Source organism: Pinus tabuliformis, chromosome 5_2 (genome assembly GCF_031772625.1).
Source record: "Pinus tabuliformis cultivar Carrire ecotype Pingquan chromosome 5_2, CPIR1, whole genome shotgun sequence".
Taxonomy (NCBI): domain Eukaryota; kingdom Viridiplantae; phylum Streptophyta; class Pinopsida; order Pinales; family Pinaceae; genus Pinus; species Pinus tabuliformis.
Window position 1 is genome coordinate 150,955,829 of NC_142306.1, and position 288,358 is coordinate 151,244,186.

Genomic DNA, 288,358 nt, shown 5'->3' on the forward strand with positions numbered 1-288,358 from the left:
GCCCCATATTCCTTCATGAACCTTCCCCACCTAATGTTGAACCTATAGGTTAACGTGTCCTCATAATTTGATACATGTCAATATGATGACTCATCCTCAAACTAGAAATTGTAGGACTTACATAGACCAACTTTAAACCATTATTTTGGTGGACCCAACTCTACGTTTCATGAGACCACCAACTGTTGTTTTGGTAGGCGCTCTGCTAACCTTTCTTGGAACCATTATTTCAGTTGGCGGAGTGGCTTTTGCCGGCCTTCCACCCACAACGATTCCAATTTCTTTTTTTCATCTTTTCTGACTTAAAAACAAGTGTTTTTGTTTTTTATAAAATGTATTGTAATTTAGTGGTTAATCGATAATCTATAATGAGTTTTTCAATTTACAATTCAGTATGAGAGGATGTGTAAATAGATGTGTAAATATGTCTCGGTTCATTCTCTTTTAAAATAAAATTAAAAATTATATTTTAAATTGAAAAATAATTTCTTTTATAAAAAAAATAATATATTCTAAAATAATTAAAACTAAAAAAATGTGTAAGTAAAATGTTTAAGTCTTTTATTTTTAAAAATATTTAAATAAATTATTTGAAGATTTATGTTGATTAAATTATGTCCATATGAACTTCTTATATATCTATATATAGATTTTTTTTTAAATAAAATATTTTAATGTTATATAAAAAAATATTCAAAGTGGGTTATCATAAAATATTTTAATATGAATTAATATTAACATATACTTAAAAATATATTAATAAAAAAACCAATTTAGTTTGGGTGATAAAATGTCTGGATGTACATGTAATGTAAAATATTTTAATGTTAATTAGGTAACGGAAAATTAAGTTTTATGGTTTAAACATGTATTTGGTCTTATATATATTTTATTAAACATTCAAAAATACAATTTAAATAATGAAAAATAATAGATTATATTTTTTGTTTTAAAAAGAATTTACACGCAAAAAACTTTAATCGCTCTCAACACATATTAAATCAGTACTTAAAATAAATCTATGTTAATTGTAATTTAAAATCATGAATATTAAAATAATTTTCTTTATCTTTCTTTAATAATTAATTAACATATTTATAATTATAATAAAAAACAATCATTAATAATTATTATTTCAAATATGATTTATCACTAATTAATAGCGACAATTACAAATTAACTCATCACTTTCACCTAATCACTGATTATTTTTATAATAATTACTATTTTTAATAATTAAACTACAAATCCCTATCATTTTCTACATTTATATTGTCAACACAACAAAAATTCTTGTGTTTTTGTACATTCACCTTTACACTAAATGATTTGATCTCATTTCGTAGTCTCGTTATTTCTCACATATTGTTACAAGGTATGATGTGTACATTTTCGGCTTAGGGTTTTTTATTCATATATCGTTAGTGTGACGTGTGATTTCTTTATCATTTTTTTCCCTTTTGAGTTGGTTGAAAGGGTATATGCTATTTTCTATTTTATTTTTTTTTAACATTTGTTACTTTATGATTGGTGCAAGCTACCCAAAACTTGAAAGGCCCTTATTTAAAAAGGGGAATCAGGGATTTTTCTAGATCATTTAGATATTTTCCTTGTGTTTATTCATGTTCAAACGTTTATAATGCATTGAGTTTTCTTAAGAGGAGAGATGCTTCATTAAATTAGATTAATGGTCCAGATATTTATTTTGTCTTTTTATAGGTTAGTTTAGGTTTTGAGTGTAATAAATATTATAATAAATAGTTGAATAAATTTTAAAAATTATATATTAATATAAATTTTAAAAAATTATATACTAATTTATTTTAAGATAAGTTGATGTATATTTATATAATATTATAAGATTTATGGATAAACATTATATATTTTTATTTTTAGTTTGACTTTTTATGTTTTGGTTATATAATTTTATTATAAATGTAATTTTAGATACACAAAATTGTTATTTAACGTATAAAGAGTTAGATTGTACATTGTATTTTTGTTGAGTTTGAGATCTAAAATGTTAATTCTTCTTTCTATTATTTTGTGAAGTATTTGGAGTATGACATCATTGTATTGATTCATATCATTTGTATTATTCAGTGTTATGTTACATATTTGTGGATTTACCATGTTAATCTTATAATAATTTGCATTATTCAATACTCTATTACATATTTATAGATTTACTATTAATGAACATGAACTATTTATTCCATTTGATATTAGAATCATCATTTGTTCAATGTGTGCATTAATTCTATAAAGCATACCTTGTCTCAATTGTACATATCACCACACTTATCTATATGATTTATGTACTCAAGAAATTAGTATTTGCATAGCCACCATTATTGCTTGACATACTTCATCTCATACATAGCCACAACTACTATTCATTGTACTTTATCTATCGAGTTTTCATGCCTTTACACAATTTTATTATCGTACATTATTATCGCCACCCGTAATTATGCATATTCACTTACCTCCATTCGAATATGTTGACTTGAGCTAACTTAATTCAAACAACTATCCTAAGAAACTTCCATACATTTGTATATCTTTTCCCTCAAGCCATGCCATTTAAAAAGTTTATCACCATAGTTTTAATTTTTACTTTGAAAAGATATATGCATATGTATGTATATAACCTTAAAAAAAATCAATTTCATAACTATAAAAGTTTATATACATAGTATATAAAGTAAGTTAAACATGAATTTCACAAGGACAAAAACCAACACCAAAATAGTTAACAATGATGAATTACAAGTAAATGTTACTTGTCATAGAGATAAAGTCAACATCATAAGAACCATTTCAATAACATTGGGATGGGATAAAAAGAATCAGGGGAAAATTGACAAAATTAATAAAAGATCCACATAAAGCATTAGGGGACATAATTGACAAAGTAATAAATGATTACGAAAAATGACAGTTGTAGCTAATATGAATGATAAATGATGAAATAGACAAAGCACTAAAGATAATTAATAATCACAAAAAAATGATCAACTAGTTGATTGAAAGGGTGGATGTTTTATCAATGAACTCTCTTGTGTGGGCTATAATTGAAGTTTCTAGACATGGATTATAGGGAAGTCTAGGAAAATCACAAGGTGCTACAAAAGCATAAATATTTAATAAAAAATAAGGCATCTATATTCTAGGTGACCACCAATGTACATGAGAACAAACATTAATGTATATCTCAAAATGATTATGGACGCTCTTGCTCAACAAAAGAGGTAAATTCAATTACTAGAAGTTGAATGCTCAATGTTAAGGAATATGGTTTGTACCCTTACTAAAGGCTCCCCTTTAGTTGACTCAAATTATAGAATGTTAGTGAATTTGGCGCTTGATGATCTATACAGAAGAAGAAACATTCCATCAAATTATTGAAGATTTGGATTTGGGAAACTAAAATTCCCATCCAACTAATATTCATCAAGATGAAGCTCTCAACAAGCATGTTTTTCATTTGTATTTCATGTTATGTAGATCAATTTTAATATTAGGCATCTTTTTAAGAGTTTGCTCTAGCAACAAATTTTTGAAATCCTTTGTTAAGGATGACTTGAAATTTTTTGTACCCAACACATATTCTTATTATTTGGTAGTTTTGGTTAAGAAACAACACTCTTTTTGTATTCAGACACTGTTTATCTCCATTGCATCATTTTCTAATACAAATATTATACATTTAAGTTAAGAAAAAGGACATCATATGGGTTAATAAAATTGAGGGGATTTTTCCCTATGGAAACACCTATTAACACATTAAAAAAAACATCAATCATATCCTTACACTTAGAAGGTGATGCTTATGAATAGTTCACATGATGTTCAAACTAAACTAGCGTTTTTCTAGTAGATTAGTGAATGTTCATAGAATACCTTAAGAGATTTCATGACGATGAAGAAGATGACACCTCTACTAAGTTTGCCCATTTATATTGAATGCGAATGATTTATTAAATTACCAATAAAAGAGAAGCCATACTGATTATATTTCTTGATTTCATGGACAATTAATTAATAAAAATGTATATTGTAGGATTAAAATCCATCATATGTTGTAAGTTAAAGCTCTTAAGAAATGCAAATTTGGTTGAATCCAGAAGCATAGTAAAGATGATTGAGAGGAAGTTCATTAGTCAACAAAGGATAAGTTTTGAATCATTGGAGAAGATAACTAATTATGGTCCACCAAGCCACTACAAAGATACTAAATATCACTACTTAGAAAAGGACAAAAGCAAGGAAAACAATTATTGCAGATATAAACGATATTGAATGTCACTACTAAAAAAGGGAGAAAAATGAGGAAAACAAGTAAATCACATATTTGGTAAGACATGGATTCCAAAACATTGATGTAAATAAAATTCACTCTATGTTCAAACATATTGGATGGAAAGGAAGTAGAAATCATGTATCCAAGAAAGGAAATCACTAATGGATAGTATTTAGAATCTAATAATGATGTGGCAATGCCAAAATGATCATTAACATCAATCTTATGCACCTAACATATTAAGAGTGAAGACAAAATGTTCCAAAAAGAGATCATTTCTTGAAAAGAACAAACTCAAGAACTATAGAAAGGATATTCCACCTCATCTAAGAAAAGTTGATAAGAGCCAAGAACCAAGAAATTAGAAAACTCAACCTATAGTTCCACTTGTAGTTATGATAGAGAAATTATGACCAAAGACCCTAAAGCTCAAATAAATTTCATAGAAAAAAATTAAAATGTATTGATAATTGTAAATTTTGGTAGTTCATAATTGTATAGCCATCAATTTTTCGAAGCAACTAAACTTTTTTGTACACCCCAACAAGGGCTTCAGAGTTATAATCATTGATGGAAAGATGGCATAAAATCCCCGTTCAAATACAATAATTGAAACTATAAATATGGTTATACACTTCACTACTCAGTGAGATGGATATGCTAGCAGGTGTTGAATGGTTCATTCAATTGGATACTTATACCATCAATCTTGAAGAGAAATTCATGGAATATAATTAGTAAGGATGAAATTATAAATGGAGTTTAAAGTTCCACTCTCAAGGAAAGTGATTTACAACTAATGAAAAAGTGGCAAGAAACATATACAAACATACAACAACCAAAGCAAGAAAATTATTTTACCTAGGAGCATCAAGGTTTCACATTAAGCAACTAGGTTAAAATACCTCATAATATGATGCACACACTACAAAGGAACTTTGCTAGCACTCAAATAAATATAAAGATGATACCTTTAAGATCAACATATTCAACTGCAAACATAAAATATCTATACCTAGATAAAGATGATGCCACCAAGATAAACATATTCAAATACAAAGATAAAACATCTACACCTAGATAAAGACATATTCAAATACAAAGATGAGCATCTACACCTAGATAAAGATAACAGCGTGAAAAAAACATGTTCAACTACAAATAATCTTACTTAGTATGTTCTTAGGACAAAGCAACTTTTAAAGAGATAGCAATGCAATAATAATAATAATAATAATTTTAATAGGACATTAAAGTTACATACATTTTCACCTCATAATAAATGGGTAAATATTTTTACACCATCCAGATTCTCATTTTAATCATTCATGTTATTTAAATGGTTTGATCATTATTATATATTTACATATTTACTTTGCTAACTTTATAATAAATAGAAACTACTTATTCTAATTAGTAAGTGTTTACAATGCGTATTGGGTAATCTTTACATAAGTTTATAATGGACAAAATATTTCTTTTAAATGTTTTATCCTCTAACTAGGATAACAAAAAGAGAAAATATATCTTGAAAATTGGATTAGGAATTTTTTTATGATGTTTAAATATGTTGATTCATATTTTCTCATGGATGAAAAATAATGAGTATTGTTTTAATTTACACTTTATTATTTTGGTAAATAAAGTTAAGATAGAGATAAAACACAAGTCTATATTTCACTTCACAATAAAGTGTCATTACTAAGAGTCAATTAGCATTTGTATTGTTTAAGAGGTAATTAACCCTTATTTAAAGGTTAACATATTTTTTTGAGCCGAGGGGATGTGTAAGTATGTCGGTGCGTTCATTCCCCTTTAAATAAAATTAAAAATCATGTTCTAAATTGAAAAATAATGTCCTTTATAATAAAAAAATGAATATGCTCTAAAATAATTAGAAGTAAAAAAATGTGTGACCATATGAACTTCTTATATATCTACGTATAGTTTTTTTTAAATAAAATATTTTAATGTTGTATAAATAAATATTCAATGTAGGTTATCATAAAATATTTTAACATGAATTAATATTAACATATACTTAAAAATATATTATAAAGAAAACTAATTTAATTTGCGTGATAAAATGTTTTGATGTACATGTTATGTAAAATATTTTAATGTTAATTACGTATATCACAACAAATTAAGCTTTATGATTAAAACATTTATTTGGTCTTATATATACTCTATTTAACGCTAAAAAATTCCATTTAAATAATAAAATATAACACACTGTGTTTTCCACTTTAAAGAAACTTGCACTTGAAAAATTTGATTTCTTTCGACACATGTTAAATCCATACTTGAAATGAATCTACACTTATATTTAATTATTTAAAAATATCTTTTTTATTATATTATAAAAACTCTCTATTCATAATATGACAAAAATTTTCCTAAATATCTTAATTTATAAATAAATACTTAATTGCTAAATAAAGATCTCCCATATTTTTTCCCAAATAAAAACTTGATTTGGCTAAAATAAAAACATAAAACATCAATTTTTTTTATGTAAATTATTATATGTCATTTGGCAATGGAGTGTCTTTACTAACTATCAATTAGAGTTGTATTGTCCAAGAGTTAGTTAACCGTTATCTTAAAGTGAACTAACTTATCTAAACGTGGACTAATTCTTTATCCAATGAACTTACTATAATGTGGATAAGTACTTTTATGCCTAATGTAACATTATTTCTCAAATAACTTAATTTATGAGTGAATATTTTAATTTATAAATACAGATTATTTTTGTACTTTATTCTGAATCAAAGTTGAGTTGAGTAAAATAGTGATGAAACATAAAAAAAATTATTTAAATAATGACAATGTTAATGGGTTAAATTTTCTCCTCATAATTACTTACTTGATACTTCCTTTTCTCTTACAAAATATCTATCATTAGTGGTACTAACATGTTGAATTTTCAACCATTATATTAATTTTAATCAATTTTTTTTTTAAAATTATATAAATATATTAAATAATAATATATAAAATGATTGGATAGAAATATATTTATAATTTTATTCTCTAAAATCTAAAAAATATATTTTAACTTTTTTATTAATATATTTTTAATTAATTTAATTAAATAATTAAAAGTATGATATATATATAAGGATGGTTTAGTGTACCAATTTAGTATTAATTATGTTTATTGAATATTATTTGTATTTAAAAGAATCAAGGTAGATAATCATATTATAGAAAAACATGTTACATCTTAATTTCAAATATAAGTGAGGGAGAAAAACAATAATTAAAAATATGCATGTAAGTAAATGTAAAAATTCTTTGTAAATTCAATCTGCTAAGTGTAATTTACTAAAAAATAGACTTGAATCTACTCTACTTATCACCGGAAAATCACTAAGCATACAAGAGAAAGAATTCAATCAACACATTACACAATGATTAAAAAATATGAAAATATTACATTGTTTTGCTCAACCTCTGCACTATCTCTATCTTCTCACAACTTCCTAGACAAGCCCAGGTCAATACTTAACCAAATTTTGGCTTGCCCAAGTCTCTATTCCCTTGTGTTGTTTCCTTGGGAATTACCCCTATTAATTAGGGAAATTACTCAATTGGAATTGCACAATGCTGATAGCAACCTCTACCTTATCTCTATCTTCTCACAACTTCCTAGACAAACCCAGGCCAATACTTAACCAAATTTTGGCTTGCCCGAGTCCTCATGTTGTTTCCTTGGGAATTAGCAATGGCACAATCCTCATAGGCCTTCCTCTGACTGCATGCACCACATGCACAATTCATATGATTATACCACTGATAGTCCTTGAACTCCAATCTCAATTGGGTAACTCTCATCTCAAATCTGACATGCATAAGTTATTTATGAGTGAATCATTAGTTAACTAGTTGATCAATGCAGACATCACCACAATACTAGACCTCCCACTAGTTCCTCCAATAGTCGGATCTAGTTTAACCGACTTTAACTCAGTTAAACTGAATTAATTAATCACAACTCAAAATATACTCAACCATAACTCCTATAAAGTAGGAGACACTCTATATGACTCAAGTTAGACCCTCACTCGAATTAACTAACCCAATTAAGTCAAATTAACTTAGTTAACTAAAACAAGGACAAAATTAAATTGAGATTTTCTTATTGCATTTTCAATCGTAAAATCATAATTAAAATTTTTATATATATATAAAATTGGAATTTTTGTTATTATTGGGAAAATGATAAATCTAAAAAAGATTAACTACCACTGTTAAATGCGAACCAGTTAAAAATACAATGGATTCCTTTTATTTTTAAATATGATTTTTAATTTATTAAAAAATATAATTTTATAAATAATTATATATTTTTAAGTATTTTTTTCCAAATAATTTATTAAAAATTATAATTTCACCGACCATAAAAAAATAAAACACTTAAATTTATATTAATAAATTTACTATTTTAAATTACGGTATTATTATTAAATATGATATAAAATAGGCTACAAGATTGTTTAATCAACATTTTAAGTTTTTACATTTAGAATATATATAAATATATAATAACATTAACAACCATCTATTTAAGCTTAAAAAGATAAATACTACACCGTAAAAATATTTTATTTCGGGAACATGTGAAACATGTCAACTCATGCTTGTTCATATTAACAACCTCAATTTATTTCCCCAAAATTTATTGATTGACATTTATACAACACCCTGGATAATTTATAATATTTTATTTGACAGAGATTAATGAAACATGTTATCTAACATTTCTTATTATTAAACGGGCTCATATTTCTTCTATTAAATTATTTATCATACCAGAGAGTCAGATCCCTCCCCAAGCCTTTGAAGTCTTCAATGATCATGAACATTATAATATTCTCAATATACTGCAGAATTGATGTTTAAAACATGTTTGAGACTTACCGCGGCACATGTACAGGGATAAGATTCTCTGTCGCTTGTGGTCCAGATTGAATATTATACCGTAAATAGGCCAACCATATAGTTAAATCCATACCAAGTTCACCAATATACACAATTCAAGAAATATTTACTGAGGTCTGGAGTTCAAGTTATGCACAGTACTATTTTTTTTTTTTTTGGGAAGATTCTTCGTGGGTGACACCATGATCACTGTACTGGTGCATTAAAATAATTAAAAAAACCATGTTGTCAATTATAAGGCCACCATGAAGCAAGGAATAAAATATTTATCCGGAGCTTGAAGCAATGAGTTTTTGCTTTTTTATGGTGTCGTGAGCGCCACGTAGAGAGGGGTCAACGTTGGGCATCTGCACTTATTGTGTGTGTGGACAGATTATATTCTCGTTCTGCAGTTGCTCACAGATAAAAAATGGGATAACAGCGAAGATTTGGCTATTTTGGTGTGGGTTGTCAACATCTGGTGTGCCACTCGGACGCTGGTTCTGCACAAAATTGGGAAAATAGCGAAACTTGGCGATTTAGTGTGGGTTAAGGACTTATTATCGCTAATTAGTTTACAGCCAATGGGATTGGGTTGGTTTTGAGAGCTAATTATATGCCAATGAAGTGGTTTCCAGGACAAATAATATTCAGTGAAGGGGTAATTAATGGGCAGATCTTTGCTCTGAGATCGTTACTGGTACCTTAGAGCGATTCTAACGGCACTTCAATGGGGCGTCCGTGTGAGTTTCTTGAATGAATTCTGGTTAACAGCATATATTCATATTATATATATACGTGTATATATATATATATATATTGTATATATATTTATATGGGTGGCTGCCTCTGCCTCTGCTGCTGATTCGACATCGACATCGACATGTCTGTGGCTTGTTTCAGAGAAAACTCCCACGTCGTTTTCTTGGCATCGTTGTATGCTCTGCAATCGAAGGCGACCTGTCAGTAAAGATCAAGGAAGAGGAGGTGATATTGTATTAGTTTAACTTGGTTTGCTTCTTCTACCAATCCCCCAACTGGGACAGAGCAAAGTTCAGGAGAGGGAATGTCCATACACAGTACTGGAAATTAGGAAGCTTTTATGGCGATTGGACAGGGAAAGTGCCAGTTCTGAGACAGGAAATCTGCGGGAGTGAGGTAGAGAAAATAGCAGAAGGAAATAAGTGTTTCGAAGATGCCGGAGATGCCCAATCAGGTGATAAGCTACGAGCAAGTAATCGATGAATTCGAGGCAATGACTAACGATGCTGAGAGTGTTCAGAGGAAAATACTGAAGGAAATCCTGGAACGTAACAGCGGGACTGAATATTTGCAGAAGTGGAATCTCAACGGAAGGATCGACGATCCCCAACACTTCAAATCATGCGTTCCTTTGGTAACTCATGCCGACTTGGAGCCCTACATCCAGAGAATTGCAGATGGGGACACCTCGCCTGTTCTTACTGCTGATCGCATCCCTTGCATCTCCTTCAGGTGAAGGACTTTCAGTGACCCACTTTCACTGTTACACTGCCTGTTGACAGTCTCCATTTTTTTCCCACAATTTCCATGAATAATTTCTAAAGAATCTTGTTTAGAATTCGGTTGAAACCAAACCGTTTCTGCAAAGTATATTGAACTATGTCAGCTCACCAGGCACAATTATCTCATTGTGAGAGAATGCAAAGTATATTGCACTGTGCAAGCTCACAGGCAGTTATGTGAGCATCATTCATTGTAGGGTAATAGCCCACAACCTGAATTTCATTTCATTTGCTTTGCTAATAAGTAATCAGGCTTTGGGGTGCAAATCCCATGTTGATGTGATATGATAGCATCCTCCTTGACTGGCGCTATTCATATGCTTAGTGTGTTGTGTGGAGCATTATCCACCGTTGTCTTGTGTGAACTGCCCAGAACCATGATGAGCAGGGGTGGAACTATGAAATGGATTATAAAGAATGGTTCTTTGGTGGGAAGCGTTATTCACCCCAAAAATACCATCATTGGCTTGTACGAGCTTCCCAGAACCATGATGGACAGGGGTGGAACCATGAAAGAGATTGTAAGGAATGTTTGGGCCTTGGCCATCATGTTTCTTTGGCAGTGGGCGTTATTCACCCCAAGCATGCCACCATTGGCTTGTATAAACTGACCAGAACCATGATCGGCAGGGGTGAAACCATGAAATAGATTGTATGGAGTGTTTGCCTATCACGGTTCAGGCAGAACGTACAAATCATTTCACAGTTCCACAGATTCTGCACAGTCTCTTGTCAGGGGATGGTTGCTGTTTTTGGCTTATGGTTCTTGTCTTTGTGATGATGCAAGCTATCTTGTTACTGTGACATATCCCTACGTTGGGATTTTGTTCCACATAAATACTGCCCTAGTCCTCCTTCTAAACATCATAACCAATGACTTACATTGACATCGCCCCTTTATCAAGGGATGATGATTCTAAACATCAGAACCAGTAATTTGCATTGACATTGCCCCTTGATCAGGGAATGGCGATTGAGAAATATTTAGAGGCATCCTTTTACTTTGTTTCAGATAATAAGCTTTGAATTATATGTTAGTTTTCTGATAGTTGTGTTCCACAACATTTTGTGAAATCACCACTTCTTTAGGAAGCAGAAATCACATGTGATATCTGAAAATCACACTTTTTAGTCAAAGATGCAAATGTGAAATAAAATTCTTATTTCAAGTCAATATACTTTGTATTTCCTATAAATGGTGTTGGGTGAGAATGGTCCATTTCTGATGAAACGAGGAACTTTGCCTTGACCTTTTCCTCAACGATGTTTTCTTTCCAGCTCGGGAACTACAAATGGCAAACGGAAACAGATACCATTCAATAAAGACTTGCTTGCATCAACATTCCAGATCTATTATATTTCAGGCGCTTATAGATCTCGGTATGCTATCCTCAATTCTTTCTTACTATTTCTGGATACGTTAGATCAAAATATTAGCTTTTTGGCTTCTTTTGTTATAGTTTCACTCCGCCAAAGATTAAAATCTGATTGTATGACATTGTTTTTTGCATTTTTTTTACTGGATTTCTATTGCCTGAATTTACAGTGATATATAGAGCTTCAAAAGTTTTCTTACGCTTTTTTTAGTTGGTACACCTGCTTAATTTTCTAAACAATACTGGCTTCTAAATTTGCTATTTAGTTATTTTTACAAAATAAAAGATGAGCCGAGTAATGTTCAGGTCGGAAGAGGGAGAAAATCAGCTTCTTGTAATGTTCCTAGCTGCAAAATTTTATTACAATCATGCGAAGACCAGACAATACACTGCTGGCAGTGTAAGCTAATCCAAACAGATAGCCAGCATAAATAATTCCCTTCAGGAAGTCTAGTCCTCCAAACATCTCTGGTCAAAGTCTATTCAAATGATGTTCTTCTTTCTAGAATGATTCAAGCAGATGTAGCATCATCCTTCTAAAGTATTTTTCAATCAAGAAATTTGAGACCTCACTGTTCCTCAATCACTTTTCACTTCTGCTAATCTTCCTAGATGTGGCAGCTCTGCTGCTGGAAATATATGCTTCCAAGTTGCTCCTTAAGCATGAATATATTAGGCTTGTGTTTTGCATTAGGAAAATATGGACAGTTGTTCGTAGGGCATGCAATGTGCATCAACCTATCAACCCAGAAGTCCTCTTCGTTATATAGATATTTGCAGCTTGTTTAACCTGATTCTGTTGTCAATCCTATTAGAAACTAGCTACGATAAGGCTTTATCCTGGTTCAGTAAATCCTAAGTTGCCATAATCTTCAACATGAATAGAGGCAAGGGATTGGCAAATGCCAAAAGTATTCCATAGATTGGAAATAGGGACATCCTGTTATGAATCTAATGTATAATATGATTTGTATCTGGAAATCTGTTATGAATCTGGTAACAATTGGAGCTCTGATACAACTGTTATGAGCCAAAACTTGAAATCTGTTTTCTGTTTTGAAACTCTGAAAACTGATAGGCACTAACAGCAGCAAACTTGGCTCAAATAGTCTCCTTCAAACTACTTGCGATACCACAATTCACGAAAACCCCTGCTTTCATGCCTAAGAGACTTTTTAATGGCCAATTTACATAGTCGAGGAATTTAAGAAAAGAGGAGTTAAAATCCTTGATGATTGACACTCATGATGAGTGGGAGTTACTAAACACTAAATATAGGTGATGTTACAGGGACCTCATGAGTGAGCTGGCTATTAATGTAAGTATGCATAACAACCATTAATGTGAGCATGCATAACATCATTCATTAGTACGAGCATGCTTTAGTAAACTTTTATGCTAAGAAAAGAACAACTCTTTATGCTAAGAAAAGAATAAAAAAAGACACTCCCACATAATTATTATCACTAACAAAGCTATCCTATTTTAAGGCTGCCGTCCAGCCTATAAATCACCCTTCATCTGTGCACTGCTCATCTAACACAAAATTGGGTTCTCAAAATTAATGTCTTCACTGTAGAGCATGATAGTAGCACTGCTTCTATGCTGGAATTGGAAACACGAAACTGCACATATTCTGATGTACTATAGCAGTCCCCCCTCCTCAAATTGCTTTGCCCCAAAGAAACTATAGTAATGGATGGCCGTTTTGAAAGATCAACACTTTTTTATTTCTTGCAATGTTCAACTTTCTGGCTTCTGCAACTATTTCCATGCTGGCTTCTGGTTGGATTACTATTACTTAAGAGTCAAATCTATGTTGCAGATGTAGCCAAGAGTACATGCCTAGTCCTTGAAAGTTTAAACCTTGAGGTGCCTGTCCTCAATTATCTTCTACCACCCACCTAAACTTTTTATTCAAGTTTCCCTTGTCATCTTTAATACCAAACAATTCTAAGCAGATTTACTGCCATCCTCAATCAACAACTAAATGGGTTCTTGCTTTAGTTGTAAAATGTAAGCAACCACAGCATGGGTAGACTTAATTTGCATCCCTCTTGCAGTTAATGCACCAATAACAAGGGTTATTATTATGGAGGAGACACTCATATAATTTAAAGGAGTATCATCCAAAATTTGCAACTTGGCTTCTACAGTGAATACTCGAGATAATTTACTGGATTCCAAACTAAGGGATGCTAAAGCACCCTCAAGCACCTCTCCAAAGTCCTGTTTTTTTTGAGAACCAAATTATGACCATCTCTATCATCCTTGTAATCAGTTGCTTTACCCCCTTGTCCCTTATAACCAACACAGTTGCAGCAAGTTGTGCAAGCTGGCTTAATTTCAAGAACAATGGCTGGACAATGGAAAGATAAATAAAGCATGGGATCTAGGTCTCAAAATAGTTCCTCGCTCCTCCCACTTAGGTTTGTATTTCCAATCAATTGCACAATGGCTTCTCTAGAAAAAATCTGCAGGACATATTGCTAATCAAATCGATCTCTTGGCCTGTCTGCAACATATTGAATATGATGTTTCAAATTCTTAAGTTATATTGAAAGATGCAATGTGCTCTAGTTCTGTTAGAGCTGCCTTGGATGTGCCTTTCTGGTTTCGAGTTTGTTGTCTGAAAAGCTTTTGAGACATCAGTGGTTCATATGTTAAACTGAAGTAGAATTGATTAATGCCAACATTGAACCGAATGTTACTTAAAGCGCTTTAACCGTGGGAATCGATTGAAAAGGGATGAATTGACGACAGAATTAAAACATAAGCAAGATGTAAACAGAAGTGAAAAGTAGCAAAAACACAGCGATACCACAACAATATTGATTACTGAGTTTGTCCCTGATGGACTACGTCTTCGGGTCCACTTTCATGATGGGCGTCGCTTTATTAGGATTGAATCCGAGGATGTCGATTACACAGCAAATTAACCAGACTTATTGTGCACGCAGGCACTTCTGGTCACTGTCACAAGAAATCTCTCTAAATTAGCTTTCCAACGCTTGTCACGGTTCCCAATTCCGACTCTGGATGCTCCTGTTACACTGAAAACAAAATTGCCTATATCCTCCAGGATTTGCACACAAAACTCCAAAACCACTCTCCCTTCTCAATGAGAAAAATACTGGCTTTATAGCCCTCCAGATGCACTCTAACTCCTTATGTCATAGATTGGCATGAGCTGACTCTAATTTTGGTCACAAATGCTTGGTCTAGTCATGATTTGCCACCTAGGGATAGACTTGCATGGTCTTTGCATTAATTTAGTGTTTAAACAACAATCAAAACCCAAAAATACCATATAATAACCCGAATCCATTAGCGGCTAGCTAACCGGGCGAAGGAAGCGTTGACAGTGCATGTGAACAGATTTGCGGTAACCTCCAGGGCGGCGGTTCCGGTGACTCACCCGCTGACGGTTGGCTGTTGCGGCTAATCCTGTGGTTTCGACGCTCACATGCCACTGCCAACCCCACCTAACCGTGACTGTCCACCCCAAACGGTGGAGACAACCCCTGACTGCGCGGTCTTCTGTTCACATGTCAATGTTCCGATATGGTTGCAACTAATATCCACTGTGGTCTAAACTGCGGTGATTGCCTGGTGTTCACACGCTGTGGTTATGACCAACGGTTTATGAACAGTGGATGATTTATAATGTTTTTACATTGTTTTTGTAATGTTTTACAAAGCCAAGGTGGGTTTTAGGCATAGTTTTATTGTTTAGATGTAATGCATTTGATTTTTAATGCATGGTTTTAGGTTCTAGGTTAGGGTTTAGGTGTTAGGTTTTTAAACATAGATTTATGTAAAGATTTTAGTTTAAGGTCAAAGTATTAGGGTTTAGGTGTAGGTCTTTAGATCTAAAAACAAACCCTTTTACAACAATTGTCACAATGTGACATACAACCACATGACGATACCTGAATCCTTTTCGATAACCAAAACCTTGGCGGAACGGACGATGAAGATGTCGACAACCAAACCCCGACAGAATTGACGACAAACACATGTCGACAACTAGGTACAAAACCATATCCTTCGAATACCATGAAAACCATATCAACCATTGACATCATCGGACAACCATAACATTACTGTCGAAGTTGAAGATACTGGATATTGAATGCTGACAACGAACACTGGCGACGCTGATAAAGTTCAAGACCTCATCGACCATGATCATTTGATGATCACTTCGACGTTGAACCACTAAAGACTCTGCTCATGTTGGACTAACAAGATCCTCCTGGATCACAACAAGTGCCATAGTTCCATGTATTATTCAAGCCACATGGGAATATTATAATTAAAAAGCTTATGAAGAAATATTTTAGAGTATGTTCAGATTTACAAGGAAGATCAACGAGAACTTCAAGATATTATAGGAGTGTTAAGTTTAGGTATGTTCTATGCTTAGAGCAATTTATTTCAATTTTTGTAGTTAGCTCACATCAGCATTAAAGTAAATTGTAGATAATACATAAACATAAATCGCAGGAGACAAGCCAAGACAAGAGGACACAAGATGTGGCACTAGCCAGGGACAAACCCCAATGTGGGGAAACCCTTGATCAATTCTTCTTATATGTTCTTCAATAGTTTAGCACACACAGAGAGAGATAATACATTTACAACAGAAGTCAACACTTTGACTTATCTATATAAGAGCATAGATCATCTCTAAGAAGATGATACATGAGATCAGTTGAAGAGATGCTACTTCAACTGATTCTTCAAGGTGACTCTTTCACCTATCATTGTGCTGCATGCTGCACCATGCTGCACCCATTATCACAATGCTGGACCTTATGACCATGCTATAAACATCATACTGCTGCACCTTATGCTACATTGCTATCCCAGTGTTTAGCACTGCTGTACCTTGTGCCACTGTTGCACCATGCTGTCACCCATGTGCTTGCTGCACCATTGCTGCTTCGTGTACTTGTTGCACCAAGTACCATACTGCTGTCCCATTCATCTTGGCAACACTATGTCACCTTGCCGCCCCATGCATCTTGGTAGCATTATGTCACCTTGTTGTCCCATGCATCTTGGCAACATTATGTCTTGCTGTCCCATGCATCTTGGCATCATTATGTCACCTTGCTGTCCCATGCATCTTGGCAGCATTATGTTGTAGGAATTTACAGGGTAAGTTCCTCAGACAGAACACCAAAGGACACCGCTCACAAACAAATCACAAATTAGTACACCAGTATTCTTGACGTGGTTAAAACCCTCAAAGAGGGAACAGTCCACGGCCTGAGCCAATGCGGCCACTTCAAGCATTTTATTAATAAAAGAATGAAAATTTACATAAGCTTCTCTCATGAACGGTTACCCTACAAATGACCGTCCATGCTCTTTAAATAGAGATCATGGACCAATCGGGTGTTAAGCCACGGATCAAGTGTTGGTAATACCGAGGAGAGAATGAACCGTCGGATCACTACATATCGTGACCGTTGGATTGTAAGTTACAAAAGTACATAGTAAAGAAACACACTTTATCTAACTCTACACTAGACCAAGTTATACTTAACTATTTCCTATGTGTCGGAATATCCTAACATCCCCCTTAAGAACAACCTGGGATGGGATTGAAGGATGTACAAATATGACACAATAGGAGAATGAAGGAGGCATTAGAGCCTATCCCCCTTTAGTGACAACTTCCTGAACTCCAACCATAAATCGAAGTTTAGTAAACTTCGCCTCTGTGAGAGCCTTTGTAAAGATCATCTGTTGAACAATATTGCACTTCAAGAACATGGTCATGAATGAGCTTTCTGATGAAGTGCATGTGCAGTTCAATGTGTTTGCTGTGCTGATGTTGGACTGGGTCTTTGCATGGTTGAATGACACTTTGATTATCACACCAAAGTGTAGTCGGATGCTGCTACTGAAAGCCAAACTCTGACAGGATTTGATGAAGCCACAGGGCTTCCTTACTAGCTTCTACGACACCATGATACTCTGCTTCTGCTGAAGAAAGAGAAATGGCACTTTGTTTCTTGCAAGCCCATGTAATAGGTCCTGAACCAAGAGTGAACACATAACCTGCAGTAGACTTCCGATCATCAAGGTCACTAGCCCAATCGGAATCAATGAAACCAACCAATAAAGGAGATGCTTCTGCAATGTAATGAATCCCAAACTGAACTGTATCTCGAACATAACGAAGTATTCTTTTAGCTGCTTTCCAATGACTTTCATGTAGGTTTTGCATAAACCGAGCAATAAGGCCAACCGCAAGGAAAGGTTAGGATGAGTATGGGTCAGATACAAAAGTTTTCCTACAAGTTGACGGTATAAGGTAGCATCAACTTCAGGGGAAGTACAAGTGACTGAAAGTTTGGCTCCAGATTGAAAGGGAGAAGGGGCTGGCTTATAGTCTTCCATGTGAAAATGGTGTAGAAGATCACAGGCATACTTGGACTCGGAAAGGGAAATACCTTCCTTGGATTGCAAGACTTGAAGACCAAGAAAATAATGCAAGTGTCCTAAGTCTGTAATTTCAAACTTCTTTTTAAGGCTGGACTTCACATGGTTTATAAAGTTGTGATCACTACCAGTAAGGATAAGATCATCAACATAAAGAACAAGAATGATAAGAGACTTGCCCACTTTCTTGGTGTAGACAGTATTGTTAGAATGACACCTAGAAAAGCCTGTTTCTAAAATACAACTATCCATTTTGGCATACCAAGCCCGAGGGGCTTGCTTGAGACCATAAAGGGATTTCTTAAGCCACATACAAGACTAAAGTATGTTTGTATAAAGCCAGTAGGTTGTTCCATATAGATTTCTTCATGCAAGTCCCCATGCAAGAAGACAGATTTAACATCCATTTGATGGACTCCCCATTTGAAAGAGGCAGCAAGGGAAAGAACAAGGCGAATAGAGTTCATTTTGGCAACAGGGGAGAGGGTTTCAGTATAGTCAATGCCTTTAACTTGTGAAAAACCCTTAGCAACAAGACGAGCTTTATGTTTATCAACTTTTCCATCTGGTCCATACTTGGTTCTGTAAACCCATTTGCATCTAACAAGTTTTCATCCCTTTGGAAGAGGAACAAGATCCCATGTATCATTTGCCAATAATGAACGATATTCTTCATTCATAGCTGTGTCCCAATCTGGATGGCCTGAAACTTCTGCAAAGGTGTCAGGATCATAATTTGCTGAAGCTTGAGCCAGTAAAGAAGAGGCTCTATTGAACTGAGAACGTGTACGTCGTTGATTTGTAGGATTACCGGCAAGAGCACCTGCTGCATCCCGAGTAGCACGGACCCATTTTGGAAGCTGAGGAGTTGAAGGAGGATCTTGAGAAGGTGGGGAGGATTGTCATCCTCGCTATCATCATCTGAAGAAGAAATATTTTCAGAAGTAGAAGGGATAGAGAGAGGTGGCACATCCACTGAATTGGGCTCGTAGGCCGATATACTTTTAGCAAACTTTACATCTCTTCTAATGATAACATTTTTGGACTTAAGTGGAATAAGTCTATATTCTTTGACATCTTCAGAATATACAACAAAAATACATTTTTCACTCTTAGGTTCTAAAGCTTTATGTTTCTCATCTGGAATATGGGCCCATGCTTCACTTCCAAAAACACGAAAGTGACTTACATCTGGTTTAATTGAGCTCCATGCTTCTTCTGGAGTGATATTCTTTAAAACCTTAGTAGGAGTGTGATTTACTATGTAATTTGCACAGTTAATTGCTTCTGCCCAAAAATTAAGACTAAGTCCTTTAGATTGAAGCATACAATTAGCCATTTCCTTTAAGGTGCAATTCTTCCTTTCAGCTACACCATTTTGTTGTGGAGTATATGGAACAATATGTTGCATTTGAATTCCATTCTCAGTGCAAAAGTTGATGAATTTGTTGTTAACATATTCTCCACCATTATCAGATCTTAGCTTAAGAATTTTTATGTCCAAATTGTTTTTCAACAAAGGCCTTAAAGGCAGAGAACATGTTAAATACTTCACTCTTGAGTTTTAAGAAGTATACCCAAGTGCGTCTAGAGAAATCATCAATGAAAGTTAAGAAATACTTGTAGCCAGAGAATGAAACAACTGGAAGTGGACCACATAAATCACTATGCACAAGTTGTAAAGGGGTTGAGACGTGCCAAGAGGCACGTTTTTCAAAACTATCCCGATGATGTTTTCCGAGTGCACATCCGGAACAAACACCATCTTTGTAAGATACCATTGGAAGACCTGTCACCATATTTTCTTTACATAGATTCTAAAGGGAGCGATAGTTTAAATAACCAAATCGCTCATGCTAAAGTTTGCTCACTTCATCATTATGAGTGTTATAGATCTAACCCAGAAATATTATAGATCTGATATGAAAATATAAGACAATGCAAATAAACCCATAAATAATATGAAATGATTCTTTATTGATATCAAGACCCTTAAGGTAGGGCAACACCATACATTCACTCCTTAAAGAAGGAGAACACTCCACAAGCCATATGCCTGTTCATACAATAATTTTTGACTATATTCCTTGACTTGGAGTCTCTAGCCTCTATATAGGCTTCATACATACAATACCATGGGTCATTACCATGGTTCCCTCATACCATCAACTAATACCATGGGCCCATTACATTATTATTAACTACTTGTGGTCCCTTACATGATATGGGTTAACCACCTTATTTATTACTATGGCCCATCCCATTATTACATTATTACCTTGGGTACCTCCCTTGGTACCCCATATTATCCCCCCTAGGTATATAACATTCCACCCCCCTAAGCATGTTTCGTCCCCGAAACATGAGAAGAACACAAAGAATAAGATCTACTCAAAAGAGTAGTCCACTGGTACCATGAACATGCATCTAGCCATCCAAGAGAAAGGTGAACCCTCGATCTCGTTGGTGCCTCGCTCGCTTGAGATGGAAGTTGACCGTGGCAGCTCTTTTGTGTGTAGTAGGTGGATCGTCGCTTCTCGCTATCCGTCATACGGGGGTTGTTGTCCTTGTGGCTAATTGGTTGCCATCTTGTTGGTTGTTTTCTTGCGGGGTGATGTGGGTGATGATATGTTGAAGTTTTAACCCACGGTGTTTTTTTTTTTAATTCACCCTGCTGTGGTGCCTGTTGTGGTGTTTTCTTTTCCAATATGACTTCAACCACTGAACCCTCATCAGATGTGTCAGCACTGTTACCTTTTCGGCTTCAGCTTCTGTTTGTGTTTGATTGTCGACCATCAACTGCTCATCATCTGATATGTCAGTCCCTGGAACATCTTCTGCGTCAACCTCCGTGGACTCTACCTGTTTATTGATGGAAATATCCTATAATGTAATTTTCTTCTTTTTATACCAGAGCTTCAGGAATTTCTTTTGCACATTAATATTGACCGTACCCACAGATTCCATCCAAGGATATCCCAAAACAACATCCATGTTATCCATATCTGAAGTATAAAAGTCACAATGCAACACATACTTATCCATAGAAAGCTTCAAATCTTTATAAACTTGAACATCCTCATTATCAACCTGTATGTTTTCAATGTGTTTTGTTGGAACTTGCAATTTTTTGCCAAATTAACATTGATAAAATTATGCTTACAATTAGGATTTACAGACACAACGATCTTCTCCTTTTGAATGAATCCATGAACCTGCAATAAGGAGATACTAGCAGAAAATAACCCTTTAGGTCCCTTGGTTTCCTTCTTTCCTGTAAAAATAAAATCTTTGCTAGGTTGTGTGTCTGTCTGTGTGAGCTTATCCACAAGATTAGCTTTACGGTCAAAGTGGTCCATAAGAGCTTTTGTGAATTTGTTCCAAGTCAAGGGCCTTCGACAGCAACGTTGATGCCTTTGCCACCATTGCAATCTTTCAATGTCCAAGTACATTGTTTCCACACTCAGCTGAGTCTCATCATCCATGATGTAATTCAATCTAAAACATTTCTCCATTTGTGCTATCCATTTGGCTGGATGAGAGCCATCAAATGGATACAAGTCCCTCAAATTCAGATCTAGGTGCGCCATCACAAAAAATTGGCGAAAATTTGAAATGGTCACAATCCCGTCAATATTGCTCAGAATCCCTACTATAACCTGTTTCCAGAAATGGAACAATCATTCTGCATCTTTCCATGCGATAGAAATCTTGATCCAGACACTAGAATTTCAGATCTGTGCTGCAACTCTCTCGTCGTCACCAAAATTTCTGCAAAAAAGAGCTGATTTTAAATCAGCGATATCTCCCTCATCCGGACTCCGATTCGACTGATTTTTTTTTTTGAATTTGGGTATTTTTTCACAAAGAATCCAGATCTATAATTAGATTTTGCAGATCGTGCACCAGGACGTCTAGATCTACGCCGCAAACTCGCTGCCCTGAAAAATTGTCTGCAACCTCACTGATTTTTAGATCAGCGATATCTCCTTCATCCGGACTTTGATTCAACCGATTTTTTTTTTGAAATCGGCTATTTTTCACAAATAATACAGATCTGTAATTATATTTTGCAGATCTTGCACCAAAACATACAGATCTGATCTGCAAACTCGCCGCCCAAAAAATATAAAAAAAATATTCCACTTTTGTGCCCACGAAAGTGCTCTGATACCACTTGTTATAGATCTAACCCAGAAATATTATAGATCTGATATGAAAATATAAGACAATGCAAATAAACCCAGAAATAATATGAAATGATTCTTTATTGATATCAAGACCCTTAAGGTAGGGCAACACCATACATTCACTCCTTAAGGAAGGAGAACACTCCACAAGCCATATGCCTGTTCATACAATAATTCTTGACTATATTCCTTGACTTGGAGTCTCTAGCCTCTATATAGGCTTCATACATACAATACCATGGGTCATTACCATGGTTCCCTCATACCATCAACTAATACCATGGGCCCATTACATTATTATTAACTACTTGTGGTCCCTTACATGATATGGGTTAACCACCTTATTTATTACTATGGCCCATCCCATTATTACATTATTACCTTGGGTACCTCCCTTGGTACCCCATATTATCCCCCCTAGGTATATAACAATGAGCAAAAAATACAGAGGGAAGATTTGATGACCCAAAGTTGTTGAACTTATACAACCTTGTAGAATCATCAGCAATGCCAGTAGCTAAAATCTGTCCAGGATCTCTTAGGTCCTTAATTACAACATCGTGAGGTGAAAATTCAACGATTTTACCTTCACCTGAATGAGTTATCTGATATATAGATAGAAGGTTGCAGGATAAGCTTGGAACACATAATACATCATTAAATTGACCATTGTCTAGATGAACAGTTCCAGTCCCTACAACACTAAGAGATCTATCATCACCAACATATATATTTTTGGTGTTACAATCATTTAAAGAAGAACACATGGCTTTATTTTTGGCCATGTGACAAGAAGCTCCAGAATCAATGAGCCACTTATGAGAATGAGAAGAAGAAGATACATGTAGTGCATAACCAGACCGAGATGCTTGACAACGACATGCAAAAAGTGCTATTCCTGAAGATGAAGTTGAAGAGTGCTCCAAATGGATGTTATGCTTCTTCAATGCTGCTTCCAAGGCTTCCATCTTTTTAAAGCATTTGGATTCTAAGTGGCCATCTCGATTACAAAAGTGGTAATGTCTATCAGTCTTCTTCCCTTTGTTTTTATTTGCCTTATCATTTTGAGGCTGAAATTGCTTAGGACCCTTGTTTGGTTTAGGACCATTCTTTTTAGGATACTGCTTCTTAGGATTCTTTGAATTTGGTTGCTGCTGGGCGGCTAAGGCTTTCTTAGAAGAGTTTCCAAGATTAAGAAGACCAAGATATAAGAGCTTTTCTTGTTCTCTTATTAAAGAATCACAAAAGGCATCAAAATAGGGGGATTTGTAGTCTTGTCCTTGAGAAATAAAGGCTTCTCTAGTAGAATGGAAGGTGGAAACAAACACAGAGTATGCTGGTCCCAACTTAGTAAGAATGGAATAGATAAGGCTACCATCTTCTTTCTTAACCTTAACACCTTCCAAGAGAAGTCTAAGGGTGTTGAACTTGGACAAAATGTCTTCAATGGAAGGAAAATTATTGGGGTCCAATGTAAGCAACTCATTTTCGAGTTGATGGGCTCTAATTTCATTTTTAATTCCAAAAACTTTAGTGAGCTGTTTCATTGCTTCATTAGGAGTACCAAATTCTGTGATATGGAATCTAAGGTCTGGAGAAATAGACATTCCTATCAACCCTCGTGCTTGATCTTGCCTATTTTTCCATTTGGCTGCCTTATTTTCGTCTTGAGGTTTGGTTTCTTGGCCTGAGGTTATTTTGTAAAGACCTTTACTTCTAAGTAAATCCACAATGTAGGACCACCATTGGAAGTAGTTGGTGCTGTCAAGAATAACTTGGCATAGACTTTCCATTTTAACAGAAACTGAAGATGTAGATGCTGAAACTAAGTGTTCCAATGGAAAGATCTCGAAAAATTAGGTTGATTAAAAAAAACCGGCTCTGAAAACGGCTTTTGGATGAAGAAGATATGGCTTTTTGAAGAAAAGTTTTTGAAGATGCCAACGAAGTGCGTGAATGTGCGGAAATGAATGATAATGTTATATTTAAAAGAAAATAACCCTTTAGGTCCCTTGGTTTCCTTCTTTCCTGTAAAAATAAAATCTTTGTTAGGTTGTGTGTCTGTCTGTGTGAGCTTATCCACAAGATTAGCTTTACGGTCAAAGTGGTCCATAAGAGCTTTTGTGAATTTGTCCCAAGTCAAGGGCCTTCGACAGCAACGTTGATGCCCTTGCCACCATTGCAATCTTTCAATGTCCAAGTACATTGTTTCCACACTCAGCTGAGTCTCATCATCCATGATGTAATTCAATCTAAAACATTTCTCCATTTGTGCTATCCATTTGGCTGGATGAGAGCCATCAAATGGATACAAGTCCCTCAAATTCAGATCTAGGTGCGCCATCACAAAAGGCGAAAATTTGAAATGGTCACAATTCCGTCAATATTGCTCAGAATCCCTATTATAATCTGTTTCCAGAAATGGAACAATCATTCTGCATCTTTCCATGCGATAGAAATCTTGATCCAGACACTAGAATTTCAGATCTGTGATGCAACTCTCTCGTCGTCACCAAAATTTCTGCAAAAAAGAGCTGATTTTAAATCAGCGATATCTCCCTCATCCGGACTCCGATTCGACTGATTTTTTTTTTGAATTTGGGTATTTTTTCACAAAGAATCCAGATCTATAATTAGATTTTGCAGATCGTTCACCAGGACGTCCAGATCTACGCCGCAAACTCGCTGCCCTGAAACATTGTCTGCAACCTCACTGATTTTTAGATCAGCGATATCTCCTTCATCCGGACTCTGATTCAACCGATTTTTTTTTTTGAAATCGGCTATTTTTTCACAAATAATACAGATCTGTAATTATATTTTGCAGATCTTGCACCAAAACATACAGATCTGATCTGCAAACTCGCCGCCCAAAAATCCCTGCAAAAAATATAAAAAAAATTCTCCACTTTTGTGCCCACGAAAGTGCTCTGATACCACTTGTTATAGATCTAACCCAGAAATATTATAGATCTGATATGAAAATATAAGACAATGCAAATAAACCCAGAAATAATATGAAATGATTATTTATTGATATCAAGACCCTTAAGGTAGGGCAACACCATACATTCACTCCTTAAGGAAGGAGAACACTCCACAAGCCATATGCCTGTTCATACAATAATTCTTGACTATATTCCTTGACTTGGAGTCTCTAGCCTCTATATAGGCTTCATACATACAATACCATGGGTCATTATCATGGTTCCCTCATACCATCAACTAATATCATGGGCCCATTACATTATTATTAACTACTTGTGGTCCCTTACATGATATGGGTTAACCACCTTATTTATTACTATGGCCCATCCCATTATTACATTATTACTTTGGGTACTTCCCTTGGTACCCCATATTATCCCCCCTAGGTATATAACAATGAGCAACAAATACAGAGGGAAGATTTGATGACCCAAAGTTGTTGAACTTATACAACCTTGTAGAATCATCAGCAATGCCAGTAGCTAAAATCTGTCCAGGATCTCTTAGGTCCTTAATTACAACATCGTGAGGTGAAAATTCAACGATTTTACCTTCACCTGAATGAGTTATCTGATATATAGATAGAAGGTTGCAGGATAAGCTTGGAACACATAATACATTATTAAATTGACCATTGTCTAGATGAACAGTTCCAGTCCCTACAACACTAAGAGATCTATCATCACCAACATATATATTTTTGGTGTTACAATCATTTAAAGAAGAACACATGGCTTTATTTTTGGCCATGTGACAAGAAGCTCCAGAATCAATGAGCCACTTATGAGAATGAGAAGAAGAAGATACATTTAGTGCATAACCAGACCGAGATGCTTGACAACGACATGCAGAAAGTGCTATTCCTGAAGACGAAGTTGAAGAGTGCTCCAAATGGATGTTATGCTTCTTCAATGCTGCTTCCAAGGCTTCCATCTTTTTAAAGCATTTGGATTCTAAGTGGCCATCTCGATTACAAAAGTGGTAATGTCTATCAGTCTTCTTCCCTTTGTTTGTATTTGCCTTATCATTTTGAGGCTGAAATTGCTTAGGACCCTTTTTTGGTTTAGGACCATTCTTTTTAGGATACTGCTTCTTAGGATTCTTTGAATTTGGTTGCTGCTGGGTGGCTAAGGCTTTCTTAGGAGAGTTTCCAAGATTAAGAAGACCAAGATATAAGAGTTTTTCTTGTTCTCTTATTAAAGAATCACAAAAGGCATCAAAATAGGGGGATTTGTAGTCTTGTCCTTGAGAAATAAAGACTTCTCTAGTAGAATGGAAGGTGGAAACAAACACAGAGTATGCTGGTCCCAACTTAGTAAGAATGGAATAGATAAGGCTACCATCTTCTTTCTTAACCTTAACACCTTCCAAGAGAAGTCTAAGGGTGTTGAACTTGGACAAAATGTCTTCAATGGAAGGAAAATTATTGGGGTCCAATGTAAGCAACTCATTTTTGAGTTGATGGGCTCTAATTTCATTTTTAATTCCAAAAACTTTAGTGAGCTGTTTCATTGCTTCATTAGGAGTACCAAATTCTGTGATATGGAATCTAAGGTCTGGAGAAATAGACATCCCTATCAACCCTCGTGCTTGATCTTGCCTATTTTTCCATTTGGCTGCCTTATTTTCGTCTTGAGGTTTGGTTTCTTGGCCTGAGGTTATTTTGTAAAGACCTTTACTTCTAAGTAAATCCACAATGTAGGACCACCATTGGAAGTAGTTGGTGCTGTCAAGAATAACTTGGCATAGACTTTCCATTTTAACAGAAACTGAAGATGTAGATGCTGAAACTAAGTGTTCCAATGGAAAGATCTCGAAAAATTAGGTTGATTAAAAAAAACCGGCTCTGAAAACGACTTTTGGATGAAGAAGATATGGCTTTTTGAAGAAAAGTTTTTGAAGATGCCAATGAAGTGCGTGAATGTGCGGAAATGAATGATAATGTTATATTTAAAAGAAAATAACCCTTTAGGTCCCTTGGTTTCCTTCTTTCCTGTAAAAATAAAATCTTTGTTAGGTTGTGTGTCTGTTTGTGTGAGCTTATCCACAAGATTAGCTTTACGGTCAAAGTGGTCCATAAGAGCTTTTGTGAATTTGTCCCAAGTCAAGGGCCTTCGACAGCAACGTTGATGCCCTTGCCACCATTGCAATCTTTCAATGTCCAAGTACATTGTTTCCACACTCAGCTGAGTCTCATCATCCATGATGTAATTCAATCTAAAACATTTCTCCATTTGTGCTATCCATTTGGCTGGATGAGAGCCATCAAATGGATACAAGTCCCTCAAATTCAGATCTAGGTGCGTCATCACAAAAGGCGAAAATTTGAAATGGTCACAATTCCGTCAATATTGCTCAGAATCCCTATTATAACCTGTTTCCAGAAATGGAACAATCATTCTGCATCTTTCCATGGGATAGAAATCTTGATCCAGACACTAGAAGTTCAGATCTGTGCTGCAACTCTCTCGTCGTCACCAAAATTTCTGCAAAAAAGAGCTGATTTTAAATCAGCGATATCTCCCTCATCCGGACTCCGATTCGACTAATTTTTTTTTTGAATTTGGGTATTTTTTCACAAAGAATCCAGATCTATAATTAGATTTTGCAGATCGTGCACCAGGACGTCCAGATCTACGCCGCAAACTCGCTGCCCTGAAAAATTGTCTGCAACCTCACTGATTTTTAGATCAGCGATATCTCCTTCATCCGGACTCTGATTCAACCGATTTTTTTTTTTGAAATCGGCTATTTTTTCACAAATAATACAGATCTGTAATTATATTTTGCAGATCTTGCACCAAAACATACAGATCTGATCTGCAAACTCGCCGCCCAAAAATCCCTGCAAAAAATATAAAAAAAATTCTCCACTTTTGTGCCCACGAAAGTGCTCTGATACCACTTGTTATAGATCTAACCCAGAAATATTATAGATCTGATATGAAAATATAAGACAATGCAAATAAACCCAGAAATAATATGAAATGATTCTTTATTGATATCAAGACCCTTAAGGTAGGGCAACACCATACATTCACTCCTTAAGGAAGGAGAACACTCCACAAGACATATGCCTGTTCATACAATAATTCTTGACTATATTCCTTGACTTGGAGTCTCTAGCCTCTATATAGGCTTCATACATACAACACCATGGGTCATTACCATGGTTCCCTCATACCATCAACTAATACCATGGGCCCATTACATTATTATTAACTACTTGTGGTCCCTTACATGATATGGGTTAACCACCTTATTTATTACTATGGCCCATCCCATTATTACATTATTACCTTGGGTACCTCCCTTGGTACCCCATATTATCCCCCCTAGGTATATAACAATGAGCAAAAAATACAGAGGGAAGATTTGATGACCCAAAGTTGTTGAACTTATACAACCTTGTAGAATCATCAGCAATGCCAGTAGCTAAAATCTGTCCAGGATCTCTTAGGTCCTTAATTACAACATCGTGAGGTGAAAATTCAACGATTTTACCTTCACCTGAATGAGTTATCTGATATATAGATAGAAGGTTGCAGGATAAGCTTGGAACACATAATACATCATTAAATTGACCATTGTCTAGATGAACAGTTCCAGTCCCTACAACACTAAGAGATCTATCATCACCAACATATATATTTTTGGTGTTACAATCATTTAAAGAAGAACACATGGCTTTATTTTTGGCCATGTGACAAGAAGCTCCAGAATCAATGAGCCACTTATGAGAATGAGAAGAAGAAGATACATTTAGTGCATAACCAGACCGAGATGCTTGACAACGACATGCAGAAAGTGCTATTCCTGAAGATGAAGTTGAAGAGTGCTCCAAATGGATGTTATGCTTCTTCAATGTTGCTTCCAAGGCTTCCATCTTTTTAAAGCATTTGGATTCTAAGTGGCCATCTCGATTACAAAAGTGGTAATGTCTATCAGTCTTCTTCCCTTTGTTTGTATTTGCCTTATCATTTTGAGGCTGAAATTGCTTAGGACCCTTGTTTGGTTTAGGACCATTCTTTTTAGGATACTGCTTCTTAGGATTCTTTGAATTTGGTTGCTGCTGGGCGGCTAAGGCTTTCTTAGAAGAGTTTCCAAGATTAAGAAGACCAAGATATAAGAGCTTTTCTTGTTCTCTTATTAAAGAATCACAAAAGGCATCAAAATAGGGGGATTTGTAGTCTTGTCCTTGAGAAATAAAGACTTCTCTAGTAGAATGGAAGGTGGAAACAAACACAGAGTATGCTGGTCCCAACTTAGTAAGAATGGAATAGATAAGGCTACCATCTTCTTTCTTAACCTTAACACCTTCCAAGAGAAGTCTAAGGGTGTTGAACTTGGACAAAATGTCTTCAATGGAAGGAAAATTATTGGGGTCCAATGTAAGTAACTCATTTTCGAGTTGATGGGCTCTAATTTCATTTTTAATTCCAAAAACTTTAGTGAGCTGTTTCATTGCTTCATTAGGAGTATCAAATTCTGTGATATGGAATCTAAGGTCTGGAGAAATAGACATCCCTATCAACCTTCGTGCTTGATCTTGCCTATTTTTCCATTTGGCTGCCTTATTTTCGTCTTGAGGTTTGGTTTCTTGGCCTGAGGTTATTTTGTAAAGACCTTTACTTCTAAGTAAATCCACAATGTAGGACCACCATTGGAAGTAGTTGGTGCTGTCAAGAATAACTTGGCATAGAATTTCCATTTTAACAAAAACTGAAGATGTAGATGCTGAAACTAAGTGTTCCAATGGAAAGATCTCGAAAAATTAGGTTGATTAAAAAAAACCGGCTCTGAAAACGACTTTTGGATGAAGAAGTTATGGCTTTTTGAAGATGCCAACGAAGTGCGTGAATGTGCGGAAATGAATGATAATGTTATATTTAAAAGAAATCCCTCCCCCCCCCTTCTTTTCCAAACATAAATCTAATTAGCTCACTTTTAAATTTTTTTTATGTGACTCACTTTTATAAATAAGTGAAAGTCACTTTTACAATGGTACTTTATGAGCTACCCACTAAATTGTAACTTAAATAAAAGATAAGGAGACTTTAGAATTATAAGTGACTCACTTTTTATAATGGGTGAGAACACTTTTACATAAAGTAACTTTAAAACATAAGCTACATGTGCTTTTTGAAAAAGTAACTCAACAAAAAGAAAGACTTGAACCCAAGACCTCTATTCTCATAAAGTAACTTTGGACCAAATGAGCTAGTTTAAAAGGTTAGTAATTTTTGGAAAAGAGGAAGGGTTTTTTTTTTTTTTTTTGTCATTGAAGCTTTGGGGTGTGTGCTTACTTGAGAAAGCTCTTCTTTTGCCTACTTAACAAAAACCACAGAACTCAACACGGACATACAAAAAAAACAAACCTTATGGTTTGAAGTTAGCTTTACCCGGAAACTAAAAAATTTCCTCAATGTTTCTGGTTTTCCGAAATCACACTAAGGCGCGGCGGAAAAAGGCATACGCATGAGAAAAATCCTTCCTTTATGTTTCTGATTTGCCTAGATCGCAAAGAGTCGCTAGGCAAAGAGCATACACAGAAATGAAAGGTATAGATCCGGTAATGAAAAACAAAGAGATAAATAAACCGAAATAAATAGAGAAAGTAACTAAAAACTGCAAATAAACACTGTATACTTCTAGATCTTAAAAATGATGTAGCTAGGCTACTAGAAACCTTTTCGCGTGAAACGAAAGGGTTTCCTCACTGGAATAGATGCTCCTAACACAATAGAGCAGTCCTCTCGACCCGAAAGCAGTCAGAAACAGTAGATCTAGGAAACGATAGTCGGATGCAATTCTACCGACTTCAGATTTGGATCACCAACAGATGCGGCCCTCAAATAGCTCTGATACCATGTAGGAATTTACAGGGTAAGTTCCTTAGATAGAACACCAAAAGACGCTGCTCACAAACAGATCACAGATCAGTACACCAGTATCCTTGACGTGGTTAAAACCCTCAAAGAGGGAAACAGTCCACAGCCTGAGCCAACACGGCCACTTCAGGCAATTTATTAATAAAAGAATGAAAAATTACATAAGCTTCTCTCATGAATGGTTACCCTACAGATGACCCTCCATGCTCTTTAGATAGAGATCATGGACCAATCAGGTGTTAAGCCACGGATCAAGTGTCGGTAATACCGAGGAGAGAATGAACCTTTGGATCACTACATATCGTGACCGTCAGATTGTAAGTTACAAAAATACACACTTTACCTAACTCTACACTAGACCAAGTTATACTTAACTATTTCCTATGTGTCGAAATATCCTAACATATGTCTCCTTGTTGTCCCATGCATATTGGCAACATTATGTTTTGTTGTCCCATGCATATTGGCAGCATTATGTTACCTTGCTGTCCCATGCATATTAGCAGCATTATGTCTTGTTGTCCCATGCATCTTGGCAACATTATGTCTTGTTGTCCCATGCACTATATTATTATGTACAACCACCAATTGGGCTCCCACGGACTGCCCAACAATCTGGTCCAAACTGATCCTCAACACCTACAAGAAATGTCATAGACAACATACCTTAGCTCACTGTTTTGAGGTCTGATTTGTTTGCTGCAACTTAGGTCTGGTTAGGGCATATCACAGTGTCTTTGCTAGCCTTCTTTTCCACCCAGATTTGCTCCAAGGTGATGCGGCTGCCCTTTCTTGTGGGGATGAGACCCTTCACAATAATCCTGGGTGGTTCTAGCCTTTACAAGGTCCACGGCCTGCCCTCACAACAAGCTTCCATAGATTTGTAGCAAATTGGTTAAGGGTTTGCCCGTCCTCTAAACAGTTCATGCGGCTGCCCTTCCTTGCAATAATTTGGTCATCTGAGATGGCCTAAGACAACCCTTCAAACCTTCGCTAGAATGTTGCCTTAGCTGCGGCTAAAACAGAGAATGTTTAGGATGGCTGAACAATGTTTAGGGCAGCTTTGATCTAGACAACGTATAGCCTTGTGTCCACCATAAGAGTTGCCCTCCATGTAAGCTACCACGTCAGGGCGTAGAGCCTTCTCTTCATTGCCTGCATCTAGATCTAGGGCATGCGTTCTCGATGACAACGTTGAGCTAGGGCATCCTCTCCTTAGGGCTGCGTAGTTTCTTAGGATCTCTTCCTCCTACCAAAAACCCAAAGACAAGTGGAGAGGAAGAGAACACAAGAAGTGTGTGTGAGAAATGACTCTCAAGTCATCTCCTTTTATACTAAAACGTTGAGCACATGTGGGGTTATTTGGTTGCTGGCCGACCTTGACGAATTGTCTTATAACACAAATAAATTCATAACTTCATGAATACTTATCGGAATCGGATGATCTTTAGATCAATCCTACACCTCTCGATGAGAGGGATCCAGGAAAAATATCAGCTGTCATAAATAAGATGACCCACATGGAGTTTGGCCCTAGTTGCCAATTTTAACAGATAGGAATCTGCAACTGACAAGGAAAATACAGAGCATGTTGAGGATCAAAGGATGAACTTGACATCCCAGACAACAACTTGAATGATAAAACGATTGAGGGTGCTTAATCAACATTATTTTCAGTGTTTGTTAAGCTTGGTGATGAAAAGGAAGAGTTTGCTTGATGTTTGAATCATGAAGGATTACAACATTACGTACTAGAAATATTGTTGGGCAGCATGATCAAACTATTAATCTCAAACTTGCATCTGAGATGGTCCAAATAGTAAGGCATATTTTTGTGGACAAGTGATATATTTCGAATACTTTTTAGATCATGTGTCACAGGTACTTAATAGCTTAAGCAGAGTATACGCCTTTTGATTCTTCCATTGCAACTGCTATTAGTGTCACAAAATCTAGACCTTAGTGCAAAGCCTTTTACAAGGGGCTAAGACAAGTGTACCATGTAAGTGTTATCACTATCACCTAGGCAATCACTTCCCTCCCGAGTCTCTTTAGTGAAGGATGGATCCAATGTAAAGGAGGCTTCCCTAGTAATTTTAAGGAATTCCTAAGAAAGAGATAATCAAGTATAAGATTTCCTATGTTACTCATAATACCACTACTAATAGACCTCCTATATAAGATGTCCAAGGTGAGAACTAGGTGGTTCGTTCAAAGCAATTTCCAGATTTGAGCGTCTGAAGTTCCAAGAAAATTATTGATATTCAGCAAGCTAGGATAGGTCAAAGAGGGTACCCCAAACACTACAAAAGAAGGAAAAGCTATGGCTGTTGTAAAAATCGCGTGAAAGATAGTAAGCTTCAGCAATACATCAAGTTATAACAGCAGCAAACAAATCAGCCTTTTAACAAGTAAATGATCAATGAAATTAGGGCTGAAAATATCATTTAAATTAGGGTTTAGGCAACTAATTGGTTCAGAAAATTAAATGGCTCATAACAACCCTACGATGCAAGGTGTCAACCCTTGTAGGGCGGAAAAATAAATCAGCAATGCAACGAATAATAATAAGATATGTTTTTAATCATACAAGTGCTAATTAACCCTATACTTTTAGCCCAATTATGGTTGAAAAACAAAGTATGGCTGTTACAAATACAAACTCTATTCTAACCCTAAAACATAAAATAAAGGTTAAAGTTTGAGTTTTCTGATTGACTATTGGGAGAGGCTAGTGCATACTATTTTTTTTGGGCACATGGAATCAAACTAAGGACTCCCATGAAAAGGTAAAGAATGGATTTAGGGTGATGACTAAGGTTAACCACTGCTAACCTTAGAATATCCTTCTATAGGGTGCTGATTAAGGTTGTCCACTACTAACCCAGGTCATCCTCCTATAACTTTTACAAGCTTACAAGTTAAAATCATGGGCAGATTCTCCACTAGAATTTTTTGGGAAAACTTAGGCCTATTCATGAAGCCATGGAACCCATCATTCGATCCCTCAACAACACTCATAACCTCAACACCAATTTGGGTGAGATTGCCAAACCTACCCTTGCATCTCGGGAATTCCTCCTCACTAAAAGCCATTGGAAATTCAATTGGGAAATTTTACTGCAGGTGCCTAGAAACAGAGGAATATGTCAGAACCACCTATGCATGCATCTGTGTGGAAATGGACTTCAGCGCCGGATTCCCAGCTGAAATACACCTAACAAGTAAAGACTATGTGTGGAACCAGAAACTCGATTATGAAAGTGTCCTCTTCAGATGTCGATCCTGCTTTGAGACAGGGCATCTAGCCAAAAATTGCCCAAAAGCCTCCCAGAAAAATTCTGCTAGAAAAAATCAACACAGATCTACATGGTGGGAAGGAGCACAAAAAGAACACTACACTGTCATCAAAGAAGAATACTCTTGAGAAAACTCTGAATCACAAGAAATTGGGCAAGAAAGAAACAACTCTCAAGACAAGCAGGGGGAAAGCCCCGCCCAACAACAAAAAAGTGTACTCGACAACACTTCAAGTATCAACAGGTATGAGGATTTGAATACCACACAAAACAAATCTTCATTTAACAGCAAAGCTGATCTCCTAGACCAAACTCCTTCTCCGACTATCTTCAAAAGGACGAACAAAATAGATCGCGAAGCTAAGACACCAATGTCCCAAGAACTAGAAGAGATGAAGGAGATGCAAGATAAAGGAAGTTGGAAGACCGTAGAGAAAAAAAAGAAAGCTACAACACCAATCTCGCCAAGAAAGACGAGGAACCAGAAAATTAAAAACTAAGAAAATTATAGGTCCGATAGACCAATTTGGTCTTAGTGGACGTTAACCACCACCATCATCATAATCATCATCAGAAAGGATCTATGTAAGAATAATTAAAAGAGAATGCATCCTCACCACTAGATAAGAACATTTGCACTTAATACAATCAACAAATAAATCCACACGACTTAGAAAGAACACTTAATAAATCATTGCTTATCCATAAACCCTAGCTAGGAATCATTCATCAAGTTTGAAAATTCGTCCACAAATCACCTCACTAAGAGCTCACATTAGTTATTCATCCATAGCTAATGTAAGAGTATAAGAGTAGACAAGTAGTAAAATGTCTCCACAAGTAGCAATGATCCAAATGCGAAGAGAACTTCCTCTATTTATATGAGGAAACCAAGCACTCTTCCCCTATAAGAGCTAAAATTCACTAAAATCCCCTAAAACCACATAAAAATTCATGATACATGGTGGATAGGTTTAGACCAACTTCCAAAAATGCCTCTACAATGAAAAAGAAATGCTCAATCATCAAATCATCCTCAATAAATTCTCCCTAAACATCACACGTGGAGAAAATAAACAAACGAGGGTGACATATCCTACAAGATCATGTAAAAATGTTCCAAAAGTCATGTATCTTCACCAAAAGATGCAACATCTCACTCAAAATTCATGCTTAATAACAAGAAAGTGCCAACATCCATGTCATTGTCCATTATGCTAGGTTGGTTCAAGTATAGCGATATATCATCATAAAGGTGTGATGTACCATCACAAATGTAATGTTCTCAAGCAAGAATAGGATGTCATCAAGGCAAGCAACTCCATGACCTCTCCAAAGAAGGTGAAACATCATGAGAGTGATCAACATCCTCATCAAGTTGCAATGCTCAACATCAAAGCTAGGGCATCTTAACAAGTCATCATGTCATCTCAAGGCCCCAACACCCTCCAAAGGGTATGCAATGTCCTCAATGAAGTATGGAAGAAGCTCACCATTGTCCTCCAAAGGACCATGTCTGTGCCATCATCAACAAGTAGGGGCTACAAGAATCAAGTGACTGACCAACTTGTACACAAGAGTCATTCTAACATAAAAAGCAGTGTTGGAAACATGGCAATGACATTGCGATAATATTGTAATATTATTATGATGTCATGATTTTTACCCCTAAATGATATTAGTATTGGTAAACAACTTGATATTTTCATTCTTGAGAATGTTGTGAGACACATGAAAATATCACCTTGCCCATGCTTAGGTATGGGAGGTGTTGAAGAAAGTGTAACTAGGTTCGGTCTTCATAAATGTAAATTTGATCTTTGTACTTGTAAAAGAAAAAGAAATATTATTTTTGTAAATTGTAAAAATGAGTTTCTTGCTCATTTAGTAGGTCAAGCACATATTTGAGTGCTTCTAGGAAAGTCAAAGAGTAAATGTATTTGTTGAAGACCCATGAGGGCATGTTACACCATGAAAAATATGTATTAGAGTCAAAGAATGACCTCCAAGCAAAAGTCATGAGCCTTCTTCATATGTCGACCTCAAGAAAAGAATTAAATTCAGTCCAGCAAGTCGGCTCCATGTCAAGCTCAACTCAGCCCTCTAAGAAGGTCATGTCGGCTCAAAAGGAAGGGACGAAATCAATATAAGAAGGGCAACTTGGCCTCACTAGAAGCACACATATCCACTCTGAAATAAGAAGAAGAAGAGGTGCGAAAAAGTGAGGAGAAGAAGTCTCCTATACAACAAAAGGAATGTCGAGTAGGATATCTCTGTTTTGGGTAAGAAGGACTGTCACACGTGCCAGATTAGGGCACACTTCCACAACAGCAAGTGATCTTTGAAATCAGCGAGGGACAAGGCTAGAGAAGAGTGTGAAAAAGGCAAGAGAAGGTGTCTCTACTTCAGCGAAGAAGGAAGGGTAGACGACTGAGTTTGGAAGGTTGATTTCAGGGCTAGTTACAGTCACACGTGCAAAGAGAAGAGGCTCATCCTGCTGCCATATCAAACCTACTATTACAGTCATACAAAGAGGCTTGATTGGGGTAGAAAAGAGCTCGGTTGGGTTAAGAATAAGGTCCTCTTCCTAATTAAGAAAGTCTACATCTCAAGTAAAGGAAGAAAAGAAGAATGTCCCTTCTAGGGCATGAAAACTAGGGTTGCTGCAGTAAAGCCATCAGTTATCGGAAGAAGGACAAAGAAGGAGGACGAAGTGCTGCAAGAGGAAGTGATCCTGGATCAAAAGAAAAGGCTTGACTTTCTCTTGTAGGATCTTCTCGTCAAGGATCTAGGGTTTGGCATTTGTCAATTGAAGCTTCAATAAGAGAAATTTTGCAAAAGGGTTTTCCTCTCTAGGAGAGAGAGGTTTTGCCCTGGTAGAGAGCCAACATCTTGTGTTCTTGTCTTTTTGTTTTGGTAACTATTTGATGAAGTAAGAAGAAAACACACTAATACTAATAAGAGAAGATTGTGCTAACAAGAGAAGTAAAAAGTACTTCACAAATTGTTATCATCGTCAGAAGAATCTCACCATAATTCAAATGCCCTAGATTCTTCAACATGGTATCAGAGCTAAGGTGACACATCAAGGAAGGGTATTTCAAGAAGCAAGGGCACACAAAAGGTTGAAGCATCAGATCTACAAGTAAGGGTTCCAAATCCATCAAAGACAAGGAGGATTGCCATCTCCTCCCCTAGATCCATCAAGAAGGACTACCATCTTGGGAACAAAGAAAGAAGAAAGCCTTCCATCTAAAGGCTTCTACAAGAAGGTTCACCCATGGAGGATTTACATCAAAGACTCATTATTTTCAAAGGAAGGTACTCAGATCCAGACTCATCATTGAAAATATCCAGATCTACACATTAAGAAGTTTTTATCAACAAGCAAATCTATCACAAGGTACCTTGAAGGAAGCATCTTGAAGAACTCCAAGATCAAGAAGCTGAGACTTCATTCATCAAGGAAGCAACAAGATCTCTTCACAACAACTCTCTTAAGTAAGTATTTTTATGTCCTCTTTTGAAAATATCAAAATGTATTTTTGCAAGGAAAGCAACAAATTGGTTGGGACTGCTAATTTCCTTGCATGGAAAAAGAGGATTGATCTACTTCTAAAGGAGAATGAACTTCTGGACTGCTTCAAAGGGAGTGTCACTATTCCTACTAAGGAACAAACTCAAGCCCTAGCAAAGTATAATAAGGATGAAACAAGGGCTCAAAGTATTCTGATAGAATCCATAAAGGACCCTCTCATTCCTTATGTTACCAAACTTGAAACATCTAAAGAAATCTATGATAAGTTGGTGGAGCTATTCTCAGTTAGTACAGCTGGAGAAGTGATATCGTTGTGTAATGAACTATATAAAATGAAGATATCCAAGGAAGAAGGAATAGCTCCTTACTTCATGAAGGTATCTAAGATGAGAGACCAACTGCAAGAACTATGAGAAGTTATGTCAGACAGAGATATGACAACTGTAGTGCTCAATGCATTACCTGAGGAATGGGTTAACTTCACATAAAGTATATATGCCAAGAAGGAAGCCACCCTGTTGAATGAACTTTGGTTTCTATGCAAGATTGAGGAAACTAGACTCAAAGCCAAAGATGACGTGGGATCAAAGGAGCAGGCATTTGCTATTATGGCCAAGAGAAAAGGGAAATTTGGCAAATTTGGTCCACAAAGAAAGGGTAAAAGAGATATGTCCAAAGTCCAATGCTTTGGCTACCAAGAGTATGGACACTATAAGAGGGATTGTCCTAAGTTCAAGAAGGACAACAATAAAAGGAAACGAGAAGAAGCCCACATTACACAAGAAGTGGAAGAAGAAGAGAAGAAGCAGAAGAAAGAGGGCCCTCCGGATCTCTTCTACAATTGAGATCAACTTCTTTACATAAGTCTTCTTTAAAGTTTTGGGTATCATAGGAACATGTAGCAGTAGGATAGAATGCATGATTTATGAATGGCATCTTCAAGAATATAGGAGCATTATGCAGAGATAGCTCAGATAAAGATATTCATGTAGGAAGGATGTAGCCATTGAATGACCTCATCAATGCACAAAGGAATAATCACGATCAGGAAGAATCATCTTAGAAGGCCACTATCATCAACCAGAAGGAACATTTGCAGGATGAGGACTATAAGGATCCTTCGATGGAATCTTCAATGGAAGGTTCATGACTTTTAGGAAAAACAGATGTCTTGATAGGATTTCCACCTATGAGGATTCAAGAAAAAGATGTGACAAAGCAAACTAGATTGAGGTAATCTCAATCTAGGAAATTGTCTAAGGAAGCTGAGATGATCAAGGAAAGAACTAAGATGAGGTATGTATGCATCTATGTTTCTCAGTTAGAGTCATGTCATCATTTGTATTAATAAGCACGGGGAATTTCTTTGGAAGCATGGTCAAGAAGAAGATAAGATCTCTTTCATTAAGATATGCATAAAGACATGGTTCACGCACCGAAAAAGGTCAACATGAGAAATATCCTCATATGAAGTATGAGATGATTGACAAGAGAACCTATAAAGAAGCATATGGGAAAAGAGATCAGGAATAAAAGGACACCATGGGCACTAGGAACCAATATATGATAGATTTGTTGAAGGCATCTCCCGGAAGAAGGCACAAGAATTCTAACAAAGGATGAAAAAGATCAAAGGACCCTTGACACCTGGAAAGGCCTTGGAGATGTGAAAATGCAGGATGCTGATGATTCAAGTCAATAAGATGTCATGATGGAACGCCATCTTGTAAGGTACTATTTGATTTAATGCTATTCTTTGTTTTCTTGAATAATATTTGGATAAGTTCACGCAGGGCTACTAGAACAAGGGTTGTAAGCGCAAGTACAACCAACATTCATGTGGTGGATGGAAATTCCTGAAAGAAACATGATGAGGAAGAAGTAGTCATATGACGAAGGTTCCAGATATGTATAAAGAAGGCCACTTTCAATGAAGAAAGGAATGACATGACGAACTAAGAAGGAAAGTGATTGATGGCTGATGCCCTACAAAGAAGAAGTTTGATTGAATTTCATGACATCAAGAAAAGAAAGTGATCAAGCAACTAAAGGACCCACAAGAAAAACTTGTTGATGGAAAGAAAGAGTCCCTAGTTGAGAGGGAGCTCTGACAAGTCGCTAATTAAGAGGAAGCTTGGGCCAGTTCCTGGTCAGAGGGAGCTTGGGTACATTCCTTCACAGGAATGGGTATATCTTCCCTAGTTGAGAGGGAGAGATAGACACAACATTCTTGTCTTCATTTGGGAAAAAGGAATGGAGGATTGGGTAATCATCTGGCATCCGATGCTCTTTGAGGATGTGTAGGGCATCCAAGACAAGAGTAGGCAAGAGGACCAATATTCTTTGAGGGCTAGGAACCCAAGATAAGAATAGTCCTAGAAGATCATACTTAGTGAACACCTGGGTGGGTATGTACCTTGAGAGACAATGGTGATGGTGTCTATAATCATTGGTCTCGCCAACATTGTGCTATGATCTATTGAGAGATAGAGCTGTTAGTCAAGGCCTTGTTGTGGAAACAATGTTGGTTACTATGATGCTATAACAAATTGATTGCCAATCCGATTTCTCTTATGTTAATTCTTCAGATTGAAAATGTCCAAACACCTTGTAAAGTGATTTATGAATACCTCCCTAGTTAAGAGTGAGTGTTGAAGAAAGTGTAACTAGGTTTGGTCCTCATAAATGTAAATTTGATCTTTGTACTTGTAAAAGAAAAATAAATTTATTTTTTTAAATTGTAAAAATGAGTTTCTTGCTCCTTTAGTGTTCAAGCACATATTTGAGTGCTTCTAGGAAAGTCAAAGAGTACATGTATTTGTTGAAGACCCATGAGGGCATGTTACACCATGAAAAATATGTATTAGAGTCAAAGAATGACCTCCAAGCAAAAGTAATGAGCCTCCTCCATATGTCGGCCTCAACAAAAGAATTAAATTTGGTCCATCAAGTCGGCTCAAAAGGAAGGGACAAAATCATCGTAAGAAGGGCAACTTGGCCTCACTAGAAGCACACATATCCACTTTGAAATAAGAAGAAGAAGGGGTGCGAAAAAGTGAGGAGAAGAAGTCTCCTATACAACGAAAGGAAGGTTGAGTAGGATATCTCTGTTTTGGGTAAGAAGGACTGTCACACGTGCCAGATTAGGGCACACTTCCATAGCAGCAAGTGATATTTGAAATCAACGAGGGATAAGGCTAGAGAAGAGTGCGAAAAAGGAAAGAGAAGGTGCCTCTACTTCAGCGAAGAAGGAAGGGTAGAAGGTCGAGTTTGGAAGGTCGATTTCAGGCCTAATTATAGTCACCCGTGTGAAGGGAAGAGGCTCATCCTACTGCCATGTCAGACCTACTATTACAGTCATACAAAGAGGCTTGATTGGGCTAGAAAAGAGCTCGGTTGGGTTAAGAATAAGGTCTTCTTCCTAATTAAGAAAGTCCATGTCTCAAGTAAAGGAAGAGAAGAAGAATGTCCCTTCTAGGGCATACAAACTAGGGTTGCTACAGTAAATCCATCAGTTGTCAGAAGAAGGACAAAGAAGGAGGACAAAGTGTTGCAAGAGGAAGTGATCCCAGATCAAAAGGAAAGGCTTGACTTGTGCTTGGAGGATCTTCTCGTCAAGGGTCTAGGGTTTGGCATTTGTCAATTGAAGCTTCAATAAGAGAATTTTGTAGAAGGGTTTTCCTCTCTAGGAGGGAGAGGTTTTGCCCTGGTAGAGAGCCAACATCTTGTGTTCTTGTCTTTTTGTTTTGGTAAACTATTTGATGAAGTAAGAAAAAAACACACTAATGATAATAAGAGAAGATTGTGCTAACAAGAAAATTAAAAAGTACTTCACAAATTGTTATCATCGTCAGAAGAATCTCACCATAACTCAGATGCCCTAGATTCTTCAACAAGCGGGCCATCATAGAACCCTATTAGGTGTGCCAATACCCAAGAATGAGAGTATTTCTCAAGAAATTATTCAAGGTGTAAGTGTGAATGATTATGTTATAACTTGGGGTTTACTTTCATGGGAGTGGTGATTTTGACATGCAAGGCCACATGTAATGATCATCTCCATGGGTGCCTTCATAGAGGGAGCACTTCATGCATTGAGTTACCATTTCCTTGGCACTATGTCTTTCCACCCTTTTCTTGCCTTTTTCTTTTATTCTTTGTTTCGCTTTGCAAGTCCCCTCTTCATGTGTAATATCCCTTTATATTATTTAATTAAATTTTTAGGAAATTGCTTGAGAAAAATTTGCTGCAAATTTCTTAATAAGAAATGGCACAATTTCTCACTAAGAATTACCAGCACAATAAAATTGCCGATGTAAAGAAACTAGAAATACTGCAACTCAGCAAAAACAACCTTATTATATTAAATATGGATTTGGAAATACATGCCAAATATGATTCTGAGAACCTGTTAAAAGCACCAACAAGATATCTATATGGCTAACAATGGCTCCTCCAATAGTATGCACCTGTGAGAGATCTGATTGACCTCTCCTCGCAATCTCCATGTTAAGCCCAGTGAGCGGATTTGATTTGATCCCTCCTTTTTCAAGTGGCTAGGGTATATGTCTCAATACCGAACCCCTCTTGATTGGATCAGCTAGGGTGGATCACTTACCACTGAAACTAACCCTCTACATAATATGGGCTCTCACCTAGACAAGCTCCAAGAGCTCAACTCAATAACAACAAAACAATAATCCAAATGCATACCTAAGGAGTGAGCTCTCATCTCCTTTAATAGTCATGGACTATCAGAATACCATGGGTCTTTTTCTTCTTTTATTAAAGTGACTTATAATATTCTTTTTCCTTAGTCACTTTTTAATTAATTAATTCCCAGATATTACATCATTACTTTTTAATTTGTAGCCTATGGGAATGGTTAGGCTATTGAGTTAGTCTCTATTCCTAATGCTCGGAAAAAGGGACATTATAGTCTCCCTTCCCAAAATTGCTTGACCCCAAGCAATTCTAATCTCAATACCAGGATCCTAAATGAATTTGAAGAATCCTTGTTGCATCATTGAAATGGAATCCAAAATTTGCATGCTAGGACCAATTCCTGGATTCAAATCTAAAGAAGGCTCCGCTAAACTCCTGCTGCATCAATAGGACACTATCTGTTAGTTTTTGTAGAATCGGAGGTGTTCTAGTCTCGAAACTTTGTGGAGAGAATAAAACACAAGAGTTCTCCATAACCCAGAAATCGTTTCTGGAAATTCCACCTAGAAGTATCTCAATTAGATTATTATCCTATTTTAAATATTTCCTAAGTCTAAACTTAGGAAAAGGGGTTAATTAATCAAAATTAATTGAGATAAGGTGTGAATCATCTAGAAACTCACACAGATTGACTGGGAAATAATTTGGGCCCTTGATTAAGTTTTAATCTTGGCCATTGGAGGTCCAACAAAAAATTATAAGAAGAAGTCAATGGGTAGATGGAGAACACACTTTTGAGACACATAAAGATCGATTTCCTTGGAGAGTTTGATTTTCCAGAGGCAGTAGCTGGAAGAGTTCGAGCCAGAGAAGGAAGCAGAGACAGAGTGGGGTAGGGACAATGAAGTCAAGGAAGATTTTCCAAATCCGGTGAGTACTTTGCGGAGAGGCTGAAATTTCTCCAAGAGGCTGCGCAGAAGCTTCAAAGGGTAGTTTGATTTGTTGAAGGAAGAAGACGTTTTCAGTTCTAGAGGCCAAGAAGGGGTTCGAGAGTGTCAGAGAAGCGTTTTCCTAGTCAACAGTAGGCAGGACGGCTAGAATGGTAGTCGATTCAAGCAACACATGGTTGGCAACATCAAGTTGATGCAGAGCCTGCATAGGCCAAGTTGGACGACTAGCCTTTTAGAGCTCAGACAATGTCGGGATTGCTCGGAGTGAGGGTAATTTCCCTCAGATTATTTTTGCCAGTATTTTCTTTGCAGGATTGCCAGCTTTCGACATCCAGATTGTACTCAGATTACTTCACTGCTGCATAATAATAAAAACTCTCAGCTGCTGCACCGATTTTCCCAATTTGGGTTTTTTAAGGGACATTTGTCGAAAAATAAGTGTTGCAAGTTTTTGTGTGTGTTAACATATTTCTTAATTTCCAATGCTATTATTTTCCACAGTTCTATTTGTGAAGGTTGCAGTGCGATTTATTCGATATTTGTCGTAGAAAATAAATTGTTAATTAATTAACAATTAGAAGAATTAATTCCAGTTGCTACAATATGATTTCAGACTTGAAACTTTCACATGGTATCAGAGCGTGATTGATCAGACGGGGAAGCTCAGAAGCAAAAGCAGAAATTCGCTGTTTAGAGGGAGTAGTTGGACGGATTTCTGGAGCTTGCGTAGAGCCTAAGCCAAACAATTCAAAATTGTTGGGCAGATCGATTTTTCAGTGCATGTTGGCAGAAAAATTCGGTTTGCCAAATTTAGTGATTCCAACGAGTAGAGGGAGTAGTAGCTCAGTTATTTTCGCTAGGTAGATCCCTTGTTTGGGCTCAGAGGTTTTGCAGTAGTTTGTAGTAGCAAAATCAACGCCGGGTGGAAGAGAAATAACACACACAGAGGAAAAATTTCTCTAAGGGGATCTTGACTTTTAGAGATCTAATTTTTCCAGTTGTAGATTGGCAGTAACTGTGAGCAAACTTTTTCACTCCAGAAGGGAGTGTGTGTAGTAGATCCAACAACCGAGTAGAGGGAAAGAGGGAGATTTTCGACCAGATTTAGAGATGGCCACAACTGGGCTTAGAGATCAGGATAGGTTGGAGGGAGCCTCCAACTATGTCATCTGGAAGGCTAGGATGTCCTTCCTTCTGGATGAATATGGTTTGAAAGCCTATGCGGAGAATGTGGTAGTAGTACCCCAGGATGTTGATCAAGTCAAGGAGTATAGAAAAGAAATGGCGAAGGTGAAGCGAATGATTTTGGATGGAGTCTGAGGTCATCTAGTCTCACATGTGTCAGACAAAGGTACGACTAAGGAGATGTGGGATACTCTCTTCGAGCTATTTCATAGTTCTTCCGAGTAGCGGAAGATGTTTCTCTAGGAGAAGCTCAGGAGCATAAGAATGAAGAAGGGAGAAAGCATAGACGACTTTCTCACCAAGATTTAGGAAGTCCGAGATCAACTTGTAGTCGTTGGGGAGGCACCCCAACCCACAAAGCTTGTATGGTTGGCACTGAATAGTGTCTTAAATGTCTGACAGGTGTTTGTCCAAAGTATCTTGGGTAGAGACTCATTGCCTAAATGGGACATGATGTGGTCTGATCTACAGCAGGAGGAGTTGAGGCGGGCTCTAGTAAAGAGTACCATCAGTGGCAAGGGCGTGAAGGGTGAGAAGGAAGAAGAAAATGTTGCCCTAGCATCCAAGGGTCCCAGTCAGGGGCAAAGGGAAAAGAAGAAGAAGGACCTGTCAAAGGTCAAGTGCTTCAGATGTGGTGAGTTCAACCACTACAATACACAATGTCCTCTCAGGAAGAAGGACAAGCAGGAGAAGCAGGACCAGGCAACAGTGTCCGCAGAGATAGATAAGTTGTCCTCCAGGTTGGAGGAAGATTTCGCGATGTTTGCAACTATACCTCCAGGAGAGAGGTGGGGTGATCTAGAGCTATAGTCCCAGAGCAACGCATACATGGGTAGGGTCCATTGAGGAGTCCTCCTCATGGGTCATTACCTTGTTAAGGGGGCCCATAGTATTCAGTAGTAGGATGGATCAGTGTCGGTGTATGTAGTCAGATTCCGGAGTGACAGTTGTTGGCTAGTAGTAGTTAGGAGCTGAGGAGCACAATGCAATGTTGGCAGCAGTGCAGAGTGGCACAGTGCAGAGTCAGCAACAACGCAAATTCCTTGGTGGACAATGCAGTGGCTAGTTGCAGTCAGGACTCAGGAGATAGATGCATTATACTGAACACAGTTGATTCAGTATTTAGGATGCTTCTTACTTGTAGTTGTTGCAGTTGCAACAACAACAAATGAGAGGGAGTTGCAGTGCAGATGCAGAGTTGGCAGCAATATGGTAGTATTAGCAACAACAAAGATGCAGCATCAGAGTTGCGCAGTGGTTGGTGGGTAGTCGCAGGCAGTCATAGTCACCAGACATCAGCAGCGTGACAGAGGGGTGATACAGAGACAGGGTGTTGTAGCAACAATAGTGCAACACTGTAACACCTTCCTTGCTAAGAGGCAGTGTTAGTTTTTGTAGCATCGAAGGTGTTCTAGTCTTGAAACTTTGTGGAGAGGCTAAAACACAAGAGTTCACCATAACCCATAAATCGTTTCTGGAAATTCCACCTAGAAGTGTCTCAATTACATTATTAGCCTATTTTAAATATTTCCTAAGTCTAATCTTAGGAAAATGGGTTAATTAATCAAAATTAATTGAGATAAGGTGTGAATCATCTAGAAACTCACACGAATCGACAAGAAAATAATGTGGGTCCTTGATTAAGTTTTAATCTTGGCCGTTGGAGGTCCAACAAAAGATTATAAGAAGAAGTCGATGAGTAGATGGAGAGCACACTTGTGAGACACACAAAGATGGATTTCCTTGGAGAGTTTGATTTTCTAGAGGCAGTAGTTCGAAGAGTTTGAGCCAGAGAAGGACGCTGAGATTGAGAGGGGTAGGGATAGTGAAGTCGGAGGAAAATTTTCCAAATCTGGTGAGTACTTTGAAGAGAGGCCGATATTTCTCCAGGAGGCTGTGTAGAAGCTTTAAGGGCAGTTTGATTTACTGAAGCAAGAAGATGTTTTCAGTTCCAGAGGCCAGGAAGGGGTTCCAGAGTGTCGAAGAAGCATTTTCCCAGTCAACAACATGTAGGACGGCTAGACTGGAAGTCAATTCAAGTAGCATGTGTGACAGGCAGAGTCAGGTTGACGTAGAGCCTGCACAGGCCAAGTTGGATGGCTAGCCTTTCAGAGCTTAGACAATGCTAAGATTGTTCAGAGTGAGGGTAATTTCCCTCATATTATTTTTCCCAGTATTTTCTTTGCAGGATTGCCAATTTTCGGCATCTAGATTATTCTTAAATTATTTCACTGTTGCGTAATAATAAAAACCTTTAGTTGTTGCACTAGTTTTCCCAAGTTGGGTTTTTCCGTGGACATTTGTACAAAAATAAGTGTCAAATTTGTGTGTGTGTGTGTGCTAGCATATTTCTCAGTTTCCAGCGCTATTATTTTCCATAGTTTTATTTGTGAAGGTTGTAGTGTGATTTATTCAATATTTCTCGTACCAACTAAATTGTTAATTAATTAACAATTAGAAGAATTAATTCCAGTCGCTGCAATAGGATTTCAGACTTGAAATTTTCACACATCGATTCTTGTACCTCCTTCCTTCTAGTTGTTCTCCCCTTCTTGGTTAAGGCTTGCCATACAAGGGGATAATCCACTTAGATCCCACCGCCAAATAGGGAATCCATCATCCCCAATGCCTGAACACTCCAAATGTGTTGTACCCCTAGTTGGAAGTAATCTCCCATAAATTTCCCATTTGATAGGGTACCAAATTGTAATCTACCTCCAGTTTAGCTGTTGGGGACCTCTGTCATACTAGATGTCAATTGTTACCATAACACCTTCGGAGTCCATGACTTCCTAGAGAGTGTCTCTCCAACCAGTCATCAATAATCCCTGAGATCATAGTTGCAGGGTCTGTCCCCCGCCCCAAGGATTCAAATGTGGAACTGTGTTCCCTACGAATCCCCCACTGATCCTTCGGCGGAATTGTGGATCTAAAAATCGGATCCGTGGTTCCACCATTTTTTGGCAATTATGGGAAAATCGGAAATGCGGTGGCCCAATCCGCGGTTTCGGCTACCCAATCCACGAATTCGGAAAGGATCGAGTGCGGATGTGTGGAGGTTCGGGCGTGTATCCACCACGAATCACGAGCGGATCTGAGAGAAGGTGGACGGTTCACACGGTTTTGCAGGGAATTTTTTTTTTTTTTTTTGTTTTGGAAATTTTGAATTGTTATATGAGGAACTACGCTTTTCGAATACTCCCAAGGTGCCCCTTGATGCTCCCTAGATGCTTCCTAGATTCTCTCGAATGGTAATGTTAAATTCTTAAAGTAAAAGTGGCATTCTCCTTTATCTTTCATTTCCATCCTTTTACTTAAATTTTTAACATTACCATGAAATGACTCAGGATGCTTGAGAGTGGTTCCAACCTTATTAGACTTAACAGTTTTCATGATCAATGGGATTATGGCGTTTCATTGGATTATATCATGTATGAGGGCACATGATTGGCATTTAATCAAGAGCACTGAGCCCTATATGTACCCCAGTGTTGGTGTTGTTGATTGTTGAACACCTTTGTCACGGCCTTAGCAAAAATGTACCCTTCACTAAAGTCAAAATTATTGATCAGGCATGTTAAGCTTTCTCTACCATATTATAAGGCTTGGATTAGGCTGTTTGATCAATATTGGGCAATGTTGACTAATATCCCTAGAGAATCGAAGTAGAGGCAAAGGCTAGACAAGAGAAGAAGAATCTAGATTCTAGATGGTTGATGATGGAATAATTAATCATTGATGTACAATGGATGCCATATCTATCTTGATTTATGAAAAAATATGCATGTTTTCATGTCTTCTACAACTAATTTGGTATTTTGGATGTTTTCTTAATATAAATGCAAAAATATAAAATATATATATATATAAATATAGTAAATGCTTCCGAGACGCTTTGCTTCCTAAATTTTTGGGAAATGACACTTCTGCGTCCCCGCTTCCAAAAAATTTCCCCGCTTCGTGCAACATTTCCTGAGATAGACCACCATGTTGACATTGCGCTGCTCTGATTATAACTGGGATGCCGATGTGCCAAGGTTCTATCTCCTGATTCGGCATCCTGATATACTTTCCATCTTGCTCAAACAACTTGCAAGCTTGGATTCCTACTTCATTGTACCATCCATCCATCCCATGCTTATGTGTCATCACTTTCTCTCATTGTGGGCTGAGCAATAATGTGCAAGGTTGCTTATTACTTTCATTTCTATTCCCCTGCAATTGTGAACTCAATGAGCTACAAGCCTTTCTTATGTACTTCTGAAGAGGGTTGTTGTACATCTCTCTTCCTGCTCCTCGAAAAACAACTCAAGTGCATGTTTTTGCTATTGCCCTATTAGGAGTTTTAACTGCTCCTCAATATTGAGAAGCTTGTTAGTTCTCCTTGCACTCTTGATCCTTCATTGTTCAAGCTCATTATCCTTCTTTAATATTGTGCCCTTTAGACTCATGAGTTTCTCCTTCATTGCTAAGAGGTGTTCTACAAGTTTATTAATCTTTCCTTTAATGTGCTCCTGGGGACTATCATATGGAAGCCTTGTAACCACTATGGATGCCCTCATATCTACTTGCATTTCATTGATGGATGGTCCATAATGTGAATGCTCAACCATCTCGCCCAATATTGTTGTTGGAGCCCTTGATGAGTTCTCCAGAAGAGAGATTAATGATCCTTTTGCTGCAAACTATATCTCTTCTCAAACTCCTACAAATTTGTAGCTTCTTCATACTTGTTCAACTTACTTGCCAAATCTTGAGTGTCAATACTACTGTCATCCTCCCATGCTATGGAATTTGTAGATGATGAGGAATGTGCTTCACCAACTCTTTCTTTTTCTACTAGTTCCTCATTAGCTGACATGTTTTCTTCTTGAGGTATTGCATTGACTCCTTGCTTCATGGTTCCACTTGCTCCTTTGTCCTTAGCACCATTTGACTACAAGAAATCTTTTCTTTTACCACTTCCACCCCAATGATGAGCTGTCCTCCTTGTCTATTGTGTTGGACGATTTTGCTTCCTTGCCAATGTTACTTGGGAGCGGGAGCGGAAGCGGGGAGCGGGAGCGGGAGCGACCATTTTCAGAAGCTCCCGGTTTGGGAGCGAATCCCGGAGCGATTTTTAAAAATATATATATTTTTTATATTTTTTAATTTTTGATACATATATGTCAACCAAAACATGTAGAATGATGAATTAGATATAAAAAACATAAAAAAGCATAGATTGAACCATATAACAACAATCATCTAGAAGTTATAATCTTCATCAACCACGTCCGCAAGTTAGTAACATAGTAACATACAACATATTGAGTCTCATGATTCATCAATCTTAAAGTTTCAAGCTTTCAAAATTCAATATATAACATTTATCATCATTGATCACCAAAGTTGTACTTGTAAGCTAAGTGTAACCATTACAACAAATAATATCTAACATGAAATGAAATGTTATAAAATGAAATGAAATGAAACAACTTTCAACTTTCATGAAGCATCATATTCATAATTCATTACTAATGAGTTATAATTGCCAACTTCAAACTTAAATTGTCATATATTGTTTAAAAAAATATCATAATAAATATGAAAGAGTCAATAGTTATAAAAGCTACTAGAAACTAGAAAAGAGAAGTAAATCTATTATCTATTTCTTATGCTTGGGCCTCTTGCCACCACGAGAAATGTCTAATTTTTTAGTCTTGTTGCAAAATCAGGATCTTTGTCATTAATATCACCCTCCAAGCATTAATATCCAGAGGTATCTTTGTCATTACCTTTGTATCTGTATAGGGATCTTTGTCATTAATATCACCCTCTAAGCATTAACATAAGATAGAAAAAGCATAGCATGTCAAGTCAAGATTTTGTTTGAGTGATGCGTACATTTTTAGAAGGGTCATGATAGAGGAGTTCGACAACCAATGTCACTAACATCAAGGTACATAGAGGGATTGGTACTCTTGATTAAATATGAGTTCCATACCCTAATACATGACAAAATTCAATGGAAACATTGCAATCCCCCAATCCTGAAATCCTGAAAAACTGATAAGTCTGCTGGATTTTGAATGAAATCTAAAATTCTACTTTCTCCATATGAAATCCAATGAGGACGAAACCACTCTCAAACATCCTGAGTCATTTCATGGTAATGTTAAAAATTTAAGTAAAAGGATGAAAATGAAAATTAAAGAAAATGTCACTTTTACTTTAAGAATTTAACATTACCATGAATAGCATATCAATACTAGGCCCTAGACTTGATCATTAAGTTGCCCCACTCAAAAACTATTTGTTTCTTTCAAAAAAAATTGCATTTCGAACATTACTACAAAAAAAAAAATGCAAAAAAGGCAAAACGCTCCTGAAAACGCTCCCGAAAAGGCAGGGAGCGAAATTTTTTTTAGGGAGCGCGCTCCCGACCCGCTCCCGAGTCGCTCCCGCTCGGAGCGCGGATCGGGAGCGGGAGCGAGGGGGGGGGGGGGCGCTCCCCCGCAACACTGCTTCCTTCCTTTTTGGTTTTTACCCTTGTTGGCATATTGTGTGGCCTGCAACCCCATTGAATTTATCTTTCTTTCATTTAGTTTCATTTTGAACCATTTAAGGTTAAGATCGATCAATATTTCTGAGAATTTATGAGTGATAGGCGAAACAACCTTCTCTTTCCTCCAAATAGCCAACACCTTTGATTGCAACTGCTTCCAATTGGCATCATCATCACCTAAAATTAAAGACAAAATACTTTGCATTTTAATTTTTATAATGCTTGGATGATATTCTCGGATGTTGGTGAAGAAATAATGGAATATTTGAAAAATCAAACTACTACAATATAGATTGAGCAGAATGGCTCACATTCTGATTCTGGCCACCATATCCAAAATCTTGAGTTTTTACCAAAGGTAAGGTGCTCAATATCATGCAATCCTTGGAAGCTCTCCACAATCAGCTACAACACTCTTCTTAGAATGTCGTTGTAGGGGGGAACATGAGCAACTATCCTTATGATCTCAAAGAGGTAAGAAGTGACTACAAGTCTTACCTCCTTACAAGGATGTTCCATAAACTTGCGCTGGATCAAGGCAAGCATTGATGGCTACAATGCCCAACTTAAAATCTTCCAATTAGAGTGGACTACTTTGGACAAATATGCGTCTAACTCCTCCAGTTGATAGAGAACATCCCCTATCTTCATAAAATTCAAATCTGACCCAAGTACAAACAACCAATTTCCCACTTCCTTTTCTTTTTGTAGATCCCTCGATTGGTTGTGCTGAAGAGTAATATGGACTCCTTTGGAGAAGGGTTTTTTGATCTGTCTTGTTCTTTGCTCCATAAGAACATCACTGTCCAAAGAACCAATTGATGTACTGCTGCTGCCTTCTTTCCAAGTTATTTATGGCATTTGTGATGCCTTCTAAGGCCTGTTTCCATTTGTCACCCATGAGCAATTTTCCAAATTCCACCTAATTGTAGAGTTTTCATCTTTAGTCTTAAGGAGTCTAGTTAGCAAGATGGAACCTGTCCAGTTGTTCCAACTACTTCACTGATTCGCTGGCTCCAAAAGAATGATGGGTTTACATACTGCTTCTGTCCATGATCTAGCATTACATGTGCTCTTTGTAGGCCTTGTGTCCTCCAAAAGATTCCAAAAAGGTCACTCCCGTTTCTTATTAGATTTGTTTCATATTGAGTTTGCATTTCAAGTTTCCGTTCTCGAAGAAGAAACACATGAGGGAACCATCTAAATATCCTTGGGTAATTTATGATCAAATATTGGGCAATTTGTTTTCAGAAAAATGAACCCTTATTTCAAAGACGTCCAAAATTGCAAACTTTCACGTAATAAAATTACCAACAATTTTAAATAGGACTTGTGATGTGAAACCCAAAAATTGCTACAACTTCAACAATATTTTAGTGATGAGAATTCTTAGGAGGAAATAATTTTTTAGGATAACTCCTAGGGAGTAAACCCTCAGATTGTTGGTCTTGAACTATTGGATAATGTGAACCTTTGTTGGAGAATTAAGCCTGATTTCCAATAGAAGTTCGCCCCCCTTTCCAATTGACCCCTTATGAATTCTTCCCTAGACAATTACTTTCAACTGGTTGAATTCAACCCATAAGAAATTTATCTCGGCTTCTCGAAGGAGCTCAAGCCCTTGCAATGGGACTCAACTTTGCACTAGTGTTTTTTGTTTGTTTGTTTTTTTAATATCTCGACCTTGGCAAATGAACTTTTCATCCCCAACAATAAATTAGGCCCAACAAAATTAATTTGGCCAAGCAAGATAAATTTGGCCCAGCAAAATAATTCATCCCAACAAGATAAATTTGACCCAATAAAATAAATTTGGCCTAGCAAGATAAATTCGACCCATTAAAATAAATTTGTCCCAACAAGATAAATTTGACCTAGTAAAATGAATTTGGCTCGATAAGATAAATTTGGCCTAGCAGAATAAATTTGGCTCAGCAAGAGAAATCCGGCCCAGTAAAATAAATTCATCTTCTACAAATAAACTCGACCTTGCAAATCTTTATGTTTGCGCCCGACTTAATCTTTAGCATGATCCCGCTGCAACATTTCTCAAATAAAACCCTTCAGGCTTACAGGAAAACTAGCTTTGATACCACTGTAATATTCCTTTATATTATTGAATTAAAATTTTTAGGAAATTTTTTTAGAAATTTTTGCCACAAATTTCTTAATAAAAAATGGCACAATTTCGCACTAAGAATTACTAGTGCAATAAAATTGCATATGTAAAGAAACTAGAAATATTGCAACTTAGCAAAACCAACCTTATTTTATTAAATATGGATATAGAAATACATGCCAAATATGATTATGAGAACCTATATCTGAATGGATGACAATGGGGGTCGGGATAATTTCATTGCATAGGAGTCGGGATAATTTTAATTAAATCCTTTCTTTAGTTATGCATTCATTGCATTAGGACTTGGGGTGATGGCTTCATAGCGATGAGGTAGAGCTCAAGCTTCTTTGGTTTTTAACTCAACATTGATATCCATTTTATTTTTCTTTTGACTTTTGAAATTTATGTCATGCTATTTAGTTTTTGTATAGTCGCGTCAACCTTAGGCATCCTAGCCCTTTCTTCCCACAGGTGTATGGGGTATGCACCTTTTTTCGGATACATGTAACACGTTACAACCATCCCAAAAGAAAGGACAACAGGAGGGGAGGAAATGGATTGTGTTAAGTATGGAAAGGACATGGGCATGTTACCCTTATTAAGGCCCCCCAATAGTACTCCTCTCCCCAAAAGTGGCAATACTTCACTAAAATACATATGATAGCCACCGAGGTGAAATAAGGAAAAAAACATAACTTCTAAGCATCGTGATTCATTATTAGATTTGAACCCATGATCCTTACTTAAATGCCAAATACATTAAACTTAAACGCTTCGTATGAAACAATGGCCATTGTACCTCATGTGTGTTGGGTCACCATCATAGTCAAATGAGTGAGCTAATTAGATGAGGGAAGTGTTAATTTTTCTTAGGCCTATATTTCTCTTTGCTTTGATAATTGCATTTCAACATTTGCATATTAAATTCTCCCCATAACAACTTAACATTATTTAGATGTACAACTTTATTCAGCAGCATATGCAATTATGTAGAAAGAACAACATCATCATCATCAATGCAGTGGAACATAAAAGGGACAATAGAAGAAAAGCCTTCACACATAGACACCAGGATTGGTTGGAGACCAGGGTAAAACCCACTATGGGAAAAACCCTTTCAAATTCTTCTTCTTATTAGATTGTCATTGAATGATTCAACAAGAGAGAGTACAATGATCCATATCAGCAACCATAAACCTATCTAGCAAAATCAACTAAACAATATCCATGAGATGAACCTAACAATGCTAATACTCAAGAGTCAAAACCTTGCTTCAGAAGCCTACAATCAACTATCACTGTCTACGGTCAATTGCCCAACCCTGTGGTCAATGAGCGCTATCTGCGGTCAACTGATAAAACCAAACCCTAGGTCCCAACCGCACAGAGAGAGGGGCGTGTGTGCCGCCGAGACCCTTCAAACGGATGCATATGCCTACATGCCTTCAATTGTGACAGAAAATTGCCTGTGTCATGCCTGTAGCTGAGAACCAAAACCCTAGAACACATGTGCGAGCTTCAGACCTCGCAATTTCAGACCTGTGTGTCTCCGTGAACCTGCCTCAGACCTGTGCGAGCCAAACCAAGTAAAGAAGAAGAATGATCATAATGATGATGTCCAAATGAGGTTGAGGTCACCTGTATTTATAGCCTTCCAAGGGGGTCTAATTTGCTTTAGGGTTGGCTTGATCAAATGTGTACATGTGGGCTTTAATTCAAAAATATATTTTCCCTTGTCCAAATTGAACGCTTCAATAGTCAAAATTGGTCCTCTCGAAAAGAGGAATCTCATCCCATGGTTAGAATTTGTCACTGAGTTGCCAAACTAATAGGAAGCCAGCACGATATATGAGGCATCAATTGGCTACTGCATGTGGAGAATATTGTTCATCATCACTGGGATCATTGAAGAAAAAAATATCTAGCTAACCCTAGGTGAGAGGGGGTAACAAGAACCAAACAATATAAGGATATCAAAGCATATGGATATACACTACAAGGGGCTATATTTGATGAAGTCACCATGAAAGACAATTATGCTCCTTGTAACCATGGAGGTATAAAACATGAAGTAGTAGTCAAACAAGACCCAAACATGGCAAGACACACTTATTAAATACTATAATACAAAAAGGTGGTGCCAAACTGATTGCACACAAGGGTTGCATTAGTCATGTTAAAGGGATTCTTAAATTGGAGTTATGTGTAGAGAAATGGTATCGGTGGCTTGTAGTGTTGTATGGTTGTAGGGAAATTCACTATGTGGTGTCGCTGTAGTGTTGGCTACCCTTGAAATCTCTTGGGTATTTGCATCATGATTCATTGCTCTCAACAGAAGACGGGGACAAGATTTGTGTCAGATGCTTTATATTTTCACAACCTTTAGTTGAGAGATGTTGCTAGTAGAGTTTACGTTTATTGAAAACAATGACAGCACCATTCCAATTCAAGGTAGTATGAACATTGCTCTTGGAACAAATAGTCTCTTCTAGATTGCCTACATAACACACTTCATCAAGGACCCTACTCTCATGTGTAAGAGCCTTTTTTATAGCCAATTTACATACTAGAAGAATCAAAGAGAAGAGGAGTTATAATCCTTGGTGATTAAATCTTATGAATGAGAGTTACCAAAATTCAATATAGGTGATCTGAAATCTGGAACTAGATATGAAACTTTAGAAACTAAAGCAACTCAAAATATGAAACTTAGCAATAATTGTAGAAAAAAGCTTCAACTGCTTAAGATTACTGACAACAAACATATGAATGGCTGATGGGGATAGACCTATGTTTTCTTTTCAGCACTTAAAGTACAAACATATGACAAGTTAGTAATACAACAATTATTCCATGAGCCCTATCAAAATATCTTCACTTAGGTAGTGTTTGACCCTTTGCAGGATGCTCCACGGAGTTGGTTATAGAGGTAGTACCTCATAAGGTTGTTCCTTGTGAGAGGATGTTTCTCTCTAGGGTGCTTAAGTTAGGTGAATTGGAGGCAGCCATGTGGGAACTCAAGAATTAAATCTCCAGTCCCTATTGTCTTTCAGTGGAATTCTACAAGGTAATGTGGCATGTGGTAGGCCTTGGATATTTGAAAATGTGTAAGGAAGTTACTATTAGTCTTGTCAAACTTATCCCAAAATGTCAAAGAGCATTTGGTAGGAGGGTGGCATCCCATTACGCTTCTTAATGTCTCTTACAAAATTCTAGAAAAACCTTTGCCAAGGAGCATATGGCTTTGGTTACTTAGATAGTTTGCAAGGATCAAATTGGTTTTATGAAGTGAAAATTTATTCTCGATAAATTTAAAAGTCCCTAGGAGGGGTTAGAATGAGTATGACTCCAATCAGAAGGTGGCATTTTTGAAAATTGATTTTTATAAACCATATGACATAATTGAATGGGACTTCATCCATAGCGTGCTGGAATTTGACTCTTTTTATTTGTAGACAGTGGTGCCCCTTTTCTGCAGTCATCATCTAGAGTTAGTGTGAATGACCTGTTGCTTGACTCTATTCAACTATAATGCTCTATATTTGTATGTAATCACACTAGATGCCCTTGGTTATATATTGGAGGCTGCTAGAATACAAGGAGAAGATAGAGGCCTTTATTGTGGGTCAGGATGGACCCATTCATTGGTTGCATAAGTGGAACTTTATGAAACTTGTGAGATCATTTCATACTTGGGAATATCCTTTGGTTTGCATATTTCTCTAGCAGATTAATGGAGGTGGATCATGCCCAATTTTGAGAAAAATTTTCAAGCTTAGAGTCACCTTGATCTTCCTATTGCAGGAAAGGTAATAGTTGTTGATAGGATTTTGGTGGCTAGGAACATATAATATTTCTCTAGCATGTTCCCTTGCCATGTAGTATATGGATGGTCAGAGCACATTATTAGAAGTTTTATTTGGGGCAAGTATGGGGAGAAAGGTGGTTCCTTTGGTGGCATGTGATGTTTGCACATTAACGAGGGACTGAGGAGGTTTGGGGATTCTCGACATACGAGTGCAAGGGGCAAGCTTGGTCTGAAAATTGGTGGTACTCACATGGAGGGGGATGCTCCTTAGAAAATATTAGTTCAATGCCAAATTATGCAATCTCAACACATTCATGGTATTAAAGGTTCTTTTTAGTTGTATAACATGATTGGGAATGCTTAAGCCTTCATGATTTTAGTTATGCCTCTCTTCAGAGGGTGTGGGAAGCTCTTCAAGTTTTCTCTAGTTTTCTTTCTTGGCAGTGTGAAAGGCCCAGATGCTTGGGATTTGGCATCACAATCAATTTGGATGTTCCTATTCCTTGATGAACATGTTAATGTTTCCTTTAGGTTAGCTAGTAAAATATTACAAAGAAAGGTCTCTTTTTTAGGAAGGATTTGTGAGATCAAGAACACGATCATTGGCATACCTAGAGTGCTCTTAATGGCTCCCAAAATCTATTTGGTTTGGAAAAACTTGCTTGAGAGAGGCAATATGCACTTGTATTTTGCTGATTTCTTCTATTTTTCGCTGATCTGTTATTGAGGTGTGTCTAGAAGCTTTGTTACTACCTCAATTCTCACTTGGTGGAAAAGTCTCAACCAAAAGTGTGAAAACAACCGGGCAACTTAGGAAAGCCACCACTGTCACCTAAATGTTGAATTTTCTACAATGGATGCACAGTAGAAACTGATTTTCTGATCTGATAATTACTTCCTAATGATATTCAACCAAATTATCTTATCACTTATATCATTGAGCAATTATACACAGAAAATCTCAACAGTAATGTAACGAAAACAATAAGATCATAAAGAGACAACCAACCACAATAGAGACAACAAAATTTTCCCTGGGAAGCCCAAACTTGGGAGAAAAGCCAACAACTTTTCTTCTAGGAGAAATTTGTTCTTCAATTTTTTTTACAATTCCAAGAATATTCCATAAATCTGTGCCAAATTCTATGTCTATTCACCAGTCAAACCTGGTCAAAATTTTAGCTTAGTCAATGTTGGTCAAGCCTTCAAAATAGTCGATTCTGGTCAATTTTTCATCTTGGTCAACTTGTCCCTTGCAGTTAAATTCAGACCTATTGTTGACCCTTGCGGTCAACTCAGACTTGCAGCTGACTTCCTGTGATTAGACTTGCAGTCAACCTGTGGTCAAACAGTCTCTCTCTATGGTCAAACCCAGACTTTTCATGTAGTCAAAATTGGATAGATTCTTGGTCAAACACAGCCAAATTCTCAGTCAAACATAATAGGTCAAAACTTGGTCAAATGGAGCTTCTATGACCTGGTCAAACTTCAGATCTTTTTCTTGACTTTGCACGTGTGAATAGAAGAGAGAATGTGCTAATCCAAATTGGTCAAAAGATGGAATCAACTTGTGTTTTTATAATTGTTAAATGGGTTACTTTGACCAAGGGTTAGACCCTTTCATGATGGGGCTGACTTGACTATTTGGGCCCTACATGAAGCCCAAAAATACAAATTTCAATTTTGCATTTTCATAATTTTCCTTGGCCGACTTGAGAGGCCTTTTGGCATGTGGGAATACCTCCCTATGCTGCCCAAAAATCAACACTCCCTCTTGTGAGGGAGGTATTCTCCTTGGTTGCAACATATTTCTCCTTTAGCTGAAATTTCTCCTTCATAAGAAAAGTTCATGAGCTTGCCATGTTGATGCATATCTATAGATAACTCCATCCTAGAGTGGGCAATGTATCTCCTCATATGTGCGTGAGTATCCCGAGCTTTTGGCCAAAGTCCTTTGTGGCTCCATAGGCAAATGTATTAATCTCCTATGGTCAAAGTCCTTTATGACCTAGCCAAGTCCTTCTGGCTTCAAAGGTGAATTACATCTATCTCCTCTGGTCAAAGTGCTTTATGACCTAGCCAAGTCCTTCTGGCTTCAAAGGTGAATTACATCTGTCTCCTTTGGTCAAAGTCCTTTATGACTTAGCCAAGTCCTTTTGGCTTCTTAGGAGAAGATTTGTCCAATCCTATAATTTCCCTGGGTCATTCACCTCTAATCAAAGTCCTTTATGACCTAGCTAAGTCCTTTTGGCTTCTTAGGTGAGTGTATCCTATAATTTCCCTTGTAATTTCCTTGGGCCATTCACCTTTCTGGTCAAAGTCCTTTATGACCTAGCCAAGTCCTTCTGGCTTCAAAGGTGAATGTATCCATCTCCGTTGTCAAAGTGCTTTGTGACCCAGCGAGAGTTCTTTATCGCTTTAGGAGATGGTCTGCCCAATCCTGCAAAGACCTCATCATTCCCTTCCAATGAGGGAGACATTCAACATCATACTAAGCTCATCTTTGAAGTATGTCCACAATCTGCTCATCTGTGGATATGTACTGGAGCTCTATTGCTCCTCTTTGCATCATGTCTCAAATGAAGTGACCTGACCATGTCCTTCTGGCTTCTGAAGCCACACTGCTTCATGACTTGCAATACAAGCTGCGATATACTTTGCCTCTGCTGGAATCTATATATTCCTGCAGCCTCACTTTATCTCCTAAGACATATCTCAAACCACATCCCATTGTATAACACTGGTACCACATGCTTTGTTGCCATCCGTTGTACATGCCTCGGCTCAACCATAAACTGGTTTAGGGTGCTCTCTGCAAATCAAATATCTGGGCTGGTGTTCACCAAGAACATCACAAATCTAATCAACTCCCTATACATCGTGGGATTCATCAAATCTGAATCTCTAATCCCAATAAATAGTTTATTTGCCTGAATTCTTCATTTCAATCTTCGAGGACAACTCACTTTGATATTGAAGCAGGTCTTCTTGTGGTAGTCCTGGCTTCTTCCACTGTCATGAAAGCAAATCCTCTCGCCACTGTTGTTCCCTTTGACACGCAAGCAAGTACTTCTACTGCAGCTGCTCCCTCTGTCATGTAAGCAAGTCTTGCTATGGTCTCCTCAGGGAAGGCACACTGCTCCTAGAGACTTTTTGTCTCTAAGCATCTAGTCTGATAATCTCAATCCCATGATATCCTCTTGGAAGACTGCTCCTTCCACGTTTCCTGACTCAGCTCCCTCAAAACTAGAAACTCTCGTTATCATCGAACACGATCCTGGATGTCTTAACAATTTGTACAATCTTCCCTCTCAAACATCAAACGGTCTTGCTCAGTCTAAGTGTTAGTTTTTGTAGCATTGGATGTGTTCTAGCCACAAAATTTGGTGGAGAGGCTAGAATACATGAGATCTCCCAAACCCAGAAATCGTTTCTGGAAATTCCGCCTAGAAGTGTCTCAATTAGATTATTAACCGATTTTTAAATATTCCCTAATTCTAAATGTAGGGAATATGGTTAATTAATCAATTTTAATTGAGATAAGGCGAGAATCTTCTAGAAACTCACACAGATCGATCCAGAGATGATCTTAGCCATTGTTTAAGTTTTAATCTTGGCCGTTGGTGCTCCAACAGTGGATTATAAGAGGAGATCGATGTGGTGATGGAGTTTGCACCAGTGTAGATACTTAGTTGCTCATGCAGTTTGATTTTCTCAGTGGTAGTAATTCAGCAGAGAAGATAGAGCCAGAGGGTGATTAGCAAGTGGAAGAGGAGGGTAACAACATTCCGGGAGGAAGTTTTCTAGTTGCAAGAAGAAGCAAAGGAAGGAAGGCCGAAATCCCCACAAGAGCTGCATAAGCACTGCGCAAAGAGTGACGCAGGAGGCTTAGCGCAGAGGCTAGGGAGGTAATTTTGGAGGCAGAAATTCGCTGTGGGGTGAGAAAATTATCACAATAATTTTTCCAGTATTTTCCTCAAATTAGATTGCCAGTTGGGCATCTAAATTATTCTACTCAGAATTGCTACTGAAGAATAATAATAAAACCCTCATCTGCTGCATCAGTTTTCCCGCATTGGGTTTCCCCCCTGGAAATTTGTCCAAAAATCACAGTGTCAAAATTTTTGTGTGCTAGAATTTATTAGTTTTCAGTACTTTATTTTCCGCAGTGTTTTTATGGTGAAAATTGCAGTTGTGATTTTATTTGTTGTTTGTCATAGCAAATAAACTGCATAATTAAATTTATAGTTAGAAGAATAATTTCCAGTTACTGCAATAGATACAAATTTCACACTAAGCTCGAGTCCAAGAATTTGACCATTTGGTGACTGGAGCAAAAATCTTCATGTAGTCCACTCCCTCTTACTGGGAGAACCTTCGTGTCACAACCTTGCCTTGTACTTCTTGAAGCTGCCACCTATGTAATGGCAATCTTCACAATGGACCTGTTTTTCATAAACCTCATTCAGGAGGTCATGGAAAAAAGAAAAAAAATCATAATGTAGGTAAGAAGGAAATATCAATGCCATACAAAATGAAAAGGCAAGAGGATGACTAAATAGAAATAATAATAATCAAAGAAAAAAAAGTACTTATCTCTTAATTTTAGAAACAAACACTTGAGAATCTAAAGGAAAAAAACTTTTGACTTCTTTTGAGGTGGTTGTTGATCATCATCGTCATCATCAACGTTGGCGGCTTATGCATGCTATCTTTCCTTTCTTTTTTCTTTTAGGACAATGGGATGTATAATGTCCAAAATTTTGACAAGTGAAGCATTTCACCTTTGACCTAAGAAATTGGATTCGTTCCTCAGCCCCCTAGTGTCCCTAATCGGTCGAATCAGACACAGATTCGGTGGGGCATGTATCCACCTTTTTGAGTGCCACGGGGCCCATAAAGGGTAGTTTTGGCCCATTTCAACTTCACATTTGACTTTCTCTCTTGTTGTGGGTTTGCTATGGGTGTGTGGGAGCGAATAACAAAGGGTGTGGGAGCATTTTGGAGGCGATTCAAGCAACAGGCAAGTGCATTTTGTCTGTATTATTTTTGCATTTTTATTACAACAGTTTGCATGTGCATTTTTTTTACAAATTTGTGCATTTTTTCTTTATTTTTTTACAACATTCATGGCTCAATCAAGGGCAATAGAGAAGGGGCAAAGCAAGGAGAAGAATGTCCCCATTGGAGATGCCCCTCTTGTTCCAATTTCATTAGGGTCTACAAGTGTTCCCTCTATTGGAAGTGGGGCTGCATCAACAACTCCAAATGTTGAGGGAAGACAACAACCTCAAGATAACAAATATCCCCTGTGGAAATATGTCACAAGAGAGCAAGGGCCAGGCAACAAGTTGAAAGGGGGAGGCAATGTTGCTTGGAAATGAAACTATTGCAACAATCATTTCATGAGCACATATTACCGTGTGAAATCTCAGTTGTTGGCTTTACCAGGTTGTGGAATTGCAGCATGTACACATGTGTCTTTAGCTAAGAGGAAAGAAATGGAAAAAGAGGCCAATGTTGGTATGGCAAAGGTGGTTGCAACATCTAAAAAAACAAAAATGATGATCCCCTTCCATTCTTGAGGAAAAGCAGCAACAAATTTCCATTTGAGAGTTTTGGTGGGGGCACTTGGTCCAATCGACAGGATTTTTCAGAAAGAGAAGCGGGGAGAGCTTGATCTCACCATTGCATTATTTTTCTATCAGAACTTCATATTCTTTAATGTTGCATGCTCACCTTTATTTATTGAGATATGTTGAGCTCTAACTCAAGGGGCTCCATCAGGTTATGTGCCTCTTGGGTCAGAGAAGCTTAGAACCACATTGTTGATGAAGGCAAAGAAAGAGGTGGACAAAATGCTTGAGCCTGTTAAATCAACATGGCCAACATCTGGGGTTAGTATTGTTTCTGATGGATGGACAAATCCAGCACGCCAGCCACTCATCAACCTCTTGGTGTCTTCCTTGAATGGTCTAGTTTTCTTGAAATCAGTGGATGCACTTGGACAATACAAGGATGCACACTATTTGGGTGATTTGTTCATTAAAGTTATTTGAGATGTAGGTGTTGATTCTTGTATGCAAATTATTACAGATAATGCACCTGTTTGCAACGCTGCTGGCATGATTGTGGAAGCTAAATATCCACAAGTATTTTGGACACCTTGCATTGTCCATTCTTTGAATTTAGCACTTAAATCTATTGCTTCTGATGTGCTTTGGATTGGAAGTATTATTGAGGATGCACGACATATTCGTGACTTTGTACAAAATCATACAAATGCCCTCACTATCTACAAGGAGTACACCAATCTATCATTGTTGAAGATTGCAGATACACAATTTGCCTCTTCATTCATCATGTTGAAGAGGTTGAGAGAGGTCAAGACTGTTCTTGGGGCCATGGTTATTTCAGTGTTTTGGTCTTTTTGGAGAAAGACAAATCAAGCAGCCTCAAAAAGAGTGAATGACACGGTGTTAGATGATGCTTGGTGGAAGAGGGTAGATCTACTTATTAAGATCATGTACCTTATCTTTTCTTTGCTACGATTTGCAAATACAGACCAACCTATCCTCGGAGAGGTTTATGAGGGATGGGATTGCATGATTGAGTCTGTGGGGAGCATTATTTTACAGAGTGAGTGCCCCGAGTATGAGACATCATTAGAGGCCTTCTTCACCACCATACATGATATTCTTGTTAGCATATGGGACAAGAATTGCACACCTTTGCATTGTTTAGCTCACTCATTGAACCCAAAATATTACAACCATGAGTGGTTGAATGGTGGACCTTCCTGTAGATTCCCTCCTCACATGGATTGTGAAATTTTAAGGGAGGAAAGATCCATTGAGGCAGATTTTTCAGGATAGAGCATCCCTTGATGAGGTGGAGGATGCCTTTGCAACACTTTTCACTGGCATTGGTCGATTTGTAGGATATGATGTAATTAGAGACATGGGGCTAAGAAGCCCTATTCTTGGTGGGCAACTCATGGGGCAACGAGCCCTCCTCTACAATAGTTAGCCATGAGGCTCCTCTCTCAGGTGAATTCATCCTCTTGTCGCGAGAGGAATTGAAGCACATAGGGGTATTTGTATAGTGTCAAGAAGGTAGGCTTGAGCAGTCCAGGGCAGAGACAATGGTGTATGTGTACACCAACCTTTGTCTTATTTACAGGCAAAGGGATGAGTGGTTGAAGGGAAAGACAAAGATGTGGGATATCTTTCCTGATGATATGGGTTTGGACAACAGTGTTGAGTTGGCATTGGCCAACTTGGATCTTAATAAGCCAGTGCTAGAGCCTGTCACTTTTGATGATGGTGATATTGTAGAGGGGTCATTCTCCACACCAGCAGATGCAAAGATGACATTGGATACAGAGGAGGAGGATGCAGTAGAGGGGAGCAGTGGTGACCATGATGATGACAGTGATGTTGATTTTGATGATGAGGATTGATAACTCATGAACTACTTACTGCCTTGAGGCTTGTAGTTGTTTTGTATTTGCTATTTCTATTTGCCATTGGCATTGCTACTACCTATGTAACACATTTTGATTTTGATGACTTAATGAGAAAACTACAGTATCTTGTCTTTCTTCTACTAGATCATTGATGAATATGTCATGACTCACAATTGTATTTGTAATATGTATGCATAATGTTACTTTGTAAAACTTACATCTAGATGAAGATCGATGTTTGAAGCAATGAATTTGTATCATGAATGAGAATTTGTGTAAGAAATATATATCTATATATATATATATATAAAATAATATATAACGTGTCTTGTTCTGGGGGGGTCAACGTGCCCGTGTCGGACACTTGAATCCTTGTGTCCTTCGTGTCCCATGTCCCCGTGTAAGGTAACTTAGCCTTTGACATGTCCTTCTGATCTTGAACAGAAATAAGTCTTCTACTTGAATTCTTCTTGCTAAATTTTCCAAAGTCCTTTTTGTCAAATTTTCCAAAGTTCTTTCTCCCCTTTCCTTTTCTAGTATGAACTGCAAGGGCTTGTGAATTTTGTGAGTTGTTTGTAGACAATAATCTTGTTTCCTCTTGAACACAATCAATCCATAAATCATCAAATGTGGGTAGTTCTGATCGTGCACAAATTCCTTAAATAAATGGCTCCCATGAGGGAGGAAATTCATTGAGAGTAATTGAAACAAACTCCGAATCTTTAATGGTGTCTCCAATGGGTACAAGCTCATCTCTCATCTGTGAGATTTTTATAAGATATGAGACAACAAAATCTGATCTAGTTATTGTGATATTATGGAGGCGATTTTTCAAGGCTAACTTCCTATTGGTATGATGCTTGCATACAATTTCACTAGAGCATCATATACCACCTTGGCAATCTTTAATCCAATGACATGAGGAATCAAGTGATCTTTCATGGAATCTACCAAGATTATCTTGGCCTTAGCTTCATTTTTCTTATATTTGGCTTTCTCTTCAACTCCCTTTGGCTCTAGAATGACTTTCTCCACATGATCCTGAAGTTCATTTTCTTCCAAAATAAGGAGTATCCTGGTATTCCAAGATCTGAAATTGATGGCACCATCCAACCTGTCTTCAACTCTGACTTGGTGCCATTTTAGGCAAGAGATTCAAAAAACCAATTATGTTGCTTGAACACTTGTCTCTAGGGTTGACTGCAATAGCTGCTCTTTCAACAAAGCGCTGGTACCATGTTGAATTTTCTACAAGGGATGCATAGTAGAAACTAATTTTCTGATATGATAATTACTTCCTAATGATATTCAACCAAATTATCTTATATCACTTATCATTAAGCAATTATACACAAAAAATCTCAATAGCAATGTAGCGAAAACAGTTAGATCATAAAGATAAAGCTAATCAAAATAGAGACAACAACATTTTCCTTGGGAAACTCAAACTTGGGAGAAAACCCAACAACTTTTCTTCTAGGAGAAATTGTTCTCTAACAAAATTTAAAATTCCAAGATATTCCAGAAATCTGTGCCAAAATCCAAGTCTATTCACCAGTCAAACTTGGTCAAAATTCCAACTTAGTCAATGCTGGTCAAGCCTTCAAAATAGTCAATTTTGGTCAACTTTTCATCATGGTCAACTTGTACCCTATGGTCAAATTCGGACCTGTGGTTGACCCCTACAATCAACTCAGACTTGTGGTTGACTACCTGCGGTCAACTTGTGGTCAAACAATCTATCACTATGGTCAAACTCAAACTTTTCCAGTGGTCAAACTTGAACAAATTCTTGGTCAAACACAACGAAATTCTTAGTCAAACAGAACAGGTCAAAACTCAGTCAAATGGCAACTTATATGACTTTGTCAAACTTTAGATCTTCTTCATGACTTCGTATGTGTGAATAGAAGAGAGAATGTGCTAATATGAATTGGTGAAAAATGGAATTCCACTTGTGTATTTATATTGTTAAATGGGTGACGTTGACCAAGGGTCACACCCTTTCATGGTGGGGCCGACTTGACCATTTGGGGTCTACATGAAGCCCAAAAATACAAATTTAGTTTTTTATTTTCATAATTTTCCTTGGCCGACTTGGGAGGCCTTTTGGCATGGGGGAATACCTCACAATGTTACAAAAAAACCAACACTAAGTAAATTACCTTTTCTCTCTTTAGGCTAAGAAAGAGGTTCCTAGCCTAGGGGGGAGATTGTTGAAAAAGTAACTAGGTTATGCCTTCATAATTATCATTGTACTTGCATAAATTTGTATTTCATGTAAAAGCAAAAAGAAGAAAAATAAGTTATTATTATTATTTGTCAAAGCATACTCTTCATGCTTGTAGGGTTATTTGAGTCAAAAAAAAATTTGTCACGAGTCAAGCAAATGTATTTGAGTCAAAGTCCCATTTGGACTTCTTGTAAGAAAAGGAAAAAATATTTTATTTTGATTCAAAAGAGTCTAAAATGTCACCACAAGACCAAGTTGACCCTCCTTGGGAACAAGTCAGCCTGGGCTCCAAAAGCCACCTATTCGACCGCCTGGATGTGTATATATAGAAAACAACTTGACATTTTGGAGACCATTCATTCATTCATCATGTACATCGATTTTTGTGCCAAGATAAGAAGGAAAACCAATGAAATCAAAGGTGAAAGAAAGAGGTCAAAGGAGAGAGAAGATGAAGAAATTTCTGCCCTAGTTTTGCAAAATTTTCTGAGGTATTGCAGGCCCAAAATTTCAGGGGGTCAAAAAAGTAGGAGCCAAAATTTCAGGAGCTGACCAAATTTTAGAAGTTTGACCAACATTGACTTTTGTTGGCTTTGATTTATTGAGAAGGAATGAAGGAGGGTTGACTTGGGATCTCTATGTCAGTCTTGGTCTTGGTCTTGGGTCTTGGGTATCTCACTTTGATCTGATTATATAAGAAGAGAGGTTGTTTTGATTTTCCCCCTTGTGGGGTTTTGCCTTGGCTTGGAGCCTATATCTTTGTGTTCTTTGTCTCTTGTGATCTTCATGTTTTATGTTTTTGGTAATTGTTTGATGAGGAGAACATAATAAATGAAATAAGAAGCCAACAAATATTCACAAGCAATTATCAAGTAAGAGAAATTTACCTAATCTAAATGCCCATTGATTTCTCCACATGATATCAGAGCTAAGGTGGAAAGAGAGGGCAGCTTGAAGATCACTTTTGTTGGCACATTTTGAAGACACTTCTACAATAGTTACACCTCTTTCCTAAAAAAAAGACTTGTAGTAGCAACTATCATTCAAGATACTGTTGGAAGTTCTCCTTCTTTGACAATTTTCTGTGCACTATTTAAGGCATCTCTACATCAATATTTATCCTGATATGACACGACGTTATTCTTATGCAAACGAGACCAAGAATCTATGATACTCCTCTGAAGCAACATATCTACAAGTATAAAAGGGTTTGTGGCACATAGTCCGAATTTTGAGGAAATCAAGTCTGAACTTTAAGGCACAAATTTGAGTTCTGAGGCACACATCCAAATTAATGGTGGCTTGATACAATTTTGTGAAAGACAAATCATAATTGCTTACAAGAGGTTCACATCTATTCTAGGGGATCTAGACTATGGTGATATATTGTGAACAAAGACTTGCAATCATATTAGAAGGAAGAGACAATAATATTTTATGAATTAATATTTTCACTTTGAGCTACAGACCTATGGTAATTGGTATATCAAAAGATCATTGTGACAACTGCAAACCTATAGTGACATTTTTGCGTATCTGTGGCTCTACATTCGTACAACTTGAATCTAATTCTATGGAAACACTTCTCTAATGACATCCGAGTTTATTGTAGCTACATTCTTTGAAATTCAAAACATCTATTGTGACACCAACCTGTGCAAAATATTATGCATTACATTGTTCTATGGACATTGCTTCATGAAATATGCGAAGGAGAAGACCTATTTACAAGTCTGCTATAAAAGATTAAAAGGCTCATCACATTGTGATATGTTCGTAGACCTGAAGTTGTCCTTGTCACAATAAAGGGACTGAAACATTTCTCTATAAAAGAAAAAGACAATTAATCAATAACAGTGACATATCTCCTTGAAGAAAAGATTGTGATAAGTAAGGCATATAAAGCCTATCCCTGTGATTCAAGTATAAGAAGGCAACGAGACATATGCTTAAGAGAAGGACAACAGTTAAGACATGTTACCTTGTTGTGACAAGTAAGCTCATCTTTGAAATAATAGAATGAGAAATTGAGGAGCAGTGACATTACTTTCTTTTCATATACATAGAAGGATTTGCTCCATCAATAAAGCATGTATTGAAAGATATAAGAGGCTTAAGAAAAGTCATTCGGTAGAAATCACATAAGAGAAATTTTTGGCCAACGCTTTTCGAACCAACAACTGTGGTTCATCATGAGGACCAACTAGAGGCTTGTCAATAATATCTCTAGGAAATTAATGTTTTGCAACTAAATCTCTACGTGTGGTTGTAGAATTTTTACAATTCTTGATTGGCAGATCTTAATGACTATGAAGAATCTAGGGTTTGTAGGACTTGCAATTTGTGAGGTCATGAAGATTTTTGGCATCTAGGGTTATTGAACCCTAGCTTAGTTTGGATTGAGAAGAACCCTAGGAGAAAAACCCTTTCTAATCATGTCCACTATTAGAAGTAGATCTAACCCTTGATGTTTAATGTGAGAACAAGGTTGGTGAACAAGTCCAAGGTTAAGAGGGAGCTAATCCTTCTCAAAAGATAAGTCCAGGCAAGTTCTATCTAAAGCTTGACTAGCAGATAAATTTTTTGAAAGAACCTGGCATAGCATGAGGAATATGAAGTATGTGAGAAGGTTGGAAAGATAGCAGTTGAGATAACTTGTTTGATGATATTGTATCGACAACTGTTTGATTCGATTTAGAAGCACATGGATTGACTGGACAACACTAATGATGGCTTGGAAGAGCATGAGCGCAGAATTCTGTTATGTAAGGAAGAAGGCATGTGCTAGCAGCTATCAGGAAGTTTGGCACCTTGAAGATGATAGATAAACCATTTGATGACAAAGTTCTATGAAGATTGTCAAGATCTAGGTTGGTTAAAGTTTGATATGATGTGATGTTGTAAGGAGTCGAGAAGCCCTCCAAGCTACCACTAAGATCTCCACGGAAGAATAAGTAGCTGATAAATGAGACAAGCCGAGGCTTGTGGTTATGTTTCCCTATTTGAGAGGGAGTAAGGATCTCGTCCTTGGTTGAGAGGAAGTGATGGAGGACACCGTATTCTCCATGTGTCATGCACTAGGCCAGGACTAACAACCATAAGTCTAGTGAAGGCACTAGTAGGGAGAATGGAGGATTGGATAAGCATCTGGGACTAATACTCCTTGAGGATTGGGAATCCAAGATAGGAGTAGCCCCGAGGATCAATACTCTTTGAGGATAGGGCATGGTATCCAAGATAAGAGTGGTCGAAGAGGACCGATATTCTTTGAGGATTAGGAATCCAAGATAAGTATAGTCCTGTAAGGACATACTTGGTGAACATTTAGATGGGGTATGTTCCTTGAGAGGCGGTGGTAGTGGTGTCTAAAAGTATGCCTCCCAACATTGTGCTTTAATCTAGTGGAGAGTTAGAGCTTGTCAGTGAAGGCCTTGCTATTTTGTAAATTGACAATGCCAGTTATGATGATTATGCTTGATGATGCTTATCAATCTGAACTCTTCTTATGAGAATATTTCAATTTGAGAGTATCCTTGTATCTTGTTGTGTAATTATGAATACCTCCCTAGTTAAGAGGGAGTGTTGGAAAAGTAACTAGGTTCGGTCTTCATAATTATCATTGTACTTGTATCAATTTTTATTTCATGTAAAAGCAAAAAGAAGAAAAATAATTTATTGTTAGTATTAGTCAAAGCGTGTTCTTCATGCTTGTAGGGTTATCTGAGTCAAAAGAAAAAATTTCATGCATCAAGCAAATGTATTTGAGTCAAAGTCCCATTTGGACTTGTTGTAAGAAAAGGAAAAAATATTTTATTTTGAGTCAAAAGAGTCTAAAATGTCACCACAAGATCAAGTTGGCCCTCCTTGGGAACAAGTTGTCTTGGCTCCAAGAGCCACTTATTCGACCTCCTGGATGTGTATATATAGAGAGCAACTCGACCATTTTGGAGACCATTCATTTACTCATCATGTACATCGATTTTTGTGCCAAGATAAGAAGGAAAACCAACGAAATCAAAGGAGAAAGGAGGTCAAAGGAGAGAGAAGATGAAGAAATTTCTGCTCTAGTTCTGCGAAATTTTTTGAGGTATTGCAGGCCCGAAATTTTAGGGGGCCGAAAAAACAAGAGCCGAAATTTCAGGAGTTGACCAAATTTCAGAAGTTTGACCAGCATTGACTTTTGTTGACTTTGACTTGTTGAAAAGGCATGAAGGAGGGCTGACTTGGGATCTCTGTGGCAGTCTTGGTCTTGTTCTTGGGTCTTGGATATCTCACTTTGATTTGATTCTATAAGAAGAGAGGTTGTTTGGGTTTTCACCCTTATGGGGTTTTTCCCTGGCTTGGAGCCTATATCTTTGTGTTCTTTGTCTCTTATGATCTTCATGTTTTATGTTTTTGGTAATTGTTTGATGAAGAGAACATAATAAATGAAATAAGAAGCCAACAAATATTCACAAGAATTTATCAAGTAAGAGAAATCTACCTAATCTACATGCCTATTGATTTCTCAATAGGCTTCCCTTTGAATGACTAAGATTAATTGTTGTAGGTGTGAGAAAAGTTTGAAGCTTAGGCAATTTTTTTGATTTAATGGTTAAATATGCTTACACTTGAATTAGAATTGAGTGCAAATCGATGTGAAACAAATGTGGGTTGATTAATATTGTGCCCAAAATAAGTGAACCCGCCTTCAATGAAACAATGCCAAACCTAAGTTGCATGATATGGGGAAATAGATACGCGTTTCTAAAATAGAAACACATTGGAAATGCAACCCCCCAAAATTTTGGAAATGGGGGAACATGATATAAAATGTTCTATCTTATAAATAGAACATTATGTAGAAACATGGAAAGAAAGCATTATGAATAAATGAACAAGAACATTTAAATAACAAGCAATGTTCCACAATTGCTTATATTGGGATCCTCATCAATAGTATCACTCTTTGCCTCTACCCAATCCTTGAGGGACATCAATCAACACTACCCAATTTTGATGAAACTAGCTAATCCAAGCTTTAAAATATGATAGAAAAATCTCAACGTGCCTAACCAATGATTTTGATTTGGGTGAAGGGTGCATTTTTGCTAAGGCCACAATGGAGGAGTCCAACAATCAATATCACCAACATTGAGGGACATAAAGGGCTCAGTGCTCTGGATTAAATTCCAATCCCATACCCTCATACATGATAGAGTCTAATCAAAATGCTGCAATCCTACCAACCTTGAAATCCCAAAAATTGTTGTCTATTGAATTTTGAATGAGATATGAAATTCTACTTCCTCCATACGAAGTCTGATGAAGTTGGAACCGCTCTCAAACATTCTAAAACAAGTAATGCTAATGTTAAAATTTTAAGTAAAAGGAAACTCCTTTTACTTTAAAAATTTAACATCACCATTAATTGCCAACATTTTTGGTGTACACTAAGAGTGAAACATTCTTTTAAAGACAAAATTATAGTTTTAGAGGCTTCTAAAAGTCTCATTAATTCATTATTAACGTCTAATTAAGCATTAAAACAAAAAATGTGGGTCCTAACAATCAAATTATGGAAAAATATGACAAATTGTTTTGGGAATGCGCTATACAGACACTAAAACACACTTCAATCCATTCGAAACATGTTTCCCACATGTGAAACACGTTATTTATGGACTCAAGTGTGTTTCAACATTTCGATATAGAAACACGACTAGTATGAGGGGGGCATATTTCTTGCAACATAGTGTTAAACGCTAAAGTCAAATGTTTTGTGACTGTTACCACTCAAACTAGCAGGGTTCCTAGGAGGGGATCCTATAGAGCAACTACTAGGTTAAGGGCAACAATGGAGCGATAGCCCACTGTCACCTCAGCTAAGGCTCCTTGCTCTTTACGGACTTTCATCGATGGGAGGAGACTCGGTATAAGGGGAATCACTAGATGAATGGATCAAATAGGAGGATAAGGAGTGATTCCAAAGGCCTATTCACAAGAGAGACTCAATTATATGGCTTTCTTGCTTGAAAAGCAAGGTGATATGCTCTCTAGGAAGGGCTAAGAGGATTCTTGAGGCTAGGGTTTGGGAATATATCTTGTCAAGAGGTTTCCTAGACCTGAAAATCCTTATGGAGAATTGGCCTTTATGTGATCTTTGTGGAATTGGAGTTGTAAAGTTGCGGGACCACACAAGACCAAGTGGACCCAAAATTAGGTCAAGGGTATGGAGTTGATCAACCAAGGAGGGGCTTGACCTAATTAGGGAAGAGAAGAGGATCAAAGGACAATTTTTCTTTTGAGATTTGGATGTAATGATCTTGATGAGGTCACTAACCCAAAATCAACCTAGTGCAAGAAATAGTCTCGTGGCTAGGGCTTGCTATATCTCGGGATTCCACTGTTGGAATTTCTTGAAATTTGGAGGACCTCTTGAGAAAACTACAACGCATTAGTGGACCAATTTTCAAGGGTTTTGGATGGCTACAAATGATTTCGTGTGATGCCCTAGGAGACCTTCTGGGATAGGCCTAGAATTGGAAGAAATGAAGAAAAGAAATGTTATTTTGACCACCAAAGGGATACGAGGATTAGTGCCTTATTGCTTGGGCTTAATGGAGTCAAGATACACATAGATCATGGAATTTCGTGAGCTAAGGAGCCCTAATTGATCTTTGCTAGCCTCTCCAAGGGCAACAACTAGATCAATAGAGATTTATACTTCAAATTTGCGAAGGAGACAAAGTTTCGAGGTCTTTAACCTAAGAGGTGCCTCTAAGAACATTCTCCTAATCCAACAAAGGTCAACACATGCATTTAATCACTTATTCAAGGTCCATAAGAATTTTGCATTACATTTAACCCATACAAGAATAAAGATAACAACATACATGTAGTTAACCAGTAAGATAACAAGAATAACATCAAAATTTCAACTTACATGAGAGAGAGAGTACATCCAATTATCAACTTTGCATTAGAGAAGCTCCAAAGACAATAGTGAAATCCAAACATCATAGTCCATCAAGAAAAACTTCAAAAATTAATCCCAACAAAAATTGTGAAAATCTCATAAGAGATTCTAATCCAATCCAAGTGATGATGATGAAAATGAATCATCTCATTTCTATTTATACAATCCTCTAAGGGGTTCGAATGGCCTAATTTGGACTAATAATGGCCCTAAAATAAAATAATGTGCATAATAACAATACTTTTGGTGACAAGCCCATAAAAATAGCTTAATAAAAGAAGAATAAGCCTCTCAAGAGGGAAAAATGATCAATATTGTGAGTCGTTGGGTCTTTGAGGAGGCCTAATGAAGTCTTAGGGGTGCCATGATGTAAAATTGGACTCCAAACATAGTGGACAAGGGGTTGTCCCCTTGTTTTCCAAGCAAGAACCTGTGGTGCTCCCATGTGAGTGTGGGGGCACAAGGACATCCTCATGGGTCTCCAAGTGGATCAGAAATGCCTGTAGACTATCTGTAAGGGCTAGGATGATGACATAAGCCCTCCCTCTACAGTGAGAGACATCCTCTGGACCTTGGAACATCTGCCAAGTGTATGGTGCATGTGTGCAGCTGACTGGGCATGGTGAACCAGGTGCATCATCTTCATCCAAAAGGTGGAAGACAAGTAATCTGCTATGATGGAGGCCCATAGCTCAATGTTGCGGACATCGACATCGGGATAAAATTGACAGGGGTTCGGAAAATAAAAAAATCGGGAAAATGTCGGTAAAAAATCAGCAAAATTAAGATCCCATAAAAATATCTCTAAAAATCGGCAAACATCGGCTAGGCTAAAAAATCATGATTTCGAGATAAAATCAGGATGTTATCGAGATGTTCGCAACACTGCCATGGCTCTCAACGCTCACCCTACAAGTGCCAATGTGGCCCTCTAGAGGGCTAGGAACCCATATAGGTTGACCAAGCCCAATATGGAGATCCACCTGCAATCTTGCATAAGATCCAATGCAGCCCCTTGCCCCCCAATACAACAAATCATTAGAATAATCGAGCAAAAGAGCTTACAAGTCATGGAATCAATGGGACACTTCATGGTGGCATGCCCTTCCATAGTGGGCTGTGGCATGTACAGGTGTCTCCAAGCTTAATAAGGGGCTAATCAAAGACCCTATTAGGCTGTTTCAACCTTTAAAGGGGGTGACATGTCCATGGTACATCCTTCAAGTGGTAGGTGGCAAATGATATAGTAATGGAATGGAGTGGGGATCAGGGGATTCATCCAAACCACATGTCATGGTACAAGGGTAACTATAATAAGGGAAGCCCACGCTTGGGTATGTGAGTGTAGGAGGGGGCAAATTGTGGTACATGAGTTACCGTGACCTTTGTTTTTCCACCCTCCTTCATATGCCTTTTGCTTCTGATTGATTTTTCTTCATAACTACTCGGGGCTCCAGGGAATGAGAGCATGATACCCCCTTAAGGTGGGGCCGTTCATTGCCCACTAGGGTTTGGGACAATAATGGGTTCCTTAATGATGGAGGGGGTTCATCTAGGGCCTATAGGAACTGGGGCGATGGCCATGGATAAGGGGTAGAATTCATGATTGGCTTTTGCCCATGTGCTAAATTTGTATGTCCCGACCATCTTGTGCATTTTGTGGTACATTTCCTGTTGAGAGGGGCCAAATTATGTTTTTTCTTTTCTTTTTAGCTGCATCAAACTTCGAGCATCGTTCCAGGCCCGACCTAAGGTGTGCACAAGGGGAGGGGGACACATTTGGACTTGGATGGGAAAAGAGATGAATAGGGCTAAAATAAGTGGAAGGGGGCGATGTATGTGGTCTCGGGAAGCGAGACCACGCAACCAAATATGGGATTTTCCAAGTAGTGCCAACCCTAAAGCTAGTGGCAAATAAAGGAGATCCCACGGGACTAGGATACAAGGCTAACCACAGAATCAGGCAGTGGAGACAATAGTATAGACTTAGCCCGCTCCTTCCGCCGAATCCCCCCACGAATCCATGCCCAAAAATGCCCATGACAAGGATAATTACTCAACTACACCAATGAAAAGTTGACATACCTTCAAGGTTGGGAGCCCAACTTCAAACATACAATCATAACAATTGGGTGAGGGACCACATGGCTGGCTCAAGTGGGAGAGATAATGGCACATCGAGGTATTTGGTGGCTGCAAGGGGCTTCTGGCTGCTGATTGAGGACCATCTAGGAGAAAAAAAATTCTCGTATATACATTACCCACAGGTGGTGGGTAACAGTGACCAAATGACAATAAACTTGCTGGTACTAAAATTTTAGATTGTGGATTTCAAATATGATTTGCCGAAATAAATGTGTAAATGCTCATGAACCCAATAATTATGTCAGCAAGTGAAACATAAACCATGGAGAGATATTGCAAATATCTGTTTGATTCCTTCATCATCCAATGAAGTTGTGAACTGAAAAGTGAAGTTGTGGCATTTCAAACATGAGTTCTTATGAACCAAGATTAAGTTATATAACCAATTAGAATGTCAATTATGGATTTTGGATGTATTGACCTTGCCGCCTACGCCTACCTACAAGTAAGTGAGAAAAGCCTTCAACCCTACAAGGTGTGGTTGGTGGCAGGGAACTCAGAGAAGGGCTGTCAAACTAATCCCGACGCTCTTCATTTGAGCTATCTCCTAGGTTAGCTAAGGGGGGTGGTCCCTAATGAAAAGTTAAGTTAAAGAGATGTGATTTTCTAGGAGAATTGTTAGAGTTAAATAGATTATTTCTTTAAGATTTATAAGCAAACACTGATATGACCAATAACCATCAATACACAAGATAACACTGAAATACATAAACAACCAGTGCCTTCAAAGTATTGCTCTTTAAGAAATGAAATTGTATTTGCTTAAAATGAAGTGAAATGCTTTCAAATGGAAAGCCAAAATAATCCTGAAAAGTGAAACAATAAATTGTTAGCACAAGATATTATAAATGCTTTCAAGATGAATAAGTCTACAAATCAAAGCATGGAAACTATCTTGCTCAAAATGATACAAAAATAACTCAAATGTTAGACCAAGATGACAACATGCAATTAAGTTTGCAACCCAAAATAATAGTACTTGAAAGTGAAATCAACCATTCATGACAATATGCAATTAAACCACAAGATGAGTCAATTTCCAAGTACAAGAAAAATTAAACTTGTTGCAAAATTAAAAGGAATTACAATGCTTGCATCCAAAGTGCCTCTTGAAATAAGATTTGCATGAGAGACTTTAAACCATCAAGATAGCAAGAAATTTAAGAACTTTGCAAACAAAGAAAATGTGATGGAATGAACTCTTGGTTTATTTTATTAATTAGTGTTAAGGCAAAGTTACAATTGAACTCTAGTCCTCAAACCTCATTCTCACCCAAATGTTTGGATCTCACAACGATGAGTTAATAGAGGTAGAGGGTCCCTAAAAGTCTATTCAACCAACTTAAGTTGGAGGTAAGTTCTAATGAGGCTTGGGACCTTTTTATACTAAAATACCTAGATGAAGTGCAAATTGTGTTAATTCCCCAATTAAATCAATGCTTCATGCAAATGCTTCAAAGAGAAATAGTTTGCAAAACTTGAGAGCGTATGCATGCGGGAATTTAAATACAATTTTAGTAAAAATTTGCATGTGGAATGAAATGTATTGATTTTAAGCATGCACAATATGAAATTTAAAAGTTAGAAAGCTAAGAAAAAAATAAAAGCAAGATTAGGCCACCCACAAGAATCCTTCCTATAAATGAGGAAGGGTGATGCCATGGTCTCCCTCCAACAATTTTTTTTAATCTTTTATTAGCGCTTAAATCGGGTAAAAATGCCTCTAAGAGGCTAGCCACAATACAAGAGGGATCTTTACAAAGATGAGACTCTAACAAAGCTAGACTCTTTCCCCAAAAAATATAACAACAACAAACTTGAAGGTGGAAAAAACTCTCCAAAATAGATTCACAAGGCTCAAAAGGCCCACGACCTCGATGAGGTTGCAACTCTCTCCCAAGTGCTTATGTCTTGCCTAGAAATCAGTCTTTGGATAGGGTGAGGGGGTCCTGCCTACACACGAGTGAGTAGTTTTTCAAAGCTTCTCCTCAAGCTCCTTGCTGCCCAATGTCAAGCCTATGGGCTGTAAAACACAAAAAAATACCAATTGTCAGTGTAAAATTAAGAAAAAGAAACCAAAACTAAACATAGAATTTAATTTACAAAGTACTAGCTCAAGTAATGAGAGTGAACCCCCATACTTTCCTAGCTTTAGAAATGACTCTTGAATAGGAGATATAACTTTGAAAATAAATAGAATAAAAAAATGGTTGAGTTTTGGATTGCTGTGATTCTAAGAGTGAGTTGATCTAATTGAGATTTCTCCCTCTCCCAGATGGATTCCTGCACACAATACAAAAGATCTTTTCCACACACTTGAACATGTATTAGTTTGCACAAGATTAGAGCAATATAATGAATAAGATAAACCAAACATTCCTCCTAAAATGAATTGGCAAGCTTATCCCTAGAATACTACTCTAAATCAATGATATGTGCAAGATAGTTTGCACACATCAATCCAAGCAAGATGGCAAGCATAAACTAATATTAATTCAACATGCGAAAGAAATTAAACACAATAGCAGTAGTATGAAAGGACATCACCTCATAACGCCAAGAGAACACCAGCCAGATAGCTCCAAAGTCTTGATTGTATTAAGAAAGTATGCAAGTACAAAATGACAGAGTTTCCTCAAGCCCAATAGATTATCACATGATACAATATGAGAGCCCATGGCTCTATTATATAGAGAGTTGAGAGCAATTCCCAATGAAGAATGACAATGACAAATAGCATTGGAGCCAATCCCAATGTAGAAGTGATTAAACAAGTGGCATGAGGTGACAATCCCAAAGAGATATTCGAATTTGTTGAATAGAGCTCCAATGCCAAGTGTAAAAATCGAATTCTGGCAAGTGGACATTATTTTCTTCTTCCCCTATGTGCCAAATCCGAATTTTTTGATAGAATGACAAGTGTATATTGGTGATAACCCATGTGGGGAAAATATCCCACAAAATTCTTCTCCAAATATTCTCCCAAAGCTTCCCAAATGTGCATTAACTTCACAAATTCGAATTTCCAAGTAAGCAACTTTCTCCTTTAATGCTAGAAATTCGATTTTATTTCAGCACTTGTACTTTCCTTGATTTTAGGAGTACACATCACCTTGAGACTTCAATTTAACTCCCCCATAATTTTCCACTTTATTTCCATAACATTTAGGATGTGTGGATATTTATTTTTCTCAATTTATTTAATTTCTGGTTTAATTAATTGCCAGATTTCCCACTAAACCTAGGAAAAGTGGGTCCCATCAAAGTGTGTCATAGTGGAAAGTTGAGGGTGAGAGGTGCAAATTTCATTACTCATACCCCATACAACTTGTCTAGACATCACTTATTACATTACAAATACAATTTTATTAGCAATTTCCGCAGTGTGGAAAATCTAAAAAAATAAAAAATGACTACCTAGATCTAACCAAATTCCACGATTTTTGTTTGTTTGTGATCTAGTATGGTAATATACATCAACTCTAGACACTAAGATGTGTTAAGGGCTCAACCTTCAAACCGTCACCCTGGCTTTCGGGTAAAAAGCGAGTGAAAAAACTCAGAAAATTATCCGCCTTTGAAAAAAGAAAGAATAATTAACCAGATAAAAAAAACACTCCAAGGTGTACTTGTTTGCTGATTGAATCCCAACATCCTAGGCCTGTTACAGACTCAAAACTCATCATTACTAGTATCACTTATTACAATTCCCCACAGGGTGTGGAATCAAGGTACAAGAAAGATGATGAGAAGATAGAAGTAGAGTTAAAAAACTCTATTGACTGATGATATATGATGGTACAACTGTCCTCCGGATTATCCTTGGGCATGGAGTCTTCATATAATCACCAGGTGCCACTCTAGTGGTCAACAAGATGTACCAAGACAAATCACAAATCTGAAACAATATCTTTAGATGTTGCTTTTGGATTAAAAATTCGTTCATTATGTGATCCAACTAACCATGAAATTGTCAAATCATATTATAAGTCACCACATAATAAACTCATTGAAATATTGAATGCCAAATGCTAAAATTTCAGTGTTGAAGCCAAGTGATAGATAACCTTTAAATGTGTGATGTGATTTAGTGAGTAAGTTGATCCTTTAATACCATGAAAACTTGGAATTTTCCAAGAAACATAAAATCTGAAAATCGAGTTACTATAGTTCCTTAAATGAAAACTCTGAACTCTAAATTCAGTTAAATGCTTTCATTCAAGATGGGACACCACTAAGTTGCACGAAACAATGAAACGTCTAGAAATTTCCAAAACAGGTACGACTGTGTTATAGTGGCTGCAACACCCTCCAAAATTTTGGCTTACATCCAAATTTCGGAGCCTTCCCTGCTTTTTCCTTTGATGATTGCAAACACTTGAGGTCACCCCATGAGCTCTTGTGAAGTCTTCTCACCCTTTTGCTTGTTTGACCAACGGTCGTCTTTTGGCATATTTATTGCTTTGTCATGCTTGCGATCTTGTTCTGGTGAGTTTGAAGGTTTGTCTTTGTGTGCTTGGGTTGTCTTCACTATGTGAACACCCATCGTACTCACACACAAAGTTGTAAGCACTGTCGCGCAAGTGTTGTCACGGTTGTCCGAAGGTCTACCTAAAGTGTCACACTTGTCGCTCTCATCTCTAAGACAATCTCATCGAGGGCATGTTTTGTCTTGTTGTACCGATGGTCTATGTTGTCTCGTCGTCTAAGTATGCTAAGTGTGTGATCACAATGTCAAGCCTGCACAAGTTCACTTACTTTCAACACTTGGCCATTTTCCTGAAAATCTGTCCGATTGGACAACCCTCTTCCACCGGACCTCGATTGAGCTATGTTGCGCAGTCTCAACCCTCAGTGACCCTACTCTGCTGCCCGGAACTATGCAGTGCTTGAGGTTATCCCCAAGGTAAGTTGCATTGCGCAATGCCGAAGGTGAGCAGCCTGTCTCCCTCCTAGAACTGCGCAGAAAACTGCCTCCGTGTCCAAACGGAACTGCGCATTTCTCAAGCACAATCATCAAGCCTCCTTCTTATTTGCCCGAAGCCTGGACTGATCTGAGACCAGGATCTACACTGTTCTCCAAAACTGTGGAGACATGCCTAACTAACCCTTGCTGCCTTGCTTTGCACTGCCTTCAGAAACTGCGCAAACATGTCTAGCAGTCCCCCTGCTGCCTGTCCTGCACTGTTCTCCAAAACTGCGCAGTCAGGATTAGTAGGTCCCTTGTAGCCTTGTCCTGCACTGCTCTTAGAAATTACGCAAAACTGCCCAGTTTTCCCCTTGCAGCCCTGCTCTGTCTTCCCTCTAGAAATTACGCAGAACTGCCCAGTTGTCCCCTTGTAGCCCTGCTCTGTCTTCCCTCTGGAAACTGCGCAGAACTGCCCACCCTCAGGGTCCCACCTTGCAGCTAACACTGGTGACTTTCACTGTGCAATTTTGCCTCCTAATGGTCACTGCACAGTTTTTCCTTACAGTGCAGGCTGTCTTCCCGGAGTTCCTCATTCTAGCCTAAGCTGTGCTCGACACTGTCTCAGTGAGTTGTCCTCCCTCCCAGTCGCCCTGAACATGACAACAGTGCATCATGCTAGACTAGGAGGTTTTGGATTTGGTGTTGTCCTGTGATGAGTGAATTGTAGGAACACGTACATTGATAGATCATGGCGAGACAACGAACGAGATGAAGAAGGAGCGCACATGCTAGAAGACTTGCTTGCAGCTGGACGGACGTACCAAGCATATCAAGCAACAAGCGAAAGGAACACATGCATTGAACCATCAAGCAAGGTCAAGACCATCCAAGACCTCGCAGCACTATGCCATGTGGAGGAGAAGACAAAGCACACCAAGAGTACATCCATTACCTAGCAGCGCAACAACTGGACATGGACACCACAGTTAGCCTATACATGTCGGCAGTGTCATGTTGAGTTGTGTCATGAGATGTCTCGGCCACATCACCACTATGGCCATATCTGTTGTAACTGAATGTAATGTAAAGTGAAGTCCAATGGACGCACACAAGAAGTCGAAGAGTCATGTTAGTAGAAAAGTCATGGGAAGTTGAACAATCATGAGGGTAGTCCAAGAGTCACAAGGGTCAAGCATCATCTTTGTCTATATATACCCCTCCCATTGTATGAGCAAGGACTTTTCACCTTGGCTCCTCCCACAGAGCCTTGAGACTCTGTAGTTTGTTCTTTGAGGAGCGAGGAGTGGCTCTAATGTCCCACGACTGGGACTAGTGATGTATGGTGTACAGATGTGCCTTGGTACTTTTGCTTAATTCAGAAGCCTGTTAAGGCCAACACGTTTTCACACATGCTTTGTAAATGTTTGTAAGACTACTCTTTAAACATTTGTAATGCATGTTTGCTTAACCTGTACTAAGATAGTTGAACTACTTTGGTTATTTTAGTACTTACACTGTTGAAGATGTGTTGTGTTGTTTATCACTGCTGTCTCGTCCTTGTGGACCACTCCACAGGACATTAGACATACCATTCTTGTTTACTGAAAGACCGTCACCTCCATGTGGACTACTATGCTGGATGGTGTACGTGTTTTCTGTTGCACTTTGGTTTTAACGATTGCCACATCCGCTGTGAACTACTCCGCTGGATGCTTGACAAACCCTTGTTGGTTCGCATGTCTCTCTCCTTGGGTGGTACTATTACCTCTCATATAGAGACTCACTTTACTCTCTTCCTTTACAATAAGAGAACCCAGATACAAGTTACATTACGCACTCACCAAGCATACTCACCTCGCTTTTTGAAGATACAAGCATAACACTCTCATGTGCTGAACAACAAGAGCTAAGGCAAAACTCTAAGATAATGGCAATCGGGCCATCGTACCGGATGGGACTCCTACACCAAATGGTGTGAGGTCTAGTTGGGACATCATACCGGGGAGATCTCCTTTGTTGGCAGGTCCAGCACCGTCAATAAAATGGTGTTAGAAGGAGGGCCAGATGACAAGTTGTGTTCATGGAGTCTGGTTTGAATCTCTTATTTAAAAATGGCTCTTCCTGACATCATAATCCCGGGATGTCTTTCTACAAAGTTCGAATGTACCATCCCCACGAAAGTTATCCATGACTTGTCCAAGTTAAAGTTCAGTGGTGAGGGTGAACCATCTTTTCGTGCGCATGTGTGTCAAGTTATAAACTTTTGCCTACGCCACAAGATAGAGTACGAAGATGTCTGGACTGTATTACTCACCCTCACATTCAAAGGTCGTGCTCAACGCTGGTGTTACACATTACCCTTTGCCTCTATTGATTCATTTGGTCAGCTTGTCGAAATGATGATTAAAACGTTCGATGAGTATAGCCACTGAGATTTCTATGAAAAAATCTGCCGTTTAAGTATGGAGCCTGACGAATTAGTTGAGGACTTTGTTGATCGCTTCCTTCACCTCTGTTACAAAATTCCTGAACAACTTGTGAACTTTGACTTCTTGAGAGAAGAGTTTAAACGCTTGGTTCATATTTCTCAACATGGTGAACCTCCTGATTTCCCTTCCTCCCCAACTCTTGCGGATCATGAGGCACCTCAGATTGCAGAGGAGGAGCCCAACACCCTGTTTGTTCCTTGTCCTCCTCCCTTTCCGGTCCCGATGTGGGTGCCCCCTTGCGGTGATTGCAAAGCTGAGAAATCTGCGCAGCATGTCCCAAGCCCATCTTCTCATCTGTCTCCCGCTTCAATGGAGGAAATTCCAGAATGGCTCAGGAAGCCTACGACGAAAATTCACTCCATTCTGCAAGAGGATGTCACCGTTCATAACTCAAGTCTCGAATCTGATCTGCATCTTTGCCATCTTCCATCATCTACAAGCTATGACTCCTTGTACCATGACTCGCTTGATTAATCTGTTCCACCAGCCAGTTGTTCGCATTCTCTTGATTCTCAAGCTGCTGGCTCAAATTGCAATCAGGCGCAAGGCAGTCACATTACACAGGCAAAGGAGAAGAAAGGTGAGGACACTATCAATCTTCCCTCTCTGATTCAAAATTGTGCGCATCAAAACAATGAGCTTCCATTCTTGAACGATTCTCAATCTGCTAATCTTGGTGGAACATCCTGTACAATCAATTCTTTTGATCAACCCCCAGTCTTGGGCAGTCATCACTCCCATGCTTCCATATGTCGTGACGAATGCCCAAGCACATCATGTGATCTTTCGTTTTCTCATGAAGACTCTAACTCAGATCTAGAATGTGCTTCGGTCAAAGAAGATGTTCATATCGAAACTTCCTCTTCACCTCACTTGCCCATGTGTCCTACCATTCACAACGCATCCACATGTGTCAAAGATACTCCACGTTCTCTTGTTTCTTCATCTGATATGTTATCTCCTTAATTGACACAAGGCAGTGAGGTTGTCCATAATAAAGTTGAAAATAGTGTAATCACAGAGTGTTCTTCCCATTCTCTGTCATCTCTACTTTGCATGAAGACAACTCTTCAAATCAACTTGTTGAAGCTGAAAAATCTGGGGAAACTTGTGATAGAGATGGCTGCCATCCTGAGAGTAGTTTTGAAATCAACAACATTAGCCATCCTCAAGCCATGCATGATCTGGTTCAGGCTTCAAAATACGATTCTGCAATTCTTGAAAGTCCCGGGACCTGCCAAGGACTCGATGTTGAAATTTCTAAGTCTATCTGTTAGAAATTTAATTTGTATTCTTCTGTTTTATTTCTTCTACTTGTTAAATTCGAACAAGTTATTTAAAACATATAAATAACGAAATAAACACAATACAATATCACCATCTACAGATCATCAGCTGAAACAAAACAAACACACAAGCGACATTGTTATTTTTGGACAAATGTCCCCGGAAAAACCCAATGCGGGAAAATAGGTGCATCTATTCTGAGGGTTTATTATTATGCAGTATTTCCTTGGGTACAACTCTGTGCAAATTGGCTCACTTGATAGAGAAAAATAACTGGCAACAATACCTCTCTATTCGGAAACAGGTATTTAGAAAACCTGTCCCACAAAACCCTCTCCAGCAACTTTGAAGCTCTGTGCTGGTCCTTCTGGCCTCTGCGTCAACCCCAAACCCCTCTGAGGCACTGCGCAGCCTTTGGGACCCTCTGCATCACTCCAACTGCTCTCTGCGTGGATGATGCAGTCCATCTGGCTTCTGTGTGGCCTGCTCTGGTTGCTGCGTCTCGCTCTCTGCTTCTGCGCTGACCTCTTGGCACTGTCTTTGCCTCTCTGCCCAGTACTCACTGCCCCTCGCTACTGATCACTGATTCGACTTTGCTTAGCAACCCCGCTCTAGCAAAACGAATGACTGATCACTCTAGTGTATTCTCCAACTGACCCTCAAGCCTCCTCTTATACTTTTCCTGTTGGCCCTTAAACGACCGAGATTAAATCTCTAATCAACGGCTAAGATTAGATTTGGCTTGATCCATGACTTTTGGAACCTTCTAACCCAGTTTTATATTGATACCCATTAATATTTTATTTTTCCTTAGTTTAGACTTAGGAACTCCATTAAAAATATTAATTATCTTAATATCTCCTAAACCGGGTACAATCTGTCCAAACCATTTCCGGGTTTTGGAGATCTCATGTGCTTTAGCCTCTCCACCAATTTTCATGGCTAGAGCACATCCTATGCTACCCCGAATCAACACTCCCTCTTAGCGAGGACTGTGCTCTAGTAATAGTCCTCACTGAGCATCACACTAATTATCCGGCACCGGTACTTGTGCTGATGCTAGGCCTCCCTGCCCAACGTCCTTTGCACTGATGCATTCTGTACTGTTGCCCATGGCCCTGCCACTGCTGCATCTGTACGATAGCTCCCTCTGCATCCATGCTACTGCTGGTCCTTTCTCCTAACATTGCATCTGCACTGCATCCCCCTCTCATCATGCTGCATTGTGCTACTGCCAACTGCTACTACACTGCATCCCCCTCTCATCATGCTGCATCGTGCTACTCCCAACTGCTACTGCACTGCAACTCAGTTACTGAGAAGTAAGTAATTGATCCACCCAACTTCTAACATCCCTGTTAGGCTAGAAACACTCCCGACGCTGAAGCTCTCTTTGCCGCTAACAAGTGCTCCCTCTATTGACCTCTGCGCTGTTGCAACAACTCCTTGGTCTTGCACCGTTGCACACCTCTCTGTGCCATCCTGCACTGGTGCAACACTCTCCGTGCCTCTCGCACTGTTGTAGCTTGCTAGCCTCGCGCTGTCTCGTGACTAATGCACTGTAGCATTCTTTGCTGCTTCATCCGCATTCATCTCTACCGACATCTGCCAGTCCTGCTACTCTCTCTTCGGGGCTCTCGTAGCAAGGTATAATCCAAGAGGTTGGGTACCTCAAGGATCTTGCCCCTTATCGCTTGTAGTCCTCCTGACTACAACTCGATGTCTCCCCACCTCTTCTCTAGAGGTACATGAGCACTCATGGCACAATCGTCATCCTCCTCGACTTCCTTCTCCGCCTTCGCTGGTGCTGCCTTAGAGTCAGATGCCTCTCCCTTATTCTTCTTCCTCGAACACTGGTTCGCATAATGACCCAGTTCCCCACAGTGGAAGCACTTGACCTTGGAGAGGTCCTTCTTCTTCCTCTTCTCCTGCTTTCTTGCAGATGCCAGAGCTGCATCCTCTTCCTCTTCCTTCTTGATCCGGACTCCTTTGCTGCTACTTCCCACCTTGCTTAATTGCCTGATCTCCTCTTGACGAAGAGCCACCCACAATTCTTCCCAATCTGGAAGATCTACCCTGCCTAGTATGCTCTGGATAAATGTCTCCCACTCCTCGGAGACTGCGTTAAGTGCGGTCCTTACCATCATCTCTTCATCCGGCATGGCCCCTATGGAAGTCGGTTGGTCCCAGATCTCCTTCAACCGACCGAGGAAGAGATCTATCTGCTCCCCCTTCTGCATCTAGTATGACTGCAACTGATTCTCAAGTAACATCTTTCTTTGCACGGAAGTATGCTGGTACAACGTCTTCAAGGTGTCCCACATTTCCTTTGTTGTCTCCTTCTTGACAATATGTTGGACCACATGATCCTTGACCCCATTAAGAATGATGCATTCTGCCTTGGCCATTTCCTCCTCGTACTTCTCATTAGCTGTCGGGTCAACTGGGATAGCCATTGTTCTCAAGGAGAAGCCCTTGATGTGATGTCTATCTAGAATAGACAAGATCTTGGCCTTCCAGACCACAAAGTTGGACACCCTGTCCAGCCTGTCTTGATCCCTCAATCCATTCACGATCATCTCTCTGCTCTTCTGTCGACTCCTCCGAGTCTCTCTATGTCCCTCTGTAAGTTCTCCTTTCGACTCCTGCTGAGTGTCTCTACTTTCCGCCTGGAAGTGCTTTGCTAGACTCCCTCTGAGTCTTGATTTGCCTTTTGGAAATCCTCCTACCAATCGTCAAGTTGCACCTCTTCGATCTTCTGTGCACCTGCAACACTGATCCAGATTCCTTGGCTAGAAATCTGCCTTGGTAGCAACTCCCTCTACCTTGGTTTTGCCCTGTTAGGTACTGTTTTGCCCACAGTACCCCACCAGATTTGCTCCCGCAAAACTGCTCACAACTTCCTATGCTCCAACAACTGAAGGACTGAGCCTCTAAGCTCTGCGCAATCCCAGCACTGGCAAAACAACTCCCTCAGCCAACTGCGTCAACCCTCCCGGTCTCTGAGTGGCTCTACATGAGCCTCTCTCTGCCCTCCTTAGCCTCTGCGTTGGCCTCTCTCTAGCCCGGACTAATGACGCAGTCACTCTGCGTCAACCCTTCCTTTGTTGCTTCTGCAAGGATCAACTTCTGTCACTCGGGACAACTGATTCTGCTGCAAATGCTTTGCTTAGCTGATGCTTTCAGCTTTCCTGTGATCTGCAACCATGCTCTGGTACCATGTTGAAATTTCTAAGTCTATCCGTTAAAAATTTAATCTGTATTCTTCTAGTTTATTTCTTCTACTTGTTAAATTTGAACAAGTTTTTTAAAACATATAAATAACGAAATAAACGCAATATAGTCTCAACATCTACAAATCATCAGCTGAAAGAAAACAATCACACAAGTGACACTGTTATTTTTGGACAAATGTCCCTGGAAAAACCCAATGCGAGAAAACCGCTGCAGCTATTCTGAGGGTTTATTATTATGCATAATTTCCTTGAGTACAACTGGGTGCCAAACTAGCTCACCCGAAAGAGAAAAATAACTGGCAGCAATACCTCTCTATTCGGAAACAGGTATTCAAACAAACCCTCTCCAGTAACTCTGAAGCTTTGCGCTGGCCCTTCTAGTCTCTGCGTCAACCCCAAACCCCTCTGCGTTAGCCCTCTGAGGCACAGTGCGGTGTCTGGGACACTCTACGTCACTCCAGCTGCTCTCTGCATGGATGACACAGTCCCTCTGGCCTCTGCGCTGTCTCCGCTGGGCTCTGTGTGGCCTGCTCTGGCTGTTGCCTCTCGCTCTCTGCTTCTACACTGGTCTCTTCGCATTGTCTCTGCCTCTCTGCCCAGTACTCACTGCCCCTCGTTGTTGATTACTGATTTGACTTTGCTTAGCAACCCTGCTCTAGCAAAAGGAATGACTAATCACTCTGGTGTATTTTCCAACTGACCCTCAAGCCTCCTCTTATACTTTTCCTGTTGGTACTTCAACGATCGAGATTAGATCTCTAATCAACGGCTAAGATTAGATTTGGCTTGATCAATGACTTTTGGAACCTTCTAACCCAGTTTTATATTAATACCCATTAATATTTTATTTTTCCTAAGTTTAGACCTAGGAACTCCATTAAAAATATTAATTATCTTAATATCTCTCAAATCGGGTACAATATGTCCAAACCATTTCTAGGTTTTGGAGATCATATGTGCTTTAGCCTCCCCACCAATTTTCATGGCTAGAGCACATCCGATGCTATCCCAAATCAACATTCGATGCACTTCAACGTCTGTTGATGGTTACGTCAGGACCTCACAACTCTGGTAAGCCCCCCAAACCCAAGCAGACCTAGTTTCTCACACACAATCCATCTATCTGCATGGTTTCATTTAGTGTGGATCCCTGTGTAAAAAATGTTTGGTATTCTAGATGTGATCTTTCAAATTTTCAAAAATTTACATGTGATTGAATCCACGAATCTGTTACAACGCATTTGTCTTCATGAAAATCTCTCACGCGAACTCGGGTTGGGAATGTTCATCTATCATGAAATTATGGGATTGTGAAGTTGATCATCTCAAAGACTCTCTTTGCCTGCTATAATACTTATCGAATTTCCCTCTTCATTATCAACTCCTCGGCCTTCTTGCGAACCTTGCACTGTAAATTTGTTTGTCATAACTAGCTCACAGTGAACTTGGTTCCATTATTCAGAGCATTCGCAAGATTGTTCAAATGGTTCTTTATTCATTTCAATTTGGGAATCTGACGTTTCAACTAGCTCATTTGATCATTCCTCTATCTTGGGTGATGGTCATTCAGCTTATCATTTTCCCAACAGCACTTCCGATGACAGTTGCTTCATGCTTTGTGATCTTCATTGTTTAGCATCTTTCTCTTTACATTTTTGTCAAGAAGGTGAGGCACTTCAGCTTGCGCTGATGGCAGGTCCTCACTGTCTTGGCATGACCGCCGAGAATGATCAGATTTATTTTTCCTTACAAGATCCCCATCGTGATCCTGTCTATCAAATCGAAAATCCATCCTTTTACAGATCACAAGGCTGTCCAAACAACCATTATGAATTTCACGACACAATCGCTGAATGGCTGGAACAATCTTATTTGGCAAGCCATGTTGCAGGTAACAAGCTTCAATCCTTCCTCGCACTTGCTAAGAAGCTTGGTGCAAATAAGGACACACTCACAAGAAGCTCCCGAGGTTTGTTTAGAAACGATATCCATCATAGAGGTAAACATGTGTATATGGTGGCTGTGACACATCTTTCTGCCTAGAGGCAAGACCTTCCTTTCCGTGTGCAGCTTGTTCAAGTTTTTGTATTTTCTGTTGCACACTACTTTTTATTTGTTTTAATCGTTTGTATCTTTGTGGATGCAGGTCAGGAGCAACTATAGTGGCTTCACTGGAAATTTCATTTCACATAACCCCGACCATTTAGCTATTAGGATAGGAGTAGGATTAGTTGCATCTCAGTTTTCCCTTCCTTGCACTCATCTTGCACTCGTAGTCCGTCATGGTTTTCTTATTTTACATCCTGTTGCTTTAGTCATTTTGCTTTCTTGTCTTTTGGTTTTGTTTCCTTGTTGTGTACGCCTTTCCTCTCGTCTTGTTTTTCCTTTCGTGTTGAGTTTTCTGTTTGTTTGCACTATGCGAATAAGTGTTGTGCCTGCACTGTGTTCTGGTTTCTGAATGGGTATGTGGTTGAAGTTCAAAGAGTCTTGTGACACTGTAGCGCTTGGCCAATCCTGTGTCCATCTTCTTTGTGCTTGGTTGTAACTTTTGGCCGATGAAGTCTTGACAGAAAATACGATTCATCTGTAAGGAAAGTTTTGGTCAAACCATGAACCTGTGTCCAGTCTGGGAAACCTCATGCCTATACTCAATTTTCTACTCTGGTGTGTTCAAGCTTATCCAACTAGTAGAAACAGAGAAGGGGAAAATCTAAACGAGCAAACCTGAATCAAAGGTCTTTATATGCTTCTCTAAAGGAACAACCTCTTTTGCTCTCAATAAGTCGAGATCCCTCGTTTGCCCCAAAAAATAAATAAGTGCCTATGCACAGTTCTCTTCCAAAAAATAACAAAGGCGAAAGAAGAGAAAGACTTCTTGCACAGAGGGGTGAAGAAAGCAACTCCACCGAGGTACTATCCAGGCTCGCTAGCAATGGAGTAATGCTTGTGTTCCTGTGTGACTCTATCGGGGTACTGTCCAGGCCTGATGGCAGCGGAGCAACACTAGAGATGAAAAACTATACTCTGAAAATATTAAGCTCACGAGCCAAATTACCCTTTCTGATTTGAAGCACTATGATCTTGCTGAATTTTGTGTTCTGTTCAACTGAGTCGGTACAAGGTGAACTGTGTCTGTCCATGGGGTAAGTGGGGAAGTCGAAGTGATCCGTACAATGAATCAATACTCCTCGAAAGGCCAAGGCCCTTCATTGTAAACGAACCAAAACAGAGAATCTAGTATTCAACCAGTGTGCTGCCAAGTGTTGTAGCGGCTGCAACACTCTCTAAAATTTTGGCTTACATCCAAATTTCGGAGCCTTCCTTGGTTTTTCTTTTGATGGTTGCAAACTCTCGAGCTCACCCCATGAGCTCTTGTGAAGTCTTTTCACCCTTTTGCTTGTTTGATCAACAATCGTCTTTTGGCATATTGATTGCTTTGTCATGCTTGCAATCTTGTTCTGGTGAGTTTGAAGGTTTGTCTTTGTGTGATTGGGTTGTATTCGCTATGTGAACACCTGTCGTACTCATACACAAAGTTGTAAGCATTGTCGCGCAAGTGTTGTCACGGTCGTTCGATGGTCTATCTCAAGTGTCGCACTTGTCGCTCTCAGCTCTAAGACAGTCTCACCGAGTGCATGTTTTGTCTTGTTGTACTGGTAGTCTGTGTTGTCTCGTTGTCGAAGTATGCTAAGTGTGTGATTGCAATGTCAAGTCTGCACAAGTTCACTTGCTTTTAACACTTAACCATTTTCCTAAAAATCGGTCCGACCGGACAACCCTCTTCCACCGGACCCCGACTGAGCTGCGCTGCGCAGTCTCAGCCCTTAGTGGCCCTGCTTTGCTACCCGGAACTGCGCAGTGCTTGAGGCTGTCCCCCATGTCAGCTGCACTGCACAATCCCGGAGGTGTGCAACCTGTCTCCCTCCTACAACTATGCAGAAAACAACCTCCATGTCCGAAATGAACTGCGCATTTCTCAAGCCCAGTCATCAATCTCCTTCTTCTCTGCCGGAAGCCTGCATTGCTCTGAGACCGGGGTTTGCACTGTTCTCCAAAACTGCGCAGACATGCCCATCTGACCCTTGCTGCCTTGCTCTACACTGCCTTTAGAAACTGCACAAACATGTCTAGCAGTTCCCCTGCTTCCTGTCTTGCATCATTCTCTAAAACTGTGTAGTCAGGCTCAACAGGTCCCTTGCAGCCCTACTCTGTCTACCCTCTGGAAATTGCGCAGAACTGCCCAGTTATCCCCTTGTAGCCTTGCTCTGTCTTCCCTCTGGAAATTGCGCAGAACTGCCCACCCTCAGGGTCCCACCTTGTAGTTGACACTGGTGACCTTCACTGCGCAATTCTGTCTCCCAATGGTCACTACGCAGCTTTTCCTGATAGTGCAGGCTGTCCTCTCGGAGTTCCTCATTCCAGCTTAAGCTGTGCTTGGCATTGTCTCAGTGAGTTGCCCTCCCTCCATCTCACCTAGAACACGAGAACAATGCATCATGATAGACTAGGAGGTTTTGGATTTGATGTCATCCCGTGATGAGTGAATTGTAGGAACAAGTACACTGATAGATCATGCCGAGACGATGAACGGGATGAAGAAGGAGTGCACATGCTAGAAGACTTGCTTGCAGCTGGACGAATGTACCAAGCATATCAAGCAACAAGTGAAAGGAACACATGCATTGAACCATCAAGCAAGGTCAAGATCATCGAAGATCTCGCAACTATGCCATGCGGAGGAGAAGAAAAAGCACACCAAGAGTACATCCATCACTCAGCAGCGCAGCAACTTGACATGGACACCACAGTTAGCCAATACATGTCGGCATTGTCATGTCAAGTTGTGTCATGAGCTTTCTCGGCCACATCACCACTATGGGCCATATCTGTTGTAATTGAATGTAATGTAAAGTGAAGTTCAATGGATGCACACAAGAAGTCAAAGAGTCATGTCATTTGAAAAGTCATGGGAAGTTGAACAATCACGAGGGTAGTCCAAAAGTCACAAGGGTCAAGAATCAACCTTGGCTAGATATACCCCTCCCATTGTATGAGCAAGGACTTTTCACCTTGGCTCCTCCCACATAGCCTTGAGACTCTGTAGTTTGTTCTTTGAGTGTGTGGTGGTTCCAATATCCCACTACTGGGACTAGTGATGTATGGTGTACAGATGTGTTTTGGGACTTTTGCTTAATTAAGAAGCCTGTTAAGGCCAACACGTTTTCACACATGCTTTGTAAATGTTTGTAAGACTACTCTTTAAACATTTGTAATGCATGTTTGCTTAACCTATACTAAGATAGTTGAACTACTTTGGTTATTTTAGTACTTACACTGTTGAAGATGTGTTGTATTGTTTATCACTGCTGTCTCGTCGTTGTGGACTACTCCACAGGACATTAGACAAACCATTATTGTTTACTGGTTATAACGATCGTCACCTCCATGTGGACTACTCTGCTGGATGGTGTACGTGTTTTCCCTTGCACTTTGGTTTTAACGACTGCCGCATCCGTTGTGGACTACTTCGCTGAATGTTGGATTGACCCTTGTTGGTTCGCGTATCTCTCTCCCTGGATGGTACTATTACCTGTCATCTAGAGACTCACTTTACTCTCTCCCTTTACAGTAAGAGAACCTGGACACAAGTTACATTACGCACTCACCAAGCATACTCACCTCGCTTTTTGAAGATACAAGCATAACACTCTCATGTGCTGAACAACAAGAGCTAAGGCAAATCTCTAAGATAATGGCAACCGGGCCATCGTACTGGATGTGACTCCTACGCCAAACGGTGTGAGGTCTAGTTGGGACTTCATACCAGGGAGATCCCCTTTGTTGGTGAGTCCAGCACCGTCAACAGGCTGGAAATGCCACCCTCGGAAAATGGAAATGTTGGGTGAAACATTGTGTGTCTGTGTCTATATATATATATATTATAAATAAGTTAATACCACATTATCTTGCGAGAAAAAAAGAATGAGATATAAATAACATTTTAGATGGAAAACCTAGTCTATATTAATTCTCATAGATAATTACATGATTCAAATCCAAAATTATCCTTTATAGATGAGACTGTACATCCAAGATTAGAAAATCAACCTTTATACATGAGGCTTTACATCCAAAATCAACCTTTATATGTGGCCATATGTGCTGAAAATGAAATAAAACATGAGCTAATAAACATCCTCATCCTCATCGTCATTAACAAAAATAAAACAAGATGCTTTTTTAGTAGTACCACAACATGGATTGATTAGAGATAAATTAGTTTGTGGAGTGATTAGAGATAAAATTTAGTGGTAGATTAAATATGTTTTGGCCATAGAAGGGCCCAACACCCTTGTTGGGTGCTTGAGTCAACCTGCAAAAGCAAAATAGTCACGAGAACAAGGAAAAATTGGGCGGAAATGGGACAGATTTGTGCTGAAATTCCATCGAAATGTGTCAGTGTCATTTCCAAATCAAGATACACCACCCACGTGTTTCATTCGCATTTCGACACGTTTTGGTTATGGGTATGCCAACTTTGGGGCCATTTCCTGCAACATAGGAAAATCATAAGCAAGAAAACATACACAAGATTTAAATGAGTTCCTTATGGCACATCCACATCGATTTGCTTCTTTGGAGAAGTTAATGACTATGAGAAAAACTTAGTTCTAAATCAAATTTTCCCTTTAGATTGCTGTACCAATCTATGTGTTGGGGAAATTAAGAGCACTTGAATGAAATATTTAGCTTAAGAAACCATAAAATGCTCTATTAGATTTGTTTCTTAAATCAATTGCTCAACAAATATTTCAGATCTTAAAATCCCCCTTAAACCAAAATTTAAAATGATCAAATTAAAGGAATTAGAATTAGAGCAAACTTTCAAGATTTAAGCCATGAAAAATGATAGATTTGTTCAAAAATGTCAATTCGACCTACCAAATTAATGATCAAATGCTCAAGGTGACTTGTTAGTAAATCTAATCCATCTATGCAAGAAATTATAAGATTTACAAGAAAAGGCAGGTAACTTCATGAGTTGACTTATGTAGCCACACATGAGGTCTTTAAAAATGTTCATCCACATGAGTTCCTTTAAAGATAAGGAATTGCTTTTAGCATTGAGTTGCCATTTCCTTGGCACTCTTTTCTTTCCTTTGTCTTTGTTTTACTCAATCCTTTTTCTTTAGATATGGATTGTTAAGCTTTGGAATTGGAACATTGGCCTCATAGTAAGGTGGTATAATTGAAGCTTTATTATTTGTTTTTTCTATTTAGCTAGTTTATCCATGAGCTTGTAGTGTTAGATTTTATAGCATCGGATGCGTTCTAGCCACGAAATTTGGTGGAGAGGCTAGAATACATCAAATCTCCAAAACCCTGAAATCGTTTCTGGAAATTCTGTTTAGAAGTGTGTCTCAATTAGATTATTAACCGATTTTTAAATATTTCCTAAGTTTAAACTTAGGGAATATGGTTAATTAATCATTATTAATTGAGATAAGGTGAGAATCATCTAGAAACTCACACGGATCAATCCAGAGATGATCCTAGCCATTGATTAAGTTTTAATTTTGGTCGTTAGTGCTCTAACAGTGGATTATAAGAAGAGATCAATGTGGTGATGGAGAATACACCTGAGCAGTTCGATTTCTTGGCCGATCAATTTCCAGAGTAGCAGTAGTTAGTTGCCGGAGAGATCCAGAGATCGAAACAGTGAGTGAGGGGCAGGGACAGTGATCTAGATGAAAATTTTCCAATCTGGAGAGGCAACAGCAAGAGGGCCGAGTTATCCCAATGAGGCAGCGCAGTTGTTTCAGAGAGGGCAGTTTGATTTGCTAGAGAGAAAATCATTCTCAGATCCAGAGGCTTGGCAGACGTTCGAGAGGGCTGGAGAGACGAATTTCTTAGCAGCAGAAGGCAGAACGACTTCATCAGAAACTAGTCAGAGGCTAGATGTCATAGTGGCTGTGCAGTGCAGCGTAGAGGATGACGCAAAAGCTTCAGGAGGCCGAGTTTTCTATAAGCAAGTTGTGTTGGGATTGCTTGTGGAGGAAGGGTAAATTCCCTTCAATAATTTTGCCTAGATTTTCTTGCTGTGGATTGCCAGTTTTAGGCATCCAGATTGTACTCAGATTTTCACTGCTGCACCGGTTTTCCAAAGTTGGGTTTTTTCCGGGGACATTTGTCCAAAAATAATTGTCTCATATTTTATGTGTGTGTGCTAGCATTTCTCAGTTTCTAGCGCATTATTTTTCTGTAGTTTTTCATTTGTGAAGGTTGCAGTGTGTTTATTTTGATATTTGTCGTAGCAGATAAATTGTTAAATTAATTAAAAATTAGGAGAAATAATACCAGTTGCTGCAATAGGATTCCTTATTGGAATTTTCACATGGTATTAGAGATTTAGAGCACAGTTTCAGCTAGAGAGCTCAGAGGTGAAAGAAGGAATTTCATTGTTCAGTAAAGAGTTGCAGGCCGAAATTCCCAGGGGTAGCGTAGCTTTTTGCCAGGCAGGCCGAGTTACTTGAGGAAACTCGATTTTTTAGAGCAGAAAAAATCGATTTTCTAGATCGAGTAATTCTAGAGGTAGAGGGAGCAACTCGTATTTTTTGTTGGGAAGATCTCTAGCTAGACATAGAGGGTTTTTGCAGCAGTTTGCTAGAGTAGAGCCAACGTTGGGTGGAAGAGAGAGAAGCACACACAGTTGAGGGAAAATTTTCCTCAGGGAACTTCTAGTCTTAGAAGTTCGATTTTCCTTGCAGATTGACAGTAGTTGTGAGCAGATCTTCTCACTCCAGAAGGGAGTGCGAGTAACAGAGCAGCAACCAAGCAGAAGGAAAGAGAGAGTTTTCGATAGTTCGTTGAGACCACTACAGGGCTTCATCTTCAGGATAGGTTGGATAGAGCTTCCAACTATGTCATCTGGAAAGCTAGGATGTCCTTCTTTCTAGAAGAATATGGCCTGAAAGCCTACATTGATAATGTAGTGGTAGTTCTCCAGGATGCAGATCAGCAGAAATAATACAAGAAGGAGATGGCGCGGGCGAAGTGGTTGATCCTGGATGGAGTTAGGGATCATATAGTCTCACATATAGCTAGCAAAGGTACTACCAAACAGATGTGGGATGTTCTCTCCATGTTATATCAGGGAACTTCCGAGCAGCGGAAGATGTTTCTTGAGGAGAAGCTGGGATGTATCCGAATGCGGAAGGGGTAAGGCATAGATCCCTTCCTTACTAGGATTCAGGAGGTCCGAGACCACATGTCAGCTGTTGGGGTAGTGCCTCAACCCATAGAGCTAGTGCGATTGGCACTCAACAATGTCTTAGAGGATTGGTAGGTCGTTGTCCAAAGCATATTGGGCAAAGATAGGCTACCAAAGTGGGACAGGATGTGTGTCGATTTGCCGCAGGAGGAGTTGAGACGACCTCCGTTAAAGAGCTCCATCAGTGGCAACAACATTAGCGAATCGAAGACGATGAAAGAGCAGAATGTGGCCCTCGCATCTAAGGGTCCTAGTTAGGGGCAGGGGGAGTAGAGAAAGAAGAAGAAGGACCCGTCAAACGTCAAGTGATTTAGGTGTGGTGAGCTCGGTCACTATAGGTCTAGTGTCCTCTCAAGAAGAAGGACAAGGAGGAGAAGCAAGACCAACAGGCAGCTTCAACAAAGATCGACAGGTTGTCCTCTAGGTTGGAGGAAGACTTCGCTATGATTGCCCATATACCTCTAAGAGTGGGGTGCGATGATTTAGAGTTGTAGCTCCAAAGAGCTAGAGATGGGTAGGGTCCTTGAGGAATCCACCTTTTGGATCAATACCTAGTTATGTGGGCCCACAATATTGGGTAGCAAGATGGATCAGTGGCAGTTGATGCAGTCAGAGACCGAGTCATAGTTGCAAAGACTAGTAGCAGTCAGACACTGGGAGCGCAGTGCAGATGACACAGTGCAGAGTCAACAACAACGCAAATTCTTTAGTGACAATGCAGATACTAGTAGTAGTCAGAGACTCAGGAGATAGATGCATCATACTGAACACAATTGATTCAATATTTTGCATGCTTTTCAGTTGCAGATGTTGTAGTTGCAGCAACAACATATGAGAGGTAGTTGCAGTGCAGATGCAAAGTTGGCAGTAGTAGCATAGATGCAGCATCGGAGTTGCGCAGTAGTTGGTGGGCAACAACAACTAGACATCAACAGTGTGACAGGAGGTGACACAGAGACAGGGTGTTGTAGGAGGATGTGCAACACTAAAACACATTCCTCGCTAAGAGAGAGTGTTAGTTTTTGTAGCATCAGATGTGTTTTAGCCACAAAATTTGGCGGAGAGGCTAGAATACATGAGAACTCCAAAACCCAGAAATCGTTTCTAGAAATTCCGCCTAGAAGTGTCTCAATTAGATTATTAACCAATTTTTAAATATTTCCTAGTCTAAACTTAGGGAATATGGTTAACTAATCAATATTAATTGAGATAAGGTGGGAATCATCTAGAAACTCACACGGATCGATCCAGAGATGATCCTAGCAATTGATTAAGTTTAATCTTGGTCGTTGGTGCTCCAACAGTGGATTATAAGAAGATATCGATGTGGTGATGGAGAATACACTTGAGTAGTTCGATTTCTTGGCAGATCTATTTCCAGAGTAAAAGCAGTTAGTTGCCGGAGAGAGCCAGAGATCGAAGCAGTGAGTGAGGGGCAGGGACAGTGATCCGGAGGAAGATTTCTAGATCTAGAGACGAAACAACGAGAGGGCCGAGTTATCCCAGTGAGGTAGCGCAGAGCTCTACGCAGTAGCTTCAGAGAGGGCAGTTCGATTTGCTAGAGAAAAAATCGTTCTCAGATCCAAAGGTTGGGTAGAGGTTCCAGAGGGCCGGATAGACGAATTTCTCAGCAGTAGAAGGCAAAACAACTTCATCAGAAACCAGTCAGAGGCTAGACGTCATAGTGACTGCACAGTGCAGCGTAGAGGGTGATGCAGAAGCTTCAGGTGGCCAATTTTTCTATAGGCAAGTAGTGCTGGGATTGCTTGTGGAGGAAGGGTAAATTCCCTCCAATAATTTTGCCTAGCTTTTCTTGGTGTGGATTGCCAGTTTCAGGCATCCAGATTGTACTAAGATATTCACTGCTGAATAATAATAAAAACCTTCACTGCTGCATCGGTTTTCGCAAGTTGGGTTTTTCCGGGGACATTTGTCCAAAAATAATTGTCTCATATTTTATGTGTGTGATAGCATCTCTCTGTGTCCAACACATTATTTTTCCGCAGTACTTTATTTGTGAAGGTTGCAATATGTTTATTTTGATATTTGCCATAGCAAATAAATTATTAAATTAATTAACAATTAGGAGAAAGAATACTAGTTGTTGCAATAGGATTCCGTATTGGAATTTTCACATGTAGCTCTTAAAATAAGGCTTTCCTCATGGGGCTATTAAAGATAGACCTTGATGTATAACTTATGACAAGACAACTATGAGAGGGAAAATAGATTGTGTATGGAATAAAGGGGAAGATGAAAAGTATTAAGTATGATTTGAGATGTGTGCACACAATACACCTATCTAGGTCTCTAGTAGTACAACTTGACTCAAGAGATGATGACACTTATCTAAAGGAAAATTATGTCCCCCATGGTACAACGAGGCAAATAATAAAAGTGTAAGTGTTATATGTAGAATTTCCTTGAAGTTTTGGATTTGCTGATGAACCAATTTAAACTGGGTTCGATTCACCAAGACCCAAAATTTCTCTACTGCAAACTTGTAGTGGAATAGAAACATAAATTTAAAACACAGTCACATGATACAATATCACAATTTTTTCTAGGGAACCAACTAGGAAAACCCTCTGCTGGCTGTAAAATTTTATTGACAGAATAATAGAGGAATTGATCTTTTTAGAAGGCAATCGTTTCAACAGAGAATACAATTATATCATTGCTTGGACTATGTTAGAAACCCCCCTGCAAGAACTCGACCTATGCTCCCTATTTCCTTGCTTTGTCTGGCTCCTATTTCATAGCGTTGGAAAACCCCTATTATTTAGGAATTAATTCCTAAATCTTAGCACACTTTCTGCAAGAAAAATCTCTATCTAAGATATGTGTATAGGCTTCTCCTAGGTATTCTCTTCTCACAACCAGCTCTCACACAAAACTTGTGCTCAACAATAATGTAGAATGATGTGCCTTCATCCTCCTTATAAGCTTTTTGATCATGCTAAATCTGGCAAGTATAAATTTGGAATATGAGTTGAGTTCAACTTGTTAATTGAGTTGAACTAACTCTTCAACTTTTCTTGCCTCAAATAGAATGTGAAGCTTTCTAACTTGTCCCTCTCCAAATATAACTCTCACTTGGAGACAAATAGAATTGAGCCTCCAACTCTTGCGCATGAGTTAAATGCTTCATGACTCTTCCTAATTCCTAGGAACTCGTGCATGCTATAGGAAGATTGAGTGAGGCCTTTCTTGACTAAGGCACAAGTCAAGAAGACCTTTCTCGCTAGTATTTTAAAAAATCCCTCTTATCGAGGAAGGGATTTTGTACAATTCACAACTTATCTCTGAAATGAACAAAACTGTTTCTTGCCAATGCCTTGGTCAAGATATTTGCTGTCTACTCTGTTGTTGGAATGTATAGTAGCTTCACTATCCGTTTCTGCACACAATCTTTGAGATGATGATACCTGATCTCGATATGCTTTGAGTAATCATGAAACACTGGGTTCTCAGAGAGCTTGATGCAACTCTGATTATCACAGTGAATCACAGTAGGCTCCATCCTTTGTTTAAAAAGTCCCATAAGCAACTTCCTCATCCAAATAACCTTGCATGCTGCCAAATTGGCATCCATGTACTCGGCCTCTGCAGAACTGAGTGCAATTGATCTCTACTTCCTTTTGTACCAGGAAACAACTGCTAACCTAATGTTGAAGACACCACCTGAAGTACTCTTCCGATCTGTGGAGCTCCCTGCCCAATCTACATTTGTGAAGCCCTCAAGCCTCACTCCATCAACTTGTCTGTACCACAATCCATAATCTATTTTGCCACTGAGATACCTCAAAACATGCTTCGCAACAACCCAATGAACTTTGGTGGGTTCCATCATGAACTGACTTAGTTGGTTGACCGCAAAACAAATATCAGGTGGTGTGCCGACTAAGTACATCGACGACCCAATGCGCTGCCTGTATACTATAGCATCCACTCGCTCTGCTCTACTAGCATCCACCTTCCTCCAGTTTGTGACTAGAGGCGTGGCCATGGGTCTACAATCCTACATATGAAATATCCAGAGAACCTCTGTAGTGTACTTCCCCTACCCCCCGAAGATCTCACCATCATCCTGCCAAACCTCCAATCCAAGGAAAGAGTGCATAAGCCCCATATCCTTCATCTCAAACTCCCTTGCAAGGTCCTCCTTGCAATCCTAGATCAAGCTATCTGCTCCAATCAATATAAGGTTATCAACGTAGAGCACTAGAATGAGCAAAAGCCCTTTAACCATGATGTAGTGCAGGTCAACATTTGCCTCACTCTTAGTGAAGCCCAATCCTCGAAGGTAGTTGTCAATACGATTGTACCATGCTCAAAGAGCTTGCTTGAGCCCATAAAGAGCTCTCTTTAGCTTGCACACGTGTGTCTTTGCTGAATTGCTCAAACCCCTTAGGCTGCTCCATATAAATCTCCTCCTTAACCACTCCATTAAGGAATGTTGTCTTCACACCCATCTAGTGGATCTTCCACCCCATCTGTGCTGCAAGTGCTAGATTAGTCCTAATGGATGAATACCTTGCTACTAGGGCAAAGGTCTCATCATAGTCTATGCCCTCAATTTGTAAGAAGACCTTGGCCACAAACCTGGCCTTGTACTTCTCCACACTTCCATATGCTCCATGCTTCACCTTGTACACCCATCATGAGCCAACTATTGATTTGCCCGTAGGTCGTGGCACAATCTCCCAAACATCGTTCTTCATGATGGAGGAATATTTCTCCACCATGGCATCCTGCCAAACCTATTGAGAAGCTGTCTCCTTATAACTACAAGGCTCAGTGCCCGCCACATCTGTCATCAGTGCCATATATCCTGTGTACCTCTGTGGCTTCTTGCTCTACCTGAACATGGTGCTAGGAGCTTCAACTTGCTCCTGGGCCTCCTGAATCAACTTCTTGGCCCACTTGGCTTTCTTCCTCCCTGTGTTAGGAGTCTCTAACTAAGTAGCTTCCTGCTCTTGTCTTGGTCTCTTCTCCTCATCATCTTGCTCTGCATCCTATTATGGATCTTGTTGTGCAGGCCTCTTGCCACCTGGCTGAGACTCAATTTATGATCTTGGCTGAGGCTCCTCCTTAGGAGCGAATAACTCCTCCTTCTCAAGTACTCCAACCTGCTCTTGCTCTAAGGACTCCCTTAGAGCTCTAGACTTCTCAAACCTCACATCCTGCCTGAGAACCATCTTCTTGAGTCCTGGTAGATACACCCTGTATGCCTGTGTTGTCTCACTGTATCCCACGAAAATACCCTTTTCTGTTGTGGGCTCCAACTTCTTCCTACTATCTTTGGACACATGGCAATAAAATTTTGTGGCAAAGATACGAAAGGGTGAAACATCAGGTTTCTTTCTTGTGAAAGTCTCCTTTGGTGTAACTCGTCCAAGAACGTTGTGTGGACTCTTGTTTTGAAGAAATACTGCAGTGTTGCATGCCTCTGCCCAAAAGAACCTAGGCAGTCCCTAATCATGCAACATGGCCTTCGCTTCTTCAACAATACTTCGGTTCTTCCTCTCAGCCACCCCATTCTGCTATGGGTTATGGGGTGCTATCAACTCTCTCCTAATGGCCTCCTTTGCACACAACTCCTTGAAGGCATTGGAGACATATTCTCCACCATTGTCACTCCTCATTGCCTTGATCTTCTTCCCGATCTGGTTTTCTACCAAGGCCTTAAACTCCATGAACTTGGTTAAGACCTTATCTTTCCTCTGTATGAAAAATATCAAAGTTTTCCGAGAATAATCATCATAGAAGGTAACATAATACCTGTGTCTCATAAGAGACAGAGAAGAGAAGGGCCCATATACATCTGAATGCACCAACTCCAAAATACCTTTGGCTCTGCTGTCTAGGCCCTAAAAAGAAGTCTTGGCATACTTGCCTAGTGTGCACCCCTTGCACACATCATACTGATCAAAATTACATGTTGGTAAGCTTGTGGCTATTTGCTGAATAATCTTCAGCGCCATATGATGCAAGTGCCCCATGCGCCTGTGCCAAAGTTCTCCAACATTTCTACTTTGCTCACCACTTGCCTTGCTGCTCAAGGCTGCACATGTCTCAACCTGCAACCTATAAAGGTTCTTCACCCTCACACCTATTTGCTTCTCTGTTCCAGAAGATAAGTGCTTGAGGTACGACTTACCTTTGCGGAAGATGACATTATATACATTGTCCTCAAGGGTAGCTACTAAAACAAGGTTCTTCTTCAATCTTGGAACATAGAGGTCATCTCTGAGATGGAGAGGGCTCTCAGACTCCCTCACAAATCTGAGAAGACCAACCTCCCGATGTGTACTTTCCATCGTCTCCTAGCTGTATTTGAAATTGCATGTCCTTGTCCTTTAGCTGGTTGAAATATTCCCTATTCTCGGTCATGTGGAAGGAGGCTTTGAAATCAATATACCACGTGTTTCTCCCTACTAAGCTTGCCAAGCAAGTTATCGATAGAAATATTTCTCAAACTGAGAAGCAAACCTATCTAGCTTAGCTGATGCAGCCACATGATTCTTACTAAATATCTTATTCCGATTTGGACACTTAGTAGCATAGTGCCCAAACTCATGGCAACGGAGGCACTTGATCTTACTTAGATCCTTCTTCTTCTCGCCCTTTTGACCAGACTTGGCCTTCCCTTTGCCTTTCTTGCCCTTGGCCTTGCTTGCAAGAGCAAAATTCTCCTCGTCCTCGGTCTTTACTGATCTACCATATTGGGTTCCTCTCCGGATCTCCTCTTGAACGTAGTCAATCGACAACCTTTCCCAATTGGGAAAATTCTCTTTGCCACTAGCAACATCTTGGAAGCCATACCAAGAATTGTGAAGTCCTAATAAATCAAAACTCACAAGGTTGTGCTTAGGTACAGTGACACCCACACCACCTAGCTCATCTCGAACCTGAGTGAACTTCGTAAGATATGTGACGATGGGCTCTCCTAGTCTCATCCAGATACTCAACTTCTCCTTAAGAGCAAGCTTCCTAGTATCATTGGAACTTTGATATAGATCTAAAATAGTTTTGAACATCTCAAAAGTTGTCTTCTTCTTATGGGTATGAAGAAAAATATGATCTTTGACCCCTTCTAGAATAATCCTCCTGGCCTTGACGTCATTCTTAGTATGCTAGGCCAACTGTTGGAGATCTTGAGGTGGTGGTATAACGTTCTTGAAAAACTCTCCCACCCCATTATCCTTCAATACTATCATGATCCTCCCTTTCCAAGAGAAAAAGTTAGAGGCTCCCTCTAAATAGTGGCCAACTCTCAGTCCTTGGTACACCATCCTCCCTGTCCAAGGAACTGCTCTTCAGAAATCGGATCTTTGTTCTTCACAAATCTAATATTCTTGGTGCTGGTCTTTACTCTGTTCCTTGCTTTCATACCATGTAGAATTTCCTTGAAATTTTAAAACCGCTTGATCAGTGTTACTTGGGAGAGGGAGTGAAAGCGGGGAGCAGGAGCGAAAATGGGTGCGGGAGCGACATTTTCAGAAGCTCCAAGTTTGGGAGCGAATTTCGGAGTGTTTTTTATATAATATATATATATATTTTATATTTTGATACATATATGTCAACAAAAACATGTAGAATGATGAATTAGATATAAAAAACATAAAAAAACATAGATTGAACCATATAACAACAATCATCTAGAAGTTATAATCTTCATCAACCACGTCCACAAGTTAGTAACATAGCAACATACAACATATTGAGTCTCATGATTCATCAATCTTAAAGTTTCAAGCTTTCAAAATTCAATATATAACATTTATCATCATTGATCACCAAAGTTGTACTTGTAAGCTAAGTGTAACCATTACAACAAATAATATCTAATATGAAATGAAATGTTATAAAATGAAATGAAATGAAACAACTTTCAACTTTCATGAAGCATCATATTCATAATTCATTACTAATGAGTTATAATTGCCAACTTCAAACTTAAATTGTCATATATTGTTTAAAAAAATATCATAATAAATATGAAAGAGTCAATAGTTATAAAAACTACTAGAAACTAGAAAAGACAAGTAAATTTATTATCTATTTCTTATGCTTGGGCCTCTTGCCACCGCGAGAAATGCCTAATTTTTTAGTCTTGTTGGAAAACTAGGATCTTTGTCATTAATATCACCCTCTAAGCATTAATATCCAGAGGTATCTTTGTCATTACCTCTGTATCTGTATAGGGATCTTTGTCATTAATATCACCCTCTAAGCATTAACATAAGATAGAAAAAGCATAGCATGTCAAGTCAAGATTTTGTTTGAGCGATGCGTACATTTTTAGGAGGGTCATGATAGAGGAGTTCGACAACCAATGTCACTAACATCAAGGTACATAGAGGGATTGGCGCTCTTGGTTAAATACGAGTTCCATACCCTAATACATGACAAAATTCAATGGAAACATTGCAATCCCCCAATCCTGAAATCCCGAAAAATTGATAAGTTTGCTGGATTTTGAATGAAATCTAAAATTCTACTTTCTCCATATGAAATCCAATGAGGTCGGAACCACTCTCAAACATCCTGAGCCATTTCATGGTAATGTTAAAAATTTAAGTAAAAGGATGAAAATGAAGATTAAGGAGAATGTCACTTTTACATTCTTAAACATTACCATGAATCGCATATCAATACTAGGGCTATAGGCTTGATCATTAAGCTTCCCCACTCAAAACTTATTTGTTTCTTTGAAAATTTTTTGCATTTGTAACATTATTGCAATTTTTTTTTTTTGCAAAAAAGGATAAACGCTCTCGAAAATGCTCTCGAAAAGGCAAGGAGCACAAATTTTTTTAGATAGCGCGCTCCTGACTCACTCTCGCCCAGAGCGCGGATTGGGAGCGGGATCGAGGGGGGGTGGGTGCTCCCCCACAACACTATGCTTGATGAACCAACTGAAAGTAGGTTCGATTCACAAAGACCCAAAAATTCTCTATTATAAACTTGTCGTAGAAAAGAAACATAAATTAAAAACACAGTCACATGATACAATAAAACAATTTTTTCTAAGGAACACAACTAGGAAAACCCTCTGCTAGATGTAGAATTTTATTGACAGAATAATAGAGCAATTGATCTCTTTACAAGGAAATTGTTTCAAAAGAGAATACACTTATCTCACTGCTCGGACTAAAGATAGAAACCTCCTTGCAAGAACTCAACCTCTGCTCCCTACTTCCTTCGATGTCTGGCTCCTATTTCCTAGCGCTGAACAACCCCTATTATTTAGGAATTAATTCCTAAATCTTAGCGCACTTTCTGCAAGGAAATTCTCTGTCAAAGATCCGTGAATAGGCTACTCCTAGGTACGTTCTTCTCACAACTAGCTCTCACACAAAACTCATGCTCAACAATAATGTACAATGATGTGCCTTCGTCCTCCTTATAAGCTTTTTGATCATGCTAAATCTGGAAAGTGTAAATTTGGAATACGAGTTGAGTTCGACTTGTTAACTAAGTCAAACTAACTCTTCAACTCGTCCTGCCTCAAATAGAACTTGAAGCTCTCTAACTCGTCCCTTTCCAAATATAACTCGCACTTGGAGATAAACAAAACTAAGCCTCCAACTTCTGTGCATGAGTTAACTCGTCCTAATTCCTAGGAACTCGTGCATGCTAAAGGAAGACTGAGCGAGGTCTTTCTTGACTAAGGCGACCTTTCTCACTACTATTTTCAACATTATAATGTGTTATTAGATCACACCTAATGCATACCACAATCATGACGATATAATAAACAATATCACCATGTCTAAACAAGAAACCCATAAATGAAACCATAGTAAAGGAATTGAAGCAATGAAGTACAATGCCATGACCATGTATATGAAATCATAGTGTACTCTCTACATGTGCATGCATGAGATGAATTGATATACCATCAATGAGTCAACTAGGGTCGATTGTGCAAATCCATTGTGATATGAAACCATCATGTAGTAAAAGGCATGTCATGAATTTGAGATTTGAATGACTAAGCAAGAGTGCTCACATCAAATGTGAATTGGAACACCATAGCACTAGAAAAGTGAACTCTGGTATTAGTTGGCCATATGTGATCACAATCTTGTCATACCATGAGGGGGTAACAAGCTGTAGGTATGATTAGTCTCGGTATTGGAGATTGTGACTAGTTAGAGGACATTTCCAACTTTATACCTTATAAGTGCAGGTAGAAGATGTTGTTGGAAAAAGTTGAACTTTGGAATTTTATTGAGGTGAATGCTACAATGCCTACTAGCCCTGCATAGTTGGCCAAATACAACAAGAAAGTGGCCAAGGTGAAGAGAGTCATCCCTGGTTCTATGAAGGACCATTTGATCCCTCGCCTCATGAAGAAGTCTATTAACATTATGTATGATGCCTTGATCACTTTGTATTAAAGTGTGAATGTTGTTACCACAAAATATAGCATGCCTTGGAGAGGGAAACCCTACAAGGCAAATAGCTAGATCAAGTGTTAACAATGGGGCAATGGACCATTGTCACCACAGCCAAGGCCCCCTGCTCTTTACGGAATTTCATCGATGGGAGAAGTCTTAGTAGGATATAATCACCTATGAAAGGTATTTTGAGGTTAATGTATAGGGTGATAGGCTAGAATCTTCCAAGAAAGGCTCAATTTTATGGTAGAAGGTTTGGAGAAGCAATTCGCTTTCAAGGAGAGACCTAGGAATTAAATGCACAAGATCTAGGTTTTCATGAATTTGTGTGGTTCTAGGTACTCTCGAGATCAAGGAAATAAAGGGAAAGAGCTTCTTATGACACACTTCAACAAGTACTAAGCTCATACAACTTTCAAAAAAGTCTTTAGGTTGAGGAAGAATAACTAGGGTTTCCTTTTTAGGGCAACACCTAGGGCAAGATATTTTATGGAGAAAACTTAAGTGGATGCCCACCAAACTTTGAGAATAGGTAGCCTAGACCCTGTTACCCACCACTTGCGGTTGACACCTAGAGGAGAAAATTTTCTCCTAGATGGTTCTCAATCAACAACCAACAACCCCTTGCAGTCACTAGATAGCTCGATGTGCCACCATCTCCGCCACCTGAGCTAGCCATTATGATTCCTCGCCCATTTGTTATGATCATATGTTTGAAGATGGGTGTCCCAACCTCGAAGGTATGGCTTTTCATTGTGTAGTTGTGTATTTTTGTTTACTTATCATGGACACCTTTGGGCATGGATTAGTGGGGGTTTTGGGAAAGAGTGGGCTTGGTTTGTACTCTTGTCTCCTCTGTCCAGTTTGATGGTTAACCTCGTATCCTAGTCCCATGGGATATCCTTTATCGACTAGTAGCTTTAGGGGTGGCACTACATGGGAAACCCTGATTTTGGTTGCATGGTCCCGCTTCCCGACACCACATACATCACACCCCCTCCACTCATTATAACCCCTTTCACCATATTTCCCATCCGGGTCCACATTTGTCTGCTGGGTCCACAAGGAGTTAGCTTCCCCCTCCCCTTGGGTTGGGCCCGAAATGATGCCCCGAAGGTTGATGCAGTTAAAAGGAAAATAAAAAGCATAATTTGGCCACTCTCAATAGGAAATGTACCATAAAATGCAAAAGATGGCCGGGACATACAAATTTAGCACATGGGCAAAAGCTAAGCATGAGCTCTACCCCCATCATTATGGCCATCACCTTGGTTCCCAGGGCCCCTTATACTGGCCCCCTTTATCATTGAGGAACCCATGATTGTTCCAATCCCTAGTGGGCAATGAGATGCCCCATCTAAAGGGGGCATTTACTGCTATATCTTACACATCATGCTCTCATCCCCTGGAGTCCTGAGCAATTTTAAAAAGAAAAATCAATAAAAGGAAAAAGGCATATGAAGAAGGGTGGAAAAACAAACGCCGACATAACTCATGTACCACGATTTCTCCCTCCTACATTCATACACCCAAGAGTGGGCTTCCCTCATTATAGCTACCCTTGTATTGTGGCATGTGGCTTGGAGCCTTCCCCTGATGCCCCACTCTGTTTCATCATTATATCACATGCCACCTACCTTTTGATGGATGTACCATGGACATGTCACTCCTCTTAGAGACTGAAGCCACCTAATAGGGTCCTTGGTTAACCTTCTTTTTGAACTTGGAGACACTTGCACATTCAAAAGCCCATTATGGAAGGGCATACCTCTATGAGGTGTCCACTTGGTTCCATGATTTGTAAGCTCATTTACTCAATTGCACTAATGTTTGGTTGTATTGAAAGGTGAGGGGATGCATTGGATCTTATACAAGATTACAGGCGAGTCTTCATCTTGGGTTTGGTCTCCCTATACGGGGTCCAAGTCGTCAAAAGGGTCATATTGGTATTTGTAGGGTGAGTTTTGAGAGCCATGAGCCTCCACCATAGCAAAGAGCACATTGCCACATCATGGGATCCTTCAGTTCCACTCATTGCTTGCTCGTGTTCCATTTATTTGACGATGATGATGCACCTGGACCACCTTGCTTAGCCGACTACACTCTTGCACCACTCACTTGGTAGTTGATCTAGGGCCCATATGAGGATTTGTTTCACCATGGGAGACAAAATGAGGGTTTGCATCATTCTTCTAGCCCTTACAAATGGGATACATGATTGTTTGATCCATTTGGAGACCTAGGAGGATGTATTGTGCCCCATAGCCACTTGGAGGCACCGCAGGTTATTTGCTTGGATATCAAGGGGCCACCCCATTTATCACTATGTTTGGAGCCCGTTCATTCGTTTTGGCACATCTTGGATTCCACTAGGCTTCTTCAATGGTCCTTCAACCTATTGTATCTATCATTTCTCCCTCGAGAGGCTTATTTTTGTATTATGGAGCTATCATGGTGGGCTTGTCACCAAGTAATGTTACTTTTGCACATTAATTTATTAGTTAGGGCATCATTAGGCCTAATTAGGCAAATCGAACCCTTAGAGGATCATATATATTGATGTAATGATCATTTCATTTGATCATCACTTGGATTTGGATCATTGTTTCTTCTGGGAATTTCGCTATAGCTATTGGAGGATCTTATATATTGATGTGATGATCATTTCATTTGATCATCACTTGGATTTAGATCATTATTTCTTCTCGAAATTTCGCTATAGCTATTGGAGGACGAATTGGATATCATTGATGCTATAGCAAAATTCTCGTCTTGGTCTTGGAGCTTCGATTTTTGTCTCTCTTGATGATTGGATGATTTCGCTATACTTGTAAGTGCTTTATTCATGATCTATTTCTTTATTTATGTCACATGTATAATGTATGAAAATTTTCGCTCATGAAGCTGGAGTTGTTTCCCTAATGGAAATGCAAATTTGTTGAATCTTGCTTTTGTGAGGGTTTTTCATATGTTTCATGTTTGGTATAGTGAATGAATGTCCTAGGGGTATATGATCATAATTGCCTTAATAAGTCATCAATTGCAGCATCAAAGAAGTGTAAATTTTCCTAGTAATCTAATTGCTGCCTTTAGGGCTATGCGAAGTTGTTGGGGAACTCCTTGATTGGGTAAAAGAAATTCTAAACATTGAAATCTCATTGACTCCATTCTCCCAATAGGCTAGGCACTGGTCTAGTCCTTGGTGATCACCAAAACGGAAATATTTTTCACCTCCCTCCTCCTTTTCTAAGCCCTAATTTTTCCAAGTCCTAGCTCAAAGATCATTTCTCCCTAGGTTTCCTTTTGTTTGCGGCTTCCTCAAGGATCATTGCATTGAAAATTCAAGTTAAATTTGATCTCTTTGATCCTCTCTTTCTCCCTCATTTGGTCAAGAACTTTCATCTGAGGTTTCACTACAAACTCTTGACCTCGTTTTGGTCCACTAGGGTTTCTTTGTGGTTTCGCAACCTTATCACTCCAATTCCACAAGGATTGCTTAGAGAACCCTATTCTCCTAGGATTCATGGGTATAGGATTCATCTTGCTTCCTAAGCAAGTAGAGCCTCTCCTTTGAATAGGCGATTGAAATCACTACTTCCATTCATTGAATACCATTCTTAGTGATTTCTTTGATACTGGGACTCCTCCCATCGGTGAAAGTCCATAAAGAGAAGAAGGGTGCTTTAATTGAGGTGACAGTGGGCTATTGCTCCATTGTTGCCACTTGACCTAGTAGTTTCTCTATAGGAACCCTTCCTAGGACCCCTTCTAAATTGAGCGGTAATAGACCCTAAGCTTGATGTTTAGGCTCTCAAGTTCTCGTAAAAACTTTCCCAAGGGAATTCACTCTAAAGCCCTAATTGGATGTCTTACCTTAAGTGGACTGAAATTTTAGAGAGGGAATTTATAGATAAGAAGTAAGGTTGAGCATCAAGGACTTGGATTAGTTCCTTTTTCTTTGGGCATATGGAGTCTAGGAGGCTTAAGATAAGCTCAATTGTTTCTTACGAGGCTAAAATTTGATGCCCTAGTTATCAATATGTAGCCTTTACACACTTCTAAAGAAAATGGATTTTGATGGAGAGACTGAAGCTTTCCTCCACTAGAAACATTCATTGCATGTTATATAATGAATAATATATGCAATTCTCAACTAGATAGCCTTTAAAAATTAATTTTCAATAACTAGGGCACAAATTAGCATAATCTAGAAGTAGCAATTCCATACATTAGACAATTTTAAGATAAACTTCATCAACAAAGAGTGCTTACAAGATAACATGTGGTATAGCCATCCATAATTCAAAGAAAATAGCTCCAAAGATAATCCAAGAAATCTTCCATACATCAAAATGCATCCAAAGATCTCCATTAGCTAAGAAGGAACAAGTGCAAGTTTCTCTATTGAGGTTGAATTGTCTAAGAGATGATGATGAGAGGATCAAATGATCTCTCTCTTATTTATACATGTTTAATGAACTCTAATTTAGCCTAATAGCCCCTCTTAATTGTAAAATGATGGTCAAAACTAGTTGAGGTTAAAATCCAACCTCATAGCTATTGTAAAAACATAAGAATCACCCACAAGAGGGTTGAAATGTTGACGTCATGCATGGTGGGACTCTTGGAGGCATGTGTTGAGCTCCTCCATTGCCAAATTGAGTGAAGAGGGCTCCAAAAATCATCCTCTAGGGGCTGGCCCCTAGATCTCTAAGCAAATCATCATGTGGACCCCAATTTTGTGTTTGGTACACAAAATGGGTCTCATGGGTCTCTTGGTGATGGAATAGCCCGATTCTGCTCCAATGTTGAGGGCTCAAAGGATGGTGCTCGCCCTCCCATTTCTCAAAGGGTGAGACAAACCTCATCTAGACCTCAGACCAGTTGCCAAACTGTGTATACATTGCTAAGCCAGCTGGGGGCACACTGGTCCAAGTGCATCATCTCATGAATAATGTGGGGAAAAACACAGAGTGTTGCAGTATTGAAGGTGCCCATGGAATGAAGTGATGCTTTGCAAGTAGTAGGAATCCCATGGCTCTCAATGCTTCACTTGTAGGGTGTCATAATGCTCCTCTAGTGGACTTGGCCCTAGTTAAGTTACCCAACCCATGATGGAAATCATTTGCCAATCACACATAGTGTCCAATGTTGTATCTTCACCATTAGGTACAATCAATCATTGGTGCATCTAAGTGAACCAAGCTTGTTAATAAAGGGAAAATTGAGGCTTCATACGAGGCTTCTCTTCCAAATTTGGGGCTTTGATCGCGTAATAGTATTACCTCCCTAGCTAGGAGTACCTAATAGGTGATCCTATTAGGTGTTCCTAGCTCCGAAGGGGAAGGACATGTCCCTGGTACATCCTTTAATCAATAGGTGGCATATGAATAATGATGGAATTAATGGGGATGAGGGGGGTCATAGAGCCAAATCCCATGGGCCAAGGGGTTGCAATAATGAGGAAGTCCACATATTGGGTATACAGATGTGAGGAGGGATCAATTGTGGTTGCATGAGTTACCCCAACCTTTCATTTTCCACCCTTCTTTATTTTCCTTTTGCTTTTTCTTGATTTTTTTCTTTGTATTACTGCTCGAGGCTCTAGGAAATAAGAGCTTGTTGTGAATGATGTATAATAGTTATTACACCCTTAAGGTGGGGCATTTCATTGCCCACCAGGGGTTGGAACACGCACAGGCTTCTTCAATGATGTGATGGGGTAATCAGTGGCCCTAGGAACCAGGATGGTGGGCATAATGATAAGGGGTAGAGCTCACGCTTGGCTTTTTCCCATATGCTATTATTAATGTCCTGACCATCTTTTGTATTTTATGATTTTATTTTTCTTTTGTTTCTTGCTTGTGGCCATGATATGCTTTTAAATTTCTTTTAGCTGTATCAACCTCCGGGGCAACATTTCCAGGCCTGACCCAGATATGTGGACAAAGGGAGGGGGTGTGCCAAACCCTGCGGACCTAGGGAAGGGAAATGGTGGAATGGGGATTGTAATGTTCGAAGAGAAGTGAGAAATATGGAACGGGAAAACGGGACCACACTACCAAAATCAGGGTTTCCCAAGTAGTGCCCTTCCTAAATCCATAGGCTAATAGGGGAGATCCCATGGGACTAGGATTGAAGATTAACTCCCCATTTAAGGTGAAGGAAAAAACCGTGGTCAAAGCCTTTCCTTCTTCCAAGTCACCCAATAGTCCATGCCACTTGCTCAAATGAAAAACAACCATAAGCACCTAATTGCACAATGAAAAACACACCTTTTGAGTTAGATTGCCCACCTTCTAACATGTGCTCTTGACAAATGGACGAGGAAACATACAACTGATGCAGGTGGCAAAGATAAAGTGGCACATCACATCAGCTACTTGGTGGCTATCAGGGGCTACTGGCTGTCAGTTGGAAGAAGGTGAATAAAAGAATGCTCTCCTAAGGGTACCCACTTTTGGTGGGTAACTAATATTTCCTACAATATGGTTTTGAAGAACAAGCTTACTAACATGCACATTAGTCACATAAACACGATAGATAGCTACTTAATGAAGATCATTGAGTTGAGAAATCAACTTGCTACTACTGGGATGAGGCAAAAAATGGGGAGTTATAGATAGTTTCAACAAAAATGGAGGATATCTAGTTCCTAGCCCTCATTTGGATTGTGAGAAGAGAAGGTAATAAAGGAGGACCTAGGAGGGGTCAGAAGGGTAAGGAAGAAGAATTATAGTCTTCAAATCAAGGGGAAACAGACTTGATCCATGTGAAATGCTTCAAGTGCCACAAGATGGGCCACCACACATCTCTATGTCTTGTGAGGAAGAAAGACAAGTAGCAGCAAAAGTAGTTTGTAGGTAGTGTAGAAGCTTTTGTTGGAGTTAGATGAATCAACATCTATATTTGAGACAACTATCTCCTTGGTGTCATGCCTTTCCACTAACACTATTTTTGGTTTAAGATGGTATAGTAGAGCATCCAGAAACATGATGTTGACAAGAAGTCCTTATGCAAGCTTCAAGAATGATATGATGGTACACGAGTGGAGTTGGGCCATGATGCCACTTATCCAATTACTAGAGTGGGCTTTGTCTCTTTCTCATGCCTTAAAGTGATCATGAGAAAATGTAATTGTGACCTATTCATTTTGTGCAAAGGAGTGCGTAAAGGTGGCCTTTACATGTTACTCTCAGATCCAAGGATGTATGATGCTTGTCATGGCCCCAATTTTTATTTTCCGCAATAGAGGCAATTTTGGAAAGAGGGAACATTCTGGTTTTGGGACTTAGGAGAAAAAGGGAAAATTGCAGCTTTAGTGGAATGTGGGGGCCCCAAGAAAGAGAAATTCGACCGAAGGAGGGAACTCGCACTCTTGGAGGAGAGAGAAAAGAAAAGGAAGTGCAAATTGGGAGAGAGAGAGAGGGTGGGGACCACAAGGGGAGAAGAGGCCAGAAAATTATAAATAAAGCTTGAGGGCCTCATTTTTGGCATCTTTAGTCATTTTACAATTTCAACATTAGTTCTCTTGAGCTACTTAGCTAAGAGAACCGTGTGGTTCAACACAAGGAATTTCCGAGCTGGAATTCTACCTCTACCTTTGGTGAACTTCGAGTGTCAAGAAGGAGTCCATCTCAGGGCTTCTCTAGGAGCTACAATGAAGACTATTTCTAGATGAAGCATGCTTCTCTTAGAGCGCAGAAGGAAATTCGAAGGGGCTGAGAGAAGCTAGAAAACAATGGAGTTTTGGCTGGAGAATTTGCAGAGATTTATCCGTGGGGGGGGGGGGGGGCGAGTTTTTCGTTAGTGATTTGCAGGGCTGAGAGTGCTACATTTTGGAGGGCCGAATTTATCTATTTCAGGGCCTACGCAAGGGTTTCTGGATAGCTACTACGCAGGCATTTTGACAAGGAGATTTGGGGTGTTCAGGCTAAGGAGAAATAAGGAAGTTTGGAGGATGATTTGTAGGGGTTTGAGGAGATTTTCCCATAAATTGATTTGGCTTCCTACAATAGGAATCTTCCTACAGGGCGTTTTTCCAACCAGTTGGAGCCACACACACTTCTTGGGGGTCACCAGGGCATGTTGGATTCAACCAAAACCCTTTTTGGGTTTTTGTGGGTTTGGTGAGAAGAACCTGGGGTTAATTTTGTAGAATTTTCTAGCAATATATCTAGCCAAAATCAGTGTTACCTTCAGTAGCCAGTAGTAGAAATCACTAGAGGAGGGCGCAATTCACTTTGGGACCATTTCCATCACTTGGGTCTATGAGATATTTTTGGGTTTGGTTGGAGTTGGTGTGGAGAGACTACATTTAACTTTGTAGAATTTTCGGAGTAGATTTGAGGGCCGATATCTCAGTGCACCTACAACAACAGTGGTAATAATTTTCTGATTCAGTGCAGAGGTTTTTGGTGGAGTCATTCCAGCACTTGGGCATCATAATTCCAACCTGTGGTTTGCCTAGCTTGATGTAGCAAGCTCAGGTTCCTCTTTCCATACTCATTTGTACTCCATTTTGCTCAGAAATAAATAAAATGGCTCAAAGTTTTGGTGCATTTCCTCTTGCGTTTGATTTCCTGTGTATGTGTTGAATTTCCTAGTTGTTGTTATAGTACATGTTCCTATTATTCACTTAATATTTCCATTACGAATATTACAATGCTTTAGTGCATGGCAATAACAATTTGTGTGAGTTTTGGCACATGTGATTGGATCACTAGTATTATCGAGCATTGCTACTCTTGAAGGACATGATGTAGGAATTGCCATATATGAGTGTGCAAGTATTGTGCACTTCATAAGAATGCCAAAACTTCTTTTCCAAATAGTGACAATAGATCAAGTTAGATTCTTGATTCGATTCATTCAAATGTGTGTGGAATGGTGTCTTCAATTTCATTGATGGGTAGTTTGTACTATGTCACTTTTATTGATGATTTCTCTAGGAAGACTTGGATTTATTTTATGAAGATTAAGTATGAAGTATACAACAAGTTCACAAAATTCAAATCCTTGGTTGAGAATCGGATAAGTTGCAAGGTAAAGGTGCTAAACTTCGACAATTGAGGAGAGTGCACCTCCAAGGACTTTGATACCTTTTGCAAGGAAGCATGGATCAAGAGGGAGCTGATAGTACCTTACAACCAGCAAAAGAATGGGGTTACAGAGAGGAAGAACTAATCCATTGTAGGGACAACCAAAGATATGATTCATGACATGGATTTGCCCATGTGTCTTTGGGTAGAGCTAGGTTGCACGAAACGGGGAAACGGGTACGAGTTTCCGAAACGGGAAGCGATACGAAACGCGACCTCCCCAAATTTTGGAAACAGGGAAACGCGATATATATATATATATATATATTAGGACATTTAAGAAATATGTGCAATCATAAAGCATATATGATACATTCTAATTTATTACATTATGATAAAATTGTCAATTGTCAATGCATAAATTGAAGTCTCTAAATTTACATCACATTTACTCATGAATGATCACATAATGAAAATAGAAATATCCAAAATCAGCCACGAGAAATTTCTAATTTCTTGTCTCGTGCTTGATTGGAAGTCTCCTCCTACATAGTCAAATGACCTTAGTGCTCTTGATTAAATACAAGTTTCATACCCTAGTAACCTACATGCTCTTCATTATTGGGAGTCTCCCCTGCATAGAGGGCTTGGTTCTCTTGATTAAATACAAGTTCCATACCCTAGTACATGATAAAATCCAATGGAAACATTGCAATCCCCCCAATCCTGAAATCCTGAAAAACAGATAAGTCTGCTGGATTTTGAGTGAGATCTAAAATTCTACTTTCTCCATATGAAATCCAATGACGGCGAAACCACTCTCAAACATCCTGAGTCATTTCGTGGTAATGTTAAAAATTTAAGTAAAAGGATGAAAATGAAAAATAAAGGAGAATATCACTTTTACTTTAAGAATTTAACATTACCATGAACTGCATATCAACACTAGGGCAAAAGTTCACTTTTATAACTTTAGACAGGCATCTAGAAGCAACTAGAAGTCACTAGGATAACCTAAAAATAAATTACAAAACAAATTTAAAAAAAAAACACAAGTAAAAAGTTGAAACGTGAGTCGTACGGCCCTGAAACGCGTTTCAGGCTATACTAGCCACGCTTGAATTTGGTGAAACATGGCAGTACGGCCTGAAACGCGTTTCAGGGCCGTACCATACGCGTTTCAGCGTTTCGTACTCGTTTCCGTACGAAAACGCCCTCTTGCCCTACGTTTCTTGCAACATAGGGGTAGAGGCATGCAATACAATTGTCTACATTCTAAATATATGTCCTTAAAACATATTGAAGGGCAAGACTCGAATGGAAGTCTTTACTGATGAGAAACCTTAGGGATTGCACTTTCATGTTTTTAGTTGCGTTGTTTATATTCATGTGCTTGACGAGAAGAGGAGTAAGTTTGAACAGTTGAGCATCAAGGGTATATTTGTTAGTTATAGTGAGACCTCCAAGGCTTATTGGATCTATATTCTAGCATATTGGAAGGCAAGGGGATATCATGATGTTAAATTTGATGAGGATGGATAGTTCTCTAAATGTTAGAGGCTGCCAACAAAGGTTGAGAAGGGAGGTAAGTATGTTGTCCCAAAGGTTGATTAGAAGACGAATCAGATTTAGACCAACAAGCTTTTGGTGTTGGAACATATGCTTCAATACCATGCAGTTCAATGAAGACGCCAAGATGGCTTGCTTAGATGTTGCAAGAGGTATAGGAACAAGTGGGAGCACCTAAAGTTGCATATTGAGTGAGAAATCATCCTATGAAGTTTTGGACTTGTTTCATTAATGACTTTTGCTCATATGATAGAACCTTCCAGTTGTAAGGATGTATTTGAAGAGTAGGTATGGTTGGATGCCATGACATAAGAGTTTGATGTCTGGAGGCAGCTACAAAACCCACTATGGAATCAATGATTGCTTTTAGTCATGCAGTCTTTGAAGAAGTCTTTGAGATGAAGATGGAGTAACATTTTTGGTGGAACCTTCCTTGCAAAGAACGAAAGTCAGTTTTGTTTTTATTGCTCCAAGTTGGTTTTCTTGCAACAGGTAGGCACACTTGTAGATGCATACAATACCCCTGTTCTAAGAATGAGAGGAAGATCTGTACAACAGCCCCATTCTGAGTATGAAAGCACAACTGTTAGGTAGACTTGTGGGTAGGGAACACACATGCCTCAAACATGCATTCACCATCTTTAGAAGGTTTTTCTAAGTTTAGAGGTGCTTTTCTAGTTTGAGTAAGGCATTTCCTTAAGTTAGGAGTTTTTTTGGGTTCTAAGTATAGGTGCTTAATCATCTTGTGTTTAGTGTCGTTCTTAAATTATAGAAAAGCATTGAGCTTGAGTTGGTTTCCAGATTTGTCTCTTCCAGTGGAACAAATTCATGAATAGGGCTATAGTGCCTCAATTTGTTGCTCATGTTGTATGCCTTTCACTCATAGAAAGGCTAATTATATTTTGGCCTCTCTCATACCAAGGATCTTCCACTCAGGGTTATCTTAGGGAGGGGTCTCTTAGATTTCTACAAATGCTATCTACTCCAACCAGTGTTGCGGGGGAGCGTGCCCCCCCCCCATCTCGCTCCCAATATGCGCTCCGGGCGGGAGTGGGTCGGGAGCGCGTTCCCGAAATCGCTCCCGAAAAGGGAGCGATTTCGGAAGCGCGCTCCCTAAAGAAAATTTCGCTCCCTACCTTTTCGGGAGCGTTTTGCCTTTTTTGCAATTTTTTTTTGTAGTAATGTTCGAAATGCAATTTTTTTTGAAAGAAACAAATAATTTTTGAGTGGGGCAGTTTAATGATCAAGTCTAGGCCCTAGTATTGATATGCTATTCATGGTAATGTTAAATTCTTAAAGTAAAAGGATGTTTCATCCTTTTACTTTAAATTCTTAAAGTAAAAGGATGTTTCATGTTTCATTTTCATCGTTTTACTTAAATTTTTAACATTACCATGAAATGACTTAGGATGTTTGAGAGTGGTTCTGGCCTCATTGGATTTCATATGGAGAAAGTAGAATTTTAGATTTCATTTAAAATCCAGCAGACTTATCAGTTTTTCAGGATTTCAGGATTGGGGGATTGCAATGTTTCTATTGAATTTTGTCATGTATTAGGGTATGGAACTTGTATTTAATCAAGAGCACCAATCCCTCTATGTACCTTGATGTTAGTGACATTGGTTGTCGAACTCCTCTACCATGACCCTCCTAAAAATGTACGCATCACTCAAACAAAATCTTGACTTGACATGCTATGCTTTTCTATCTTATGTTAATGCTTAGAGGGTGATATTAATGACAAAGATCCCTATACAGATACAGAGGTAATGACAAAGATACCTCTGGATATTAATGCTTAGAGGGTGATAACTGATATTAATGACAAAGGTCCTGATTTTCCAACAAGACTAAAAAATTAGACATTTCTCGTGGTGGCAAGAAGCCCAAGTATAAGAAATAGCTAATAGATTTACTTCTCTTTTCCAGTTTCTAGTAGCTTTTATAACTATTGACTCTTTCATATTTATTATGATATTTTTTTAAACAATATATGACAATTTAAGTTTGAAGTTGGCAATTATAAGTTATAACTAATTAGTAATGAATTATGAATATGATGCTTCATGAAAGTTGAAAGTTGTTTCATTTCATTTCATTTTATAACATTTCATTTCATGTTATATATTATTTGTTGTAATGGTTACACTTAGCTTACAAGTACAACTTTGGTGATCAATGATGATAAATGTTATATATTGAATTTTGAAAGCTTGAAACTTTAAAATTGATGAATCATGAGACTCAATATGTTGTATGTTACTAACTTGTGGACGTGGTTGATGAAGATTATAACTTCTAGATGATTGTTGTTATATGGTTCAATCTATGTTTTTTTATGTTTTTTATATCTAATTCATTATTCTACATGTTTTTGTTGACATATATGTATCAAAATATAAAAGATATAAAAATATATATATATTATATAAAAAACGCTCCGGGATTCGCTCCCAAATCGGGAGCTTCTGAAAATGTCGCTCCCGCTCTTGTTTTTGCTCCCTCTCCCAAGTAACACTGACTCCAACAGATCCTTCATCGGCAATGTTCTCCATCGTGGGTGAGCTCCATCAATATGTGGTATACCATCAGCACCAACATGATTGGTATCAGCATTGGAATGCTGAACATCACCAGTGCAATCTCCATGGCAGTTGTTCTCATGCTTTCAGAGCTTCTCTCCTTCATGAGGTCACTCCATTTTCCTCCCAAGAAAGATTAGAGTTGATGTTGCTTCTTATGAGCAAAGGATTCAGAGAGGTTGTATGGTGGTTTCAGCATGTTATGGATGGCCAAAGTGGAAGTTGAGTCTAATATTAACCCATTGACCCATTACATTCTGATCCAATTATGGGCATAGGACAAGAATAAATATTTTAACTATCAAGAATTGGACAACCATAATAGGCTTCTCGAGTGTGGGTGCTAGGGAAATTGGCAGAATAGAAGATATGCAATGTATCTTGGTTTCTCTTCTTTTAAAGAAGCAATAGGCAGTTGGTTACCTGGAATGGTCCTGGATATCTTGGTGGATGAGAGCGAACCATCATGCAGTCTTCAGATTAGTTCTCTGATGTATGGTTCACAGTAATTTAAAAAAAGAACTTTTTGTAGGGGATAAACCTAAAAATCCTCTTGTTGTTGTCACAAAATTTGTTGAGAATTGTTAAAAACGAGAGGCACTCAGCTTTGGATCATGGGTCAAGTTTTATAGCTCTTGTTTGAGGGTGAAGATGATAAGCATCGATCTTTTGCAGTGGACAATATATTGAAGAAGTAGAAAGCTTTAACAGTTTTTTGAATCTCTTGTTTGAGGAGGAATGTTGGAGGAGTAAACAATGAGGTCCAACTTAATATTAATTGTACTTTTGTACTACATGGACCTTACGCTAATACTTGTGACATGACATATGACCATTGTGTAAATATCAAGGTTAGTTTAAGGTAGCTAAATCACCACAATGGGCTTTTGGTGCTATTAATAATGTATAGGAGAGATGATGTGAGTGAGAGAATGAGGTGCGCGACTTTGTGTGTAGGCAGGGAATCCTACCTTGGGCTAGCCTTGTATTCTTTGCTTCAATAATATAATATTGTGTTATTGTTAAATATGAATGTGCATGCTGTCTAAAAAACCCACAGTAGGGCATGGTGGTCAACAAGTTGAATTGGATTTGGTAGAAAATGGGAGTGCAGGAGGGGTGCATATGGAAGTCAGTGAATGAATTTTGTATTGCTGACTTCCTTATTGGTGAACTTAGTGAATTGCCAAGTGGGGGATTGTTGGAGCTAAATGCATACAGCAATGGTAAATCCCCAAGTTTACGTGTTGACGAGATGGTGACATCAACATCAAGATCAACAAATGATGTTGACATTGACATGTGTTGAGTCAACCCATGTTGGGAACATCAACATGGGAGGGGTCAATGGTCAATGAGATTTAGTTAGGCTTTTGATGTACAGTCACTGTAAGCTATTTAGTTATAACCCCTCGCTAGCAATCCAATTTGATAATATTTCTGGGTTGATTCTCACACTATGTACATTTTGCTGCAATATTAATGGCCCTCCCTTAACAAACTTAGATCATTGCGTTCTGATGCTATCAAGATGATCAATTCTAGGATTCCTTTTTTTAATATAATAGCCTAATTGATTAATGGGCAGCTGGAAGTGGTAAATATCATGTGTTATTTTGGTGCTAGCTGTTGAATTGAGGTACTCAGATACAATCTGGCAAATGACAACAAATTTATTCTCCACAAAGACAAAGAGGGAAAGTTGGTCAATAGCAGTTCATACAAAACCATTTTTAATAAAGAGGACAAACTGTAACATCACAGTCAAATCTCAAGGAGAATCCCAAAATTTGAACAAAGTTGTCAGAACCTGAGAACTGGACTCTGCACTAAATATATAGTCGTAGCATTACAAAAGTTACATGCTTTTGTCATATGCTTCCTATCTATATTAATTGTTTCTTATAACACTATTTGTAAGTTATAGTCTTTTCAAAAGTATTATATACATATTTTTATAATAGTATCATTGAGAATAAAGCCCCAAGGGTTAGCTCATTTGGTCGAGTTCCCGTTGCTAAGTATCTCGCCAGTTGGGAGGTCACGGGGTCAAATCTCCTTGACACCCTTGGGGTTAGGCCCTGCTTGTTTGGCCAACGGGTACATCCATTCGAGTTGATCTGCCTGGATTTTTCCCGTGGATGTAGCGGCCACCCAGTGCCCATGAACCATCCTTCAAAAAAAGTATCGTTGAGAATAAGAACATTAAATTTTGATAGTACCTTGTGACAGGATAAAAGCATTTAGCTGTTAGATTTCTGCATGTCTTTTGACTGCCAGCTGCTTTAAAATTTAATTTGAGTGTATAATGTTTAATACAATGGTTAAAACTTAATTCTAGTATTTGGCCATATCTTCAGTGTTCTGAGGAGCACACTTCACTGTTAAGCCTCTTTATGTATCAAAAGACTTCTTCTTGATTTCTTGTATGTAATCTTACTGGGGAAATATTTCATTTCACTGCATTATGTTTTCGCGGGCTTTCATTAGGTTCAGCTATAGTTTACTGGAATCTCACTGGTCAAATGCTTGCATGTTTTACAATGCTCAACGTTATTTGGTAGACTTTCCTGTAATTTCTCTGTCAATTCTGAAAAGCAACCAGTGTTTGGAAAATTCTAAAATAATCATTACAGCCAAATATTTTTACTGTAGCTATAATTCCAATTGCTAATATTTCGTGTATCAATCTGCAGGTTATTTCCAATCAAGCCTGGGGGAAGAGTCCTTGAGTTTGTCTATGGTAGCAACCAATCTTACACCAAGGGGGGCTTACTAGCTTCTACAGCAACCTCAAATATATATCATAGTGAATCTTTTAAATTATATAAGAAGAACATCCAGATCTTGGGATGCAGCCCAGATGAGGTTATATTTGGGTCTGATTCTCGGCAATCCATGTACTGCCATCTTTTATGTGGGCTTCTCTATTCAAATGAGGTACAATATATGTCATCAACTTTTTCATACGGTATTGTAGAAGCTTTTCGGACCTTTGAGCAAGTCTGGCAACAGCTTTGTGATGATATTAGGGAAGGAAGACTCAATGAGAAAATCACAGTGACCCCTATGAGGGCAGCCGTTTCCAATCTGCTTAAGCCTGATCCAGATTTGGCAGACGCAATATACGAGAAGTGTAAGAACATTGGGAATTGGCATGGAGTTATCCCAAAAATTTGGCCCAATGCTAAGTACATCATTTCTATCATGACAGGGGCCATGGAGCCTTATCTGAGGAAACTGAGACATTATGCAGGCAATTTGCCATTGTTGGCTTCAGAGTATGGGGCTACTGAAGGTTGGATTGGTGCCAATATAGATCCCACATCCTCACCAGAAAATACAATTTTCACAGTGGTTCCCAATATTGGATATTTTGAATTTATTCCTCTTCATCTGCGTCTGGGAGACTGGAAATCAGGTGAAAGTGTAGCTACTGCTGATTATATAGAATCAGAACCTGTGAGTTTGACAGAAGTGAAGGTTGGGCAGCAATATGAGGTGGTTTTGACAACATTTGCTGGTGCGTTTAACTTCTGTCTTCATCCTTGGATATGCATTTATGATCTATATTTTTGTCTATTGTTTGCTTTTGAAAGCTTGGATATATTAACTAAAGAACACCATGTGTAGACTCCATGGCAAGTTACAAAGGAAAAATGAAAAACAATGAGAGAAAAAACTTTCCAGCTCCTCAAAAAGCCACTGGTGTAATACTAGCATAAAGCCTGGAGAACGTATGACCCACCATGATAGTCTGATAGTTGTTTGGGCCAGAACAACTACCAGACTATTTACAGTGAACTTTAAATAGCCCCTTAACCTTCATAGGAAAAGTGTGGAGTTTGGTGGTTTTCTTACATGTACTTGATATTCTAGGCTTAAGTTGGCATCCATTCCTTCACATAGATTTTTTATTTTTTTATTTTTTATTTGTTTTTATTTTTATAGTGTGTTTGAAAATCAGTACTTATTTTTTTTCAGGCTAATATTTATATCTGCTGTTCAATCTATTATTCTGAAGTTTAATGTGCTGTATTTCAGAATACCTAACCACTGTTGCTGCATTCCTTGCTGTAATTGGTTGATCTGTTAGTTCAGTCAGGCTCATAACAAAATTTGAGACCCCTTTTTTTGTCATAAATGTAATGAAGAAAGGACAATCAAGTTATAGTGCCCAAAAGCTTCAGTTTGTTCCAGCAGCCTCTGGAAGAATCTGTTCAATGCCATATTCTCATTGTAGAAACCTACTACAAGTGGGTTCAACCTGCCGGCAAATTTCAGGTAATTCCATGTTGCCCCAAATGAAAATAAACTATCCCAAGCTTTAGTACCCAATTTTTTTACTTGAACTAGAGATCTCTAGTAGTACTCAAATGAGGTAAGTTTTTAAACACAAGTTCTTCATCCTAGGCTGCCCCACTGTATGAAGTGTAGAAATTTCTGTCCTAGGACAATTGAATGCAAAACTGAAAGTTCACCTCTCTTACTAAAGGTTGCCCCCATCTAGCCCCCCATGAACTTCAGCCCTAGGGATGATCTAAACTACTAATTTACAACAGCAAACAGTGGACCATCTCACTTCGACCAAACACACAAGGGAGCCCAAGAAAAAGGATATCAAGTTCCAGTCCTTGGGGCACACATTTCCAAGTACAAATCAGATCTGAAATCACTTTACTTACTACAGATTTGTAGCAGTAAATCTCTATTATATTCAGGAAATATATATTAAATCACTTAATACTTTCATCCCTTAATTATGTCAAATCAACATGAACAACTAGTGCTGGAAATTACCATGTGAAGAAGACAGTGCAGGGTTGCAGACTGAAAATAAAATCTGCAATTACGTAAGTTTTGGACCACTGAAACTTTATACACACACACACATATATAATGGAAATGGAGAACATGCATATACTCCTAGCTTATCACAAATTGCTACAATTCTTCAAACTTTCCAAAACAATAGCTAAGGAAAACCATAGACACCACCAAAGATCTCCATCAAGCAAGAATCAACACAAGCAAGTCGCCCTTGGCTTCAACACTTGTTTCCCACAATGCAAGACATCTCTTCTCCTCCTCAACAATGTTTCTCCCCCCCTTAGGGTTTTACTAAACCCTGGTCTTATTTGTCTCATTAGGATCAAAACCTAATCCTAGAATTTCACTTAAATTCCCCAAGTATCATAGCACTCCAAGACAAAGACAACACTAAAGAAGTACAAGGATAGAGGGGTGTGCTCCACTCTTCACATATCTAAGTCAAGATGATGAATGACTGAATGATGAAAGGACTCTCTCCTTCCTATATTTATATGAGAAGGGAGGCCAACCATATAAAATGGACCTACACCCTTACAAGCAAACTATCTTTGACGAGTATGTCTAGATATGTGAAACACTCCATGTTAATAGGACACATGTCAAGCACAAAGGTGATGTCATCAACAAGGAAGTCTCCAAGACATGAGCACCCGTCGAGCAAGGTCCAGTGTTCCTCTTCCAAGGGATCCAAGGCTCCAACACATCTCCATAGTAATGTACTCCTCTAGATCCACCACACTCACTCACTTTCTCACACCAAGCGTCCTCAACTCAAGTACAAGCCTCCATGTATTGGGTACAAGTGTGCCCGTGCCATCTAGTGTTCAAGCCCCTCAGGAACTGCAAGTGCTCCTCTTCCAAAGAAAGGCTTCCACACAAGCAAGCAACCAAACATAGATGCTTTTAGTCTTAGCGCCCTCTTCTTATGATATGGGAGGTTTCATGGAGCTGAGAAGTTCTTCAAATAGTAGATGATGTCTTTGTACCAATCCTGCCTTTCTAATTCATCATTGACCGCATAGACTAAAGTGCATGATTCTTCCTTTAAACCAAGAGCTTCTTTATTTCCTATTGCCATTAGACGAGCTAAACCTTTGCCTTTGATGAGTTTGATGGGTTTTATCTTGGCATCATATCTATTATATTTGCTACCCATTTTCCTCTGGTTCCTAGGAAATCTTGTTGAGATAAAATATCTTTCATTGCGGGATGTGGAACATAACAAGTTACTCTATTGTAGCCAGTGTATGTTTTGAAATGTTTGAGTGACTTGACCATTCCATATGCTTGTTTTTCCATAATTACATACTTGAGCTCTACATCTCTAAACATCTTGCTCATAAAAGCAATTGATTGCTCATCACCTTGTTCATTCTTTGAAGAATTATATTTGCAACGGTATCATTAGAAGTAAAAGAAAATATGATAAAATGTCGAGAATAATCAGGGATCACCAAAACTGGAGATTTTACAATAGTCTATGTCCTCGAATGCTGCTCTGTTGCTTTCATCCCACTTGTCGCTGACATCTTACTTCAACAACTTATTCAATGGCTTGGTGGTCTTGGCAAAGTTTGGGATGAATCATCTAATGAAGTTAATCTTGCTGAAGAAGGATTGGAGAGCTTTCTAATATCTAGGTTGAATGATTTCTTTGATTCCCTTAATTCTTTCTGGATCCACTCTTACTCCTTTTAAAACATATGCGCAAGAAGCTAGCTTTCTGTGGCACCAAGGATGGTCATGTTTGGGTTGAGAGATATTTGGCACCTTTCAAAAATCTATCTGAGGTGAAAAACATGATAATCTCTTGCTTTTGAATACACTATAAAATCATCTTGATAAATCCCTATAATGTTTCCAATGAGGTCTCTAAATGCATAGCCCATTGCTCTCTGAAAGGTTGCACCTACATTGATTTATCCGAAAGACATCCTCTGATACTCATATGTACCCCAAGATGTTGTGAATGCCATCTTATGTCGATCATCTGCTTTCACCAACACTTGGTTGTACCCTAAAAGGCCATCCAAAAAAGGCATCATCTTGGATTTTGTTATTCTTTGTAGTAATAACTCCATGTTGGGGAGTGGATAGTTGTCTTTTTTGTTAAATGGAATGGTTAGAAATTTTATATTAATAAAACTCTGGTTTTAGGACCAGTACGCTTACATCAAAACTCTTACATCTCAAGTCATCCACAAAAGGGAGATCTTTGAATGAGTAAGCAAATTGTTTACTGCTAAGTTGCACGATATGGGGATACGAGTACGAGTTTCCGAAACGGGTATGGGTACGAAACGTGAACCCCCCCAAATTTTGGAAACGGGGAAACACCATATATTTATTGAAGAAATATGTGCAATCATAAAGCATACATGATACATTCTAATTTATTACATTATGATTAAATTGTCCAATGTCAATGCATAAACTATAAGTCTCCAAATTTACATCACATTTACTCATGAATGATCACATAATGAAAATAGCAATATCCAAAATCAGCCACAAGAAATTTCTAATTTCTTGTCTTGTGCTTGATTGGGAGTCTTCTCTTGCATAGTCGAACGACCTTAGTGCTCTTGATTAAATACAAGTTCCATACCCTAGTACCCTAGGTGATCTTGATTATTGGGAGTCTCCTTTGCATAGAGGGCTTGGTTCTCTTGATTAAATACAAGTTACATACCCTAGTACATGACAAAATCCAATGGAAACATTGCAATCCCCCCAATCCTGAAATCCTGAAAAAAAGATAAGTCTGTTGGATTTTGAGTGAGATCTAAAATTCTACTTTCTCCATATGAAATCCAATGAGGGCGAAACCACTCTCAAACATCCCGAGCCATTTCATGGTAATGTTAAAAAATTAAGTAAAAGGATGAAAATGAAAGATAAAGGAGAATGCCACTTTTACCATGAACTGCCCCACTCAAAAAAAATTGTTTCCAATCTTCAATAGCTCCTTCTATCACCCCTGAATTGGCGAGGAGCGAAAATAAAAAAAATAGAAACGAAAAATCTAAAAAAAAACTGAAAAAGTCACTTTATCGCTGAACCGTGGTTGTACGACTTGGAAATGCGTTTCAGGCTATACTGGGCCACGTTTACCCGCATGAAATGTGGCAGTACGGCCTGAAATGCATTTCCAGGCTGTACCAAATGTGTTTCCACGTTTTCGTTTCGTTTCAGCCCAGAAACGCCCTTATGACTAGCATTTCTTGCAACATAGGTTTACTGTCACCATTACACTCCATGCTCCTTAAACAAGAAATATGTTCCCCATATATTCTAACAAAAGTGCCTAACAGAAAGAAGAACTTGCATGCTATCATAACTGTTGATTTTTGGGTAGCATCGGATGTGCTCTAGCTCCGAAATTTTGTGGAGGTGCTAGAACATATGAGATCTCCAAGACCCAGAAATCGTTTGGAGAAATTCCACCCGGATTGTATTTTATTAAAATAATTAATATTTTTAATGGGGTTCCCAAGTCTAAACTTAGGAAAATTAAAATATTAATGGGTATTAATGAAAATATGGGTGAGAAGCTTCTAAGAGACGAGGATCAAGTCTAATTTAATCTTAGCCGTTGATTAGAGATTAGATCACGGTCATTGATTTCTCAACAAGAAAAGTATAAAGGAATGCTTGGGGTTAGTTGGAGAATACACATAGTGAGAGCAACAATTGAGCTAGATTGAAATTCTGGGGCGTGGTTTGCTGAGAATTTCGGAGTGAGCTCCTAGTGCAGAGAGGGGCAGTTCGGCAAAGGGACTTCCATCCAAGGCCGAGAATACATAGCAGAGAGGTAGTGCAGCACTAGGGAGAGACAACGCAGCTCCAGAGAGGGTGACACAGAGGCTGGAGCGCTGACGCTGTCACTTAGAGGCAGCGCTGGGGTTTCTATGAGGTGGATCAGGCATCAGTTTAGCAGATCGATTTCTGAGCCGGGAAGGTTCACAGGGAGGGTGACGCAACTCCTAGAGAAGGTGACACAGTTCCAGCGCAGAGATGGGAGAAACCATTGCTGCACAACAATGGGGACAACACAGTCACTTGTGGGGTTTGTTCATCCAGTTGTTGGGTTCGCCAAAATATCTGTCTCCGGATAGAGGTACTTCTGTCGGGTTTATTCTCTGTTGGGTGAACTGAATTTGGCACCCTAGTTGTATTCAAAATCTGCTTAATAATAAAACCCTCATATCTGTTGCATCGATTTTCCCGCATTGGGTTTTTCTAGGGACGTTTAGTCCAAAAATAAGCGTGTCCTTTGTGTGGTTGTCTCATTTATTTTTTAGTACTTGATCTGTATATTGGTGTAGGCTGCAGTGTATTTGCATTAATATTTTCTGAATAATTCTGAAAATAACTTGTTAGAATGAAGATCACAAGTAGGTAATGCAAATCAGTTTACTGCAGTAGGATTTCTGGTTTGTTAGATTCAGAGATTTTCACAATAACTAGAGGTTTTGGAACCCATTTCAAGAGAACTGTTTTCAAGACCAGAAAAAACCATCACCGTGAGCCACGTTCAATATCTTCCATGTTGGAGTTCGATGAGTCCTTCTGCACCTAGCACGAGCATCAACAATGCCACCCTCCTCAACATCCCTTCGCACATTGGATATCTCCAGAATCACCACCCTCTCAGTGAGCTTCCTAACCTCAGAGCTTAGCTTAGCCAACAAGGACTCCATGGTTGTTTGATGCTCCAGAATTTTGTCCTTTGCAAAGGATTGGAAAGAGCACCGTTTATGCTCTATTAAGTTCTCCAATTTATTAATGGTAGAGACCAAGGCATGCGTGGAGTCTAACATCTTATCTATCAGCTCCGAGGCCTTGATGGTCTCGTGGAGACCCTCTTCTTTATCCATCCCGGCCATGATACCCGTGGTGGAGAGAGATATAAAATGCCAGCCAGCCCAGGAAGCGCTGAGGGCAGAGAGAACCAGAACACCGCCTCTTGTAACTCTTGATTTCCTGACCCCTTCTGCACATGCTTGAGAATACAGATAGAAATACCAACGATTTCCATGGAGCCAATATAATTCAACATGCAATTGAAACACGAGCTCGACAGAGCCCAAAGATCTCCCATCACTATGAAAATCACACCAGGATAGAGGAGAAATGACCTTATGATCACGTCGGACATTAAAATTGAAACCACCTTGCCCTGAAATGAAGGATTCACCGCAACCAGACGAGGAAGCATTAATTTAGATCCAGAGAGATAATTATGAAATGAAAACTAAGAGTGAGCATCAAGATCCACTCGTTCACAAAAGAATGCCACTTGGACTTAGGTCGATTGAAGGGATGGGATTGACCATGCCAACAGGAGCCACCTTACGATTCATTAATATGTAAAGTTTGGGAAGTGGCGACCAAAGATTGCCTCCCCTAAACCCTTAGAGAACAATGATTATGATTCATTTATGGAATTGGAAATAAGAAAGATTTTGCATTAATTCCAAAGATCCCTTGAGTCAAAGTGGACCCTCTTTTTGCCAATTCATTAGCACTTGAGTTCAAATTTCTACATATGTGGTAAGAATTAACTTTGTCAAATTTTCTCAATGAGACCTGTATCCTGAGAATCAAAGGGGAAGACGAGGGGTTTACAGATCTCTTTGCTTTAGTGAATTTCCTTATAACCAATAGAAAGTCCCCAAAGACAGTAATCTACTCGATTCCTTGGTTTGAGGTGAGCTCCAATCCTTTCTAGAGGGTAGGAAACTCGACATGATTGTTTGTGGCTTTACCAAATCCCCAAACATACTGCAACACCATTTGTCCATTGGGGCCTATAATGACCCCACACCCTCCAGTGTCCCCAGGGTTTCCTTTGGATGCACCATTAAAAAACATTTGGAAGTTGGTGTTGTTCTTCCTCCATTTCTTGAAGTCCTCTTGATTTAGATGGATGCAAGGTGTCTTGCAAGGATGGGGACGAAAGATCTGCTTTGTAGGAGGCTGATAAACAATATTTTCTTTGATCCACTCCCGCTCCTTTGCGTTCAAGTCGCTACGTTTGAAACCACGAGTAGAGATGGCCTCAGAGAGCATTGCCTTTACTCTGCTCGCCACTTGTAGGGGCGTAGGAGATTCATTCCTAAAAATGAGTTTGTTTCAGGCAATCTGAATCGACCAACAAAGAAATTTTGGTACGTTCATCCAACATGTTATTTGCATTGAGGAGGATTTTCGAGACCAGGGATATCTTGCCCTCTAGTTCACCAACGTATCCTCCCAAGGACAAGGAATAGAGACAGAGTTTATAATAGGGCCAAAGGCAAGTTGCCAAGTCTTCTTTGCAAGGGAGAAATACCAAAACAAATGGGGAATGGTTTCTTCATCGTTGCAACATAGAACACATCTTAATGGGCCAACTATATTTCTCTTTTTGAGGTTTTCAAAGGTAAGAATCTTTCCATGAACTAGAGACTAGCAAAAGGTATTGACTTTTGGGATGCTGTCAGGGCTGGATATTTTGGACCCCACTTTATTGCTAGGGGGATGAGGAAGGCTCTTTGCTAAAAGAGCATATCTCGACTTGACTATATACACCTTTTGGGTATTGGAATTCCAAATACGATGATCCATTTTATCAATTGAGATGGGGGCCATACCTTTTAGCAAGAGAATTAGCTTTTTCCATTGACCTTCGAGATGAGGAGGGAGATCTGGTCTGCGCCATCCCAGCCAGCAAACATGCTCATCCCATTTCAAAATGTTGTTCAGTTTTTGAAAACCATTGTCCTGCATTCATTGAGCTAGATCCCTGGGAGAGTCCAGCCTACCAAGAGTCCTCTGAGGAGATAAGTTGTCCTTACAAATGTTGATGTGCGCCCCATTCCTTGTGCATCAGCTAAGGTTCTTAATTATGATTGTACAACTTCTTGCACAAAGTACTGATTTTGGATGTTGAGCCCTCCCATTTGATATCTTCTACCCTCATTAGCCTCTTCTTTTTGAAGTATTTTCTGATAGGGACAACTTTCCACCATTCCATGGAGTCTGAGATAAGTCTCCATATTATTTTAGCCCCAAGCGCCAAGTTCATATAGAGCGGGTCCCTGATGGCCAAACCTCCATTAGCTTTGGGTAATCGAACGATGTTCCACTTAACAAGGGGGAAGTTCTTTTTGTTATTCCCCTCCCTTGCCATAAAAATCTTCTAATAAGCAAACTCATTTGCATTATAACCGCCTTAGGAGCAGGCACGCCGAAGCAAAGACACAGAGGAAGGGAAGACAAAAATGATTTAACAAGAATGACTCTTTTGGCTGGAGTTAACCAATGAGCACCCCATCCAATGATTTTCTTTTTGAATTTGTTAATGACTTCTTCCCAACACTACAGAATGGATTGACCTAGCGAACTTGGAATCCCTAGATATTTGAAAAAGATCCATTCTTCAACCAGAGAGAACTTGACTTTTGCTATTTCTTTCAAGGATAAAGGGGAACAATTCCATCCATACAATTGACTTTTACCCTTGTTTATAAGACTCGTCGATAAGTCCAGATAATGATCTAGGATTCTTTTGAACCTTATGGCTATTTGTTTTGAGGCTCCTCCCATTAATAGGGTGTCATCTACGAACTGAGAATGATTGATGTCCTTTGTGTTTCGGGGTATACTGAGTCCTTTGGTTTTCCCTTCAGTTTGGGTGACTTCAAGATTTCTGTTGAGACTATTTGCAACCATGATATACAAGAAAGGGGAGAGAGGACATCCCTGCCTCAACCCTTGAGATGTTGAAAAGAATTTACATGGTCACCCATTGACAAGAGGGGCTATGCAAGGTTTTCCAATGCAAGATTTCACCCAATTGATGAATTCCTTGTCAAAACCATATTTCTCCATAATGTCGAACAAGAAGGAATGGCGAACCCAATCAAAGGCATTTTCCATATCGAGCTTGATTACCATACTCGGCTCTCCAGATTGTTTACTCGAGTGGATCTCTTCGTGGACGATAATTATGTTATCCATAATTTGCATGTGTTTCAGGAAACCTCCCTGATTTTCAGAGATGATAGAAGGAATAACAATTTTATTGTGTTTGCAAGGACTTTGGTCACACTTTTGTAGGAAGCATTACAAAGGGAAATGGGCCTGATTCAGCCAAAGGAGGAGGGCTTAGACTCTTTAGGGATAAGGGCTAAAAAGGACGAATTGGTGTTCCCACCCAACTTCCCTTTATCTTTGGGTGAATTGACCATGCGAAGGAAATCCTTTTTGATGAAATTCCAACATAAACAATAAAAGTTGATAGGAAAACCGTCAGGGCTAGGAGCTTTGTTAGGATTTAAAGACCAAATGGCACCAAGAACTTCATCTTCCTCAATAGGCTTCAAGAGCCGGAGACTCTCAGAAGGGGAAACAACAGAAGGACGATAAGAGATAAAGGAATTGACTTCTCCAGGATCATTAAACTTGACTTCTGAATATAGATTGCTAAAAAAAGAAAAGGCCTCTTGTTTGATTTCAGAGAAGGAAGAGATTTTTTGATTACCTTCCATAGTTATTTCTTTAACCCACTTTCGAACTTCACATGCCCTGGATTGCTTGATAATTGTCTTTAATGGATGAAATGTTTAGGTTTATGAAATCTACATATCACTTGATTTATTTTGAATTCTTCCTACAACAATATCGCTAGACAACCATGTAGATGTTGATTTGGGGTAGCATTGGATGTGCTCTAGCCATGAAAATTGGTGGAGAGGCTAAAGCACATGAGATATCCAAGACCTAGAAATGGTTTGGACAGATTGTACCTGGTTTGGGAGAGATTAAAATAATTAATATTTTTAATGGAGTTCCTAAGTCTAAACTTAGGAAAAATAAAATATTAATGGGTATTAATATAAAACTGGGTTAGAAGGTTCCAAAAGTCATGGATCAAGCCAAATCTAATCTTAGCCGTTGATTAGAGATTTAATCTCGACCGTTGAAGGACTAACGAGAAAAGTATAAGAGGAGGCTTGGGGGTCAGTTGGAGAACACACCAGAGTGATCAATCATTCATTTTGCTAGAGCGGGGTTGCTAAAAAAAATTGAAACAGTGATCATCAGCGAGGGGCAATGAGTACGAGGCAAAGAGGCAAAGACAATACTGAGAGACCAGCGCAGAAGTAGAGAGAGCGAGAGTAGCAGCTAGTCCAAGCTACGCAGAGCCCAATAGAGACAAAGTAGAGGCCAGAGGGACTGCGTCATCCACGCAGAGGTTGTTGGAGTGACGCAGAGGGTCCCAGAGGTTGCGTAGTGCATTAGAGGGCTGACGCAAAGGGTCCTAGGGTTGATGCAGGTCAGCAAGACGCTGAAGCAGAGGCTAGAAGGGCCAGTGTTGAGCTTTAGTTGTGCCGAAGAGTGTTTCGTGGGATAGGTTTTTTGAATACCTGTTTCCAGATATAGAGGTATTGTTGCCATGGATTTTTCTCTGTTGGGTGAGCCGGTTAGGCACCCAGCTGTACTCAGATAGACTGCATAATAATATAACCCTCAGAATCGCTGCACCGGTTTTCCCGCATTGGGTTTTTCCGGGGACATTTGTTCAAAAATAACGGTGTCACTTGTGTGCTTGGTGAAATAAACCAGATAGTACAAAAATAATTTCTAACGGTTAGACTTAGAAATTCCAACATGGTATCAGAGCGTGGTTGCAGATCACAAGAAAACTGAAGGCATCAACTTAGTAGAGCATTCGCTGCAAATTCAGCTGTCTCAAGTGACAAAGATGATCCTTGCAGAAAGCGACAGAGGAAGGAGTGACGCAGAGGGATTGCGTCATCAGTCTAGGCCTGAGAGAGGTAGTGCAGAGGCTGAGGAGGGCAGAAACAAGGTCACACAGAGCCACGCAGAGGTCAGGAGGGCTGATGCAGTTGAATGAGGGAGCTGTTTTGCCAGTGTCGGGATTGCGCAGAGCCAAAAGGCTCAATCCTTCAATTTTTGGGGCATAGGAGGCTGTGGGTAGTTTGCGGAGCGAAGCTAGTGGGGCACTGTGGTCAGAACAATACCTAACAAGGCAAGACCAAGGTGGAGGGAGTTGCTGTCGAAGTGGATTTCTAGCCAAGGAATCCGGATCAGTGTTGCAGTTGCACAGACGATCGAAGTGGGGCCGTGAATGGGCTGAGAGATCAGGATAGGCTGGACGGGGCGTCCAACTTTGTGGTCTTGAAGGCCAGTATCTTGTCCATTCTAGACAGACATCACATCAAGGGCTTCGCCTTGAGAATGATGGCTATCCCAGTTGACCCGGTAGAAAATGATAGGTACGAGGAGGTAATGGCTAAGGCTAAGTGCATAATCCTTGATGGGTCAAGGATCATGTGGTACCACATATTGCCGAGAAGGAAATGACAAAGGAGATGTGGGACGCCTTGAAGACATTGTATCGGCATACTTCCGTGCAGAGGAAGATGCTCCTAGAGAATCAGCTAAGGGCATACCAGATGCAGAAGGGAGAGCAAATAGATGTCTTCCTCGGTTGGTTGAAGGAGATCCGCGACCAGCTAACTTCCATAGGGGCCACGCTGGATGAGGAATTAATGGTGAGGACCGCACTTAATGCAGTTTTTGAGGATTGGGGGGTATTTGTTTAGAGCATACTAAGCAGGACGAGTCTTCTGGATTGGGAAGAATTGTGGGTGGCTCTTCGTTAAGCAGAGATTAGATGGCTGACCAAGGTGAGGAGTAGCGGCAAAGGGGTTAGGATCAAGAAGGAGTAAGAAGAGGATGCGGCTCTAGCATCTGCGAGAAAGCAGGAGAAGAGGAAGAAGAAGGACCTCTCCAAGGTCAAGTGCTTCCATTGTGGGGAACTGGGTCATTTTGCGAACCAGTGTCCGAGGAAGAAGAGTAAGGGAGAGGCTTCTGACTTGAAGGCAGCGCCAGCGAAGGCAGAGAAAGAAGTCGAGGAGGATGATGATTGTGCCATGAGTGCTCATGTGCCACTTGAGAAGAAGTGGGGAGACATCAAGCTGTAGTCAGGAGGACTACAGGCGATGAGGGGCAGGATCCTTGAGGTACCCAACCTCTTGGATTATACCTTGCTATGGGAGCCCCGAAGAGGAGTAGCAGGACTGGCGGATGTTGGTAGAGACGAATGCGGATGGAGCAACAGAGAGTGCTACAGTGCAGGAGTCCCTGAGCAGCGCGAGGCTAGCATGCTGCAACAGTGCGAGAGGCACGAGAGTGTTGCACTAGTGCAGGATGTCACAGAGAGGTGTGCAATGGTGTGAGATGCAGGGAGTTGTTGAAACAGTGTAGAGCTCAGTAGAGGGAGCACTTGTTAACGGTCGAGGGAGCTTTAGCATCGGGAGTGTTTCTAGCTTGATAGGGATGTTAGAAGTTGGGTGGATTAGTTAATTACTTCTCAATGATTGAGTTGCAGTGCAGTAGCACGATGCAACATGATGAGAGGGGGATGCAGTACAGATGTAGTGTTGGGAGGATGGACCAACAACAACACGGATGTAGAGGGAGCTGCCATACGGATGCAGCAGTGGCAGTGGCAGAGCCATGGGCAATAGTATAGGATGTAGCAGTGCAGATGATGTTGGGCGGGGAGGCCTAGCATCAGCACAGGTACTGATGCTGGATAATCAGAGTGATGCTCAGTAAGGAGTATTACTAGAGCATAGTCTTCGCTAAGAGGGAGTGTTGATTTGGGGTAGTGTCGGATTTGCTCTAGCCATGAAAATTGGTGGAGAGGCTAAAGCACATGAGATCTCCAAGACCCAGAAGTGGTTTGGACAGATTGTACCTGGTTTGAGAGATATTAAAATAATTAATATTTTTAATAGAGTTCCTAAGTCTAAACTTAGGAAAAATAAAATATTAGTGGGTATTAATATAAAATTGGGTTAGAAGGTTCCAAAAGTCATGGATCAAGCCAAATCTAATCTTAGCCATTGATTAGAGATTTAATCTTGGCCGTTGAAAGACCAACGAGAAAATTATAAGAGGAGGCTTGAGGGTCAGTTGGAGAACACACTAGAGTGATCAATCATTCATTTTGCTAGAGCAGGGTTGCTAAGAAAAATTGAATGAGTGATCAATAGCGAGGGGCAGTGAGTACGAGGCAGAGAGGCAAAGACAATACTGAGAGACCAGCGCAGAAGTAGAGAGAGCGGTACAAGGCTCCAACAATGATAAAGAATCAATTCACTTTCCTTACAGATGCCAAATTGAGGCATGCAAGGCCTAGGGTTTGATTGATAGGTTGAGAGTTGGGATGACCCAAGGTCAAGGAGCCAAGAAAAAGTTTCCAATAGTGAGTGTTAGCAAGGGAAAAGGACATTAAACCTTCAACAAGCCCTCAAGTTGAAGCTATTAACCAAACTAGGGTTTTATCCTAGGGAAAACAACTAGGGCAAGAGAATTCATGGATGAAAATGGAGGGAATGGCCACCAAATGGGAATTATTTTGAGGAAACCACTCAACCCTAGATGTTGAGATCTTCCAAGACCAAAAATTGTTCTTCCTAGCCAATTCACATTAAGCCCTAGACAGGACGCTTGGCCTTAAGAGGCTGGATTATAAAATAGAGAGAAATTTGGTTTTATGGATAAGAATTGACTTGATCACCAACAATGGATGGCCAATTCTTAGTTGTAGGGTTGATGGAGTCTATGGATTCTTAAGGCTGGCTAAAACTTGCAAATGAGTAAGGATATTTTGATGCCCTCGCATCAAAGCCCTAACTATTACCTTTGTGAGGGATCAATATTCACTTGCAAGAGCTAATGTAAGATCACCAAGGAGATTGTCATTCACATATCATACAATGAGTATTGCATATAATAATATGACCTAGTTTTTAATACAATTGATATTCAACAAAATTAGGGCACCGTATTTAACCTAGATCATCAATTTATTCCATATATTAGACAAGAAATCATAAATTTTCAATAAAAAGGCACTTACAAGATAATATGCTTATACAATCCAATCACTGATCCAAGGAAACTTCTCCAAAGACAAGAACAAAGCTCCAAAACACAATATGCTACATAGATCACATCTCTTCAATATGTACAAGAGGTTGAAATTTTCACAAGAGAGACCTAATTCACAAGTGATGATGATGAGTTACACAATGATCCTCTCCTCTATTTATATGAGGAGGACAAGACATAATTTAGCCTAAAATCCCTTAGACAACAAGCTAAATCACATAAATGCATTGGGTTACAAGCCAACCCACTAGCTTTCAACATAAATGCTAGAAAGAGCTCACACATGTGAGCTGTGAAGTCTTCTAGGCTAACATCATGCACGATAGGTGCTCCATATGTTAAGCGTTGAGGCTATTAGGTCCCAAATATGAAGTATAAGCCTTTAAAAATCACAATTTGAGGGTTGGCCCTCAAATTTCCATGAATATCCCTCTGTGGTCCCCAAAGTCCAATTGGGGCACCAAAAGGTGGTCTCCTGGGACTTCAACTGTGAAAAAGTGTCCATCTCTGCTCCAATGTTAAGGGCTTTCCAAGTGCTACTAGCCCCCCTAAGTCTTTGAAGGTGAGATCATCCTCATCTAGGCCTTGAATCAACTACCATCCCTCATAAGGTGCTAAGGGTGACCTGGGGACATGTTGGGTCTAGGTGTGTCATCCTAAAGAATCATCAAATGTAGTGGAAAGTGGCAAAACTTCCTGGGTGCAGGAGGTGCCCAGGGGTAGGTATGATGTGCTGTTGTTGCTTAGAGATCTAAGGCTCGCAATGCTTCACCTGTGGGTGCCAATATACTTCTCTTATGGCTTGGGTAGTTGTGGGTAAGGTTCCCAAGACACGGGCTACTGAACCACTTGACAATCACAACATAAAGTCTAGTGAAAGCAACCAGTCATTAGGAACAATAATCATTATTCATCTAAGTGAACCAAGATTGAATGTAATCGGCTATTTAATACTTCAAATAAGATTTTCCTTCCAAAATTAGGGCCTTTAACTCGCAATGGTGTTTCCTACCTAGGTAGGAGTAGCTAAAGGACAACCCTATTAGGTGTTAGTGAATAATAATGATGGTATGGAGGGGTGAAGATTTCATGGCTAAGTACCATTGTCAAAGGGACCAGCATAATGGGGATCCACATCCTAAGTGTAAAGATGTAAGGAGGGACCAATTGTGGATGCATGAGTTACCAACTCGGCCTCTGTTTTTCCACCCTTCTTGTGCACCTTTTGCTTTTGTTTGATTTTGCTTTGTATTACTGCTCGTAGCTCAAAGGGTTAGAGCTTGCTTTGAATGATGTATAGTAGTTGTATCACCCCTTAAGGATGAGTCATTTCATTGCTTATCGGGGTTGGCATAGGCAAAGGTTCTTTTGTGATGTAATGGAGCAACATGTGCTCAAGAACCAGGGGGTGGCCATAATGAGTGAGGTAGAGCTCATGCTAGGCTTTTTCCCACATGCTAATGTGTATGCTCCAAACATCTTTTGCATTTTGATATTCTTTTTATTTTATTTTATTTTTTGGCCATTGTATGCTCTTTCCTATTCTTTTAATTTCCTTTGGAGAAATTTTGAGCTTAAAAATGGATTCAAAACAAAAATGTACAACAAAAATCAACTTTATAAGAATCAATAAAATTCAATATGATGATGTCAACCATGAGGGATTATTCACCATTTTTGAAGTAAAAAGATAAAACAGTAAAAACTACTTTTTCAACTTGTATTTTCAACTTATCTCCCTACGATTTTACTCAAATTTCGAGTGAGAGCACTTGTTGGATGAAAAAATTAATTTTGCATCCAATGAGTAGCTATGTTGCATACTTTCGATGGACCCTCTACACAAAAAAGTGAAATACATGAAAAAACGTGTATGCAATCACGCTTTTTCATGTATTTCACTTTTTTAGTGTAGTAGGGTCCATCGAAAGTATGCAACATGGCTACTCCTTGGATGCAAAATTAAATTCTGCATCCAACGAGTGCTCCCGTTAGAAATTTGAGTAAAATTGTAAGGAAATAAGTTGAAAATACGAGTTGAAAAAGATGTTTTTTCTTTTTTCCCTCCAAAACTTGATGAGGTATTCTAATATTATTTTATTATTTCAACTATTATTTTATAATAGTCCTTAGGAAGCCCATTTTAGACATCAAAATTCTCTATTAGCCAACCTCTCAGGGTAAAGTTTTGGGCCCTACTTAGGTATGAGGATGTATGGGTGTCAAATCCCAGAGAACCAATGGTTAGTTGAACCTGAAGAATGGAGGTGGAATATGGGCTTATAATGTAGGACAAAAAGTGGCAAGTATGGAATAGGGGTAGATGGAACTACGCTATCTCAATTAGGGCTTCCCGAGTAGTGCCTCTCCTATACCCATTGGGCCATTAGGGGAGGTCCCACTATACTAGGATCAAAGATTAACCCCGCATTTAAGATGAGGGAACAAGATCATAGTCAACACCCCTCTTTCTTCTAGGTCACCCCATAATCCTTATCAAAACCCAAATACAAATATGCATAAGTGTTAGTTTTTGTAGCATTAGATGTGTTCTAGCCATGAAATTTGGTGGAGAGGCTAGAATACATGAGATCTCCGAAACCTAGAAATCATTTCTGGAAATTCCACCTAGAGATGACTTAATTAGATGATTAACCTATTTTTTAATGTTTCCTACGTCTAAACTTAGGAAAACTGGTTAATAAATCAAATTTAATTAATTCAAGGTATGAATCATCTAGAAACTCACAGAGATCGACTCTAAGATGATTCTAGCCATTGATTAAATTCTAATTTTGGTCGTTGGTGCTCTAACAATGAATTATAAGAGGAAGTCGATGGGCACTTGGAGAAAACACACTAGCAGTTCGATTTCCTTGGCAAATAGATTTCTAGAGTGCAACAATAGTTGTCGTAAAGCCAGAGATCGAACTAGAGTCAATGAGGGGTAGGGACAGTGATGCTGGAGGACGTTTTCCAGATCCAGCGAATACATTAGAAGAAAGGCCGAAATTACTCCAGGAGGTTGCACAGAAGCAGTGCAGAGCCTCAAGAAGATAGTTCAATTTGCTAGGAGGGAAGACGTTTTCAGTTCCAAAGGTCGGGTAAAAGTTCCATAGTGTCGGAGAGATGTTTTCCTAGTCAGCAGCAAAAAGGACAACTACAATCAGTTCGGGCAGCAGTTGCAGCAGGCAACATCATGTTGATGCAGAGCCTGCACAACCCAGTTGAAGGACTTGCTTTTCAGAGGCAGTCTAGTGCCAGAATTGCCCGGAGTCAGGATAAATCCCCTCTAGATATTTTTTACTATATTTTCTCCACAGGATAGCCAGATTTCGACATCCCTATTATTGTACTCAGAATTTCTCACTGCTGCTAAATAATAAAACCTTCAGCTGTTGCATCGGTTTTCCGAAGTTGGGATTTTCTGGGGACATTTGTCCAAAAGTAACGATGTCATTTTTATGTGTGTGTGCTAGATTTTCTCAGTTTCCAGCGCTATTATTTTCCGCAGTTTTATTTGTGAAGGTTGCAGTGTGATTAATTTGATATTTGCCGTAAAAAAAATAAAATTAATTAACAATTAGAAGAATTAATTCTAGTTTCTACAATAGGATTTCAGTTTTGAATTTTTCACAATAAGCACCTGATCACAAAATGAATAAAGTACACTTTGATCAGAAGCCCACCTTCGTCCATGTGCTCTTGTCGGATGGGTGAGAAAGTATATGAATGATGTAGTTGTAGTGATATAATGGCACATCCTTGGCTAGTGGTGGTTTTCAGGGGTTGCATGAGCATATGGATGGATGTGAAGAATGGGAGAAAAATATTCTCCTACAGGGTTACCCATTTGGTGGGTAACAAATCATCTTTGGGTTCTCTAGTCACCCAACATTTATCTCTTCATAATTATCTAGTTTGATGGCTTATTTTTTACCCTTGTATGTGTCATCTTCAAGGGGAAGAAGGCCTACAAGAACTTTGTTGTCCTTGAGTTGCACCACTAAGTTTTCATCTGTCCAATCCACTTCATTCTCTAAAAATTCTCGTAATTGGTTCATAAATCTTATTATTTGATTATCATCCTCAAATAATTTCCAGTGAGTGTTGTTATATGGAATTGATAGTTTGCATAGGATTTTCACCTTTCCTCCTTTGATCAACTCTTCACATAGCTACATGGTTGAAGCTGCAATTGCCATTGCATCTACTTGTTCATTCATGGCTCTTGGTTGGGCTTCTATGGTTAGTGCTTCAAAGCTCTCAATAGTGTCCAACACATCCTGCCTGTATCTTTTGCACCTTTCATTTTTACAAGCATATAATCCTTTTACTTGGAAAACAGTAAGGTTAGAATCACTAATTATCTTTAAAATCTTAATACTAAATTCTTTTTCCAAATTTAAACAAAGTAAAAGAGCTTTATATCCAACTATGTTATTTGCTGCTTTAGATTCTGAACAAAAAGCATAACAAAACGTTTTATTTTCAGGTGAGGTATATATGACACTTGCATCGTTACCTATTGTGGAACTTGAGCCATCAAATTTCATCTTTGATATCTTGTCAGTGTTCTCTTGAGGTTATTTGTAGCCAAGGCTGTATATGAACCAAAACCATTGTTGAAGCATACTAACAGATTCTTTGGGTTCCTTGCATCTTCCAAATTAATTTTCTAAATTGCTCTTGCTGTAGAGTTACAAACTCATCATTATTAATAGTAATTGTGGCATAATATATATCCATCTGAATGTTGCCACCTAGATTAGATGCCCACTTTCTTGATAAGAGCATACCCCATGTGGTTGGAGCATCAACCACAACAATATCCATCATTAGGAATTTGTCTAGCTGAGTTGCACGTTAAACTTGTAAATTCTTGATCAAGCCACGCAATAGAGCTTCCTAAGAACCCATATCACATATGTTCCTATACGGACTAGAAGTCCTTAGGCCCTTTCTCTTCATGACATCAAGTGTCCTGACATTCATGGCCAATGTTGTAGGAATCGTTCCTCCCCATGCACTAAATCTTGGAATTGTGCATTGGGCGGAACCACGAGCGAAGCGTGCTTGGAACTACATTTCCGAAATATGGAATGATGCTTCAGACTGGATTTGCATAGTTCCTAGAATTTTGGAACCGCTATGTGAGGAACTATGCTTCTTGGACACTCCCAAGGTGCTCCCTTGATGCTCCCTAGATGCCTTCATAATGGTAATGTTAAATTCTTAAAGTAAAAGTGACATTCTCCTTTATCTTTCATTTTCATCCTTCTATTTAAATTTTTAACATTACCATTAATTAACTTAGGATGTTTGGGAGTGGTCCCAACCTCATCGGACTTCATATCGAGAAAATAAAATTTCATATCCCATTCAAAATTCAGTAGTCTTAACAGTTTTCAGGATCTTAGGACCAATGGGATTGCGACATTAGATTAGATTCTATCACGCCTGAGGGTATGTGATCAACTTCTAATGAAAAGCACCAAGCCCTTTAGGTACCCCAGTATGGTAGTGTTGATTGTTGAACTCCTTTGTCATGGCCTTAGCAAAAAGGTACCCTTCACTCAAACCAAAATCAATTGATCAGGCACGTTAAGCTTTTTCTACCATATTTTAAGGCTTGGATTAGGCATTTTGATCAAAATTGAGCGATGTTGACTAATGTCCCTAGATAATCAAGGTAGAGGCAAAGGCTAGACAAGACAAGAGGAATGAAGGATGATACTAGTGATGAGGATCTCGGTATAAGTGATGGTTGAACATTATTTGTGAAGGAGTGGTGTAGGGTTGTGGGGGAGGACCCTCCCCCCCAAACCTGCCCCCCGAGCACGCTTCGCTCGGGAGTGACATCAAGAGCATGCTCCCTTAAAAAAACTTCACTCCCTTGTTTTTCAGGAGCAAACAAGGGAGCGGTTGAGGAGCGTTCGCTACCTAACCGCTCCCGTTCGCTTCCAGAGCAAATTTTTTTAGGCGGGAACAATCGGCCAGCGATCGCTCTCGACCGCTCTCACCTAAAAAAATCGCTCTTCCTAGGTGAAAAAGGCACAACCGCGTGGAGTTTTCTGAAGGGAGGGGAGGGGCAAAAGAAATAAAAGGCCCTCCTCCCCTCCCACAATTCACCATTTGCATATGAGAGAGCAAGGAGAGGGCTTTTGGAATTGGAGCTTGAGTTGAGGAGGAAGATTGAGAGGGTTGCTTGGGAACTTGAGGAGCTTGCAAGGGAGATTGGAGCTTGGGATTGAAGGCCAAAGAGGTAGGATCTATACTCTAATCTAGCATTTGTGTTTTTTATATGTTCATTGTTAAATGAAAATGTTCTCTTCTCTCTTTCAAGTTTCTCATTCCCATTCCTCCATTTTATTGCAGGCAAGAAACTATAACTCCACCAAAGTTCAAATATCCAAAACTTCAATCATCATGGCTATATGGCTTGGCATTCTCTTGATGTTAGTTCCTTTTTTTGTTATTATGGTGTTGGAGAGTAGAAGGAGGAGGGTTGATGAAGAAGTGGGTAATGGTGGATTTGAAAACCTTGGAGAGGAGGAGTACCTTGGTGAGGAGGAGGGGAGGAGAGTGGAGATGATGAGGGCACAAAAACCAAATCAGACCAAACCCCATTGTGGAAATATGTTTCTAGGCTTGACAGAGGGAAATGGGGTGGAACCACTAAATTGCCTCCATTGCAAAAATATTTACACAGGTTCATAGACCCATGCCAGAAAGCATCTCTGTGGGAAAATGCCATGGGATGGAAATAAACAAATAGGAATCAAAACTTGTGGAAGTGTGTCACAACATCAAAGAGTCAAATACATAAGGGAAGAGGAGGAAGCCCAATAGAAATCTAAAATATCAAAGGGTGACTTTGAACATGACATCACTAGCCCACATTCACATGGACTAAGAACTCCATCAACATTCTCCCATGGCAGTGGATATGGAGGCATAGGAACAAACATCCCTTTAAGGCGTAGAACCATATCAGATTTCCCTGACGAAGGGTGTAGGAATGATGTGGATTAAAAAAATTACTGGTTCCTCTATGCATGTGGGATACCATTCAGCGTTCTTTGCTCACCTTATTGGCATGAAATGACTTGGCTTTTGCCATTAATGAGCCCCCAAAGGATACAAGGGCCTTGGGTGTGACAAGGCTAGAACTGTGGGACTTGATCATGAAAAAGAAAAAATAACACATGCTTTAGGTAAAATGACAAGTTCTTGGAATGACCATGGGTATCCATTGTATTTGATGGTTGGACAAATGTAAAAGGCAAACCATTGATAAGCTTTCTTGTTGTGTCTACCAGTGGTGCAGTCTTCCTTTCAGCATGTGATTACTTAGAGAAGTTCAAGACTGCCACCAACATTGCAAAACCATTACTTCAAACAATTGAAATAATTTGCCATACCATGTCATCTAAGTCATCACTGATAATGCTTATAATTGTAAGGCAGCGAGAGCAATTATTGAAGATAGATACCCCAACATACTTTGGTCTGGGTGTTTGGTCCACACAATGAACCTTTTGATGCATGATATTATTAAGAATAAACACCCTCAATACAAATGGATTGGTGATTTGTACAAGAGAGGCAAGAGAATGATAAAATTTATTACCAATCATAGCAATACCCATGGGCTTTTCTGTAGTCACTCAAGTTTGGAGTTGTTGAAGATTGTGAAGACTAGATTTGCTAGCTATTACCTCACCTTCAGGTGCCTTTTGAAGGTAAGAGAGTCATTGGCTAGCATGGTATCAAGTCAACACTGGTAGGTATTAAAGGACAAGGCTCCAACCACAGTTGACAAGCAAGGTTTTGAAGAGGTGGAGAGCACCGCTCTTGATGGTTTGTTTTGGGCACGTGTGAGGGAAGTTTTGCAATTCACCAAGCCCATTTATAACATGATTCGTTTTGTAGATACAGATGCACTAGTGATTAGGGAGGTGTATGAGCAGATCGATAACATGTTGGGGCAAATAAAAGATACTGTTGAGGAGAAAGATCCCAACTTGTATGATATTATTCACAAATTTGTGTGTGCATGGTGGGATAAACTTAATGTTACCCTATATGCCTTGGCGTATATCCTTATGCCAAAATACTACTCTCCATATTGGTTGGGAAAACCTGCACCTAGGGGTGGGGATAGGGCCAAACCCGATACAGATCCAGAGGTACAAAATGGGTATATGAAAACATTAGACAAGCTGGTCCCTGACAGGGAGGAGTGTTCTAGATTGCGTCTTCAATTAGGTAGATACTTCACTAGCACTAGAGTGTTTGGTTATTTGCATGCAATGGAAGATAGGGACAGATTTGATGCTATCACATGGTGGGACGCGTATGGTGGCTAGGGACTTTTGCCAAAATTGGAAAAAATGTGCTTTCACAGGTTGTAAATACTTCTTCTGCAAAGAGGTGTTGGAGCACCTATAGCTTCATCCATAATGTGAGAAGAAATAGACTGAATGAAAACTAGGCATAAAGCTTGGTTTATATGCACTACAACTTGAGGTTGTTGAGTCAGTATTGTGATTGGGCTCAAGATGATACATCATATACAACTTGGGACAACAACCTAGAGGAAGATAATTTAGAGGATGGTGCTCTACATCTAGAAGAATTGGAAACAAAACTTTTGAAAGATGATGAAGAAGAAACAACAACCATGCCACCCCCATCATCCAATACTAGTGCTTGAGTTCCACAATATTTGCCTTTGGTGCCGCCACCTTCATCTACATCTACATCCTCACATGGAGTTCATGTGCCTTTTGGTTTTGGTCGTCTGATTATGCGGGAGGAGACTCCCAGTAGACCACGACAACCTTCTCAGAAATTAGACATTTCTCGTTGCAAGAGGCCCATGCATTAGCAGTAGATATTGGATTTTCTTGTCTTTTCTGGTTTCTAATAGTTTTTATAACTATTGACTCTTTCATATTTATTATGATATTTTTTATAAACAATATATGACAATTTAGGTTTGAAGTTTGAAGTTGGTAACTATAACTCATTGGTAATGAATTATGAATATATTATATGATGTTTTGTGAAAGTTGAAAGTTGAAACATTTCATTTCGTGTTATATATTCTTTGTTATTGTTTGGTTACTTGGTAATGGTAATGGTAATGGTTACAAGTACAAGTTACAACTTTACTGATCAATGATGATAAATGTTATATATTGAATTTTGAAAGCTTGAAACTTAAGATTGATGAATCATGAGACTCGACATGTTGTATGTTACTAACTTGTGGACATGGTTGATGAAGATTATAAACTCTAGATGGTTGATGTTATATGGTTCAATCCATGTTTTTATGCTTTTTATATCTAATTCATCATTCTACATGCTTTTGTTGACATATATGCAATGTGCATCAAAATATATAAAAATATATATTATATAAAAATTTGCTCCTGTACCGAGAGCTTTTGAAAATGTCGCTCCCCACTCCTGCTTCCGCTCTCCGCTTCTGCTCCTGCTCCCAATTAACCTTGGAGTGGTGGAACATGCATAGCAATGCTACTCGACAACTACAACATTTGACAACATAGGTGCTTGCACAATTGGTGAACACTTCTTCTATAGAGAGGTGTTTAGCAACTAGTGCAGTTTATTGTTCTAGACCTTTTTGTCTTCATATTTCGGTGTGTAGATGGCCTATTTTGAAAGCATCATCATTTGGTTATTGCTGGATAACCTATTTCATTCCATAAGGTAATGGTCTACTTTCTATTATATGACTTAAAAATTTGTATGTTTGTTTATAATTTATAGAATCTAGATTCTAGATGGGTGATGCTTGAATAATTAATCATTAATGTGCTATGGATGCCATTTTTGTCTTGATTTATGAACGAGTATGCATGGTTTCATATATTATGTAACCAATTTGGCATTCTGGATGTTTTTCTTGAATATAGATGCAATATGGGATGCTTTGGTTTTGACGATTTTTGGAGAATGATGTTTCTGATCAGTCTATTTTTTAAGGATTCAAATATTATGCCTACTTAGGGTATTATAGCAATAGGTGACTACTCTACTTCAAAAAGTCATACATATAGAATGTAGGTGAATATTCAATAAAAAACATGTAATTTACTATTAAAATTGAATTTTTTTTTGGTGAATATCATCCATTTAATCACATATATGTAAAAAAATAGGCAAATTTTTAACCAAACTCACAAATATTCTTTTCATAAAATGTCCAAAAATAGCCAATTAGCTAAATTTCGCCCCTAAAATTTTCCTTGCTTCCGATGCTTCGCTTCCAAAACATGCACTCACTTCATGTAACATTGTTCATGGCAGCTCTAGAATCCAACATATAGTTATGTAGTATCCATTATGTAATAATCAATGATATGAAAAACGAATGATGCATGAGATTATTTCTACCCTTAGTGGTCATTGTCTATAAAATAATAGGAACATCTTCCCCTTCTTCTATACTTAGGACAGGACCACCTTTTACTTCAAAACTGAGTGCCTCGCCAAGCTATTTCTTTATTGTGGGATTCTTGCACAACTCCTTAATTGGCACTGCTACATTTGTGCTATTGGCCCAAGACACTATGAAATCTCCCTAAGATATGGAAGAGGCTTCTCTGGGCTTTTCTTTCTGAATAAGCTTAGGCTGGCTTTGCAGAAGAGCTAATAACTTTGGTTGTTTAGGAGCATTGACCTTTCTCCTACTATGTCTTTCCTTTGTTCCTGTTGGCCACAATCTGACAAATCTCTTCTTTTGAAGGCATTTCACTAAAGAGTTCTATAGATCGATCAATCCCTAAAGTGTTGACTTGGGAAAATTGTTCTTGACAAAAATCACTTCTTAGCAGCACATTGCATGCATTTGAAGGGATTGGGTTGTTTGCTCCCATTTTTCTTCAAGAGATAGCACAAGTATCATGTGAGTGAATAACTTTTTACGGCCTACAATAATATGTGTGCACTTGACCCACCACATTTGTCGGTTCCAACGAGCTGGGAGGTCTATGATTTTTTGGTGTTCTTCTGAAATCATTTCTTGGCGACAATCTATATTGTTGTTGACTCTTCTCAGTTTTTAAAATCCATTCTTGCATAGTTGCCTAATTCTTGTTAATGTTGATTTCCGAGTCTTTGAATTTGTTCACCAAGAAAGATAATGGATATGGACTAGAAGGAGTTGGAGCTTGAAATGAGCCTTTTGCTTGTGCTCAACCTTTGTTGGGGCTAGGAGATCTGGTATTCCTAATACTACCCAACTCTCGTCCATGCTTTTTGTTTTTTCCTTTGCTTCCTTCAAATTTGTAGGTTTTGCTTCATTTAAGAAGAAACTGAAATGGCCCTGGAAAGTATTCATACAATGTAATATCCCGATTTATTTATTTTCTAAAATTTCGATAATTTTTTCTTCTTTAGCATTCTTTAGAAAATTTCACAAATAATTTGCCATAAAATTTACATCATGGAACTTTGCAACAACTCAACAAGAAATACACAGACAATATTGATCGGAAAATCAGCCTTATTTTATTTACTGGAATAACATATTACATGCCAAATTTGGAGAAAAACCTGAGAAACAATGGAAAATATTTGAGATGGTTGATAATGGCTAAAGATCTACTCCAAAAGAGACAATATGACTTCCAAGAACTGATGCTACAATGTTGGTCTTGGCCTTCAAAATTGCTGCTAGAAATGATGCCCAAATTGGACATCTATGTGATCCCCACTCCATTCTGCTAGTAACTCTGAAGCTTCGTGAGATTTCTGGATGAAATCTCCTCAAAGCTGAGTTGGGGTTTCGTCCGACACACACAAGGCAACTGAAGGGTTTTCGTCGTGGGGCTTGTTGAAGCTGGGAACTCTGTTTTCCAAACCTCACTATAACAAATGAACAACCAAACTAAGATGTCCCAAATGATCTCCTCCTCCTTTTAAAGAATTGATAGATAGATCTCCAATCTTCTAAAAGTATTTTATTTGATTATTTTAATATTATACTAGAAGCTCCCCCTTGACTTCATCTAAGCGATTTTTAATTTAATTTAATTTTACTTAAGTCACTTTTTGGCCTTTTCCCTTCAATTAATCATTTCCCCTTCTTTTATTTAATTAAGTGACAAATTAAAGTCACTTTCATTCTAGGATTACGGTAAATTGCCCACCATACTTTATTTGGCCGCTGGAAGTCACTTCTCATCATCCCATCATGTAGATCTTCTCATTCTGGTTACAACAAGCTATTACACTAAGGTGTTCCATCAAATATTCTTCCCAGAATGCCACCTTAAGTGTAATTAATTAAATTAGGGTCAATAATAACCTCGTTTTACGAGAATTATCGAAATCCAACGAAACCAAAAACAAGATGTGCGGAACTGACCCTGATGATGGAATATGCCAAGCAAACGTCATCGGATCCCATATAAACCCTCAAAGTCCCTCTGAGAGCCCTAATAATGTAATCTTGTTCTTGTGGCCTGGCCATCACATACCCTCGAAATCCATCTTGGCTGTGCTACAGAGGAAACAAAAATTGGGGACATTACAAGTCCTTTTGCCTTAAGATTGCTTGCTCTCAAGCAATCCATATCTATCAACAACATAGGCATCTGTACACTAATACGAGGATCCCATATGAACCACTAGGCTAAACCATGCCTCCATGCCACCAAATTATAAACACATCCCTCAATACTTGGATCCCAAACAAACCTTTGATTCAATCTGCCATCAATGGATCCACCTGGATCCCAATGCCACCATGTCCAACCATCATCGCTCATGCCTAAGGGCTCTTGCTCTGCTGTGCCCTTGGTGAAATATATCCTCTCAAGTATCTCTCCATCAATAGGATACCAACTCATAATCTCCCTCCAATCCATCTTGTGGGACAGATCAAATTCTTGTATGCATGTACATGGAACAAGTCTATCATACCGATGTTGCTCCATGCCCCACCTATGTTGCTTTGCTCGGACAACTAATAGGGGTGACTCTGCCCCTTTCCCTCCAATGTATAAAGGTGAGCTAACAAAACTGCAAGCTCTATCTATGTACCCCTGAAGAGGGCTACTCTGCAACTCTGGAATATACTCCACTAGCTGCCTAGTTAGGGATGTTAATTGTTCCCCAATGCTAGACAACTTGGCCCTTGACCTGTCACATGCCACTCGAAGCTCCTTGAGTGTACTAACCTCCTGTAAGATAATGCCTCAGAGTGACTCGATCTGCTTCTTCATCGTCGTAAGGTCTGTACTAATATGCTCCATCTCCTCTTAGTGACTAGTGTCTGAAAGTACTGCAGCCCTGTTGGCTGCCTGTGCATGTATCTACTCCTCATCAATAGTTGTCCCCAAAGCTGGTTGTTCATCCTCCTCCATCATGGTCATAACATAAGCCTCTAACTGTCTCTCATCATGCATAACATCCTCATCTGACTCATGCTCCTGTATGTGCTCTCCCCACTGGATCATCATTGGTAGCCTATCTGCCTAAATGTCTCCTCCTCGGTCTTCTTCACATATGAAGACAATCTGCTGCTCATCACATTCATTGATTACATGGATGCACATCTGGGCTGTTGTCAACATCTCCACATGGTGGTTCATGAAAACCAATGGACTCATCTATCGTAGACTCTTGTCCAACCATGGACTTTTCAACCCTTTCCACAATCAGTTGACTTGAGTTCCTTGCCATTTCTTGCTCTGCTTCAAATTTTGCAGTCTCATCTGCTTCTCTGTCCCCTTTAACTTTACATTTGTGATCTGGTGTCCATGCTCCTTGACATGTGAAACAGATCTGCTCTCTTCTCATTTGATTTCTGCTCTTCCTTGGGATTTCTGGAGACTGCTTTTGCTTTGGCTCCTCATCCTTTCCAGCTGTGAGCCCCCTTCAAAAATTCTTCTCATCAAATTTCTTCTAACAAGAGGTTCAACACAATGGGCTACAAACTGCCTCAGTGACTCCATGAGCTAATAAATTTGCAACTGGCACAAACTTTCTCAATAACTCATACTCAACATCAATACATCACACTAAATGCTAATCACAAGGATCTCTTCTCAGTTTTACAAGGATTTGGCATCAAGATTGTAAGATACCCACCATGAATATCTTGTGAAAAACCTCAATTTTTTTTGAGTTGGTAACTTGGTATGGATTAGTTCACTGTGGTGTTTTTACAAACAGTTTGAGGACAATGTGCTGTAGATGATCTTTTGACAAGCTATAACAAAGATAATGCTAACAATGCCAAGCATGCATGATAGAGAAGTTTATGAACGACCGATATCCATTTTTGCATTAAAATGAGAGACATTCATACCGCTAGTAACACATGCTCAAGTAATGACAAGGGAGCTGAGATAGAAAGTACCAATAGACAAAGACAATAGCTGTAGATGAATATCAGAATTCCACCAGTAGTTCAAATAACCCTCCACAGTGTCAAGATATAAAGATATGTTCAGCCATAGAAAACGTAGGTAAACACGTCACCTATCCAGCGAGAATGAGAAATTTCATGGCTCTTCTAGCAGAGGTAAATAGCTTTTACTGGAGTTCTGTTCACTGTCCTTTAGATGCCAGACCATAGCTTTACAAAATGAGGTTTAGTAATGAAGCATACATTCAGCTAGAATGGAGATTTGATTCACTGTATAAACTCCCTTCAGCAATGGAGAACTCAACCCAGATCTCCAACAAACACATAAACATGTCACACCTCTTTCACTTCAACACTTCGAACTGATGTATAGGAGCAAAATTTGGCCCATTGGTAAAAGGGTACCACCCGCCAGAAAGACAGTAGCTTCAATGCACCACAGAGAGAGGTACTCGACTCCTTTATAAGGGAAAACTCATGCTACAATGAGGAGCTTAACCCACAAAATTTGTCCATCATATTTGCCCCAACGCTCAGCCTTTACAACTCAGTGACCTGACCTTACTGACAAACCCTGACTCTTCGAATGGATCTCCCCAATACTTTAATACTCCCATAACCATAGCAATATGATCATCACGCCCTCAACATATACTCTCAACAATAACAGTACTGCAACCCTTACAAACGTCTGACCGTACACTTACTTTCACAGGGCTTTGGCACCAATACATAAAGGCTACAACCATAGCAATGCTATGACAATATGTCTGAACTATAGTCGGCTGGATAACATCACATCATAGACAACTGCATACTCTATTCTCTCACGACTCATCCATACATGATATCAACAGTACATTATGGGGTGTACAAGGCATAAATCACTACAACCATGTATCCTCTGATCTCATCCTGCAAAAGCACCGTTGGCTATGCAAATACATGGGTATAACAATTGCTACAGTATTCTCCAATCTGAACTGTGCACTAGCCAAAATAACACTCAAAAACCTTTCTCATGTAGAATGTTACAAATGTTATAATGGGTGCTAGGATCCTTGCACGGATGTGCAATGGCTATTGTATTCTTGTCCTTTCCTCCTTTTCACTTCTTCTTTCCTTGGAAGTTTCCTGGTGCTCTTTCTACTTTGAATCATTAGTTTCTGTTTTCTTTTGGCCAATGTTTTCCAGATACTATGCTTGTACACAAGACTCGTCCATTGATCTTGGCTTGAAAAACATCACTTGCTTTAATATATGGCTATGTAGACCCCCTAGATACTTGAGAAGTACATTTGGGTTCTTGGGAGAGATAACTAGCATGATGGCCATCCTTTTGAAATCAGTTGTATACTCTTATACACTCTGCCCTTGTATCTGCCTAAAGTAGTGCCACTGAATCCACTGGTCTTCTACATACTCGATAGGGTAAAATTGGGACTTAATGAGGGTTTTAAAGTCCTCTCACCTAGTTATTTGCGATCACACTCTAGCCTAAGTGTTTCCATATGGATTTGGCATGGCCCTCTAACTTCACTCTAGCAAATGAAATCCTTTTCTCTTCATCTATGTGGTGAATGCTGAAATAAACTTCTAATTATTGCAACCGATTATTTAGTTTTAAAGAATCGATCTCTCCTTGTATGGCTTTATCTCCACCTTTGCTTCCACCTTGAATAGACACTGTGAGTAGTTAATGACACTTGAACTTGGATGCTCTTTCTTGAGTTCTTTCCTTGACTCATTTTCTAGGTCTTTGTGATCTCCCAATTTCCTCTTTGATATGACCTCTAAGTTAGAACCTCCATCTTCCCCAATCGGTCAAAGCTTGCTTGTTGGGGACACCATGAGGATGTTCATATTGTGACTAATGTCAGCAACTTGCCCTTCCAAACTCACGAATCTCTCTTCTGTCAGACCTTGAGGGTTTTTGTAAACGGACTCACCAACCATAGCTAGGGTTTTGCTACTTTCTGCTTAACCAATTCTTGGATCCCCTGCAACTTCCCACAAAACACCCAAAGAAACCTGCTTTAACACCAATATGATTTGTAAATTGTCATGGATTATCCATTGGAGTAGTTTATCACAACATATCTGATAAAATTACTAAAATATGTCCTATGTAGGTTAATTTCCTTTGGATTTTATATTCTTTAGTTAACTAATTTTATTCTTAATTAAACGAAATAGTTGAAATGTAAAAAATAGAAAACAAAAAGAAATACACACACCATCTATAATAGACACAAGCTTTTCTCTAGGAAACCTTTAATGGGAGAAAACCCAGTTAGAAGGTGAGGCTACTTTGCTCTCTTTTCTCTAGTATGGAAAATGTGCGAGTACAAAGAAAGAGGTATTCTTTATGGAATTATGTGAGACTTATGTCTTGTAAGGCTATTACAGAATCTTAAATCCCTCTTTTTTTCTCTCTAACTTCCCATTCCTAGTTTCTCTTCTCAACTATGGAACAAATACGATAGTCTAGAATGGAACGCCTACTCTTCAATGTTATCTGAATCAAACTGGAACTGGTTGAGCCAACCAATTCAACCATTTTGAGTGCCAAATTGGTTTGATCAAAGGAATTGAATTGAGAAAGGTTGGTTGGGTGCCAAACCAACATTTTTCACTGAATAGGTCGGTTCCGTTTGACATGACTAAGGACACAAAAAGCTCAAATTTGTTTTAAAAAACATTAATTTATTAGTGAGGTGGCCTAATGCTCAAACCTTTCATCCCTTTACTTAAATTTTTAACAATACCATTAATTGTTTCAGTATGTTTGACTGTTTCCAACTTTATCGGATTTCATATGGAGAAAGTAAAATTTTAGATCTCATTCAAAATTCAAATAGACTTGACGGATTTCAAGATTGACATGATTGCAATGTTTACATTGGATTCTATCATGTAAGAGGGTATGCAACTATCATTTAATCTGTTGGAAAATCTGAAAGGTAGAAATATTTTCTTTATGTTGATAATTACTTGTGATATTCTTATGTTCTTATTAACTTTCTTATGTTCTTCTTTTAACTTAGTTCTTCAAGGAATTACCAAAACCATAACACGAAGATCAAAGACACCAGATGTAGGCGGACAACTAGGGCAAAACCCTTATCTAGGAGAAAACCAAGTCAACAACTCTTCCCTTATTAGTTTCATGAGATGATCCAAGACTCATTTACCTAGACACAAACTTCCTTCAATTACCAAGTCAACCCTTCCTTACTTCTGTAGATGATGATCTTCCAGCAACAACTTCGACCTAGCACTTCGATCTTGCAGCAACAGAACTTTGACCTGGAAGCAACAAAAACTTCGACCTTGATGTAGTAGCAACTTCGACCCAGAAACTTCAACCTAGTAGCAACAACAACTTTGACCTAGAAACTTTGACCTAGTAGTAGCAACAGAACTTTGACTTGGAAGTAGCAAAAACGTCGACCTTGATGCAGTAGCAACTTCGAACCAGAAAGTTTCACCTAGTAGCAACAACAAATTTGACCTAGTAGCAGCAGCAAAACTTTGACCTTCCAACAAATAGCCCAGTAAATTCACATGTGTGAGAGAGAAACAACCCAAAAACTTCGATCTAGCAATCCTTCTCCTTCTCCTATAATTTCGTACACTTCTGCTTGTATATCGAACTTGTGAGTGGATGCTCCAAATGAATCGAATTGCACTATATTTATAGCCTCTTTTGGAGTTCGAATTACCCTGATGTAGGCCGACTTGATCAAGTAAGGGCCGACTTGGTGTGGAGGTGACAAATGACTTATTTTACTCAATAATAATTATTTTTACATGATTCAAAAGCCCAAGAAGGGTCTCATAAAATGGACAATAACTCTAATGACTCCAGACAAAACATAGAAGTCCTCAATGGGGAATTTGACCTAAAACATGATGACCCAAGCATGAAACCCATGCTTTAATAAGTCATAATAATAATAATAATAATTTCTTTTTCTTTCTTTTGATAAATACATTTCATTATGACTCAAATACAATTATGAAGACCAAACCTAGTTACATTCTTCAACACTCCCTCTTAACTAGGGAGGTATTCATACATACATATACAAGTACATGGAAGATCTCAAAACAAATGAACCACGAAGAATTTAGGCACACTCAGTGCCACGAACTAGATTCCTGACCAAGGCAATCAATCTGGGTGGGACTAAGATGGACTAAAGCTTTCAGCCTCTCTAGGTACCATCAGGCTTACTTGCTAACCATCAACCCAGGGAACTAGGTGCATAATGCAAGGTTAGAGCTCTATGACCAACACCACCCTCCCTACTTTGGGAATTAGATATCAACACACAAGCCAACCAGATGTCCTCCCAGGCATACACAATGCCTCAACACATCAAATCTCTTTCGATCAAATAGATTGGTAACATTGAGCATGCTTCCAAAACTTCGAGAGATTTGCCTAAACAATCACAACCCCAATCAGTGACAAATTTTCAAATACATAAGTAAACACAAACCTTTAGGGTCTTCAAACATCTTGATGCTGCACATTTTTTCACAGTAGGACCTACAGGTATCCCAAACAAATCTTGATAGATGTTTCTCAACCATACAACTTCCTTTCCTACTTCACATGTAGTAACATATTCTACAACCGGATCCTGCTTTCCTTCTTTCAACAACACCTCAATATTCATTCTCCAATTTCTTCTTCAAGATATCCATCATGACAATAATATGCCCTCTCTCTCAACTTGAGAGATATACTCTCTCCTTTATCCAAGTTCCCTCTTAACTTAGGGAGATCAACTTATTTTCCATAGCATTGGAGAATCTTTCATGGATTCAAGTCATCTTGTTCATCATCATTCATATAACTTCCTTCATCATGCTTATCAATCAAATCAACTTTACTTACAAATATCTTCAACCTCTTGAAGATTATGTACCTGCACAACTTAAATAACAAGTACAACCAAATACATCTATAGAAGCATGAATTTAACTATATCAGAATCATGGACGCATTAGACTTTATATATCAACTACCTAAACTTAGGTCCAGGGTGGATTTCTAGGGTCGAGAAGGGCTAGGTCAGTGGAGCAGGTTTTTGTCATCAGGGGTCCCGATGGAGTTTTTATGGGATTTGATGGTGTTCACTTTACATATTCCATCATCCACCTAGTTTTCCTTCCGTTCCGTTGCATTCCGACAACTTTAAAAAATTAGCATTATTATTGGGCATAACTTAATTAATTATGTTCGAGGTGGCATTCCGGGGAGATTAATTGATGGAACACCTCAGTGTAATAGCTCGTTGGAACCGGAACAAGAAGATCTACAGGATGGGATGCTAAGAAGAGACTTCTAGTGGCCGAAGAGAGTATGGTGGGTGATTTTCCATTTTCCTTAGTTAAAAATGACTTTATTTAGTCATTTAATTAAGGAAAAACAATTAATTGGAGAAAAAGGGCCAAAAGTGACTCAAGTGAAATAAAATAAAATTAAAAGGTCACTTGATATAGTCAATGGAGGAGCTTCTAGAATAATAATAAAATAATAAAATAATATGCTTCTAGAGGCTTGGAGATCTATCCATGAGATATATAAAAGAGGAGAAGGTCATTTGGGACATCTTGGATTTGTTATTGTTTCTTGTATGAGAGGATGAGGACTTGGTTCTCTACTCCATTGGTAGCCCCAGGACGGAAACCCTTGGGTGATTTGGAGAGATTGGGCGAGCACCCATCTCCCCTTGGTGGATTAATTTAGAATCCACAGGTGTAGTAATTGATTTCTTGTTTCAGTTTGGAGGCCAGTGTCAGTATTATTATCTTGGAGGGTTGTTTCCAACTATTGTATTGGCATATATTTCTATATAATAAAACTGGGTTTTGTTGCTACATTTCTTATTTTTTTTCACGTTGTGATCTTTAATGAGATTTTCGTGCAATTTGTGGGTTTATTGTTTTTCCGATGTTTGGGTTTTCATGGCAATCTTCTGTTAAGTGCATGATAATTTTATGTGAAGTGCTTGTTCCAATTTTTTCTCATTTGGGACATTACAATCTAGGGCCTCAATATCACTTTCAGAGATATGACAGACTCTTCTAGAAGCAATTCAAACAAGTACAATTCTACAATTCATCTAACAATTTTTAGAATTCATATGTTAGGCTTCTACTAGGATTTAATGCAAAACCTAGATTCCATCTTAAAGACACTAAGCCTTAGATGTCAACAAATAAAACCAAGCACAACGCAATCTAAGGTTTCAACAAACTGACCAACTTCTACTAGGATTTGTTGTAAACCCTAGATTTTATCATCATAATGGAAACACTATCACCATATCCTAGAATATCAAACTTCTACTAGGGCTTAGTTACAAACCCTAGAATTTACGCACTATGAGCATCAACAGTTAGGTTAGCACATATATCTAGGATTTCATGCACAAGCATATCAATATCCATTAGGTAAGTCCAAGACAGAAATATCAATACATTTAAAGTCAGACATATAACAATCTTGATTAGGCTAGGGTTTTGATCAGACAGACAAACATACACCTAGGGTTTCATTCCTAGGATCTTACTCTTGATATATAAGGGTTTTGCTCATAAACCCTAATTTACGAAAGCCTCAATGTCTAGAAATATCTTACCATTCAACCTTAAAGGACTAGGGTTTTCCATAAAAATACTAAAATTCCAAACATGACATTACCATCAAAACCCCAAACATCAAAGAATAGTATTTTCTAGATTTCATCAGTAACCCTAAGTAGACTAGGGTTTTTCACATTAGCATTGACATACCCTTAGGTTAGGGTTTTACAGAGAACCTTTTAGGGTTCCACAAACATGATGATTTTAATGAGGGTAGATTTAATCTAATGATTAATCACCCAAATAAGAATCTTTAAGATTCAAAGGTCCTAGACATAACACTTGTTAGTAATGTAAAGCAGATTTATTAGAATGAATGAATATACCTTTATCATGAAGAGAACAAAGCTTATGGTCTAAGACATACCTTTGAGTTGTTTCTTAACAAACCTTGTAGGACATCAATTTCAATAGAACTTCTATCAAGCTTTGTCTTGTGAGGTCTTCTCCATAGCCCTTGAGCATTTAGGAAGCATTTCCTAAACAAGGAAAATAAGAAAAGAAATGTAAGCATCTAATACAAACTCATCTAGATAAGAGGAGGAAACCAAATATAAAAAGGATAATACAAGGAATAAGATCCTTATCTTTGAAAAATAGTGAGGGCTCCCTCTCAATCCAATCTTGAGGGATACCTATAACTTTATCAAAACAATTCAAAAATATTTTTCCAAAGCATGTTAAACCTACATGTACTAGAAATCAAAGCATAAAGAAAACTATTCAAAACTTAGAGTAGAAGGATATGTAAGGGATAGAATCCCTAAGAGTCCCTAGCAAATAAGTTTTTGACTTCGGATTCTTCCATCTTGTTCTTCTTTGGAGATCCTTCTTCGACAACATTTGCTTGATCCCTGTTTCTCTTTTTATTCCTTGGATTGTCAAGACAATCATTTCTATAGTGACCCATCTTGTGACAATTGTAGCATTCTATCTTGGATAGGTCTACCTTAATTCTTGGTCCTTTAGACTTCTTGAAGGTTCCTTTATTCTTGTTATGTGCGGAATAGGCATTTGAAATTTTCTCCTCTTCATTCTCTTTGTTGCTTACTAATGAAATTCTAACTTCTTCTTGACTACATGCATTCCATAATTGTTCGAATGTAGGAGTTTCCTTCCAATTGTTGATACTTGATGAAAAGGCACTCCAAGATGTTGGTAATCCTAGAAGTGCAGTGATTACAAGCTCCTTTTCAGGTACTATCTCATCTATTACTTGGAGTTCATCTCTAATTCTAGCTATTCTTACAAAGAAGGATGCCACAGTGTCATCTTTTGTCATCTTCATTGTCCTTAGTTCATTCTTAAGACTTGCAATTTGGCCAAGATTCTTGATTGTGAACAATTTGGATAAGGCCTCATACATCTCTTGAGCGGAATCTATGTTGGATATATATGGGATGAGGTTATCCTTTATTCCATCCACCATTAGGGTCATGGCCAATATCTCTGTTTCTCTATACTTTTCCTTTTCTGCATCACTTGATTCATTTGTGGGATTCTTTACTTTTCCTTTGACTAGATCCAAGACTTTATTCTTCTCGAGGATGAGATCTATCCTCTTTTTCCATGCCCTATAATTGGATGCTCCTTCTAATTTGTTTTCTCCCTTCAATGAGTTAGACATGGTTCTTGAAGATAGTAGGCTTGACTCCTTATATGATCCTTTTCCTTGATGACCCTTATTCAAACTTCTTAAAACTCCTTTCAAATGATCTTTAGGCTACCTTTTTCCTTCATCTTTACCTTAGCTTTGAAACCATGTTGGAAAATCAGAAAGGAAGAAAGATTTTCTTTATGTTGATAATTACTTGTGATATTCTTATGTTCTTATTAACTTTCTTATGCTTTTCTTTTAACTTAGTTCATCAAGCAATTACCAAAACCATAATACGAAGATCAAAGACACCAGATGTAGGCAGACAACCAGGGAAAAACCCCTATCTAGGGGAAAACCTAGTCAACAACTCTTCCTTTATTAGTTTCACGAGATGATCCAAGAATCCTTGACCTAGACACAAACTTCCTCCAATCACCAAGTCAACCCTTCCTTACTTCAACCTAGCACTTTGATCTTGCAGCAACAAAACTTTGACTTGAAAGTAGCAGAAACTTCGACCTTGATGCAACAACAACTTCGACCCAGAAACTTCGACCTAGTAGCAGCAGCAACTTCGACCCAGAAACTTCGATCTAGTAGCAGCAACAAAACTTCAACCTGGAAGCAGCCAAAACTTCGACCTTGATGCAACAACAACTTCGACCTATAGCAGCAACAACTTCGACCTAGAAACTTTGACCTAGTAGCAGCAGCAGAACTTCAACCTTCTAGCAAAATCCCAGTAAATTCACATTTGTGAGAGAGAAACAACCCAGAAACTTCAATCTAGCAATCCTCCTTCTCTTGCAATTTCATACACTTCTACTTGTATATCAAACTTGTGAGTGGATGCTCCATATTAATCGAATTGCACCGTATTTATAGCCTCTTCTGGAGTTCGAATTACCCTGATGTAGGTCGACTTGATCAAGGTAAGGGCCGACTTGGTGTGGAGGTGACAAATGACTTATTTTACTCAATAATAATTCTTTTTACAGTATTCAAAAGCCCAAGAAGGGTCTCATAAAATGGACAATATCTCTAATGACTCAAGACAAAACCTAGAAGTCCTCAATGGGGACTTCCTAAAACATGATGATCCAAGCATGAAACCCATGCTTTAATAAGTCATAATAATAATAATAGTAATAATAAATTCTTTTTCTTTCTTTTGATAAATACATTTCATTATGACTCAAATACAATTATGAAGACCGAACCTAGTTACATTCTTCAACGTAATCAAGAGCACCAAACCCTCATGTACCTCAATGTTGGTGGCATTGATTGTTGAACTCCTATGTCATGGCCCTAGTAAAAATGTACTCTTTATTGAAGCAAAATCACTACTTTGGCATGTTAAGATTTTTCTATCTTATTTTAATGTTTAGAGGGTGATATTGATGATGAGGATCCCAATATAGGCAATGATTCTGATGATATGTAGCTATTTGTTATAACATGATTTTTTGGGCTCTATAGGCCATTTAAAGCCTCTTTGTTAATGTATTTTTGTTTCAGAAATGGATTACATTTGGTGCTATTTTGGTTAGATGCACCCTTACTTGGTATATATATGAGAAACTTTGCATATTTGTGTATAATGGTTTGAATTCATATGGATGCACATGATATATATACCAGTTTTTGGTCCAATATTTTTTGGTTTTGGTCTAGTTCATGGTTTTGGGGTTGATCGATTATATCACTGGTTTGGTTTGATAAAATTGCTACCAACTGGGGCCTGCAATAAAATTGACCTTGCGCATTGATTCCTCCAATTTTTCCACTCTAAAAGCATCAAGATAAATGACAAATAATATAATGATTCAACCTTGATCAGTGACAGATGAGTTTGGACCAATGTTGCACAAAGCGGGGACGTTTTTTGGAAGTGGGGACGTGAAAGCATCATTTCCCAAAAATCTAGGAAGCAAAGCATTTCGGAAGTGTCTACTATATATATTTATATTTTTTTGCATTTATGTTAAAATACATCCAAAATACCAAATTAGTTGTAGAAGACATGAAAACATGCATATTTTTACATTAATCAAGATAGATATGGCATCCATTGTACATCAATGATTAATTATTCCAACATCAACTATCTAGAATCTAGATTCCTCTTCTCTTGTCTAGCCTTTGCCTCTACTTCATTTCTATAGGGATATTAGTCAACATTGGCTAATTTTGATCAAACTGCTTAATACAAGCCTTAATATGGTAGAGAAAGCTTAACATGCTTGATCAATGATTTTTACTTGAGTGAAGGGTACATAATTGCTAAGGCCATGACAAAGGAGTTCAACAATCAACAACACCAACACTGGGTTACATATAGGGCTTGGCGCTCTTGATTAAATGCCAATCATATGCCCTCATACATGATATAATCCAATGAAACGCCACAATCCCATTGATCCTGAAAACTGTTAATTCTACTGAATTTTGAATGTGATATGAAATTCCGTTTTCTCCATATGAAGTCTAATGAGGTTGGAACCACTCTCAAACATCCCGAGTCATTTCATGGTAATGTTAAAAATTTAAGTAAAAGGATGGAAATGAAAGATAAAGGACAATGTCACTTTTACTTTAAGAATTTAACATCACCATTAGGGAGCATCTAGGAAGCGTCTAGGGAGCATCAAGGGGCACCTTGGGAGTATTTGGAAAGTGTAGTTCCTCACATAACAGTTTGAAATTTCCAAAAAAAAATCCTCGCAGAATCGTGTGAACCGTCCACTTTCTCTCGGATCCACTCGCGATCCGTAGTGGATACATGCCCGAATCTCCACAGATCCACACTTGATCCTTTCCGGATCAGCAGATCGGGCAGCGAGAACCACGGATCGGGCCCCCACGGATCCAATTTTCCAGGGATTGCCAAAAAAAGGTGGAACCGCGGATCCGATTTTCGGATCTGCGGTTCCATCAAAGGATCGGTGGCAGAACTGTAGAGGACGCGATTCTGCCTCCAGATCCTTGGAGCCCTTATTGTGTACAACATCACCTTGGAGCTTGACATGTGTACTCTGCGAGTGTAGCACTCAGCTTGTGTGATTTTACATATGATTATTGTAGGTTCCTTGTAAGGTCGTTGGCCCACATATGCATTGTTAGCCTCCCTACATCTCATTTATATGGAGGAAAGAGAGAGTCCTTTCAATATTCATTATTGTACTTTTTACTTTGTAATTGTCTTCTTGAAGAAAGGTATGAATTCTAGAGAGGACATCTTGGTTTAGATCTTGATTCTTGTAAGATACTAGGGTTTTCTCTTGTGAAGAAGATGTTGGTGATGATCATTCATTCATTCTTGTTCATCTTGTGTTAGAGATGTGACTAGAGAAGTGCACCAGTCATCTTCTTTCTCTTATATCTTCATTTGTACTTGGTTTCTCTATTGGAGTCATTAGGGTTTCAACTTTCTTGAGTTTCTTGGGATATTTTGAAGTCTAGGGTTAGGTTTCATCCCTTGGGAATTCGAGTATTAGGGTTTTCTAATAAAACCTTAGGTTGTACTTGGTGAAGAAAAAAAGAGGAGACATCTTGCCTTGAAGGACTTGAGTGATTTATGGTTGTTGGAGCTTCTTAGTTGAGCTAAGATTTTCTTGGTTTTTCCTAGGTAGGGTTTTGGAGAGATAGTGGATTGTACTAGCCTTGTGATAAGGCTATGGTATGTACATGAACTTCATCTTATGCTAATTAATGAAATTCCTAACTGTCTAATACTTGTGTAAATTGCAGATTTGATTTTCATACATCTATGTACTTCATGGTTTATAATTTCTAGTTATATATGTCTTGTTGATTTAACATAAGGTAGGGATGATTATGCTAAGTGATTTAACATTGTAATTGAAGAAGATAACAGTTTTTTTGCTGCTGTATTTACTACTATACATTAAAGTTTCCAGATCTGGTTTATGCATGATAAGATTGCCCTAGGGGACTGAAACTAATTGAACACTTTGGTGTCTTTTCTCTTGGATTGCTTAGAAGTCTGGAGTTGTTAAGGACTGAAATATTGTCTATTGCTGCTGTTGTTTTAATTGTATTCCATAGCATCCTGAAAGTTGAAAATTCAGTGTTAAGATCTAGGAAACCTTGAGGAAAGAGGAAAAACTTCTGAATTACATCAGAAATCTCAATCTACCAAATTTCAACACCAAGAATACTTAAAATATTCATAAAACAATTTTGAAGAGTCTAATTGCTCTGTAAAAGTTGTATTTGGCAAATTGGGCAATAATACTCAATACAAAATGTCACTAGATTGCCAAATTTTTGGATAAATACTTCCACAGGCTTCCTATGACACTTAGATTTTTATTACTAACAATGTTCTTAGTAAGGTCATAATTGAATAATACCGTAGTTTAAAACTTTGGATACATCTTTACCATTATATGACATGTAATAGAGGATGAATTTGGCTATTTTTGTTATTCTGTCCAGCTTTTGTGTTTTAGATCATTTTGTTTTTCTGTTTTAGGAAGACGTGATAAAATCCATGTAGATGCTCTTGGACTTCATTTTGGAATATATAGGGAATGCACTTTCTAGAGATTTTTTTTTTGGTGGAAATGCAACATATATCTCATCAGAAAGCAATAAACATGTATATCAAGATGAACATATCCAAGTGTCAATGTCTAGGCACACTAGAACCCCTGACCTGCATAAGCCAAGAGCAGAAACATATTCGTTTTGGCTCCATGTGAAAGAGAATCTATATCTTTTCCAAAACATGCCAATCCTAGATTAAATATGGAGAGCCAAATCTGATCGTAATGTGTAAATTTATCTAAAGGGTAACGAGGTGTTGTCTGATGAAACGTTGCATGACAATGAAATTTCAAAACATGCCAATCCTAGATTAAATATGGAGAGCCAAATCTGATCGTAATGTGTAAATTTATCTAAAGGGTAACGAGGTGTTGTCTGATGAAACGTTGCATGACAATGAAATTTCAAAATGAAAAATAATCATGCAAGTCTGATCAGATCCCACATATTCCTGACATTCTATCACATCATCCATTTGTCTTCAGACAAAATCCCCTTCCAATGAACGGAATCAACGACAAACTATGTTCAACAGTAATCTAAGCCCAAAATGATCTAGCAATTGAACATTTTTGTTTCATGTTGTATAGTAGATCACAAAACATTCATTAGTAACAATAGTGCAATGTAACCGTGCCTCTTTTTACAGAAAATGTCTTATATTAATCTTAAAATATGTACAAAAAGTACAAATATGTACAAAGACAAAAGAAAACAGTAAGTCTTCTTTCGCAGCATCATCAACACGGACCTTCTCTAAGTATGTGAAGGCATCAACATTCTTGGCATCTATAGCCAACAGAAAAATGTTAGCCTGCAGTTGAAAATGTACATCTTCCTGCCAAATCCTAAAGAATGAAGGAATAAGGCTGACTTAATTGTCATATATACTCTTACATCTTTGTTTTCAGATAGAGTACAAGAAAAAAATCAGAGTAAATTCCAAAAACCTCTATAAACTAAAAGAAACAACTATTTAGAGCAATGCTATCAGAACTGGACTGTTCATTATGCTGGTAGAGCCCAAAGATGTCAACCAGGCGGGAACAGGAAAAAAACCAGACCAAAAAACCGGTCCACCAAAAAATACTTAAATAATCAAATTTTGAAAAAAGTACATATATATTGATGTGCATCCATATGAATCCAAACCTTTATACACAAATATACAAAGTGTCTCATATATATAGCAAGGGTGCATATAACCAAAATAGCACCAAGTGCAATAGATCTTTGAACCAAAAATAAATCAACAAAGAGGCTCTAGATGGTCCTCATCATGCTACATCATGCTACAACAAATACCTACATATCATCAAAATCATTGCCTATATTGGGATCCTCATCATCAATATCACCTTTTATAAAATGCAATAGAAAAAACTTAACATGTCAAATTGAGATTTTGTTTGGTTGACGAAATTGAAAGAGGAGAATGTCACTTTTACTTAATTACATTAACATTAATTACATAGCATGGTAGGGCCCTAGGGTTGAATATTAAGCTTCCCTGCGCATAAATTATTGTTTTTTTAATTGCATTCCAAGGATCCATAGATGCATTGTACAAAACTGGTTGGTTCGGTGAAAAGAGGTCGGTTTGGTGCCAAACCAGTTGGTTCCATACAAGAACCAGCTGGTTTGGTGCCAAACCAGCCATTTCCGGTCTGTGACCTCAGTTCGGACTATTTTTTGCTTGAAACCAGTCAGACTGGCCGGTTCAGTCCAGTCTGGTCCAGTTTTGATAACACTGGTTTAGAGTCACCTAATAGAGCAACCCTCCAATGAGTATTCCCCTGGAAGATAGAAGGAACAAGTTTATAAACCATTTTCATCAACCTTCGGCTACCTGGAATTCCCACAAAATGGGTTTAAGAGACTCCATATTAGCACATATCAAACACTAGTCATCTCTAAAGCTACTTTTTGCTAAATGAGATTTGCTTGGCTTAAGAGACTCCATCTACCACTTATTGGACTCCTTGATACATGACCAGCCAAGCAAAATCTTGCAATTTATAAGATAAGTAAAAAGCCAATACATTATGGAGTCTTCGTATCCATCTCATTTCCTAGTCCAAGTAGAGGGTTGTTCCCAGTGGAATCTTTTGATATAATAAGGAATGCAATTTTTTTTATTTATAAGTCTGGATTGGCTTACCAAAGGACCATCACAGTCCCTTCAAATTCGGCCCTACATCTGGATGTTCATCTTGAACAACTGCACTTTAAGGGACAAATATTTGAATCTCCGAAATAGACAGCATGTCCAATGACTAACACTCATCATTCCAACCATGATCTGGCATTAGAATACTACAAGCTTTTCCAAAAGAAGATGCCTTTCCTGCTTAATATAAGAACTTGATAACAATGTATTTTAGCAATAAATTGATCTTGAGTCCTCCAAGCATATCCAAACATAGATTGGGTGTAGAGCTAGATCCAAACTACATCTATTGACAAAGAAATTTGAAATCACAAACTTAGCCACAAAACTCCACGCAGTTCAAATGCTCTTTAAAATAAAAGAGCCTTGGCCTTGGAATTTGAACAACTAAGAAGATAGGCTAAAGGAACTAGAGCTATTGAGAGTCTTGTGCTTGCAAAGTCTTTTACCTCAATAAAACTTTCCATGAAGCCAAGCTGTCCAAGCATCTCACAATCCACTTAGCTGCAGAGATATTGCTTTGAGAAGCCACATCAATCAAGCCTAATCCACCTTTCTCGTTGGTTAGGATGCACACATCCCATGGTACCATAGTCAAGGACTTCTTACCACCATACTATGCCAATAAGCCAAGCTCTCTAAGCACCTCACAATCCACTTAGCTGCTAAGATTTTGTCCTGAGGTGCCATATCAATCAAGCACAATCCACCTTCCTCCTTGGTTAGAATTCACACATCCCATGGGACCATAGACAAGGCCTTCTCACCACCATACTTGGCCCAAAAAAATGTTACTAATGTTGAGCTAGGGCCTCATCTCTTACGGCTTTTCACCTATTTTTTTCCCTAGACTATGTTTTTCTCTTTCATTATTTCCATTTGTCTCTTTTATTTTGATACTATTGCATCTAGGACTGTTCTAGACATTCACAGTTTAGTGGCCACTGATTGTACTCTGTAGTCACATTGATCTATTTCTGGTGATTTGTGAACATTAATAAAATTATCTTACCTTATCTTAGTAATCCATTTTACCTGCTGTCATAAAAGCGTTGTGTCTTAGTGTGGACGTGATGTGATAGTGAGGTAAAGAAATTGATTGTGATGGTTTCATAGGATCAGAGTTAAGAGGGAGTTATGTGAGAACATGCCACTTGAAACACAGAGTGCCATGATTTGCTTATCTGTCTTTTGGTTGGTCAATAATAAAGTTGGGCAAATCTCTACGCAGACTGAATTTTAATTTGAAACTTCGTATAGGAGTTAAATACTAATATTGGTGATTAGCTGTACTATGAGGATTTAATCAGTTTTTATTTTTGTTATGTTGAAAAATGCTGATATATGAAGTTCCTCCTCCTAGATTGATGGCGGATTTTTGAACTAAAATATGCTGTTTTTTACTTTTATGAGTTTGGGAACTGGTCAATGGTGGTACCTATATCCTTTGTTTTTGTCCGCATATTTTTGTGATCTCAAGCATCGTTCAATTACTTTTCTGCATACAGGGCTCTATAGGTACAGGCTTGGTGATATCGTGAAAGTTACCAGCTTTTACAATTCTAGTCCGCAGCTGCAATTCATTTGCCGAAGGAACCTCCTCCTTACAGTCAATATTGACAAGACAACCGAGAAAGATCTACAAATATCTGTTGATAAGACCACAGAGCTCTTAAAGGAAGAAAATGTGGATTTGGTTGATTTCACAAGCTATGCTGATCTATCAACTGAGCCAGGTCACTATGTAATATTTTGGGAGCTTAGTGACAGATTAAATGAGGAGATTCTTAAGAGATGCTGCTCAACAATGGACGAGACTTTTATTGATCCAGGTTATCTTGGTTCCAGAAAAGCAAAAACTATTGGGCCTCTCGAAATTCGTATTGTCGAGAAAGGTACATTCCGGAAAATTATAGATCACTACATGAGTCGTGGAGGAGCAGTGAACCAGTTCAAAATCCCCAGATGCATCTCCACTAGCCAGGATCTGCTTGACATCCTCAACAAAAATGTAATTCAAACTTGTTTCAGCACACTTTTCTCATGATTTAGGTGATCATATGGCATGAACAACGTGCAGAAGTTTTGTGACTAGTTTTGTCAGTGTGAGAATAGTTGTGTGTTGAAGAAAACTTCAGACTGTTGAATGTGCTTGCAATAATTCTGCTCAATCCCAAGCGGCACATATATGTATTTGAGTTAAAAAATCTTATTGTTTAGTTCTATACGCTGGATTTTGAACTATGTCCCATGCTCTGTATTCAAGTATGGAAAGGGGCAAAGCAAATGTTTGAGTTGCGGTCCATGAAATTGTGAAGCAATGAAGCTAACTTTTTTAGTTGTATTTCGCATTTGAGTCACAAGCTAATGTTGGGAATTCGAAATGATTTGGACTCAACTCCTTGGAGGTTGTATGCTACTTAAATTTGGACCTTCTCTGCATTGATTAGATTAATTCTCCCACCTTTTTTTCACTTCTTGGAAGCCCACTACATTGTGGAGTCTTCTTCAAGAAATTTCAGGGGGGCAGAAATGTTTCATACCCCAAAGGAAAATCATGTGTAGCTTTTTGTGCAATGGTCCTGGTTATGAAGGGGCAAAATAAGAGGGAATACATGCAAGTCCATATTCTTGATAAAGCACAATGAGCTTCCCAGGTAGATTCTTTTTTGCTGGTTGCTCACAAAGCTCAAGCATTATTTACAATTATATTTTTAAAATCAGTGTTTATCCATCTTCATATATATCTTTATTTTTTCAAGGAAAAGGTTGTTGGATCAGTTTCTGTTACCTGGAATATCCAGATGGAAGGTGATTCAATGGTCAACCACCAACCACAGTAGTGGTTAATAACCTTGAGGAAATTGATCCAGTTTGAAACTGTGACCTATGACTTCCCTGGCAACATATGACTTTTTTTTTCCTGTGTGGTTCACGGATCTTGGAGATCAGTGACCATTACATCCACGGAATATTTGTATCAGGGAGATCCACCCGAAGGGATCACTTTCTGTCAGCTCAACCATAGAACCTATTCCCAAGAGTCTCGAGAGAATTAAACCCGTAACCTCTCAATAACAAAAATGCTTTAATGAAACAGAGTCGACAAATTGAGCTAACCCTCGAGACTACAACATATAACATATATGTGATTCAATATGACATTAGATTATTTGTGAGATCAACCTAATTCTGTTCCATTCCATTTGTAATTGTATACACACTAACTATGTTAGTTTATTTGTAAGGTTGGCCTAGTTCCATACACACTAACTATGTTAGTTTATTTGTAAGGTTGGCCTAGTTCCACATTCTATCTGTAGTTTGCTCCACTTGAATGGCATGAGATCACACAGGCACAATGATGATTGTACCCTTGAGTTGGCACAATAGTTTAAGATTTGGCTTCTAAGTTGAAAGAAGGTCATACCATTCTGTACTGCCTTCTAGGTGCGTTTTTTGAAGCTTATAACATACACATTTGTATGTTGCAGTCCTGTTCAATAATATATTATACACAATAAAACAGAAATCCAACTAAATTGATGCCTCATTTTCTTGGTAATTACTTTTATTTAATGTATATTTATTTATTTATACAATGCATACGGATTTATGTATCCCTAGAATTGGATTATCGTAGTGGTTTTCTTTATAACAATGTGATATATATATATATATATATATATTCGTTTTTAGCATCTTATCAAGTTTTGACTAATTCTCCCGATTTCAGGTGAACATCTGTCAATCTAAAAACATTTTGAGAGGATATGGAAATCCTTTTAGCTGATATACTATCTTAAGAGCAATGTGATCATTCTGCCTCATCAACCCCAACATGGTAAAAAAAATGCAATCATGGTAAAAAAACAAAAAAATGCAATGATATTTAATTAGTTTTCTGTTAAATTTGTTAGTTATGTATTTTTTATTAAAACAGAATTATATTAATTTTAATTGAGTTTAAAATTTAAATAAATTATTTGAGTTCATTTTATTTTAAAGTAGATAAATTTCCTTTTCAGTGATATTATTTTTTTATTTTCAATTACATAAATTTCCTTTTCAGTAATATTATTTTTTTATTTTCAATTATGGAAATTATGAATATCAATTAATTTTTTTAAATAATAATATTTTTAAAATTTGGGATAGTTTATAAAAATATAATAATTTTTAGAAAAAAGAAGATTATATTGTTTAGGTTTAAGGTTGGCTATTTTTACATATACAAAAATACTTAGGGATCTACCTAATAGATAAGGGACTACAAACTCATTTGTTTGAGAGTTCCATCTCATGGAAGAGATTTAAGAGTTCTCTCATTCTAGACATCCTTAATATCCATAGAAATCAGAATACCCAATGTTGGGTTAATGATAAACCAAAAATTGAAGTAAGCATAAAAAGTAATAATCAAATTATGCACTAAAGCATAAAATGAAATAAACAGGTTAATGATAACGAAGCATTGAAGTAAGCATACAAAGTAACAATCAAATTATGCACTAAAGCATGAAATGAAATAAACAAACAAGGCATAAAGCCCAATAAATTTGCTATGCATTTGGCCTAGTCGAAGGAAGATTGATGTTATCCTCCTCCATGTAAACATGTTTGTAGACTCTCATACAATAGCTTGTGTAGTCCCTTCATGGTGATTGACGATTTCTTTAATTGTCTTGTATACCCTTTCACAATATAATATTGCAAGGTTTAGTGCATTAAGATTATGATCCTCGTAGGTTCAATATTGTTTGTTAGGGCATCCGGACTCTCATTTCTACTCTCCTATTCTTCAAGTCCATCCCCCCATTTCGTTGGTGATTGATGAACTTCCTACTTCATTGCATTAGCCAACACATACATGCTCCTTTGGGGCCTAAAACATTTTAAGTCTTCCATTGGTTACTCTACAAATGTCTAAACCATTGTCTTTCATATTTCATGTATCCTCTTGTAGTAGACTTCTATGTTGATGTTGAGTTTCGTATTGAAACACAATGGATGTTACATGGGAGCATGAAGATGCCATGAGGGTGGATTATCCTTGTATTTTTGAATAATTTCAATTGAATATGTGAATATAATACCCCGAGGAAAATGCATAAATAAGAGGGAGGGGAATGTAACACCCCTAGGATGATCCCTGTGTACAATTTTGTACATAACATGACTAGGATAGCGAGACAAGAAATATTTTGGGGCCTCAATGCCCATGTATATATGTGTGTGTGTGGGTGTGCGTTTTAGGCCACAATGTCTATGTATATAAATGTTTTGAGGCCACGGGGGCTATGTGATTTTAGGCCAGTGAGTGTATATGCTAAAAGGGCAGTCATCTTAACTATATTCAACTATGTGAATATATGATCACAATATTGTTAATAACATATAGACTAAATTATACAAGAGAGTATGCAAGGATAGGACTCTATGAGTGGAAAGGGGGATAAGGGTTCAATGATGAGGGGTTTAAGCTTGGTGGGTTAACCCATTATTAAAATGATCTTAAATTCAGAAGTGCATATGTTTTATCCTATCATTAAAGTGACTTCCTTGAGTGCCACTTGTCAAAATTGGACACAAACATAAAAGTTATAGTTTTAGTGTATTCTCGGATTCCATTCCATTTTTTATGACTTGTGGCCTAGTGATTAGATTCCCTGGAGGGGGCGAATGGCATGACCCTATTACATTATCACCCTATTGATCCTAGGTGGATTTAGGGGTAGGCAGATAGGTTTCCGTGGTGTGAGGCCTGTAGGGTATGTGGAGATTCCTAAGGGAAGTTGGAACTCCTAGAAGCCATAGGGCCTTGAGACTCTCTGGCTAGCTTGAATTGCAAGCCCTAGAAGGGTAGCGACATAAGTTGATGGATTGTGGTGGGGGTACACTACCCTAGATTATGTAGGCTGATGGGAGATGATAAACCGTAGGTTGGGCATTGTAGGAGTTAAGTACCTTGGCTTATTACCTCTTTGGAGTATTCCATGGATCATAGTGGATTTAGGAATCCCTTTACCCTAGTGGATTCATGGCCCCAACTTAGGGGTGACCTGCGACTGAGAGAGTATGCGTAATGTGATCTATGACTAGGTGGAACGTCTTAGATCTATATCCAATTGGTGCTTCCTTTCAATGATAAGTGTTGTTATTATGTTTATGTGTATTATGTAATGTGCATTTCATGAAATTACATATGTTTCTCATGGATAATATATATATATATATATGTGTGTGTGTGTGTGTGTGTGTGTGTGTGTTTATCATGATTTTATAGTTAGATACATGTTTTCATTGCATAATAGAATGCATCAAAATTATATGATAGAAATTATGTGAAATGAAATTAAGGAATATTTTTAAAGAACAAGTTTGTAGAGACAATAATATACCCCAATGAATGATTGGGGGCGTTATAACTAACTTACTTTTATTCTACTCATAAAGGTATTATTTCTTCCTTACAGCTTCCATGAAAGTCTCAAGCTCATCAAATTTAATTGTCATTATAAAATGATTTTAAACCACTTAAAAGCCTTTGTATTTTAGCCTTATCATCCTCAACTAAACCAAAATACCTTAATAGTTCAAGGAATTTCCTTTCATACTCCTCCATTGTTATGTTCTCTAACTTGAGTTCAAGGAACACTTGCATTTTCCTGTCATAGTAGTGCTCAAAATAAGTATTATTCTAGAAATTCCTCTTAAATTTCCTCCATGAAATCCTCTTCCCATCTATGTGCTTAACTTCTTTGAGCTTATCCCACCACATGGATGCTTGGCCTTGCAAATGATAAATTGCAATTCAAGCCTCTAACTTGGAAGGATAGTTATGCAATTCGAGATACTCATCCCCAACAACCAAGCTTTAGCTTCCTCAACCTTCCTATTTTCACCATCAAAGGTAGGAGGATTAATCTTCCTCATCTCTCCTTGACTTTGTAGGAGGATTAATCTTCCTCATCTCTCCTTGCAAGTCATTTAGTTCGCACCTTCTTCTTTGATGTTTAATTATTGATATGCTAGGGATACATCTCTTAGAAAATCAGAAAGGCAGAAATATTTTCTTATGTTGCCAATTACTTGTGATATTCTTGTATTCTTATTAACTTTCTTTATGTTCTTCTTTTATCTTCTTCTCGTCAAGCAATCATCAAATAAAAAATATGAAGATCAATGACACCATAAGTAGGCACTTAGTCAAGGCTAAAACCCCAATGCAAGGGAAAACCTAGTCAAACTCTTCCACTAATAGATACAAATTAAATTGAGACAGACCAAGGCCTTTGACTAGACTAAAAGACCTTCCTTACTCCACCAAGCCAACCTTCCAAGATGATTATGAAAAATTTAGTCTCTTCTCGTCAACCAACTTCAATTCAACTGCTACATAAGATTTTGGCCCTCCAACTCCTAGATTTCCAACCTTCCTGCAATTTTGAAATTTTCGGCCTTCTTGCAACCCAATTTTTTTTCACGTGTGGCATTAGAGAGAAAATTCGACTTCCTTTTACTTGAAAAAGGTTTCCTTCTTCTTTGCTGGGATTTCCTCTTTCTTCTTTTTCTCCTCCTGTAATTACAGATCAAACTTTCTTGTCTTGTGCTCCAAATGAGGTCGAGTTGCTGCCTATATATAGTGGTTTGAGGCTCCTGTTGAGGCTGACTTGTCCATAATGAGGCCAACTTGTCTTCTTTGAGGCCAACTTGGTGGAGGAGGCCTATTTGACTCAATTTACATCAAAAATAATTTTCCTTTTTGAAAAATAAAGCCCAAGAAGGATCTATTACATGATGACATGGACTAGGACTTATGACATAAACCCTAGAAGCCTACAATGGAGGCTTTGACCTAAAAATAAAATAATAAAGCATGAAACCCATGCTTAATAAATAATTTCATTTTATAATAAAATTTCTCTTTCTTTCTTTTGACAAATAAATTACATCATGACTCAAATACAATTATGAAGACCGACACTAGTTACATTCTTCAACACTCCTTAACTAGGGAGGTATTATATATATATATATATATATATGATATATTTCTATAAAGAGTTACAACACATGCAATGTTACATATTAGATACTTGACCATAGTATCTAATCGGGTGGGACTAAGGTGTGTTCCAAGCTTCAACCTCTATAGGTACCATCAAGCTTCAACTCTAACACCAACCAAAGGATCTAGGTGCGTATCCAAGGTCAAAACTCTAAGAACAATGCCTCCCTCCCTACCTCGGGATCTAGAAATCATCACAGGTGGGCCAAATTTCCTCCCACGTATCTTGTCACCCCAAGATGCTTCATCTCTCCCTATACACTAAATCATATATATCCACTAGTCCAAGCATGCTTAAAATGTTCAACTTTCTTACAGAGAGATCTTGCACAATCACAACCCCAATTAGTAATAAAATTTCAATATATGTGTGTGTGTGTGTGTGCGTGTGTTTAGCACAGACCTTCGGGGTCCTCAAATATTATGATGCTTCTTAGATCATCATCATACTATCCAAACACATCTTCGTCGGAAGCTTTCTTCTTTAACTTCTACAACAACACCAAACTTTATCTCAACACCCCTTTTAAATCTTCTTTACAACTTCAACTATAATGAAAAATCATCTATAGTGCTTTAGCTATTCTTTGATCGTATTCTTTCCTTTCATATTTCTAAGATCATGTCTCTTTTCTCAACTATGGAGGATATACACTTTCCTTCATCTAAGCTCCCTCTCAACTTAGGGAGATCAACAATTTTATTATTTCAACTATACATGTTCTTTCTTTTTGCATCATCATATCATCATAAAAACTTCAACCTTTCTAAGCTTCATTCCTTCAAGGATGTCATCATCATTCTTACAACTCCCCTTTTCCATCATGATTATCATAATTATCAAGTCATCTTCAATTATGAGGTGGATGAATACCTTCAACATCTTGAAGATTGTGTACCTGCAAATCTTCAACATCAAGTATAACCAAGTACAAATATACAAGAGCATGGAGTTAACTTTATTAAAATATGGTTATCATGTCTTTACAATGGAAGCATAAAAAATAATCAAGCTTTAGATATCCAAAACCTAAACCTAGTTATGTTCACAATCAACAAGGGTTACAACTTTTATATTTTAAACTTCAACAATTTTGCTAGGGTTTTGTCACAAACCATAGATTCTGTTATCGATACTTAAAGAATTAGATATCAACAACTAAATCTAGTTAGCAATCCAATCATAACATTTTCAATATTATGCCCTAGAATTTCATGTTAAACAACACTAGGGTCTTGCCACAAACCCTAGATTTCATTAAATGGATATCAACAATCAAGTTAACATTCTAGCATTTCATATCTAGGGTTTCATTATTATTTTCTTATATCAATCCCTAGATACATGTATAAAATTCCAAAATTTAGATATACAACAATTTTACTAGGCTATGGTTTCAATCATACAAAAGCACATACACCTAGGGTTTCATTCCTAGGACTTTACATTAATACAAGGGTTTTTGTTCATAAACCCTAAATCATCAAACCCTAGAAATTTAGGGTTTTATAATATAACCTAGACATTAACAACAAACCCTAAAAGGTTAAGGTTCTATATCAAAAAACCCTAATCATTAATATAGAAGGATTTAATCATATGTTCTAGATTTTTCATTAACAAACCTTAAGTAAACTAGGTTTTTATAGACAACATACCCTAGGCATCAGAAGGCTAGGGTTTTATAGTGAACCCTAAATATTAGGGTTTCACCAAAATGAACAAATGGCTTAAGATAGCATGACAAGGGTAGATTTAATCTAGTGATTAATCACCCTAAAAAGAATCTTTTATGATTCAAAACCCTAGACATAAGAGCATTAGTGATACAAAGTAAATTCCAAATGAAGAATAATCATACCTTCTTGTAAGATGAAGATCTGTAACAAATCAAACATACCTTGAGTTATTCTTTAACAAACCTTGTAAGATATCATTTTCTTTGTAGGGCTTCTTTTGTAACAAAGATTCTTTCATTATTCAAATCTTTCCTTTGAAGTTTCCTCTATAACCTTTGTGTATTCTGCAAGTTTTCCTACCAAGGAAAATATAAAGAAAGGATTATGAGTATGCAATACAAACAGATCTCGATGAGTGGAGGAAATTAAACATGAAAGAGAAAACAAGACAGGGTATACTTATCTTTTGGTAAAATGGTGAAGGCTCCCTCTTAATCCAATTTTTTTGAGGGATACCTACAACCTATCAAACGATTCAAAAATTTCTAGCAAGACATATTAGATCTATGAACTCTAGAAATCAAAATATAAAAGAAAATTTTATAAAACCAAATATAATAATCTATGATATAAGTAGGAGGATATGTAAAAGACTTAATAATATAATTCCTTGACTTTAGACTCTTCAGCCTTGTTCTTCTTAGGTGGAGCTTTATCTGCAACTGTGGCATGTTCTCTTTCTCTTTTCTTGTCCTTGTTTCTAGGATTTCTAGGACATTGATTCTTATAATGTCCCATCTTATGACAATGATAGCACTCTACTTTAGATAGTCCAACCTTCTTCTTTTGTCCTTTAAGCTTCTTCTTTCCTCCCTTTTTTCTTGTAGTGAGCAGAATATTTATTGGATGTGATGTTCTCTTCATCTTCCTTCTTATTGTTTTCTAATGAGATGCGAGTTTCTTCTTAACTACATGCATTCTACATTTCTTCAAAAGATGGTGTTTCTTTTCCAACTACTAATCCCTGATGCAAAGATACTCCAAGATTTTGGTAGACCAAGTAGTGCAACAATCAAAAGTTCTTTATATGATATGACTTCATCAATAGCTTGAAGCTCATCCCTTATTCTGAAGATTCTTACAAAATAGGAAGATACAATATCATCTTTTTCCATCTTTATTGTTCTTAGTTCATTATTGAGATTAGCTATTTGTCTAATGTTGTTTATGGTGAATAATTTGGAAAGAGCTTCATACATCCTTTTTGCAATATCTATATTGGATATGTAGGGAATTAAGTCATCCTTCACTCCATCTACAATTAGATTTATGGACAAGATGTTTGCTTCCTTGTACTTTTCCTTTCCTGCATCATCTAAGGGTTCCTTGATTTTTCTTAGTACAAAATCTACTACTTTGTCTTTCCTCTTCTTCCATGATCTATAGTTCGTGGCTCCTTCTAGTTTGTTTTCAATCTTCATTGATGTGTCCATAATAGTCCTTCCTATTCTTATATTTTCCTTCTCCTTATGGTCTACATTCAAACCTTATCTTAACCTTTTATTTAATAGATCTTCAAGATGCCTTTTTCCTCTTCTTTCACCTTATCTCTGATACCATGTTAGAAAATCAGAAAGGCAGGAAGATTTGCTTATATTGACAATTACTTGTGATATGCTTGTATTCTTATTAACTTTCTTTATGTTCTTCTCACCAAGCAATCATTAAATAAAAAACATGAAGATCAATGACATCAGAAGTAAGCACTCCGCCAAAGTTAAAACCCCAATGCAGGGGAAAACCCAGTCAAAGTCTTCCACTAACAGATTCAAATTAAATTGAGACAGACCAAGACCTTTGACTAGATCAAAAGACCTTCCTTACAGCACCAAGTCAGCGTTCCAAGATGACTATGAAAACTTCAGTAGTCTCTTCTCGTCAACCAACTTCAATCCAGCGAATCCCTATTGATTCACCATGCTTAAACATGATCAGTTACTAGCTTGTCCAATATTATGGATACATGATTACTTAACTAGTGCTATAACTATGTGGGCTTGCAGTTAGCTTATCACATTAACTACTAGTACTAATTATGAGAATGCTTGATTACGATATTCCCATTACTTTGATTAGTAGTATAACCTTGCATCATATTACTAGTACAATGGGTTTTCTCAATAGTGTTACCTATTCTCTAATCTTTGATTTGAATGAGTAGCACCATCTCATATAACAATAAGGATACAAGTTCATGACATAATTTCGACCCTCTAGCTCCCAGACTTCCAGCCTTCCTACAATTATGAAAATTTCAGCCCTCCTGCAACCCAAAAATTTCACATGTGTGGCAGTAGAGAGATAATTCAGCTTCCTTTTACTTGACAATGATTTCCTTCTTATTCGTTGGGATTCCCTCTTTCTTCTTAGGTATTTCACTTTTATTTTTCTCCTCTTGCAACTATAGATCGAACTTGCTTGTCTTGTGCTCCAATTTAGGTCGAGTTGTTGCCTATATATAGTGGTTTGAGGCTGACTTGTCCTTAATGAGGCCAACTTGGTGGAGGAGGCCTATTTGACTCAATTTACATAAAAAATAATTTTATTTATTGAAAAATAAAGCCCAGGAAGGGTCTATTATATGATGACATGGACTAGGAATTATGACATAAACTCTAGAAGCCTACATTGGAGGATTTGCCCTAAAAATAAAATAATAAAGCATGAAACCCATGCTTAATAAATAATTTTCTTTTATAATAAAATTTCTCTTTCATTTTTTTGACAAAGAAATTATGTCATGACTCAAATACATTTATGAAGACCGACACTAGTTACATTCTTCAACAACTTCTTTACTTTGAAGAAACATAAGACCTATTGGTTGAATGTCTTGTTGATTGGCGTTGATGCCTACTAGCACTTTGAGAATTCCTTCAACTTCTAGCATCCTCCCTCTTGACATGAAAGTTGTGATCCTTTTCCTACCTTGGATTAGATTCCTTATATAACCACCATTGTAAATTATTTAAGCTTTGTAGAATATGGATATTAATATGGTGCTTCTCCTATTGTGCCATATTTAACCTTTCATTATGATCCTTATAGTCGAGCACCTCTATTTTGAAACTTCTCACGGTTTCCGCCATGTCTTTATTCTTTGGCATGCCTCTTCCATACCCATTTGATTCTTTTTTAGCGTTACCCATGTTGAAATTAATTCCCTTAACTTCCTATTCATAGTTGTAGGAGCCCTAAGCATCTTCCATACTAATTGTCCTCACGTTAATTTTTGCTCTTGTAGGTCACTAGAGACCTTTTTTTAATTTTCTAAGAAAATGTGCTAAAAATTTTCAAATTATGGGCTTGTAGGTGTATTCTCCTTAATATATTTCTATTGAATACTGATTTTCCCAAATTTGACTTATGGGCTTAACTTTTATGTCTTATGGAAGTTTTGGCTATTTTTCCCCAAATTTTCCCATGTTTTACTACAAAACAATTTTTTTTAATATCTTGATATTTTGTATACCCAAATTTTAAAGTTGACTCATGGATATGTTTTATCATTGAAGATATTTATATTTGATTTTTGTGTCCCATTTTGAGTTCTGGATAGGGAGTTGTTCCTCTTAGAAGTAAATTGGTAATTGATTTTCCCCCTTTTTTGTTTCAAGCATAACTATCTCATAGTGAATATATTTTTCAGTTGTGATATCTCATTGGAAAACCTCTATGAGCTCTTTCATTTAAGCTACAATCACTATGTGTACAAAAAGTGCATATAATTCCATTCAGTTTATTCACCCAAATATGCCATTTAGGGCCTCAAAAATGCCTTGCAAGTTAATGATATGAAAATTTGGTTGAAATTTTGAGAATTGAGTTTTTTTGGATGATATGGCACCTTAAATTCGTTAAAATCCTCTACAACTTTTTTGTATAACTACTAGTATGTATATGGATTGTCTCTATTTGCTCCCTATCAAGTACAAGAATATCTATACTCAATTCTCATTGGACATGAACCAAGTATGTGTGTCTTTCCTTAGACACTTGGCACCTATGAACCTCATTTTATGCCACTTTCTCTATCTTTTGGACACATCTAGGCCCCATGATAACTTTGCACCTTATGAACCTTTGCTATGATGGGAGGGTCCCACTTCATGAACCACCCTTTTACTAGTTACAATGACATATGGGGTCCATTCTCCACCTTTTCCCCATAACATATGACTTGCACACCTGTAAATCTAATGGTTGATATGAAGGAAGATTAATGAACCATAATCCATATCAGATTAAAACATGCACGGTGGTTCATGAAAACTTGTTTTCCAAATAGATCCAACAATCGATGTTGATCTTATATCAATGGATGAGATCTCATATTAGGTGTGGATATGAAAGGGAGTTCCTTTTTACCTATGCACTTGATGAATCTAACAACTAAGCTTGATCATTGATCAATGGTGGTGATTTCATATCATGCATGGATATGCGAGGGAGTTAAATTTTCCCCTATGCCTATTAATTCCAATGGATGAGTGTGATCACAATCAATAGATCACATTAATATTAGGTGTGACATGGAAGGGCTTTAATCTTTACATGAATGCCCAATGGATCAAAAATCCAAATAAACCTCATTGGACAACATGATGGATATTGGATTTGAATACGTGAGGAAGTTTAGAAAACCATCAACTTCTAATGGTATTTATTCATGACATATTTTTTCTAACTATTCTCCTCCACATGTTTGCTTAGTTGCCACTTGGAATTCCCACTTCACTATTGATTTCATAATAAGAAAAATTTCTAAAATTTCATAATTCCATATTTTTTTCAAATTTTCTATCAATAAAACTTATTTCTAGATTTTTTTTATCTAACTAAAAAATATCAGTATGCTTCTACAATTAACTCAATATTTCATTGAATTTGAGTTTCCACTCACTAAGTTGACTCTTATACATGTACATTTCTCATTCTAGGTGAATTTCATCCTCTAAATTTCATTCAGAGTTGTGATTTCACCCCATTTCAAAACCTTTCTCCCATGGATGACTTGAAATTCAAAATCCTTCCTGATGACACCAATTATAGCTACGGAATTTAAAACTTGTGCCTTTTGCATATCTTCTACCATTTCATTTTTTTTTCTTTGAAGAGGAAATATGTGGGTAGATCCACTCGAAGGGATCACATCTTGCCAAATTATTAGCAGAGCCTAACCCTAAGGGAATCAAGGAGAATTGACCACGTGACCTCATGTTAGAAAAATGTTTTAGCGACAGGAACTCGACCAATTGAGCTAACCCTTGGGGATACCATTTAAACTTGATCTATTTTTCTATGTGATCAATTTTGTAAGTTTTCCCATTTCCTCCCATTACCAAAATTCTATCAAATGGTTAATAGGAAACCTATAACTCCTCTATAAGCATAATTCTAACCCACATAACCCAAGTGTTATAACTCACTTTGAGACGACTCTATAACATCTACATGGGTGCCTCACTGAGGGAGAAATACCATACCACATGCATTCATATTGGGGGATATACATTAAGGAAAAATGACATAATATATTAAGCATATAATAGGGGGTAAAGAGTTTTTATATTGATAGGTATAAAAAATGGAGTGTAAAATTAATGAATAAATATAAAGGGGTATAATAAATGCTAATGAAAAAATAGATACCTATAGTATCTAGTGAAAGTAGGGGTTTTCTAAATTGGGAAGGTGTATTGGGTTCGTATTGGCATAGGGTTAAATAATGTGATTTTTAGAGGTAGTTTTCAATATGTAGTCAAATTAAGCTTATTGTTTAGTATGCCATGAACGCACATGATATGTCAGAGGTTCATTGAGTAAAGCCCCTGTGAACACCCCTAGCCTCCCATTAGAGCATATTAATATTCCAACAAACCTAATCTCTAAATTTTTTCCTTAATTTCATTTCACACAATTTATGCCATACATTCCAGATGCAATTTATTACACAATGCACACATGTATTTAACTATAAAATCATGATAATCATATATAAACTAATTATCAATGATAAACATGTATAAATCCATGAAATACATAAAAATGAGAAAAAAGTTATTTTTTGACTTGAAGAACAAACTAGTTATGGACCTCAAATGTTCCACCCAACCATAGTCCACATTACTCATATTCTCTCAATTATAGGCTACCATTGAGCTAAGGCTATGACTCCACTAGGGAAAGAGGCTTCCTAAAGCCACTAAGGTTCACAAAATTCTCCAAGAAGGTAACAAGCAAACTTACCCAACTCTAATGGCATCCAACCTCTAATTTCTCATCGCCCATCAACCTACACAAAAAAAAGTTAGTGCAATTCCGTTTTTGCACCCATGACACTTGGATTATGCAGATTTCAAAACTCAACCTTGTTAGTTCAATAAATCTTAGTTGGATTTTGGACAAAATTATCCACAAAATATACCTAAAAAGGAGCTAAAAATAGGATATCATCAGCTGAGGCGGGAAAATGGTGAGAGCAGCAGAATTGGTTCAGTGTGCAGGCGAAGTTCCTTTGCCCTGCGATCTGGACTCTCTAGGAACACACGTGAAGGGGATTAGATCTTCACATTGCAGATCTAAAGAAAGACATCCATATCATGCCAAACTCGAGCATCTTCGACAAAGCCATGGTTTTTTGCAACGGATGAATGATCTCATATGGAATCAAAGCCTTGCTCACAGATCGGGCCATTTCCTACTAGATTGACACTCCTAGAAATTAGATCTGCACTCGCAACGGCCAGATCTGGATGTATATGCTCGATCTAGCTTCGTATTTTGCAGATCTGATGCCTGTGAGATAAAATGTAAAGGAATCTTGCCTGAAAAGTCTGATAGACTTTCTCTACAAAGCTGGGGACCAATAGACATCGATCTTTGTTTTATGAAGGTTGGTTAGATCCCCTAGAGAACAGATCTGCCTCATTTAGCGGGGATAAGCTACAATATCCTAGATCAAGAGCATAATACTATAAAATGGCTTATTTTTTGGACTAATATTCCCAAATCAGAGACCCTCGTAGCGGATCTAGACCCGAGGAGGATAGTTTTGACTAATTCTCCATGATTTCAGGTTTTCCTCAGCCTGAGGATTGGGGTTCCCACAACATGAAGAATCGGGTGCTAACATGAAGATCTGCGACATCAAAGGAGTAGAGGCAACCTTAATACAATGTTTGAGTGCAGAGCATCATATAAGGCCACATGTTATGTTTTACCTTGCGCCTGCATATGGCGATTGCTGGTGGGTAATGCGAGTCAACAAACTCAATGTCCCAGATCTACAACAAGCACTAATGATTGAACACGATTGCCACGAAATGGTGATCAACCCACCTATGGATCTTAAAGCACCCACATCAGAAAAAATCGAAGGAATACAAATTAGTCTACAAATTAGTCTCTTTATCAGATCTATGGAAGGGAAATCTGTATGCATAGGGCGCTGAGAGGAGATAAAAATCCTTAAACAGAGGATACAATAAAAGATGGTCATTCCAACTAGTAAACAACTCCTGATCGATCGATGCAGGAAAATTATTGCGGGAGGAATACAAGTTAAAGGAATATGACATAGGCTGCTACCCAACTATCTTCCTCAACACAAGACTCCTTAGAGGCTACCCTAGTACAAGCTCCAAAGGACCTGGTACCTTCAAAGATGTAGTAAAAGAGAAGATGGGGACTCAAATACAATCAAAATAGCAAGCCACTACTCTTGGTGCCTACATCGTCAAGCATACGACTGAACCTTACTTTAATGATTACTATACATGAGGTAAATGAGATACATGATGATTATATATCTAAAGTAGTGATATGCAGATTTAATGGGTTCTGGCCCAAACCGGAAGCCCTACGCCAATGGATTTACTCCATATGGACAGAAAACTGTGATATACACCTATGCTCAAAAGGATTTTTCATTGTTAAATTCTATACAGCCAAAGACAAGGAATATGCATTGAATGAAGGACCATGGTTTTGGGGTAATGCTGGTCTTTTCTTGACATCATGGTTTCCGGATTTTGATGCAAATACCATGGTGGTTTCCAAAATTCCTGTGTGGGTAAAATTATATAACCTACCTCTGCATTTTTGGCACATCAAAGTATTAGCAGGCATTGGCAATGCCCTTGGGAAATTCTTAAAAGTGGACAACGAGCGTCTTACCAAGGATATCTACACTTTCGCCAAAATCTGTGTGGAGGTTGATCTCAGTCAAGGCTTACTAGATCACATTCTCTTATTCCACAATGAGAAGCAATGGTCCCAACCCCTTGGTTATGATAACATGGCCTTCAGATGTTGTATTTTTCACCAAACTATCCATCTACAAAGTGCTTGCCTACAAAACAAAAAAGACAAGAAAAAAGGACAACTACCAAAGCCGAAAGGATGGCAGTTTTCAACCACTCCAGCAGACGATATATAAGAGGAAGAATACATAGAAAATACCACAAAAAACACATTCCAAGAAACAGAACTCCCCGGAAATATCACAGTCCTCAATGCACAGAACACCTAGTTCAGTTCACAAAATGATGAGAACTAGAACTGCTCCGCATTAGTTCCAAGGACATCCATTCCACAACAACAAAGTGAACAGCCCTCTCCAAGGAAAGAAATTAATTGCAGCAAGGGATCACACACAACAGAATGCTCAGATTCTGACAAAGAAACCCCATCTACTACCAAAGAGGCTCAAATGTCTATTGTAACATCCATTCCCAACACTGATGGTTGGTGAAAAGTGGAAAAAAAAGGGTAGGAAAGAATAGAAAGTTTTTAGAGTTATCGTTTTTGTTTCTGTGTATCAGGACAAGCTTATAATGAATATGTTATTTTAGCATTTACAACATGTAATTTTGCTTATTATGAATAAAACTATGATTTTTCCTTGGAAAAAAAACACTAAAAATAAAAAATTTAAATCACAATTATAAAATAATGCCTTATGGCAACCTTAACAAATGTGAATATTTTTAAAAGTTTTTTTTTTTTTTTTAATGTGTACACATATATTTATTGATAATATGGACGAGTTCAAATAATTTAGGAAGAAAGTATAATTATTTTTAGTATTAGTGTTAGTGTAAATTAATAAAATTAATTTTATAATTAGACGATAATTCAAAGAAATAATTTTATATTTAAACTTTTCAATAACTTTAATTTATAATTAAATTGAACTCAAATTAAATATACTTAATTCACAAAATAGCTAAACTCATTTTTAGCTAAACTCTAAAATGAATTAGTACATGGCAAATTGAAGAAAGGTAAAAAGAACACAGTGCACCTTCTACCATATAATATATGGAAGGGAATGTGATTGGGGAAGGGAATGTGATTTGGTAGGAATATGCAAACATAATATTTGATATGGAAAAATAGATGTCGGAAAATCTTAAATGTTATATTAGTTATTTTTATAATATTTGATTAGTACGGAGCAAAGTTAGAATTTTTTTGGTATTTCTATTATTTTTATCATAGACTTTGTATATTTAATTAAATAGATATAAAGTATTGAGGATAAACGTTATTCAGGAGAGAATTAAATTATCTAAAGGGTTGTTTAAAGTTTAATTGAATTTTACATAATTTTGATAATAATATTTTGTTAATAAATAAATAGTTTTTCATTTAATAATAAGATTATTTAAATTTAATTTAATTTAAGAAAAATATATTATATTTAAAAAATAGATTGGAATAGTTTTTGGATGGCTGAGGGATTTGAGCATGAAGTGTTATGTGTAAGGAGGTTTGAGGTTCAAATTCCCTAATTAATGGAGCCGGTACAATGCATGGGGCTTTACTCAATGAACCTCTGACATATCACGCGCTTTCATGATATACTAAACAATACCCTTAATTTGACTATAAATTGGAAACTACCTATAAAAATCACATTATTTAACCCCCTATCAATACTAATCCAATACACTTTCCCAATTTAAAAAACCCCTATTTTGGCAGGTTCATCCATTTTCTATTATATATTAGGCAAATTTACACCACATAGATTGACTTGGTGGCGTCAACTTGCCCCAAGGGGAAACCAAGTCTGTTGGCCACCAGTCAACATTATATGCCATCCAAAAACAAAATTGCTTCAGTCTTTCTAGCCAAGCTAGATAAGTCTCAATCTCATGTCCAAATACTACATAACAGTAATAACTAGCATATGCAACAAGAAACTTAAAAGCTAACCGCATAAACAAAAATTAAGCATGAGGACTATAATCTTTATGGTCTTTCTTCTCATTGGAGACATAGGCTACAGGAGCAGGATCTTCAACAGTTGCCATTGGAATTCCATACAGCTCCAAGATGCAAGGGATGTGGCAGTCGATTCGATCCATCCTAATGTCCTATTTATGCAGCTAAAAGAGGATTTTTTCCATGTCTTTTTTATAGCTAGGTAGGCCCTGCACTGTGATCGCCATCCCCACAGAGATTTGTTCCATCACTTTTCCAAGCAGTCTTTTCATTAAGAAATACAAGTAAAGGGTGTGCTTGAACTGCGTAATTCTACCACGGGTATTCCTTGGATCAACGATCATCATCCTTTAGTCATCGATCTCTTCCTCTAGTTCACTTTCCTGTTTATCTCTGCTTCCCAGTCTTCAATCAACTTCTGAATTCCTTCATCTGTCTCATCTTGATATGTCGTTGTTGCCTCTACTATGAGGTGCTTGACAAGATTATGACCCCTGCGAGCTTCCGACGTGCTTGGACCCTTGTTTGTCCGGTGGGTTGGGCCTCTCCTACCTCGACCATGCCCTCTCATTGCTCGAGCCATAATCTGTGTAGTGATGCCCTGTGGATAGTCAAATGAAGTTAGGTTCGTCAACCCTTGCACATCATCCCATCGTCGCTGTTCACACAATGCCTCTCTTCCATGCTTTACCATCTGCGGATTAAGGTAGCCCAGAACCCACATGTGGCCAAGGGAATTGGGTTGCGGGCTTATCTCCCAGGGCTCCTCAAAGTGCCCCTCCCCCTTGCCATGGTGCAATTTCTTGTCATCCCGCTGCATCTAGAGCCAAGCCCTCAGGCCCGTCCAGAGCCTAGCTCGACCCTTGCTTTTATACCCACTTTTAGCTCCCTCAGCCAGCAACTGCCAGCCATGGGTATGCTTGCCCCTCTATCCCAAATACCGCCCAGGGTCCCTAGCTTTGCCCTTACTACCATGCAGGTACCCATTTCCCCAGGGTTTTCTCAACATTCTACTGTCATGGCTGATATCCCGACCCCCTACCCGCAACTCTTTCTTGCCTCTCCCTTCAGCACCCAGCCCCCCAGGAATGGAAAACCCGCTATCCCCTATTCCCCTGGTCTGAGCAACTAGGTAAAGGCTCGCGTATCTTCTCGACCTACCATTACCCATGCCACTACCCAGATTCTAGTTCGAATGGGATAAAAACAAAACGCAAAGCCAGGCCATGGCACTCCCTGTCCTCCCCCAGTTTCTCCCATACAACGCTACTCCCCATTGGGACGGCCTCTTTCCCCTCCCTTCCCCCCAGCAAAACCCCAACCAGATCATGTAATTGATAGGGGAACCCAACCAGATCATGGAATTGATGCAGGAGCGAGACCGAATTACATACCAGGAAACCGTTTCTTGTCCGCAGCCAAGGTGCCTTCGCCCCTCTCCAGCTCTGAGTCGCCTCCCATCTCCACAGCTACTCTCTCTTGCTCAGCACGTCGAATTCCTTAACTTTCTCTGCCACCCTTCCTTATTCCTTCCTCTGCCACCTTGACAACCCACTATCCATGCATTCATTTCATAGGACACCGCACCCCCTGCCTTGAGCATGTGGGGGACAGTGGTAGTTATGGTCTTTGTACATACCATGTCACATCCCAGCCTGTCACCTTTGACACCCTCCCTCATCCCGATCAGGAGAAAAACCCCTAATTTCACTAGATATTGTAGGTATCCATTTTTTCATTAACATATTTTACACCCCTTTATATTTTTTCATTGACTTTCACCTCCATTTTTTATACTTGCCAATATAAAAACCCTTTACCCCATATTATATGCTCAATATATTATGTCATTTTTTCTTCAATATATATCCCTCAATATGAATGCATGTGGTATGGTATTTATCCTCTAGTAAAGCCCTCGTGGTACAACATTAAAAAAACTTGTAAGATGATTAGAGATGTTGGAAGTAGAATGAAATACAGTGCCAACACCAACGTAATCAGTTTGATGGCAGACCATTAGCTAAAATTCAGAGCAAGATTTGGTTGGGAAGTATAGCAGAATTATTAGTGGAGTTAGCATCACAAGGGATGGGACGGGGGCCAAAGAAGAAATAGAAACAATGAAATATAGAAAGACAAACAAATAAAAGTGAATTGAATGTGAGTTTCTCTTCCTCAAACCTCTATTCGAAGCTCCCAACACCATTACGCGTTAACAAACACTCTGTCCCTCTGTAGTATGAAGGATATCTCAATCCACTTTATCCTTCATGTGGTCACTGCTCGATGCATTCAGTTTGACAAGTTATTAACATGGTATCTAGAACCATCAACAAGGCTCAGATGTGCCAACAAGGAAGGGAAGTGTTAGAATTTGGTATCACAACAGAGTTTCACCAACAATAAGCAGTGTAGTCTTTTAAACAATCTTTTTTATTTTGATGGTAGAATTTGAATTGAGAATGTTTTGAAATTGGATAAGCACAACTAAATAAAATAATTAACTTTACTCTTATTCATCAAATTTCAAAATATTCCTAAAATTCAATCTTTGACATTTTCCCAAAATCAATTTTTAACCATTTGATGGTAGACAAACAACCTACATTTATCCTAGATAGAGATGCATAAACTAATGCACATGGAAATCATCGAGAACCTTGTAATATCATAAACACTCAAGTTAGCCCATGTGACTTACATTTTTCATGATTAATTTTTTATGTTATTGTTGAGTTTATTGACCCTACTTTACACTTATATGTGGCATTAAAATTTACATATGATTTTGAATAATACATAAAAAAAAATCATATTTCACTTTCTTCACTAACATTGATTTAACTTCTCTATTTTAATTTTGTACAAATATCTTTATCCTCAGTCACTTCTGCGAATAACAACCAACCAATCATGCAATAACAAACTATATCCATGTAATAAAAAAAATATATCCGTTGCTATGCAGTGTAACTTTTATACATCCACCTTTCCTCTCAAGGCATGTGTGCTTGGTTTTGTTTGCGTTGTTTGCTATGTGAAGGTCTCTATTTTAGATTGGTTCACTACTTAGGTTGGGATGACTTCATTCCTCTCTTTGCTAATTATTAGTAAACAATAAACAATAGCTTTGTCTATGTGAAGAGTTATCTTGTTGGTTAGTTGCTTATGGTTGTCTCCATATCTCTAGAAACTCATGGTCTCAATTTATAGAAATATGCTAGTGGTTGGATGCAAGATAATGATGATCTCTCAAGACTCTTTAGTGGAAATACATACATAGAAAATCAAAATTTTAACTTAGAGTGATGGTTCAAGGTATTTTCACATTGAATTTGAATATGGTATGAAACGATGAAATGTAAACAATTGAATTAGCTTTTCCAATATATAACTTTTATTTATAAAATTTGTGTATGACTATTTTAAATTTGAGTTTGTCTAGAGTGATATGTTATTTTTCATGCAAATTATAATGCTTATGATTATGTTAGAAAAGGTATTGAGTACCAAATGATGGAATTTCCTTTGAGATTTTTTCTAAGTGTATATTGTAGAGAATACATTGTTCTTGTGCAAGATTTTTTTTTCAAGATATATATATTCATTATATCCTTGAAATTTTAAGGATATAATCCCACCACTCCCCCTCTAATACCAATATATCCTTCATCTTTTCTCACCTTCTACCCCTTTGCTCCTCTCACCCCACCCCCTCAATCCCACCTCCCATGGTCTCACATATCTCCCTCTCCTCTCCCCTCTTATCATTTTCCTCCAAATTCTATCCACTGGAACTATCATATCACTCTCTTATTGAATTTTCCATCCTTTCCTTCATGTCCACAACTGCTCCTCTCCTACCATTATCTCTTTGTCTCTTCTCACTTACTTATCCCATGACATCCCCTTTCCCCTTTGTCTCTCTGTCACCTCTCCTCAATTCATCTTATTACCCCTTCCCTCTTTTCTCTTCCCTCCTTTCCTTTATCCATCTCTCACCGCTTTTGACCTCCTTCCCCTTTCCCCTCTCATCCCTACTCCTTATGTCCGCCTCCCCTCTCTTCTCCACCCTTTTCATTTTCCTCCCATGCTCATTGAAATTATCTCTCTTATTGCCTTGTCATTTCCCTCCATTCCTTCATGTTCACCGCTCCCCCTCTTCCACACATTATCCCTTTGTCTCTTTTCACCTCCTTAGCCCATGAAATATCCCTTATCCTTTGTCCCCCCCTCACCTCACCTCCCCTTCTGTTGTAGCGGCTACAACCACCCTACAAAATTTTGGCCTGCACCCAATTTGTTTCACTTGATGACTGCACACACTCGGGTTCACTCCGTGAGCCTGTGTGAGTCTTTGCCTCCACCTTGCTTATTTATTCTATCCAATTTTTTGCATGTTGATATCGAACTCATGCTTGCAACCATGTTCTGGTCATGCTCAAGGTCTTCGCTTCATGTATACATGTTGTGTTCGCTATGAAAGCATCTGTCGCACTCACACATAGAGTCACGCTCACTATCGTGCAAGCGTTGTCATGGTCGATCAATGATCAATCAAAAGTGTCACGCTTGTCACTCACAATGTCGATCAGTCTTGTTGAGCATGTGTGTCTAGATGGTTTGGGTCATCTCGTCGTCAAGTCATTATGGTGTGTGTTTGCAAGATCACATGTGCATCTTTCACTCATTCACACACTTAGTAATTCTGCTGATGTTTTGATGATCGGACTCCCCTCTGACACCCAGACCATCAACCTACCATCGACTCGATTGAATGTCAACCTGAACAACACAAAAGCGCCAAGCAAGTCATTTCAAGTTGCACTACCCGTAAGTAATCAATCAACGTTCAAGCTGGTCAAGCAGAGGATTTCACCCACCAGATACCCCGGGATTCATTCTCCTAAAAAATGGCGCAGATCTTGCCTACCCCGCTGGCTGGGAAAATTGCACAGACATGCCAGACAGACACTCAGTGCCCATCCCTGTCTCCCTCAGAAAATTGCGCAGTTTTCATGAGTAGGTCCTCTATTGCCTAGCAGTCTACTCAACTCAAAAGTTGTGCAGAGATGATCAGTAGGCCGACCTGCCAGCCTCAGTGTAGTTTCCCTTGCCAACAGGTCCTACTAGCAGACTGCTAGTTCCCTCCAGGAAATGTGCAGTTTCTACTGCCAAGCTCCCGACAACTGATTGCCAGTTCCACTCAAGAATTGCACAGTTGCTGTTGCTAGTTCCCCTCCAGGAATTGCACAGTTTTGGCTGCCAGGATCTCAGCCCATTCCCTCATAAAATTGTGCAAATCCTGTCTGCCAATCCTCCCTATAGCCCGGCCTGTTCCTCCAAGAAATTGCACAAATTTTGTTGTCCAGCCCCATTGCTCACTTGTTCCAGAAAATGCGTAGATTTTGTCTGCCTTGCCTAGTTCCTGCAGTCCAGACTGTTCCTCCCAAAATTTGCGTAGTTTTTCCTTCAAGCCGAACCAGACCTCATGGATAGTCACTGTGGATCGAGATTGCCCATCTTAATTACCCAGTGACTCTTGCGCAATTTTCATCAGCAGTGCTTGGAGCCATCATCCCGCCTCACAACCTTGCTGCCTCTCCCAGTCACCTGCATCCAAAATTATCATGTGTCATGGTAGAATATGAGGTTTTTGGATTTGATGTCGTCTCGTCATGAGTAACTGCAGGTATAGGTACACCAACAAACATGGCGCGACGACGAATGGGATGAATGAAGGGAGCACATGCAGAAGGATAGGTTCACCAACAAACAAACGAACGATGCATGCGAAGAGATGTGCTCACAAACAGATGATCATGTAAAGATGTGTTCATGAATGGACGAACGAGAAGACATGCAAGATGTGCTGATGGACGGACAAACAGACGAACATGCAGCTTTCACGAAACAGGTGAGCTTGTCAAGCCTTCCAACATACAAGCAAGGAGAAATGTGACAAAGCATCATCAAGTGATCCAACGACCATCGAAGACTCTGCGCACCTTGCCATGTGGAGGTGAAGCTATAACACACCATGAAGATATCCATTTCCCAGCATCACTGTAACTCGACATGCACTCCATCAGCAACACGAATGTACCAACACTGTCATGTCGAGTTGTGTCATGAGTCATCTCGTCCACATCTTCACTGTGGGCCATGTTGTCAAATCAATGTAATGTAACGTGGAAGTCCAAGAGACCCACTTGTTTTACAAAGAGTCATGTAAAGTCGAAAAGTCATGGAAGTCAAACAATCATGAGGGTAGTCAAACAGCCACAAGGGTCAGTTTCACCCTTGGCTATAAATACCCCCTCATTTGTACATGCAAAGGACTTTTCACCTCAGCTCCTCCCACATAGCCAAGAGAGTCTGTTATCTTTTCTTTGAGGAGTAAGCAGTGGCTCCAACGCCCCTCACACGGGGTTAGTGATGTATGGTGTAACGATGTGTCTTGGAACTTTTGCTTAATTCAGAAGCCTGCTAATAGGCCAACACATTTTCACACATGTATTTTATCTATTGTAAGACTAATCTTTAACACTTGTAATGCATGTTGCTTGAACCTGTGTTTAACACTTGAACTAATTCACTTGTTGTAATATACATATGTTAATGAAAATGTGTTGTATATGCTGTTAACGCTGTCTCACTCATGTAAACTACTCTCCTGAACATCAGACCGACCTTTCACATGGAACTTGCTATAACAACCGTTGTACTCGTGTAGACTAATCCGCTGAGTGTTGTACGTGTTATCTTCCCTTGTGTGTTGTGACTCCCACATCCGTGTGGACTGTTCCATCGGAAGCTGCGCATGTCCTATTGGGTTATGTGTTCCTAGTAGAGTTGGGACTTCTCCCAAACGATTTAGGACTCACTCCCACCCTCTCCCTCTACGGTGAAAGAACCATTGACACAAGTGACACTTACACTCACCAGGCATGTGAACCTCACTTCTCGGAAGACAAAGCAGACCACTCTCTTGTGCTGACAAGTAAGAGTTGAGGAAAATATTTAAGATAATGGAAACCGAGCCATCATACCGGATGAGACTCCTACACCAAACGATGTGAGGTCTAGTTGGGACTTCATACCAGGGAGATCCCCTGATCTTGGTGGGTCTAGCACCATCAACACCTCCCTTCATCTTACTATCCTATCCCTATTGGCTCCTCCCTCCTTTCCTCTATCTATCCCTCACCTCTTATCACCTCCTCCCCTTTTCCCATATCATCCCTCGTCCTCATTCATGCCTCCCCTAGTCTCACCTATCTCCCTCTCTTCTATGGATATTCCTCACCTCCTCTTCTCCCCCCTCTCCATCTTACCTCACCTTACCACTTAGTACCTCTCTCCTTTATTTATGGCCACCACTACAAATTACCTAACCATCCACCCTTCACATCTTCCTACCTCCTCCCCTTTTCCCCTTGAGACCCCACCCCCTTCATTCCTCACCACATCCCCCTTTCTCTCATATCCCTTAGAAACCCTATCCCCCTCTACCCCTCTATCTTTTATTCTACAAAAAAACTATTGTTGTTTATGCTTGGTCCCCTCGACTCTGCTTAACTACTAGTACCCTCTATGTTTAGGCATCTAAATCCATGAAAAATACCTCAAAGCACTACATATTACCTCCGAAAGGTATCCTTGGCCTTCAAAAAATATGTTAGTACCCACATAAATTTTTGATCATTAGTTATGGATCTTAAGGCCTTGATATCATTAAGGGGGGTGCAGGGAGGGACTCAAGACTTATTTGAAGTAAGCTTCTATCCCCAACCTCGTCCACTCTTTGGACCCTACCTTTGCTAGCATCCCCATCTTTCCTTAGGCTGATAGTACCCCTATCCATTAGGCCTTTTCCTTTATCCTAACCACCTTCACTCCAGGATTATATCCCCCCTATGGGATCTCATCATCTCTACCTCTAGAACCTCTTCCCTAGGGCCCTATTCCTTTCCTATCCCCTCTTACCTAGGGCCATATTTCTTCTTCTAGGTATTTTTGCACCATCTCCACCTATGTTTGGGCCCCCTTTGCTCTAGGTCCCACATTGAACCCTTAACCCATAACTTCATCCCATGGCTCCTTATCATAACCCTTATCTCCTAATATACTAAAACCTATGCCCCAAGCCTTGGATCGTTCACTGAGGGAGGGGGGTTCCCAATAACTAAGTGGGAGGATTTTAGAACTCTCATAAGGTCCTAATTATACCATATCAGGTATGTAAAGGACCAATGTATCTAGTTTCGTTACTTTAGGAAGAGGTAGCGGTAGAGTTTATAGGAGCACACTATAGAATTAAAGAAGATGGAAATAATGTTGGGTATCTCTCCCAAGAACGAATATATACTCAAATATTTATGGGGTCTACACAACCATTTGTGGAGGAAAGTGATATTTTTCAAATCCAAAATGATGGATGAGGCTTTTGTACATTAACAATACCTAGGAGACATATGCTAGAATAAAAAGGGTAATCAAGTGCTCCAAATAAGAAGGAACACTAGGAATCTTCCAAAGAAGGGAAGAAGAAATGGAAATGGGGGAAGGAAAAAAATACAACAACCATAGTGCACCAATGCAAAGATCCCAACAACCACTATAACATTGATGGTCACATGAAGGAGAAGTGTTGAAAAGTACACCCAAAAATCAAACCAAAGAACTAGAAGAAGGATGGGAAGAAGAAAAATCATGGCCACAGATTCAACCAATCAGGTGGAAAGTAATATCTAAGTTTTACCCAATGGTCTTCCCTTAAAATAGTTTCATTCGTGTTGGCACTGCATTTCATTGACGTCCAACTTCTGTAATTTCCTTACATGTTTGTTGTAACATTGTATTAGCTCCATTAACGGGAAAATCATATACTTAATGTTCTTGGTCCATGGTAAATGAGAATAACATTCTTAGCTGAATAGTTGAATGTCCTTCGTACTAAACTCAACAAAGTTGACCAAATTAAATCATAGTCTACACATGTCAAGGTAAAATTTCAATGGATGCATTTGGTAATTTTTTTTCTTTTCTATATTTAGAGGGATTGATGGCTACTACTGTAATCTCTAGGTGTTTAGGTATGCACCTTCGATAGGCATAGGTGAATTAGGGAATTTAAACCTCAAACCTCCTTACACATAACACTTTATTTTCACAATCGTCGCTAATTTAACTACCATTCAAAAGCTATTCCAATCTATTTCTTTGATATAATATATTTATATTTTTCTTAAATTAAATTGAATTTAAGTAATCTTATTGTTGGATAAGAAAACTATATGTCCAATAATAAAATGCTATTATCAAGATTGTCTGAAATTCATTTAAGCTTGAACACCCCCTTAAATAATTTAATTATCTCATAATTAACTTTGATCCACAATAATTTATATCTGTTTTGATTAAATAAACAAAACCTATAATAAAATATCAATACTTTCTAAATTTACTTCATACTCATTAAACACTATAAAAATAACCAATATAACATTTAAGATTTTTTAATATCCAATTTGGAATATCAAATGTTTTTTTGCATCCTCCTTCATCACATTCCCTTCATATATTATAATGTGGAGAGTGCACTATATTTTTCTCTTTACCCTCAATTTTCCATCTACTAATTTATTTTAAATTTTAGCTATTCCATTTTAAATTGAATTTAATTATAATTTCCCTGATGGGGGTGGTATTAAGTTTCTTGGTATTGTCAAGTAGCATGATTAACATGCGTAACATGAGAGTGGAGCACGGGTTGACGACCCTGGGATTGAGCACCATGGTCTACACTTTTCACTACTTGATCCTTGCATGGCACATTCTATTGGCTTTGGATCACCTACTCTAATCCCACCAGCTTACATTCCTACATGTGGTCACTTATGGTGTTGCGTACGACATTCCATTCACAATCATAGCTCATCCTTTTCTAAATGCAATGGATTGGTGTTCTTATGGAAAATTGGGAGTGGGTTAAGGAGTCCCTGACATACAGTTTGTAGAGCTCATTCATGAGTGCATGATTCTCAGTTACCTTGTGATTGTTAAAGAATGTGCTTAGGCTTACACTTGTCCCTCCATGGAGCTCAAAAACTCTAGTTTTTTCATTCAATGTTTCAATTATATCATGTTAAGGCCTTATCATAAATGCATGGACAACTTATCAAGGTGGCGAAAATGCTATGTGTCTTGTATTGTGGATGAGGGTTTCCAACCATTGCGCTGCCCTTGGATGCGTAGGGTGGTCTATCATAGCTATATGGGAGGTTTGTTTCCTCTCCCTTCTGCTCCCTACCCTTTGTTTGGTTCACCGCCTAAGTACTTGTCTACCTCGTATCTTTTCTATAGTTCGACATGTTTTTGCAGGGGTCAATGTTCTTCATGATTTTGTTCCATAATATAGGGTCAGGTCCTTACTTTGAGTTGGTGGTCGTGTTACCCACTTCATCGTCTCAACTTTTTGATTCAACTAAAATTTATTTTAATTGCCTAGTGTTGGTTTGTGGAATATGGTACCCCGACTCTTTTTTTTATTTTGTTTTTATATTTCTGCTACTCTCCTTTCACAATAGATTCAAGGTTACTAGGCATACCTTCTCTCTCTCTCACTCAAAATTTGGATTAGGACATAGGGTTATTTTCTTTGGTCAAGTTATGCGATATCTCATTATATCTCTACCCTCGATGGACTACACGATCTTCTTTTCACATACTAGATGACATGCTCCTTGCCCAGACCTTCTCTGCACACTTGTGACTACAAGCCCTCAATTTCTTGCCTTTGGATTCACTCTACTACTTTCATTACCCTAGTTTTTATGAAACCATGCCCCCCGGCAGATATTGCATAGTTTCCATGGTGGTGCACCTAGTTCTTCTTCCCCTCATCATCGACGTTTGTTTGGATAGGAATCCATGGAAAATCACTTTCACTTGGTTCCTCCTAAATTAAGGATTTAAATTCTTCATCTAGAAATTACAGATTTTGGGGACCATAAACATTTCTATGATTCTGAGATTCATGGTAGTAACCTTAAATGGGTCCTTTATCTAGGGAAATTCTGGAAGCACATGCTTCATTTCCTTCACCCTCTCTCTCTGCATCAATACATGGAAAAACTACTCCATATGGTCATTCGTGACAAGCAGGTCGACAACTACAAACTCTTTGCAGGTCAGGAGGACATCAAAAATATTCTAATGGATATTTGCTACAACCTGGATGACATTGTGGCGAGACTTACAAGGGGGAAGAGGTTCGTATTTTTCGATACAGGTACAAAACCTGAGGAGCAGGAAAAGGTGCTAATAATTATCAACGCTCTTGATGATAATACTCATGAAAATTCTCTCCTAGGTCTTCGATCATCATTTTTGAATGATAGTCTAACATGGTTATTACATCCTTCTTTGTAGTTGGTTATTATATGTTTTTTTTGTACTAAGTCTTCACTGTGGGTTGTGGCATGGCATTTTGGGACACTGTCCAATTTTGTCTGGGCCTTTTCATGTTAACATGGAGGTAGTTTGTATGTAGCTGGATGATAGACATAACAATGGTCACCAAGTTTCATGTTTTCCTTGTACCTATATATCATCCTCCCTAAATTTTGTAAAAATCTCAAGAAAAGTGCACCAGTATGAAAAACAAGCAAGGGGCGTCAATTTTCTTGGTTTTGTGTTGGTTAAAATCTTCCTCTTTGGACTTCCATGATAGTTTTGACATATTTTGATTACCCCTGGTTGAAGAAATCATCTCCCAGAGTGTCTTCTTAATATGTGAAAAACTATCAATGTAATATCTTTTATCATTAATGGAAATCTATTGACGCAACTTACAAAAAAAAAATTATAAATCAAAATTATCGAAAAGTTTAGTTATAAAATTAATTGTTTTGAAATATAAAAAATCTAGTTTTAAAATTAATTTTAATAATATATATTTAGAATAAAACCAAAAATAATTACAATTTCTCCTTACATTATTTGAACTCATTTTATTATTAAAAAATATATATAATTTTATTATAAAAAACTATATATCTTTTATCTTATGTTATGTTATCTAAACATTTTGACTTGATCAATATATATACATATATACATATATACATATATACATATATATATATATATATATATATATATATATATATATATATATATATATATATATGGTCTAGATCCATTTTAGCTCTAGCACTTATCATGTGGGCTTCACTCAATGAACCTCTAACATAGCACATGAGTTCATGGCATAGTAAACAATACCCTTAATTTGACTACATATTGGAAAATACATCTAAAAATCACTTTATTTAACCCCCTACCAATACGAATCCAATACGCCTTCCCAATTTAAAAATCCCCTACTTTCACTAGATAGTGTACGTATCCATTTTTTCGTAATATTTTTATACCCCTTTACATATATATCCCTTTATTTTGATTAACAGTGGTAAGCAGATTCTGCACCTAGAAAGAATAACCTAAATACTAGGTAGCTAAAAACTTGAAAGTTTTAATAAAAAAGAGGTGGATATAAGTTGGCTGATTTACAAATACATATTGTGGAAACTTTTAATGGAAAATACATAGATTTGAACTCATAATTGCATCTATCTTCTATTGAGTACTAAAAAAGATACACTACAATAGTTAAAAAAAAAACCTTGATAACCAACACGATGGCACACCTTTCATCTCCCTTATAGAATAGGAAGGGGAGAGAAAGTACAATGAATATGGACACATGCAAAACCCTATTTAGTTGAAAATTTTCAAATCATAGCCGTAATATGATAACCTTGTGCACCATACTTGCATGGTAAGATTTCCAAGTGTGTCTCCATCAAAAGATGAACTGGAGCATGCAAGCATGCATCCCTTCCTTGAGATCTATGTCCTCTACCTAAGATGGGAATTTCTCATGCATAATTATTCTTGTTAACTAAGGATCCACACCCTCTTAGTAAGAATAGATCACACATGCTAAAAATAACAAAATAAAAGCTCTAATAATATAAAATCTCCATCCAAAACTAAAATTAGTAAATTTGAAACATCTAAACTAGAATTGACTGAAGGTGTAACATGTGTGCCCTTAACATGCATGCACCCTCTTCTAAACAATAGTCCATTTCACTATCCCCTATAGCATGCATGTTCCCTCTACCAAGCAATAGTCGATATCACTATCTCCTTCACTTTCATTCAACCATTTAATCTCTAATGTAAGGAAAGGGTGAAGGTGCCATATCTGTTGTCTCCTCTATTGCCCCATCATTGAGAGGATCACTAGCTGAGCAATAGGTAAAAAATCTTAACACACACATTAGACATAGATCATATAGGTATTAGTATTATGATGCATGTCTGTTATGGAGCAAGGCTTCTTGGGAGCGAGAGTAGAAGCGAAAGGTGGAAGCGGGAGTAGAAGTGGGAAGTGGGAGTGGAAGCAAGAGCGAGGAGTGACATTTTCAAAAGCTCCTAGGTTGGGAGTGATTTTGGGAGTGAATTTTATATAATATATATATTTTTATATTTTGATGCATATATGTCAATAAAAGTATGTAAAATGATGAATTTGTGATAGAAAACATAATTAAATGGTTTAAAACATATAAAATTATTCATCTAGTAGTTATAATCTTCATTAACCACAGTTCCAGAAATTACAAGTTCTCATTTATATAGCATGTAGGGGTGCACATAACCAAAATAATATCGAGTGCAATCCATCTATAAATAAAAAATACATCAAAAAATAGTCTCTGGATGTCCTGTAACATCTAAAAAAATCACACTACAACAAAAACCTACATATCATCAAAATCATTTCCTATCTTAGGATCTTTATCATTAATATCACCCTCTAAATATTAACAGAAGATAGAAAAACAATAGCATGTTAAGTCAAGATTTTGTTTGAGTGACAGGTACCTTTTTAGTAGGGTCATCATAGAGGAGTTTGACAACCAATGTCACTAACATCAAGGTACATAGAGGGCTTGGTTCTCTTGATTAAAGATGAGTTCCATACCTGTTAACGATGCTTGACCCACCAGCATGTTAGGGGATCTCCCTGGTAAGAAGTCCCAATTAGACCTCAGACCGTTTTGTGTAGGAGTCCGAGAAGTGGGTCGTACGGTAATGCCTTGATTGCGGTATCACACAGAGGCAAGTAAGATGTCCCTGTTGGTACAAAGGGTGTGACATATGTGGTAAGTCAAGGAAGGTGCATGAACGGTCCTAACACACAGAAAGTGAGGTGAGTGAGCCCCTTGGAAACCTGTGATAGCATGGAGTTAAGAAGGGAACGCACGAGAAAAGGTGCATCACAACATGGAAGGCAAGTTAGCTAGAAATCCAAAGTGATGGTTAAACCAACAACACATTTCAAAAATATTCATACATTCATATATAGAAATAGCTACACATGCATGCGTAAGAAAACAGATAAATATATCATTTAGAGTACTCAAGATAGCTGAAATACAATATAACATATGCATGAAACATGCTGGTTCCGTTATATTAAGAAGTGTAAGTTCCAGTCATACAATACATCCATGTCCAACCATTAGTTATGATAGCGAAACATCATAGCCACAACCACCTACTCCTCCAAAGAGATATACTAGCTCTGTGCAGTGGAGAAGCCAAGGCTCTTTACAATACTGTCCAAGATTTCTCTAAGATATTCATATTGGAAGCTTGGTTGACCAAAAGCCTCTGCCATGAGTTATGAGGGAATATTTATAGCAAAGGGTGGGGTGACCCTTGACATTCCCCTTTGTGACCATTCATCTATTCTCATGACTCTTCAACTACTCTATGACTGTTACATTCAACTATTGACACTTGAAATTCCACTTGACAAGATGTTACATTACAATGCACATGTGCCCATGTGAGAAAAAATGGCTTGAGCAAGCCATTCAAGAAATCACTAACACTCAGACAGTTGTGGTGAGACAAACTCTTTAAAATCGTTGTGATGGTCGAAGTTGGTGAGATGATGCCAAGCTTGGTCATTTGTGATGGTGTCCGTGCGCTCAATGGTGACATCTTGCTGAAGTGAACTCTTGCCTTCGTTGCATCCGGGTGCACTGATATCGCTCCTCTGTCCAACTCGTTTGATAGCATGTGCATAGTCCTCTTGGGTGCGGCCGAATCGACAACATTTTGATGCATAGTGTTTGCACTGATCTCTAGGTATGTGCTAGTCGCTGTGCGCATCAACTTGTCAAAATACATGTTCAACTCCAGTTGTACTTGCTTCTTGTCTTCGCCTCGGTGAGTGTGCCAAATAGGTGGGATCGCATACATGCACACAATGACATGCATGCTTCTAAATTCCCTTGCATGCAATCAAAAACACTACTCACCTTGTCTGCTCCGTGCCAGCTGCTGGGATGGATCTGTAACTTGTATGGGCGTAGTTTCATCCGCCTGTGCATGTTGCACCCCCTACTGTACCTGTTCCTATTGCAACTCATTCTCTTGTCTGTGCAGCTCTTGTTCTTCCTAGAGTTTCTGGTTCAGCACATGCAACTCCTTCTCTATTCATTTCTCTACCTTTGCACAAACTTCATGTCGCATCGTCACCTCATAGACTCAACCTCCAAAATTTCTTTCGTCATGAGTGGATCTGCTTTGAACTTGTAGCTTTGCTTTGCCTTTTTGTTGTCAACAACCTTCCTCCTGCATTCTTCACGTGCGGGTGTGCTGCCTTCTGGTGTTGCTGATGTTGCTTCTCATTGTGATATTGCTGCCATACTATCTTGATGTCCTTGTCTACGCACAACTTGATGTCTTCATAGGTAGGCAAGCTCATAGACACTTGCTTGGTTGCAAACCCCGTTGTTCTCTTAATGTTGTCCTTTGACTCTACTCTCCGAAAAGCCATTGTACTTGTGCTGCTGAGAGATAGGAGAGCACCTATGATGCCTAGAGACATAGCAACACTCATGAAAAGAAATATGTCAGTCAAAAACCAAAACAAACTTGAGGACTGACTTGCAACATACCCGTGTGATTGATCGTGAAGGTTGTACAATTTCCGCCGGGAGGTCGGGAGACTGAATCCCAGAATTGTGTAAGGCACAATCTGGGTTGTCGAGATGTTGGCGGACTATTGGAACTGGGCAATGCACAATCCAACCTAGTCTACTTGTAGAAATTTTGAATAATAAACACATATTCAACAGAGATTATCCTGGTCATGCACTATTGCGGAATACATGCACAATACATAAGCTCCTCTACGTTGATCAATAATTTAGCAGCATCAAAAACAATGAAACATCAATAGCATGCACACATTAACACAGTATGTAACCCGGGGAAAGCTTACAGCTCAAAACCCCACACTATCTGTATATTAATGATTGAGAACATGTAACATTACATAGTACAATACTCCTCACAAGTACTCAGTACTATCTCCACCCTGTTACACACAAACTAGCTCAGACCTGAACAAGTCACAGGTTCAAATCTTCTCCACTGCTTTGCCTACCTCTATTGCACAATATCTGTTGAGAATCACTCACACTGGAAATCACGTGAGCACAGGCTATTCTACTGGGCATATACTGGGCAATACTCATTGGCATACTCAATACATTGCTTGTGCAAAGTCTCATGCACAACTATAGTCACAACGATAGCAATCTCAACCTCTAACACATGTCTCCACTGAACTGTACATGCACTGAGTTAACTGATGTATTCTTTAGTTGCATTATGAGTTAGTAATTAGTGAATTAATTTAATCAATTAATTCACATCACTCATCACTAGTCTATTTGCAGTTAGACTAATTACAACTAGTTTAACAAAGTCAAACTGAACACAACTCCATCAACTCCACATCCAACTCCACATAACTCACATACATGAGTTATAACTGATGTCCTGCATGCAATAGCTCAACTGACTCACAAGAAAAGCGTATTTCCTTCTGACAGCTGCATGTGCCACATCTGTAACTCAAACTGAAGTGCTCCAAGAGGATAAGATAAAGTTTATAGTCTAAATACTATTATGAGACAATAATATTTGACTTTTCTATTTTTGACTAGCAGTCTAAAAATAGACTCTGATTACTCCTGCTGTGATCCAAAAATAGAATTCCATCTATTTTTCCCAACATGACCAATCATCCATAAACAACATCCTGCAACTCATAGACATGATCCATATGTCTAAAAATAGACAGTCTAAAAATAGACAGTCTAAAAATAGACTTTGCGCCATAATTTTCCTATGGGCCCACTTAGTGAAGGCGACTCCTTTCCACTAAGCTCCATCATCTTGTTGCATTCTCAACACTACTGAGGACGGAAATTGCGTAATGCACAATTTCAGTCAGCAGTGACATGCAACCAGAAAACTACATTGTGCAGTTTCTAGGGCCAACAGGACACTGCCTCCAAGAATTGTGCAATGCAAGTCTGGAGATCAATTTTGGGCCAGACTTGTGCAATTTTTGGAGGGAAGGCAAAGCTTTCGCTTCTGAAAATGCGCAGTGCTAGTCGGGTAGGGCACGGTCTGGGCCAAGGAAGCCCAGACCGAACGACGGGCGAATGAAAACATGAGAAGTCTGAATGCGTGATGAGATGAGTGAAAACAAGATTGAATGATCATACATGCAAACAACAAGTGCAGGATTCATAAAATGGGAAAGCATGCATGTGTGTGAAGCGAGTCGCCGCAACGACGACTGTCTGTGCAAAAACAATGTCATGCATGCGACAGTAGTGAGATGCGAATGAAAACTGAAATAGTGCTTCTACAAGATAACATACATCAAAATGATAGCAAGCATTAACTGAAATCAAGCAGACAACACTCACACAAAGCGAAACACAAAAAGAAACAGAAACACATTGCGAGACATGAGAAGTGGGCTTACCCCGAGACGCCTGAGCTAAATGTGTCGAAGACTCCTAGATGCAATGTGGGATGTCAGAGCTACAAGGTCGATGTGAGGAATGATATTTTCATCGTCGGGTTGATGATTTTTTATAAAATCGAGGTTGTGACGTGCATGCCACAAATCTAGGAAAAGCGACACTTAGCGGGAGGTTTCTGAAATGATCCTTCCATGTAACCTCCAGCTACTAAAAATAAATTCCTGAATCAAGGGATGCGTTTGCATGCTTCCTTGGGAGAAGTAGTCCATGCATGCAAATCAGTTTTGCTCGGTCCCAGAGGGAAACAGTTAACCTAAAGGCACATTCATTGGTTTGCAGCCTGGGATGAAAGTTTGCGTAGTTACTGGGCTGAGCAGAGATAGTTGTCCCAAAGGAATTGCGCAATTTATAAGAGGAACAAGTGACTGTCTCCTAGGATTGCACAATTTCCGGGCTGAGCAGTTGTCCTGGGTCAGACCTCGCAATTTTCTCAAGGAATCTTGTCTGATTGCATCTCGCAATTTATGAGCCTAGTAGGCTTCCTAGTTGGATTTGTGCTATTACTGCTAGCTGTTGGGCTGGCTGTCCCAGAGGGATTGCACAATTTCTAGGTTGAGTAGCTGATTGCTGCCCAGAATTATGCATTTTCTGCGCTGAGCAGTCCTGCTGGGTTGGATTGCTCACTTTTTCCAGTGAAATTTGACAGGTAGGATTGTGCAATTCTAGAGCCCAGCAGGCTTCCAGTCAAGATTTCACAATTTCTGGAGGGAAGGTTGTTTCCCCTCCAGAATTGCACAATTCCTTAAGGGAGCTGCTCAGCGTGCAACTGAACAAAGTCTGAAGAAACAACCTGTGAGGGGGATGCAACAAGCTATCATGCACAGGCTAGCAGTCTGCTAGAAAACCACTGAAGCTTGTGTGCTTGATAGTGCAAGACATGCTGCTGAGGATGGTTGGTAGGGAGGCTCCAAAATGAAGCTAAGGCAAAATTTTGGAGGGTGGTTGTAGCCACTACAACAATACCCTAGTACATGAAAAAATCCATTGGAAACATTACAATCCCCCCAATCCTGAAATCATGAAAAATTAATAAGTCTGATGGATTTTGAGTGAGATCTAAAATTCTACTTTGTCCATATGAAATCTAATGAGGTCGGAACCACTCTCAAACATCTTGAGTCATTTCATGGTAATGTTAAAACTTTAAGTTCATCACTTTTACTTTAAGAATTTAACATTAACATGAATACAAAGGCTATAGGCTTGAATATTAGGCTACTATGGACCTAATATTACCGTAGTTTTGTCTTCCCCTCTCCCACGCTCAATACCCCCACAATACTCTTGAACCTCTATTTCTCTAGCCCACTTGTGTTTTGCTTCCGTGTGGCCAATGTATTATATAAATAATACCTTATAATACACATATTGGTATACAAGATATAAAAAACCTTTACCCCCCCATTATATGCTTAATATATTATTCCATTTTTTCCTCATTTTTTATGTCCCAATATGAACACACGTGATATGGTATTGCTTTGTCAGTGAAACCCTTGTGGCGCTTAGAAGGATCAAATCTCTCGAGGTGGAAACCTTTTCTCAAGTTTTTTCACTCAAAAAAGAGGTTCACACCTTGAGATATTTGATCCCTCTCAACCATTGATAGATCCCGAGTTAATATAAATCTAGACTAGCTAATTTACATTTCAAAATATTCACATTTATCAATAAATATTTCTTTTTCTGCTACCAACATGTATTATTTATAATTATAATTATAATTTTTTATTTTTAACTTTGTTTTAGATATATTTCCTAGATAGTTTTATCCAAAATCTAACAAAGATTTATTGGAATAACAAGTTTAAGTTATAAAATCCACTTAATCCAAGTAATATAATTTTTTTTAGATGTTAAATCCATTTATGTAATCAAGAATGCATTTTAAATAAGAAAAAATGACAATTTTATGAAAAAAATTATTATTAAATTCTAACTAAAAAAACCAAAAAATAACAATTAAAAATTTATACACCAATATATATATATATATATATATATATATATATATATATATATAAACAAATATGCCTTATTTTTGTGAAAAATAAAAAGGAATATTATTAACTAACTTTAAAGAGAAAATCACAAAATCACCCATTAAGTACTTTGCTATAAAATATTTCAATGTTCATCATCCACTTCACATGGAAAGTTGAATCATCCCACTAAGGGTTAAAATTGCTAGACCTGTATTAACTTATATTCTTCTTATTTAACCATTAAAAACTGGCCATTTAAAAATCTCCACGATACTTAATTTTTAAAATTGTCAAACAATTTACTTAGAATATATAAAAAGTTCCAAATAGGTTTGCAATAAAAAAAATAAGCCAAGAATGGTTGAGAGTCCAAAATAAGAACTCATCCACATTGAGTCTTTAGACATATTAGAAAAAACTTGTCTTTGTCTCAAGCCACATTGTGAAATTATACATTGTATAAGCCTAAAGTCTAAATACAACTTGAAGCATAAATATGAGGCTCATTAGGCCTATCCACACCCATAGGCTATTCCATTCTATATCAAACACTAACCTATAGGGATAGATTAATTGAATTAAATGATTTTTAAATTTTCCAATAGAACTAATAGAATTGGCTTTCCTCTTTGTCTAGGTGAAATACCAATTCCTCTTAGATTTTGAGAAGTTTTATGTTGTATCTTTAGTGTTGTATGCTAGTGATAGATCTTAGCTTTTATAAAATGGTTATATTTACTATTTTTATTAGAAAACTGGTCTTTTTTGTGGTTCAATATGAAAATCTCAAATGATATGTTGCGTTCATGCTTAACTATGACCTTAATTGGGTTTGATCCTTTCGATTGTTGTGGGAGAGATCTGTCTTTTCTATTTGTCAAATGATTGTGAATTTTTTCAAAATGCATGTTGTATATGAATTCTGCTGGCTTCGGCCATATGTTGTAAAAAATCTGCTGGCTTCGGCCATATGATGATTTTCTCCCTGGAATTTTTTTTTTTTGTTGTATATATAATTATTATTGTTGGAAATATTAAAATCCTCTCAAATTACTATTTAAAAAGGGTTCAAATTTGTTGGCTTATTTATAAGGTCCTACTTCAATCCAACTCATCAAATTGAAATTTGTGATTTCCTCTTCAAAAATAATATAATTAATTGGTTTGAGCGGGTTACTTGAGAACTTTTTGAAAATAATTCAACATGATTTATAAAATCTTTGAAATTTATAAAATATGATTGCACATAATTGCACCAAATCATGGTTAATTTGACAATAAAATGAATATAATTAAATATGTACATCTCTAATTTTATTTAGATTTTATGGTCAAACTAGATATTATAAATAAATAAAAAAATCATAAAAAAATCACAAAAAATATATTAATAAAAAATGTTTTTATATTAACAATAAAAAATGGAAAACACATATAATACATGATATTTAAATGCTGAATAAAAATAAATATTAAATATGATGAATAAAAATAAATATCAAACATTATACAATTAATATTTTAAAAAATAAAAGCATCATAAAAAAATATTAATTCTTAGATAAAAATTATGTCAAATTTACAACCTACCATAGACATGATGGATACATTTCACTACGAGTTGTCCAAGATTCACATTACATGTAGTTGGATACATATTTTCTATAAACACATTCATAAACCTACAATATCTATATAAAAATCCTCAACTACATTCATAAACCTAGAATATTTGGATACAAACCCTCACCTTAAAATATTAAACCTAGAATAGAATATTTGGATACAAACCCTCACCTTAAAATCTTAAACCTAGAATAGAATATTTGGATTCAAACCCTCAACTTAAAATCAAATTTATATACAAAAAGAAATATAACCCCTTCTCAGTGATAGAAATTCTACCTTTCTATGGAAATTTTTTACCCATAAACTTATCTGTAAAGTTGGTACAATAGAACTAGATTGTGAAATTTGGTTGAAGAGGCTAAGGATCACAACTATGAGACTTACAACTATATTTCTTTCTTCGCTTGGCTTGTAGAAGCTTTGTTGATTTCCATCCACTCTTTCACTCTCATTCCCTTCTCATCAAAACTCTACATCTTGTTGTGTTCAATCCAACTCCTTGGAGGCAACCACTGCTCCATCTCTAAGTTTAATTGATAGATTGATTCACAAACTATATTAGTTTTATAAAATTTTCTTTCTATAAGATCACCATTCTTACTTTTCTAGAAACCATTCTTGTAAGGAAAGTGACCTAACATGATCTCCTTTTTTTTCACTATCAACATCTTCATTGTTTACCTCTTGGTCTTCATCCATTAACCTAAGTTTCATTAACATGTACAAATCTGTGATCTAATGCATGGTTTGACAATGATCATTTTAACATCAGAATTATTGGAATCTCATATAATCTTAACCTAATGTTTACTTGAAGCATAATAGAAAGAAAGGGGAGTTTTTCCTCCACTTACGTGCAAAGAATAATCTCAATCTAATAATTATAAACTTATGGAATGCTGATGTCCTTATAGTGATTAATACAAGGCCACAATGCAAATAGGTTTGAGGAGATCAATTTCAAATTTTGGTTGATTTTAATTTTTTCATGAGAATATGCATCTGATGATAAATATATGAATATGTTCATGTTCTTATAGTGATTGGGACATATGTTTATTGTGTAAATAGTTTAGGTTCAATTTCTAATAAGTGCGAAGGTTTTATGTTTATGGAAGAGAGTATTATCTGAATATATAAGGGAAGGTGTTTAATCCCCAAAAAATTATTTTTCTTTATAATTAATAAATTTAACATATTTTTTTTATAAATTAGATAAATAAATAAAACTTTAGGGTAAGAGGTTAAATTGCAATAGGGGCAAGCTATATGTTACTGAAAAGAAATAGACTCCACTGGATATGGGTCTAAAACTAATTTTGATTGACTATGAGAATTATCTTAGGTGATAAAATTTTCCACAATAAAGATGATTTAACCTACATTCTGGATAAATGGATAACAAATAATAATAACATCTAGTAATAACTATCCTTATCAATTGACAACTAAGTTACAATACATTTTGTCAATTCTCATTAGCAGTTCACAATTAAGTTATCCATAATGGATAATTGGATAACAACTAGAAATACCAGCCAATAATAACTATATTTGTCAATTGACAACTAAGCTACAATACATTTTGTCATTTCTCATTACCAGTTCATAGTTGAGTTATAATAAATTTTAGTTCCTTCCTAAAAATATAAAGAAAATATAAATACAAATATGAATGAACCCTTAACCTAAGATAATGTTCAAAATAGGTTGTTTATAATCCTTAACCCGAGCTATGCTTAGAACAAGTTTTACTATGTCACGAAAATAAATTAACACATTTCAGAGAAGTTAAATTGATTCATAACTTCATTGGATGTAGCTTCAACAATGATGGCAAGGATACTAGTGTTCTTGCTAATATTATCTAGGATGAAATGGCCTTTAATACTTAAAGCTACTTTTGATTGGTTGAGAAATTATTTCAGAGAATAAGATTTTCCATAAATAAGATAAGTTAACTTTCTTTCAAGGATAATAGCTAGTAGCAACATCTACTTGTAGTTATATTTATAATTAGTTGACAACTAAGTTACAATACATTTTATAAGTTCTCAGTTCTCAATACCAATGCACAACTGAGTTATGATAAATTTGAATACCTTACTTAAAAGAAATAAATATAAATATAAATGGTTTATGGATTCATTCTTAAATTTAGCTAATGTTTAGAACATGTTTTTGTTTTTTTTACTTTCTTTCTTAACCACATTTCAGATTCAAACAAACAAAATTAACGTATTTTTGACTAGTCAAATTTATTAAAATACTCATAAAACTTTTCTAAAGAAAAATCCAGAAAACAAATATCAAACGAAATTGAGTTCATGAAATTGAGGCAAAGAGTCTTGCTACTTTTCAGAAATATGATATAAATTCAATTTTTCTAGGATTGAATTCATGAAATTGAGGCAATAAGTCTTATTATTTTCTAGAAATATGAGTTTGCCCCTCATTAGTGCTAGTTTTGGCATGCTTCTTCTTGGGACGTCTTGGGGTCTTCCTAGTTCCCTTATGCTGATTTTGAGGGAGAGGAGTCTTCCTTTCAAGGAGGTTTCCCCTCATTCATTTAAAATGTGAAAAACGAAATTGGGGAACGACACTTTTAGCTTTTTCGTTTTTGCGTAGAAAATTGTGAATTTTTATGTTTTTTCAATTTCAACCATTGGAAACTCATATTTTATTTTAAATTTTTTCTTTGCAGTAAAAAGAAACATTTTTATAGAATTTTCCTTCTTCTGTACTCATATTTTTAATTTTTTTTTGTTATGGACATATAACTAGATAAATTTGGTATTTATTGATTGCATATAATTAAAAATTTTAGGCAAGTATAATGAGTGACTTGATGAACCACCATGATTTTTAGAGATGGTGTTTCTTTTTTGAAAAAATAAACAGAGATTGTACTAGTTCATAGACAATTTTTGGGGAGTTTTTAGATTCAATCACTATTTTTTATCATTTAATGAAATAGGGTAAGACAAAAAAAATGGTGCTTTTTCAACACATTCGGAGATCAATTAATTTTATATTTAATTTGATTATCAATAAGTCAACTGAAAATATCCTTTTTAAAAGGATAGGGAGAGGAATCTATGGGTGATTTTTCAAATGATTTGTTGTTTTTATTTTGAATTTAGTGAATTTTCATTTCACGCAATTTTTAGAACTGTCAAAACCTGTAATGACACAATTTAATATAAAATTAGTAATAAATATCAATCCCTAATGAAAATGAAGAAATATTATATCATTAGAAACTAGATTCCTAGTTGAATCTATTGGTACCAAGAGCATCATATAACTCTTAAAATTTGCAAATATTTGGCTTATTTGAATTTGTCGTTAGATTAGAAAAATTCTCAGGCGAGATGAAAAAAATTCGCGGCTATGAAATTTAAAAATATCATATGGGAAATTTTTGGAACTATGGTTTGTGTTAACTGCAAAGATTTTTCCCATAAAAAACTCTCGACCAAGAGTTTTCGCTGCAAAAGTCTTGGCAAAGACTTTTTCAAACTCTCAGTCGACAGTTTGATCGAAGAATCTTGCACACCCAAAATCTCAGCCAAGAGTTTTACAATCTATCAGTTGAGAGTTTACCTCCACAAATCTCTCAACTGATAGATTTTAAAACTCTTGGCCAAGGGATTTTAAAACTTTTGGCTAACAATTTATTCGGGTTGACCTGATACTTTTCTTAACCAACACGACTTATTTATTGTATAGAAATTTTGGTCAATAATTGTATATATTCATGGCTGAAATATTAGATTGAAGACAAAAAAGGTTGAAGTGCAAAGTTTGAACAAGAAAGATTTATTGAGTTACAAACATTGATTTTAGAAAATAATTTGAATTTTTTGATAGAAAAGAAAGGAGTATATTTTTTTCTATGGAAAACAAACTTATTTTTTTTTTTTTTTGCGAGAAGGGACATTTTATTGTTTTTATATGGAACATGAATATTGCTTTTCTACGGAAAATGAAAATAAATATTAATTTTTTTCCTACGTAAAATGATATTTCAATGCTTTTTTCTATTTAAGAAGACGATATATTGAAATTTGTCTTACATAAAATTATAAATCACCAATTTTTTTAATGAAGGAAATGAAAAAAATAGATTTTACAATTTGTGGAATTTGATTATGGCATATATAATAATTTTTCTTTGAGATATTTGAATTTGTCTTAAATCATTTGTAGTATTAAAAGCTTGAACTCACTTGTGTTAATTTTGGAATCAGATTTTAGATTTCTAAGTTTTTGAACATGGAAAACCAAAGGAATTGTAAGTAATAATACGATCACACTAAAACTAATTTAAAAGAAAAAAATGAGAAACTACAAGCAAAGAGGAGAGTACTAAGAGAAAATAGAGAGCCTGAAAGAAATGTGGAGGTACAAAATAAAAAGCCTTAAGGAGATTTTAAGGTACACAATAGAGAGCCTAAAGGAGAAGTGGAGGTACAAATATAGAGCTTGAAATAAATGTATATGTACATGGAAATGATGATGAAATTAAAGATGTCGAGGAACTTGTTAACAATAACATTGACCACACAAATGAAGAAGACAATATTGATATCGATAGTACTGGTAATCAATAATGTTTTGAATTTTGAATTTTTTAGTCTTTAGATTAAATTATTTCAAAGTCACCATTTTGAGATTTTAAAAATGTTCAATGTACATGTGTCAAGTGCAAATTATAATTATTTTTTTTTGTACGCAGGGACAAAATCTAATTTGCAACAAGATCCTACCACATCTAGAAAAACTCGAAAATTAATTGGAAATTACAAGAAAATTGTCTTTGATGATACATTTCTAGAGAATGTGGAATCAACTAAAATCGAAGAAATGGGCCACCAATGCATGAATGGACAGTTTGATATAAAGTAAATGTGGTGTTCAATTTTTTATAGGGTAAATATATCACAACACAAGGTCAAATGTTAAATAGACTTTTAAAGCATAAATGTCTAAGAAATTCAATTCAATTAGTAGGAATTAGAAATTCCAAAGAGGTGAAGGTAAATGATTTGGTATCAAAAAATATGACATTAGCCCTTGGAAAACCTGCAAAAAAATAGATCTAGAGATGGTATAAGTGATTTTAGAGAATTGTTAACAGGTTGTAACACCCCTTCCTAGGTCTACCCAAAGTAACCATGCCAACCGGGGTAAACATGAGATGATAGGATACTATGATGGGATTCAACCTCCTATGTGTCCTGAAGGAAGTGGAATCGATGGAACATCACACACAATTATGCAACACCATCAATAGAACCCTCAGGAGACAAGTCAACCACTCAGATAGCTTATCCCTGAGTTTGTTGTTTGAGAAACTTAGGGTAGAGTAACGCACCCTAGCAAAAGTAAGAGAACTTAGCTTTTATTAATCATAGGAAAATCCAACCAGGTTCGGGACTTCCATGTACCACTTGACCATAGACATGGCTGAACCAAATCTCTCTTTCAGCTAGTCACCCCCATACCATATTCCAAGCATGAATGTGGGATCTCATAGAACAAGAAATCCAAGAACAACTAAGGGAATCTAGAGGCTAAACCATCTCCACCCTCATTAAACTGTGATCACACCAAAACTGGTGCTTTGATCACAACTGAACCGAACGTGGAATGCCATCTGGAATCCATCACTATCCTTGAGGAATCGTCTGTCTCCTTGTCTCTAAGGCTTTACCGCAATCCAAACTGGATCACTAGGCCCTAAACCGAGACTATTCTATCAGGTTTTACCGCAATCCAAACCCAGATCACTAGGCCCTAAACTGAGACTTCTCCCTTAGGATTCTCCGTGTATCCTGCCAAAAACGATCAAGGGATTCCTAAGCCTTTGGGAATGGAACTTGAGACAACCTCCACCCTGGATTCTGAAATCCATCTGACAAACCAAAGCTCAAAAACCAAAATAAACATCCCAACACCATGGCATCCGGAAAAAGGCAAGGCTAGGCTAAAATCCACTGTCATAACCCGAAGAAACCATGCTACTGACAATAATAGAACCATACAACAACATGCAAATCCATGCATGTCCAAACCAACTAGGAAACCACACATGCAACAGGTTACCTGCAAGTATTCCTGCTGAATTTACTTGATCCTGCTTTCCTTCCTTGATCCTTGCTTGATTTTCCTTTCCTTGCTTCAAACTAGAGTGCTCCAAGAAAAACTCTAAGTAACCAAGAGGGGAGAGAGAGAGAATAATGAGAGAGCTCTAAAGATAAACTGAAAAAAGGTTACCAACTGATCCTCGGAAGCATTTTTATGAACAAGGCCTCTATTTTCTTCATTTTCCATTATTTCCCTTCATTTTCCTCCTCACATGCAACCTATGACCTTTCACCTTCCTTTTCTCCTAATTTCCTTTATTTTCATAAATAAATATGTCAAAAATGCCTTTTTGCCTTTTAATGCCTTTGCCATAGCCTTTTCCAATTGTCCTTAGCCAAAACACACATCAAGTGATGCCCACTAAGATATCTTTGCTCAACTTTCAACTTTGAATACGTGTCCCTTAACCGTGGTCTTATTTTTCCTTTGTTAACTTTTATTACATGAACTTTTCACAAGGGTTGTTACACAGGTGTTGTTAAAAAATGAACTGCATCAAATCAGTGGATGTCAATGACAACAAGAATGTACAAAACATCAAGAAAAAGTATATGGAGGCATACAAAATTTAGGATTTTTTTAGATGAGAATGATGAACTTGCATGTTGGACTAATATCTATAGGCAATCCTATTAAGATAGACTTCCAAATATGTGAGAGATAAGGTGAAAGAGTTTTGGCATTTGAATTCCTATGTGCCACCAAATGAAAAGGACGTTGTGTGACATTGTGTATCTAAATGGGTTTGTAAAACTCATGCCAAAAATATAACATAAGTTATTCAAGTGAAATTAATAAAGAATTTTATGAAGAGTAACACTGATGTGAACATTTTCCCTCAACACATTTGTGAAGCTTAAGCCATGGTATGTCCAAACCTATCACTATTCATGACACATGTTGATGTCGATACCATGTATAATTTCCAATTATATTTTGAGACATTTCTAAAGTTTGGCATATAATACTGGTCCAATGATCCTTCTCCTTCAAGTGTTCATGAATTTTTATATAAGATATTATACGCACGACAAAATGACCAATCATTTTATAATAAATAATGTGTTGATGGAAGAAAATGCAAATAATGTTATCATTTGAAACTCTTTGATGCTAAGTATACCATTCATCCTAATGACTCGCATTTTCCAAATATCACTGTGAAGTGGAAACGATATGAATATGTCAGGCACACTCTTGTTACAGTTTTAGTGGCAAAATAATATATATATATATATATATATATATATAAAGCACTTTCATATAACACTATGGTAGGACTTATAATTCAAGTAATCATGTGATGTGTTCCCAAAGACAACAACATTATTGGTGGTTGCTTTTGTTGAGAATTACACGTTCACTCCACAAAAGGAAATGCAAAGTGACTATTATCATTCAAACCAAGTCTCTATACTTGTGCATATTATGTATAGGCATACAGAGCTCTGTATCGATGGTTCCGATAGTAATTAAAATAACCAGGAAGTGAATAAAGAGTACCATTTCTCCATCAATGATGATAGTACACATGACACATGTTTTGTTTTTGTTTTTCTTTCGTTTTTTGTTCTTTTATGTTTTTTGTTTTTTTGTTTTTTGTTTTTTGTTTTTGTTTTTTTATTTTTGTTTTTTGTTTTTTTCTTCAGTATTGTTTTAATATTCTTTATACCGAGTTAATGAGATGACATATCACTTTTAAATAACATTGGGTATCGTTAGATAATTGTGCTGGTCAATTTAAATCAACATGATCATTCTTATAGTTGTCTCGCCTTCATAAGAAAACTAGAAATCATCATACATCGAATTTCTTTGATACAAAGCATTAAAAAGGAGAGCATGATGGTGTTGGGGCATGTGTAAAATTTTCACTTAGGAGGCATCAATTGAATCACTCTACTTCCCGACTTGTAGATTCATCTATAACTGGTGCAAACAAAATTTAAGCCATGTATCAAATCCAAGGATGGCTCATGTGCATAGGCAAGTGTATAGATGTACATATAAATATGTGTGTGTGTGTGTGGGTGTGTTTTTCTATCGAAAATATATATTTATTGCAAAAAAATTTGACTTACATGAGTTGTTTTTTCACGTGAGTAATTTTGGAATATTGTGAAGTAATCCTGGGAACATGAGGTTTTCACTCCATTAGAAGTGAGATTATGACAAATACGTACTCAATTCAAAAATGAAAGTACTCTTTCTTTTTTTCTACATGTATTGATGATATGGAGTTCATCAACGAGTGTTTAAACCACATTAACAAATATTTCAAACCATGGATACATAAAGAACTAAAAACATTCCCTGCATATGGAAAATTGATTGATGTGGAGATGAACAATGAAGTGGTTATGATTGAAAAGGATTATGATCAGCTTTCTGATATGGTTGGATAACGTGATGTATTTTCTATCATTTCACTAAAAAATAATATAGAGAAAGTGCCTTATTATTTATTTTGATGCGTTAGTTTGAAGACCACATTGTTTTTCAATACTACCAGCTAGATGCTATACATGCCCAATATAGTCATTTTGTCATAGTAGCTCATTTGCAATTGAAAGTAATGAAGAATAGAAAAAAGCGATGACAATGGAAATTATCGATAGAAGATCATGATACCATCCTTGAAAATTTTCCACTAACACATTTCATATGAATGGGACAAATTATTTGATGAAAAATTCTTTATATATAGATGTATGTAAATTATATTCTCTAGATTTTCCCTAGATACTACTTATTAGGCTTTAAATTTATAGCTTATGTGTCATGTTGTCTTGAATTTAAGGAAACAAAGACTTGGTTTTGCATTTATTTCTTCATATATGTGTAATTAAGATTTGTTCATTATATCTTTACACTTTCAATATTTATTTGTGTGTATGTGTGTGTGTGTATATGTATGTGTTAAATGAGATATTTCTTATTCCCATTTTAAGTAATAATGTTTTGTTATCAATTAAATTTTGTTATAAACTTCATAGGTTTATTAGTGTTCTTTCTCCAAGTTATTTGAGATTATGGGTGTTCGAGAAATCCCAAACTAATCTAAAATAAATTCAAAATTCAAAATGATATATTTATAGTTCACTTTTGTTTATTATTTCATAGTTGGGTAATTACACATGCCTACCCATTAGGAGGTCCCTTATGTAGTGGTCCCATGTGCTATATTCTTATGCGATCTAGCTAATGATAAAATATATCTTAACTACTACCTTAATGTAGTACATCACCTTCATGAAGTCCCCTTCACCTTGGTTGAGATGTGATATCTCCCTTAGATGTCTAGCTTTGTTGATGAGGGCTATAAGCCCCTTGCCAACTCTAAAATTTTACCCCAAGTATAAGTCCCATTTACAATTCAATGAATTTGGAAAATGGAACTCATTAGTATATGACCATGTTACCTTTATTTTTTGGATGAAATAAACAACTTTATAAAGCAAATGAAACCCGAATCCGTGATTCCTAGTTTGTTGAAGAACAAACAAATGGGGAAAAAATTGATCAAAGTATACATTGTAATAACCATGAAATAATTTGATAGTTTTTTTTTTTTTTTTTGTAAGCTTGGTAAGACTCTCTGATTTTTGTGTTTACATGTCCATTATTCACCCTGCTACAGGGGAGGGTAGCCCAAGATTTGAATCCAAGACTTCTAGTTCGGCGAGACTTCATTTCCACAACCACTGCCACTTGAGCTAACCCATGCAGACGAAATAGTTTGATATAATTAAATTTATAAATTCAAAGTACAACTTAAAACATGAATGTAGGTTATCTTAGAATTCAAACAATATATTACAAAATCTTCATATCCATTTGTTTACATTTATTTAAAAAACAAACAATACAAAACAAATAGCATAAGAAAAGTCTACAACATATTAATTGAGTCTCATAACTTAATTCTCAAATGCATGAAAGGAAGAAAATCCTAAACATTCAAGTACATACACAAAATTGATTTCTCCAAAAGTGATTATTATTATAAGCCTTTCAAGGTTCAAACATGTCATTAATATGATTGACTCGTGGAAAATATGTGTTCCCATGTTGCAGTTTTAATAATGCTATGTTTCTCTTCAGCTTCCTAACATGTTTTCTTTCACATTTGGTAAAGTGGGATTTCCTTACAATTTTCTTGGATTTTGGATTAAAATTAAAATTATCTAAGTCATCTACATTAATAATCATGAGAATAAATACATCACCTCTCTATTTATCACTTAGATGAACCTACTATTGCAAACCTCTGAGGTGTGTATATTTCTAAGTTGGTTTAGCCCTCAATTTTGTTAGGATATTTTGAAATATTTTTGGTTGATTCTTTTTTATTTTCTTAGCCTTATAATCCACCTTATCCTTATTACTCTATTTATATTCCTATATTTCTTGGATTCCCTTTCAGTATAACTTCATTTTAATAAACTTGTTAATATATGTTGTTCAAATTTCTCATCTACTTATTTTTGTATATTGGCTGATTCAATAATAACTATTCTTTGAGCTTCCTTAATTTCACTCTATAGCTTATTTTCCATATTAGCAACTTCAACTCTTTTATTTGCTTCATTGTCAATTTGATAACTTAAATTCATTTGAGCTATATTATGTTGCACCCATTTATAAGTTATGAATCCCTCTAATGCTTTCTCCTCTTATAGATCTTTGTTTTTATATGACTAGTTTAACTACTTTTGCAAATATTCATGATTAAAATATCTTCCATCTTCTCTTCCATGATTTTGGGTTTACAAAAATCGAAAAAACTTAATTACATTAAAGGCAAGGAACAAATGATTCCATTTCCATTGTATAACTTAAATTCATTTGAGCTATCTTATGTTGTACTTGTTTCTAAGTCATGGATCCCTCTAGTGATTTCTCCTTTTAAAGATCTTTGTGCTTATATGACTAGATGAATTTAACCATTTTTCCAAATTTTCATGACTAAAATATCTTCCACTTTCACTTCCATTATTTTAGGAATACATACGAAAATCGACAAAAACTTAATTACATCAAAGGACTTCCATATTATTTCTCTTTCTATGAAATTGAGTACTAAATACCAGCCAAAATCCATTGATTGAGTTTATAGTGTCATCTACTCATTATCAAGTTAAATTGCAACAATTTAAAGTAATTTCAAATGAAATTCACATCAATATAAAATCCTTCCCTACCATGTTTATATTATTTACACTCATAATTTGTATCCCCCAATTGAAGGAACTAAGTGTGATTATATTATTTACTCATTATCAAGTTAATTTACAATAATTTGAAGTAAATTTCAAATGAAATTTACATCAATAGAACATCATTCCCTACCATGTTTATATTATTTACACTCATAATTTTATCCCTTAATTGAAGAAACAAATTGTGCTTAAATATTATTTACAATCTTAGTTTTTATCACCCAATTAACGAAACTAAGTGTTTAAAATGAAAAAGACATTTCTAATAGAGTCGTAACATGAAGTCATTGTAGCCCCAAGGGTTATCTTAACTGATCAAGTTTCCGTTGCAAAGCACCTCATTGATTGGGAGGTCAAAGGGACAATTCTCTTCAAATCCCTTGGGGTTAGGCCTTGTTAGTTTGGTTGACTAAATGTGACTCCCTTCAGGGTCGATCTACCCATATTTTCCCGTGTATGTAGCGGCCACCCAATGTGCTTGAACCGCCATAAAGAAAAATGAATTCATTACAATGTGGATAATGAGAAACATTGGCATAAAAATAGGGTAGAATACTAAATAACTTTTTATTGACATTATATCATTGTAGCAAGATAATGATGACGAAAAATGACGCTAGCTAGATGGTAACAATTTAGTTTAGTAGATAATATATAATGTAGTGTGATGTACAATCAACATAAATGTAAATACAATGGCTAGACGACACAATGTTGATGACCCACTTAAAAGTTAATACCAATGAGGGATTTTTAGGTGCAAGATATGTTGTTGCTGCCTGCATGCAAATATAAAAAACCATACAAGTACTACCATTCTAGACAAACAATTGGGTAGAATATGGAATACCTTTGTATTGGCATTATATCATTGTATCAATATAATGATGAAAAAATGTGACTCAAGCAAGATGGAAACAATAGTAAGAAATAAAGTATAATGTAAGGAGTGGTGATGATGGTCTGGTTCTCAAAAGAAATTATTTTTGGCTAGGAAATACCTTCCATTGTATCTACAAAAGGAAACAAGAATATCTTCACCATTGTTTAAAGAAAGCACAAGACTCTGACCTTGGAGATTCGATACAAATGTGTTAAAACATACTAATCATATACAAAACAATAACATATTGAAGAAAAGAGATAAACAAATGAGTATAAGCACATGGCAACTCAAGATATGAAAACAATAGTGAAATATATGTAAGCTATTCATATCAAATTTGCATTTACAAATAAATTTTAGAAACCAGTCCTTGTACAATGGCACTCAACCTTGTACAATGGTTAGAAAAGACTAGACAAGTGTTGACATGTTCATCTTATGCAGTGGGAAGATGCAAGTTCTCTAGAGAGAGCTAAAAACAAGGTGATTCCATTTGGAATTCAACTACTTAGGATCAAATATAGTGTTGTCATGGTTTGTACCTTTATAATGAATTATTGCATATGTTCATTCTTGTAACTATGAACCTATCCATGGCCACCATATTGACAACACATGATCTTTGACTAGTGAGTAACAACAAAGCATCATGGAATACATGAAAATGAGAAGATCTGTAAGAGGATTTCTTTTCTAATTCGTGGCTCTTAGACCTTAGAAAACAAAATCATGTCAAAACATATTTACCTCAACGAAGATTATGTCTACATGAATTTGAAGAAATCAAGACACATTAGATATGGTTATAAAACATGGGAATGTTTGAGGTGATATGAACTGCACATGCCACTGAGGAAGTCCCAACAAGGCATTGACTTTAGAAATATAGTGTTGTGATGTTCTACATGGATTGCAACATACCAAATAAGATGCAATTTTTTCCACTAAGGATGGGCTTGTGGTAGAAGTGTGATGGCAATTTTAAGCAACAAGTCATTGGTGAACTTGGAAACATAGTTTCTCAATAAATTATATCGCAGCCACCACATAAAAATTGGAGTTCCAAGGAGGTGATTTATCCTCAAGTAAAGATTAGAAAATTGAGCATAGAGGTAGAAAGAGATTAAAATACCCAAGAAAAGAATGAATAGGTACAACATACCAAACAAGTGTAGACATATTCAAAACCATGATCTTGAGACACCTATTAATCACTATAAAATCCATATATTAATCACCATAAATTCTCTATATTAAGAAATGAACTACTCAATACTTTCCAAAAAAGGGATTACAAAAATATTCTGAAAAGATTAAAAGATTATGAGCCTCCTTGTCTCAAAAATTGAGTGCTACACTATTATTAACCACATTAGAGAGGGATCACACAATTGGCCCAATCAAGTGAAATTAAATGAAATTAATGGGACTCTGTAATGTAACACTTAACCACATTAAGAATCATATTTTTACTAGAATGGTCCCAAGAAACAAATTTTGGAAAAATATCTTGCCAAATTGGAATGAGTACATGGCACATAACTATGGTTTTCCTTGAACACATGTACTTTTAAAGAGAAAACATGTTTATGTCCAATTTAGATCAAATATCTACTCAAAACTTAGCAAACTTATTCCCAGAAAGTAAAATAAGAGGCATACCTAGAATATAGTGTGATTTCTCAACATGGTAGTTGGCTAAGTTTCTTTAAGGATTTTTAGGGTTATAATCACATGAACTATGCATTATCTTGCATAAACTATTGCCATGAACTACTAGATACTTTCCAAAAAAGGTTTTAAAAATATATTCTAAAAATATTAAAATACTCTGAGACTCATTGTCTCGGAAATTAAGCGTTACACTGTTATTAACCAAATTATAGAGGAAGCCCTCAATTGGCCAAATCAAGTGTAATTAATTATAATTAATGGGCCTCTGTAATGTAACACTTAACCATATTAAGGCTAAATGTTTTAGCAGAATGGTCCCACAAAACAAAGTTTAAAAAAAAGATCTTTCCAAATTGGAATGAGAACATGGAACATAACTATGGTCTTCCTTGAAGATGATGTATTTTCAAAGAGAAAACAAGTTTCCGTCCAGTTTCGATCAAATGGTTAGTCGCAAATTAACAAACTTATTCCCAAAATGTAAAATAAGAAGCATACCTAGAAAACAATGTAATTTATTGACTAGGTGGTTGGATAAGTTTCTTTAAGAATTTTTAGGGCTATAATAAAAATGTATGTATTATGGTGCATAAACTATTGCCGTGAACTACTAGATACTTTCTAAAAAAGGGATTATAAAAATATTATGAAAAGATTCAAATATTTTGAGCCTCCTTGTCTGAGAAATTACGTGTTACATTGATATTAGCCACATTACGAAGGGATCCCTTTATTGGCCCAATCAAGTGTAATTAAATGAAATTAATGGGTCTCTATAATGTAACACTTAACCACATTAAGGCTAAGATTTTTAGTAGAATGGTCTCATGAAACAAAAGTTTGGAAAAAGTATTTTCAAATTGGAATGAGAACATGACACAACTACAGTCTGCCTTGAATACCATGTATCTTTAAAGAGAAAACAAGTTTATGTCCAATTTTTATCAAATAACCAGTCACAAGTTAACAAACTTATTCCCAAAATGTAAAATAAGAAGCATACCTAGAATACATTGTAATTTCTCGACGGGGTGGTTGGATAAGTTTCTTTAAGAATTTTTAGGGTTATAATCACAAAGTCACAATGGAATTTGTAAATAATTTTAATAGAGGTAGTAAAAATATTGGAGGGATACTCATTCAAATTTTAGAGGCTTCTATCATGAGAATTACAGGTTTTCACATAACTAATAAGCGTTTTTTTAGAAACAAGAATGTAGATTCAAATGCACAACAATAGTTTATACACCATTTTTCATAGAACTTTTATTGGAAAAAAACATAACCTTAGAAATCAATAATTGGTACTTGGAAAATGTCTTATTCTTCATCTAGAAGTATAACACATGCGGAGGTAGGCACAATTTGCTGTTGGAATATCACATAAGGTTATTAATGCATTTATAAAATGTAGAACTATTTAATCTACCCCATTTATTTAGGAAACAACATGTGTCAAGATGCCACCACATCTATAAAAGAGTATGAAGAAAAAGAATGATGTATATATCACCATGGTTCGATAAAATTAATAGTAATGGATGAACTAAGATGATATAGATACACTTATTGAGCAAAAATGGTTTTATACTGGTTCCACTTCGAAAACAAAGAGAACTAATGAAGAAACAACTTTGTATCAAAAGCATAGGATATATCATCATTAAATGGCAAAACGGTTTCCTTTCCTCCACAAATCCCAATTACAAGAAGGAGTTTTACAAGATGCATGACTAGCGCTTTCAAGTTGAAGGATCTTGTAGCCACATGATGGATAGAGGTAACTGAAGTGGAACATTTATTGTGGGAATTCCATAAATAAATTTTTGAATCCTCCAAGGAAATGGAGAACCAGATTCTCACAATAAATTATGTTAGTTCTTTGAATATATAAACAAACAATGTGGATTCAAGGGGGCAGAGGACCTCAAGGTTGAAAAATAACATAAGGTAACATTCACTAAGTCCTTTAACTTGTTTAAAAAGTTAATTATGAAGAATAAACTTAGAAAACTAGAAGGGTTAGAAGAACATAATATACAATTAAGATCCCTAAATAAGTATCTTCATGTTCAGAATGATATACTTAAGAAACATAGTAGAAAATTGGATAAATGGGGTAGTAAACCAAAGAAATAGAGTATAATTCTAATATTCGAAATAAAAGAATTAGAAACAAGTTAGGTAGGGAAAAAAGTAAAGAAAATAAATATTGTGGCGTAGTGCAAATTGGATCTTTTGTTGGATGTTGTAGAACAAGAAACTTCTCTTCCTAATACAGAGCCCAAAATTTAGAACCATAATATCTTTGATAAAAAAAAACCAACAAAGGATATGATAAATCAAATATTGGATGACTTACACACCAATACACTTGCAATTACTTCTTTGAAAGTCAATGTTCAACAATGGGAAGGAAAATAAGAAATTTATGACATGCAAATAATTTACAAGCACTAGCGAAAATATGAATTTCATAAGATATAAGAAAGATGGATGGCTAAGTATTTAATTGAAGAAAAAAATGAAAAAACAAATTATAGAATATCTATTTTTAATAGAAAACTAAGGATTGTCCCATCAACACAAGTGGGGATGGTGATCTGGGATATTATTTCAAGTGGGGATGGTGATCTAGTTCTAAGAACAAATTTATTTTTGATTAGGAAATACCTTCCATTATATCCACCAATGGAAACAGGAATATCTTCACCATTTTTTGAAGTAAGCACTAGAATCAAACCCTTGATATTTGATACAAATGTGTTAAAACATACTGTTTACAAAACAATAAAATATTGAAGTAGAGAGATAAGCAAATGAGCATAACCAATTGGCAGCTCAAGATCTGAAAACATTAGTGAAATATTTGGATTCTAATTAGGCTAAATTTTCATTTACAAGTAAATTTAAAAAACTATTCATTTTATGTGGTGAAACCAAAAATACAAGCATCCAATACAAGTGGAAAGTAGACCACCGAATGAATAGGATCATTTTTCATATACAATCCAGAATCAAAGAAGTCGCCAATTACATATGAAAATAGTAGAAGAAGAAACTTAGATTCCCATTTAAATATTGGAAATTGATGGGTCGAAAATGAGCCTCTTTTAGGAATATCTTATTATGTAAACACCTCGTCATAATAGTTCAACAAGAGGATGCTTTTATATTTTATTCAGTCTTCCACCGTCATTCCCATATTTCACCTCATGATCGATATAAATGAATTTTGAGACTAAATCGTCAATGTAAGAATGTATTTCCACTAGAAGTTTGAATTTGTATTTGACATAGGTAGATCTAGAGCCTTGTTGTTGATATATTCGGTTTTTGGTGTGACAAAGGAATGAGACAGCATCATATTGCTATAAGTCTTTGACCTAGGTGCAATAAAGTTTGGGTCAATAAACTATTCCTAGAGGATTTCAATTTCAAATAAATAATTTCCGATTAGGATTCAAAGTGAGGGCATAAGCTAAGAATATTTTGGTTTAGGAATAAGATTTTTCATGATAATACCATTTTTCCATTGCATTTATAACTTGTATGCTAGGTATGGGCAACTTCACATTCTCGTATCATTTAATCTTCAATTGTATATAATCATTGAAAGAAGTGTAGTGGAGGAGAGTTTGGAGAGCTTCTATTGGCTTCACTATAGAGCTCCACTTCACTAAAGACACACCTTTCTTCAACTCATCTCTGGAACATAAAAAAATGAAGCTATTTTATAGAATGCACTTAGGTACACAAGATTGTGTTTAAGGTTTCGATATAAGTCAAGAGAATCAAAGGAGAAAGAATTTAGAAGGTGTTTTGTCATTTCTTGATTTTGGCATCAAAGACCATAGAATATCAGTTCATGAAAACCTTTGCAAACAAGATTTTACCAAGTTAATATTTTGTGCTAGGATAAATTCATGGAAAGAAGGATACCTTGGGCCAAAAACTCCATTTCCATATTTTCACCACAAACTTGGGATGGAAGAAAGAGCAAAACCAAAACTAATATATCAACTAACTCATCGATCTTTTGGTTCAACCATATTTTTATCACATAAGCAAGTTTTCACACTAGTCCTTGTATGCCATGGTGACATTGTTAGCAAAGGTGGAGACATATATGTACCAAATTATTATGGTTGAATAAAATTAAGATATGTTGAGAAATCTGGGCACACCCATATTTTGCATTGTCATCCAGAAGGAAAATGTTGAAATATGGCAACAAGAATATTCCAATTTAATTTGTCCTTGACTTAAATTGTGAATTAAAATCGAATTTAGTCTTAACAAACTACTTGGAAATAATTAATTAATTCATTTTGAATTAATTAGTTGGAGAAATTCAAGTTAGAAGTCGTTATGGAGTTGTCGAGCCGTAAAAAGGGTCTTTTTCACCTCTAATTACCTCACATTAACTTGTCAATCCAGGAACGATTTGTTATCTCAAAGAGTGTACTCAGTTTGAGGTGGTCATTTGTAAGAGTAATGCTAGTAGTATAGTGTTCAAGAAAATACAAGAATAAGTGGATGCTAAAAGAAAATCTACTTACAGCAAAGCACTTTAAAGCCTAAATCATGCATTCAGAAGACTAAGTAAATTATCAGTCAAGGGTATAGTAACAATAACTCATCCATCTGTAAATTGATGTAATTGAAGACAATCAAGGAACAGATCGTCAATCTGGGAGCTAAACAACGAATGTCAATGCTCGCTACAGTTTCAGATCGTTCAATGCAATGACAATGCAAACAATAGGAAATGGAACAACAACTATAATTGAAACAACAACTTTGAAATGAAACTGCGACTAGTCTTGATACACAGCGAAACCTTACGCTAAGAAAATGAAGGCAGTAATCGTACCCTATAGGAATCAAAGAACAATCCTTACTCTAAGAATAAATCGGACAACAAATAGAAATGGAACAAAAACCGATTAGCAATGAAATATAGAACAGCGCTTTAGAGCCAATTGTGAATATACAATATCGAAATAAATAACACACACAGCACACTCTGATACCACAAATATTGATCTATGTTATAAAGGATAACGATCACAATTCATAATGGAATAGCAATGTCAATTGAACAACAATTGTAATGAAGTATAAACCATAGACGAATACAGTAATACCAACTTAAGAATATTACAGCTTGGTTACTCTATAATTGAACAGCGATAGCATTCTGTAAAGAACAATAATGTTACATTAATGACTTAAAGGAACAACAATACGTTATAAAGTCAGAATGAACAATACGACTTTCCTGTTACAGAGACGATATTGTAAATATAACAGAGCTGTGATAAAATAACAAAACACACCAGATTACTGATCAAAGCTGATAATGGAAACCACACACGAACTAAAGATAATGGTACAGGAGTAAGTGTTCCACCAGGGTCGGGCCCCTAGCCTCCAGGGACACACCGCTTGAAATTATTCCAGGATCAAAGATGGAACAACAACCAGATTTATATTAAAACATTAAAATAGAGTTACAGTGGATCACTTCTCAATGAGAGTTGATGATCAAAGTTTTGAATACAATGAGAAATTACATAAAAGTAACAACAACCCGTCCCTTGGGCTAACAGTGCTACCCCTTTTTATAACAGCCGGGCGGAGATATCAATGATGCAAAAATAGTTAAGATTGTGATCCCTTAGGATCAGAGGATCCAGAGGGATTTTCCAAACTATTAATTCCAGTTATCCATTTGCTTTCTTGCGCCGATTCGATATCTCCTTTTCCTTTCCTTGGCTGATATGCTTCAGTTTGGATTGCCGTGTCTGCAAATGGTTTCCTGCCATAGGGACAGCAGTTAACTCTGCTATGTCGTTTTCCTTGGGACGACAATCTTTCGTTTTTCCCTTTTTCTACATAAGAAAATGGCGATTATTAGTTATCTTGCATTACATACAATCCTCATAGATTTTGCCATATTTTCTTATTAATTGCCTAGTTCATGATGCAAAGGGATTATAAGTCTTTAATGAAAAGATGACAAAATAATCAATAAAACATACCTTCTTCAGTACTCCATAGAAGTCATGCAAGAGTTATCCCTTAAATTAAGGAGATAAGATTGAGTTATATTTGAGTTGTAATTAGTTAACTCAGTTTACTAAGTTAAGTCTAGTTAAATTAGTTCCAAATTGTTTGAGGAAGTAATAGAGAGTTAACAGTCAGTTGATGCGTGCATGTATCCAACTAGTGTACTCCAGTTAACTGAAGATTCCCTCATCAGACACTCATGCATGTCTATTCTGGAAAGACCCAGTTGAGATTAAAGTCAAGGACAATGTACTATCAGTTTCATGTGTTTTCTTATAAAGGAAACTCATGCATGCATTCAAGGAATCATTCCTTGAGGATTACGTAGTTCTGACAGTGTGTGAGAAAGTGTTACACTTGGTAACCGGAGAATCATCCCAGAGGAACAACGCAAGGAAATAGGAGCTTGGAGGGCAGAGAGGAAGGCTTGAGAGAAGCCAAGATTTCCTGTGAGCATCTGTGAGGATTGTACTGAGAGATGGCTAGCTATGAGAGCTAAGGCTTTGCATAATTCCTATATATTTCCACCATGTATGATAATACAATACTGTGGGGTTTTTTAGCTGAGGATTTCCCCAAAGTATTTTCATGTGTATTGTGCATTGATTCTTCTTCTTGGGGTTATATTGTTCAGCTCAATCTTTAAGCTTTCGCAAATTGATAGTATAAGTAGGTTATAGTATTATGCTTTGATTTATATTGCATTATCAGGTTAACCTACAAGCAGATTTTCTACATGGTATCAGAGCTGGATTTGTAGAGATTTTCTACACCGTATCGGAGCTATGAACAATATACTAAGAAGAGAATTCAAAGTTTGAAGTTCGGGGTTGCAGGTACAAATAGAATTCATATCATACTTCAAGGTTGGCCAATGGCGTTCTATGGCTTGAGACTTGAGTATGCCTTGGAAGGTAGCTCAAATTACATAGCATGGAAAGATAGAATGGAGGCTATATTAGAAGACAATGGCTTGAAGGAATTCATTGATCAAGAAATACAAAAGCCAACTTCAACTAATGCACAAGAGTTGGCTGAGTGGAAGAAGTGTGTGGCGAAGGCGAGATAGATCATCCTTGAGGGAGTTCGAGACCATATCGTCTCAAGTCTCCATGGGAAGGATACTCCATTTTCAATGTGGAAAACATTGAAGGACCTCTACCAAAATAGTAGTGACCAGAGGAAACTGGCGCTCAAGAATAAGATTCGAAGAATGAAGATGGAGAACGGCGATGCTATTTCCACATATCTGAACAAGCTCACCACCTGCAGAGATGAGCTTGGCACTGTGGGAATAACTATTGTCAATGATGATATGGTGAGCCTTGCTCTCCTTGGACTTCCAAATAGTTGGAATAGCTACCATGACTCTGCGAATGGAAGGGAAAAATTGTCGGATTGGGAACGACTGTGGTCGGATCTTATGCAGGAGGAGATTAGGAGGAGCACACGAGATGGTTCTTCATCCAAGAATGATGATGAAGAAAATATGGCCTTAGCAATTAAGGCAAGGAAAGGGAAGGGGAAGGCTTCCCATTTCAAATCGAATTCTTCTCATGGAGGGAAGAAGGGTGACATGTCTAAAGTGAGATGCTTTAATTGTCACGAGATGGGACATTATGCGACTAATTGCCCATCGAAGAAGTCCAAGAAGGGATCCTCGGAAGGATCGAAAGGTGAGGCATTAACCTCTTAGTTTGAAATGGACTTTACCTTATCGCATGCATGGTGTCATCGATGATGGGTTGTGTTTGGTATCTTGACAGTGGAGCCTCATTCCACATGACCAGTGATAAAGTTTATTCAGTGCCTTGGAGGAGAAGACCTCACGATGCACATAGAGATGGGTGACGACGAAAGGTAAAGTGTTTCAAGAGTGGGCATGGTTGCTTTTCAGAGGGAGCATGGACCTCCTCTCATCTTGAAAGATGTGAAGTATGTGCCTGGACTAAAGAAGAACTTGGTATCGGTCACAATGTTGGAGGAAAAAGGCTATGATGTTGTCTTCAGTAAAGGAAAGGTGTTACTAAGACACATAGCCACGGGTCAAACCAAGAGGATAGAGATTTGGGTGAAGAATCTATATAAACTAGAGGTAGATGATTGTGCATCATTGAGTATGAAAGTAGAATTGGTGCAAAGCCTAGACATTGGTGAGTTGTGGCACAGACGGTTGGGCCATTTGCATCATGGGGCTGTTGAGTCTTGAAAATGTCATTCATTTGCATTACACTTTCGCTATTATGTCCATTATATCACCTCCATTTCACTTCCATTTCACTACTATGTCACCACATTCATCCCACTTTCATTATCATTGGGCTACCTTTATGTTTTTCCAATATTTATTATTTCTAAGCCTTTTAAGTGAATTTGTGGTTAAACATTAGAAAATAATGTGCATATTCTTATACCTAACCAATGGGTTGAATTTGTTGACATGTGTAGGTTGAAAGGAGACTTCTAGAAGACCCTTATGTGGCACTCTAAGGCCAAATTCGAATTTGGTTGGAAAGAATCATGGGATCATGAGGATATGTGTCACATCTCCTAATTGTATTGTAACTCTCAAAAGACATGTGTCTTATCAGTTCCTATTTTGATTAGGACTCTAGAGGTAGAGGGAGAGATTCATGGATTATCATTAATGAGAAGGCTCTCATCTTTTTGTATAAATAGGAGGTCTCTCTCCTTCATTAGTTAGTCTCTCTTTAGTCTTTTTGAGTCTCTTTAGTATCTTTTTAGTCTCTCTTTGGAGAGCTTTGTTGTACTTTGCACTTTTGAAGAAATTGAATAAAGCTTTGATGTTCTCAACATGGAAGGAGATGTGAAGTAGATGTCATGGAGCATATTAGGATGTAAGTAGATTAGATTTCATTTTGTAAATATTGCTTTGTAGAATGTAAGGTAGATTAGATTTTCATTCATGCAATTTTAAGTATGCTTTGATTTCATAGGTAGAAGGGGGCCCCTGCCTTGTACAGTTTGAATTATTGCATTTTATTTTCTCCCGGGATTTGTTTTTATGTTTATGTATTTGCTTTACAAACTAATGGTATTTGAAGTTGACAGGTTCAAGCTGCTGCCTTTGTTTTTATAGCTGATTTTTAATTTTATTTCTCAAAGAGCTGCTAACACATAAATGATCTTCATCATAAACTGTTATCCTTTAAGATCAAAATATCACTAACTTGCAGCTTGTTTGGGTGCTTTTTGGACTGTTCTTAAGCTACTTTCTTTCCGTACTTTACACAGTACATGTGCTTTGAAGTATCGAGTTAGAAAGAGTAAATCATTACCACTAGTCTTTAAAGTAGAAGTTTTGATTTTAAAGTGCTTCCTAGACTATTTCCTCACTACTTTCTAATCATGCTTTCCATAGTACATATGGCTGAAGTAGAGAATTAGAAATAGCAAATTATTATCATTAGTCTTTCAAGCATATTTTTCTCACTTTTATAATTCCACTTAAGCTACTTTCTTTCCGTGCTTTACACAGTACATGTGCTTAGAAGCATCGAGTTAGAGAGAGATAATCTTTATCTTTGGTTTTAAAAGTGACTTTCTTTTCTTTTATTTGCAGCAGCATGAATGGTGTCTAGTGCCATTGGAAGTGGTCATTTACTTTCAAGTCATTTCAAGTTCTTTGCTTTCAGTTTCATTTCAAGTTATTTCTGACTACTTCTTAATCGTGCTTTACACAGCACATGTGTTTGAAGCAGAGTTTTAGGAAGAGTTGAACATAAACTATAAAACAACGAAGTAAGAGAAAGGTTAACTAAGCACATATAGTGCACCACACTTCATCAGTTTACGATACCCGGATTGATAATTTATGTAGAGCAATTTAAGACATTAAATTGACTAAACATTTTGGCGCCGTTGCCGGGGAAGTGTAATTAGGAGACCTTATTTCTTACATCTGGAAAAAAATTAATAATCCTTGAGTATGCTCTCCTCTTGCACTTTGTGTGATCTGGAGGATCAGAAAAAGGATTGTTAAGTAAAAAAGACAAAACAATAATTCTTGAGTATGCTCTCCTCCTGCACTTTGTGTGATCTGGAGGATCAGAAAAAGAATTGTTACAAAAAAAATAGGAGACAAAATAAACTTCATCACTTCAATTGATTCAATAAAAAAAAAAAAAAAAATGAAAAAAAATGAAAAATAAAACTCAAGTGCTTTGATAGGTTCAAATTGTCCAAAATTGTCTGGTTATGCTTTGTAGTGGTCTTCAAAACACTGTATCTTGTTCAAATAAGGTTTTGCAACTTAGTTGCAGAAACTGCCCTGATCCCGCAGCTGTTTAACAATCCTGCAGCTGTTTCAAGGTTTAACAAGTTACAGGCATCTAATGAAAAAAACCGACCACATGGGCATCTCCAGAATTGTCCCGACATGGATCCTATCCTAGTCACCCAGCTCAGATCGATGAAAAACCAGCCTAGGACCTCAGTCAAAGTCTTGTTTTTAACATGTTTTTCTTGAAGTATTTGCTGCCTGAAATTGAAAATCATTAATCCTTTTTATAAAAATTTTACAATTTCAGAGAAGAAAAAAGAGAAAAACAATCTAGGGCTATCTCCATTCTTAGTTTTCACTGTGGCTTCAATAAAAAAAAAAAAAATATGCCTCCCTGTTCAAGCTTTGACCTGTTGATTTCTGTAGGAGGCATTCATCATTTAGTGGCAGATTTCTGAGTTGAATTCACATTTGGATAGCTACCTTATCAATTAGAAGCAGAGAATTAAACTTACTAATGATGGGCAAGAGCATATGGAAGAGATAGTTGAGCATACATTCCAGTACCTTCACATTTTAAGGAAAAGCGGTATTGCTGAATGGATCTTTGATGAGGTACGGGGTATTTGCAATACAATGTTTCGTTTCCAAGACAAGATTCCACCAATTAACTATGTAACAAACATTGCTTCAAACTTAGAGAGATATCCACTGCAAGACTGGCTTGTGGCTTTGTCGTTGCCTTCCAATTTCAATACAATCACAATTCAAATGGTTTTGGAGCAGCTAAGAATATTCTGGGCCTCAAAACGGTTTGAAGGACAGAAAAATGAAGTTGAACCATGGTATGGAACTGCGTTCTCAGTTGAGAAAATAAATCAATGTGAAGTTTCACAACCAGATGCAAGATTAAGATTACCCTTGCCAAATATGTTTATACCTACAAACTTAATGCTCAAACAAATGTCCAACTCACCTGCAAAACAATAGATCAGATAAGAAAAACGAATTCATGAAAGGCAGGGCAGTAAAAATTAACTCAGGAAAAAACGCAAGACCTGAAAAACGTCAAACTTCACACCTTCGATTCTCCCAAACAGAGGCGAATTTCAAAAAACTAAAACATGGGTTTTGTTGCCAGGTGGGTTAATTAGATAACCCAGAAACCGATTTGGAAAATTCGTGGTGGTATGGGAGAAATGTTCGGTTCTTTGGAGCCCGTTTTTGACTGCCGCGCGTGAAAATTAAGTGGTTGTTTGAATAACTCCGCGTACCTGAGGGAAAGAGTTGTGATGGGGATCAATTACATGCTGACTAAACATTTTGGCGCCCATGCAACTACAAATCTCCGAATCCTCCACGTCTACCAGTTCATAATCACTACAGGTTTTCAAATTACATATGGCTGTTACGGTGGTGCGTCATTAAGGGCCTGTACCCTAATGACGTAACCTAACGCACTACGTCTCTCTGCTCTCGTTTCATAAGCCATGTGTCACTCCATAATCAGAAAACGAAGAAGGTAGCCGTTCCGTCCATAATTTCAAAACCCTCCATGTTTATCATTCCTTACCATCATCTACCGTGTTTCATTATCTACGGTTACCATCCTCTGTTTTTTTTCTCCTCTGCCATACAGCCGTAAACCTGAGATACAGTCGTATTGCGACTGTCAGTCACTATTTCTACCATATCCACGCTAACTCCACCGCTCAACTCTCAATTCCATCCGTAAATTCCCGGTATCTAAAGCCGTTTTCGCACCGTATATCCTCTGTTTCACAAGAAGTGACTGTGTAAAGTCAAGAAGTTACTGTGTGAAGTCCCGAAGTTACTGTGTAGGGTCACCATCAAAGTCGTGTTTTAAATAGAGCTGAGGAGTCGATGGGAAAAATTTTAAGGGCTGAACCAGAAGGTTCGAAATTCTTGGAGGCATACCCTCAGGTTGAGGAGGCACTACAAAAAGCTAATTGGTTACAATGTATCAGAAAGTTTAAGGGTTATCATAAAGAAGTAACCAAAGCCTTTGCAAGATCATTTAAGGATAAGGACAGCCAGGCAGAGGTGGGAGATTTAACAGTTACAGTCAGCGAAGGAAGCATAGCAAGGGGAGACATTAAAATATTTGAAGGAGTTTAGTAGCATAAATTTAATCTTTTTGATCAGCGATTGAAACTCCTAGGTATGAAATTGGTTTTCATGTTTCAAACTCCACAGTTCCATTTTTCAGCCGAAGCTTGAGATGGAGAAACTGCTTAGTTCGCACACAGCCACTCCATTTCACTGCACTTTCTACACTCTGCAATCCCGCAGCCATTTAGTGATCCCGCAGCCATTTAGTGATCCCGCAGCTGTTTTGTTAAACTCTAGGTTGTAGGTGTCATCAGGCAAAACAGGTCACATGGGTAGCTAGGGAAATTTCAGTACATGGATGGTGTCCTATCCATTCGGTCAAATTTGCTGAAAAAGACCCCGGTCAAAGGGAAGTCAAATTGGGTGTTATCACAAAGTCGCCACACTAAGTCGCTGCATGTCAAAAAAAAAAAAAAAAAAAATAATAATAATAATTTTGAATCAATGAAATGAACAAGTTATTATCTCACTTTTCTGAAGGTATTGATTAATTTTGGACTGATAATGAAAATTGAATGGCTAACTTTTTATTCAAGATTTTTAGCTACAGAGCTGTTCCTCAATTCCGCAGCCAGAAAAACCTCATTGTTCAAATCAGCCTATCTTTCTCATACAAAATCAAATTTTGATGATTTAAGTACCATTGGAAAGATCTCAACAAGATCTATACAATGAGAAATATATCATTAGAGTTTGAAATGGCAAATAATGAAATAAATTGCTGAAAAGAAGCAACATCAACTTGAGGCACTAATTCCAAAGCAGGTATAAATTATTTTGATTTTTCCTTTGAGAACTTGTTTCATTAATACAAATTCTTAGTTTTGTGTGTAAATATCATAACTAGAGAGATTGATCACCTCTCTCCTTTGATAATCTTACATTCCATTGCGGAAGAAGTATTAGTTTTTTTGCAGGTTCTAGGAGGAAGGACAAATGACTACAAGGGAATGATGTCTCTCTAAGAGACCAATTTGTTTCATAAGAGGTTGATCCGCAACAAAGAGGAAATATGCTGATGCAAAATCAGATCCAAATACTTGAAAAACTTTCAGATATTATTGTCTCCATCACATCCATCCATCACATCCATACTCCATAATAAACCATTCACCTCATTCCACTCCATATTTTCCATATTCATTCACATACACTTTCCATCTCTTTTTTTTGTCCATTCATAACCCACCAATAAAAGCAAAAGGCTCATTCACATGCTTATTGCCCATTGTCATTTCTGTTCTCCATTGCTATTTTCCATTTTCACTTTCCATTCCTTGTCATTTTCATTCCGCAAATAAGCCCTGTTTCAATGCAAATTATTGAGTCCATAGTCCTTTGAGTCTAAGTTCTTTGTAAAAACACCTTGAGACTTGCATGCCTTAATGGCAAGTCCTCATGCTGACAAACAATGGGAATACATTAATGTCCCTTGTTCGTTAGATCTTCTAGGTGACTCGACATCAACAAATTCATTCGTACCTAGCAAGATGTGTTTGGGCATCTTGACTCTCATTGACATCAATGGTGAGAGTACTCGTGTTGACTAGTGGCATCCATTAATGGCCACTAAGCCAACAATTTCCTACTATGTTCGACATCAGAACATCTTTTCACATAGTAGGAATTGTGCCAATGAGTTTTGAAGACATGAAGACTATTATTTTCAGCATTTTGGAGCAGATTCAGCAAGTTTTAGTAGAAGCAATAAAAAGCCATCTTATCTCTCTATCCATGACTCCTCTTGTTCAGCCACTTGAAGAAGAATGTGATCAGAAGTTTTCAGCCACCACACACATACAACTCATCCATTCCAAAGGGTAAGTGAAGGTACGGCATTTTCTAACTTTTAACCATAGAATTCCATAAAAAGCTAGAATGATACTTGTTGGAAAAACATTTCTCTTCCTCATTTCATAAAATTGCCAATACCATCAGTTGGGGGGGGAATACATTCATATTCATATCTTTCCATGTCCATAACATATTCAAGAGCTCACATACTTCCAATATATATTAATTATTACATTGCTATTATGAGCATACAATGGCTTTTGAAAAAGTGCTTAAAGGATAAATTGGATACAAACAAAATCATGGTTGTCACACAAGAACCAACCATCATGCAATCCAATAAAGATATACTTTGCAACAATAATCAAAATATCATTATGCAAAGTTCAAAGATCAAAATAGAAGGCAACAATAAAAAAAAAAAATTGGTTGTAACACAAGAACCAACCATGTTGCAATTCAAGTAAAACACTTTGCAGAAATATGAAGTTATCAAATGATATCATGCAAAGTTAAGCCAAAGCTCAAGGATCAAAAGAGTCAATGTAATATATGTTGCATGAGGACATGCAATAGCTTCAGTTGGGGGGTATGTTGAGTCTTGAAAATGTCATTCATTTGCATTACACTTTCGCTATTATGTCCATTATATCACCTCCATTTCACTTCCATTTCACTACTATGTCACCACATTCATCCCACTTTCATTATCATTGGGCTACCTTTATGTTTTTCCAATATTTATTATTTCTAAGCCTTTTAAGTGAATTTGTGGTTAAACATTAGAAAATAATGTGCATATTCTTATACCTAACCAATGGGTTGAGTTTGTTGACATGTGTAGGTTGAAAGGAGACTTCTAGAAGACCCTTATGTGGCACTCTAAGGCCAAATTCGAATTTGGTTGGAAAGAATCATGGGATCATGAGGATATGTGTCACATCTCCTAATTGTATTGTAACTCTCAAAAGACATGTGTCTTATCAGTTCCTATTTTGATTAGGACTCTAGAGGTAGAGGGAGAGATTCATGGATTATCATTAATGAGAAGGCTCTCATCTTTTTGTATAAATAGGAGGTCTCTCTCCTTCATTAGTTAGTCTCTCTTTAGTCTTTTTGAGTCTCTTTAGTATCTTTTTAGTCTCTCTTTGGAGAGCTTTGTTGTACTTTGCACTTTTGAAGAAATTGAATAAAGCTTTGATGTTCTCAACATGGAAGGAGATGTGAAGTAGATGTCATGGAGCATATTAGGATGTAAGTAGATTAGATTTCATTTTGTAAATATTGCTTTGTAGAATGTAAGGTAGATTAGATTTTCATTCATGCAATTTTAAGTATGCTTTGATTTCATAGGTAGAAGGGGGCCCCTGCCTTGTACAGTTTGAATTATTGCATTTTATTTTCTCCCGGGATTTGTTTTTATGTTTATGTATTTGCTTTACAAACTAATGGTATTTGAAGTTGACAGGTTCAAGCTGCTGCCTTTGTTTTTATAGCTGATTTTTAATTTTATTTCTCAAAGAGCTGCTAACACATAAATGATCTTCATCATAAACTGTTATCCTTTAAGATCAAAATATCACTAACTTGCAGCTTGTTTGGGTGCTTTTTGGACTGTTCTTAAGCTACTTTCTTTCCGTACTTTACACAGTACATGTGCTTTGAAGTATCGAGTTAGAAAGAGTAAATCATTACCACTAGTCTTTAAAGTAGAAGTTTTGATTTTAAAGTGCTTCCTAGACTATTTCCTCACTACTTTCTAATCATGCTTTCCATAGTACATATGGCTGAAGTAGAGAATTAGAAATAGCAAATTATTATCATTAGTCTTTCAAGCATATTTTTCTCACTTTTATAATTCCACTTAAGCTACTTTCTTTCCGTGCTTTACACAGTACATGTGCTTAGAAGCATCGAGTTAGAGAGAGATAATCTTTATCTTTGGTTTTAAAAGTGACTTTCTTTTCTTTTATTTGCAGCAGCATGAATGGTGTCTAGTGCCATTGGAAGTGGTCATTTACTTTCAAGTCATTTCAAGTTCTTTGCTTTCAGTTTCATTTCAAGTTATTTCTGACTACTTCTTAATCGTGCTTTACACAGCACATGTGTTTGAAGCAGAGTTTTAGGAAGAGTTGAACATAAACTATAAAACAACGAAGTAAGAGAAAGGTTAACTAAGCACATATAGTGCACCACACTTCATCAGTTTACGATACCCGGATTGATAATTTATGTAGAGCAATTTAAGACATTAAATTGACTAAACATTTTGGCGCCGTTGCCGGGGAAGTGTAATTAGGAGACCTTATTTCTTACATCTGGAAAAAAATTAATAATCCTTGAGTATGCTCTCCTCTTGCACTTTGTGTGATCTGGAGGATCAGAAAAAGGATTGTTAAGTAAAAAAGACAAAACAATAATTCTTGAGTATGCTCTCCTCCTGCACTTTGTGTGATCTGGAGGATCAGAAAAAGAATTGTTACAAAAAAAATAGGAGACAAAATAAACTTCATCACTTCAATTGATTCAATAAAAAAAAAAAAAAAAATGAAAAAAAATGAAAAATAAAACTCAAGTGCTTTGATAGGTTCAAATTGTCCAAAATTGTCTGGTTATGCTTTGTAGTGGTCTTCAAAACACTGTATCTTGTTCAAATAAGGTTTTGCAACTTAGTTGCAGAAACTGCCCTGATCCCGCAGCTGTTTAACAATCCTGCAGCTGTTTCAAGGTTTAACAAGTTACAGGCATCTAATGAAAAAAACCGACCACATGGGCATCTCCAGAATTGTCCCGACATGGATCCTATCCTAGTCACCCAGCTCAGATCGATGAAAAACCAGCCTAGGACCTCAGTCAAAGTCTTGTTTTTAACATGTTTTTCTTGAAGTATTTGCTGCCTGAAATTGAAAATCATTAATCCTTTTTATAAAAATTTTACAATTTCAGAGAAGAAAAAAGAGAAAAACAATCTAGGGCTATCTCCATTCTTAGTTTTCACTGTGGCTTCAATAAAAAAAAAAAAAATATGCCTCCCTGTTCAAGCTTTGACCTGTTGATTTCTGTAGGAGGCATTCATCATTTAGTGGCAGATTTCTGAGTTGAATTCACATTTGGATAGCTACCTTATCAATTAGAAGCAGAGAATTAAACTTACTAATGATGGGCAAGAGCATATGGAAGAGATAGTTGAGCATACATTCCAGTACCTTCACATTTTAAGGAAAAGCGGTATTGCTGAATGGATCTTTGATGAGGTACGGGGTATTTGCAATACAATGTTTCGTTTCCAAGACAAGATTCCACCAATTAACTATGTAACAAACATTGCTTCAAACTTAGAGAGATATCCACTGCAAGACTGGCTTGTGGCTTTGTCGTTGCCTTCCAATTTCAATACAATCACAATTCAAATGGTTTTGGAGCAGCTAAGAATATTCTGGGCCTCAAAACGGTTTGAAGGACAGAAAAATGAAGTTGAACCATGGTATGGAACTGCGTTCTCAGTTGAGAAAATAAATCAATGTGAAGTTTCACAACCAGATGCAAGATTAAGATTACCCTTGCCAAATATGTTTATACCTACAAACTTAATGCTCAAACAAATGTCCAACTCACCTGCAAAACAATAGATCAGATAAGAAAAACGAATTCATGAAAGGCAGGGCAGTAAAAATTAACTCAGGAAAAAACGCAAGACCTGAAAAACGTCAAACTTCACACCTTCGATTCTCCCAAACAGAGGCGAATTTCAAAAAACTAAAACATGGGTTTTGTTGCCAGGTGGGTTAATTAGATAACCCAGAAACCGATTTGGAAAATTCGTGGTGGTATGGGAGAAATGTTCGGTTCTTTGGAGCCCGTTTTTGACTGCCGCGCGTGAAAATTAAGTGGTTGTTTGAATAACTCCGCGTACCTGAGGGAAAGAGTTGTGATGGGGATCAATTACATGCTGACTAAACATTTTGGCGCCCATGCAACTACAAATCTCCGAATCCTCCACGTCTACCAGTTCATAATCACTACAGGTTTTCAAATTACATATGGCTGTTACGGTGGTGCGTCATTAAGGGCCTGTACCCTAATGACGTAACCTAACGCACTACGTCTCTCTGCTCTCGTTTCATAAGCCATGTGTCACTCCATAATCAGAAAACGAAGAAGGTAGCCGTTCCGTCCATAATTTCAAAACCCTCCATGTTTATCATTCCTTACCATCATCTACCGTGTTTCATTATCTACGGTTACCATCCTCTGTTTTTTTTCTCCTCTGCCATACAGCCGTAAACCTGAGATACAGTCGTATTGCGACTGTCAGTCACTATTTCTACCATATCCACGCTAACTCCACCGCTCAACTCTCAATTCCATCCGTAAATTCCCGGTATCTAAAGCCGTTTTCGCACCGTATATCCTCTGTTTCACAAGAAGTGACTGTGTAAAGTCAAGAAGTTACTGTGTGAAGTCCCGAAGTTACTGTGTAGGGTCACCATCAAAGTCGTGTTTTAAATAGAGCTGAGGAGTCGATGGGAAAAATTTTAAGGGCTGAACCAGAAGGTTCGAAATTCTTGGAGGCATACCCTCAGGTTGAGGAGGCACTACAAAAAGCTAATTGGTTACAATGTATCAGAAAGTTTAAGGGTTATCATAAAGAAGTAACCAAAGCCTTTGCAAGATCATTTAAGGATAAGGACAGCCAGGCAGAGGTGGGAGATTTAACAGTTACAGTCAGCGAAGGAAGCATAGCAAGGGGAGACATTAAAATATTTGAAGGAGTTTAGTAGCATAAATTTAATCTTTTTGATCAGCGATTGAAACTCCTAGGTATGAAATTGGTTTTCATGTTTCAAACTCCACAGTTCCATTTTTCAGCCGAAGCTTGAGATGGAGAAACTGCTTAGTTCGCACACAGCCACTCCATTTCACTGCACTTTCTACACTCTGCAATCCCGCAGCCATTTAGTGATCCCGCAGCCATTTAGTGATCCCGCAGCTGTTTTGTTAAACTCTAGGTTGTAGGTGTCATCAGGCAAAACAGGTCACATGGGTAGCTAGGGAAATTTCAGTACATGGATGGTGTCCTATCCATTCGGTCAAATTTGCTGAAAAAGACCCCGGTCAAAGGGAAGTCAAATTGGGTGTTATCACAAAGTCGCCACACTAAGTCGCTGCATGTCAAAAAAAAAAAAAAAAAAAAATAATAATAATAATTTTGAATCAATGAAATGAACAAGTTATTATCTCACTTTTCTGAAGGTATTGATTAATTTTGGACTGATAATGAAAATTGAATGGCTAACTTTTTATTCAAGATTTTTAGCTACAGAGCTGTTCCTCAATTCCGCAGCCAGAAAAACCTCATTGTTCAAATCAGCCTATCTTTCTCATACAAAATCAAATTTTGATGATTTAAGTACCATTGGAAAGATCTCAACAAGATCTATACAATGAGAAATATATCATTAGAGTTTGAAATGGCAAATAATGAAATAAATTGCTGAAAAGAAGCAACATCAACTTGAGGCACTAATTCCAAAGCAGGTATAAATTATTTTGATTTTTCCTTTGAGAACTTGTTTCATTAATACAAATTCTTAGTTTTGTGTGTAAATATCATAACTAGAGAGATTGATCACCTCTCTCCTTTGATAATCTTACATTCCATTGCGGAAGAAGTATTAGTTTTTTTGCAGGTTCTAGGAGGAAGGACAAATGACTACAAGGGAATGATGTCTCTCTAAGAGACCAATTTGTTTCATAAGAGGTTGATCCGCAACAAAGAGGAAATATGCTGATGCAAAATCAGATCCAAATACTTGAAAAACTTTCAGATATTATTGTCTCCATCACATCCATCCATCACATCCATACTCCATAATAAACCATTCACCTCATTCCACTCCATATTTTCCATATTCATTCACATACACTTTCCATCTCTTTTTTTTGTCCATTCATAACCCACCAATAAAAGCAAAAGGCTCATTCACATGCTTATTGCCCATTGTCATTTCTGTTCTCCATTGCTATTTTCCATTTTCACTTTCCATTCCTTGTCATTTTCATTCCGCAAATAAGCCCTGTTTCAATGCAAATTATTGAGTCCATAGTCCTTTGAGTCTAAGTTCTTTGTAAAAACACCTTGAGACTTGCATGCCTTAATGGCAAGTCCTCATGCTGACAAACAATGGGAATACATTAATGTCCCTTGTTCGTTAGATCTTCTAGGTGACTCGACATCAGCAAATTCATTCGTACCTAGCAAGATGTGTTTGGGCATCTTGACTCTCATTGACATCAATGGTGAGAGTACTCGTGTTGACTAGTGGCATCCATTAATGGCCACTAAGCCAACAATTTCCTACTATGTTCGACATCAGAACATCTTTTCACATAGTAGGAATTGTGCCAATGAGTTTTGAAGACATGAAGACTATTATTTTCAGCATTTTGGAGCAGATTCAGCAAGTTTTAGTAGAAGCAATAAAAAGCCATCTTATCTCTCTATCCATGACTCCTCTTGTTCAGCCACTTGAAGAAGAATGTGATCAGAAGTTTTCAGCCACCACACACATACAACTCATCCATTCCAAAGGGTAAGTGAAGGTACGGCATTTTCTAACTTTTAACCATAGAATTCCATAAAAAGCTAGAATGATACTTGTTGGAAAAACATTTCTCTTCCTCATTTCATAAAATTGCCAATACCATCAGTTGGGGGGGAATACATTCATATTCATATCTTTCCATGTCCATAACATATTCAAGAGCTCACATACTTCCAATATATATTAATTATTACATTGCTATTATGAGCATACAATGGCTTTTGAAAAAGTGCTTAAAGGATAAATTGGATACAAACAAAATCATGGTTGTCACACAAGAACCAACCATCATGCAATCCAATAAAGATATACTTTGCAACAATAATCAAAATATCATTATGCAAAGTTCAAAGATCAAAATAGAAGGCAACAATAAAAAAAAAAAATTGGTTGTAACACAAGAACCAACCATGTTGCAATTCAAGTAAAACACTTTGCAGAAATATGAAGTTATCAAATGATATCATGCAAAGTTAAGCCAAAGCTCAAGGATCAAAAGAGTCAATGTAATATATGTTGCATGAGGACATGCAATAGCTTCAGTTGGGGGGTATGTTGAGTCTTGAAAATGTCATTCATTTGCATTACACTTTCGCTATTATGTCCATTATATTACCTCCATTTCACTTCCATTTCACTACTATGTCACCACATTCATCCCACTTTCATTATCATTGGGCTACCTTTATGTTTTTCCAATATTTATTATTTCTAAGCCTTTTAAGTGAATTTGTGGTTAAACATTAGAAAATAATGTGCATATTCTTATACCTAACCAATGGGTTGAGTTTGTTGACATGTGTAGGTTGAAAGGAGACTTCTAGAAGACCCTTATGTGGCACTCTAAGGCCAAATTCGAATTTGGTTGGAAAGAATCATGGGATCATGAGGATATGTGTCACATCTCCTAATTGTATTGTAACTCTCAAAAGACATGTGTCTTATCAGTTCCTATTTTGATTAGGACTCTAGAGGTAGAGGGAGAGATTCATGGATTATCATTAATGAGAAGGCTCTCATCTTTTTGTATAAATAGGAGGTCTCTCTCCTTCATTAGTTAGTCTCTCTTTAGTCTTTTTGAGTCTCTTTAGTATCTTTTTAGTCTCTCTTTGGAGAGCTTTGTTGTACTTTGCACTTTTGAAGAAATTGAATAAAGCTTTGATGTTCTCAACATGGAAGGAGATGTGAAGTAGATGTCATGGAGCATATTAGGATGTAAGTAGATTAGATTTCATTTTGTAAATATTGCTTTGTAGAATGTAAGGTAGATTAGATTTTCATTCATGCAATTTTAAGTATGCTTTGATTTCATAGGTAGAAGGGGGCCCCTGCCTTGTACAGTTTGAATTATTGCATTTTATTTTCTCCCGGGATTTGTTTTTATGTTTATGTATTTGCTTTACAAACTAATGGTATTTGAAGTTGACAGGTTCAAGCTGCTGCCTTTGTTTTTATAGCTGATTTTTAATTTTATTTCTCAAAGAGCTGCTAACACATAAATGATCTTCATCATAAACTGTTATCCTTTAAGATCAAAATATCACTAACTTGCAGCTTGTTTGGGTGCTTTTTGGACTGTTCTTAAGCTACTTTCTTTCCGTACTTTACACAGTACATGTGCTTTGAAGTATCGAGTTAGAAAGAGTAAATCATTACCACTAGTCTTTAAAGTAGAAGTTTTGATTTTAAAGTGCTTCCTAGACTATTTCCTCACTACTTTCTAATCATGCTTTCCATAGTACATATGGCTGAAGTAGAGAATTAGAAATAGCAAATTATTATCATTAGTCTTTCAAGCATATTTTTCTCACTTTTATAATTCCACTTAAGCTACTTTCTTTCCGTGCTTTACACAGTACATGTGCTTAGAAGCATCGAGTTAGAGAGAGATAATCTTTATCTTTGGTTTTAAAAGTGACTTTCTTTTCTTTTATTTGCAGCAGCATGAATGGTGTCTAGTGCCATTGGAAGTGGTCATTTACTTTCAAGTCATTTCAAGTTCTTTGCTTTCAGTTTCATTTCAAGTTATTTCTGACTACTTCTTAATCGTGCTTTACACAGCACATGTGTTTGAAGCAGAGTTTTAGGAAGAGTTGAACATAAACTATAAAACAACGAAGTAAGAGAAAGGTTAACTAAGCACATATAGTGCACCACACTTCATCAGTTTACGATACCCGGATTGATAATTTATGTAGAGCAATTTAAGACATTAAATTGACTAAACAGGGGCTTTGAAGATAATGAAGCAGATATCTACAAGACTTCCCAAAGGTAAACTTAAGCAATTTGGCACATGCAAAGGTTGTACCTTGGGAAAGTACACCAAGTCTTCCTTTCATGATCGAGACAGTCGAGAAAAGGCTATCTTAAAGAGAGTTCATGCTGATGTGTGTGGACCATTATCGATGACATCCATAGCGCAAAAAAGGTATTATTTGATTTTCATTGATGACTATTCTCGTAAATGCTGGATTTATTTCATGCAGAAGAAGGACCAAACTTTCACAAAGTTTTGTGAGTTCAAAGATTTGGTCGAGAAATGAGTCAGGGAAGAATATCAAGGCCTTGAGAAGCAAAAATGGTGGAGAATATGTCTCTTAAGAGTTTAAGGACTTCTGTGTAGTGGAAGGAATTAAACGAGAGTTGACAGCACCTCATAACCCACAACAGAATGGGGTGGCCAAGAGGAAGAATAGAACTATTGTAGGGGCAACATGGGCAATGCTGCATGAACAAGGCCTACCACTTCACTCATGGGCCGAGGCATGCAACACAACGGTCTATTTGTGGAATAGAAGCCCGCATCACATACTTGGGATGGAGACACCAGAGGAAGATTTCTCTGGTAAGAGACCAGATGTGGGTCACTTTAGGATCTTTGGCTCATCGGTGTATTCCCATGTGACAAAGGATGCATGGAAGAAGCTTGAGCTAACAACTAAGTTGGGGATACTTGTGGGGTACACTGATACACCTCACAACTATCAGGTGTACTTGCCTACCAGTCGGAGGATAGTGGTTCATAGAGATCTCAAGTTTGATGAGCAGAAGGTCATGCGAGTTTCCCTTGAGAGGGAGCTCCAACTACAAGTTGTGGAGGAATTGTTGGTTCCTAAGGAGGAGGAGCCTTAGACTGATGCGGAGTAGCCCCATGCAGAGGTTCCAAGAGTGGAGACATCCACTCAAGCAGAGTCTTCCAGAGATGGATGAAAGCACACAAGAGAGGCTGACAGATTGTTGGAGGATGCGAGAGAGAATGTGGGAGCACTATCTTCTCAACGCAGATAGAGGAGGTCACCTGAGAGGTACAATGGATACATGGCCTTTGCTAGGGAATGTGTTGAGACCGAGCCATCTTCCTTTGAGGAAGCAGTGCAGCAATCGATTTGGATTGATGCTATGGTGGAGGAGTATGACTGTATAGTTTGTAACAGTGTTTGGGACGTGGTTTCGAGACTAAAGAAAAAGTCAGTTGTGAGTTCTCGTTGGCTTTACAAGGTAAAGCAAGTTGATGATGATGGGAGGATCATGTTGCTGCAGTATATTTCAACAGAGGGGCAAGATGCTGACATTTTGACAAAGGCATTGTCAAAGTGTAAATTCGAGTTCCATAGAGACAGGATCGGGGTGGCAGATAATCCCTTTCTTGTAGAGAGGGAGTGTTGAAATATGACAACAAGAATATTCCAATTTAATTTTTCCTTGAATTAAATTTTGAATTAAAATTGAATTTATTAACAACTACTTGGAAATAATTAATTAATTCATTTTGAATTAATTAGTTGGAGAAATTCAAGTTAGAAGTTTTCTGAAGTCATGCAAAAGTTATCCCTTAAATTAAGGAGATAAGATTGAGTTATATTTGAGTTGTAATGAGTTAACTCAATTTACTGAGTTAAGTCCAGTTAAATTAGTTCCAAACTGTTTTAGGAACTAATAAAGAGTTAACAGTTAGTTGATGCATGCACGCATCCAACTAGTGTACTCTAGTTAACCGAAGATTCCCTCAGTAGAAACTCATGAATGTCTATTCTAAGAAAGACCCAGTTGAGATTAAAGTCAAGGATAGTGTACTATCAGTTTCATGTGTTTTCTTATAAAGGAAACTCATGCATGCAGTCAAGGAATCATTCCTTGAGGATTGCGCAGTTCTGACAGTGTGTGCGAGAGTGTTACACTTGGTAACAGGAGAATCATCTTAGAGGAACAACACAAGGACATAGGAGCTTGGATGGAAGAGAGGAAGGCTTCAGAGAAGCCAAGATTTCCTGTGAGCATCTGTGAGGATTGTACTGGGAGCTGGCTAGCTGTGAGAGCTAAGGCTTTGTATAATTCCTATATATTTCCACCATGTATGATAATACAATAGTGTGGGGTTTTCTAGCTAAGGCTTTCCCCAAAGTATTTTCATGTGTATTGTGCATTGATTCTTCTTCTTCTGGTTATATTGTTCAAATTGATCTTTAGTCTTCCACAAATTGATAGTAGAAGTAGGTTATAGTATTCTGCTTTGATTTATATTGCATTGTCGGGTTAACCTACAAGCAGATTTTCTACAGAAAAGAGTTAGGAGAATGGAAATATCAAAATGTAAACAACGAAATTAGGAAGGAAAATAACTTGGAAATTTATATTCTTCTTCTGTGAATCAAGATAGTGGAAATGCTCAAGTAGAGGATATTTTTAAAAATCTTTAAAAATAACACATAATAGGAAGGGATTCAATCAATTCCTTCCAAATGATAGAACCCTTTACAGACTTCCATAGACACTTGTACCAATCTTTCATTGATAGGTTCTATTGTAGTTGTTACAACCACCCTACAAAAGTTTGCTAATGCTTTGATTTTGGAGCCTTCCTTCTGTCCACAAGAGCTTATATTCTATCGTCATCAAGTATTCATGGTATGTTAAAGACTTATATTTTTATGTTGTGCTTGTGACTCGTTGTTTTGACTTTGATCTGAACTTTTGTAGCCACAAGAAAAATTCTGACTTGACCTTGCAGCATTGTTGGGCTTTCCTATAGAAACTATGCAATCTTGGAAGGCAGGCCAACCTTGCCTCTAGAAATTGCGCAATTCTTCTTGGTAGGCCATCCTTGAGCATGGAAACTACACAAATCTGGATGGCAACCCAACCTTCTTGATGGAAATTGTGCAATGCACTTAGTCAAGAAGTTGCCCAGTCCTCAGGAATTGAAAAATCCTTCTTGCCAATGTGCATGCAAGTTTCACTAAAAATAATAAAAAATAAAAAAGCATCCCTAGAAAATAGGGATTCATTAATTATTTTCGCGAAGGTGGAACACTTACTCTTTTTGGCAAATTTCCTCCAAGTGTCATTTTTTCCTTGGTTTTAGGCATGCACATCATAAACCCAAATCACTCTAGGTCTATATAATAGATTCCCATAGAGCTCATTTATACATTCGATCTTGGATCTCTAGCATTCCTAGGTGAGTTTTGTTTTTATCATATTTTGTCACTTTTTTCATCGTTTTTTGTTGTTTCACTTATATGAGTGTTGTTTTGCTTGTTTATTTTAATGGTTTTGGCATTTTAATGTATATTAGATTGTTCAAGTGTTTTCTCAGTCCGTCGTTCGCCTTTCACAAGTGTCACATTAGTTTTCTTGTTTTTTCCTGTAAGTGGCCGCCGTTGCGATGACTCCTCTTGCATGTTTGTTTTTCCTTTTGAATGTTGATCTTCCACACTTTTTTTTCATTAAAATATCCATACTTAGTTAGATCTTCACTTTAATGTGCACCATTACTCATATTTTCTTGTTTCCCACACTCTCACCGGGAAGATCTTCCCTTTCCTTGGACAGTTTTCACCTTGTCTAGCTAGGCATTACACAAGTTTGAGGCTCAAGCTCTCAGCATGGCATTTGAGACTACAAAATGTGCATTCCAAGCTAACCCAACTATGCATTGCGCAATTCTAGGGATCAAGCATGTCCCCTTGGCCATTGAGACTCCGCAATGCGCAATCTCTCCCATAGTCTGCCTAGGCTGGACTACACATTGCACAATCTCTACCCTCAAGCTGCATCACTGGATGCTGAGTTTACGCAATGTGAAGTTCCAAATCCATTCTCCCTCGCTTCACTTCCAGAATCACACAATCCTCTTCATTTGTTCATTGGTTTGTTGCTTGATCTTGTTCTGAAAATTGATTTTCTAAAGCTAACTTGTGTCTGCCACAAGTGTTTTTTTTCTGCCATAGGTATCGCAGGTGTTGAGAAATTCTCTTCATCAATCACTGTTATCATGGCACCCAAGAGAGCTACTTCAAAGGATACCACAAAGAGAAGCACAGGGGAGGCATTTGAGAGTATGCAAATTTACTTAGCAGTATCCTCAAACACTCAACTGTTTGTAGAAAAGGAACCATATCTCACATGGAAGAAGGTGAATGAAATTTTATCAGCAAGAACCTTCAAAGCAGACCTATAATAATGAAAAGTGTATATTAATGTCTAGAATTCAGGGTTACACAGGGTTGCATGTAGGTACCCATCATTCCCATGTGTAGATGTTATTAGTTGGATACTGTCTCACACAGATCCAAAGACTATGACTCTTGGCATTACTAGTGGATAGAGGCTTTCTTCTTTTCTGGAAGCAAACTATTATCTCATGTATCATTTTCCTGAGCGAGAAAAGCTCATGGATTCATACTTTTATGCGAAAAATAGCTACCTGAGAACTAAAGAGATTGTTAAAGGTTGGGTTAAAGATCTAAATAAGTTCCGTTAGAAACCCACCAACACATACAAGACAAGATATCTTAGGAAGACCTATCAATTGTTGATCATCTTATGTTGCAGAATCTATGGTCAGTAGAGCACCGAGACCTTTCCTAAAGGGTGGACTTTCTTAATGGGCCAGGTTGTGAACAAAGGTAGACCATTCATCTGGTCAAATTTGTTGGCTCATTATCTAGATCCATGTATCTAACGCCCTTTGTCCTCCTAATTGTGTGAAAGATAGATTTTATATGACTACATATCTATTAGATGCAATATATGCACGCAATGCATTCCCTGGCATGAATTGAATTTGGATACCATGGGAGCCTGATGTGTATGTTTATTGCAAGCTTCTTTTGGAGTGAAGCCACAGAGGAGTAATGGAGAAGCTAACTAATCACTTCCTCATTCCTTTGTACAAGATGATCTTTTAGGAAGAGCCACCTTGCATGTCACATGGGGCATTGGAAGTAGTATTGCAGATAACAGATTGGTTTTCCTCACCAGATGGCACTTTCCTCAGGGTGTTCAGTAGACAAAAGTTGCCACATCTTTTACCGAGGTATGCCACCAATAATTTAGTCATGCAAGATTTTGCACATGATCTCTCCACACTGTTATCAACAACTCTGCATAGGAAGAAGAAAGCACCTTGGCCTATCCTTCCTTGGTAGATCAAATTGTACAAAATCAAGAACTTAAAAGTTGTGGATACCGAAGGGAAGGATTTAGAGAAATTTGCATTCGGTACTCATGAATTCAATCCATACGATCCAACGAATATTTGAAAATACCATTGTGCGAAGATCCATTTTCAATGGCTAAGCGAGACCTTTCACTAGCTGGAGGAGGGTGGATGGAGGAATTGTTATAATGCCTTCTAGTCTTGCGAGCTGATCAGTTTTGTAGGAACTTTATAGATTAATCTTAAGAAGGAAGCTACTCCAGAGGAAACACCAACAAAAGTGCGCAACCCAGTGCATGAGAAGAGAAAGAGGAAGGTTGTGCACAGTCCAAGGGGAGAATGAAGCCACAAAATGAAATCATATCCAATCATTATGAGAGCAGCTATAGCAGCAAAAAAGAAGAGGAAACAAAGGGTACAGGAAGAAGAGGTAATAACAGGAGAAGAGGAGGAAAGATGAAGAAGAGAAGTAGAAGCAAGAAGAAGAAGAAAGGTGAAGAGTAAAGGCAATAACAAAATAAACAATGCGGAGACAAGTTGAAGAGCTAGAACATAACCGACAATTAGAGGAGGAGAGAAATAATATGTAGGACAAAGAGCTCTCTCAAGATATATAGGAGTTCATCAAAATTCAAGACATGGAGGAACTGAAGCCTCGAAACCAAGATTTCAACCTCATGCCAAGTACACAATAGGTCACCATTTAGTCTCCCCATCCTCCAGCAAATAAATCTCCAAGCGAGGAAGAGGAAATTGTTTCTCTCGACAATGGTCTAGTTATGGATACATACATTTGATTTATGACAAAATTCATAAAAAGATTGTACAAGAGTGGAAGAAACATTTTTTGGACGACCTCACATCACCTATATTCATCAGAGAAAGGGTGATCGTGGAAGAAACCAGAAGAAATACAAGTGCCATTGCTGCAACCAACTTGGACTTCACAGGTGCTTCATAATCAAATGCAAACTATTTGTTGGCCAAGAACAAATAATTGGTAAAGAACTTGCAGGTTGCTAGGCAAGAGGTTGAACTACTCTGAGTAGAGGTATAGAAAACAACTTCCACATACGTCCATTTGGAAGAACTCAAGGAAACGATCCTCGGTGAAGTGTCGACACCCAAAGAGACCATGCAAAATATTTATGAGGAGCTTGTTACCATGCGTGAGGAAGTTTCCACTTGCATGGCTTGTAGCATAAGTGTAAAGATTTTGTTAAAACTATCAAGAATATATAAGCTGACATCACTACCATGCATGAATGGTCAATGAAATTCAAAGGGGCACTGCTTGACTTGGGCAAGAAAACAAAGAAAGAGGCATAGGTTGAGAAGGCAAAGGTTTGGATGATTATCTAGAATAATAAAAACCTCACCTTGTTCATTTCCAACACCCAGGTCTCATATGCCTCTTTGTACAACAACCTAGACTTCTAGGTGAAATCTCACAGGATCCCATCAGTCAGTTCACTCATGGAAATCGAGCATAAGAATCAGGTCAAGTAGGAGATTGAAGAGTAATTGGAACAGTTGGGATAGGTAGTCATCAAGGAAGATATGGAAGTGAATAGATAGAACATGTAGAAGTATATTGGTGGTCCAGTCCAAGTTAACATAATGTTTCTCTTGCTCAAGAAGGAAACACAAACTAGTTCTGAGACATTATACCTGGATGCCATGGAGGCTAGAGTCCACTTCTAGCTTAACACCATTGCACAATTTGGGGACATCATCGCGCAGTACAAATCTTGGCACCATTACATAGCTGAGAAACATCAAGTGGAAGTTGTTGAGCTGGAGTTTCCACGAACTCAAGCTTAACTATTTTGCCTTATTAGGCTATCTAGTTGGCTCTACCCAATTTTTTCTTATACGGGTACGAGTGTATTGTAATATTATTTTGTAATTAATTTGTAAGTGGAATTCCAAGTGTCAATATTTGAATGTGGAGACTCACATTGTAATGAATATAATGAGTCATTTTTTCATTAAGTTGATGAGTCATGAGGGAATTCTAAGAGTCACAAAGGGGAGTTGAAGAGTCACTCCCTCTTGTTATAAATATACCCTCATAACTCATGTAGAGGGATTTTCGGGAGCCAAGTTGTTGGCTAGGCTTAGGCTTAGAATCAAGAGCTTGGAATTTTGTGAGAGCCTTGGATTCTCTGTAGAATAGAGGGAGTATATTTGTTTGGAGGAGTAGGTGTTGGCCTCATGTTCCATTATTGGGGCTAGTGGTCCATCAATTGTATATGTATGCCATTGGAACTTTCATTTAATAAAAGCTAAGATCTGGCACATTTTCATGCATATATTGTGAATATAGTAGGACTATTCTTGTTATGTTTGAAATATATGTTATTTAACTTACGCTTATGCTTATGAACTATTTTGTTTGCATTTGTACAAATCTTGTTGAATGTGTGTTGTTGTTTAATTCCATCACTGTTAACTTGTGAACTATTTTGAAGATTAGCTTGTGATGTATTTATGCTCACGTGTTCCTTTCAAGTTGCGTACTATTACAGGATTCTAAGGGACTCACTCATTTTCCCTTCGTGTGTTAGAACCTCCATGCATTTCACTTGAATTTCTGTAGAATCACACACTTTTTCCCACCAAAGTCAACATACATAAGTCTATGTGTTATAGCGTCCAAGGCACATCATTAAAATCCACTGCATAAGGATTTGATCCCTACATTGTTATTCATGGTTAAAATGATAGGGAAACTAGGCTCTAATCCTAGTTGAACTTCTTGTATGAGGAGGAAGTGAAGGTACAAACAAATATATATGAGGCTTCCATCATCCCTATCTTTTCTTTTGTTTTAAAAACTTGATTCCAAAAATATGTCAATACAAGAGTTTTTCTTGGACATGTAGGGGAAAAATGGGAGAATTGATAGTGGTGACTTGGTTCATGTACTAATCATGTTGGCTTGATAAAGATCACAATCAAAAGAAGGTCAATATTATGAAAAATTGAGTTACATTTTTGTGCTTTTTGCATGCTAAACTTCAAATTATGGTATTCATATTTTTTACTAAGAAAAAATTAACTCTAGACCTAGGTAGCTTAAAACTCGAAAGGTTCAATCCAAAAAACAAAGATAAGCTACATTAGTCTATAAATGCATATTGCTGGAAATTATGAACAACAAAAAAAATCAAAATTGTTGAAAGCACCCAATCATATCGATATATCCTTTAAAAATCGAGGGATGACCAGACCCTATCTAAGATTGAATCTAAATTGATTGGGCTTATGGATGACAACAATAAGGTATTTTCATTTGCAAATGAGAAATCACATCTCATTGAGCTTGAGAAGAAGAAGGACATGATACTGAAGGAAAGAGAAGAATCTTGGAGACTTAAAAGTAGGGCTATATGGATTCAAGTTGGAGATGATAACACAAAGATTTTTCAGAACTTTGCAAAGGGAAGAAAGGTAGCTATCACAATCTGGAGAATGCCTCTCCCGGATGGAGGTATGGCTGACACCTTCAAAAATCTATCTCTCTTGGGTACCAAACACTTCCAAAATCTATACAAATCTCCTTGAGAGACCAATCTAGCGGATATTATTCAAGTGGCTGGCTATTTCCCTAGATTTGTAGATGATGAGGAGGTAGAAGATCTCAATTCACTAGTATCAAATGCTGAAATCGAGGGGACCCTGAAGTGGTTCAAAAAAGATAAAAGCCCTGGACTAAATGGGTGGACTATTGAGTTTTGTCTGGCATTCTATGATCTCTTAGGTCAAGACCTGCTCAATGTTGTGGAGGAATGCAGGACTACAGGCAAATTGTATGATGCCATAAATTCCACTTTCATTGTGTTAGAAAAATATTACATATGACAGAGAAATGCAAGACTTATAATATGCGAAAAAACACAAACACATAAAACCAGGGAGACACAAATATACATGGTTCACCCAGTTTGGGCTACATCCACCCCAAACAACCAGTCCTTCCTTTATATTATCCAACAAAATGAAGAGACACAACCTACAACAGATCCACTGTAATATCCTCAGTTTTCTTTCACAGTCTCACCTATTTGTTTCTCGCTCTGAGAATACACATATATTCAATAGCCTCAATACAATACCCTCATACAAAAAGAGGGGTTGCCTTCTAGGGCAAAAAACCATAAACTAAACATAAATTATACTGTCAGATCATCCGCCTAATGAACGACCCAGATTGACTAGAAATTATTATACTTTTACAAGGCAATTTTACATCTGTTTTTAGCTTCGGGGGTGCTGCCCCCGAAAGCCTCGTCGGGGGACCGTTGGCCCCCCCAGTCGGGGGGGATGGCCCCCCCGAACCCCCACAGGGGGGACAAGTCCCCCTAGCACCCCCCCTCATGGAGGGGTGTACAATCTTCCTGGGGTAGACATCCGACTGAAACAAAGACCTCTAAATTAGGATGATAATCATGCTCCACACCCAACAATCTCCCACTTGGAGAATGATTGTAGCAACTCCGCCGCTGCTTCATTTGCTGGACAATGACTCCTCTTTGGACCTGGCTATTTCTCATCTTCATCGTCATCCTTGAAGACTAATTTACACTGAGCATATTCTCAGTTTCTCCCTGGTTACAACTTTTGTTAGCATATCTGCAGGATTCTGGCTAGTGTGTATCTTTTCCAGCTTCAACTCTCCATCTTCCAACATTGATCGTATGAAATGGTACTTGAGCTGTATGCATTTAGTCCTAGAATTAAATGCTAAGTTCTTTGCAAGATGAATGGCACTTTGGCTATCATTGTATAATGTGCCCATATCATGCTTCTTACCCAAGTCATCCATAAACCTTTGTAACCAAATCATTTCTTTACTAGCCTCTGTAGCAGCAACATACTTTGCTTTTATTGTTGAAAGTGAAACAACACTTTGGATTTTTGAAACCCAACTGACAGCTATTCCACCTATAGTAAATACATATCATGTAGTGCTCCTCCTATTATCTCTGTCACCTACCATATCTGCATCAACATATCCTTGTAGAGAAATGTTTGAACCACCAAAGCATAATGCTTGATTTGTGGTACCTCTCAAATATCTGAGAATCCATTTCACTACCATCCAATGTTCTTTTCTTGTACTGTTCATGTACCTGCTTACAACTCCCACTGCATGTGCAATATCAAGCCTTGTGCAGACCATTGCATACATTAAGCTTCCAACCGCTGATGAATATGGAACTTTAGACATATAATCCATGTCTTCTTGGGTCTTTGGGCACATCTCCTTACTAAGTTTTAAATGGCTAGCAAAAGGTGTACTAACTAGTTTTGCATTGTGCATATTAAATTTTTTCAACACCTTTTGTATGTACTCATTTTGAGACAATGTTAATTTGCGATTTTTCCTGTCTCTAGTTATTCTCATACCAAGGATTTGTTTTGCAGCTTCGATATCCTTCATTGCAAATGAATTTGCCAATTTTATTTTGAGCACATTTATTTCCTGCATGTTAGACCCTGCAACAAGCATGTCATCTACATACAATAACAATATAATATAGCTGCCGTCATTTTGCTTTTTCAGATAAACACAATGATCAAAGTGACATCTAGTATAACCTTGTTCAGACATAAACTTGTCAAATTTTAGATACCACTGCCTTGGAGCCTGTTTTAAGCCATACAAGATCTTCTTCAACTTGCACACTAGTTTCTCCTTCCCTTTTACCTCATATCCTTGTGGCTACTGCATATATATCTCTTCCACCAAATCCCCATTGAGAAAGGTTGTCTTTACATCTAACTGCTCAAGATGAAAATCTTCAATTGCTACTAGACTTAAAATAGTTATGATTGAAGTCATTTTAACAACAAGAGAAAATATTTCATCAAAATCAATACCTTTCTTCTGTGCAAACCCGTTCACCACAAGTCTAGCTTTGTACCTCTATTTTCCTCCATCTTCTTCCTTCAGCCTGTAAACCCATTTATTCTACAATGTAGTTTTACCTGCAGGCAACCTGACTAAGTCCCAAGTATGGTTATGCATTAAGGAGTCCATCTCTTCTTCCATGGCTAGCTCCCACTTCTTCCTACTTTCAACCTGCATTGCTTCTTCATAACATTCGGGTTCACCAGAATCAGTAAACAATAAATAATATAATGAAGGAGAGTATTGTTTAGGGGGTATACTTATCCTGGTAGATCTTCTAACACCACTTTCAGCTGTTTGGGGTGCTTGTTGTTGTTGTGGTGGTTGTTGATTATTATTATTTTCAGGCACCTTTACTTTTTCAGTGATCCCATCAAGTTCTATGTATTCCTTGTTTTCTTTTTCCTGTTTCTTTTCCTGCAACTGATTCTTATACAAGACCTTTTCATTGAATATTACATCTTTGCTCCTAATGATTTTGTGATTTTCATAATCATATAAGGCTTGATAACCAAAATCATTAGCACCATATCCAATAAAGGTACATTTCTTTGATTTTGCCTCAAGCTTTGTTCTATTTTCTTTATTAATATGGAAAAAGGCCTCACAACCAAAAGGCTTTAAAAAGGAGTAGTTTACCTTTTCACCTGTCCATGCTTCCTCTAGAATACCACCATCCAAGGAACTTGAAGGCCCTCTATTTATTAGATAAACAACAGTATCTATAGCATCTGCCCAAAATTGTAAAGGCAATCCTGCATGCAATCTCATGCACCTTGCACGCTCCATGATTGTTCTGTTCATCCTTTCTGACACACCATTTTCTTGTGGTGTTCTTGGAACTGTCTTCTCTCTGCGAATTCCATGCTTTGAATAGTACCTATAAAACTTTTTGTTGCAATATTCACCTCCATTTTCTGATCTGAGACACTTCAATTTCTTTCCTATCTTAATCTCAACCAAAGCTTTCCATTTTTTGAAAGTATCAAATACATCAGATTTATTCTGAATACAATAAATCCAAGTTTTTCTAGTTGCATCATCAATAAAAGTAACATAATAATGAGAGCCACCGAGAGATGATACCTGAGCAGGTCCCCATACATCTGTATGCACAAGCTCTAATTTTTCGCTCTTCTTTTCCTTCCCATCTCTGAGAAATCTGACTGTCTTCTGTTTTCCATAAATGCAATTCTCACAAAAGTCCAAATCAACATTCTTCAAACCTGGCAACAAATTCCTTGAGTGAAGAATATTCATCCCCTTCTCACTCATGTGTCCATGCCTATGATGCCAAAATGGTGCATCTTCTCCTTTGGAAGTTAAAGCATTAACATAGTTAGAAATGCCATTGCATAAATACAATGTACCAACATTTTCGCCTTTTGCTATTACTAGGGCTCCTTTGGTGACCTTCCAAGCTTTATCTGTGAAAGTTGTCACACAACCTTCACCACCTAATTGCCCCATTGAAATCAGATTTTTCTTCAGATCTGGAACATGCCTTACCTCCTTTAGTAGCCATTGGTTTCCATTCTGCTGTTTTACAAGAACCTTACCCATTCCAACAATTTTACAGGGTTTATCATCACCCAAATGGACTTGTCCAAAATCTCCTTGAACATAGTCATGAAAATATTTCTTATCAGGTGTGGCATGGAATGAGGCCCCTGAATCTACCACCCAGGAATCAAAAATATTTTTGAAAGAAAGAATCAAAGCATCTTGTAACACCTCACTTGTCACATTTGCTTCATGATTGTTTTTTTGTTGTGCTTCTCCTTCTTTTCCTTTCCGAGATCTACAGTCTTTCTTTAGGTGTCCTTTCTTTCTGCATTTCCAGCACACTATCCCCGATCTAGACTTGGATCTACCTTTCCTTGATTTACTGCGATATCCTGAGCTCTTTCCTCTTTCCATTCTTCTTCCCCTAGACTTTTCACTCAAAGCATTACCCGATGTCTCACCAGAGCTTTTTCATCGCATTTCCTCGCTAAGGATAGCACTGACAACATCATCAAACTTTATAGTACTAGATCCAGAAACATAGTTACTAATGGCCATTACTAAACCATTCCAACTTTTTGGCAATGAGCACAAGAATAACAGAGCTCTAACTTCATCATCAAAGTTTACCCCTACAGAACTTAACTGACTTGTAATTGTATTAAAATAATTTAAATGGTTTGCAACAGATCCACCTTCCGACAACTTCATATTAAATAACCATTTCATAAGAAATACCTTGTTTGAGGCCGAGGGTTTTTCATATAGTTTTGCCAACGCCTGAATCAAACCCTCTGTCATTGTTTACTTCAAAATGTTGAAGGCGACCAACACTGCGAGACACAACCGTACTGTTCGAGTGCCTTTCTATCTAGAATGTTCCATTCTTCATCTGTCACACCCATCGGCATCTTTGTTTTTCCGCTCAATGGTAGGTACAAATCTTTCTGATAAAGATAATCTTCCATCTGCATCTTCCACAGCGGGAAGTTTTGGCCATTAAATTTCTCGACCATAAACTTATCATCTTCCGCCATTGATCCCACTCGAACAAGAAATCCTTCTTTCCTGCGATTTTATCAGCTAAATAGACCTTTGGCTCCAATACCAGTTGTTAGAAAAATATTATATATGACAGAGAAATCCAAGACATATGATATGCGGATAAACACAAACACATAAAACCAGAGAGACACAAATATATGTGGTTCACCCAGTTTGGGCTACGTCCACCCCAAACAGCTAGTCCTTCCTTTCTATTATCCAGCAAAATGAAGAGACACAACCTACAGTAGATCTGTTGTAATATCCTCTATTTTCTCTCATAGTCTCACCTATCTATTTCTCGCTTTGAGAATACGCATCTATTCTACAGCCTCAATACAATACCCTCATACAAAAAGAGGGGTTTCCTTCTAGTGCAAAAAACCCCAAACTAACATAAATTCTACCGTTAGATCATCCGCCTAATGAACAACCCCAAAACCTTGGCTTGGAGATCGCTGGCCCCCGGACCCCCTAGCTGGGGGGAATGCCCCCCCCACCCACCCCCCGAACCTCCATGGGGGGACAAGTCCCCCTAGCACCCCCTCATGGAGGGGTGTACAATCTTCCTGCGGTATACATCCTTCTGAAACAAAGACCTCTAAATTAGGATGACAATCATGCTCCACACCCAACACATTGCCCTCATACCCAAGACTGATTTCCCATCATCCTTCAATGACTTCCGCCCTATCTCTCTCTGCAATTGTCTCTACAAAATCATCTCTAAGATCATTGCCAATCAAATGAGACCCATACTATCTCATCATATTTCACCTGAACAGTTTACCTTTCTTGAAGACTGACAGATCCATGAAGCCATAGGCACTGCATAAGAGGCTATTCACTCTATTAGATCCAGAAAGCTAAAAGGCATCATTCTAAAGATTGACCTAGAAAATGACTTCGATCGTGTTAGCTAGCTATACATCAAATGCTTCTTATTCATCTGGGATTCCCACATCTTTTCACCACCTGGATCATGTCTTGCATTTCATCAGCTTTCTTTAGTGTCCTCATAAATGGCTCTACTTCACATTTCTTCCATGCTGAAAGGGGACTCAAACAAGGATGCCCACTATCCCCCCTTCTCTTCCTCATAGTCATGGAAGGCCTCAATTGGTTAATAGCACATGAAAAGCGAAGTGGCAGACTTTTCGGTCTAAAAATCAATGATCAGTGCTATCTCACTCACCTCCTTTTTTTCAATGATGTCCTGATATTTTTGGATGGCAGCATTCGAGACTCGATAGCCTTTGATAAGCTTCTATCCACCTTATCTAGAGCCACTTGTATGTTGGAAAATCATGGGAAATCTACCATTACTCTGGCTCATACATCTATCCAAGAATCCCGATATGCACAACAACATTTCCCCTATTGTATTCACCCACTTGACCATGAATTCAAATATCTGGACTTTTGGATCAAGCCCCTGAGCCAAAAAATTGCAGATTGGATATGGTTGGTCATTAAATTAGAGAAAAGGCTCACAAATTGGTTCCACTGCTTCTTGTCCAAAGCTGGAAGACTAGTGCTTATAAAATCAGTATTGGAGGCTACCCCTGTATTCTGGATGGCTTTAGCATGGATACCCAGAAGTACACTTGCTCGACTCCAACAAATTTGCAGCGAGTATCTATGGAATGGTAATCAGGAAAAGAGCATTTGCCTGGGTTAGTTGGAATAAGATCGCCTTGCCCAAAAAATGGGGAGGTTGGGGACTCAAAGATTTAACCCTTTTTGCTCAAGCCCTGGCAGCAAATATGGGTTGGACTCTCCTCAACAAACAGAATCTTTGGACTTCTGTTACATATCATAAATATATATGGCCTCTCCAAATCATGGATTGGCTAAGGTTGCCGCAATGGACAAGGATTGGTATTTCATCGGTCTGGAAATCACTACTCCACTCTCTCCCACTTATCCCAAATCATCTGGCATGGAGGATAAATGATGGCACAAAAGTGCGCATTGTTTTGGACCCCTGGACAGGGGGAGGTGGGCGTTTTCACCTTCCAAGAGAGCTTATCCTCCACTTAAATCAGAGAGACATCTGTGTGATTGCTCATATAGTAGATCAGGGAAATTCCTCCATTTTCGCACAAGCCTGAAAATCAGCAATTCAGTTAAATAATTCCACCCCAATGGCACCAATCATGGAAAAATTACACTACTGCATTGATCGAGTCACATATTCGAATAAAGGAGGATTTGGATGAAATCATGTGGTGCCTGGCAGATAATGGATCCTACACACCAAAGGCTGGTTATCTAGGACTGCTAGAGAACAAAAAACCAGAGCGCATGCATGACTGGTGGCAATCCATCTGGAAACTCAAATCCCCTCCCTGAACCAAGCTCTTCTTTTGGTGTATCCTCAGCAAAAAAGTTCCCACTAGGGAATCCCTTACTCACAGAGCCATCCACGGACTACACTAGTGTGTTCTGTGTAAACAAACCTCCGAATCGACAAAGCACCTCTTTCTAAAATGTGAAATGATGATCAGCCTCTGAGATCCATTGCAGCCGATATTCATTTCTCTGGAAGATGGGAAGGGGATAACATCTTACAAGCTTGGCATTCCTAGCATAAATCGCACTCGGGATCCAATTTGCTCTGCATCCCTATGATTATTTGCTGGTCATTATGGTTGGCACGAAACAGATTGATTTTCAATGACTGTGTTATCAAATGGCAGTTTATCACTGCTAAAACCATTTCTTCATATCACAAGCTCCCCAAATATATAAAGCTGCATCCTCGCAGACCACTAGCACTCGATCTCATTGATCATTCCATCCCATGGGCATTCTTCGACGGAGCTGCATAGCAACAAGGGTGTGGGGGTGGCTTTCTGCTTTACCTCTCAAAACATCATTATTACAGGATCAAGCTGGGACTAGGCGAAGGAACAAACAATTTTGTAGAACTTATCACCCTTCGCCATTTATTACATTTCTCCCTTAGCCATGACTGCAGAAACATTCAAATTTTTGGAGATTCCAAAATTATTATTAATTGGTTCAATATTATCACGATCTGCCATGCACACACACGTAGAAACATTTTGGATGAAGTATATATTTTCAAATCACAGTTTACTTCCATCATATGTCATCATCTTTACGGGAGCATAACGACAGCGCTGACAAGCTTTCCAAGGAGGCCATGCTACTTCCCAGAGGACAATGGATGACACATGAGCAGAGGGGTACTGCACAGTACCAATATTATCACAGGCCATACATAGACTAGGCATATCATTAGGTGGATGGACCCTAAATTTTTGCTGAAAGTTCTCGGTTATATATCATCACCGTTTATATCATAGTTTATTTATGAGGTCACCCTGCGTGGTGTACATATTCTAGATCTCACAGTTTTTACATATTAGACACACTCTGGCTATCACCCTGCATGGTGATTATGTCTCTTTTTTCAGCCATTATAGGAATGGTTATGATGATTATTTTTAACATATTTGATAGAAAAAATTGATGCATATGCTGTCAAGCACCTACTATATGTAATTTTTCAAATATAATGAAAGATTACGATTTTTCCTTGGGAAAAAAATATGGATATATCCTTTGCCCCAAGTTTCCCTCATATCATCATTTTCTATGCCCTAAAAAGTGAAAATCAAAGTTTATAAGTGTTGGAAAATAAATATATACTAAAAAATTAATATATTCTTAAAAGCAATTATGGATACCTATGTCCCTAGTGGAGATTGTGTTGGTTCACCCTCCTTACAAATCCCTTTCCTCTGCATATGTGCACCCATGCAAGACAAAAATTGTTCACATTAAAAACATTTTTTAACAATAAATATTAAATATAAGGTCGACTTGAAAACATATGAACTAAGTAAAATCAAATGTACCATCTCCTTAGGCCTCAGTTTCCATCATCTCATCATTTGTTGTAAACTAAAAAGCAAAAATCAAAGTAAATATATAATTTTGGGAATTTAGAAATATACTAAATAGAATAAAATCTTCTTAAAAATATTTATCATACCTGTGTCACTTGTGTAAACTGTGTAGGTATTATATCCTCATTGATTCCTTCCTTTGTATTGCTAACCTAAAATTTGAACATAAAACAGAGAGCCACACCATAAAATTTATGTGAGTTAAATTCATTTACAATTTCAAGCAAAACATATATATACATATTAATACCTATGGTTCCTGTACATCAACATGTTCATGACACAACAATTGTTCCACTGAGTTGAAGTATTGATCATTTAAAAATTATGAAAACTGCATAAGTTCGAATAAATATATACGTGATATTTGGAGACAAAATGTGTATATAATTCAACACAATAAATTTATGTAACATGCATTATAACTAATATTATAAATGTGATTTTATAGTTCATTAATCAAAGGTTGCTATAACATACCTTGTCAGTGCTCTAAATGTCTCAAGCCATTAATCACTCACAATGATCTCTACAAGATGATGCATATCTCTCAACACCTCATTTGAAACACTAACTAATTGTGGTATCTATTCCTTGGTCTCTAAATGCTTCCTCTTCCCTAATCCAACTACCACCCCTTTCAAAGTAGCTTGAATTAACTCCCTAATCTTCTCCCTTGCCTAAGATGTTGGGTTGGATACAACAACAAGCTCATTCGGAAGTCAAACCACTCTAGGTGGTTGAGGTGCTAAATAAGGTGTTGGATCCCTAAATCCAACAATTTTCATAACATAAGGTCATTCATATGTATGACCTCTTCTAGCTCCATATAATTTGGATTATGTATTTGTATAATTGGGATCCATGTGCTCTCGAAACTTGACGTACAACATCCTTGCAAAATATTGTGGTACCTCATCATTATTGGGGAACTTCCCATATGAATACATGAACTTATAATTAATAAATGGTGCAATATTAGGTTCATTGAATCTTGGAATCTTCAGGCATTTTGTGTCTTCAGGTCGCAAGTCAAATAATGACAAGGCTAGTTCTTTGATGACCCTGATTTTCACTTCATTACAGGAGTGTCTACCAATAGATAATGATTTCCTCCTATGTATCGTGTCCAAAAAATCCTAGGTTTCTTGTCCAACCATGCCATATGCCTCCATGAGACTCTCTAAACTATGCAAAAATATTTGGAGACAATCTCAAGTACAACTAGAGAGGTTTCTACTTTCTAGCTCATTTTGCAATCTCGTGGAATCATCCCTCATCCCATTAACAATAAGCATGGATATGTTGTCTTCCCAAGGCCTATCCTTAGGAATATCTCTGGGATGGGTGTAAATAGGGTCATAGCTTATATTGCGGGCATACTGTTTCACCCTAGAACCCCTCCTGCTACAATAAGGTCATATAGGAGGAGGATGATCGAAACATGTAACATGTTAAATGTGCACATATTATTTAAATGTAAATATATTGTACTTGGACAATTCGTATTTAAAAAATGTCTACATTTAAAATTACCTGATGTAAAAACCATCTCATTCTTTGAGCTCCTATTCAGAGCATGATTTCCTCCTTATATGGAAACAAACTCAGAGCTATTACGCCATGTGAAAAACATATAATTGTCAATTGTGCACAAGTACGAGACACATGATAAATTTTAACATTAAACATGTGTTGAAAAATATTTTTGTTCATATTTCACCTAAATTCCCCTAGATGTGTGGCTCATAATCAATATGGTGAAAATGAGTCTCATTTGATTCATTTGTGGATAACGATAATTTTTTCACATTAAATACATGCGAAAGAAGAAATTATTCACATGTTAAACATTAAATTTATACCATAGACTTGAACATTTTAACTAGCAGTTGAAAATTTACTTGTAGCACACCCAATAAACCCCTCAGAATCTCATTTATGCATGAGGGAAGCCTTGTCAATAGATCTATCTATGGGGATTATACAAAACATCATATTGTCAATCACAAGTACGATACACATGATAATTTTTCATTCATTAAACGCATCACTCCAAGATTTCTATTCAAATTTTACCTAAATCAACTTTATCAGATAGTGGGTTGGTTATCGTAGGAAAATTACTAAAATAAGACACAAAATGCATGCGGGAGTCCAAATCAATATGACCAACCTCAGGATTAACCCTGAACCTATCAACAATGATATTTTTTTGCATTAAACATGTTTCAAATAAGATAATTTAGATATTAAACATTAATTTTATAGTGTAGAGTTGAACATGTTTACTAGCAATCGAATATGTATCTGTAGCATGCCTAATATATCCCTCGGAATGGCATCTAATATGTGTGTTGGTACTTGACATTGATCTTCCCATGGACTGACCTTGCAAGGGGTCATTGGAGGGGTTGTTCAATGCCATTGTTCCTATATACAATAGGACTAATTATTAATATTATATTTTCTTTTGATAAATATAAAACCTGGTTTTGATATACAATTTGTGTTCTTTAAAATATCATCATGAAAACATATATTCTATAGTATTCACGGAGTATTTAGTTTATTCTTAAGATTTTTCAAATTTAAAATGTTATAATTAATCATAAATAAATTAACATTTAGAAATTGATATTGATCGATATCACTGCATTGTTGTTCTCCAAGATGGCATTGGAAAGTATTCTTGTTGTCCCGCTAATTTCAAAAGATGTTATTAATTAAGTGGAATCCTAAAACTGACCCCATTTCAACCTAAAACGTTTCATCTAATGACCCAACCAAGTTGAAGTTCACTAGGGGGTAAATTAAACTTAGAATAAAAAATCCCCAAATGGAACCAAAATAAGATACCACTTATTGGATGCTCAATTCATCTTCCAAAATAATGAAGACATGTAGACCCTATCCAAGTTATCAAGCTGATGATGTCCATTGTCATACAAATGAGGACCAAAAATTCAAAATTCCACGAAAGATGAGCATACTGTAGAAATTAGGTTGTAGATTTGCAACTACTCGTGAAGTTTTAATCTAAATCACAAGACACAAATCTACACAAATACTATGCGGAAATTAATTCACAATTTAGAACAAAAATTTCAAACATGCAAGAAAAAATAACACACATTCAACAGGTAGTTTTATCTGGGGAAATCAATCTAGTAAAAACCCCAATTCCTCTTACATTAATCAAATGAAATATAGATGTAGTACAATTTCTTTTCTCAACTAAGCTCACCTTGCAAGTGCACAACCTATCTCTCTACTTACTGAAGGCCTCTGACCCAAACATAGTTCCTCGTCTTGAGATCCTAGTTATTTGTGTTTTTCCTTGATGAATTAGCCCCTATTATTTAGGAAAATCCCTCAATTGAATTGCGCAATTCCTTTAGGTTGATCATCTGAATGCATGCAACACCTGTACACTCAAGACTAGTCTACATCTGATGTTACACTGCCTTGGAATCTCCACCTCAACTGGGTAACTCAAATTCTATGCATGAAATAGCTATTTTTGGATGATTTATTAGTTAATCAGATGATCAATGAGTTTGACTAAAGTCCCACTACTTAACTGAGCTTCCACTAGTTCCTCCAAAAGTTCAAACTAGTTTAACTGAAAACAACATGAGATAACTGACCTTGATTGCTACAAATTAGAAATCACACATGCATTAATAAACTATAACTTATCCAACTTGAATTTACTGAGTAAACTAGGTGACACAAGCCATGTCACACAATTTAACATCATCCAAGTTGTCTACCGATGTGGAAATTTGAATTTTCTTAATTTAATCAAGGAAAAATCAAATTGAAAATTTCTTTCTACATTTTTCAACACTCCCTCTTAGCCAGAAAAGGATTATCAACCACCCGTATCTTACACCCGTGGAACTCGAAATTCCCTCTTAACAAGCCCTTTGTCAAAATATCAACATCTTGCTCCTTTGTCGAAATGTACCACAACAAAATTATCTACCTCTACACACAGTCACATAAATGGTGATACCAGATATCTATATGCTTGGATCAATCGTGAAAAAAAATATTTTCAGAGAGATTGATGCAACTCTAATTATCACAGCATATCATAGTTGGATCCATCATCTAAATAAACAATCCAACAAGTATATTTGTCATCCATATCGCTTCACATGCTACTTGACTGGAAACCATGTATTCTGCTTCTATCGAGCTGAGAACCACAGATCTTTTCTTCTTGTTGTACCAAGAAAATATTGTGGACCCAACATTGAAAATTCCACCTGATGTACTCTTTCAGTTTGATGGAATCCTTGCCCAATCTGCATCTGTGAAGCCACATAACTTCACTCCCTTTGTTTTCCTATACCATAGTCCAAACTGGGTAGTGCCTCTAAGGTACCATAGAAAATGCTTAGCTTCCCTCCAAAATAATTTGGTTGGCCTTACCATAGCTTGGCTCAGTTGGTTGAATGCATAGCACATATTTGGTCGTGTGTTCACAAGATACATTAGCGAACCCACCAACTTCCGGTAAATAGTAGCATCTACTTCCTCATCTAAAGTGGAATCCTCTTTCCTCCAGTTGGTCACTTGAGGTGTCTCCATGGGTTTGCAACTGTCTATTTGGAACCTCTGAAGTATCTCGTTCACATACTTTCCCTAAGAGACAAATAATTCCCTATCACCTTGCCATACTTTCAATATGAGGAAGTAGTGCATGAGACCCATGTCCTTCATTTCAAACTCTCTTGCAAGGTCCTCCTTGGAATACCTAATCAACTCCTCATCACTAGTTAAAATCAAGTCATCAACATATAGGGAAATAATCAACAATTTACCTTCTACCAAGATATGATAGAGGTTTGCATCTGCTTCACTTTTGGTGAAGCCCAAAACAATGAGATAGCTATCGATCCTGGTGTACCAAGCATGGGGTGCTTGCTTGATATCATACAATGCTCACTTGAGTTAGTACACATGAAACTCCTAATCAAAATTTTCAAAGTCTTCTAGTTTCTCAATAAACACCTCCTCCTCAATAACTCCATTGAGAAATGTTGTTTTCACATCCATTTGGTGGATCTTCCACCCCATATGTGTAGCTAGAGCAATAATCGATCTAATGGATGAGTACCTTTCTACAGGAGAAAAGGTATCCTCATATTCAATCCCATCAACATGAGAGTTTCCCTTGGCCACAAATCTAGCCTTTTACTTTTCTATGCTTCTGTCTACTGCATGCTTTACGTTGAAGATCCATCTCAAACCCACAACTGATTTGTCTGTTGGCCTTGGGACCACTTCCCAAACATTTTTATTTACAATGGATTTGCATTCCTCCACCATTCCATCAACCCATACCAGTTTCTGTACTTCTTCCTCGAAAGAGGATGGCTCAGTCTCTACAAGTTCATTCATTAGAGCCATGTAGCCAATGTACCGATCTGGTGACATTCTCTACCTGCGCTAATTTGAAGGAACATCCACATTCTCCCTCACATCTTGCACAAGCCTCTAAACTTCCCTAGTCCTTTGTCTACCTTCTCTAGATGGTTCTGGTTCAGTGGTTGTCTCCACTCTCTGCTCCTCAATTTGTGGCTGCTCCACAACTTCTTGAGGTTCCTCCTTTGGAGCTAAAACATCCTCTTCTAGTGGGATCTAAAGCTCCCTCTCAAGAGAGCATTGCATGGCTTTGTATTCATCAAATTCTACATACCTTCACACAAATTTCATTATGAGGGATGACAAGTACACACAGTAGTTGTGGGGATTTTCTGTGTAACCCACAAATACCCTCAATTTTGCTATCAACTCTAGCTTCTTCCTTGATTCTTTGGAGACATGGTGATCTGAAAATCACTCGTGAGTGACCTCAGTTAATTAGTTAATGAATGAAGGTATTACAAACTCATGTGTTGGTGTGTGTTTATGTTATTTTAGGCAACAGATCGATCAGATTGCAAAATACACAGACACTGGAAGATGGAAAACAGTAAGGAAAACACAGTAAGCAAATGCAAGAACACAACAATTAATAAGGAGTTCACCCTATTCTCTAGGGCTACATCTCCGGTCCAGCTTTCAATGGCGGCCTTCTTTTATTGTGTCTTTAAAGCAGATATTTACAATGAGGAGCTCAATTTGAGTCTCTTGAAATAGATAAGGTTCAGTAGGGTTGTTCTTGGATCCCCCAAGCCACTAGAGTGCACAGACTCTTTTCCTTACCAAGCCTTCACCTCTCTGGTCTTGAATGGGAGGAGCCCAATGTGGTACTCAATTCCCGATAGATCCTCTCAGGGATTGTTTGAACCTCTCAATCTTTCTGTCTGCTCGATGTTGCCTAAGGTCAGCTCAACGCTCTGTTTTCTGCTTCTTGCTTCACTGTCTTTTCTTCACCCTCTCTGTCTTCGTTCTCTTCTCTGTTTCCTGTTCTGTTCTCCGTCTGTTCATGGATTAAAGCCAATTTTTCTTCGACTGTTCACTTCTTCTTTCACCCCTTTGGTTTGCCTGCTACTGTTCGCTTGGAGTTCCCTGCCTCTGCGTCATCACCAACGTCTCACAAGGAAGTGGCCACTTGTCCTCTCACGAATTACGCCATCTCTTCCTCGACGATTTAGTATTTTAGTTACACTGTGGAATGACTCATTTGCTAACTCAGTGGTCAAATCGGACCTCAAACTTTTCTATGTCGCTGCTTAATTACCCTGTGAAATCCGGTTCCTTCATCAAGCGCAATCTCCGCCATCAGATCTGGAGCCCCCAGATCCTACGATATTCGCTCATTTCGCGCGGTTGACTTGCTCGACCATTAGCACGTGATGAGAGGCAGTTTTCTCTCTCATCCGCTGGACACACGTCGTGCGTTGAACGGAATCTCTCTTTTTCTGCCAAATCCGCTTACCGCCCAAGGATGCCTCTGATATACTGCCGGTTTTGGAACGCGAGACCCGCCTTTCGCCTTAGCGCTTTCCCCATGGTTCCTCGGCTTCCCATGCAACCGAGCACTTCAGGGCTTTTCCTTCTCGAGGGGTTTTGCCTAGTGATCGCGCATCAAAAATGCCCTCTGTTTCCCGATCTAGGCTTCCTAACTGCCAATTTTTCCTCCTGTGCGGTCTCCATGGGCCTCAGCCAGCGCGCTTTGACCGAGGTCCTCATCGTTCCTTGTTGGCTCCAAAATTCCGCTGTCCAGAGGTCTTCCTGATCGCTATTTTCATAAATTTTGAAGTCTGTCTTGTTTTGATACAGTCATGGCACTTTGATAATCTTCATGGATCCAATTCGGATCACGGCCTTCCCACTGAAAAAGCTTTTGGACCACCAAAAGTTGGTTTTCAAGCATCGACTAAGTGAGGGTACAATTGTCTCACTTGTCCAATCTCTATCCACTTTGCACTGCTCGGCTTTGAACCCTTGAGCGCAACTCTGAGGTACTCAACATCTCCCTTGCGCATCGTCCTCACCTTCTTGTCCAACACTGTGTCTTCCTGCAATTCATTAAGATATTCAGGTAATAGGTCATCAATAGAAGGTAGTTGACTCTTCTCTTCGGGATCCTCAATTAGTGAAGGTTCAAACAGCCTCAAGCAATCTACATTCATGACTGAGTAGATGTGCATGTAAGCTGGTAGATCAAGGCGAAAAGAATTCTCACCAATTTTCTCAAGTATCTTGAAGGGTCCATACCTGATAGGCTTTATCTTTTTACCTTCACCTTGCATCCTGTCCTTGTTGATATACAACCAGACTTGGTCACCAAATTGGAAACTATGCTCCATCTGATGCTTGTCATGCCTTGCCTTGTATTTGGCTTAGCTCTTTTCCAGCTATTCCTGTACTACCTGGTGGATCTATTGAATCTGTACAATGAGCCTAGTTGCCCTGTCCACATCATTGTGTCCCTCAACTGTGGTGTGTTTACCAAAGACAAAATCCAAAGGAGACCTTGGTGTCAAACCAAAACAGGTCTCAAAAGGAGATCTCTGTGTAGAAGAATGTTTTGCTCTGTTGTAAGCATGCTGCACATAACACAAGTGTTCATCCCAAAGCTTAGGATGTTTGTTGCAATATCGTCTTAGTAAGTGGATCACTGTCCTGTTAACTACTTCTGTCTGGCCATCAGTTTGTGGATGAAAAGCTATGATTTTCTTCAGTTTGGTGTCCATCAATTCCCACAGACTTGACCAAAAATTCCCCACAAATCGGGTGTCTCGATTAGATATAATGGAAGTGGGTAATCCAAAATGAACCCATACATGTTCAAAGAACAATTTTGCAGTTTGTTCAGCTATAATCTATTTATTACAAGGTATCAAAATACACATTTTGCTGAACCTATCCACAACAACATATAGATAATCATGACCTTTCCTAGATTTAGGCAGTCCTCCAATAAAATCCATGGAAACACTTTCCCAAGGGTGAGAAGGAATTGGTAATGGAGTGTACAAGCCTAGTTTTCTATTGCTGGGCTTACTTTTAGCACACATAGTACACCCTCTTACATATCTAGAAATTGTCTCATTCATTTTTGTCAAATAACAAAATCTTTGCAGCTGTGTAACTGTTTTACTTACCCCAAAATGACCTGATATTAGAGAAGTGTGTGCTTCTTGAATTATCTTTACTCTTTCAGTTTGTGGGATGCATAACTTCCCACAATGGTATAAGAGTTAGTCCTTTACATGATAGTCCAATTCTTCTACTCTTTTGCCTTGACTTAAAGTTGCATATACATCTTTAAAGTCTATATCTTGAGCATATTGTTCAATGTAACTCTCATGTAACACAGAATTATGCTTAAGTATAGTAGATGCATTTATAATAGGTCTAGATAACATGTTTGTAACTTTATTATATATGCCCTTTTTATCTTTGATGACTAAATGAAACTATTGTAGAAAACCCATCCATCTATAGTGTCTTGATTTCTGCAACTTAGTTTGGGAGTGTAGATATTGAAGTGGTTGATGATCAGTATGTATTACTGTCTCTTTGCCCATTAAGTAATGTTTCCACTTTTTCACACTTTGTACTAATGCATACAATTCTTTATCATATGTAGGATAGTTAACTACTACAGAATTAAATGTCTCAGAATGATAACATATGGGTTTACCGTGTTGCGTCAACACTGCTCCCATGGCATAGTCACTAGCATCTGTTTGGATCTCAAATGGTCTTTGAAGATCAGGCAGTGCCAGTACAGGTGTTGTACTAATCTTTTCTTTCAAGGTGTCGAGGGCTTTCTGCTATTTGCCTCCCCACTAAAACACCTTGTTCAATCTTGTTAAAGCATGTAAGGGAGCTGCAATTAAGGAAAAGTTAGAAATGAACTTTCTCCAATATTGTGCCGCCCCTAAGAAACTTGTAACTTCTGTAGCAGATTTGGGTTTTGGCCAATTTACAATGACTGCCACCTTAGAGGGATCTATCTTCAATTCACCACCCCCTACTATATGACCCAAATAATTCATAGATGTTTTTCCAAATTCACATTTTGAGAGTTTAACATAATTTTTTTCTCTTTTCAAAACATGTAGTGTCTGCTTAACATGCTTTAAGTGTTCTTCCCATGTTTTGCTAAATATCATAATGTCATCCAGATACACAATAACAAAATCATCAAGAAAAGGTTTGAGTACATCATTCATTAATCTCATGAAAGTAGCAGGAGCATTAGTTAAGCCAAAAGGCATAACCAGCCACTCATACAATCCCTGCTTTCTTTTGAAAGCAGTCTTCCATGCATCTTGTTCGGCAACTCTGACCTAATGGTATCCACTGTGCAAGTCTAACTTTGAAAAATAAACAACTTCTTTCAATTGATCTAAAAGATCATCTATACGAGGAAGGGGATAACGATTTTTTATTGTTATCTTATTCAGTGCTTGGTAATCAATGCACATTCTCCACGAGCCATCTTTCTTTCTCACCAAAACGATTGGTGACCCACATGGTGATGTGCTAGGTCTGATGAACCCTTTCTCGAGCAACTCCTGCACATCTTGATTTTAGAATTCTCTAAAGCAGACAACCTGTACATTCCAATGTTAGGCAATGGGGCATCTTGCTGCAAAACAATCTCATGTACTATTTCCTTTTTGGGTGGCAGACCTTTAGGTTCTTGAAACAAGATATCATACTTTGAAACAACCTTTTCTAAATCAGCTTGCTGTTCAGCATTACAGCCTTCAAATATATTGGTTTTATCAGGTTTTTTTCCTTTACAACCCTTAGTAAGAATTGTTTACATGAATATATCATTTGTTTCATCTGCCCTGAGTTTATGAGAGTATAATTATTCTTGAGATTATGAGCTCTTACAAAGTATTTGATTCCATCTTTAAAAAGTAGATACTTGTTCTTTGCTCTGTAGAAAATAGCTTTTCTGTCATACAAGTAAGGACTTCCTAAAACAATTCCACATATATCCAAAGGAATTATGTCTAACTCAACCTCATCTACAAATCTTGACCCAAAAGAAAACTTGAGTTTGCACTGTCTAGTCACTTGTAGTTGTGCTTTATCATTCAACCATCCTAATGGGCATGGTTTCTTGTGAGGTGTAGTTACTAATCCCAACTTCTTTACAATTTCTTCAGAAATTATATTTACTTGTGAGCCACTATCAAACAAAGTATCCATCTTTTGATGTTTGGAAATAACTCGAATATGGAAAAGATCATGTCTTTTTCTCTCGTTTACTTCACCAATAATATATTTTGTAGAATTACTAGTAGATGCTTTAGAATTCTTACCTTTTATACCTATGGCTGCAATAGTTGTTTCATCTCCTAAGTCTGACCCCAAATCCTTCTGAATAGTTGTAGCAGTCTTCTTCTTCTTTCCCTCGAACTTCTTAGGTCTCAGATCTGGATGTAGAATCCAACAGTGCTCATCATCATGCCCATCCTTTTTACAGTGAGTGCATGAAGCTTTACTCTTCTGTGTAGTGTTAGCCTTCCTTGCTTTCCATTTCTGCTTTCTTTTCTCCTTATTCTTTCTTGCAGTGGGTTGGGATGATCCCCCAACTTTTGGACTTCCATTCTTTCCTCTAGCTTCTAGATGAGTAGCTTGTATAGATACCTCATCTATACTAGTGGGATTAAAAATGAGGATGGTGTTCCTCATGTAGCTGTGTAGACCACCAATGTACTTCAACAGAGTCTCAGGTGAGTCTAATGAGATTCCTAGAATCAATTCTCTCTTTCTAAATTCTTGAGTGTACCCTTGCACACTTTGCCCTTTCAACTGTCGAAGAGTTTTCCAACTCATCATGGCTTGCTGCATGTAGGCTAATGGATAGAACTGTTTTTTGATTGCAAAAACAAATTCACTCCAGACAGAGATAGTCTTACCATGTCTCTTCATGTCAGCTTGGGTCCTGCCTTCCCACCAAACCAAGGGAGTGCCTTCAAGGCGTAGGCTTGCCAGCTGAATCTTACTCTTGTCTAAATCAATACTTTGCACTCTGCAATAAACATCAGTTTGTCTAATCCAATTGTCTAGCTTTTCTGCATTCAACTCTCCATTATATATAGGTAAATCAAATTTTACATCTAGTTTGGTCAAAGATGATTTCTTTTTGTGTTCAGGGCTATTAGGAGGTGTGAGAAAGTGTTCTACTTTCCCTTTGCCTTTTGAGTGGTCATGGAGGAAGGACTCATCTTCTCCTTTGTCTTGTTTGGAGCCTAATGCATCTTCATCCTTTTGCTTTCTAAAGTCCTTATACATTTCTTCTACCATGGACCTTATGGCTAGGAAACTATCTAAGAATTGAGGGTTTGGTCCTACAGAACCTTCTTCTGACATTGTCTTCCGAGGATAGACTCTCCCAATTTCAGGATTAGTTTCGACCAACTCTCCTTCTCCTAATTTGAGCTTTGATCTAGTTAGCATTCAACAACTAAACCAACACAAGCTTGTCTAACCTTAACAACCTAAAGCTCTGATACCACTTGATCTGAAAATCACTCGTGAGTGACCTCAGTTAATTAATTAATGAATGAAGGTATTACAGACTCATGTGTTGGTGTGTGTCTATGTTATTTTAGGCAACGGATCGATCAGATTGCAAAATACACAAACACTGGAAGATGGAAAATAGTAAGGAAAACACAGTAAGCAGATGCAAGAACACAACAATTAATAAGGAGTTCACCCTATTCTCCAGGGCTATATCTCCGGTCTATCTTTCACTGGTGGCCTTCTTTTATTGTGTCTTTAAAGCATAGATTTACAATGAGGAGCTCAATTTGAGTCTCCTGAAACAGATAAGGCTCGGTAGGGTGGTTCTTGGATACCCCAAGCCACTAGAGTGCACAAACTCTTTTCCTAACCAAGCGTTGAACTCTCTAGTCTTGAATGGGAGGAGCCCAATGTGGTACTCAATTCCCGACAGATCCTTTCAGGGATTGCTTGAACCTCTCAAGCTTTCTGTATGATCGATGTTGCCTAAGGTCAGCTTGGCTCTCTGCTTTCTGCTTTTTGCTTCACTTTATTTTCTTTGCCTTCTCTGTCTTCATTCTCTTCTCTGTTTCCTGTTATATTCTCCATCTGTTCATGGATTAAAGCCAATTTGTCTTCGACTGTTCGCTTCCTCTTCCACCACTTCGGTTTGCCTGCTGCTGTTCACTTAGAGTTCCCTGCCTCTGCGTCATCGCAAACGTCTCACAGGGAAGTGGCCACTTGTCCTCTCACGAACTGTGCTAGCTCTTCCTCAACAGTTCGGTGTTTCAGTTACACTATGGAATGACTCATCTGCCAACTCAACGGTCAAATCGGACCTCAAACTTTTCTATGTCGCAACTTAATTCCCCTGTCAAATTCGGTTCCTTCATCGGGCGCAATCTCCACCGTCAGATCTGGAGCCCCCAGATCCTACGATATTCACTCATTTCGCGTGGTTGACTTGCTCGACTGTTAGCGCGCGATGAGAGGTGGTTTTCTCTCTCATCCGCTGAACACGCGTCGTGCACTGAATGGAATTGCTTGTTTTCTGCCAAATCCGCTTACCGCTCAAGGATGCCTCCGATATACTGTCGATTTTGGAGCGCGGGACCTGCCTTTTGCCTTAGCGCTTTCCCCACGGTTTCCTGGCTTCCCATGCGACCGAGCACTTTGGGGCTTTTCCTTCTCGAGGGGTTTTTCCTAGCGATGCGCGATTAGCGCTAATCGCGCATCAGAAATGCCATCTGTTTCCTGATCCGGGCTTCTTAACTACCAGTTTTGCCTCCTGCGTGGTCTCCATGTGCCTTGGTCAGCGCGCTTTGACCGAGGTCCTCGTTGTTTCTTGATGGCTGCAAATTTCCACTGTCCAGAGGTCTTCCTGATCGCTCTTTGCATAAATTTTGAAGTTTGTCCTGTTTTGATACAGTCATGGAACTTTGATAATCTTCATGGATCCAATTCGGATCACATGGCAATAAATATAGGCTCTAAAAATCATGAACTCTGACCCATCCAACTTTATCCTTGAGAAGGCTTCCTCTGGTGTAATCATGCCAAGAATCCGTTGAGGACTCCAGTTCTACAAATAGACTATTGTGTTGCATGGCTTGTCCCACAAATGTAGATGTAGGCCTTGATCATGAAACATCACCCTCACTATTCCCATAATTCTATAGTTCTTTCTTTCAACCACCCCATTCTACTAAGGGTTGTGGGCTATTGTCAACTCTCGTCGAATGCATTCTTTTGCACATAAATTTTTAAACTCATTTGACATGTACTCACCTTAATTATTTCTCTTGATAGCCTCCGCCTTCTTACTTGTTTCTTTCTCAACCAGTGCCTTGAATTCTATGAACTTGGAGAATGTCTCATCTTTATTCCACATGAATAAGATCCAACAATTCCACGAGAAGTCATCAATAAAAATGAAAAAATATTTTTGTCTGGCAATGGAGGCTATCGAGAAAGGTCCACAAACACCAGAGTGGATCCTTTCAAGGATTGCATGTTCTTTGTTGTCTCGATCATGGAATGTGGCTTTTTTTTACTTCCCCAAAGTACATCCTTTACATATTTCCTACTACTCAAGTGCTCCTTTGGGGAGGCATGTGGTTATCTGCTACATGATATTTAAAGAACCATGATGCAAATGTCCAAGTCTTCTATGCCAAAGTTCACTAACATCATGCCTCTGCACCTTCTCCACCTTTTTTATCATTGCAACACAATCCTCCACATCTAGCTTGTACAAATTCTTCACACAAACCCTGATATGCTTCACCTGTCCCGTGGCTATGTGTCTCAGGAATTCTTTCCTCTGCTGAAGATCACATCATAACCACTATCTTCCAAAACTACAACAAAGAGGAAATTTTTCTTTAGACCTAGAATGAACATGACATCCTTGAGCCTAAGGGGGGAGCCCGACTCCCTTTGAAAGGTGATTGTACCAATCTTGGTTGTGATATACCTATTGATGTGCATCTGCAAATATTTCTCCTCCAGGTCACTGAAAATGTATTTATTCCCCATCATTTGGCACGATGCACTTGATTCCAAGTACCACACGCTCCCCATCACTGTGCTGATAATGCATGAAATGAGATTAAATTCAAGCTCGAGCTATGAAGCCAAAGCTTCACCTGCCATTCCTTCTTAGGTCTTCTTGCTTGTCTTCTTGGGTGGAAACTTCGTGGCATAGTGCCCGAATTCATGACAATGGAAGCATTTAATTTTTGACAAATCTTTCTTTTTGCCCCCTTGACTAGATTCTGGTTTGGATTGGTATTTCTTCCCTTTCCGCTTCTTTGCCTTTCTAGCTAATGAAAAGTTTTCTTCATCCTCTCCCTTGGATGAGGTCCCATCTCTGGTATTCCATCTTATTTCCTCCTGCACCAAATCAGACCATAAGTGCTCCCAAATCAGTAATTTCTCCCTCCTATTCACCAAATATTGATAGTTGTGCCAGCTCTTGGGAAGGCCTAGAATGGCTAAGGTTACGAAGTCTTCTTTAGGGACATTAACACCAACCCCACCAATTCCATCATAACATTGTGTAAACTTTCTCAAATATTGTGGAATTGTGCCATTATTCTTCATCTTGATACTTCAAAGTTTATCCTTGAGCACCAACTTCCCGTGTTCACTACTATTCTTGAACATTTTTTTCAATTCTTTACACATTGCAAATGGATTTTCTTTTCCATGGATATTTGAGACAATATGATCCCGTACTCCCTCCAAGATGATTCTCCTCGCCTTGGCTACATCTTTCTTCCACTGAGAAAATTTCTGGGCATCATATGCTTGAGGTTTTACAACATCTATCTTGATGTATTCTAGCAATCTGTTGTCATCCAATACTTCCTCCATGCAACAAAATTAGAGATTCCTTCCAAGGCATACTCTAGCCTTAGTCCATTGAAGGTCATCTTCTCATCTCTGAAGAGATCCTGCTACACTAATCTTCAAATTCGAACATTTGAGAAACAACTTTAAATTTCCTACTCTAATGTGAATTAAGCTATGATACAATGTAGAAATTAGGTTGTATATTTGCAACTTCTCATGAGTTTTTAATCTAAATCACAAGATACAAATTTACACTATTGTTCTGTGAACAATAATTCAAAATTAGAAACAAAAATTTCAGACATGCAAGAAGAAATAACACACATGTAACACGTATTTTTATATGGGGAAATAAATCTACTAAAAACCCCAATGCCTCTTGCATTAATCAAATGAAATAGAGATGTATTACAATTGCTTTGCTCAACTGAGCTCACCCTGCAAGTGCACAACCTATCTCTCTGCTCACTAAAGGCCTCTAACCTAGACTTAGTCAAATTTTTCCTTGGCTTGAGCTCCTATTTCCTTGTGTTGTTCCTTGAGGAATTAGCCCCTATTATTTAGGAAAATCCCTCAATTGAATTACACAATTCATTTAGGTTGATCATCTGACTGCATACAACACCTATAAACTCAATACTAGTCTATAACTGATGTTACACTGCCTTAGAATTTCCACCTCAACTGGGTAACTCGAATTCTCTGCATGCAATAGATATTTTGGGCTGATTGATCAGTTAAATGGATGATCATTGAATTTGACTGAAGTCCCACTGCATAACTAACCTTCCGCTAGTTCCTTCAAAAGTTGGAACTAGTTTAACTGAAAACAACTTGAGATAATTGACCTTGATTGCTACAAATTAGCAATCACACATGCGAAATTGAACTCTAACTCTTCCAACTCAAATTTACTGAGTAAACTGGGTGACACAATGCATGTCACACAAGTTAACATCATCCAAGTTGTCTGCTAATGTGGACATTCAAATTTTCCCAATTTAATAAAGGAAAAATCAAATTGAGAATTTCTTGTTGCATTTTTCAACACATATATCATCCTTATATTTCTCCAACAATTTTCCTTTAGAACAATAATCCTTAAGTTCTCTGATAATCACTGAATAAATTGAACTCCGTTAAAGACCTCACTGGGATATAGATGGGAATAGATGTCAACCAGACTAGTCTGAGTCCTTGATATCGACCATATATCAAGAATAATTATTGAATTTGTAAAAGTAATTTTTCAGTTGTCATGAAATTTTAGAATGGTGGATCTTGATATCAAATTCAAGTCAAATTCAATATCATTGGAAACCCATTTTTTGGTGTGAAGATCCATGAACCATTGACACCATAAATAATTTATGAAGCTTCAAAATAATGTTCTTGCAAGAATAGCTAACAAATGATTGCATACAAATTAGAGTTTCAATTGCAGCCATAGAGGAATGATAGTCCCTACCTCATACTTGTACTAATTCAATTAATCAAATTTGTTAAGAATTAATCATATTTGGGAAAAACTATATGTTTATTAGCAGTGGATACTCTAAGGAGGCCATGCATATTGAGGGCACGTTGTTCTTGATCTTGTTAGAGGATCATGGAGGTTATTTTGCATTGTTGATTATTGGAGGGGGAGCCTATTATTACAACCCAGAGTCAGTGTGGACATGTAGAGAGGAAACACAATGATGTAAGAGGGTGGTGCATGCAACATAGAAGAACTATGAGCTTGCAAAGGTGTTGTAGTCACAAAAAAAAAAAATGAAACCACAAGAGCTATGAGGCCAAAACACCAAGTGACCATGTTTAAAAAAAAAAAATGAACCTAGGGTTCCATGTTCATTTCGCTGGTGCTTATTTAATATATATGAAGTACCAATATTAGCCCTCATCCATGCACTAGGCTTAGACTCATCAACATATCTATGTTTAAAGCTAAAAACTTGAACTCTTCAAAACAAAGAATATACCCAAGTATGCATATTCACAAACACATATTGTTGAAAGTCCAAACAACCCAAAAATTTGAAAATTGAATTAAAAATTACACAAATTTGAACTCTTAATTACATTTATTTTCTATCTATTTTCTATTGAACATTCAAAGAAAAAACAAAAGACTTGTCAACTAAAAATCCATATCTTCCTTGGATGGTTCTCAAAATATTCCTAAAAAAAATTTTAGCCTAATTTCTCCTGAAAAATTTGGCATGTATTCTAATACCTATATACCCACTCATACTTTGTGAAGTGAAAATTTCGAACTTTACAACTTCCAGAATGCTTATAACAGTTATATTATGAAAAGAGAGATGATAGTGTATGTCAATAAGAATATACCTGTGATTCTAGATTATGTGAACATAATAATCAAAATACCATCAATTTTTGCTACATAAAAGCATATGATGAAGGAATTACTGTAGAAATAATGAAATACATTATCATATCAATTTTTTAGAATACCTTCAATGTATTCTTTCACAGTTGCTCATATTGTAGAATATTTTCATTAAAAAATTGTGTAAACAAGTTTTCTTCTGAAATTCTACAATACTTTCAATGTGTTAGTTGACCCATATAGAGGACAATAACTACAAAAACCTATGTTATATAAGATGAAAATGTAGGAGGAACATATGTGCAAGTGTTAATCAAAGATTGGAGAAGTCAACATTTTTTGTAATTCAGTTGTGTTATAGGTCTGAACATATTAGATGAACTTTTCACTTGATTAACAAGGGGTTATAGATTCTCCTAAATGATTAATCTCCCATAGATACAACCAATTTTTTTTGGAGGTTCAAGCATGTTTCAATTATCTGAGAAGGATATGGGGTGCTAGTAGAAGAATCACATTAATTGCAAATGCAATTGCCAAATGCGGTTGGAACTAACTTAACTAATAGGTCCCCACTTTGTGTTGTGAATGTTGCATATTGGACATGATGACACGTCCTTCTTGTGAGTTTGAAACACAAGGACAATTTTCATGCAAATAACATGTCTTGTGCATGCCCAAATCATTGGAATGAAGTGTCTTGATGTGTCACACTTGCAAGATGAGAAAATGTGGGCCCAAGTCACTAAAACAACATAATAAAGAGGCATTTTTCAGTGATGCACTATTTATTCATGGATATTTGAGTGGACACTATGTGAAGAAGGGGAATGTAGATTTCTAACAATGGTGCATCTACAGGCTGCCATTATTTTGTTGAGTTTTCATTTCTCAACCAATAATGTTTTTTGTTGATATAATTATAATTCATTTATGTTACTTTTTAGAAATAAAATAGTTTATCCTTTATATGTGTATATGTTCATGTCCTATTTAGTATTTACATGTCCCTTCATGTCCCATTTTTTGGGTCTACGAGTCCCCTATTAGATACCTGAATCTGTGTGTCTCTTTATCGCCATGTCACGTGAGATAGGGTTGTGGCATTTTCACCAGCAGAAAGCACCATATAAAGTTTGAAAGTTTTTCCTGTTGCTATTGGATATGCTTTGAATAGGAATTTCATAAAGCTCAAACATGTGGTCACTTCAATGTTCAGCCACTTGTGTAGGACTACAAACTTTGTAGAAAATGCAAAATCCTTGAATTACAATTTCAAAACTTACATGCTTTTCAAAGTAGACTAGTGTTTTTAGCAATCCATCTAGTCCATGAGCCAAGGTATATTGTGGTTGGATTGACTTAGTTGGAAGGATGGATAGCTTGCTGATGGAAATAGTGGGGCACAAGAGCTTCAAAGAGATAAAACCTCCCCAAACCTACAATAAATAGGTGGTTATAGTGACAATGTGTTGAATTTTACTGGAAACGCTTCCATTATAGTGGAATTCATGGTTTTATGTAATGGATGCACAAAAGCACCATTCATGTACTGAATGCATAGATAGCATCCTTGGGACACAAGGACACACCTTATATCTTAGTGATGCACCCAGGATAACATCCCTGAGAATGTTGTTTCTTTTCTATGAATTTATCCCTACAACCACCCTTCTCCCACTTAAACTAAAAATAAATGTTACATTTATTGTTATCAAGAATTTATCACTAGTTTTTGGAATATAACTTATTAACAATATCACAATATGTGGAAAATATCATAAATTATTGGGATTTTTTTTCTTTTAACTTCTAAAGCAACACCAGTAAAATAAAATTAAAAAAAAAAAAAAAAAAAAAAAAAAAAAAAAAAAAAAAAAAACATTGCTACATAAATATGAAAATAAAACTGATATACAATATATATAATATGTTAGGTGGTGCATCAGACATCAATATTGAATATGATATCTATTTTGAGTCATAAGTCCTCACAAGATGATACAAAATCACATAAAAAAAAAGCTCATGAAATGAATCATGGCAATGAAAACAACAAATTTTCCCTTGTTTGCTTGATGGAAAATGGTCACAACATCATTAGAAGTAGGTATCCTAACTCACATTTGTAAAATTATAGCAATAATTTCAAAACCTCAAATTATCACGACATATACTTGAAATATTATCATGATAAATGTAACATTGCAAAAGAAATGCTAAGAAATATTATAAACCAAGCCTAATGACTAACTAGTTCCACCATACACTAAAAAACAATTTAATATGACCTAAAAACAAAAAACTAACATGCTTTTCATGAGGGAGGGATCCAATTTCTATTTTTGTGTAGCAGCAACACATATTTTTAACAACATTCCCTGTCTCTGCTTATGCACCCACACCCATCAACTTGGGTAACCTTGATTTATTTCTAATTTTTGTCATACCAACCTACATTATTATATTGTACAATGTTTTCTAAATGGGTGATATTTTTGAAAGTTTCTGAACATTACACGTTATCCAAGATTTTAGGGTCAATTGTTAAGTATACTAACCCTGATAATTGGAAATCAAATGAACATTTTTATTATGGTGTTTTCATCACAATTATTTGGTCCTTTCCACCCTTAATTTTGTATGAGTGAATATTTAATTTTTTGTTTGTTTTGTAACGTTGCGCATTCCTTCATGTAGTTGACTAAGAATTTGGGAAATAAGGGTATTGACTCTTGAGTATATGTAGGCATTTCTTGGTAATGAGAATTGAATGAATATAATTGTTGGATTTATAGTGATTTGTGCTTCTAATTTTGAGTAGGTTTGTGTTACAATTTTTTTTTGGATTACCTTCCTTGTGGAAGCAGAATAAACTTGATGTTTGAGGGTTGCAAAATAATCTTTTTCCGATTGAAATTTCTATGTTTAAGATGCTTAAACTTGGGATCTACTAGGTTTAAAAAATTGAGTATGTTTAAGATGTTGGGCATAGTGTGGATTCAAATTTCACTAAGGAAAAATTTCTTTGGGACCTTATGCATTTTTATCTTAAATATTAAGTATTATGGGAAAGCATCCTTAGGAGACATTGTGATATAATAAAAAAAATATTCTTATCTTATAAAAGAGACAAAAATATGAAGAATTTTTTTTTTTTACAAACTAACGAAAGATTGTATTGATGTAGAATAATTGGCAATTCAAACCTCCTCCATTTAATCTGCACACTCTTCTCATCCTAATTATAATTCACTAATTCACTCACACAATTCTTATATCCAAACATTATTGAAATTCTAGAATTTGAATTCTCACTTTTGAGACTAAGATTCAAACCTAAAAATGACCAAAACCAACAATAAAAGAATAATTCATGGACTTGAGAAGAGAGATGGATGGTTGTAGAGAAGCATAGAGGTTGAGTTGTTTATGAAACCTCCCTTTCCCTTGTCAATGGCTGCTCATTAGGTGCCTTAGGGGCGAGGTGTAATTCTGCTAGGTTGTTCCAAAAGATAAGCAACAAGATGGGTTCTTCCTACCTACATTGAGAGAATTAGAAAGGAGAATACTCTTGACTGTTGCACAAAGAATGAGCATTGGATGAGAATTCCATGATTGTTTGATGGCTAGATGGATAACTAAAATGTTTATGTGTGAACATTTTTCTTAAGCCCGAGAGCAATTGGGTTAGGTAAGTGACATCTGAGTTTATAGCTAGCGTTTTTTTCCCTAGTGGCTTCATAGTGCAACATGGGCATGGTATCTGCATTGGATACCAACTATTCATTGGAAAATTTCTTGTACGCAACAAGTTTCTTGGACCATCTTGGTGAAAATATAATTGTCCCATCTATTCTCTTAAATACCATTTATAACTATGCAATTAAGTTTAATCTTTGCTTATGAATGAAATTTGAAATGGAATTCCTGATTTAAATGAGTTTATTACATGTTCATTTCCAATGTATTAGTGAATTACATTAATGCATGAAATTGAATATCTTTAGAATTGAATGTAATCAAATTTATTTCTAAAGGTATTGAGTTCATGCATCAATGGTTAGTTTCTTTTGATCATTTTCCGGACTTTTGAATGCTTCTAGATCTGTTAATGCAGTCTCAAAAAATTTCTATTTCTTTAGAGTACTATATAATCAAACAATCCCTTCTTTCTACTTAAGGGTAAGGGTTAGTGGAGGAATGACTAGGGATATTCAATGAGATTTTGAAAAGGTTTTGGTCCAAATTAGAGTCTCTATTTACCCAAAATTATTTGATAAAAAAATTCTAAATGTTTTAACATAAACATAGATTTTGATTTTCAAATAAATAGATCATTAAAAAATCTCCCAAACAGATTTTTCCATCGATATATTATGAATAGATTGATTAATTATCTTCAAAACAAAAATAGACAATAAATTACAGAAACCAAATATTAATCTAGCAAAATATAACAAGAAATTTTTGTAAAGCCTTGCATAACATTTAGCCTATTAAACCACAAAATAAAAGGGTATAACTTCTATCCATAACCCAATTTACATGCAATTAATCTTCAACTACGTGATTAGAAAAAAAAACCAAGAAAAACATGAGAAGTCGCATACCAAAAAATATTTTTGAATGAAATAACCCTATACATAGAAAAGAGCAAGGATTTGTTTTTTAATGAAACAACCCAAAAGGTAAAGATGTCACATAGCCAAGGTTTGTTTTTTAATGAAACGACCCAAAGGTTAGAAAAAATAAGAGATTATAAAGTCATGAATCTTTTGGGGAAAATCTATAAAATTGAAGTAACTAGTTCCAAATTAATCCAACAAACTAACCAATAATTAAAGTAAATAGTGAAAAACCAAAGAGTAATCTACCAAAATTTAACAAGAAGACTTTGTAAAGTCTTCCATAGCATTTAGCATAGCACACCTTAACTCGCACCATTACTTGAGCGCTTACAAATCAGGGGCAACAGAGCTTCTCTCTCTTCAATGAATATGGAAAGCATGGTAAGAGTTGCTCTTTAATCACTTACTATTATAACGGTCATAAAGAAACCTACAAATTAAGCTAGCTCAAGAGCAGGAGTCACTGATATTTGTATTTGAAAGATAAAAGCAACGAATATGTGGTGGGCGTCGTCGCCTCCTATCCATATTAACAGCCCAACAGGTGAAAAGAACTAGAACAATATGAATTTGCTAGAAGGTACCAACTATATAAATAAAAGCAACCTCTTAAAACCTTATTTCCTTCATACAAATTCACGACTTTTCTCTGTAGATTCGTGACTTTTCTCTGCAGATTCGTGCCTGCCGAGGAGTTCTGTCGCAGATAAGTCAAAGTTATCAACATCTAGATTTTAATGTGACAGAGTTAGAGTTTTTAAAGAAGCCGAGAAGTAGCAAGAAGCATCCTTGTGAGCCCGAGATTGATCTGCCAAGGGTCAATTCACGATTGGAAGGCCAGTATCAAGGAGCCAAATACGCGTTGTATTTCTGGGGCCTATTATATTTTCTAAAAGCTAGATTGATGGGATCACAGGAGCCAAAATTGTGGCATTCTCAGCGGCCATAACATAATTCATAAATCTGGGTGATCGAATGTATCTTGAGGCATAATTATTTTACTGAGGCGAACCATAATTTTGGCGGAAGAAGGTTGTGGCCAATAACTATCTCGTGGAGGCCGAGCACTCTGTTGCCAAAGGAGCGACCCATCTGGAGGCCAAGTATCCACCCGTTTTCCAAACACTGTCCTGGAGCTACTC

The 288,358-nt window shown here is 37.6% G+C and overlaps 1 protein-coding gene across 1 annotated transcript; it reads left to right on the plus strand.

The window, feature by feature from the left end:
* The first annotated feature begins 9,661 nt into the window (after positions 1-9,661).
* On the plus strand, positions 9,662-170,973 carry JAR1 (Auxin-responsive GH3 family protein). The gene is made up of 4 exons (XM_089436066.1): positions 9,662-10,729; positions 12,058-12,159; positions 124,094-124,920; positions 170,138-170,973. Exons 1-4 carry the CDS (start codon positions 10,431-10,433, stop codon positions 170,674-170,676), a joined length of 1,767 nt encoding a protein of 588 aa, XP_089292192.1. The 5' UTR covers positions 9,662-10,430; the 3' UTR covers positions 170,677-170,973.
* The last annotated feature ends 117,385 nt before the right edge of the window (positions 170,974-288,358 follow it).

Coding starts and splice junctions, on each gene's coding strand:
- JAR1 (XM_089436066.1), top strand. CDS start 10,431: ATGCCGGAGATGCCCAATCAGGTGATAAGCTACGAGCAAGTAATCGAT. Junction 12,160..124,093: donor TCAGGCGCTTATAGATCTCG/GTATGCTATCCT, acceptor ATCAATCTGCAG/GTTATTTCCAATCAAGCCTG. Junction 124,921..170,137: donor GGTTTTGACAACATTTGCTG/GTGCGTTTAACT, acceptor TTCTGCATACAG/GGCTCTATAGGTACAGGCTT.